This window comes from Mastigoproctus giganteus, chromosome 2, assembly GCF_048544385.1.
Source record: "Mastigoproctus giganteus isolate SK-2022 chromosome 2, ASM4854438v1, whole genome shotgun sequence".
NCBI classification, from domain to species: Eukaryota; Metazoa; Arthropoda; class Arachnida; order Uropygi; family Thelyphonidae; genus Mastigoproctus; species Mastigoproctus giganteus.
Window position 1 is genome coordinate 217,386,933 of NC_143576.1, and position 288,358 is coordinate 217,675,290.

Genomic DNA, 288,358 nt, shown 5'->3' on the forward strand with positions numbered 1-288,358 from the left:
AATGCTCTACTTAATGAGTTTAATGGAAAAACTTGCTGGATAAGTTTTAGTATCTCCTGGTCACTTTTTCCCAGCTTCACACAAAACTTAGTCGCACATCTTTGTCCTAAAATGTATGAAACAACACTTACACCTACCACAGAAAAATATACTTAACTTTCCACTCAACTCTAAATAAACAACTGTGTTTACTGAAATACAGCTTCCTATGGCACTACAGAGTGAACGGTCTCTGAGCTATTTAAACATTTGTGGGATTACTGGTGAAAATATTAAAAGCACTCAGCTTGGTCATCTGTTGACATTTCAATAATTCTAATGACTAAAGAGTGATCGAAAAGTTATTCCCAATTTTGAAAGCATATGTCAGTTAGCAAGTAAAATAGAGTTATCACTGAATGTGCATTGGGTAGAGAAATTTATATGACTTAGTGCACAATGTTAACCCTCAACCATGAACATCTGATTATAGGAACATAAATGATAACATGCCATTAGAGACACCTGGCATTTTTTTTTTTTTTGGGTCAAAACAATAAAAAATGGATACCATATAATGATAAGTGAAATTAACCAGAGTACGCTCTGTACAATGCTTACAGGTTATAAAAAAAAAAAAAAAAAAAGGAAAACGCAATATTCATTTTTAAAAAAAAGTTTATATTTCCTTTACTACTTATACAAAAAGTTTCCATATTTTAAAAACATTCCGCTACCTTTACTATTTATTAGCCAATTCTTTAGTTAAAACACATAAGGCTTATTCTTTGGTTTACAAGAAAAAAAAATCAAAAAAAATCAGGCTAATTATGAAAATTCCTGAAATTTGCAAATATTCAAAGGTATGCTCTTTTTCAGTCATTTTCCATACAGTTTTTTCAAACTTTCTTTTGTATATATAGTCTAACCTTCCTATCTACTATAATGACTAGACAGTTTTGAAGCCACTCTAAAACCTGTTTGTCGAATTTGCCATTGGTTAAGCATATATGTTTTGCAGACCCTACTTTGGCTTCTGTACCAAATGAGACTTGGGAAAAAGTCCAATAATTATCAATGTGCCAATAAATCCAAAGTTGTCAACTATCTTGAAGAGATGGTTTGCAACCTTTAATTCTCTGCATGAAGTAACATCAACCTGACACTAATGTTACAGAAAACTGTTTAATTTGAAAACAGACAGAATAGATACTCAGATACTGCAGGAAAGAGAGTGTGGGTCTATTCCCACACTCTCTTTTCAGTCTACGTCTCAATGACTGTCCATGATTTGAAGGGTACTATCTGCAGAAGTCATTGGGTCTTTTTCATGAGACTTTCATTCAATACAGCTTTTTTCTTATTCTAAGGAATTTAAATAGAGTAATTAACACAATAATCTCTGCATCTAATTTTGTTGTCTGCTTTAACTAAAGTTCATTTAGTCCATATATAACTTGTCCATTATATGTTTGGTTCCTGTTCATGGAAACTCTGTCCCCTACTGCTGATGCCTACAAGTTTATTTACATGTACATTACATGTTGTCATGTTAGCCTAGTTGAGGCAATTTTACCTGAGTCTTGGTGCATACGGGGTCCCACTGAGGGTCTTAATCCACCACTAGATATAGCCATCTGACTATGCAAGGCTGAGAAGATGGTGTTATTGCATTCTTATTAAAGTCACTCTTTTTTATTAAAATTTGATTTTTTTTCTTTTTCAGTGAAAACTGTTGTGTTAAAATAAAAAACTTTTTTTGACACTAAGATTTTGCGAAAAGAGAGCACAAAACTCTGATCTGTAAAATTGATGGATAGCAATACAAGCTGTTGGGTCCAATGAGTACTTAGCAAGAAACTGTTGCTGAAGTGCAGCAGCATCAATTTAACTATTTTTCCTCCCATATTACATCAAGTACATCCTGCAGGAACATCATGTATTGAACATATTAGAAAGTAACAGCTTTTTCTCTTATATTTAAATAACTAATACACAATATAGCTAAATAGAACAAATAAAAGTAGACAGCATTCTCTAGAGGAATATTTATTTGTTGCAAGCAATGGTTTGACCGCATAGTTTGTATACAATAACTACAAAGTTGCATCATAACTCTTTTGTGAAATCCACAATAATCGATCATTTAAAGGCTGAACAGGTCGATAGTTGTCCGCCAATGGTTCACGATTTAAACACTTCAGTCTTCTGAATTCTTGAAGCTTTAGAAGAAATCAAAATGAGCATCATGGTCCATAAACCATGAATATAAAAACAGTGTGAGTATAATAAATAATTTATTTTATATTCTAAGGGTAACAGCTAGTTAAAACAAGGTGTGTGACTTTCAAAATGATTATGTAGTCAATAAACTGTTTTTTTTTCCCCGCACAACACTTTTTTTTTTTTTTTTTTGGTAGTTGTTGGCACATAGGCTTCTGTCGCCATAATGCACCTCCCAAGGTTTTTGCAGTACTTTGATCCAAGCCCGAGGCGGGAATCGAACCCGCGACCTTTGGGTTGCCAGGCAGGCACTTTACCCATCCGGCTAGCCCGGTCGGCCCTCACAACACTATGTGTTCGTATATTTTCTTGATATAATTTGCAAATATGAGGAAATTGTGTTCACATATTATTATAAAGTAACTGATATTTGGAATGCTTCCTGACTAAGTCTTATTCTTGTTTAAAAAGTCAGTCAATAATAATAATAAATAAATAAAAACAATACTTAAGTACAAGATAAGATTTAAATTGAAAGATACTTAAAAACATATAAACTGGAAAAACTAGTTTCAAAATGGATCACAAGTCACTAATGGTCGCAAAAGTTTTTTTTTTTTTTTTTCAGTTAAGTTTTTTGAACTGTCAGTATTCCATTAGACCAAGTATATTTTACAAACCTCAACATTTCACAAACCACATTTTTTGTATCATGTAAATAACTTGTGGTGGTAAGCCACAAATTATTTACATTTAGAATTTCTGAGGTTATAAAGTAGCTGCTGATTACAAAAATGCTAGAAGTTTTCAGAAACATGATGCCTTTGATAACAAATATTAATAAAAGAACGTGTGTGGAATTGAGGGGGGGGGGGTCAGAAATCAGATAGGTCAGTGTATGAATGGTCTTTTTTCATGGTTGTTGAAGAACACAGGTGGGCCCTTTCAAGAATTTTGTAGTTTCATTATTTCATTGTCTTTCATCAATGAAAGACATAATGAAAGTCATGTCTTTCATTAGACATGACTGTCTTTAAAGAAACTAAAAATTAGATACAAAATGTATTGTGTGTAGTAATGTAATTTGATTAGAGCATCAAAAAATAAAATTTTCATGTGCAAACTTGTGATAGGTGAAATTAATTCAAAATCTGATTTGTGTATATTTATCTATTAATGAGGCAGTGCTTGTGTCAAATCCCAGTTGTATCAAAAATTATCACACAGCACCTGGCAGGCACCCAACTTTGTTTTATATTTCTGAAAAAAATTTATTTGTGAATTCTGTTTGAAGAATACAAATGCTTGATCTTTTACTAATGGATTACAATATTTATTAAATGTGATTTTTTATTTATTTTTAATGAAAATTTTAAAATTTTAAAATTTTAAAATGCATGTTTTTAATGTAAAAATGAAAATTTAAAAATGCATATGTAAATATGTTACTTTCAATAAAGAAAGTTAAAGTATAAGTTCTGTATAAAATAAAGTATAAGTTCTGCTGAAAATGAAAAAAAAAAAATAATAAATAAATAAAATATTTAAAAAAAGGAAAAATGTTAGTTATAAAATATAAACACGAACTTAATAGTCAATCTCATTTTTTGTGATCATTAGGATCACAAAAATTCAAACTTATACATGTGCATGTATTAATACGTTTTACTACATAAATAAATAAAATAAACATATAAATAATAATTATAATCAAAACAAGAACCTTTTTATACCGAAATGAAACTACTGATATTATGCCATTCCAGTTTATCATATGCAGCTGTGATGTCATGCATACATGGTAACTGCAATCTGCATGTATAATCCCGATGAGCATTCCATTTTGTGAAATTTTCCATTTCAAGCACTTAATTCTGCAGCATCATGCAATTTTTTTCTTACTGAATAGTATTAGGTACATTACAGCCGCTGGTGGTAAAGGGCATGGGGAAAGTGGGCAACTGCCCAGGACCTTGCACCTCTAGGGACCTCATGGCTGAAAACATTTAAGCCCAGCTCGTATAAATGTCCAGAAATTCATTTAACCTGAAACCTTAGAAACCTTAAGTTTTGCAAATTACAGAGTCTGGAGACTAGGCACCGGCGAGGTGATCTGATAGAGGTGTATAAGGCTTTGAATGGTTTGAGCATGCTCAATGCCAATGGGATTCTTCATCTTTCTCAGAATAATCACCTCAGAGGGCATAAATTCAAATTGAGGAAGGACGGATGTCGGATAGATGTGCGGAAATTTGCCTTTGGCCAGCGGGTGGTTGGTTGGTTGGTGGAACCGACTTCCATCACTTGTTGTTGAAGTTGATAGCCTAAACAAATTTAAAGCTCAACTGGACAGGTATTTCGAACGAACGGAGGGGTGAAATGGGAGAGGGTTTTTTTTTTTTTTGTTTTTTTTTTTTTTTTTGGCTGATGCTGAATAAGCTTGCTTTCTTGCATCATATGCCTCTACTAATGCTAATGCTAATGCTAGATCCAGTACAAAATGAACATTAATTAAAAATGCAATAACACTTTAATGATATTGCTATATGCACTGAAAAAAAAACCTTTAAACAACCTCAATTTCTCATAGCAAACACACACTACCAAACAGTTTACAGGGAAACCAATTCACACCACAGTACTATAAACAGGGTCAGGGAACCACTCAGATAAAAAAGCTCCACATATAAGTACAATGTCGTGTGGTCGCCTTTGTTTGGTTTCATTTTTTTGATTTCGCTTCACTTGCTGCTTTATTTATTCTAAGTAAAAATTCAATATATTTAGTTTCCTTACATTGCAATAATAAAGTTCTAGAAAAATGTGCAGAATTAAACTGCTTAAATGTGCAGAATTAAACTGATTTCTAGGTTTAAGCAGCACCTTGATGCAAGAAGGAAACTTAAATCCAGTGCATGTAAAAGATAAAGGAAAGATGAATTGGAAAAGAAGAAACAAGAATTAAGCAGATAAAGTCTTACATTTTTGAAAAGATGTGATGATGACATGAGTTTAGTGATAATGAAAACGAAGAGTTTCTGGAGATCAATAATGAATCTTTCAAGTGTGTAATTATACGTCATCACACAAGTGAACTGAAAGAACCTTCATATTGGTGAAAGGAGTCATCAATTCAACAGCAACCGAGGAAAATAAAAAGGATAAAAGGAGAACCCGTGCAAACATCAGAGTCTTATGAATGTGAGCAAAGTGAACCCAAAAATATGTTCCATCAGTATTGATTTAGGTAAGTGGATTATATCATTTCATGGTTCAAAGTTATGTGGTATAATATGCAAATGACATCTCAGTGTTGAAGATTACTGAAACGATGAAAAAACAGGCATATTAGTAACTTTCACTACAACAGAATTTTGAAAAATGGTGAGAAACAGAGGTAGCATTGGCTGGTATACTCAAATTCCAAGAATGGCATTTACTGTTTTGCACATCAATTACTTTCAATACAATAAACCTCTATTATATTACATGGATGTTGTGAGTGGGAACACGTAAGTGCAGTGTTAGAAATGCATGAAAATAATGAAATTAATATTAAATCCATGTCAAAACAGGTTGATCTGAATCAATGGCTATAGGCAGATAAAACACTGATTATAAGCACCAGCTACACATTCAGGAAACAAAAAGAAACTGGCAAGATTAAAGTTAGGTAACTATTTAACAATTACTAACATCATGTAATTTAGGTTTTAGAGGCCACAAGAAAACATTATCCTTAGATGTAGCTCAAAATTCAGGAATGAGCAGAAGCCTGGAAAACAAGATGCATGGTATTTCAGAGACTGCTGGGAGCCATTGCGGTACAAGTAAACACATGGGTTGTGTTAGGGTAGCTAAGAATAGAAACAGGTGCAGGTATACTTGTGTGTACACCAATGCTAGGAGTTTAGTAAATAAATTTGATGAATTTGAGGTATTGCTCAAAACATCAAAGGCAGATATTGTTGGGATATCAGAGGCGTGGTGTCACACAGATATAAGGGATGCAGAACTGCAATTTGGGGAGTACAACGTCTACAGAAAGGATAGACAGGATAGGAAAGGGGGAGGGGTTATGCTATTAGTTAAGAAACACATAAAAACCAAGGAAGTAAAGCCAGTCGACATCGCTGGACAGTGCAGTGTTGAGTCAGTTTGGTGTGACATAAGCATTGGGAGATCAAAATTGAGAGTAGGAGTGTGCTATAGGCCTAATGACTCTGATGAGTATAATAAGGAACTGTACAGGGAAATAGAGTGGGCCAGTAAATCAGAGAGTCTTATAATGGGAGATTTTAATTTCCCAGATATTGACTGGAATTTGGGGGCTGGTTACTCACGCACCAGCAGGGCTTTTGTGGATTTATTGGATGATTGTTTTCTACATCAGCATGTTCGGGAGGCAACTAGAGGAAGTAATAATCTTGATTTGATTATCAGCAGTGATTCTTCATGCATTAAGAATCTGCAGATAAATGAACCACTAGTGGCAGTGATCACAGTGTGCTGAAGTGGGATTTACTCAAAGAGGTAACTACCATTAGGGGTAAAGGGAAGGGTTATTGCTTCCGTAAAGGCGACTACGATGGACTGAGACAGTTTTTAAATTCTATACAGTGGGACCAACTGATTAGCATTAGCATTAGTAGAGGCATTTGATGCAAGAAAGCAAGCTTATGCAGCATCAGCCAAAAAAAAAAAAAAAAACCACTCCCACTTCACCCCTCTGTTCGTTCAAAATACCTGTCCAGCTGAGCCTTAAACTTATTTAGGCTATCAACTTCCACGACAAGGGATGGAAGTCTGTTCCACCAACCAACCACTCGCTGGCTAAAGGCAAATTTCAACACATCTATTCAACAACTGTCTTTCCTCAATTTAAGTTTATGCCCCCTCAGGTTTGTAATCTGAGCAAGAATCCCATCAGCATTGAGCCTGCGCAATCCATTTAAGGCCTTATACACCTCAATCAGATCACCTCGCAGGTGCCTACTGTCCAGATGCTGCAATTTGCAGAATTTAAGCCATTCTTCGTAAGAGCACCCCTTTGTTACCCTTCTCTGTATTCGTTCTAGCAACACTACGTCCTTCCTAAAATGTGACTTCCAGACCTGTACACAGTACTCAAGTCCACTCCATTTGTCTGTATAATTGTTCATTGTACTCATCAGAGTCATTAGACCTATAACAAACTCCTACCCTCATTCATTTTTGCTTTCCCAGTGCTTATATCACACCAAACTGATGAATATTGCTTGTTATGTTATGTTATTTTGGTTTTTAGGAGCATTAGCAACTAAGGCCATATTGCTCTGGGGATATGCGGTGGTCATTCAATGACCTTTCCGCATCCTCCGTATTTGGTGGTCACGGGCTCGAACCCTGGTCTAATCAAGAAGCATGTGCTACGCACTGCTGCTCCTGCTCACCTGGCTATGGAGGTGCCATTATGATGATGATGAACATTGCACTGTCCACCTCTGTCAACTGGATATACTTCCTCAGATTTTATGTGTTCCTTAACTAACAGCAAAATCACTCCTCCCTTCCTATCCTGTCTATACTTTCTGTACACATTGCACACCCCAAATTCCAATCCTACATTCCTTATATCTGTGTGACACCACATCTCCGACATCCCAGCAGTATCCGCCTTTGATGTCTTGACCAGCATTTCAAATTTATAAAATTTATTTACTATACTCCTAGCATTGGTGCACATGCAAGTATACATGCACCTGTTCTTACTCTTAGTTACTCTAAAACATGCCATGTATTTACTTGTTTCATGACTCCCATCTGTTCCTGAAATCCCCAGCAATTTGCTTTCTGGGCTGCTGCTCATTCCAATAAAAGCAGACCTCTGCCTGCAGCTACTGTTAATCTTCGTCTGTGAATCCCCAAGCTAGCAGTTTTCTGACCCACCTAACATTGCCTCAATAGCAACAGCAAATATTCTTGCACCCTTTCTATTTAAGTGTATCTCATCTCTGTAGAAGCAATCTCTCCTGTTAACAAGCACAGACTATGCTGAGAAAAATTCTATCCTATGAGCCTTGCAGAATCTCACCAGAGTAGAACTGATTGACAAGGCACTGATCATATACTCCCTCCTATCATGTCTGGGCAAGATTGCAGAGACTTTCAAATTTAACCCTAACTCACGACTTTTTGTCATTGTTGTTGTTGTTGTTATTTGGTTTTTAGGAGCATTAGCAACTAAGGCCATATTGCTCCGGGGATATGCGGTGGTCATTCCCTGACCTTTCTGCATCCTCCATATTTGGTGACTCACGGGCTCGAACCCCGATCTAATCAAGAAGCATGTGCTACGCACTGATGCTCCTGCCCACCTGGCTACGGAGGCGCCAACTTTTTGTCAACACTGACCTGTACTTGTTAAGTAAATCAGCAGATCTCCTAATGTCATTAGTGCAATGTGTAAACATTATCACCTAATGTCATTAGTGCAACGTGTAAACGTTATCATCTTTTGTGCCCTTAAAAGATGATATCTGCTCTACAACGTCATCAACTTTTTCCCCTGGCAGATATACCCTGGTTCTATTCCAACTATCCTTTCTGTTTCCCTGATAATTGAGTCAATGACAGTAAATAGCTCCTGTGGGACTTATGTTAACACTAGAAAGAAAGGAATGAGCAATATCAACCATACATCACCAATGTTCAAGTGCTGTAGACTCTGTTCCTTTTGAATAACCTTGACAAATTTTCAACCTGAAATGTAACATGCTGCAAAAAACTAACAGAAAGCCCTGTGCAGTCCTTTAACAGATTTACTCACCCAAGGTTAACCTTTAACAACTGCCTGATAACAATCCCACATTGCAACTAAAATGTCAGAATGCACCAATTTCCTTGCTGGTCTCTTTATCCGAGTGTCTTAGATGTAATCAATGATGGACTGAAGGGTAACACCATTTAGACTCTGTATATTTCCTGAAATATCTTGACAATATCTACTTATGGAACAGCTTTTTGATTTTCAAAGCAATAATCTACAGTATAGTACTTCATTATTATTCTATAATACCTGCAAACTAAAAGAATACACTCATCTTCACAGATACTGGCAGAAGTGAAAGAAACAGCTTACGAGTTTTATGCTACAGCAAATGCTTCTTTGGATGCTGACATAAATCCTTGTTCAAAATCAACCATTACTGCATGCAGATATAAGTCTGGCTGTAACTGCTTTCCAGCATTCAATGCCCTTTAATGGTTTTCTTGCCTTTTCTCTAATATCAAAATATAAATCCTTGTTCTGACATAAATCCTTGTTCAAAATCAACCATTACTGCATGCAGATATAAGTCTGGCTGTAACTGCTTTCCAGCATTCAATGCCCTTTAATGGTTTTCTTGCCTTTTCTCTAATATCAAAATATACTCAAGCCTTACATGCCATAAACTGTATACAAATGGGTAGACGAGCATGGGGACCATTTTTTAGTGTGCACCATTTCATGCAGTTGTTCAATATAAACAATTTGTTCCTGGTTGAAAATGTCAACAACTGATTCTGGTCAAGCAACAATGGAAGTATTTTGTTTCATATATGATTACGATATAATGTCATATCTTTAAATAACTGTTATTAAACTGATTGCCCAACTCCATTGATTAAGAATAAGAAATGTTTAATAAGTTTAAAAATAAATTACTTCAATATAACCTTAAATACAGAAGATAATACATACTTGTTTACGACTAATTGATATTGGATTGTGAAAGATTGTCCATGAAACATTTTCACTGCAAGGTGGAGCGGTCAGAGAACCTCTATAGCGGTAAAACGGGGAGCGTTTTTTAGGTATTAATTCCTCTAAAAGCAAGCCTGATATATTTACTGATGAATATGTATCTCTGATTTTCTTGAGGTTATCAACTATAGGCTTCAAAGATGGAACTTCTTTTTCACATACCTGTGAATCACAGTACTAAAATTAGAGAACTATATACATGAATTTTGATGCAAATAATAATTTTCATCAGAATTCATGCAACTGGATATAAATGTCAATAATTAGGTTTAATCAATAAAACTAGTATTTCATGCATTCATGTTTCATTAATTGAAACTTATACTAAGTTAAGTAAAATTTATGAAAATTTATACCAATCACTGTAAAATCAGTTCTAAATAAATAAATAATAAATTTTCATTTATAGAAGGGGGCACCAGAGAGGTTAATACCCCTGTAAATGTTTTATTGTCATTGATTACTAATGCGGCAGTTAATAATGGGTCATGCATTTTTTTGGGACAGCATGAGTTCTTCATTCTCACATTGTGCACACCAATGTCAGAGTACATTACTCAAGCACCATAACTGGCCCCTTTTATTTCACAAATCTACTTATTATAGCAAATTATATAAAGATGCACCTACAAGAATAATGGATACATAAAATAAAGCTAAAAAGTAGATAATAGTAGACAGGAGAAAGTTAAAATCTTAGCCTTTTCATGCACTTCACAGGTACAAGAACATCATATCATTAATGACAATAACACTTTTTGAAATTATTATTAACAACAAATAATGCAAAAACAAAACTAGAATCAGCCTAATGGGCTGCACAAACACATTCATAAACATATCTTCAGTTAGTTCTACTTAAATTAAAGTGTAAATTTTTTTTTTCTAAATTAAAATGACTTCAGACTGAGGTGAGAAAGCTACAAGAGTGATAAATAAATATAAATTATCCAAGATAGAAAATAGTAGTTCCTTGTTTGTGGGTTTTTTTTTTGCACATCAGCTACTTGGCTAAAGTGCAATAGTTTTTTTTAAAGAAAATCCAAAAGGTATGCACACATAAGTACTTAGTATCATTCAGGGGTTAAAGGTTGAGAAGATGGAAACACTTGGCTGATACTGCATAAGCTTGCTTCCTTGACTAATTTGCCTCTGCTAATAGTAATACTAAAGAATTTTTCCAATTAAGTGTTTCTTCCTGATCAATATAATTTTGAAAAACATAATCAAAGAATAAAAGCCATCCTATGAAGGCAAATTTTAATTTGAAGTCAAAAAATATATATTTTGAATTATATAATGCATGAACTTTATATTAACCAAATTAAATACTACAGGAATATCGGCCTTCCTGGAAGAAGCTTAAAGATGATTTCAAATTTATGGGGCTCTTTACATTAGCTTTTTACAATACATGCTCTTTACAATACCATATTAACACACATTTTAATGTATAATTTTTTTTGTATGTTTAAGGATAAAAATCCATTAAAATAAAAATAAGATGTGGGTGGTTCATTGATCCCCCTTCCAATTTCTAGTTCCAATTTTTAAATTTTAATTTCCAATTAAAATTAAAAAATAAAATTTGTTTGTAATTTCTCTAAATAAAGTTTATAAAGATGTGTCATTGATGCCTGTACAATTCACAAAAAAATTTTCTTACCTTGAGAAATATGCCTAAAACTGCTAATTCACCCTTATTGTTGATGTGCACTATGTGAAGCTGAAAAGAAAGAAATTAATTGTAATACATAACATTTTAAAAATATTATCTTCGATGAATTAGCAAACTTACAGTATTTAACATGAAAAAGATTTGATAAAACATTACCAGGAATAGTCCCAGTTAGGGACTATTCCTGGTAATAGTCCCAGTTATGCAGCATCAGCAAAAAAAAAATGCCCTCCCATTTCATCCCTCCATTCGTTCAAATGCCTGTCCAGCTCAGCCTTAAATTTAGGCTATTAGCTTCCACAACAAAAGATGGAAGACTGTTCCACCAATCAACTACCCGCTGGCTAAAGGCAAATTTCCGCACATCTATTCTACAACTGTCTTTCCTAAATTTGAATTTGTGGCTCCTCAGGTTCTTAATCTGAGCAATAGGAAGAATCCCATCAGCATTCAGCTTGCTCAAGCCATTCAAGGCCTTATACACCTCAATCAGATCACCTCGCAGGTGCCTACTCTCCAGGCGCTGCAATTTGCAGAACTTAAGCCTTTCTTGGTAAGAGCACCCCTTTGTTCCCCTCAAGAATTAAGGGAACAGGGAGGTGATAATCCCTTGTACAACGGAATTATCACCTCCCTGTCCCTGCTAGCAAAATTCCTATATATCATTGACAAGACTCCATGACCTGCCCTGGCAGCCCTTCTGCACTGCTCAGCGAACTTCATATTTGGCTACACAATTACCCCCAGGTCTTTTTCACTTTCCACTTCCCTGAGTGTAATACAACCCAATTGGCACATTTCTCTTTGGTTATTGTTACCCATATGCAGTACTTTGCATTTGTCAATGTTAAACTCCAGTTGCCACTTCTCAGCCCATTTTCCCAACTTATCTAGATCCAGTTGGAGTAGCATGCTGTCATTACTGTTGTTAACAACCCTGCCAACCTTTGTATCATCTGCAAATTTGGACATTAAACCTGATATACCTTCATCAATATCATTGATAAATATATAAAACAACAATAGGCCCAACGTCGAACCCTCGGGAACTCCACTAATAACATTTGTCCACGAAGAGCAGTGTCCATTGATTACCACTCTGTTGTCTCCCACTCAACCATCCCTTTATCCATTGTAGCAGCTTACCCTTGATGCCATACCTCTCCAATGAAAAAAAGCCGTGAATTAGGGTTGAATTTGAAAGTGTCTGCAATTCTGCCCAGACACGATAGGAGGGAGTATATAATGAGAGCCCTGTCGATCAATTCGGCCCTGGAAAGATTGTGCAGGGCTCAAGGGGTAGAATTTTTTTCAGACTGGTCTGTACTTGTTAACAGGAGAGACTGCTTCTACAGGGATGGGATACACTTAAATAGAAAGGGTGCAAGAATGTTTGCTAATGCTATCGAGGCAGTGTTAGGAGAGTCGGAAAACTGCTAGATTGGGGGGATACAAGGACTAATAGATTAACAGTAGCCACTGGCAGAGGAGAAAGTGATTCTTGCACTGCTTCTATTGGAATGAGCAGCAGCCTGGAAAATAAGATGCAGGATATTTTGGAGACTGCTGGGAATCATTGGGGTACAAGTAAACACATGGGTTGTGTTAGGGTGGCTAAGAGGAAGAGCAGGTGCATGTATACTTGCGTGTGCACCAATGCTAGGAGTCTAGTAAATAAATTTGATGAATTTGAGGTATTGCTCAAAACATCAAAGGCAGATATTGTTGGGATTTCAGAGACGTGGTGTCACACAGATATAAGGAATGCAGAACTGGAATTTGGGGAGTACAATGTCTACAGAAAGGATAGACAGGATAGGAAGGGAGGAGGGGTTATGCTATTAGTTAAGAAACACATAAAATCCAAGGAACTGAAGCCAATCGACATCGCTGGACAGTGCAGTGTCGAGTCAGTTTGGTGTGACATAAGCATTGGGAGATCAAAATTGAGAGTAGGAGTGTGCTATAGGCCTAATGACTCTGATGAGTATAATAAGAAACTGTACAGAGAAATAGAGTGGGCCAGTAAATCAGTCTTATTATGGGGGATTTTAATTTCCCAGATACTGACTGGAATTTGTGGGCTGGTCACTCACACACTAGCAAGGCTTTTGTGGATTTATTGGATGATTGTTTTCTACATCAGCATGTTCGGGAGGCAACTAGAGGGAGTAATACTCTTGATTTGATTATCAGTAGTGATTCTTCATGCATTAAGAATCTGCAGATAAATGAACCACTAGGTGGCAGTGATCACAGTGTTCTGAAGTGGGATTTACTCAAAGAGGTAACTACCATTAGGGGTAAAGGGAAGGGGTATTGCTTTCGTAAAGGCGACTACGATGGACTGAGACAGTATTTAAATTCTATACAGTGGGATCAACTGATGATGTTACCAACAGCAAATTCAAAATGGGAAGCATTCAAAAAACTTAACTTGGAAGCTACTAGGCTTTACATACCAACTAAGAAATATTGTTCAAGGTTTAGGCCTAAATGGATGTCAGATGAACTAATGAGGCATATGGAAGAGAAGAAAAATGCATGGGATACATACAAATTAACACATGACACAGAAGCCTATGATAGATACACGTTGATCTGTAACCAAGTTACAAAGGAGGTTAGGCAGGCGAAGGCAGATTACGAGAAATCCTTGGCAAAGGATGCGAAGAAAAACAGCAAAGAGTTCTTTACTTATGTAAACTCTAGAAGGAAGGGGGTGAATCAGATTGGTCCACTTGATATCGATGGGTCAACTGTTGATGATCCTGCTCAGGTAGCTAACAAACTAAATGAATATTTTGCATCGACATTCACACATGAGGAGTTATTCAGCGAGGGGAATGCCAGAGGTGTATTCAACTCTGGCAGTAAGCTAGAGAATCTTGTAATAACTAAGAGTAAAGTGAAGGAGAAATTGTTGAAGATAAACACAAGAAAGGCACCTGTGGTGGATGGGATCTATCCAGTTATATTAAAGGAGGCAGCAAAGGAAGTAAGCAAACCCTTAGCCATAATTATGAGAGCTTCCTTGGACTCAGGGGAGGTACCTATGGACTGGAGATGTGCAAATGTGACCCCAATTCACAAAGGAGGATCAAAGGCTGACACAAGTAATTATAGACCTGTGAGTTTAACTTCTGTTCCCGGAAATTTAATGGAGACACTGGTTAAAGAAGCACTGCAGGATCATCTAGACAAGACTTAAGTTATAGCTTAGACACAGCATGGTTTTGTTAAGGGGAAGTCTTGCCTGACCAATTTGATTGGATACTATGATGCAGTCGCAAAAGAACTGGATGCAGGGAATAACTTTGATATTATATACTTGGATCTTAGAAAGGCTTTTGATACTGTTGCACATGGAAGACTGCTGCACAAATTGGAGCAGTGTGGCATTGGAGGCAAATTGCTGCTATGGATAAAGGGGTGGTTGAGGGGGAGAAGACAGAGAGTGGTAATCAATGGACACTGCTCATCGTGGAATAATGTTATTAGTGGAGTCCCTCAGGGTTCAGTATTGGGTCCTTTATTGTTTTCTGTATTTATAAATGATATTGATGATGGTATATCAAGCTTAATGTCCAAGTTTGCAGACGATACGAAGGTTGACATGATTGTCAAGGACACTACTGACACTATGCTGCTGCAACAGGATCTGGAAAGGTTGAGCAGATGGGCTGAGAGGTGGCAAATGAAGTTTAACATTGGCAAATGTAACGTACTACATATGGGAAACAGCAACCCCAGAGCAACGTATCAACTCTGTGGTACTACACTGACAGTGGTAGAGAATGAAAGGGACTTGGGGGTGGTTGTGCAGGCAGATATGAAGTTCTCTGAGCAGTGCAGACGGGCTGCAAGAGTAGCTCATGGTGTATTGTCAATGATATATAGGAATTTTTCTAGCAGGGATAAGGAGGTGATTATTCCCTTGTATAAGGCAATGGTCAGGCCACACCTAGAGTACTGTATACAGGCCTGGAGACCTCATTTCAAGAAGGATGTAGAGCTGCTGGAACGACTACAGAGAAGGGCAACAAGATTAGTGAATGGAACAAAGGGGTGCTCTTACGAAGAAAGGCTTAAGTTTTGCAAATTACAGTGTCTGGAGACTAGGCAGCAGCGAGGTGATCTGATAGAGGTGTACAAAGCGTTGAATGGTTTGAGCATGCTCAATGCTGATGGGATTCTTCCTCTTGCTCAGAATAATCACCTGAGAGGGCATAAATTCAAATTGAGGAAAGACAGATGTAGGATAGATGTGCGGAAATTTGCCTTTAGCCAGCGGGTGATTGGTAGGTGGAACAGACTTCCATCCCTTGTCGTGGAAGTTGATAGCCTAAATAAGTTTAAGGCTCGGCTGGACAGGTATTTTGAATGAGCAGAGGGGTGAAGTGGAAGTGGTTATTTTTTATTTATTTATTTTACTTTAATTTTTTTGGCTGATGCTGCATAAGCTTGCTTTCTTGCATCAAATGCCTCTACTAATGCTAATGCTAATTTGTACAGCAGTCTTCCATGTGCAACAGTATCAAAAGCTTTCCTGAAATCCAAGTATATGATACCAAAATTATTTTTGGCATTCAGTTACTTGGTGACCACATCATAGTAAGAAATCAAATTGGTCAGACAAGACCTCCCTTTTGACAAACCCATGTGTCTTAATTATTACTGCAGTCTTCTCTAGATGATCCTGCAATGCTTCTTTAACCAGTGATTCCATTATTTTCCCTGGAACACAAGTTAAACTAACAGGTCTGTAGTTACTTGTGTCACCTTTTGAACCTCCTTTGTGAATTGGTGATACATTTGCACACCTCCAGTCCATGGGGACCTCCCCTGAGTCCAAGGAAACTCTCATAATTATGACTAACGGTTTGCTTACTTCCTTTGCTGCCTCCTTTAATATAACTGGATAGATCCTGTCCACCCCAGGTGCCTTCCTTACGTTTAACTTCAACAATTTCTCCTCCACTTTGCTCTCAGTTATTACAAAATCACTTAGCTCCCTGTTAGTGTTGGATAAACTTCTGGCACTCCCCCTCATTGAATAACTCCTCATATGTGAATGTAGATGCAAAATACTCATTCAGTTTATCACCTATCTGAGCATGATCATCAATAGTCATTGGACCACAACATAGTTGTGGTCCAATCTGATTCATCGTTTTCCTTCTAGAGTTCACATAAGTAAAGAACTCCTTGCTGTTTTTTTTTGCATCCTTTGCCAAGAATTTCTCATAATCTGCCTTCGCCTGCCTAACCTCCTTTGTGATTTGATTACAGACTAGTTTATACCTGCCATAGGCTTCTGTATCGCCTGATACTTTATATGCATCCCATACATTCTTCTTCTCTGCCAATAGCCTCATTAATTCATGTGACATCCATTTAGGCCTAAACGTTGAACAGTATTTTTTAGTTGGAATGAAAAGCCTAGTAGCCTCCAAAATTAAGTCCCTGAAGGCTTCCCATTTAGAATTCGCTGTTGGTAACATCATCAGTTGATCCCACTGTGCAGAATTTAAAAACTGTCTGAGACCGCTGTGGTCACCTTTATGAAAGCAAAAGCCCTCCCTTTAGCCTTGATGGTAGGTACATCTTTAAATAATTCCCACATCAATACATTGTAATCACTGTCGCCCAGCGGTTCCTTTATCTGCAGATTCTTAATGCATGAAAAATCACTGCTGATAATCAGATCAAGAGTATTACTCCCTCTGGTTGCCTCTTGAACATGTTGCAGTAGAAAACAATCATCCAATAAATCCACAAAAGTCTTGCTAGTGTGCGAGTGACCAATCCACAAGTTCCAGTCAATATCTGGAAAGTTAAAATCTCCCATTATAAGACATTCCGATTTACTGGCTCATTATACTCATCAGATTCATTAGGCCTATAACATACACCTACTTTCATTTTTACTTTCCCAGTGCTTATTTCATACCAAACACACTCAACACTACATTTTCCACCAACATCAATTGGATGCACTTCCTTAGATTTTATGTTTCTTAACTAACAGCATAACCCCTCCTCCCTTCCTATCCACATTGTACTCCCCAAATTCCAACTCTGCACTGCCTATATCTATGTGACACCAATTCTCTGAATTCTCAACAATATCAGCCTTTGATGTCTTCATTAGCACTTCAAGCTCATCAAATTTATTAACTATACTCCTAGCATTGGTGTACATGCAACTATACATGCACCTGTTCCTGCTCCTAGCCACCCTAACACAGCCCATGTATTTACTTGTTCCACTATGACTCCCAGCAGTACTGGAAATCTCCATTACCTTGCTTTCCAGTCTGCTGCCCATTCTAATAGAAACAGTGCAAGAACCACTTTTGCCTCTGCATGCGGCCACTGTTAACCTTTTATCTGTGTATCCCCCCCCATGCTAGCAGTTTTCCAACCCACCTAACACTGCCTCAATAGCATTAGCAAATATTCTTGCACCCTTTCTATTTAAGTGTATCCTATCCCTGTAGAAGCAGTCTCTCCTATCAACAAGCACAGACCAGGCTGAAAAAAATTCTACCCCTTGAGCCTTGCACAATCTCTCCAGGGCCGAATTGATTGACAGGGCTCTCATCATATACTTCCTCCTATCGTGTCTGGGCAGAATTGCAGACACTTTCACATTCAACCCTAACTAGCAACTTTTTTTTTCAACATTGACCTGTACCTGATGAGTAAATTTGCAGATCTCTTCCTCTTAATGTAAATAGTTCCAATGTATATAACAATATCACCTTTTGTGCCCTGAAAAGATGATATCCGCTGTACAATGTTATTTTGTTCTATTAATCACTAAATGATTTTAATCCAAACTTATATATTTATTTCCTGGTTTTCCAATGATGCAGTATTATTGCTGTATCATGAATCCTGGGCACGTAGGCCTTTTCCCTGAAAATAATGTATGTTGTTTGAAAATCTTTGGACTTCCCCTGAGTATTACTAGAACTGCTATTTTATTGATGTTTTTGAATTCTTTTAGTTGCAAATAAATACAGGCTGGAAGATTAATATCAAATAACTGCTCCCTTATATTAAAAAAAAAACAAAAAAAAAACAGTGTTTCAATTACTATGAGAAAATCATTTAAATTAAAAGTGGAAAATATTTTTCGCCAACGCAATCAAGATTCAACCAAGGTTTATAATAAACTTGTGCTTCTGAAGGATACAGCAAGAGTAGTTCTATAAATGAAATTGATACTATTGTAATCATTCATGAATTCTAATTTTAGAAAAAGCCTTGAGATCTAAAGTACAAGTGAGAAGAGCATGACCATAACGTAATGTATTACTGCACATGCTCATGCACCTAATAAAATTTCTCTGTTGAAAATACAAAAGGAGAACTCTCTTCAGATTCAGCCACTGCACTTCATTCCTTCAATTTAATTTCAAGTCATTCTTTTTGGAGTGTTGATAAAACAAACAAAGTACCAAGAATACTTAAACACAGTTTCTACCCAGACACGATAGGAAGGATTATATGCTGAAAGCCTTATGGATTAACTCAAGACTTGAGGGCATCTGCAAGGCTCTGGGGGAAATATTTTATCAGTGTGGCCTACATTTGTAGGTAGAAGGAATCTATTTTGTAGAGATGGTATTCATTTGAACAAAGGTAGTGTAAGGATTTTAGCCAATATCATTGAGGATACCCTAAGGGTTCAGAAAAACTACTAGTTAGGGAAGAGAAGGGTAATTTAGATCCACATTTATCTGATGATATGGGTCAAAGTAATGCTTGCACTCACCTTGTTAATTCTTGATTGCTGCCACAACAGCCGATGTTGAGCAATGTCTCAAATACGGAAGAAGATAAAGCTTGGGATACAAACTGAAATAACTTCAAGGGATATGTCAGGGTAGTAAACTATAGAAAATTACTTAATCTCAACTGTGTCTACAGTAATGCCAGGAGTGTTGTCAATAAAATGGCTGAATTTGAACTCGTGGTTAGGACAAATAATGCTGATATAACAGGGCTAACACAAACATGGTGCCACCCAGAAATTGGTGATGATGAGTTCCACTATGGATGAGTTCCACTATGGTATGTATTTAGGAGAGACAGAAGGTGTAGAGGGGTCATGCTTCTTATCAAAAGCAGCCTGAGCATGAAAACAGCTGTCGCTGAGTCTGAAGTTACATCTGCCAGCATAGAATCTGTGTGGTGGGAGTAAGTTGGAAGCAAAGGAACAATGAGAGTGGAAGTAGTCTACAGACCAGAAAATTATGAAGAATATGACAAGAGTCTTTACATGCAGACTGAATAGGCAAGCAAGTGGTTGTCATATGATAGGTGACTTGAATCTGCTCCAGATTGATTGGAATAAGTGGAAGGGAAACGTACCATGGGGAAAAACATTTTTAAATAAACTAGATGATTATTATTTGTACCAGAATGTTAGAGAAGGTACTAGGGGCGAGAATATTCTTCACCTCATCATTACTAATGAATCAGATGATATCACAGGGATTAAAGTACAGGAACCATTGTCAGGAAGTGATCATGTAATCATCAGTTGGAAGATGAAAAAAAATGTTGCAGTAGTTAAAGGTAAAGGCACATGTTTTAACTTCAGAAGAGGGGACTTTGACAGTTTAAGCACTATGTAGCATCTATGAATTGGATGGATTGCTGAGGGATGGTGAATACATTTGAATTATGGAATACTCTTAAAGCAAAAATTACAGAAGCCACAAATGCATTCATACTTTTAAGAAAATATTGTAGGAGGAGGAGAATGCCAAAATGGATTACTGCAGAGCTGGCTGGTCAAATAGAGCAGAAAAAGATAGCATAGAACAGTTACAGAGTGATGAAAAGTCACACTGTAACCGTGATGAATATACTCTGTAATTTTGAGGGAGAGTATAGTTGAGAGCAACCCTTTGCTCCATTCACTAATCTTGTTGCCCTTCTCTGCACTCGCTCCAGCAGCTCTACATCCTTTCTAAAATGAGGCCTCCAGACCTGTATACAGTACTCAAGGTGTGGCCTGACCATTGCCTTATACAAGGGAATAATTACCTCCTTATCCCTGCTAGAAAAATTCCTGTATATCATTGACAAGACACCATGAGCTACTCTTGCAGGCCATCTGCACTGCTCAGAAAACTTCATATCTGCCTGCACAATTACCCCTGGGTCCTTTTCATTCTCTACTGTCAGTGTAGTACCACAGAGTTGATACGTTACTCTGGGGTTACTGCTTCCCATATGTAGTACTTTACATTTGTCAATGTTAAACTTCATTTGCCACATCTCAGCCCATCTGCTCAACTTTTCTAGATCCTGTTGCAACAGCGTACTGTCATTAGTGTCCTCAACAACCCTGCCAACCTTCGTATCATCTGCAAACTTGGACATTAAGCCTGATATACCATCATCAATATCATTAATAAATACAGAAAACAACAATGGACCCAACACTGAACTCCACTAATAATATTAGTCCACGAAGAGCAGTGTCCATTGATTACCACTCTCTGTCTTCTCCCACTCAACCATCCCTTTATCCATAGCAGCAATTTGCCTCCAATGCCACACTGCTCCAATTTGTGCAGCAGTCTTCCACGTACAACAGTATCAAATTATTGAGAGGGAGGAAAATAAGAAGCAAACAATATTTGCATTTTACTATTACTGACATTTTTGCACAGCTAAAATAAAACCAAATATTCTGAAGGCTGTTAAATCAAGTAACTAATTAGTCTATTAATAATTGATTATAAACATGGAGTAATTAGATACAGAAGGCCAAACACTCTTATTTTTAAACTATAGTTATCAAATCGAAGGTAGAGATAAATAGCAATACTTTTTCAAGTATTAGTGAAGAGCATCCCTTTATTATATTCAAGGACAACCCATCCATATAGATCAACTAGGTGGTCTCCTAGGGTGCCAAGAAATCTCAGATACATTTGCCCTTGGGGCTGGGAGAAGGGGTTCCAATTTCCTGGTTTTCTTGGAGCAACAGTTAGTTGCAGTTAGTCTAGGGGGCTGCTCCTAATTATTCTGTATATATTCACAAAGCTTAGAGAGCAATCCAGTGACCTATAGTCAATGATCCATTAAACATTATTAAAATTGCAGACCAAGTTTACATACCTCTACAGGATAGAGTTTTCTATTAAGAACATGCTCTGCTCCATGATCATTGCTACTACCCCAGTGAAAGTGAAGCTGCTTAAACCTGTAGGGTGATGAAGGAAGGTCTCTACTAAAAATATAAGGTCTATATCCAGTTCCAAATATTACCATTGCTAAATCCAAAGAGAAAAGTAAAAAATTTTAAACATCACTTAATTCTATCCTTCCTCACACAGAGCAATTAACAATAATATTATTTACTAAGTCAATATCACTGAAAACTTTAATTTTATTAGTCACTGAATTAAGATTGTATTAATTTTGCTCATAATATTACATAAATATAACTGTCATAATTAATTAATATAGTCATAATTAATAGTCCTAAGTTCTGAGAAGAGAACACTCTAAGGCAGTGGCAACTGGCTATAAAGTGGCATTGAGCCATGGCACTGCTACAGTAACATTAAAAAAAAAAAAGTAAATATATTTTTGTATTTATTACTGATTTATATATACATTTGTTTATTTCCAATTTGTATTTATTTTGTAATTATAACTGATGTTATAAAATGATTAAATGTTATATTTGTAGGCCAATGAAGAAAGAATGCCCTTTAAAACTGGCTCTCATTGTATCCATACAGCAAATAACCAATTCTTTGGAGTGCTTACCTACCTGTAAAAACATAAGCAAAGCCACAGCAAAATCTGGCTCCAGTTTCTAATCTCATGTGGCTTTTGTTAATGTTTGTTAAAAAAAAATGCTTTTGTTAAAAAATTTATATAAAAAAACCATTAGCATTAGCATTAGTTGGGACATATGATGAAAGAAAGCAAGCTTATACAGCATCAGCCAAAAAAAAAAAAAAACAAAACAAAAAAAACCCTTTCCCATTTCATCCATCCAGTCACTCCAAATGTTTGTCTAGTTAAGCCTTAAATTTATTTAAGCTATCAACTTCCACAACAACAGATGGAAGTCTGTTCCAGCAATCAACTACTGACTGGCTAAAGGCAAGCTTCCACACATCTAGTCTACAACTGTCTTTCCTCCATTTGAATCTATGCCCCCTCAGGTTCATAACCTGAGCAAAAGGAAGAATTCCATCAGCATTGAGCCTGCTCAAATCATTCAATGCCTTATACACCTCAATCAGATCACCTCACAGGTGCCTAGTCTCTAGATGCTGCAACTTGCAGAACTTAAGTCTTTCTTGTTCCTCTCACCAATCTTGTTGCCCTTCTTTGTACTCATTCTAGCAACTCTACTTCTTTCCTAAAACGATGCCTCCAGACCTGTACGCAGGGTGGCCAACTGTCCCAATATGGCTCGGATTGTCCCGATTTAGAACTTTAAGCCCTGCTTTCTGATAATACCATCAATTACCCCTAAAAAGAGGAAAAACTGTTAATTTACTGATTTTATGTATTTTTAATTAATTCTTATTGGAATCTAATGGATGTGTTAAAAATTAATTCTAATAACAAGAGAAAAACGAGAATTAAGAAATCTTTTTTCTCTTTGTTGTTTTAAATTACATGTATAACGTATTAATTTATCAATGCCATACATTATTTTAGTAATAATTCTCAAATGAATTTTCCTTTTCTTGAATTGTTAAAGCGAAGTAATTTTGAAAATTAAATAAAAAAAAAAAAAAAAACAGTAATAATCATTTAAGATATCACAAAGTACAGTGCTTCATCAAAAAGAGTTATCAGCTTAATGAAAACTGTTTGGTGGAAAGCGAGAAACCGTCTTTTATTAGAAAATTTAGAAGTCGAACTTATGGTGAAAGAAAACTATAACGTGTCCTGTTCAGAATTTAAAAACTTTTTAAAATCTTCGGAAGGAGAAGAAATTTTAAAACTAGTGAAATCTAAAGAAAAATATATAAAGTAAACGTAGTCTTCCTCGCTATTTTTAAAATAACTGTTATAAATAATATTATAGTTTATATAGGACAAATACATATTAACAACAATCATATAACAAATAAATACTTTGATTGATTAATTGATAAAAAAATGTACTGTATTTTAATTGTAATTTCATATTTTTGTTTTACTTTTTGAAGAAAAAATGCTATACTACACATTTCATTTCAAGTTTTCCCGCTTGCCAATTTTCAAAATATGGCCACCATGCCTGTACGCAGCACTAAAAGTGTGGCCTGACCATTGCCTTATACAAAGGGATAATCACCTCCTTGTCTCTGCTAGCAAAATTCCTATATATCATTGACAAGACTCCATGACCTGCTCTGGCAGCCCATCTGCACTGCTCAGAGAACTGCATATCTGATTGCACAATTACTACCAGGTCTTTTTCACTCTCCACTTCCCTAAGTGTAGTATCACACAGTTTGTACGTTTCTCTTGGGTTACTGCTACCCATATGCAGTACTTTGCATTTGTCAATGTTAAACTTCAGATGCCACTTCTCAGCACATCTGCCTAACGTTTCTAGATCCTGTTAACAACCCTGCCAACTTTTTTTTCATCAGCAAACTCGGACATTAAGCCTAATATACCTTCATCGACATCATTAATAAATACACAAAACAACAATGGACCCAGCACCGAACCCTGGGGGACTCCACTAATAACATTAGTCCACGAAAAGCAGTGTCCATTTACTACCACTCTCTGTCGTCTCCCACTCAACCATTCCTTTATCGATTGTAGCAACTTGCCCTTAATGCCATACCGCTCCAGTTTGTACAACAGTCTTCCATGGTGCAACAGTATCAAAAGCTTCCCTGAAATCCAAGTATATGGCATCAAAATTATTTTTTGCATCCAGTTCCTTTTGTGACCACATTGTAGTATCCAATCAAATTGGTCAAACAAGACCTCCCCTTAACAAACCCATGCTGTGTCTGAACTATTACTGAAGTCTTGAATAGATGATGCTGCAATGCTTCTTTAACCAGTGACTCCATTATTTTCTCCAGAACAGAAGTTAAACTAACAGGTCTATAATTATTTGTGTCACCCTTTGAACCCCCTTTGTAAATTGTGGATACATTTGCATATCTCCAGTCCATGGGGAACTCCCCGGAATCTAAGGATGCTCCCATAATTATGGTTAAGGGTTTGATTACTTCCTTTAACATAACTGGATAGATTCCATCCCCCAGGTGCCTTTTTTATGTTTAACTTCAAGAATTTCTCATCCACTTTGCTCTCCGTTATTACAAAATCATTTATCTCCCTGTTAGAGTTTAGTAAACTTTTGTCCTCCCCTTCCTTACAGAATTCCTCATGTGTGAATGCAGATGCAAAATACTCATTCAGTTTGTCAGCTATCTGAGCAGGATCATCAACAGTCGAACCATCAATATCAAGTGGACCAATCTGATTCATCCCCTTCCTTTTAGAGTTTACATAAATAAAGAACTCTTTTCTGTTTTTCTTTGCATCCTTTGTCAAGGATTTCTCATAATCTGCCTTTGCTTGTAATCCGATTTCTCGTAAACTGCCTTCAATTTAAATTTATTCATCACCATCATACAATGATAAACTTTAAATGAGTGATGAAGCAGACCACTGCCATATTTAAACATTGTAGGAAAGCAATGTTCTAATTAAAAAAAAAAATTTTTGGCACTACCAGTTGAAATCATTAGCTGCCACTAATGCTTCTGAGGTAATGACTTTTAACAATTTTGCCTCCTAGTCCCCTCTGCTATCTTCTGAAATCTCCCCCTTTCTCAGAAAATATTTTACACTTTTAAGGATCATCAAAAATCATTAATAATATATTTATTTTGATAAGCCTACTGCTCAAATTTGTTCCTCAGTTCTATGAGTGGTATAAGCATTAGAAGTGGCAATTAATGCAAGAAAACAAGCTTAATGGAAATTTGTTCCAACAGTCAATTGCTCTCTGGATGAAAGCAAATTTTCACAAATCTATTCTGCAACCAATCTTTTTCAACTTAAATTTATGTTCCATTATGTGTATCATCTAAAAAGAATTAGGATCAGCATTTAATTTACTCAATCCATTTAAAAGCCTTAAACACTTCAATCAGGTTGCCTCACTTGTGCCCGATTTTCAGATGCTACAATTTGCAGAACCGAGGTCTTTCTTGTTAAGGGTATTCTTTTGTGTCCCTGACTAATTGTGTTGCTCTTCTCTACACCTGTTCCAACATACCCACATCCTTCCTAAAACGAGACTTCCAGACATATATGCAGTGCTCAAGATGTGGACAAGGAGATGATATGATCATATCCTTGTCCCGGCTAGCAAAATTTCTGTATATCATTGGTAAAACCTCATGAGTTTTCCTAGCAGCAAGTCTGCACTGCTCAGAGAACTGTATAATTACCCCAGGTCTTTTTCCTTCTTCATTATCTTGAGTGTGGTATTCTGAGGTTACTACTTCCACTTTAACCTAGAAACAAAAGCCCAGTCTTCTCCAAGGAACAAATGTGAAAATCATGATTATTGTATATTTTGATTCATAGGACATTGTTCATTTTTAATTTGTCCTGCATGGGCAGTGAACCACTACAAAATAGTTCTACAGTGAGTGCCCAATGCCAGAGGAAATGGCTGGAAAGTGGTCTTCAGGGAATTGGCACTTACTTCATGACAATACCCCTGCGCACTAAGTGCTTTCCATTTAAGGTTTTCTGAGGTGCACTCCATCACTGTGGTCCCTCAACTGCCATAGCTCCCTGCAACTTTTGTTTTTTGTTTTCGAAGCTTAATGCTCCCTTGAATGGTCACCAGTTTGCAATGATGAAGAAAATTATTCAGAACACAACACAGGAAATATTAACAATGCCAAAAGAAGCCTATCAGAAATGCCTCCAGATGAAGCTTACTGGCTATTTGGATATTCATCCAAATAGCCAGTAAGCCCTCATCATTTTACAAATATTAGTTGAATCTCTGAACTTTTTGATTACACCTATTACCTCATGGACAAAGTTCTCTTTTTTTTTAAGTTCTGGCATAATTGCTAAAAACTGAATTCTCTCTGCTTTCATTAAGAGCATGAGAAGCTCAAATGATGGGACTGGATACATCACACTTCTCACACCTGCTAACTCATAGAAATATTCACACACACATGCTTTACAATACAATGCCCTCTATATTTCTGTTCAGTATACACATGGCATAATGGCTAGTAAATATATATAACAATATATTAACACTAAATATATTATGCAAAAATAATTTTTGAGCCAGGAATATCGTTTTCTTTTTTTTTGCCAGTCATCGATTTGCTAACCATAAACACTTTCAGAAATGTAATCCCTACAATTGGCAAGGTATTGTATTATTATGGTATTTATTAATGAAGTGCTTCCTTTATATAATAGTGTAACTAAAAATAATGAGATATTTAATAATTATTATTATTGTTGTTCTACAAAGGGCAGGGTCCATGCATACACTCAACTACTGCTCCATATCTCCCTATCCTTGACCCTCGACCCTCTTCTTCATCTCTCCATATCCACCAATCTACTCTCAATTTAATAATAAACACAAAAATAACTAAAAGTGGAACAAAAGTATCTTTTCTTATTATTAACAAAAGTTAACAATATTTCAGCTAATTTACATATAAGATATGGCTTTACATGCACATAAAAATCACACACATGCACATAAAAATAACACACATGCACATAAATATATACACTAAATTTTACCTGTATGACCTGTATTTTTAAGTTTTGCTTCACAAAGAGCTAGGTCATAGCCTTCAAAATGTATGCATTCAAGTTTTTTTTCCTTTGCAACAGAGTAGGTTAAGGATATAGGTGACTGCTGTCTGCCATTACATGACTTACAAAAATTTGACCAATATTCAGGACCTATGGGAAATAAAATCATTATTATTTTCATTATCTAGTTCAGGAGTGACCACCCTTTGTTTCACTGCAGAACAGATGAAAATTTTATAATTGCCATGGGCAATTATAAAATTTGGTGCCTTAGTTATATGCCTCTCTGATTGACTTATTTGTGTCTCTCAAGGCTGCATTTTGTAACTGTACCACTATGCTAGGAATTATCTCCTGTACAGTTAAATAAGAATTAGCTTATATCTTATTATTATTATTATAAATTATCTTATGAATAAGTAAAATGTTTTTAGTTTCTCAAAGTTATATATACAGGGTGTCTCAAAAATATTGGTACAAACATTTAGGGGAGGTAGGTAACATCTAAAGGAATGTGAATCGCATAGGAACCCATAACCAGAAACGTCACCGTAAGTCTGTAGACGGCGCAGTAGTCGTTGCACGAAGAGCATGCATCGATATATGAACTGTGAGCTGGCAGACATGCACCTAGTGTATGGATTAGCAGAGGGCAATGGACGAGCCGCTCAATGAATTTATGGAGAACGCTTCCCAGACAGACATGTACCGGACCACTGTTTGTTCGCACATGTGCATCAAAATTTGTGCGATTATGGGTCACTTAGAGGTAACAGGAGTAGTGTGGGCAGACCACGTTCGACACGAACTCCTGCCATGAAAGAAAGTGTGTTGAATGCCGTCCAGAATAATCCTACTACCAGCACACGTGTCGTTGCCTCTGCCTTAGGAGTGTCTGGCATGAAGATTCCTTACACCTCCAAAGGGTTCAGTTACTGCTCCCTCCAAGATCATCCTGCACGTGTCGCTATTGCGCAGTGGTTCCGTCAAGAAATTGTTCAAGACTTGAATTTTCCAGCCTATGTTTTGTTCACGGATGAGGCTTATTTCACTCGGGAAGGCTTATTCAATCAGCACAATGTTCATGTGTCGGCTCAGGACAACCAACACGGTGTGCACCCCCATGCGGCACAACATCACTTCGCAATAAATGTGTGGGCAGGTATGGTTGGTGACTGCTTAGTCAGCCCATACCTGTTACCATCCCACATGAACTCCGCTAAACATCGGATCTTTCTTGAACAAGTTCTACCAGGGTTACTTGACGATGTTCCAGCAAATGTGAGATGCAACATTTGGTTTCAACATGACAGGGCGTCTGCCCATTATGGAAGGTGTGTTCGTGACCATTTGAACAGATGTTTTGGGCGTCGATGGATTGGCCGTGGTGGACCCGTTGCCTGGCCCCCACGCTCACCTGATTTATCGAGCCTTGATTTCTTTCTGTGGGGGGATCCTCATATCTATTGTGTATGAATCGCCTGTGGAGACGGAAATGGATCTCATGGCGAGACTCGTCTGTACTGCTGCTACTGTCAAAGAAACTCCAGGTGTGTTCAACCGTGTCCGCCCGTGTCTGCCAATCCATGCTGCGTCGGTATCACACATGCATTGTGTCTAATGATGGAACCTTTGAGCATCTGTTGTAACATCATTGAAATGCATCCATCTTGTACTCCATTGTTAATATTATGTCAAATAAATGTTTGCCACTAATTACTGTCTTGTGTCATTTCTGCTTCTTGTGCCTCTGCTACTACTTTCCCGTGACGTTTCCGATTATGGGTTCCTATGCGATTCACATTCCTTTAGATGTTACCTAACTTCCCGAAACATTTGTACCAATATTTTTTAGACACCCTGTATATATAAAAGGGAAAGTATAACCTGAATTTTATGTACATAATCAGCAAATGTTGTTGTTATTTGGTTTTTAGGAGCATTAGCAACTAAGGCCATATTGCTCCGGGGATATGCGGTGGTCATTCCTTGACCTTTTCGCATCCGCCGTATTTGGTGGCTCACGGGCTCGAACCCCGGTCTAATCAAGAAGCGTGTGCTATGCACTGCTGCTCCTGCCCACCTGGCTACGGAGGTGCCGCAATCGGCAAAAATGTGCTCAACCATCCATTATATGAATATTGAAATCATCTGGCCCAAACATGCATATATATGTTCAGAGACACAGATACATCAGTCAAACAGTAAACACAGCAGAACCTCAAATTGGGCCTTCTCAGGAACCAGCACATGCCACATTTTTGAAAATTCTGGTGTTTTGTTTTGGTTTTTTTTGAAGATTATATGCATATAATAAGTATTCAGGTAATCAGGGGTAATCTGTTATTTTTATTAGATAATACAGTAACTTTGATCCCTATGATCTCCACAGCATGATGATTGTTAGTGTTAAATCAAAATACTAACCTGTGCTGTCAGATTGGTGCAGTGGGTAACACAGTTTTCTAAGAAATAAAGGTCATAGGTTTGAATGCAACCTCCAGCAATGGTGTTGTGATTGTCCAATTTTTTAATATGACGTATAAATAGTGTGATATGATTACAGCAATCAAATTGCCTTAAAAACTAAATATATACTACTGAACTATTAACCTTCCATCTCATTTCCCCAATTTAAAAAGAACTTATGTGGCATCTCTGAGGTACCCTTTCTGTTTAAATTATAAAAAATAAATATTCAGCTTTTTTACAGAATTGAAAATGGTGATTTAATTATGATTTGCTAAAATCAGTTTAAAAATACTGAATTAAAATAAATGAGAAAAACCAATAACAATAAAGAAAGATTTTTTTATTTTTTTAGAATTTAAGGTCATTCATTCCACAAACTGAAACACATGCTCACGTGGCATCTGGCAGTTTACCATTAGCATTAGTAGACTGATGCAAGAAAGCAAGCTTATACAGCACCAGCCAAAAAAAAAAATCCCTTCCCATTTCATGCATCCATTCACTCCAAAAGTTTGTCTAGTTCTGCCCTGAATTTATTTAAGCTGTCAAATAACTGCTGGCTAAAGGCAAATTTCTACACATCTGTTCTACAACTGTCTTTCCTCAATTTGAATTCATGTCCCTTCAGGTGCATAATCTGAGTGAGAGAAAGAATCCCATTAACATTGAGCTTGCTTAAACCATTCAAGGCCTAATACACTTCAATCATATCACCTTGCAGGTACCTTATCTCCAGATGCTGCAAATTGCAGAACTTACACCTTTCTTGGTAAGAACAACTCTTTTGTTCCACACACCAACCTCATAGCTTTCTCTGTACTTGTTCCAGCAGCTCTACATCCTTCCTATAATGAGACCTCCAGACCTGTATGCAGTACTCAAGGTGTGGCCTGACCATTGCCTTATACAATGGGACAATCACTTCCTTATCCCTGCTAGCAAAATTCCTGCATATCATTGACCCCATGAGCCACTCTTGCAGCCTGTCTGCACTGCTCAGAAAACTTCATATCTGCCTGCACAATTATCCCCAGGTCTTTTTCATTCTCCAGTACCCTGAATGTAGTACTGCACAGTTTGTACATTACTCTGGGGTTACTGCTACCCATATGCAGTACTTTGCATTTGTTGATGTTGCCACCTCTCAGTCTATCTGGGTGTCTCCGTAGCCAGGTAGGCAGGAGCGGCAGTGCGTAGCATACGCTTCTTGATTAGACCTGGGTTCGAGCCCGTGACCACCAAATACAGAGGATGCGGAAAGGTCAGGGAATGACCACCGCATATCCCAGGAGCAATATGGCCTTAGTTGCTAATGCTCCTAAAAACCAAATAACAAACAACAACCTCAGTCCATCTGCTCCACTTTCCAAGATACTGTTGCAGTAATGTACTGTCACCTACAGATCCTTAATGCATGAAGACTTACTGCTGATAGCCAGATCAAGAGTATTTCTTCCTCTGTTGCCTCTCTAACATGCTGAAACAGGTAGAAAACAGCCGTCCAAGAAATCCACAAAAGTCTTACTAGTGTGTGAGTGACCAACCCACAGTCAACATCTGCAAAGCCGTCCAAGAAATCCACAAAAGTCTTACTAGTGTGTGAGTGACCAACCCACAGTCAACTTTTGCAAAGTTAAGTGGGCCAGCATTTGCTGGCCCATTCTATTTCCCTATACAGTATAGCTGTTTGGTATACTCATCACAGTTATTAGGCCTTTTAATAGAATTAAAATGCAATTCACAAAAGTAATCACAATGACCAGCATTTAGTACATATCGTATAGTGAATGGTATTTTATTATGGAGAGTCCACTGTAAAGTGATTTTATCATACAGTGAACCAATCGTAAAACTGGGGTTCACTGTATTCATGCCAAAACACCAATACAATAACAGTATGAGTATAAGTCGTAACTTACAAAATCACTAGCTAAACTTAAAAATAAGCTAACGAATGTGATTAAGGCTATTTAAGCTATTTGTAAAACACAATGTAATATGTTAATTAATCAAAAATACAGTAAAAATTTGCAAAAACTTATCCATTTCCATGAGCATAAAATTCTGCATCCTCGCACTAAGAGGAATTGATTTCATTTGCAAATTTAAAAAATAGCAAACAATGTTTAAAAGTAACACCTGTCAGACACCATATTAGCAACAGAAGTTTAAGTACTATACTGTGAATCAGTACTGAACATCTTGAAAAATTAATGATTTTATACATTGCAAATAAATAATAACAATGATACGCAGTCTATATGTAAATATGTCTAAATAAGTAAAACAGAAAGTGGTGTTTAGTAATTATTAAAGGAACATAATGCATAAATCTGACATCCCCAGTGCATTTTTTTTTTAAGTCTGGCTAACCTATCTCCCCTCTTCCCTTGTATAGTTGACTACACTCAGAGAAATATTCAAAGTGCTTGATTTTAGAAGATTCCAGATTTCTGAATACTGGATTTTTAAAGTTCTACCATATATACTTTTTATATTAACAGTGGCAAAAGCTCTTTACTAGTAATCTTATGAATGAAATACTTAGTTAACACAAATATAATAGAAATATAACATAACACAAGAAATAAAACACAAAAAAATGAAAGAATAAAATGTCATATTAATTAAATTTTTTGACTTGGATGTTTTTCGCAATGTAAAATGTTGCTATCTTGAATAGAGTGCTGTGGAGAAATGCTGAATCTACTAGTGTCATAGTGTCATCTAATTGGCTTGCATCTGTTTAGTTAAAATTGTGTTGTTAAAAATCAATCAATTATACAATTAATCAGTTGTATAAAATTGGAATTGATGGTAGTCCTGGAGCAATGTACATGGGCGTGCACATTGTGAGAGCTGGAGCTTATATGTTTCAACTATCCAGTCAACTATTAACTATTGTAACACAATAGTTAATAGTTGACTGGATAGTTGTAATGGTTACAATGATGTATTAACTCCTCTGGCCAAACAGATTATAATAAATAAATAATTAATTATTTATTTATTTATTTATATAAGGGGCTTAGAGGGGAACGGGTATTCTGTGTGTTATCAGACACTCAGTCTAAAACACTGATGGATCCAATATCTTTCTATTACAGAAGATTTAGGAGAAGTCTGTTTGGTCTGCCTCCCTAAAATCCACTCATGCACACCTTCTCGATGGTAAGCCCTGTTACATCACTTAGGAGGCAACAATCGTGTAGAGTGGTTCCCTTCAAGATGCCTGATCAGTGTGAAGAGGAAAAGACCAAACCCTCCAGCACATGACGGTATGATGAAACAAATGGCCCTCAGTCCCCAGCAGCTTTCCCTCCCCCTCTTACAGCAGCGAGAGGATCAGAGTGGAAGCAGAGGGTGCTAAGAATCTCTGGGTATGACCAGGCTGCCATGCACGGAAACTTTACTTGACCTGTTACAACGTAAGATCGCTCATCGGTGAAGACAGGATATTAGGGCTGGAAAAGGAATTAGAAAATGTGAATTGGAACATAATCAGTTTGGCTGAAACAAGAAGAAGAAATGAATCACATATAAGTTTATCAAGTGAAAATCAGCTATACCCCAATGGAAACAGTGAAAGGAGTGAAGGTGGAGTTGGCTTTCTGGTCCATAAAGATATAAAAAACATTTTGGAATTCAAAGGTACATCACCAAAGGTGTCAAGACTAATACTCAGGATTTCTAAGAGGTACAAGCTAAAGATTATAATGATTTATGCACCAACATTGAGCCGTGATGACGAAGACATTGAAGAAATGTACACCAAAATTGAGAGTCTTCTAGATGAGCAGAAAACCCACTACACTATCATTATGAGGGACTTCAATGCTAAGTTTGGAAACAGACAAAACACACAGAAAGGGGAACTATACGAAATTTTGGAATAGGTGAAAGAAATGAAAGAGGTGAAAGACTTGTGGAATTTGCAGAATCTTAAGGATTGTCAGTAATGAACACTTTTTTCGAGGAAAGGGTGAACTGAAAGTGGACATGGAGGTCTCCAAATGGATTAACAACTAATGAAATCGACTTCATCCACACTAATTAGCATTAGTAGAGGCATTTGATGCAAGAAAGCAAGTTTATGCAGCATCAGCCAAAAAAAAATAAATAATAAATAAATAAATAAAAAATAACCACTTCCACTTCACCCCTCTGTTCATTCGAAATACCTGTCCAGCTGAGCCTAAACTTATTTAGGCTATCAACTTCCACTACAAGGGATGGAAGTCTGTTCCACCAACCAACCACCCGCTGGCTAAAAGCAAATTTCCTCACGTCTATCCTACATCTGTCTTTCCTCAATTTGAATTTATGCCCTCTCAGGTGATTTTTCTGAGCAAGAGGAAGAATCCCATCAGCATTGAGCATGCTCAAACCATTCAAGGCTTTATACACCTCAATCAGATCACCTCGCAGGTGCCTAGTCTCCAGACACTGTAATTTGCAAAACTTAAGCCTTTCTTCATAAGAGCACCCCTTTGTTCCATTCACCAATCTTGTTGCCCTTCTCTGTACTCGTTCCAGCATCCCTACATCCTTCTTGAAATGAGGCCTCCAGACCTGTATACAGTACTCTAGGTGTGGCCCGACCATTGCCTTATACAAGGCAATCACTTGTGGCCCGACCATTGCCTTATACAAGGCAATCACTTCCTTATCCCTGCTAGAAAAATTCCTATAGATCATCGACAACACACCATGAGCTACTCTTGCAGCCCGTCTGCACTGTTAGAAAACTTCATATCTGCCTGCACAACCACCCCAGGTCCCTTTCATTCTCTACCACTGTCAGTGTAGTACCACAGAGTTGATACGTTGCTCTGGGGTTGCTGTTTCCCATATGTAGTACTTTACATTTGTCAATATCAAACTTCATTTGCCACCTCTCAGCCCATCTGCTCAACATTTCCAGATCCTGTTGCAGTAGCATAGTGTCAGTAGTGTCCTTGACAACCCTGCCAACCTTCATATCGTCTGCAAACTTGGACATTAAGCTTGATATACCAACTTCAGTATCATTTATAAATTACAGAAAACAATAATGGTCCCAATACTGAACCCTGAGGAACTCCACCAATAACATTAGTCCATGATGAGCAGTGTCCATTGATTACCACTCTCTGTCTTCACCCCCTCAACCACCCCTTTATCCATAGCAGCAATTTGCCTCCAATGCCACACGGCTCAAATTTGTGCAGCAGTCTTCCATGTGCAACAGTATCAAAAGCCTATTAGCATTAGCATTAGTAGAGGCATATGATGCAAGAAAGCAAGCTTATTCAGCATCAGCCAAAAAAAAAAAAAAAAGCACAACCACTACTCCCATTTCACCCCTCCATTTGTTCGAAATACCTGTCCAGCTGAGCCTTAAATTTGTTTAGGCTATCAACTTCAACAACAAGTGATGGAAGTCTATTCCACAAACCAACTGCCCGCTGGCTAAAGGCAAATTACCGCACATCTATCCGAATCCGTCCTTCCTCAATTTGAATTTATGCCCTCTCAGGTGATTATTCTGAGCAAGAGGAAGAATCCCATCAGCATTGAGCATACTCAAGCGATTCAAAGCCTTATACACCTCTATCAGATCACCTCGCCGATGCCTAGTCTCCAGACTCTGTAATTTGCAAAACTTAAGCCTTTCTTCGTAAGAGCAACCCTTTGTTCCATTCACTAATCTTGTTGCCCTCCTCTGTACTCGTTCCAGCAGCTCTACATCCTTCTTGAAATGAGGTCTCCAGACCTGTATACAGTACTCTAGGTGTGGCCTGACCAATGCCTTATACAAGGGAATAATCACATCCCTATTCCTGCTAGAAAAATTCCTGTATATCATTGACAAGACACCATGAGCTACTCTTGCAGCTCGTCTGCACTGCTCAGAGAACTTCATATCTGCCTGCACAATTACCCCCAGGTCCTTTTCATTCTCTACCACTGTCAGTTTAGTACCACAGAGCTGATACGTTGATCTGGGGTTACTGTTTCCCATATGTAGTACTTTACATTTGTCAATGTTAAACTTCATTTGCCACCTCTCAGCCCATCTGCTCAACCTTTCCAGATCCTGTTGCAGCAGCATAGCATCAGTAGTGTCCTTAACAACCCTGCCAACCTTTGTATCATCTGCAAACTTGGATATTAAGCTTGATATACCATCATCTATATCATTAATAAATACAGAAAACAACAATGGACCCAACACTGAACCCTGAGGAACTCCACTAATAACATTAGTCCACGTTGAGCAGTGTCCATTGATTACCACTCTGTCTTCTGCCACTCAACCATCCCTTTATCTATAGCAGCAATTTGCCTCCAATGCCACACTGCTCCAATTTGTGCAGCAGTCTGCCATGCGCAACAGTATCAAAAGCCTTTCTAAGATCCAAATATATAATATCAAAGTTATTCCCTGCATCCAGTTCTTTTGTGACTACATCGTAGTATCCAATCAAATTGGTCAGACAAGACCTGCCCTTAACAAAACCATGCTGTGTCTGAGCTATAACTGAATTCTTGTCCAGATGATCCTGCAGTGCTTCTTTAACCAGTGCCTCCATTAATTTTCCTGGAACCGAAGTTAAACTAACAGGTCTATAATTACTTGTGTCAGCCTTTGATCCTCCTTTGTGAATTGGGGTTACATTTGCACATGTCCAGTCCATGGGTACCTCCCCTGAGTCCAAAGAAGCTCTCATAATTATGGCTAGGGGTTTGCTTACTTCCTTTGCTGCCTCCTTTAATATAACTGGATAGATCGCATCCACCCCGGGTGCCTTTTTTATGTTTATCCTCAACAATTTCTCCTCCACTTTCCTCTCAGTTATTAGAAAATCATCTAGCTCACTGCCAATGTTTACTTCACCTACGACATTCCCCTTCCTGAATAACTCTTCATGTGTGAATGTAGATGCAAAATACTCGTTTACCTTGTTAGCCACCTGAGCAGGATCCTCAACTGTTGAACCATCAACATCCAGTGGACCAATCTGATTCATCCCTTTCCTTCTTGAGTTTAAATAGGTAAAGAACTCTTTTCTGTTTTTCTTTGCATCCTTTGCCAAGGATTTCTCATAATCTGCCTTTGCCTGCCTAATCTCCTTTGTGACTTGGTTACAGACCAACTTATATCTATCATAGGCTTCCATGTCACCCATTAATTTGTATGTATCCCATGCATTTTTTTTCTCTGCCATCTGTCTCATTAGTTCATCTGGCAACCATTTAGGCCTGAACCTTTAGCAATATTTCTTGGTTGGTATGTAAAGCCTGGTAGCTTCCAAGATTAGTTCCTTGAATGCTTACCATTTTGAATTTGCTGTCGAGGGCCTCGTCAGCCTCGGGCTGACGAGGCTACTAGTGACGGTCGTGTTCAAAGCCGCTAAGTGGATTTTTCTTATTTATTGATTTGAAATTATTGTTTTTCTAAAACTGTTGATTTAAATTTAGTAGTATAACATGATTTTGTGATTTTTTGATTAATTTGGTGTATTTATTCTTTACTCGGCCTTGTAAAAGTATCGGTAAGGGTTTTCACGTGTTCGTAACTACCGTTCGTAACTACCGCTTTCCCGCCATTGTGATACCGTACTAGATATACCGTAGGTTATATACCGTACTAGATAGCGTTAGATGAACTTCGTTAGCAGTTAAATTGTACGTTTAAATAAATACATATAACGACTTAGATTACAAACGTAATATAATTAATAACATAACATAATTAATTAATAAATTAATAGAATCATGACTCAGACCAGAGCAGCAAAGCAAAAGGCTCAAGCTAATGGAAGTGCTGTGGCTCAGAGCAAAACTGAGGGGGGCAGTTGTCCTCTGACTGACAGCCTTATAAAATGCACTGTTTGCTTGATGTTTGCAGAGCAATCGGGTACGGGACATGATACTGCCAAGGGGGATGTCTGTGTGTGTGCGATGCAAGGAGTGTATCGATATCAGGCAACAACTCGGCGTTCTTGTGGGCCTATATGAGGGCTTGAAGGACAGGGTGGATGCCCTCGAAGAAACTAAATTGAGGGCCCATCAAGCTCTCAGCTGCCCACATCAACACCAGAGCTTGCACGTGGGCATCGCGTGACACAGAGACAACCCCTAAGGCAGAATGCGCTGGTCCCGAAGGAACTAGTAGTTGTTGGTGACTCTATTGTCAGGGAAACGGGGAACATGCTTTGTAAAAAAGATAGGTAGAACAGGACCAGGGTATGTCTGCCAGGGGCAAAGGTTGATGACGTTGTAGAGCGAATATCATCTTTTAAGGGCACAAAAGGTGATATAGTTGTACACGTTGGCACTAATAATATTAAGAGTAGGAGACCGGCAGAATTACTTAACAAGTACAGGTCACTGTTGAACAAAAGCCGAGAATTAGGGTTGAATTTGAAAGTGTCTGCAATTCTGCCCAGACACGATAGGAGGGAGTATATGATGAGAGCCTTGTCGATCAATTCGGCCCTGGAAAGATTGTGCAAGGCTCAAGGGGTAGAATTTTTTTCAGCCTGGACTGTACTTGTTAACAGGAGAGATTGCTTCTACAGGGATGGGATACACTTAAATAGAAAGGGTGCAAGAATATTTGCTGATGCTATCGAGGCAGTGTTAGGTGGGGTCAGAAAACCGCTAGCTTGGGGGGAGACAAAGACCAATAGATTGACAGTAGCCACTGGCAGAGGTGAAAGAGATTCTTGCACTGCTTCTATTAGAATGAGCAGAAGCCTGAAAAACAAGATGCATGGTATTTCAGAGACTGCTGGGAGCCATTACGGTAATAGTAAACACATGGGTTGTGTTAGGGTAGCTAAGAATAGAAACAGGTGCAGGTATACTCGCGTGTACACCAATGCTAGGAGTATAGTAAATAAATTTGATGAATTTGAGGTATTGCTCAAAACATCGAAGGCAGATATTGTTGGGATATCAGAGACGTGGTGTCACACAGAAATAAGGGATGCAGAACTGCAATTTGGGGAGTACAACTTCTACAGAAAGGATAGACAGGATAGGAAGGGGGGAGGGGTTATGCTATTAGTTAAGAAACACATAAAAACCAAGGAAGTGAAGCCAGTCGACATCGCTCGACAGTGCAGTGTGGAGTCAGTTTGGTGTGACATAAACATTGGGAGATCAAAATTGAGAGTAGGAGTATGCTATAGGCCTAATGACTCTGATGAGTATAATAAAGAACTGTACAGGGAAATAGAGTGAGCCAGTAAATCAGAGTGTCTTATAATGGGAGATTTTAATTTCCCAGATATTGACTGGAATTTGGGGGCTGGTTACTCACACACTAGCAGGGCTTTTGTGGATTTATTGGATGATTGTTTTCTACATCAGCATGTTCGGGAGGCAACTAGAGGGAGTAATACTCTTGATTTGATTATCAGCAGTGATTCTTCATGCATTAAGAATCTGCAGATAAACGAACCACTAGGTGGCAGTGATCACAGTGTGCTGAAGTGGGATTTACTCAAAGAGGTAACTACCATTAGGGGTAAAGGGAAGGGTTATTGCTTCCGTAAAGGCGACTACGATGGACTGAGACAGCATTTAAATTCTATACAGTGGGACCAACTGATGATGTTACCAACAGCAAATTCAAAATGGGAAGCATTCAAAGAACTTATCTTGGAAGCTACTAGGCTTTACATACCAACTAAGAAATATTGTTCAAGGTTTAGACCAAAATGGATGTCAGATGAACTAATGAGGCATATGGTAGAGAAGAAAAATGCATGGGATACATACAAATTAACACATGACACAGAAGCCTATGATAGATACAAGTTGATATGCAACCAAGTTACAAAGGAGGTTAGGCAGGCGAAGGCAGATTATGAGAAATCCTTGGCAAGGGATGCAAAGAAAAACAGCAAAGAGTTCTTTACTTATGTAAACTCTAGAAGGAAGGGGATGAATCAGATTGGTCCACTTGATATTGATGGGTCAAGTGTTGATGATCCTGCTCAGGTAGCTAACAAAATAAATGAATATTTTGCATCGACATTCACACATGAGGAGTTATTCAGCGAGGGGAATGCCAGAGGTGTATTCAACTCTAGCAGTAAGCTACAGAATCTTGAAATAACTGGGAGTAAAGTGGAGGAGAAACTGTTGAAGATAAACACAAGAAAGGCACCTGGGGTGGATGGGATCTATCCAGTTATATTAAAGGAGGCAGCAAAGGAAGTAAGCAAACCCTTAGCCATAATTATGAGAGCTTCCTTGGACTCAGGGGAGGTACCCATAGACTGGAAATGTGCAAATGTGACCCCAATTCACAAAGGAGGATCAAAGGCTGACACAAGTAATTATAGACCTGTGAGCTTAACTTCTGTTCCAGGAAAATTAATGGAGGCACTGGTTAAAGAAGCACTGCAGGATCATTTAGACAAGACTTCAGTTATAGCTCAGACACAGCATGGTTTTGTTAAGGGGAAGTCTTGCCTGACCAACTTGATTGGATACTATGATGCAGTCACAAAAGAACTGGATGCAGGGAATAACTTTGTTATTATATATTTGGATCTTAGAAAGGCTTTTGATACTGTTGCACATGGAAGACTGCTGCACAAAGTGGAGCAGTGTGGCATTGGAGGCAAATTGCTGCTGTGGATAATGGGATGGTTGAGTGGGAGAAGACAGAGAGTAATAATCAATGGACACAGCTCATCGTGGACTAATGTTATTAGTGGAGTCCCTCAGGGTTCAGGGTTGGGTCCATTATTATTTTCTGTATTTATAAATGATATTGACGATAGTATATCAAACTTAATGTCCAAGTTTGCATATGATACATAGGTAGGGAGGGTTGTTAAGGACACTACTGACGCTATGCTGCTGCAACAGGCTCTGGAAAGGTTGAGCAGATGGGCTGAGAGGTGGCAAATAAAGTTTTATATGGGAAACAGCAATCCCAGAGCAACGTATCAACTCTGTGGTACTACACTGACAGTAGTAGAGAATGAAAAGTACCTGGGGATAATTGTGCAGGCCGATATGAAGTTCTCTGAGCAGTGCAGATGGGCTGCAAGAGTAGCTCAAGGTGTCTTGTCAATGATATACAGGAATTATTCTAGAATTGGGAGGCCTTCCACAGTTGGCACGCTTGCAGTGGGTGGCCAACCAGTCTTATACCATACGTGCAGAAAATATAGAATACACATACAGCATATTAATGTCTCTTTCGAATTTTGTTCTTGATTTTAATACGATAATAAATTTTGACAAAAAAACTATTAATTTAATGACCTTGGTTCGGAGTTAGAGCTAATGGTGGTAAAGAAGAATAGTAATGCTCTACAAACTCGACTACGGTGCTGTAAAAATTTAGAAGCTTTGCCCACATCTCGCTCATATCTGTACCCTGCTAACAACTAAAATAAAGTTATGGACTTCATATGAAAAAAATAATAAGCCCTCTTGTGGAGTTCTGACCTAGTCTCTCATTATCATTAAAATAATATTAAATTCAAAATACGTTTTGAATTAAATTCAATATATTTTTTAGTTTCAGTGGCCAAATTAATAAGTTTCGTATTTATTTGTCCAAGTTTGCTTTGTAAAATAAACATACTTTGGAAAATAAACAAACAAATACAATAGAAAAACGCACAAAGTCTTTAAGAATAGGCCACTGTGATATTATTTTATCTTTTTATTACTCTGCCTACTTATGTTTCGAGCATACACTGCTGCAACAAGATCTAGAAAAGTTGAGCAGATGTGCTGAGAGGTGGTAAATGAAGTTTTACATTGACAAATGTAAAGTACTACATATGGGAAGCGGTAATCCCAGAGTTACGTATCAACTCTATTGTACCACACTGACAGTGGTAGAGAATGAAAAGAACCTGGGGGTAATTGTGCAGGCAGATATGAAGTTTTCTGAGCAGTGCAGACTGTCTGCAAGAGAGGCTCATGGTGTCTTGTCAATGATATACAGGAATTTTTCTAGCAGGGATAAGGAGGTGATTATTCCCTTGTATAAGGCAATGGTCAGGCCACAAGTTGAGTACTGTATACAGGTCTGGAGGCCTCATTTTAAGAAGGATGTAGAGCTTTTGGAATGAGTACAGAGAAGGGCAACAAGATTAGTGAATGGAACAAAGGGTTGCTCTTACAACGAAAGGCTTTGCAAATTACTGCAAAACATAATCTGGAGATTAGGCACCTGCGAGGTGATCTGATTGAGGTGTATAAAGCCTTTAATGGTTTGAGCATGCTCAATGCTGATGGGATTCTTCCTCTTGCTCCAAATAATGACCTGAGAGGGCTTAAATTCAGATTGAGGAAAGACAGATGTAGAATAGGTGTGCAGAAATTTGCCTTTACACAGCGGGTAGTTGGTTGGTGGAACAGACTTCCATCTCTTGTTGTGGAATTTGATAGCTTAAATAAATTTAAGGCTCAACTGGACAGGTATTTTGAACGAATGGAGGGGTGAAATGGAAGTGGTTTTTTTTTTTTTTTTTTGGCTGATGCTGCATAAGCTCGCTTTCTTGTATCATATGCCTCTACTAATGCTAATGCTAACTTAAGAACAAGTTTCAGCTTCTGCAGACTGCTCAGGACCAAGATATTGATGAGGAATATTACAACTTTCTGAAAGTGATAAAGCCCAAGAATCCTATAGGTAAAAAGAAATCCAAAGAAGAAAAAATTAGTCAAGAAACACTTGTCATGATGAACTGAAGGCGACAAATGAAGAGCAAAATAAACATTGACAAGGAGAAAATTGAGTATACTCAGTTATGCAAAGCCATTAGAAAGAGACTCAGAGAGGACCTAAGAAGATTTATCACAAGAAAAGTAGAACAAGCATTAAGGGAAAACAAAGGATTTAAATCAGCAGCCATGAGGAGTAATACAGAAAGACAAATGATACTGAAACTGAAGAATAGCAATGGTGTACTTATAAACAGAAGAGAAGGCATAATTCAAATAGCAGACGACTACTATATTGAATTATACAAGGAGCGAGGGAATGATGCCAGCAGTGGGGAAGATGGATTGCAAAGTAGCAATACATACAAGATACTTGATATTCTTCCTGATGCGGTAGAACATGCATTGAAGAAAATGAAGAATCAGAAAGCCCCTAGGGAAGATGAAGTTACTGTAGAGTTGTTAAAATTGGGAGGAAGAGACATAACACAAAAACTGGCAAGGCTCTTCACAAAGTGCATTAGAAAAGGTGTGATGCCTAAGCAGTGGAATAATGCAATCATAGTTTTGCTGCATAAGAAAGGAGATAAATCAGAGTTTGGAAATTTTAGACCAATAATCTTGTTATCCCACATCTACAAGTTGTTCACAAGAGTCATTACTAACAGATTAGAAAGAATACTTGGTGAGAATCCACCCAAAGAGCAAGCTGGCTTTAGGATAGGATTCTCAACTATGGATCACCTTCACATAATATCACAGCTAATGGAGAAAGCACCATTATGCCTGGCATTTGTGGATTATGAAAAGACATTTGACTCCATACAGCATAAGGCAATGTTTCGGGCACTGGAAGGACAATGTATAGATACTCTGTATATTATGATTTTGAAGAAAATACATGAGAACGCTACCTCCTTTATTAGACTAGACAAAGACAGTAGCAAATTTAAAATTGAGAAAGGAGTTCAACAAGGAGACACAATATCTCCGAAGTTGTTTACTGCTGCCCTTGAGGAAGCTTTCAGAAGATTAGAATGGTCACAGAAGTATTCAAGGATTCAGTAGATTTTGTTGCTAATAAACAAATCCTAATTCAAACACTGCCTAGATGCAATGGTTTCTCGTGGTCTGAAAGTGAAAATTTCTAAGAGCTGAGCATTGATGAAATTCGTGTCATCCTTAATTGAATATAGCACTGTGCATTTACTAGAAGTAGTAATAAAAGCAGAGGCATAACTATGCCAATTCAGCTAATGTGGTGCACTGGGGCCGACAACTGAAAGGGACTCACTGCCCTCCTGCTCGAAACAAAAAAAACTTTAATTAAGTAAAAATGCAAGTTTTTTAGTTATGTTTATGATAAAATTTACTATGTCTAAGAACAATAATTTTTTTCACACAAAGCATGTTTATTGTTAGCTAGCTGCACAGCACAAGTGAAACTGCAGTGAACAAAGGTGAAATGGTATTAGCATAGCTGCTGCTTCCAGGGCAATTGTTAAGGATTTGTTTTTAAAGCTTTTTTATTTTTACCAAAACAAATATTTTCAGGCAGGGCCTATCATTGGGGCCCACTTTTTCTAGTTATGACACTGAATAAAAGAAAAAAAAAAAAATATATATATATATTGTAATTAAATTAGAGGATTAGCATTAGTAGAGGCATACGATGCAAGAAAGCAAGCTTATGCAGCATCAGCCACAAAAATAAAAAAAAAACAAAAACCTTCCCATTTCACCCCTCCATACGTTACAAATTTCTGTCCAGCTCAGCCTTAAATTTATTTAGGCTATCAACTTCTATAACAAAAGATGGAAGTCGGTTCCACCAATCAACTACCCGCTGGCTAAAGGCAAATTTCTGCACATCTATTCTACAACTGTCTTTCCTAAATTTGAATTTGTGGCTCCTCAGGTTCTTAATCTGAGCAATAGGAAGAATCCCATCAGCATTCAGCTTGCTCAAGCCATTCAAGGCCTTATACACCTCAATCAGATCACCTCGCAGGTGCCTACTCTCTAGGCACTGCAATTTGCAGAACTTAAGCCTTTCTTGGTAAGAGCACCGCTTTGTTCCCCTCACCAATCTTTGTACTCGTTCTAGCAACTCTACATCTTTCCTAAAATGAGGCCTCCAGACCTGTACACAGTACTCTAGGTGTGGCCTGACCATTGCCTTGTATAATGGGATAATCACCTCCCTGTCCCTGCTAGTAAAATTCCTATATATCATTGACAAGACTCCATGACCTGCCCTGGCAGCCTCTCTGCACTGCTCAGCAAACTTCATATTCGACTGCACAATTACCCCCAAGTCTTTTTCACTTTCCACTTCCCCAAGTGTAGTACCACACAGTTGGTACATTTCTCTTCAGTTATTGCTACTCATATGCAGTACTTTGTATTTCTCAATGTTAAACTCCACTTGCCACTTCTCAACCCATTTGCCCAACTTATCTAGATCCAGTTGGAGTAGCATATGGTCTTTACTGTTGTTAACAACTCTACAACCCTACCAATCATCTGCAAACTTGGACTTGGACAACCTTCATCAATATCATTGATAAATATACAAAACAACAATGGGCCCAACGCCGAACCCTGGAGAACTCCACTAATAACATTTATTAACGAAGAGCAGTATCCATTGATTACCACTCTCTGTCATTTCCCACTTAACCATCCCTTTATGTCTTGTAGCAAATTACCATTAATGCCATATCTCTCCAACTTGTACAGCAGTCTTCCATGTGCAACAGTATCAAAAGCTTTCCTGAAATCCAAGTATATGATATCAAAATTATTTTTGGCATTCAGTTCCTTTGTGATCACATCATAGTATCCAATCAAATTTGTCAGACAAGACCTCCCTTTAACAAACCCATGTTGTGTCTTAACTATTACTGCAGTAGTCTAGATGATCCTGCAATGCTTCTTTAACCAGTGGTTCCATTATTTTCCCCGGAAGACAAGTTAAACTAAAAGGTCTATAGTTACTTGTGTCACCTTTTGAACCCCCTTTGTGAATTGATGATATCTTTGCACACCTCCAGTCCATGGGGATCTCACTTGAGTCTAAGAAAGCTCTCATAATTATGGCTAAGGGTTTGCTTACTTCCTTTGCTGCCTCCTTTAATATAACTGGATAGATCTCATCCACCCCAGGTGCCTTTTTTATGTTTAACTTCAACAATTTCTCCTCCACTTTTCTCTCAGTTATTACAAAATCAATTAGTTGTTCGATATTACAAAATCAATCAGGATTAGTTTACTTAAAGCAAAAAACAGCCATAAGGCTCCACTAGTTCGCTGACAGCAACAATGGCTGAGAGGGTCCAGAATACTAGGATTTTGCAGCTAAAAGTTAAAAGGTTTTTAAATTTATTTACACAACTATCTTTTATTCTTATACACAGGAATTAATCAAAATTTGGATATGCTCTAAGAATTAGTGAAGTAAGTGCCAAGCTTTGTGCCAAGCTTTGCCAAGCTTAGGTATTTCTGTGCCTCCTAGCCCACCCTTCCAACCATGTAGTATTAACATTAGTATTTGCCATATGGTGTAATACAGACCAGGCTTATTCTACACTGGCCAAAAAAAAAACCTCATATTGGTACAAATTCAGCTGACCTTCAAATTTTCACAAACTGTTAGCCTCAGAATAATACACAAATATTATTGCAAAAATAATGAGAAAGGAGTTCGACAATGAGACACAATATCTCCGAAGTTGTTTACTACTGCCATTGAGGAAGTTTTCAGAAGATTAGAATGGTCGCAAAAAGGAGTCAATATGAATGAAGAGTACCTAAACCATTTACAATTTGCAGATGACATTGTGGTCATAAGCCATGATCCCAAAGAATTAGAGGAAAATCTTAATCAGTTATGCAGAGTTAGTAAAGATTTTGGGCTAAAGATGAATATGGCTAAAACAAAAGTAATGATGAACAAGTATGCCACAGAAAGGACACATAATGATTGAAGGAGCAGTGATTGAAAAGGTGGAGTCATATACTTATCTGGGACAGGTCATTTAGCTGTAATAATTATAAATGGCTGAAGTCAAGAGAAGAATAAATTTTGGATGGATAGCATTCAGTAAATATAGTCACATGCTGAGGAGCAATATCCCAATTTGTCTGAAACGTAAAATAATGAACCAATGTATACTCCCCACCATGACTTATGGAAGTGAAACTTGGGCACTCACCAAAAGAATGGAAGTGAAGCTGAGAACTACACAGTGAAGAATGAAACAAATTATATTGGGAATCAGACTGTTAGATAAGAAGAGAAACACATGAATTAGGCAGCAAACTCAAATAAACATTCTTATCAAAACTAAAGAACTAAAATGGTCTTGGGCAGGACACATAGCTCGAAGACATGATGACAGATGGACTAAAAGAATAACAGAATGGTACCCAAGAGGAGCTAGAAGAAAACCTGGAAGAAAACGACGGAGATGGACAGATGAAATTCATGAGTTTGTGGGTAGTAAATGGATGGCCATTGCAAAAAACAGAAGGAACTGGAAAGTTGCTCATCCTGCAGTGGAATGATGATGGCTGATGATAATTATTGCAAAATGTGTGTCATCAATGGTAATTCATTTTTTTAGCATTTCAAAATTAAAAAAAACTAACAATAAAATAAATATATATATTTATTGGCAATTTATAACCAAGCATTATGAAGTATGATGCAGATGACAACTTTACTTTTGCTCTGATGGCATACACAACGGAGCATAAATCTAAACTGAAAAGGAAAGCTGCAACATGCAAAAAATTTTTTTCAGCCAGAAAGTGATTGTTGGAATACCAACTTCCATAACACTTGGTGTTATGGAAGTTGGTAGTCTAAATAAATTATTTAAAGAATGACTGCATAAATTATTAGAAGAAATGGGTAAATGAAATGGTTAAGTGTTTTTTTTTTTTTTTTGGCTAATACTGCATCAAATTGTTTCCTTGCATCATCTTGTCAATGTTAATAGTAATACTAATACCAAGTTACCTGATGATCCTGAATAAGACCAAGTGTCAAAGCCTACACTGCTTTCGCCTGTAAAAAATGAATTGAAAGTATTTAATCAATATATATAAATCACATGATTACTTAAATCTGAGGTAGTTAACCCAAAATAGGTTAAAAAATGCACAAATTTTAGCTGTTCCATACTCCTAGAATATGAGTATGGAATCTCATATACTAACTTGTATATGAGATATTCCAAGATAACATAAATTTTGAATGTTAAAATTTTAGCCTCTCTTTGCCAATTTTCATCAATGTTTCTATTTCGGCCCTTCAATTATATTAATGCCATGTGTGGTATTACGTTTACCTACATGATAAATCCAAAAATTAAAATAATTTCATGTGCCACTTAAAAAATTGCTTAAAACATTTTTATATGGTTTATTTTCAATTACCTATAACTTCAGAAATAGTTATTATGTTGTATTACAAACTTTACATTTAAACTATTTCAAAACCTTTCAAGTAAAACATTTTCAATTTTTACCTAAAAGAATCTACAGAACTCAAATTTTAAACCAGAAATAACTGGAGACTTCATCACTCTAATCCTTGACAGAAAAGTGTTAGCATTATCTCAATTTCCAGACCAGCCTACAACACTGCAGACCTCTACCTGGACGTTCGGAACCCCATGCCACCCAAAAATAAATTTAATGGACAATTTCAATGCCACTAAACTCTAACAAACGCTACCTTGATATGCATCCAAGTTCTACATATAAAATTTTATCTTCAAATCCAGTTAAGGATTATGTATTCACATATTAACTCAATTGCTATTAATATGTTTAATACTGTTGTTCTTTAAAATATGCACAATTTTTGTTTATTCCTACTGATAGCTACAAGGCCGTTATAGACTTATCTGTACCCTTGAAAATAAATGATTATTTATTATTACCACATGAGCTAGTGTATGATGGACAAAGTATAGCTAATTCACCAGAAATCATCAACTTTTGTTTGGTGGGAAGAGGTAGCAGATAATTTTCTTCATCCCACTAGTAGCCACACATGTCACAGAACTCTAACGGTATCCTTTAAAAAATAGTGAAAATAAATTAAGTGAGCTAAAATCTAGCCTTCTTGGTATCCATAATCCTTTATAATTCAGCTGCTTATGGAACAGACTTCAAAAAGCATGCCAAGGAGATGTGAAAGGTGTGAGCAGTTGCAGTGTCATGTTGGGATCATGTTTGAGTTTATCTGATGATAATATTTCTACAACTGCAATATTCTTTGCATAATATTTCTACAACTGCAATATTCTTGATAATATTTCTACAACTGCAATATACTCTCTGCTACAGTTAACTGCAAACTTAACTGTTGATTGTCTTATTAAAGAGAATAATGACAAAGTCTCTTTGTGAAACTGAAAATCAAACTTCAAATTTTCAGCACCACATAACATCTCATGAACGAAACCATGCTTAATTTTTCCAGGAAAAAAAATATGCAGTTCTTCAATCAGGAATTACATGTCTCATTAATAAATATCAGTACTATATATGGCCTCAGAAACTTGTATAACACTCTCACTTCATAGAGATATATGTATAATATTTTTTGGAGCACCAAATTTTTATGAGCAGAGTAAATATGCCACTCTGGGATGAAAATTTTAGAGACTTCTTCAAGATCTTGATCGCTGCAACATTAATGTCTATGAGTTTCTCTTCTATAAGTACTTTCGACTTTCCACTTTTGTGCAGGAGTGGATTGGCAGCTAAAAGGGGCTCCTCAACTTTTTTTTTTGAGCTGCAACTATCCCTCACCAATATGGGAGTTAAGAGCCTGGCAAATCCTTGCAAACAACAAAACTGTGAATATCAAATCATTAAAATGATATGAGACAAGTTGTAAGATACAAAAAGGCAATTTTTAAACAACAGGAAAAATTAGTAAATTATACCTATAAAACTGTGTTTGACTTACTAGTAATTAAAAAAAGACCATTTCACCAAACAGCCATATTCTTGGTATGATAGGAGATGGGATGATTTTTTTGATGGAAGAACTAGATATAGGGATAGGTAGTCCTGATACAGTGGAGGTAGAAGTCAGTTTCAGTAATTGTATGATTGAAAGATACTTATCTTTCTTTTCAGTTTCATTATAGAGTTCTTTACTCTTTATAAGGTAACACAGCTTTGAGTTTTGAACTTCCACAACATGCAAACTGCCCTGTTGCCACACACTTGCACCAAAAATTTACAGCAGAACAAGAACAATCATAATTTTTTCCATTTTTTTGTGAGAATATTTTTAATAAATTTAAGAATAACATAAGGTGCAGAATTTAAAATTTGTTTTATTTATATGTTCAGTAGGTCTTGCTGCTTAGAGCCTATGGGTGTGGTTGGGATGATCACTATCAGGAAATTTGCCTGTATTTCAGTGCCCAATCTGATCCTGCTCAATCTGATCCTGCTTTTATGTGAATTTCCAAAGAAACAGCTTTTTTTTAATTTTTCATACGGACATTTAATGGAAGAGTATTCATTACTATATTTCTCTGATACATAACTCCAATTACTAATGTAACCTTGTACAGCAGACTGTACACTATTCTTGTACTGAATGATCAGAAGCAGAAACTGAACATGAATTTATGAATAATAAGGATATATTATTAGCTGGTTATAAGACAAGAATTTCAATTTCAATTTAAAGTAAAAATTAAAAATGGCATAATTAACTAATGATGTTGCTTATTTGATAATTAAATTGTTTGGTTAGTTGAAGGGAGCACCTCTCAATTACCACCTGTCACATTTAGCAGCAATCTTCATACAAGGTACAAAAGTGTTTCATTCAAATATCATTAATTACAATTATTATTTTACCTAGGAAAATTAAAAAAAATTACCTCTTGATCCTGAATGGGAAGTGTCAAGTTGCACACTACTTTCATCTGTGAAAAAAAAATTTAATGTATTTAATCAATGGTTAATCAATATACAAAATTTAATATATAAATTTAATCAATATATAAAAACCAATGAAATTTAATTATTTAAAGTAAAAAGAGAAAAAAAATATAAAATAAACTATTTAAAAACAGCACTTGCCATCTAAAATAATCTCATAAAAAATTCATCATAAAAAATTACCTTTAAATTAATAAAAAACCTTGACATTTCAGCCTCTGTTCTGCAGAGAGAGGACATTTCAGCCTCTGTTCTGCAGAGAGAGGACATTTCAGCCTCTGTTCTGCAGAGAGAGATACTTTGGAATACCTGAACATCTTTATATCATAACAACTGTATGATGGTATGGGAGGTATCATTATGAATGGACTCACTTATGTACACATTTTAGAGAGGCATCTTGACTGCTTAAAGGCATAGGGACAAGATCCTAAAAGCATAGACTTTCCTGCAATATCACAGACCTGAATTAAGTTTCATGGGTGACACTTCTCTATTACAAGGGGCTGAACTGGTCAACAAATTCCTTCAATACAAGGATATTCTCCAGAAGGAATGGCCAGGCTTATTTCCTAACATGAATCCAAATGAGCATGCCTAGGATCCTTTACAAGAAGACAAATTGGAGGAAGTCAACCTTCCTAAAACCCTTCTGTAGTCTGTGCGGGTAGCACAGTGGTATCGTTACCGTCCTCCCCACACCGAGTGGAAAAGGCCTGGGTTCGAATCCCGTCAATGACACGAGGAACTTTAATGGGCTTTTTTTCACTCCGTGGCTGAGTTAGTTGGTCTCAGGCGTAGATAGCAAGGTTTTTATCCCCAGTTACTGGGGTTTTTTCATCCAGCAAAACAGGCAAATCAACCATAGAACATACGCAATTTACAGACACAAATACGGGTTAATGTATTTAATTACGGGTAATCCTAAAATAATAATAATAATAAACCCTTTTGTACTAAGCTTTTGTAAATGAGTGGGAGTCATTATTAAAAGGTATTACTGGTGCTGTACGCAGCATAAGAACCCATTATGAAAGGTGTTTTTGTCAGTCAAGAGGCGACCATACTTCCATTAAATTGCAGAATTATGTAGTAATGGTGATATACCTTCCATACCATGTGGGAAAGGCTTGGGTTTAAATTCTGTCTTGATGGGAAGAACTTTTATCGCACTTTCAGAACATGCCAAATTATTTTCAGAAACTGATCAAAGAATACATGAAATTAAAGGTGAAATACAGTAACACCACACATTCTTCGTATCCTTGGAGCTTAATGCACACGCCGCCAGTTAAACCAAACCAGTACTGGCTCCTCATTTTGGGTAGACATGATTTACGGTTTATGAGTCATGAACATAGATGCATATTTCTTTTCAACTCAATACACTATCATCAGATAGACTTGTCCCTTCTCAAAAATTCTAATTACTTCAACAATCCAGTTCCTTTCTCTAAATTATGAAATACACCGATGAGCCAAAACTTTATGACCAGCGAGTCGTTATCGAAGCAACTGCAGGTAAACTACGGCGTGCGCGGGTTGGGACACGGTATAAAAAACATCTGATACTGAGCTCCGTTAATCCGTGTTACTCTTGTTCTTAAGATGGGAAGGGCAGCGGACTTAAGCGAGTTTGACAAAGGCCAAATTGTAATGCCAGACGACTGGGTCAGAGCATATCCGAAACGACACGGCTGGTGGGATGCTTACGGTCAGCCGTGGTTAGTACCTACCGAAAGTGGTCCGAGGAGGGGAAACCCACGGATCGCCGGCGAGGTGTTGGACGACCACGGCTCATCGATGATCGAGGTGAGTGAAGACTCTCCCGGTTGGTACGTGGCAACAGAAGGGCGACTGTGGCGCAACTAGCCCGTAATTGGAATACTGGTGAACGGAAGTAATGTGTCACAACACACAGTACATCGAACCTTGCTGAAATGGGGCTGCGTAGCCGCAGACCGCTCCGAGTGCCCATGCTAACCGCATGGTTCACCAGTGACAGTGCCTAAAAGGCGCCTCCGTAGCCAGGTGGGAAGGAGCAGCAGTGCGTAGCACACGCTTCTTGATTAGACCGGGGTTCGAGCCCGTCACCACCAAATACGGAGGATGCGGAAAGGTTAGGGAATGACCACCGCATATTCCCGGAGCAATATGGCCATAGTTGCTAATGCTCCTAAAAACCAAACAACAACAGTGCCTAAAATGGGCACGCGAGCATCGAAACTGGATTGGAAGGTCGTCTGGTCTGATGAATTACGTTTCCTGTTGCACCATGTGGACGGCCGGGTACGTGTGCATCGTTTACCTGGGAAAGTGATGGCGCCTGGATGCACCGTGGGACGATAACAAGCCGGTGGCGGCGGTGTCATGCTTTGGGTGATATTCTGCTGGGATACCCTGGGTCAACATCCATGTGCCGGACACTCTGACGTCTACCATCTACCTAAAAATCATTGGTGACCAGGTACAACCTTTCATGGAAACGGTCTTCCCCTCTGGCGGTGCCGTCTTTCAGCTGAATAATGAGCCATGCCACACCGCCCGGATTGTTCGAGATTGGTTCGCGAAATATGAGGAAGACTTCCAGGTATTGCTCTGGCCTCCAAATTCCCCAGACATCAATCCCATCGAGCATCAGTGGTTTGTGTCGGAATAGCAACTCCGATCTGCAGAGTCTAAACCACGGACCTTACAGGATTTAAAGGATTTGCTGGTTATGTGTTTTTACCAGATACCACAAGTCACATTTAGAAATATTGTAGGATCCATGCCTCGCCGGGTACGAGCTGTTTTGGCTGCACGTGGAGGACCAACATCATATTAGGTAGCTGGTCATGTTTTGGCTCATTGGTGTAATCCATAAAAACTTTTAAAAATGAGTTGACTTATATTTACCATTCCCTCTCACTTACCACATTCCCCATATCATGATGCCATCTTCATTTGTACATAATCATGTTCCTGACGTACTTTTTAGCATGATCTTCACTGTCTTTTATCCTGTATAATGTGAAGCTTTGACAATAGTTTTCAGCAAGTAAAAAAAGAATCACTATGTTTTCCTAGCTCTGTTTTCCTAGTCTGTGTTATCGTTGTTAACCCTCTCCAGTAACAAGGTGGATATAATTACCATCCTCCTCACACCGTGTGAAAAAGGTATGGGTTCGAATCCATCAATGACGAGAGGAATTTTTATGGCTTTTATTACGATGTGGAAGGCGAGTGTTGCATGATTTTATCTCCCGGAACCCCGTTTATTTTTTATTTTATTTATTAATTTAATTTTATTTTTTTGTGTATAAAACAAGCAAATCGACTGCAGAACACATGAAATTTACAGACAATATACTAAAGTGCTTTTTGTGCTTAACGCGCTTTTGTCCTCATCGTGGTTTGTTGTTAGAAGTGGATGTGTCGCCAGTGAAAGTTTACTTGTGCTGAAATATAAAGTCCTTCATCAGTTGACTATGCAATTAGTTGGTTTATCATGGGTTCTAATCTGGGCCGAGCAAAAGGGCACTGGATGCAACATAACCGAGTCCTAACATGGAAGGCCCCCAAAACCTTTTTGAATGGTTATAATATAGCTATAATAAATGCTACTAAAACTAACTATGCCCCCAAGTCCGCAGGCGCCTCCGTAGCCAGGTGGGAAGGAGCAGCCAGTGCGTAGCACAAGCTTCTTGATTAGACCGGGGTTCGAGCCCGTCACCACCAAATACGGAGGATGCGGAAAGGTCAGGGAATGACCACCGCATATCCCTGAGCAATATGGCCTTAGTTGCTAATGCTCCTAAATAACAAACAAACAAACTTCCCCCAAGTACGCGAACAACATTGTATCATTTCTAGTTCTGCAGTTTCACCAGTAACTGCAAACTGTCTCTGTCGCAATACTCACCTGCTATGCCGGGAAACACCTCTATATCCTGCAACTAGAAAATAGTGCGCATTGGGGCTGATTTCAGGCGCTTCACATACCTCCATGACTTCAGCCACATTTACCTTAGGCTTTGTCTTTTACTGCTTCAATATTGTGATTTTTGTGGGGTCAGTGGCGAAACTACCACACCGCCAGCTTAGTCGGGGGGGGGGAGTTCGAGAACTTCGTGTGAAGCCCAAAATTTGTAGTTTCTTCACTATGCAGCCATAAACGACTTGTACATCCAGACGTAATATGTACAGGGCTCATTTCTAGGAATGTTTGTGCTTGTACTTGTATTAATGAAAGTATGCCACAAGGTTTAGTGGCATATTAATTCTTGTTTACGAAAAAAAGGTAACTGCAGAGACTAGATTTATGAATGTTGCTTGCTGATGTTTTCAAGATTAAATGTTTTATCAGTAGTGTCCTGATCTTACAGAACCTAGCGCAAAATTAAACTGATTTAACACCAGATTTAAAATATGGTTTATAAAATGCTTAATTAATCATTTTATAAACAAACTACTATTTATACTATTTTAGGTGAACATAATGAAAAAATAATGCTATATGGATTGCCATAATGTAAAGTGAATATCATACGGAAGTTATAGACTATTCAATACCCAACCTTATTAATAAGGTTCGTACCTAAAATAGATTAATTACTAGATTAGTTTTTAATTCAACATTTAAGAAAAATAATGCTATTTAATAAGGTTCGTGTTCCTATATTTCTTATTTATTTAACCCATTATAACTGGTTAAAAAAAACCCAGAGGTTTTACGTAAAGCTTGATTTGTGGTAGCAGTTGTCAGTAATGACAGTGATTGATAATACTTGTCAGTCGTAATCAATAGACAGAAACCAATGAGAGATTAACTTCATTCAGTGAGATTATCAAGCGATTAACCTATTGTATGGTTACCGGTTTCACTGTACCGCGTTGTCCAATACGTTGTGTAAAGGCTTAATTAAATATGAATGCACAAAAATACATTCAGTACCTTAAAGCCGAATGTGAGAATGACCTGAATAATTTTCATTATCAAACAATCTAGCAGTCACTTGTGCTACTATGGAAGAATATATGGAGCTTATATGGAAGAATACCCTCTATTGCATTTTTCTTTACGTAAATATCATTTGTTCCTAACGTCACTGTATTTTTTACTCCTGTTTATAAACGACAATGTGAATATAGTAGAGTTGTCGACACGAAAGTTTGTTCTAATCAATTATTCTCTGCTTTTATGTGTTGTTGAACACCCTTGAATTCCCCCTCGCCTCTTTGAAGGCCGAGACAAACAGTGTAACCACTTTATTAGGACCAATGAGATCTCTGCGTTGAAGTGTATATATGAAAATATTGACATACACAAGAGATCTCGATAAAATGTGGTGGTGAAGAAATAGGAAAAGAATCACAAGAGCTAAAAAAAATAAATAAAAATAAAGTATGATCATTAGAGTTGTTTAAGAGGTGCCAGTAGAATATTCCCAGCTGTAATTAACAGAGTTCCAAGAAATGAAGAATACTCCAAGGGCGTCCTGAGTGACAAAAGTTTAAGAACCACTGGTCTAGGGTAGAAGAACGGGGTGTGCTTCATGTGGAACACACTATTAATGTACACCGTGATCGGATGATAAGAAAATTAACTGATATCCTCAATACAGGAACCAACACAACCCATTTGGACTCGCATCATGTGGAGGTCTTTGAAAAGACTGGCGTATGACATTAGATTGTTGTCGTTATGGGGTTTTAGGCACATCGGCAACTAAAGCCGTATTGAGCCATATATATTGTCTGTAAACTGCGTGTGTTCTATGGTCGATTTGCCTGTTTGCTGGAGAGAAAACCTAAGTTTCCGGGAGAAAAAACTACGATACCTTCACTTCAGACCAACTAACTCAGCCATGTGAAAAAGGCCTATAAAAATTTCTTCCATCACTGACGGGATTAGAACTCTAGTCTTTTTCACCTCTTGTGGGGAGGACGGAAATTCAACTGTGCTACCAACCGGGGTAGCAGAGGGCATAGAATCGCCGTTCATCAAAAGCTTTAACGCAGTAAAGAGTGGACTCAGAAGGGATAAAGGAAGGTCATGTGATCTGAATCTCGCTTTACGCTCTGCCAAACTACCTTCTGTAGTGTGACAGAAATTTAATATGTAAGATCCCCATGAAGTACTGGATCTGCCTATTGTGTGCCAACAATACAAGCTGCTGGAGGTTTTGGTTTGGTTTGGTTTGGATTTTATTGGCGCATTAGCAACTAAGGCTATAATGCGCCAAGACCAGCTGCTGGGGGTACTACAATGGCAGAATATACAGGGTGATTCACTACCAGTGCGACAAACTTGCAGGAGGTGTAGGGGGCACAAAGACGAATCGGAATCACATAGCATTGCAGGGTCCGAAATGCCTTCGTCATGCGGTTGAGGACGTTGAACGGGAGGTAGCGTGAACAGCGATCCCGCTGGAAGTCAGCATTTGCGAACCGGTTCCCGAGGCAGTAGGATGGACGAGTATTCAAACGTTGGATTGGCTGACATGCACCTCGCGTATGGAGCTGCGGATTGTAACGGGCGCGCCGCTCTGCGCTTGTACCAGGAACGTTTCCCGCACCGGCGTGCTCCTTATCATACGATTTTCGCACGTGTGCACAGAAGGTTACGTGAGACTGGTTGTTTCACGAGAGGTACCATGAATCGAGAGCGAACGACGAGGCCGCCAGACAATGAGGAGAATGTCCTACGTCTTGCAGAAGGCAATCCGAGTATGAATACTCGAGCAGATAACGTCCGATCATTTCTGTCTCTGTCTCTCTCTCTCTCTCTCTCTCTCTCTCTCTCTCTCTATCGTGACATTAGGATATGTAACGTAAACATAGATAGGAAATAAATGGGAATATAGTTATGAAATTCAAAATAGCTATGGAACGTCAAAATATCTAATAAAAATAGGAATGAAAATAAGTAAAATCATAGTTATTATATTAAAATAATTTAATAAAAGTGTATAACATTATACGATTAGAGCAACGTACAGTATAGCTCAGTGCTAAGCTGATCTTTAAATAAGATACATGAAATATTAGTAAGAATTATACAAATCTCTGTAATGCGATAATTTGCTAATAAGCATTACCTGTCTGGATTAATTATTTTTGTAAACTGAGAGACTAAATAATAGTAAACAAAGATATATTTAGTGTTAAGCGTATGCTCTTCATTCTCTAGCCAAGTGTCTGTAACGAGATCACTATGAAAATAAACCGATTTCATTCAATTGCAAACCATTTTGTTCACTGCTGGTATGCTGTTCTTTCTGCCAGTCAAAAACCTTGCAGAATCTGATGACACTGGTAAGCAGTAATCCAGGAAAAATGTAACCCAGCGTGCTATTAGGATGTGTTCCTAGTTAGACCAACTATTTCTGCCGCTGTGAACGAAAATAACCTATAAAGATTTTTCTTCTCCTTAACATTAGTTCAACTACACAAGTGTATTATGTTCGTGAATTGGGCGTACTAGCAGAGTCTGCGCAGGTAGCACAGTGGTATTGTCACCGTCCTCCCCACACCGGGTTGAAAAGGCATGGGTTCGAATCCCGTCGATGACGCGAGGAACTTTAATGGCCTTTTTTCACTCCGTGGCTGAGTTAGTCGGTCTCAGGCGTAGATAGCAAAGTTTTTCCCCCAGAAACTGCGGTTTTTTGTCCAGCAAAACAGGCAAATCGACCACAGAACACGCGCAATTTACGGACATAACACACAATGCACGACAGATGAATTTCCTTATTCAGGTGGCCTAGAAATAATAGTTTGGTTTTTTTTTTTTTTTTTTTTTTTTTGTAGTAGTAGTAATGGAGGCATGTCATGCAAGCTTATGCAGCATCAAACAAAAAAAAAAAAAAAAAAAACCCGATTTCACATATAATTCCCTCTAAAGATTTGCCTAGTTTCTCCTTGAATTTATTTAAGCTAACAGCTTCAACAACCACAGATCGAAGTTTGTTCCAGCAATTAACCACCCTCTGGCTAAAGGCAAATTTCCGTACATCTGTTCTATAACTGCCTTTCCTCAATTTGAATTTATGCCCCCTCAGGTTCGTAATCTGAGCAAGTGGAAGAATCCGATCAGAATTCAGCGTGCTCAACCCATTAACACCTCAATCAGATCACCTCGCAGGTGCCTAGTCTCCAGCCGCTGCAATTTGCAGAACTTAAGCCTTTCTTGGTAAGAGAACCCCCCCTTCGTTCTCCTCACCAATCTTGTTGCCTTTCTGTGGTCGATTGGCCTGTTTTACTAAAAAAAACCCCGAGTTTTCGGGTGGAAAACCTTGTATTCTATGCTTGAGGCCGACTAACTCAGCCAGGGAGTGAAAATACTTCGTATAAGGCAATGGTCAGGCCACACCTTGAGTACTGCGTACAGGTCTGGAGGCCTCATTTTAGAAAGGATGTAGAGTTGCTAAAACGAGTACAGAGAAGGGCAACAAGGTTGGTGAGAGGAACAAAGGGATTCTCTTACCAGGAAGGCTTAAGTTCTGCAAGAAGCAGCATCTGGAGACTAGTCACCTGCAAGGTGATCTGATTGAGGTGTATAAGGCCTTGAATGGTTTGAGCAGGCTCAATGCTGACGGGATGCTTCCGCTTTCTCAGATTAAGAATCTGAGGAGGCATAGATTCAAATTGAGGAAAGACAGTTGTAGAACAGATGTGCGGAAGTTTGCCTTTAGTCAGCGGGTAGTTGATTTCTGGAACAGACATCCATCTGTTGTTGTGGAAGTTGATAGCTTAAATAAATTTGAGGCCGAACTAGACAAACATTTGGAGTGACTGGATTGGTGAAATGGGAAGGGTTTTTTTTTTTTTTTTTTTTTTGGCTGATGCTGTATAAGCTTCCTTTCTTGCATCATATGCCCTAACTAATGCTAATGTTCCTCGCGTCATCAATGGGATTCTAACCAAGGCCTTTTCTACCCGGTATGGGAGGACGGTGAGGATACTACTGTGCTATCCGCGCAGACCAATATTAGCGAATAGAAAATTACGATTTTCTCAGAATATACGCTTGTGTGACACAATTGTCGACGTAAGCTCTTTTCCAAACACTGCCGTAACTGAATGAACACTGCTTTGCGCGAGTCTGGATGCAGACCAACATCTGAATTTCAATCACAATCGCGTTTTCATTTGATTCACCCACGCAGTACTCCCACTATTTTAATTTGCGCCATTTGAATATTTGCCTTACCAGAATGCATGTACGTAGTACACAGAAACGTTGAAATTAAAGCAGTGAAAACACTAGTCTTGAACGATGACTAAACGTACATCGTACAGGTTCTTATTTTATTACTTAAGTGAATGATATTACTTAAGTGAATGATATTTAAACAGTTAAACAATATAACAATTATTGGTCGTGGTTATATCCATGTATTGTTCCTGATTGTTGCTTAAGAACTCCAGAACTGCTGTGTGTATTTCTCTCCACATACATTGAATGGCCACTTTATTAGGTATGCCAGACCTTTTTCACGAAGTAGAGGTGCTCATTTAATAACAGCATAACGTTCATACTATGCGACTTAAAGCGGTGGGCAAACACATAGGACAAAACAAAAGACTGGATGGCTCTGAACATGGTAGCCAGTTCCGGTACAAGTATTTCGGAAACTGCAACTATGCTGCGACTAACACATAAGACTGTGTCTCGAGTGCATTGCACTGATCGAATAACCATGACATCCAGTCACCGCGATCCTATGGTCGGAAGCAGACCAATGGAGGCTGATTTGTGCAAGATAACAGTTTCTTTGTTGTAAGGTTTTAGGCGCGCATCAGTAACTCAGGCCATATTAAGCAGTATACACATAATATGGCTGCAAATTGATTGTGTTCTCTGGTCGATTTGCTGTTTTCTGGATGAAAATCGCAAGTTTCCAGGGGAAAAAAGCATGTTATACCCCCGCTTGAGACCGAATAACTCAGCGAGTTTGTGAAAAAGACCCATAAAACTTCCTCGCGTCATCAACAGGATTTCAACTCAAGTCTTTTCCTCCCAGTGTTGGAGGATGGTGATTATACCATCCATGTTACTCACGAGGGCGCAGGGTAACAGGAAGGCCACACTCAGTCAAATGACATCCCAGTACAACAGTGGTAACTAAAGAGGCATTTCAGAATGCACAACTCGTTGTAACTCGTCACGGATGTGGTACTGCAATCAACGACCGAACTGGGTTCGATTCCTGTTGGCAAAAAAACAAGAAGGTACAGTTACAGTGGACTCACTGAAGAACACCAATGTTGGTCACTGTAGCAAAAACGTTGCCTTTTCTGTCGAATGCTGATTCCTGCTGTTTGGGAGGTCCTAAATATGGAGAAAACATAATGCGTCCATGGATCCGTCCTGCTAGGTATCAATGGTGACACCCAGCAGGATAGGTCCATCCTGCAAGGTGTCACCATTAATTACACTGCCTTCATGGTGCACGCTGAACCCCATAAGTTATCTAGAAATTGTTTAAAACCAGGCTCATCCTTTCGTAGCTGCAGTCACTTCACCTCCGAATGGGTTCTTCCTAAAGGATTACGCGCATGTCACAAGGCCAGTGTAGAACTGGTTCTAGGAACATGAGGGTAAATTCAGCCTCACTTAGAAACACTGACTTTCCCAGTTATCAGATCTCAGTCCAACTGAGCATCTATGAGATCAGATAGAACTCCTTCTATCTCAAGCTCTTCAGTCACAACCACGCAATTGGCAACAACTGTGAGATGCAATTAGTCAGCATGGACCAACGTCTATGTGGCAAGCTTTTACTGTTCTAACCCTTGTTAACATGGCAACTTGCCAGCCACTGCAACCAGATGCCAACTCTCAGGTGAAGAAACGTAGTGTCTGTCATTTTCGTATAGTGAGTGACGACATTTGTCTGTTTGGTATCCAGACAACAAGACAGCTTGAAATTTTGCAGATGGCGAGACACTGCAATACCAATAGTTCCATTAATGCAGGAATGTTCGAAGAGTCACGAGGCCCTATGGTTGAGTCAGTATGATTGTTAAGAGACAGGAAGTTATCTTGCAGACCACGAATTTGATTTGTATTTTCGCCCCTAAAATGTTTACGTTTTCTTTATACTAATACGAGCTGTTATATCAGCACAATCACCATCCATTTTATGCATACAGTCATTCAGCTTCATCACCAAGGGGATTTTTTTTATCAATGGCTATTCCTATTCTTCTTTTAAAATGCATTTACGCATTATTTTACTGAATGGGAAGGAAATAAAATATTCGATGCTCCCAGGAGAGCACATCTGGTGAATATGGGCTTGGTACACCCAGGGTCCTGAGCTGGATATCATCATTCTTCTCTTTCTTGATGATTCCATTTTCACTCTCTCTCTTTCTCAGGATAGCTCGGGAATTTTTTTTTTTTTTTTTTTTTTGGCTGGTGCAGCATAAGCCCCAGGCTTCCTTGCGCCATATAGCTAATAATAAAAGTAATAATAATAATAATAATAATATAGTTAGGGAAGGTTGTTATGTGATTGTTTTCCATTAAGATTATTACTATAATTAACACCAATCATATACCACATGAAATAAATAATATAGTTTATCAAGCTAATCGCCTAAACCACAATATAATTTAAGGTGACGTTTCAGGCATCTTAGCGATATCAATCATCAGACCATGCTGTTGGGGACAGAAAAATATAGTTACAACTGAATATATTACAATAACAATTACTAATGTTACAATTACATAATTGTAATATTAGTTCCAATAAGTTAATTAATTGTGAATTGTAAAATTGAAAAATATAAAGAGTTACAATTGTAACCCTTTATATTTTTCTGTCCCCCAACAGCATGGTCTGATGATGGGTATCAGTAAGATGCCTGAAACGTCACCTTAAATTGTAGTGGTTTAGCCGATTAGCTTAATAAACTATATTATTTATTTCACGTGCTACATGAGTGGTATTAATTATAGTAATAATCTCAACTCGATGCTCTGTTTTACCAATAAAGGCTTCCGCTACAGAAAGAATGCTCAGAACATTGTCTTTGTTAAATCGAAAGATGTTATATCCTACCTGAGAGCAATTAATGTATTTTCTCTGTTGTTCCCAAAATAATCAGCTACATGACTGGGAGCCGTTTATTTATTTTGTCTTTTCTGTTTTGCTGCTTCTTTTTCTTTCCTCAGTTTCTCCATATTTAATTTGATTAATCAGTAATGGTAGCAAACTACACCAAACATTTTCTTTTTTTACTTTACAAAATTAAAGTTTTAGTCATAAGCCCAATTTCTCAACATCTTAGACTGGAGGAGAGGGGTAGCTTTTCTTGCAACGTGCTACATATGTTGGAAATTATTTGCATGCCAACTAGGAGCGGCTCCAAAAGCTACCAAATCAATATTCACTCCCCTTACTGGGCCTCAAGAACTGCTAATGTTTTTTTTTTTTTCTAAATACATATAAGAATTTATGCCAAGCGCTTGTAATAAAAACATAAATAAAACAATAATTTTATGGTTATAAAATAAATTTAATATATGTAGGTTTGTGAATAAATGTTCATCCTTATAAAAATAATGTAATGAGGATCTCACTAAGCCGTAAATATGTTTGTTTGTTTGTTTTAGTATTTTATGGCGCATTAGCATCTAAGGCTATAATGCGCCAAGTCAAGTAAATATGAACCATAGGTTACCATTACGTTGAAATTCAGGTAATTTCAACGTGATGGTAATTTAATTCGTTTAATCTCATTTTTGATTTTGCAAATGGGTTGTATAATCTTTTACGCTTTTTTTTATGATTGGGGGGCATTCCACAGTTGGCACGCGTGCAGTGGGTGGTCAACCAATCTTATACTATACTTGCAGAAAATATAGAATACACATACAGAATATTAATGTCGCTTTCGAATTTTGTTCTGGCTTTTAATACGATAATAAATTTTGACAAAAAAACTATTAATTTACTGACCTTGGTTCGGAGTTAGAGCTAATGTTGGTAAAGAAGAATAGTAATGCTCTACAAACTCGACTACGGTGCTGTAAAAATTTAGAAGCTTTGCCCACATCTCGCTCCTTATCCGTACCCTGCTAACAACTAAAATAAAATTATGGACTTCATATGAAAAAAAAATAATGAGCCCTCTTGTGGAGTTCTGACCTAGCCTCTCATTATCATTAAAATAATATTAAATTCAAAATACGACAATATATTTTTTAGTTTCAGTGGCCACACTGATAAGTTTCGTATTTATTTGTCCATGTTTACTTTGGAAAATAAACAAACAAATACAATAGAAAACGCACAAAGTCTTTAAGAATAGGCCACTGTGATATAATTTTACCTTTTTATTACTCTGCCTACTTATGTTTCGAACATACACTGCTGCAACAGGATCTAGAAAAGTTTAGCAGATAGGCTGAGAGGTGGTAAATGAAGTTTAACATTGATAAATGTAAAGTACTACACATGGGAAGCAGTAATCCCAGAGTAACATATCAACTCTGTGGTACCACACTGACAATGGTAGAGAATGAAAAGGACCTGGGGGTAATTGTGCAGGCAGATATGAAGTTTTCTGAGCAGTGCAGACGGTCTGCAAGAGTAGCTCATGGTGTCTTGTCAATGATATACAGGAATTTTTCTAGCAGGGATAAGGAGGTGATTATCCCCTTTTATATGGCAATGGTGAGGCCACACCTTGAGTACTGTATACAGGTCTGGAGGCCTCATTTTAAGAAAGATGTAGAGCTGTTGGAACGAGTACAGAGAAGGGCAACAAGATTAGTGAATGGGACAAAGGGTTGCTCTTACAAAGAAAGGCTTAAGTTTTGCAAATTACAGTGTCTGGGGACTAGGCACCTGCGAGGTGATCTGATTGAGGTGGTTTGAGCATGCTCAATGCGGATGGGATTCTCCCTCTTGCTCAGCATAATCACCTGAGAGGGCATAAATTCAAATTGAGGAAAGACGGTTGTAGGATAGATATGCGGAAGTTTGCCTTTAGCCAGTGGGTGGTTGATTGGTGGAACAAATTTCCATCTGTCGTTGTAGAAGTTGATAGCTTAAATAGATTCAAGACAGAACTTGACAAACATTTGGAGCGAGTGGATGGGTGAAATAAGGGTGTTTTTTTTTTTGACTGATGCTATATAAGCTTGCTTTCTTGCATCATGTGCCTTTGCTAATGCAGGCAAATCTAAGGGATTGCAGACCATCAATTGTACCACCATACATGCCTTGCCTTGAGGAAATGAACATTTTCTGATCAATGAGGAAGGCCAGTTCCACGCTTTCTCTGCCTTCGCCCATGATCTCTTCACCAGAAGAAGATCACTGGTGCAATGTCCTGGAACTGATGCACATTGATCAAAACCTTTTTCTGATATACTGAACATCTTCACATAGAAGCAGAAGTAAGCGAAATACTTGTTTCGAATAATACGATTTTGTTTTATTTCTTCAGTTTTTCTTTTGTATGGGTCAGAGTTGGATAAAATGAATCCATCTTCGGGAAAATTTGTAAACATGTCTGAAGTTTATATATTTCAAGAATTTTAAAATTTTAATGATATATCTAAGATGTTCTTAAATAATCATAATAATTCTAATTCTTGTCACCATTTATTGATATTATTAGCATGTTCTGTGTCCTAGTCTCCAATATAGCTATAAATAAACAATAATGGTTCATAAGTGTAGACAATCCTCCCATACACACATACCACTCCTGTATGCTCCAATAAGATATTCAGAAATAAGAGAGGCTGCTCCATAGGTAATTAGTATATCTGCCTCTATAACAGTAAATGTTTAATACTTAAAACCTTTTTTCTATTATACTGAATGGTGAACTATATCCAACTGATACAAATGTTCACAGAAAAAAATAGCGAAAGCAACTGAACGTGCGTGAAATCTGAATTTCTACATTCACTTACTACACGAGTAATAGTGTTGCCTTCCCAGACATTTTTTTTTTAATCGAATAGTGAATTTGATTTTTCACTATGATCCAGAGACAAAACAAGAGTCGAGAGAGTGGAAGCATTCTGATTCACCAAGACCTAAGAAATTTCTAGCTTCTCCTTCGGCTGACAAACAAATGGTTGTTGTGTTTTTTGACCCAAAAGGCATTATTGTTACACATTTTGTGCCTCGTGGAACAACTATGAATAAGGAAGCATACTCTGAGGTTCTCAGAGTTAAACTTCGCCGTGCTCTTCGTGAGAAATGGCAAGATCTTTCCGGTGTGAAGTGGTTTCTCCATCAAGAAGCTAGGCCGATTACAGCAATATTGTGCAGGCAGCCAGTGATCATTGCCATAGTTGCCGCGACATCTCCCTTATTCACTGGACTTAGCCCCGTGTGATTTTTTTCTGTTTCCACATCTGAAGAAAGCTCTAAAAGGCATTTCGTGTCCGACAACGATGCTTGTAGAGCCACAACGGAAGCACTTTGCAGTCTTTCGAAAAATTGTTTGCAAGAAGCATTTAAAGTATGGGTATGACGGCGACGAAAGTGTGTAAATTTGAAGGAAGAGTATTTTGTGAAGAAATCCACAGAAGATTCAGATGACGACAATTAAGATAAGATCTTGCACCAGTCTGCGAATTAAATAATCACCCCTGATATATCTTTTAAATCTGTCAGATTCAGATCGGCGTTTCGATTCCCAAACTTTCACCTCCTCTATTGTACATCCTGGATAGAACCAGCACTTCCGCCTAGAAACAGTATCATCCGTTATGCGATTAACAAAGCAGACTGGAACCTCTTTAATTTAACGGTCCAAGCTTCCCTTCAAATTCCTGGAAACACCAATCTCACCAACCTCAACCACAACCAGCATCAGAGAAAAATAACATCAATCATAATCAATGTCTGTGACAAAACAATCAAGAAGAAACACCCTTTCCCGAGTGCTGTCCCATGGCGGTACAACCAACTGGATCATCTCCGCCATCAGATTCATACAGCACGGAAAGCATTCGACGTGCTCGCTGTACCTGGCCCCCTCATGAAGTTGATGCCCTACGCCAGGGGTGGCCAACGAGTCGATCGCGGATTTAATTTCGGTCGATCACGACGAATTTTAAATATACAGTCATCCCTCGATTTGTGCACCTTGTGCAATGTAATTTTTGAGATGGTAGATCGCGGCACATTTTGAAGGAAAAAAGTAGATCACATCACAAATTAAGTAGGCCGTTCCTGCCCTAAGCAATAACTATCGTAGGCTAAGAAATGACTACACTAGTTTAATTAGAGCCAAGAAGAAACAGTCTTGGGAGCACTTGGTCTCCACGACTGGAAACAGCACCCCCTGGAGAGTTGTGTATCGTATTGTTACGAACATTATCCCCAGGGATGAGGTCATCTCCTCTACAGTCACCCCGCAGGGTACCATAACCCTCACATGGGAAGAGTCTGTAAACAACATCTTGGACACCCTGCTCCCACTAAACACAGATCCTCAATCCAGCCAGCAACAAGAAATCTGTACTGAAAACGCATCCTAAAGCACCATTTCTACAGAACAGCCTTTCATCTTAGATCAATTAAAACTTGCCATTGGCAAAACATAAAACAAAAAAAAGCACAGGGTTAGACTTCATTGAAGCAGAAGTAATTAAGAAGGCCCAGAGACGCAAACAAATCTCCTTCTCAGCCTGTACAACCATTGTCTGGAAGTTGGACTCTTCTCGGATGACTGGAAAGAGGCAAATCTACGCCTCATTTTGATGAACCCAAGTAAACCACCAGAGCACCCACAGTCATACAGACCCATAGCACTCCTTCCCGTTTTAGGCAAAATATTTGAACGTCTTCTCTTATCCAAATTGGAAAAACACTATAAAAATGCGTATTCCAGTCCACAAACCAGTTCGGCTTTTGGGCAGGCTGTTCAGCAGAAGATGCACTTCGACAGCTCATGGATTCTGCCAAAAATTCAGCTTCCAAATACTTCTTAGTAATATCAGTGAATTTCGCCACGGCCTTTGACTTGCTCTGGTGGCCAAGCATACTATGAAGACTCAGAGAAACTAGCGATCCAGCAAATCTTTATAGCTGCATACAGGACTATCTTCACAACAAAAGTGTTACAGTCAGAAATGCCTATCGACAAATCTCCAGAAATGTCTACAGAGGGTGCCTCCAGGGCTCTGTCCTTGGCCCTTTCCTATGGAATGTGGTCGTGGACGAGTTCCTGAACCTAGACCTGCGGGATGTTTTCACCCTTCGCAAACGACTTGATACTGACAGTCACTGGAAACTCCAGAGCTTCCCTGGAAACAACAGCCAACGGAGCTCTTACAAAGCTACAAGAATGGGCCAGCCTCCATTAACTCCATATATCCCCTGAGAAAACTACTTCAATTCTACTCAGAGGAACCCTTCAAATCAGCAGGCCGCCGCAGATTAAAATTGCTGGTAGATCCATCAAACTGGCAACTGAGATGAAATACCTTGGGGGTAATTCTCGACCCCAAGCTCACGTTTTACCCGCATATAGACTCCCTTCATCGCAAAGTCAGGAACTACACCGCAATGGTAGTGAGGATCAACAGGTCTGACTGGGGCCTAAATCGCCGTTCACTGCAAACGCTATACAAAGCTGTATTTATTCCCACTATAACCTACTGTGCAGGTGTCTGGTATCATCGTGCACCCATTGTTCGTAACCAAAGGAAGCTCACCTCCATCCAGCATAATATCCTTCTCATTATCACCCGTGCCTGCTGCACAGTAAGCAACCCGGCGCTCCAAGTCTTGGCAGGAGTTCTCCCTCTTGCGAATTATCTCTGGACCTGCAGATAATTCGCAAAGGCGTGCACTACCGGCTCGCAAAGGGACTCCCTACCACCATCCTGGATTTCACTACAAATCCAGGAAACACCATCAAAGAAGGAAAAAAGTGCCTTGCAGTCTACCTTCTTAACGCCTGGCAAAACAGATGGAATACCACCCCCAAAGGATCCATCACTAAAAAATTCTTACCTGAAATATCCCAGATCTACACTAAAGCTCCAGCATGGTACAGCCCAGGGTTATAAACCTCTTTCCTGATTACAGGCCATGGGTCCATAAATCACAAACTTGCCTCTTTGAACATCGTTGATGACCCTCGCTGTCTTTGTGGTGAAAACGAAGACTGGGATCACCTATTCTATGTTTATCCGCTCTACGAAGACCTGCAAACGTTGCTCATATCAAAAATACATGCCTTGCCTCGAGGAAATGAACATTTTCTGATCAATGAGGAAGTACCAGTACCACGCTTTCTCTGCCTTCGCCCATGATCTCTTCACGAGAAGATCACTGGTGCAACGTCCTGGAACTGATGCACATTGATCAACACCCTTTTCTCATATACTGAACATCTTCATCTAGGTTGTGACCACTTCTAGCTACTGAACTTGACACTCAGGTCGCTTGAATTGTTTCATCAGTGTCTCTCTTGATACGTGACTGTCTTCCCACCCTCTCGAGGGCCTTCTTCTTCCACTTCTGCTTAGGTGGGAGAATTCCCACCCAACCTACGGAGGATGCCTTCCCTTACATCCTCCGTCGCTCTGTCTATACCACCGGAGGCGCCTTTCCCCCAACACTGTGCATACTGTGCACATTCTGGATTATAATAATATATTTCTGCGTTGGTCATTTTCATAGGCTCCTTTACTAGCTGTAGAGGCAGTCCTGTAAAGCAATTTCTACCTCTGTCTTCAAAAAATGAGTTCCCTTACTCAAATATCTAGCCATCTTTGGAAATTACATTGCAAGAACACTATGATTACTTGCTTGCATGAGAAACTTGCTTACTCTTCTGATTGGGCCAATGGTAAAGGTGGGTCCCTCAAGGATCGGTTCGTGGACCACTCTTTTTTCTGATTTTCTTAAATGACACTGATGAAGGGATAAAGAGCGTGATGAAAAAATTTGTGGATGATGTAAAGATCGAGATAGTGGTCAATGATCAGCACCAAGCAGTACTCCTTCACGATTTATAGTGAAGTATAGTCAGAAAGTGGCAGGTATGTTTTAATCAACAAAATAGAGTACACAGTCTTACACTTGGAAACAGCAACCCATAAGATCTCATACACTTGGTGGTGTTGAACTAAAACAGTAGAGAAAGAAAGAAAGGGATTTGGGAGTTACGAAATGGGCGGATATAAAGTTTTGAAAAGACCATTGTTCTATCGAAAATTTGCTTATAGGAGATCATAGTCCCTTGCCCTGTATAAAGCAACTGACACCGCATCTCAAAAAAGGCAATGGAACTTTTTGAAAGTATCCAACGATGGGAACCTCATCTGGTGACATTTTCTCTGGGAAAACAGACAACAAGACTGGATTGTCAGAGATGGGTTAATTACTGAAATGCATTATCTTCATGCAGAGGCAGTTCCATGATTTTTTAAAGGGAGAAAAACTAGAGCAGTGTTTTGGGGGATTCATTAAGCCTATATCATTTAGATCGGAAGGGGGGGCGCATATAGTCCCCCACATTGGAACGTCCCACCTCCATGAGTAGTTGAAGTTGATAACTTCAAAGGTCGGTTGTAGCTACTGTATGAGGAGATAAAACACATGGCTAGTTTATTTATTTAATTTTTTTTATATATTTACATATTTTTTCTGTTTTTATACGTGTCACTATATGTGCGTAATGTGCCTATTGTCTTCACCATCTCCACTCATGCAATAACTCGACTCCCAGGGAATGGATTTTTATTAAATTTTATATTTCACTGTGTTAGAACAAGTTGTTGAGCCTTCCCGAATTTAATTAAAATAGAAATCTGGCAATTATTTTCATACACATCATACGGGTTATGCATGCGGTGTATTGTAGCTGAAGTACCAGAATTATGTTTGTTGCCAGGGGGAAAATGAATGGGTGATTTTGCGAATGTGCAGAAGCAAAATGGTTTCGATTTGCATATCTCGATACTCATTGCTTTTCGATTTTTTTCTAATCACGAATTATTACTATTTGCTAATACACTTGAAATTTTTTTTATAAATCAAGAATTATTACAATTTGCTAACATGACTGAAATTTAACTAACTTTAGCTGGTGCAACAAAATCCAGGGCTTACTTACACTATATGGCTACTACTAATACTTATTTCTCCCAATACATGGTCTATAGTGTGATAATGTTAGTCTAGAATTGAATGCCTTTTACACCCTATAAATCCTTTTACTCAAACTTACACCGATGAGCCAAAACATTATGACCAGCGAGTCACTGATGATGGGAATAATGTGTCACAACACACAGTACATTGAACCCTTCTGAAAATGGGGCTGCGCAGCCACAGTACCCATGGTTCACTGGCAACAGCGCCTACAATGGGCACACGAGCATCGAAACTGGACCTTGAGTGATTGGAAGGTCGCCTGGTCCGACGAATCATGTTTTCTGTTGCACCATGTGGACAGCCGGGTATGTGTGCGTTGCTTATCTGGGGAAGTGGTACCTGGATGCACCGTGGGATGAAAACAAGCTGGTGGTGGCGGTGTCGTGCTTTGGGCAATGTTCTGCTGACATACCCTGGGTCCAGTCATCTGTGTGCCAGGCATTCTGACATCTACCACCTACCTAAACATCATTGCTGACCAGGTACACCCTTTCGTGGAAACGGTCTTCCCCTCTGGCGGTGCCATCTTTCAGCAGGATAATGTGCCATGGCACACCACCCGGATTGTTCGATTGGTTCGCAGACCATGAGAAAGACTTCCAGGTATTGCCCTGGCCTCCAAATTCCACAGACATCAATCAAGAATCTGTGGTTTGTGTTGGAACAGCAACTCCGATCTGCGGCGTCTCAATCACGGACCTTACAGGAGTCAAAGGATCTGCTGGTTACGTGTTGGTACCAGATACCACAAGACACATTTAGAAATCTTGTAGTGTCAATGCCTTGCCAGGTATGAGCTGTTTTGGCTGCACGTGGAGGACTAACATCATATTAGGTAGGTGGTCATAATGTTTTGGCTCATCAGTGTACATTGTAACTACTAATGGAAACCACCTCGGCAGAACTTCTGTTCACTCACTGTTGAATGCCCGTATAATAAGTCGGCTTATCTATTCTATTGTTCTCGAATGAAGTAAAGATTACAGTGCTAAACTTATTAAATACTCTCATTAAATCAGTACCCTCACAGTTGCACAATAATATAATCACTGTTTTCAAACACACCAGATGGAAAAGGCCTAAGTTCAAATCCAGTCAATGACGTCATAATTTTATGGTATTTTTTCACAATGTGGCTGAATAAGCCTCACATGAAGTCTCCTCCCAGCAATTGGGTTATTTGTCCAGCAAACCGACCACAGAATACACATGATTATACAGACAACATACTGATGCTTCATGACCTTATTTACTTTGATATGGACTTAATACACACTCAGGGCTGGCCTAAGTTACAGGTGGTTGTCTAGGGTGTCAAGAGGGTCTGGAAGGACAGTATTATAAGGATGGTTCTCTAAATAATACTCAAACATGAATATTCAGAAAATAATGTCTATATTTACAAGTATAAAGTTATAGAAGTCTTATAGTACACTCCTTTAATTGACTTCGCTATCACCATTAAAGACTTAAAACCAGCCAAAAATTCTTCAATATGAAGCCCTCAATATCGAATGGTTTCGACACAATACTAATCTCAACGCAAAACTTCCCTTTCACCTTTCCTCGGCTTGGAATCTCTCACATCTGAGATTCCTACGTGTTCCAAAGAGCATCACGAGAGTATAGAAAATTCCTTAAAATAGAACACGCGTTACTTCTCACTTAACACCGCCAACTGAAGACGTTATAACTTAACGAAAGTCTGTCGTCACGACTATTGGCATTATCAATTCTTTTATGTTCCAGATTAACTATTTTCTACTTTATGACAACCAGGGACGGAGTAGTGCACTTCTGCTTCCTTGCGCTTATTTTAAAATTCCGTTAAATTAAATCTCATCCCACCTTAATGCATTAACTTAACCATTCCACCTTATATTTAGCCATCAGTCTTTTCATAAAACTATTGCAGATTATATTCAAGGTGAGTACCGCACTTTAAGCATTTCGCTATTCTTATATTTAGTCACTATTTACATTATCTTAACAGTTAAAGTCGTGATTATAAAGTAAACACAAAATATGACTTTTTTTCTTGTGAATGAAGTTTTTGCCACTGGAGTGTGGAAAAAAGTGATTTGGAAGGCGGAAAGCTACAAAAAAATTAGACTTTGCTTTGTTGTCACTTAAAAAAGATGAATTCAAAGCATTCCAATGCCAAAGAGTCATAATTGTTAAACCTGAGTGCAATGAAACCTATTGATGGGAATTTCCTTATTCTGGATCTGTAGGAATTCTGAGGAAAAAAGGGGAACAAAGGTTATTGGTAAGCAACCTTAAACAGTTTTATGAATGAAACAATAAGGAAGTGTTCTTTAGTGAGCTTTTATTGTTTAACAATGCTCATAACCTTCCTCCCTTGGGCACATCAATAAGTGATTAAACATACCCAGTGAACATTCAAATATCCACTTGGAACTTTGCTGTTTTCATATAGCTTAAGGACCAGATCAATGCTAAAAATCAAACTTAAACTTACTAGTAAAAGGAGCAGGGTTGAATTTAATTGATTAACAAGTTACTTAATGTATACAGTGTGTTACATTTCAGGAGTGTTCAATACTTTTATATTAAATTTTGATTTTTTATATAGTAATTTTATATTTTTTTAATATATTTTTATATACAGGGTGTCTCAAAAATATTGGTACAAACGTTTAGGGGAGGTAGGTAACATCTAAAGGAATGTGAATAGCATAGGAACCCATAACCAGAAACGTTGTGGAAAAGTAGTAGCAGAGGCACAAGAAGCAGAAATGACACAAGACAATAATTAGTGGCAAACATTTATTTGACATATTAACAATGGAGTACGAGATGGATGCATTTCATGATGTTACAAAAGATGCTAGAAGGCTCCACCATGAGACACGATGCATGCATAACACAGACGCAGCATGGATTGGCGGACAGGGTCGAACACACCTGGAGTTTCTTTGACAGTAGCAGCAGCGCAGACGAGTCTCGCCCAGAGATCCATTTCCGTCTCCACAGGCGATTCGTACACAATATATTTGAGGGCCCCCACATAAAGAAATGAAGGCTCGATAAATCAAGTGAGTGTGAGGGCCAGGCAACGGGTCAATCCATCAACGACCAAAACGCCAGTTCAAATGGTCACGAACACACCTTCCATAATGGGCAGGTGCCCCGTCATGTTGAAACCAAATGTTGCGTCTCACATTTCTGGAACATCGTCAAGTAACCCTGGTAGAACTTGTTCAAGAAAGATCTGATATTTAGCGGAGTTCATGCGGGATGGTAACAGGTAGGGGCCAACTAAGCAGTCACCAACCATACTTGCCCACACATTTATTGCGAAGTGATGTTGTGCCGCATGGGGGCGCACACCGTGTGGGTTGTCGTGAGCCCACACGAGCATTGTGCTGATTGAATAAGCCTTCCCGAGTGAAATAAGCCTCATCCGTAAACAAAACATAGGCTGGAAAATTCAAGTCTTGAACAATTTCTTGGAGAAACCACTGTGCAAAAGCTACACGTGCAGGATGATCTTGGGGGAGCAGTAACTGAACCCTTTGGAGATGAAAGGGGTGTAAGGAATCATCATGCCAGGTACGCTGTACACTGCACGAGCCACTCCTAAGGCGCAGGCAATGGCACGCGTGCTAGTAGTAGGATTATTCTGGACGGCATTCAACACACTTTCCTCCATGTCAGGAGTTCGCGTCAAACGTGGTCTGCCTGCACTACTCCTGTTACCTCTAAATGACCCATGATCGCACAAATTTTGGTGCATACGCACAAACAAACGGTGGTCCGGTACATGTCTGTCTGGGAAGCGTTCTCCATAAATTCATTGAGCGGCTCGTCCCTTGCCCTCTGTTAATCCATATACTTGGTGCATGTCTGCCAGCTCACAGTTCATATATCGTTGCATGCTCTTCGTGCGGCGACTACTGCGCCATCTACAGACCTACGGTGAAGTTTCCGGCTATGGGTTCCCATGCGATTCACATTCCTTTAGATGTTACCTACCTCCCCTAAACATTTGTACCAATATTTTTGAGACACCCTGTATAATTATTTCTTATCAATTAATTATTACATTATAAAACTTTATAGAATAATGAAACTATATAGTTTTATGTTCTCTAAACTTAGCCATTTAGTTTAATTACAACCAGAGCTTTTTTTCTGCCTGAATAGCATTCCAGTAGTTAAAAATAAATAAAAAATACAAGATCGTATACCTAAAACAAAAAAAAATATTTGTTTATTTTAAAATAAAAGTTATTTATAGCCAGATGCACAGCTTGGTTTTGTGACTCATCTATTGAAGCACTTGCCAATCATAACAATTATTAAAAAAAAAGCTTAATAAAACCACTGTTCATTCAGGGCCAATCATGCAGCCATTGACATAAACAGTAAACAAAAAAAAAACAAAAAGAAATAGCAATAAGAAATATAATAACATGCTTTTACTGTGGAAATCTTTATAAAAGCTTTTTGCATAATAAATAATACTTAAAGTATTTTTATTAATTATTTTTTCAAAGTTACTATTACTCTTGTAATTTGAATTGTCAAATTAGTGCATATGATGTCATTATTTAAAAGCATCACTGGAGAATGAGAACACATATTTAAATAACACATACTAATTAAATAAAGGAGAAGGTGACTTTATTAAACACCTTGCAACAAAGGAACGAGAATGCAGAGCAAGTGGCAAAAGTAACAAGCGACCAAATTATAAAATTTTTTTCTTGAGATACTAAGGGAAAAAAATTATTCAAAACTATGTATTTAAGACTTAATAAAAATCACCAACCAATATTCAAAAATTTCACATATTTGGCATCACGATTTTCTAAAATTTTCCTGGGGGAGAATCCCCAGACCCACCTTTCCTAGAAAATTTGCTCAGTGTTCAGGAAGTTTACATTTTACAAAAAAAAAAAGCTCTGATTACAACTAACTCTGCTACTGTATGTGTATATATATATATATATATATATTTTTTTTTTTTTTTTAATTTTTTTTTAAAGTCTCTTCTCTCTATATGTATGCATCTCTTCACAAGTGACACCATGTTCACAAGTCTTATATAACAATACCTAGAAAGCATGTAAGGACTGCCTAAAACTAATAGTGCTGCATTAAAACTACAATTAATCTATAGATTTATTTTTTTATACATAAATAGTGTAGAAAAAAGAAATAATAATTGTTAGATTTCTATTTGTTGAGCCATCCATTTGTTTAGTCATTGTGCTGTCGGTTATTGTTTAGTTGTTGTTTTTGTGTTTTTTTTTTTTTATTTGTTATTCAGTGTTCAATCCTAATAGAATACAAGTGTTTTAAGTATGGATGTTCGATGAAATTGGCAGTGCAAAAGGAGATTATGGATGGTTTGAGTGCGTCTGTAGAAAGACAGGAGCCAATTCTGAATGGAGTTCGTGAAGTGTACCAGCTTGCATGCCAGAACTGATGAGGCAAGTTGTTTTGTACTGAAGTTGTTTTTGGCAATTTGATTGTTTTTGTGGTTATTGTATGAGTAGTATCAAGTTCTCTATAGTAGCTGGGGTTCGGGGGAAAGAAAAAGAAGCATTTATGTTGAGTTCCATAAGCAATTCTCATAGTTAATGCACACAAAATCGTCTAGTAATGTTCAGGCAAGAACTATCAGTGGTTGTGTATGGTGTTAATTTTTGTTACTTGGTTAAAAAAATTGTATTTCTATTCACCTATTTTTTTTGCTCTGCATTGCCATTTCTTTTTCTTCATTTCGGCTCCATTACAACTGCAACATATCATGATGAAACATATCACTAATAATGTGCGGGCGAGGAGGAAAGCAGTGAGAGGGAGGTGGCTTTACCAGCCAAACACTGCCTTCTTCCTCTCTTTCTTGCCAAAGTACAGAGGTGCACCCATGTCCTGGAGTATAACCAAGATACATTTATATAATTTAATTATATTTATAAAATTGAATTATTAATTTTGAAACCTTCAGAATAAAACAGTGTCCAATATAAAGCAAATATAAAATACAAATGAAAATAATTCACACTATAAGTTTGCATCTTTGTTTTTTTTTTAAATTCATTTAAACTCATATGCAGTATTTAAAAACAAAATAGAAGTTTTTTTTTTTAAAAGATATCAATAAAAAATATTTTGCTTGTGTTTATTTTCACTGGTTTCTGATGGTGATAGTAGTCATTTATGGAAGAACATATTTAATAACTGACAGAAATTGGAGTTTAACTGTACACTATTCATATGCTGCACAAATAAAGAGTACATTAATTACGCTGATTTCCACAATTCTCGATCATTCAAAGGTTGAACAGGACGAAAGTTGTCTGACATATGTTCGCCATCCGAAAATTTCAATTTTCGGAACCTGTGAAGCTATAAAAAACATACAAAAGGAACAGTATTATAAATTTGAAACTGTTAATATCATTCATTCATTATGAAGTTATGTCAAAAATACACAATTACAGAATTATTAAAATATTCTAAAATTATTAGAATATTTCAATAATTCTTTAATTGTGTATTTTAAAATTAAAAGTTGCTTCATAATACAAGATAATTCAAAAACTATCCATATTATGCTTGTTATTCGGGGATGAGTTAACACAGTGCACTGCATAAAATCACAACTGTTTAGACATGATCCATATTTATCTCTAAGCTTTAAGCTGTTCACTCACTTAAGACCATTTGTGGCTGTCAGCTGATAATGAAGACATGTTTTCACATCTTGAGGCATTTCAAAATGTTGGAGAATACTGAAAAACGAGTGTTAAATTTTGCTTTAAAAATCAGAAAAACTGCAGTTGAAAATTTTGATTTTAAAACAGCATGTGAGGACTCTGCAATGGCCACATGCAACCTTTTGACTCACACCACTATTTCAAAGAGCTTAGGGAAGCTAATCAGTCATTGCAATTTCTGTCCGTAGAATGTTGTCCATAACAATTTCCATGGGCAACTTTCTGCGTTGAAGCTACATGACGTAATCTTATTATTATTATTTATTTTAATATACCATTCAATTGTTTGGACCATTCAATTGTTTGTAATGTGAAAGATGTTTTCACATCCAAAGATTAATAAAAGCTGGACAGTCAAATTTAAATTATAAGTTTTATAAATTTAAATTAAATTTAAATCATTACTTTGAATAAAGTTTCAATTTAGTTCCATTATATTTTAGATTAATATTTCTTACCATGATCTACTACCTTTCAATGAGAACTTTTATTTATTTTTATATATATATATATATATATATATATATATATATATATATATATTTTTGTGCCAAACTTTCCTCATGTGTGTCTGGTATTTTATGGAAATCATACAGCAATCCTATTCGCTCTTAAGTAATTTATGCAAATGTGAGAAATTGGAAGTTGCAGATAAACAAAACCAGAAACCACACATAAATGAAACCTAGCAACCCTATTACTAGTAGAATGAGTTGTCCCAGCTGTGAAATTGAAAGGAAGTGTCATGGTATGGAGGTGTTTTTCATGGTGTGGACTATGCTCACCAGTTACAGTGCATGAAACCAAGAATGCTGCAACCTATATTGATGCTCTGGACAATTATTTGTACACTACATTGTTGCACCTTTACACCACTATACAACAATCCATGCCACAAATAAAAGATTGTGTATGATTTTAAGAGCATAATGTCAAAATATTGCAGTGGCCAGCATGGTGTTCCAATCTCAACCCAATGGAGACCTTTAGGATGAATTGGAACACAGAAGTAGGGACAGGTCAAGATGGCCCTTTTTTAGTGGAGCTCGTGAATCCATTAAAGGGAAAAGAAGAAAATCACAACCAGATTTCTATCTGAGATTAGTAAAAGGTCTTCCACAGTGTATGGAAGCAATCATCACAGTCCAAGGTATGCCATATGCTATCCATTTAAAAAAAATAAAATAAAATAAAGATGCATTTTGTTTGTAATTACAAGTGTCCCCAGACTTTTGGTAGGTAATATATAAGAAGAATAACATCATCATCATCATCATCATCATCAGCCATTTTCAATCCACTGCAGGATGAAGGCCTCTCCAGCAACTTTCCAGTTGCTTCTGTTTTGAGCACTGGACATCCATTTACTACCCACAAACTCATGAATTTCATCTATCCATCTCCGCCTTTGTCTTCCAGGTTTTCTTCTAGCTCCTCTTGGATACCATTCTGTTATTTTCTTAGTCCATCTGTCATCATGTCTTCGAGCTATGTGTCCTGCCCAAGACCATTTTAGTTCTTTAGTTTTGATAAGAATGTCCTTTACTTGAGTTTGTTGCCTAATCCATGTGTTTCTCTTCTTATCTAACAGTCTTATTCCCAATATGATTCGTTCCATTCTTCGCTGTGTGGTTCTCAGCTTCTCTTCCATTCTTTTGGTGAGTGCCCAAGTTTCACTTCCATAAGTCATGGTGGGGAGTATACATTGGTCCATTATTTTACGTTTCAGACAAACTGGGATATTGCTCTTCAGTATGTGACTATATTTCCTGTATGCTATCCATCCAAAATTTATTCTTCTCTTGACTTCCAGCCATTTATCATTATTACAGCTAATAACTTGTCCCAGATAAGTATATGACTCCACCTTTTCAATTACTGCTCCTTCAATCATTATTTCCCTTTCTGTGGCATACTTGTTCATCATTACTTTTGTTTTAGCCATATTCATCTTTAGTCCAAAATCCTTACTAGCTGTGCATAACTGATTAAGATTTTCCTCTAATTCTTTGGGATCATGGCTTATGACCACAATGTCATCTGCAAATCGCAAATGGTTTAGGTACTCTCCGTTCACATTGACTCCTTTCTGCGACCAGTCTAATCTTCTGAAAGCTTCCTCAAGGGCAGCAGTAAACAGCTTCGGAGATATTGTGTCTCCTTGTCGAACTCCTTTCTCAATTTTAAATTTCCTACTGTCTTTGTCTAGTCTAATAAAGGAGGTAGCACTCTCGTATATTTTCTTCAAAATCATAATATATGGGGTATCAATGCCTTGTCTTTCCAGTGCCCGAAACATTGCCTTATGCTGTATGGAGTCAAATGCCTTTTCATAATCCACAAATGCCAGGCATAATGGTGTTTTATATTCATTTGCTTTCTCCCTTAGCTGTGATATTACATGAAGGTGATCCATAGTTGAGAATCCTGTCCTAAAGCCAGCTTGCTCTTTCGGTTGATTCTCATCCAGTATTCTTTCTAATCTGTTAGTAATGACCCTTGTGAACAACTTGTAGATGTGGGATAACAAGCTAATTGGTCTATAATTTCCAATTTCTGATTTATCTCCTTTCTTATGCAGCAAAACTATGATTGCATTATTCCACTGCTTAGGCGTCACACCTTTTCTAATGCACTTTGTGAAGAGCCTTGCCAGTTTTTGTGTTATGTCTCTTCCTCCCAATTTTAACAACTCTACAGTAACTTCATCTTCCCCCGAGGCTTTCTGATTCTTCATTTTCTTCAATGCATGTTCTACCTCATCAGGAAGAATATTGGGTATGTCGTATGTGTTGCTACTTTGCAATCCATCTTCCCCACTGCTGGCATCATTCCCCTGCTCCTTGTATAATTCTCTATAGTAGTCTTCTGCTATTTGAATTATGCCTTCTCTGCTGTTTATAAGTACACCATCGCTATTCTTCAGTTTCAGTATCATTTGTCTTTCTGTATTACTGATCATGGCTGCTGATTTAAATCCTTTGTTTTCCCTTAATGCTTGTTCTACTTTTCTTGTGTTAAATCTTCTTATGTCCTCTCTGAGTCTCTTTCTAATGGCTTTGCATAACTCAGTATACTCAATTTTCTCCCTGTCAGTGTTTTTCTTGCTTTTCATTTGTCGTCTTCGGTTCATCATGACAAGTGTTTCTTGACTAATTTTTTCTTCTTTGGATTTCTTTTTCCCTATAGGTTTCTTGGGCTTTATCACTTTCAAAAAGTTGTAATATTCTTCGTCGATATCTTGGTCCTCAGCAGTCTGCAGAAGCTCAAACTTGTTCTTAAGTTCCAGTACATACTGCTTTTTCTCCTCTTCTGTTATCTCAAAGACCTTTGTATTATTTACTCGAGTCAGTTTTTTCCTTTCCTTTCCTACATCTATATCAAGTGTACATCTTACCATTCTGTGATCACTTCCAACATTTACCTTATTCAGGACGGTGACATCATTCACAATATATCTTCTATTAGTGAGGATGAAGTCGATTTCATTAGTAGTTAATCCATTTGGACTCTTCCATGTCCACTTTCTGTTCACCCTTTTCTTGAAAAAAGTGTTCATTACTGACAGTCCTTGAGATTCTGCAAATTCCACAAGTCTTTCACCTCTTTCATTTCTTTCACCAATTCCAAAATTTCCTATAGTTCCCCTTTCTGTGCTGTTTTGTCTTTTTCCAACCTTAGCATTGAAGTCTCCCATAATAATAGTGTAGTGGGTTTTCTGCTCATCTAGAAGACTCTCAATTTCAGTGTACATTTCTTCAACCTCTTCATCAGCATGGCTCGATGTTGGTGCATAAATCATTATAATCTTTAGCTTGTATCTCTTAGAAATCTTGAGTATTAGTCTTGACACTCTTGGTGATGTACTTTTGAATTCCAAAATGTTGTTTTTAAAATCTTTATGGACCAGAAACCCAATTCCACCTTCACTCCTTTCACTGTTTCCATTGGTGTACAGCAGATTTCCACTTGATAAACTTATAATTGATTCGTTTCTTCTTCTTGTTTCAGCCAAACCGATGATATTCCAATTCACATTTTCTAATTCCTTTTCCAGCTCTAATATCCTGTCTTCACCGATGAGTGTTCTTACGTTATAACAGGCCAAGTTCAGTTTCCATGCATGGCAGCCTGGTCGTACCCAGAGATTCTTAGCACCCTCTGCTTCCACTCTGATCCTCTCGCTGCCATAAGAGGGAGAGTGAAAGCTGCTGGGGACTGAGGGCCATTTGTTTCGTCGTGCTTTCATATTGCTGGAGGGGTTGGTCTTTTCCTCTTCATGCTGACCAGGCATCTTGAAGAGAACCACTCTACACGTTCGTTGCCACCTAAGTGACGTAACAGGGCTTACCATCGGGAAGGTGTGCATGAGTGGATTTTAGGGAGGCAGGCCAACCGGACTTCTCCTAAATCTTCTGTAATAGAGAGATATTGGATCCATCAGTGTTTTAGGCTGAGTGTCTGATAACACACAGGATACCTGTTCCCCTCTAAGCCCCTCTAATCCATTTAAAAAAAAGAAAAAAAAAAAAAAAAGATGCATTTTGTTTGTATATGAAATATACAAACTTTTTATATGAAATATGGTAATTCAGCATGATGTGTACATGTGCATTTTATCCCATGGGTGGGTTTCTAATTAGTGTGGCAGCATTCATATATTTTTTTCTGAATATAATTAACTGTAGAAATTCTACTGTGAGAGTTTCATGGATTTTAACTAGTTTTAATGAATAAGGTAAGAAAAAGAAGATGCCATTTCAAATGATACACTTTAATGCAATATCAGAAATATGCTATTTCTTTCTTCCACGAATCTTTGAACTTTTATTTACTGCTTTGTTCATTCCCTTGCTGTTTAGAGATCCTGAAATCAGTTGCTAGAGAGGCAGTGGATTAAAAAGGGCTGATGATGATGATGACTGTTCTGTAAATTTCTTTATCTGTTCCAGAGTTTTCAAATAACTTGGACAGCCTTTGAATTGCATGAATGAGAGAAATCAGAATTAGCTGATAAACAGCTCACACAAATTGGATCTTTATCTCTATTATTGTAGTGTGCATGAGGAGTATGACCTTTCTTCATGGAATATTTGGAGTATGACCTTTCTTATGCAATATTTCATAATGGCCACATACAGCGTCTTCACGCCGGCAATGTCCTGCCATGTGCCTATACTATAGACACCTGTAGCAAAGAGTCACTATATAAAAATGCTTAAATTTGCAACAGGTGACAGGATGAAAGAAAATGCATATGTACCACAATAAAGGTACAGGCATACCTCGGTTAACGTTACCTCTGATAACGAAGCTTCGATATAACGAAGTCCACAATTTCAAGCCCCATTTAACATAAAAAATATTCCAGTTTAATCACCTGAAATCTAAACAAACTGAAGAAATTACCGAAACCTTTGGGGCTTCTCGTGGTTGGTTCGAGAAATTTAAAAAACGGGCCAGGATTCATAGTGTAAAATTAACAGGAGAAGTTTCCAGAAAAACTAAAGGAAATAATTGAACGTGAAAAATTTCCACCAAATTTGGTGTTCAATGTTAACGAAAGCGGTTTGTTCTGGAAACGGCTACCAACAAAAAGCTTTATTTCTGTTGAAGAAAAATCAGCTGCTGGGTTCAAAGCAGCCAAAGACCGTTTAACGTTACTCTTTGGATCAAATGCCTCTGGCGATTATAAATTAAAATTGTTATTAGTTTACCATTCAGAAAATCCGAGGGCGTTAAAAGGTAACATAAAAATGAATTTACCTGTAATATGGAAAGCAAATAGAAAAGCGTGGGTTACCAAGGAGTTATTTACTGATTGGTTTGTTAACCACTTTTGTCCTGAAGTAAAACGGTATTGTCAAAAAAACAACTTTGAAGAAAAAGCTCTTTTGTTGTTAGACAATGCTCCGGGACATCCTACTGATCTTAACACGTTGGACACATGCATTCCTGTCAAAGTTGTGTTTCTTCCAGCAAACACAACTTCCCTGATTCAACCATTGGATCAGGGAGTAATAGCATCATTTAAAGCTTATTATCTGCGTCGAACATTAAGCAGTTTAACTGAACTAGAGGATAAAGAGGAAATGACAGTTAAAACTTTTTGGAAAAACTACACCATTAAAAACGCAATTGAAAACATTGATAGTTCTTGGAAAGAAGTCACTAAGAAATGCTTACATGGAGTTTGGCGCAAAATATGGCCAGAAGTTGTACTAGAAGAAGAAGAAAATAACATCCAAGAAATTAGAAATGAAGTTATCCAGATGGCTCAATCAATAGGTTTCGAAAATGTCGATGAAGAGGATGTTAGAAATTTATTGAATGCAGAAGATGATGGTTTTTCAGTGGAAGATTTAGAAAACCTTGTTAGCAACGAAGACAAAGATAATGAAGACGAAGTTAAAGAAGTTCCTTCTGAAAAAGTGTTAACAACCAAAGATTTAAAAAAGTGCTTAAATGACATTGAAAACGTTTTAAATTTTTTTAGTGAAAATGATCCTGATTTAGGAAGAAGTTTTATTGTTAAGCGATCAGTGTTAAATGCAATAACTCTGTATAGGCAATTGTTAAATGAAAGAGAAAAAAAGCATAAGCAATCAACTTTAGACTCATATTTTAAAATGTGATTTCACTTTGTATGTAAGTTGACTGTTTATTTAATAAAACTTTTCTGTTTTTCGAAAAAAAAGCTTTTCCTTTTCTTTACGTAGGAACGTATCCCTATTCTGGCCATAGTATTTTTACCTCTGAAAACGAAGTTTCGCTTAACGAAGTAATTTCGTGGAACGCATCCTATTCGTTATTCGAGGTATGCCTGTAATTGAAATAAGTGTATTTTTACCATTAAGATTTTAGCCAAATTTCTTTCGAATATTTATCCCATAATGGCAGCTTCTGATCCCTAGTGCTAGATTCAGACTACAAAGGACTAACAGTTCGTTAGTGCACTGTGCAATAAGTAGTTTTGCTGTTGGGCAATACTACAACCCTTCGTGCAACAATCTTGGACATTTTTGCCAAATGATATTCCACAAACTACTACAGTCTCTTCCCAGTCCAAAGGCTCAACAAGTGTCCCTCAGTGGTGCCTGAACACTACTGTCATATTTCTTCTGCAGAGCGTCTCATTTTGAATTTTTTTGAAGCAGAACTCTGGAGTTTCCAGATCATGGATGCTTATTTTGATTCTGGTGTCTCACAGTAGCTCCATGATTTGTTGCTGGTAATAACAGAGCAATGAAACTGGTTATCTTCACTGGTTACCTAATGTGACAAATGTTCAAACCATCTTTATGATCACCCATGAATATTTAGGGAATCAACCTTTTCAATTTTGTGTGGACAATATTATAAACTATATAGGAAAAATTCAAGGTTATTTGCAATGTCTGAACAGATATTTCTTAAATATTGCTGAGGACTTGACACCGACTCCATACCTGTTTTATATAACATTTGAAATATATATTTGATCTATATGGGGTGATTCAGAGCAGCATGTCTCATATAAATTCTACAATTAGTTCTTGACAACAAAAGAAATCAAAAATGTTTTTAGGGATTTTTCCAAACACTGCACAGTTTTTAAGAAAAACAATGTTGAAGTTCCAGTATCAGAGTAATGAAAGCAAAATTACATGATTACACTGGAACACAGTAAAATACACTTATGACACAATCAACATTAATCAGAAAATAAAACTTATTAAAGAAACATGAAATCTATTGATTCACAGGGTAATGCTTCTGGGATTTTGTCAATGTGATCACCATTTATAGCAATACACGAATTTCCACTTGTACTTGGATCATAGTTAAGTGTCCATTATTTCTTCCACCAAGTCCAACTTGCATACAACCTGTTGTGCATCAGCATACATGCAACAGGGCTGCAATAAACCAGTTTCATGGTCTCAAATTATTTTTGAAAAACCTCCCATAAACCTTTGATTCCTTTTCTTGGCATAAACCAACTGTAAAATTTATGAAATACAATTCTAAATCACCCTACACACTAAAATCAGTTCTTGCTATATTTCAGCTGGTTAGGCTTTCTTTGTGCATAATTATCTAATGACAACTGAAATTTAATGTGAGACTTCCAGCTATCTTGAAACTGACATTGATGCAGCATTACAGGTGCTGCAACATAATAGACAGAAAAAAAAATGTATTAGCAACTAAAGGTAAAAAATAACCCAATATGAACTGCATTATGACTACTAGATTTTACAACATTACAATCCAGTAACATAAATCAATTTAACAGAAAAACAATATTAACAGAACAGTTTTTTAGATTCAAGTGGATAAGTTGGAAGAAAGCTCTGAATAGTATGGCACTTTCAGGGATTGATAACAGCTGTTGATGAATTCTGTGCATAATTTATTCTGCTAATTTCCCTCCACTTATCATTTTCTGTGAAGATTTATTTACATGTCCATGCATAATTATGCCACACAGATCTGAAACACAGTTAAAAATTATACACATACATAAAGATTATGCATACCTGTTTTTTGCTAATACAAACTGGATTATGAAGTACTGTCCAAGATACATTCTCTGAACAAGGTGGAGTTGTTAGAGAACCTGAATAAGAGTAGAATGGAGTACGTTTCTTTGGTAGCAGTCCCTTCAAAATCAAACCCGAGATTCTTGTTGAAGTACCTGCTTCCCTGATATGTTTAAGGTTGTCAGTAATGGGATTCAGTGGTTTATGAGATCTAATTTTGCACACCTGTGGAAGGAAGTAATTAAAATTAAAAATAAAATAAACAGGCAAAATAGTTGCTATTATAAAAACTTTCAAGGAGCCAAATGACTCATCACAATATCAGAGGATCTTACTTCCTACATCCTTTGGTACACACAAAAAAAAAGTGTCAAAACTCATTTTGATATCAATTTTTCAGCATGAAATTATTAATTTTCATCAACTCCTTTTACAATTTCCATTACTTTTTTTTATTGTGCACATTAATATTAACATGGTGAATGCCTATAATAAAATTTCTATTCAATATATGCAATGTAAACCATTAATTATTTTATAGTACTATTCTAAATTTTTCCTTGCCTGAATCAATCAATAAGGTTTAGAAAACCCATACTGAGTGACCATCATTGAATACACTACCTAAAAGTTTATATCAATCTACTCTGCAAAACATTGATTGTTTTGGATTGAAAACAATTTGGATTTATAAGATATGTGCAATCGCCAAAAATTATTGGAATAGTGGGTTTCTTACAAGAATGCCACTTTTCAAAAAGTAGGAACCAAATATTGTTCTGTGAAACTAAATAACATGGATAGTTGTTTAAAGCACATGGGAGGGAGGCCTATTCTGTTTCATCCGCCCCCCAAGAGATTCATGAGTCCACGCTAAACCAACTATCCGGGGACCCCGACCCATCATAGTGGTAGACCCAGCAGTATGGTAGTTTCATATGATATGGTATTTAGTATGGTAGTATACAGCTACCATAGTATTTTGTATTTAGTATGGTGCTACAAACTATCCAGTGGCATGAGAAGTTTACATCTTCAATGTAATTAATGGCAGCTAATAATAACAGGCCACCACTAACAACAGGTAATGCATTTTTTGTGGTGGTAGGCAGATTCAAATGTGCAACATTGAACCCTGTGTATATACTATTAAGTTATATAAGTTTCAATTTTAACTTCTTTTCTTTTAAGGAAAGGGAAAGGAATGGAAGGGACAGATATTGCCAACAAATTGATAAGTAATATGAAAAACTGTTTCAAGGAAGACATATTTTAATAATACAGGTGAGAAAATATGAAATATGTTTAAAGAATAAAAAAGTCAAATATTTTAATCAGCTTGGTAAGTAAAATACAAAAATGTTTAAAGAAAACAAAGACAGATATTCTAATCAGATTGGTGACCATTTGGATATTTGATTTAGATATGACTAATTACTAATAAGAATAAAGTACAATATAAAAAAATAAGAACATTCTTGTATAAAAAGTTCAAGAACACTTATACTCTGCAGATAAATGCCAGGAACATTGAGGCAGGGGTGGGGCCAGATCAACTGGCCCAAATTTCCATTCCACAATGGCTGGCTCAGCCATTGTGGAAGGACCTGAACTGGGAGCCTCCCCGTGGGAAAAAGTGGGATGGCCCAGAGAGGGTGTTCCCCGAGAACTCATGCTGGCTCTCAACATCCCTGCTATACACCTACAATACACAATGTAGTGCAGGTGTACTAGGCAGCAGAGAGCAGAGCAGTTTAAATGAAATGTGCTCTCATATGCTAATTTAATGAAATCATTTCTGGCATTTATCCATTGCTTGTGCATCATCTCTAACAGACATGCTTAAATTTCTGCATAATTTGTTAACATGTAGATGAAAATATTTTTTTTTTATTTTTCAATTTGTTTTCCTACATAATTCCTTTTAAAGAAAATATAAAGCTCTAAGTTCTGTTCTAACTGCTGATGTTTACTACTTTCTTTTATGTAAAGCGGCGCATGTTCAGTCTTGTTTAAAAATCAGGAAAGGTGAATGAACCATTAAATGAAACTGGCCTTTATGTTTTTAAAAACAATAAACTACAGAGGTGTTTAGACTATAAAGCGTTTAGGCTGAAGCCTGAAGCTATGGAAAAGTCTAGACTATGTATAAGAGTTTTCCATAGCTTGAGGCTTAGGCGCCTCCGTAGCCAGGTGGGAAGGAGCAGCAGTGCATAGCACACGCTTCTTGATTAGATCGGGGTTCGAGCCCGTCACCACCAAATATGGAGGATGCAGAAAGGTCAGGGAATGACCACCGCATATCCCCAGAGCAATATGGCCTTAGTTGCTAATGCTCCTAAAAACCAAATAACAAACATAACAAACAAGCTTGAGGCTTCAGCCCTAAACACTTTATAGTCTAAACACATCATACACCATCAGGCACATCTCATATTGTGGAGTTATACTTCATAACTGTTTTGCCATCATTGCATCACTCGGGTACCTACCCACCCACCGACGAAGGGCCAAATAGCCCTGAAATGGTGCCGTCTGGGTAGTGGAATCCATCTGAGAATAAGTAACATTAGTCTTCTCCTCAGGTGAAGCGTTACTTATTCGAAGTAATGCAATATCATGGAAACTTGTTGTGAAGGTATTCACAATATGAGATATAACTGAAAATGATGCTGTTTTGCTAACATTCTGTTAATTCAGATTTGGCTATGTATTATTGATGCTTTTGCACTATACTTATACATAGTCTAAACTACAGAGGTTGGCAATATATCCCTTCTTTGTCTTAGTTTAAATACTAGAAATGAGAATGAACCATTAACACAGATTTACATTTAGTTTTAATCAGCTTTCCCCCCATAATTCATTATTCTCTGTTTGACATTTTGAAGCAAAATGGGAGAGAAAAAATCTAGTTCAATGGTAGATTTATGAACCCCAAGTGAAGACCAACTGGCCAAACAGTATTATAATAATAATATAATATGAAATGCAAAAATTGCTTACCTCAAGAAATATGCCCACCACAGCTAAGTCACCATTTTCATTACGGTGTACCAAATGAAGCTGAAAAATAAAAGTATTATATGTAATCACTCAAAATTTAATAAATTCATTTTTTTTACAATACACAGTTCTATTTAATATTAGGATTAGTAACAATAGTGGCAATTCATGAAAGGAAACAAGCTAATGCATCATAAAAAAAAAATAATAATAATTTGTCTAATTCTTCCTTAAATTTATTTAAACTATCCACTCCCACAACACCAGATGAAAGTTTGTCCAACAATCAATCACTCTCTGGCTGAAAGAAAAAAAATTTGCACATCTATTCTGCATCCATCCTTTTTCAATTTAAGTTTATGTCCCCTCACGAGTATTGTCTGAGAAAGGGTAAAGATGCGATCAGCATTAAGCTTTAAACACTTTAATCAGATATCCTTGCAGGTGCCTAATTCACAGACAGTGCAATTTACAGAACTCAAGTCTGTTTTTGGTATGAAAACCCATTTGTGCCTGAATAAGCTTGTTGCTCTTGCTCTTCTCGGCACCTGTTTCACCAGATCCACATCCCTTCCTAAAACAAGACTTTCAGACCTATATGCGGTATCTTTAGGAATAAAAACACATAATCAGAAAAATAAAGACCTTTCAATTTAAATATTCACTTCATTTCAGCAGACAGTTTGAAATGATGTGAATCTTTATTTATAAAATTAATTACAAAGCACTTCAGATTAGCATACTATAGTCGAAATCTATAATCCAGTGACCTGGGGATCTAATCCTTTCAGGATCTTAGACTTTTCTGGATTTCAGGTGGTTATTAGCATTAGCATTAGTAGAGGCATATGATGCAAGAAAGCAAGTTTATGCAGCATCAGCCAAGCAAAAAAAAAAAAACACGCTCCCATTTCACCCCTCCATTCGTTCCAAGTACATGTCCAGCTCAGCCTTAAATTTAGGCTATCAACTTCTACAACAAAGGATGGAAGTCTGTTCCACCAACCAACCACAAGCTGACTAAAGGCAAACTTCCGCACATCTATCCTACATCTGTCTTTCCTCAATTTGAATGTATGCCCTCTCAAATGATTATTCTGAGCAAGAGGAAAAATTCCATCAGCATTGAGCATGCTCAAGCCATTCAAGACTTTATACACCTCAATCAGATCACCTCACAGGTGCCTAGTCTCCAGACAATGTAATTTGCAAAATTTAAGCCTTTCTTTGTAAGAACACCCTTTGTTCCATTCACTAATCTTGTTGCCCTTCTCTGTACTCATTCTAACAGCTCTACATCCTTCTTAAAATGAGGTCTCCAGACCTGTATACAGTACTCAAGGTGTGGCCTGACCATTGCCTTATGTAACGGGATAATCACCTCTTTATCCCTACTAGAAACATTCCTGATAATCATTGACAAGACAGATAAGCTACTCTTGCAGACCATCTGCACTGCTCAGAAAACTTCATATCTGCCTGCCAATTACCCCCAGGTCCTTTTCGTTCTCTACCACTGTCAGTGAAGTACCACAGAGTTGATATATCACTCTGGGGTTGCTGCTTCCCATACTTTACATTTGTCAATGTTAAACTTCATTTGCCACCTCTCTGCCCATCTGCTCAACTTTTCTAGATCCTGTTGCAGCAGCGTACTGTCATTAGTGTCCTTAACAACCCTGCCAACCTTCGTATCGTCTGTAAACTTGGACATTAAACTTGATATACCATCATCAATATCATTTATAAATACAGAAAACAACAATGGACCCAATACTGAACCCTGAGGGACTCCACTAATAACATTAGTCCATGATGAGCAGTGTCCATTGATTACCACTCTGTCTTCTCCCACTCAACCATCCCTTTATCCATAGCAGCAATTTGCCTCCAATGCCACACTGCTCAAATTTGTGCAGCAGTCTTCCATGTGCAACAGTATCAAAAGCATTTCTAAGATGCAAATATATGATATCAAAGTTATTCCCTGCATCCAGTTCCTTTGTGACCACATCATAGTATCTAATCAAACTGGTCAGGCAAGACTTTCCCTTAACAAAACCATGCTGTGTCCGAGCTATAACTGAAGTCTTGTCTAGATGATCCTGCTGTGCTTCTTTAGCATTAGTATTAGTTGAGGCATATGATGCAAGAAAGCAAGCTTATGCAGCATCAGCCAAAAAAAAAAAAAAAAAAATCCACTCCCATTTCACCCCTCCATTTGTTGAGCCATAAATTTATTTAGGCTATCAACTTCCACAACAAGGGATGGAAGTCTGTTCCACCAACCAACTACTCACTGGCTAAAGGCAAATTTCCACACATCTATCCTACATCTGTCTTTCCTCAATTTGAATTTATGCCCTCTCAGGTGATTATTCTGAGCAAGAGGAAGAATTCCATCATTGTCATTGAGCATGCTGAAACCATTCAAGGCTTTATACACCTCAATCAGATCACCTCACCGGTACCTGGTCTCCAGACACTGTAATTTGCAAACCTTAAGCCTTTCTTCGTAAGAGCAACACTTTGTTCCATTCACTAATCTTGTTGCCTTCTCGGTACTCGTTCCAGCAGCTCTATATCCTTCTTGAAATGAGGCCTCCAGACCTGTATACAGTACTCAAGGTGTGGCCTGACCATTGCCTTATACAAGGGTATAATCACCTCCTTATCACTGCTAGAAAAATTCCTGTATATCATTGACAAGCCACCATGAGCTACTCTTGAAGCCTGTCTGCACTGCTCAGAGAACTTCATATCTGCTTGCACAATTACCCCCACGTCCTTTTCATTCTCTACCACTGTCAGTTTAGTACCACAGAGTTGATACGTTGCTCTGGGGTTACTGTTTCCCATATGTAGTACTTTACATTTTCAATGTTAAACTTCATTTTCCACCTCTCAACCCATCTGCTCAACCTTTCCAGATCCTGTTGCAGCAGCATAGCATCAGTAGTGTTCTTAACAACCCTGCCCACTTTGTATCGTCTGCAAACTTGGACATTAAGCTTCATATACCATCATCAATATCATTTATAAATACAGAAAACAATAATGGATACAACACTGAACCCTGAGGAACTCCACTAATAACATTAGTCCACGATGAGCAGTGTCCATTGATTACCATTCTCTGTCTTGTCCCCCTCAACCATCCCTTTATCCATAGCAGCAATTTGCCTCCAATGCCACACTGCTCCAATTTGTGCAGCAGTCTTCCATGTGCAACAGTATCAAAAACCTTTCTAAGATTCAAATATATAATATCAAAGTTATTCCCTGCATCCAGTTCTTTTGTAACTGCATCATAGTATCCAATCAAATTGGTCAGGCAAGACCTGCCCTTAACAAAACCATGCTGTGTCTGAGCTATAACTGAAGTCTTGTCAAGATGACCTTGCAGTGCTTCTTTAACCCGTGCCTCCATTAATTTTCCTGGAACAGAAGTTAAACTCACAGGTTTATAATTACTTGTGTCAGCCTTTGATCCTCCTTTGTGAATAGGGGTCACATTTGCACATCTCTAGTCTATGGGTACCTCCCGAGTCCAAAAAAGCTCTCATAATTATGGCTAGGGGTTTGCTTACTTCCTTTGCTGCTTCCTTTAATATAACTGGATAGATCCCATCCACCCCAGGTGCCTTTCTTGTGTTTATCTTCAACAATTTCTCCTCCCCTTTACTCTCAGTTATTACAAAATTATCTAGCTTACTGCCAGAGTTGAATACACCTCTGGCATTCCCCTCGCTGAATAACTCCTCATGTGTGAATGTCGATGCAAAATATTCATTTAGTTTGTTAGCTACCTGAGCAGGATCATCAACAGTTGAACCATCAATATCTAGTGGGCCAATCTGATTCATCCCTTTCCTTCTAGAGTTTACCATAGGTAAAGAACTTTTTGTTGTTTTTCTTTGTATGCTTTGCCAAGGATTTCTCATAATCTGCCTTTGCCTGCCTAATCTCCTTTGTGACTTGGTTACAGACCAGCTTATATCCATCATAGGCTTCCATGTCACCTATTAATTTATATGTATCCCATGCATTTTTCTTTGCCACATGTCTCTTTAGTTCATCTGACATCCATTTAGGTCTAAGCCTTGAACAATATTTCTTAGTTGGTATGTTAAGCCTAGTAGCTTCCAAGACAAGTTCCCTGAATGCTTCCAATTTTGAATTTGCTGTTGGTAACATCATCAGTTGGTCTCACCATATATAGAATTTAAATACTGTCTCAGACCACCGTAGTCACCTTACGAAAGCAAAAACCCTTCCCTTTACCCCTGATGGCAGTTACCTCGGTGAGTAAATCCCACTTCAGCACACTGTGATCACTGCCACCTAGTGGTACCTTTATCTGCAGATTCTTAATGCATGAAGAATCACTACTGATAATCAGATCAAGAGAATTACTCCCTCTAGTTGCCTCCTGAACATGCTGATGTAGAAATCAATCATCCAATAAATCCACAAAAGCCTTGCTAGTGTGTGAATGACCAACCCACAAATTCCAGTCAATATCTGGGAAATTAAAATCCGCCATTATAAGACACTCTGATTTACTGGCTCACTCTATTTCCCTGTACAGTTCCTTATTATACTCATCAATCATTAGACCTATAACACACTCCTACTCCCAATTTTGATCTCCCAATGCTTATGTCACACCAAACTGACTCGACACTGCACTGTCCAGCAATGTCGACTGGCTTCACTTCCTTGGATTTTATGTGTTTCTTAACTAATAGTATAACCCCTCCTCCCTCCCTATCTTGTCTATCCTTCCTGTACACATTGTACTCCCCAAATTTCAGTTCTGCATTCCTTATATCTGTGTGACACCATGTCTTTGATATCCCAACAATATCTTCCTTTGATGTTCTGAGCAATACCTCAAATTTATTTACCAAACTCCTAGCATTGGTGTAAATGCAAGTATACATGCACTTGTTTCTATTCTTAGCTACCCTAACACAACCCATGTGTTTACTTGTACTGCAACGACTTCCAGCAGTCTCTGAAATACTCTGCATCTTGTTTTCCAGGCTGCTGCTCATTCCAATAGAAGCGGTGCAAGAATCACTTTAACCTCTGCCAGTGGCTACTGTTAATCTATTAGTCCTTGTATCCCCCCCCCCAAGCTAGCATATTCATACAGAATATATTCATAAACAAATTTGCAAAAGCTATTGCATTTCTACTCTGCAAAAATATTACTGTACACAGTATTTTACAAGTATTGCCTCTTGTTAGAGGGGGGGGGAGGATTAACATACAGTACATCACAGAGTATAGAAATATTGCAGCACAGTAAAAATAAAATTAATTATTTTAACTTCCAAAATGTACCATACAGTGTATGGTACATTTTGGAAGTTGAGATAATTTTATTTTTATATTAAAAGTTTTGAACAATCATTTCATCGCAGCACCAATATCTAGCATCCTTTACAACAGCATCTTCTGCATTCCTGGGCAAACACAAATGGATAAAAATTATGTCAAATGTTTCTAACAAGCTAAACGTTCTAAAAACATTCACTAAACATGTTTATTAAATCATTACCTCACCTAATGCTTTATTTTATTGTGAATTTTTAAAAGAAAAAAACTGCTCAAATAAAAAATAAATAAATAAAAAAACAAGTTATAGGAACCAAGTGTTTTGCTGTAGAAACATATCCTTAAGCAGTCCAGTCATTGCACAAGAAAATCTTTAGAATTTATTAAATTTTATAATCTTTCCATTGGCAACCACCCTCAGCTTTATTCAAATTTTTTTTATAGTGAAATCTGAAATCACATTTCAGATAACAGAATTTTCATATTAATGCACAAAAAATAAAGTCAGTTAAACAATAAAAACAAAATTAACACATCAAGGCTTTAGCACTACACTATATATTCACATATATACACTAAATTGTATCTTCAATATGCAGTTTATTAAAATTTTGACATTTTTTTTATAAATAATGTATAACAACAAGCAGAGACAATGAACTATGAAAACAATATGGAAATATTATTTTCTTTGGTTTTGAAAAAACAAAAACAAATCATATCTCTCTATTTATACTCTTACTTGCTGTAGTCCAACATTTAGTCATTTCATTTATTATTGATCCATTTCATTTATTATTGAATCCAAAGGTGAATTTATTGGCTCTAGATGTATACTATTTTCATTCACTACTGTGCATATTCATTACTACTGAAATTTTATGTGATACTTGTTCATTTTTGGATTCCTCAACTCCATGGATCTTTGGGACTCTTTATTTATATTACAAAAATTTTTATTTTCTACAGTCTCCTTAGGATTTTAGGCCTAATTACCCCACCATTGGATCTACAGTCATCTAGTTATATTCATCCTCTTGATTTATTTCCTATTCTTTTATCGCTGGTTTTAAACTAGATTTCCTCATCAAAAACCTCCTATGGATTCTTATTACACCCTTTCACCTTTGGATTCACATCTGAAACTACCTTTGGATTTATGCTACTCTATCAACAATAGATTTATTTATTTTAAAGAAATGATTACTGATATTACTTTAGTTTAGTTTCACTCCATTTTGGACTACAGGCTATAACTCTTAAATCTTAATCTAGCCTCTCCATCTCAGGATTTTATGTTATTCTTTAAATATTTTCTGTTGTTTATGCTTACATATGTAATTACTCATTTCCTGGATATTAAAATAATTTTTATGTGTAAGCTATACCCCCCTAATTGGTATAATTTCGATTTATATACTAGGATTATATAATATCCTTTTTGTTAAGTATATAGTAGCCATATCACTTGGTCTACTTCCTATTCATTTTACTATGGCTATGTTCAATACTTTATATTTATCTATGAACTGTTTTATTTTTATATATCTTGTGACTTGATATCGGTAAAGTCCTTTTATTCTGACCACATTTCTATGTTATGGATATACTCTCTCTTTTCTAACGCCACTCTTATGTATCTCTATGCTCTTATTTGTTCAAAATAAGACTATAGAGGTCACTATTTCCATATCTATTTCCACTTCTTCACAGCTCTCTATTAAGTATGTTATGATGCTATAAATTGCTTTATCACTTAAGTCACTAATATAGTTTTGCTTTAGATACATTCATCTACTCTACTAAATATGTGCACTTTATTTTCTTGCCGTCTTCCTTCCTTCTGCTACGTACTACTTGAAAACTCTAGGTATTGTTCTTTTGGTTTCAGTTTCAGTTCATTTCTAGGCGTGTTTTTACTTACATATTTTTTTTTGCTTGCTTTTTCCCTGCAGTACAAGCATTTGGTATTCATCTCCTTTTTATACTAACTAGATTTCCTCATCAAAGGCCTTACTAAAAGGTTGGGCCTTACAACCCCCAGCTAGCTCAGTATGTTTTAATAACTTTTTCTAAGCTTTTTACTTTCTAATTCTACCTTTCTCCCCATTCATAGAGCTATTAGTGTAATACGAGGATGATACAAACATTCCAACTATCCTCATTCTATCTCTATTTAACTATGCTTTTACCCTTTCCCATTCTCGATTTAATACCTCTAATACCTATTTATTTTAATTCTTCTAATCTCCACAAAATTCCAACACAATTATTTTAATTCTTCTAAAATTCCAACACAAATATTTTTCCAAATTTACTCAAAAATCTACATATATTTCAAAACCTTTTTCCCACTCTGAAAACATTTAACTATATATTTTTTAGCTTTATCCTTATTTTTACCTTAATAATTTTCATTTTATTGACACTGCATTGAGACTACTTTGTCCATACTGTAAAAGAATGTGCTATTTTTTTTTTCTTTTTGCTTTTATTTAACTTTTCTTCTACTGTTATGGACAAGTATAGAAACGCAATTCCTGATACATAGTTAGGTGTAGTCCCCTGAGGAAATACCTAAGCATGTATCAATATTTACTTCTGCTGACATCAGACTAGGCATTTTTGCCTTCCCTGTATTCAACCTATAACTAAATTTGCCCACCCATATCTGATGACAGCTCTACCACCTTTATTTTATTTTATTTTGTTTAATTATTTGGTATTAATAATTTTACTTTACAGCTCCTTCACCTCCAAATTGGCTTTGCAATTCAGCCCATAATTTTCTTAATTCATCAGAACTTTTAGGAAATTAACATTCTTTTGCCTTTTTTCAAATCTACATTACTTCTTTTTTCTACTATCCTTACCTTTCTAGTCCTTGGCACTTTGTGTAATTTTCACCTCCATCTATGAAAACTTTATCAGACTTATCAATCTTTACATGCTTTATACTTTTGCATCCTTTACTGTTGGCTTTGTGTGTTTTGGTGCATTTGTCATACCTTGCTTATTCATTTTTTGTTTTTCCATCAACTTTGACTTTAAATTACATTTAATATATATATATATATATATATATATATATATATATATATAGATGGGTACATATACAGACAAACAGACGTAGAGGAGGAGATTTCTAAATGATCCTAAAAAAATTATAGATTCTACTTATCAGAATAAGTAAAAAACTTCATATAAATTTCATGTGTCTGGAAATGCTTTCTTTCCAATTTATACATCTTTCTGTGTGTTTGAAAAGGATGGACTAAAACACTTTTAAAAGATCACATCAAACTCTGCCAAAACACTGGAAGATGTTCCTCTGAGTACATCTTCCAGTGTTTTCTTTCCTTCTAAGAGATGTTTGTTTGTTTGTTTGTTTGTTATTTGGTTTTTAGGAGCATTAGCAACTAAGGCCATATTGCTCCGGGAATATGCGGTGGCCATTCCCTGACCTTTCCGCATCCTCTGTATTTGGTGGTGAAGGGCTCGAACCCCGGTCTAATCAAGAAGTGTGTGCTATGCACTGCTGCTCCTTCCCATCTGGCTACTGAAGCACCCCTTCTAAGAGAGGAAAGTTTATAATTAATATAACTGGGACTAAAACAAAATGAAATACTTAAAACCCAAATTTCCAGTTTGTTAAAAATCAATGATTTTTAAGCAGTCTTTAAAAAAAAAAAAAAAGATCTACCTACCTCCAGAGGAGAAGCTGATCCATTTTTAGTATGTTCTGAACCCAAATAGTCACTATGGCCCCAGTGAAAATGCAACTGCAACAAATTGTAAGGTGGTGATGCAAGATTTCCACCAGAAATTGAAGGTAATTTTTCTAAAGGCACTTTCACTTTCACTTTTGCTGAAATAAGAACAAATATGAATACAAGAGGGAGTAAATAAGTTTATTGCCAACCTGTAAACATTGATATAGTGAATCAAAGTAAAGGTGCTAGAAGAAGAAAAAATTAAGAAAAAGAAAATTGTTGCAATTTGTGATAAACTTTAAAATAGCAAATGTGACAGTATCAACATGCATTTTTTGATTTTTTTTCATTCTTGCAATCTTTTTGGTAACTTAGCTGAACTATTGTCCATCTTTGATCACATATACAAAGAAACAACAGCAATGTTCACTTACCCATCATATCACACTATACTACTCATTGCTAAACTTCTTATAATACCTATATTGAAATCTAAAACCAAGTCACAATTGTGAAGCAGCAGAATTGTGCAATTTGGCAATAAAACAAATCACGCAAATGTACAGTATATAAATGATAATATGCAAATATACCTCTTTGTCCATGCTGGAAAAATTTCTAAATATCATTGACAGAACCCCCACGAGCTGTTCTAGTAGCTTGTCTGCACCACTCACAGAAATTCACATCAAACTGTACAATTACCCCTTCTATTTTGTTCTCCACCACACTCTAGGTGATGGAGAACAAAATTTGGGGTAGTGCCATTTTAAATATTTGAATTACTAAAAATAGACATTTACCATTCTTAAATATACAGGATTGTTAAAATTAAAGTATCCCTATGTAGAGGGCTCTGGAGCGTGTTCTAAGGCTCGTACTGAAGAGAAATTTGGACAACAGGTACAATAAAGAATGCGCTCGCCATTTATTGAAAAAAAAAAAGTTAAAAAATTTGTCACTGTATAGCGTTATGTCACTTGTATGGTGCACAACTTAGTTACGATTATGCATAATTATGCAAATCGTTATTTGCATAATTATGAAAAGAACTTATGTTATTTGCATAATCATAAGTTATTGCCACAGCATAACTACTCAGTTCTACTGTACTGTATAAAAGCAAAGCAGTCTCTTCAAAATCATACAGCAGATGTTTGCCTGCAGTACAGCAGCAATGCCAACAACATTGCAGGAAAAGGCGCTATTATTGAAGCTGTACTATCAGAACAGCAACAATGCAGCTGCGGCTATTAGAGAATTCTGAAGCACATAAGGTGTGGACCTATGACTTTGTGCTATCTGCAAAATGATTGCGAAATTTGAAGCGACAGGACATCTTGGTGTTCAACCAGGTAGAGGTCGAAAATGAGTGCACTCCTCTCGTGTTGAAGATGTGGCTATGGCTGTCATGGATTTATCAAGTCAACCTCCATGTGGTAGTGCAAGTGTGCCAGCTGTTTCTCATTAAGTGGACATGCCGTATTCCACTGTACGGCTAGTAATGCATCAGGTGTTGCGGTACTATCCTTACAAGATGCACATGCTACAGCAGCTAAAGCATGGTGATGCAGATATTCGTTTCACATATGCACTTCAGTTTCTGGCACGAATGACAGTGGATATCAGTTGGCCATGGAACATCCTTTGGAGTGATGAAGCCCACTTATGCTTAAATGGACAAGTTTGGTTGGTTGGTTTTTTTTTTTTTTAGGAGCATTAGCAACTAAGCCCATATTGCTCCCGGATATGCGGTGGTCATTCCTTGACCTTTCCGCATCCTCCGTATTTGGTGGTGACGGGCTCGAACCCCGGTCTAATCAAGAAGCGTGTGCTGCGCACTGCTGCTCCTTCCCACCTGGCTACAGAGGCGCAAATGGACAAGTGAATACGTACAACTGTCACATTTGGGAAACAGAAAACCCCCGAGTTATCCAAGAGGTTATCCAAGTTATCCATTGCATTCTCCAAAAGTGACAGTGTGGTGTGGATTTATGGCCACATAATAATAATAATAATAAAATTCTTTATTCACAAAATTTTTTTTACAAGTTTTTTTACAAAATTATGATTCCCGTTACAGGCATCCAGAGGAATTTAACAATCTAATTGGAGACATTAATTATTTTTACAGACAAGCTGATAAAACATAGAAAATTGCATAGAAAAACTGCAACCATTGAGTAACAATAAAATACATATAACATTCAGAGAATACATGAATCATAGCAAATATATCGCTTCTCCAACTCAATAATTGCCGGACATCTTTCACTTGGAGTCAGTTTTAGTTTAAATGGCAGTTACAGCAATGGTGACTGTATGTGAATATGGATTTTCTCTTTTTTTCACCTGTATGCTAAATAACTGGACTATAGATCAAAATCAATGTTGGCTGAGCTCAGTGTGCCGATTATGCTGTTGGGAAAGTGCCGTTTGAAGGTCAAGAGCTTCTGCAGGTTTGAACAGAGCATTGGAGGGGTTTCTGAGAGCCATACCCGGGATTTTACAACCATTCCCAGCCCATTCCCATCGCACGAATTCCGAGATAGCATATGAAGTCGTGAACTGCAGAGCACAGATTGAGTGCCAATGCGAGCTTCCACACATGTGCCATGTGCTGGGGTGTAGCTTAGATTTTTACAGAGCTGTGATCTTGACGTCGTATAGGGAAGGTGAGCCCAATTGTTGGCCCACTTGAAGACCCAGAATTCTAGACAGCAAAGTGTCTTCAGACTGGGCAAAGGAGCTGCAGACCAGACTTCAATGCCGTAACCGATGATTGAGCTGAAGTAGTAGAAGAGAAATTTCCTGACTATTTCTGTATTATGCGATCAAATATCGTTTCATGACTCAGAAGGCCCATAGCACTTTTGAGCGCAGTTGCTGAATTTGATCCTTATAGGTCAGATTTTCATTCATTATCACCCCTAATTTAACTGAATAAGTGGCGAAGAGTAGATACCCCTCAATTGCGGGCTCCAGAGAGACTGCTGGATTGAGGTCTGCTTGTGCTCTCAGTGAGAAGATGATGGACTTTGTTTTTCCAGGTTTAGTTTTAGCCCAAAAAAGGCGGCGTATTTACAGGAGGACAGATATTTGTTGAGAGTAATAGACTTCGATAGATTCTTTGCCAGGTCTCGTGAGGTGTTAGCAGGGTTTGGTAGATAGCATATGATATCATCAGCACAGGCCATAAATGTAGGTATAGGTATCTCATTCATTAGTGGTAAAAATATCGCCGAAAATAGCACTGCCAGCAGACATCCACCTGCTTGGTGATGCAGCGATTTCCTAATTTATTGCTGGAACGTGAGAAATTTCTTGGTGAGTAGACTTCTGAGAAGCTTAGCGACATTACCTATGAAACCATAGTAGTTCTCCAGGAGGCACAAGAGAGAATTAATCTGTAATGAGTCAAATGCAGCTTTCAGATCCAGGAAGAGAGCATGAAGAACAGAACCTTATTCCCAGGCCTGAAGGGTTTCCAAGTTTAGACCCTGTAAACATGTTATTGGTGATCTTTGTGAGAGTGCATAGTGTGTGTGCTGGGGTCGCTGGGAGAGGATCTGGTTGGCAACAGCTTTGAAAATGCACTTCTCTAGGCATTTGAGAAGAGGTGAGGAAATAGAAATTGGCCTGTAGTCAGTAGTTGAATTAAGGTTTTGCACTTTTGGAACTGGGATGACTCTGTAATTCAGCCAAGTGACTGGGATGACTCCCTGTTAATCATGACATTCATGATTGGGCCGTATGTTTTTGAACAGATAACACTGACTGGACCCCGCACCTGCTCCATCACTGGACAGCGATATTATGAAATGTTGGCAAATTTCGCAATACCAGAGCTGCTTGTTTGTTTGTTATTTGGTTTTTAGGAGCATTAGCAACTAAGGCCATATTGCTCCAGGGATATGCGGTGGTCATTCCCTGACCTTTCCATATCCTCAGTATTTAGTGGTCATGGGCTCAAACACCAGAGCTGCAACAATGTGGGTACTTTCAGGATACTATATTCGTGCAAGATGGTGTGCCACCCCACATCCACCATTGTGTCCAAAGACAGCTAAGGGAACACTTTACGGACGAACAGGTCATCAGCCGTTGTGTCCAGACATCTTGGCCAACCCAATCACCAGACCTCACCCATGCGACTTCTGGTTGTGGGGTTTTTTTGAAGAACCAGGTGTATTGGGAAGGATGTCAAACTCTGGCAGATCTGAAGGACAGCATTAGTCATGTGCTAGCTATTCCAGTTGACATGTTACGTTCTGCTGTAGAAAATGCTGTTCTTCGAATGGAAACTGTTGTTGACCAAAATGGAGGACACATTGAACAATTGTAGCACTGTTCAAGTGATTTGTATTGCCACAGTGCCATATAGTGACAAATTTTATCACTATTTTTTTTCCCAATAAATGGCGAGCACATTCTTTATTGTACCTGTTGTCCAAATTTCTCTTCAGTAAGAGCCTTAGAACTCACTCCAGAGCCCTCTACATTATTATTATTATTATTATTATTATTATTAGCTATATGGTGCAAGGAAGCCTGAGGCTTATACTGCACCAGCCAAAAAAAAAATTCCCAAATTACCCTGAGAGAGAGAGAGAGAGATTTTGTTGTTATTATTTGGTTTTTTTTTAGGAGCATTAGCAACTAAGGCCATATTGCTCCGGGATATGCAGTGGTCATTCCCTGACCTTTCCGCATCCTCCGTATTTGGTGAGAGAGAGAGAGAGAGAGAGAGAGAGAGAGAGAGAGAGAGAGAGAGAGAGAGAGAGAGAGAGAGAGAGAGAGAGAGAGAGAGAGAGAAGTAGAAGGGAATCACCAAGAAAGAGAAGAATGATCATATCCAGCTCAGAACCCTGGGTGTGCCAAGCCCATACTCACCAGGTGTGAGCCCCTGGGGTTAATTTTAACAACCCTGTACTTAGAGAAGTCAGGGCTAAAAAACTTCAGACTGTGGGAAAAGTTTACTGTCATATAAGTTAGTGCAATGGCATCATTTCTGCATGCAGTAAACCAACTGAAGTTGTACAGTAGCATCATTACATAACATCTTGTATTGTAAATTTCTTCACAACAAATTTTCTATCTCGTTATACCTCAAATAAGTAACACTTCCCCAATAGAGAAGACTATTCGAGGTATAAGGAGAAGGGCAGCCCATTGTGAAGGAATTCACGATGAGTTGCCCTTTGGGGGAGAAGACAGAGTGGTAATCAATGGACACTGCTCATCATGGACTAATGTTATTAGTGGAGTCCCTCAGTGTTGGGTCTATTATTGTTTTCTGTATTTATAATATTTATGATGGTATATCAAGCTTAATGCCCAAGTTTGCAAACGATACAAAAGTTGGCAGGGTTGTTAAGGACACTACTGATGCTATGCTGCTGCAACAGGATCTGGAAAGGTTGGGCAGATGGGCTGAGATGTGGCAAATGAAGTTTAACATATGGGAAACAGCAACCCCAGAGCAACGTATCAACTCTGTGGTACTACACTGACAGTGGTAGAGAATGAAAAGGACCTGGGGGTAATCGTGCAGGCAGATATGAAGTTCTCTGAGCAGTGCAGATGGGCAGCAAGAGTAGCTCATGGTGTCTTATCAATGATATACAGGAATTTTTCTAGCAGGGATAAGGAGGTGATTATTCCCTTGTATAAGGGCAATGGTCAGGCCACACCTTGAGTACTGTGTACAGGTCTGGAGGCCTCATTTCAAGAAAGATGTAGAGCTGCTGGAACGAGTACAGAGAAGGGCAACAAGGTTAGTGAATGGAACAAAGGGTTGCTCTTACGCAGAAAGGCTTAAGTTTTGGAAATTACAGTGTCTGGAGACTAGGCACCGGTGAGGTGATCAGATAGAGGTATATAAAGCTTTGAATGGTTTGACCATGCTCAATGCTGATGGGATCCTGCTTCTTGCTCAGAATAATCACCTGAGAGGGCATAAATTCAAACTGAGGAAAGACAGATGTAGGATAGATGTCCGGAAATTTACTTTTAGTCAGCAGGTAGTTGGTTGGTGGAACAGACTTCCATCCCTTGTTGTGGAAGTTGATAGCCTAAATAAATTTAAATCTCAGCTGGACAGGTATTTTGAACAAACAGAGGGGTGAAGTGGAAGGTTTTTTTTTTTTTTTTTTTTTTCTGGCTGATGCTGCATAAGCTTGCTTTCTTGCATCATGTGCCTCTACTAATGCTAATGCTAATTCACGATATGAGATGTTATATAACGATGCCACTGTACAACTTTGGTTGGTTTACTGCATATAATTTTCCCACAGTCTGAGACTTTTTAGCCCTAAATTCTATAAGTATCAAGCTACACCCTGCTTGGCATCTCTCATATTGTGAAATTAATTCTGGACTGGGTTGCCAGCTGTTATACCACTGGAGTACCTACCCACTCACCGATGAGGGACCAAATAGCCTTGAAACAGCCATCTGGGTGGTGGTGCCCACTGAGAATAAGTAATGATAATCTTTTCTAGTGGGGAAGCATACTTATTTCAGGTATAATGAGAAGGGCAACTTTTGAAGGAATTCACATTATGGGATGTCATATAATGATGCCATTGTACAACTTTGGTTAGTTTACTGTGTATAGAAATGATGCCATTGCACTAACTTATATGACAACTATGCTTAAATATTTATTAAATTTATTATTTTGACACAGATTTTTAAAATGTAGAGTAAATATAAATAGAATTTTATTTAAATTCCATTATTTCTCCAAGTAACCCAAAGAGTTCTCAATTTCATCACTCTTTATTGAAAATGATAAACTAACACAATGATTAATAATGGACCATGCAATTTTTAGGGCAGTGTACAGGTTCATTCTCACAATATGCATAATGGTGTCTAAGTACATTACCCCAGTAATACAATATAGTATATTAAACTTGTATATAAACTTGTACCATAGATACCCAATTATTTTTTTTTCTTCCCTTGCAGTTCAAGTTACAGAAGTCTAACTCTAAAAGTATGTAAATAATTATAATTTGTTCTCCATATACTGTTCCTATAATTTCTCCTATTGTGTTAATTTTGAATTCATAAATAAAATTACAAGTTTATACAACCAAAGAGCATATACACAAATGGTAGAGACTCCCGATTAGCAGAATTATATCATTATACACTTATTATGGCAACAATTTGAAAATTAAGTTGCAAAGGGACTTTCCTTTTCAGTTTGAAAGAAATTATTTATTTCATGATTCTGAAAACTACTCTGATAGGTTGCCATTAATCAGTAATTACATCCAACAGTTATGCTTTGATGCTCATTACAAAGATCATAAAAGTGAGACTTTGAGAAAAGATTTGAATATATTATCTAAACTAAAGGAGAAAAAAATATTATTGAGTATTGAAAATATTAGCAGATACCTTAATTTTGCAATATATGAAGGTTACTTTGCATAAAGAGATTATGATTTACCTGTATGGCCATTATTTTTAATTTCCAGTCTTCCAAGATTTAGATTGTAATTATGAAATTTTATATGTGGTAAGGTCTTTGTTACTGAGGATGTTATATCAATAGGTGACTGTCTTGTACCACCACATGTTGGGCAGAAACCTGGCCAATCAGTAGGACCTATTGAAAGAAAAGAGATTTTCAGCATTACAGAAAAATATAAACTAAATGAATTAAAATGATGTCAATCAGCATTATTTTAATCCTAAAATGAATTCAATTTTTTTTTACCTTTATGCTTAATCAGAAAATTATATTAAAAATATATGCTTATATTAGAAAGAAGAGAGATTTTCAGCATTACAGAAAATATAAACTAAATGAATTAAAAATCTGCAATAATAATTACACGTTTTGAATGTTAACTTTAGCTATTATATGTAGAGAGAAAACATAAAAACACTGTAAATTTTTTTTTAAGATAGATAATCTAAACCAGATAGTACCAATACCTTAAGTACCATTGATTTATCCAGCGTACTATGCGTTGTTTTCCTGCTTACCATCCACAACTAAAATTGCAATTTTGTATATATTTCGTTGTGATTTGTGAAACATAAGGAATAAAATTGATTCCATGTTGAGAAAAGCATTACCATTAGCATTAGTAGAGGCATTTGATGCAAGAAAGCAAGCTTATGCAGCATCAGCCAAAAAATAAATAAATAAATAAATAAAAAATAACCACTTCCACTTCACCCCTCTGTTCGTTCGAAATACCTGTCCAGCTGAGCCTTAAATTTATTTAGGCTATCAACTTCCACGACAAGGGATGGAAGTCTGTTCCACCAACCACCCGCTGGCTAAAGGCAAAGCAATGGTAAGCAATGAGTGGATGTAACAATAACCAATTAAGTATAATTTAAAATGGTATTTAATAGCTTACTGTTAAATTAATATAAATTTTGACATTATTTCAACAAATTAAAAAATAAATTTTTAAAATAACTTTTCATGAATAATGTTTTCTGATTAAATAAGAACATAAGTAAAATTACAACTTATTATTTAGTAGCCTTGGACTTAAAAGGATATTTTATATAGATGATGGTGCTTTTTAAATAAATTTTATTTTCCACCTTGACTAATTAAATCAAATATTTTACATTAAGGAGAAAATCCTTTCTGCAAAAGAATTAAAAAACAGGAACTGATAAAATTTATTATGTTTTGGTGAATATATACTAATTTTTGACAGTGAGTATTTTAACCCAAATAGCAGCCAAAATATGAATCATTTAAGATTTACAGTTCATTCAGGAGATGTATTTCACCATGCCTAAGGTAAAATGCATCTTCATATATTTTTGATTGAATACAAACACTGAAATATGTTTTCATAATCAAAAATACTATGATGGATTAAAAAAAAAACATTAGAATGAGTAAATGATAGAATTTATCATTCATTCTATTATGAACTTTGGATTTTAATGAACGCATCACCACATCACTCTGTACACTTCAATGCATATAATTATATTTCATTTGAATAACAGGAGACAAATCTTTATTACAACATATTGAGTAAAACTGATGAGTAAAAAGAGATGTATAATTCTAAACTCCTATCTCGTCCAGAATCCAGAAGGAGGTGGCCAAAATCTTGGAACTTCTGTTAATCTTCCCCAGCCACCTCTACTTGTTTTCTGACAAGAAAACCAGTAGAAGTGGCTGGGAAGGGAGAGGTCAACAAATTTATTCCAGACCTAGATGCCACCTGTAAATTTCTTAGACATCAGGATATTAGCATTAGTAGAGGCATATGATGCAAGAAAGCAAGCTTATGCAGCATCAGCCAAAAATAAAATAAAATAAAATAAATAAAAAAAAACCGCTCCCATTTCACCCCTCCATTTGTTCCAAATACCTGTCCAGCTCAGCCTTAAATTTATTTAGGTAATCAACTTCCACAACAAAGGATGGAAATCTGTTCCACCAACCAACTACCCGCTGGCTAAAAGCAAACTTCCGCACATCTAGCCTACATCTATCTTTCCTCAATTTGAATTTATGCCCTCTCAGGTGATTTTCTGAGGAAGAGGAAGAATCCCATCAGCATTGAGCATGCTCAAACCATTCAAGGCTTTATACACCTCAATCAGATCACCTCGCAGGTGTCTAGTCTGCAGACACTGTAATTTGCAAGATTTAAGCCTTTCTTCGTAAGAGCAACCCTTTGTTCTATTCACTAATCTTGTTGCCCTTCTCTGTACTCGTTCCAACAGCTCTACATCCTTCTTAAAATGAGGCCTCCAGACCTGTATACAGTACTCAAGGTGTGGCCTGACCATTGCCTTATATAAGGGGATAATCACCTCCTTATCCCTGCCAGAAAAATTCCTGTGTATCATTGACAAGCCACCATGAGCCACTCTTGCAGACCATCTGCCCTGCTCAGAGAACTTCATATCTGCCTGCACAATTATCCCCAGGTCCTTTTCGTTCTCTACCACTGTCAGTGTAGTACCACACAGTTGATACATTACTCTGGGGTTACTGCTTCCCATATATAGTACTTTACATTTGTCAACGTTAAACTTCATTTGCCACCTCTCAGCCCATCTGCTCAACTTTTCTAGAAACTGTTGCAGCAGCGTGCTGTCATTAGTGTCCTTAACAACCCTGTCATCCTTTGTATCGTCTGCAAACTTGGACATTAAGCTTGATGTACCATCATCAATATCATTTATAAATACAGAAAACAACAATGGACCCAACACTGAACCCTGAGGGACTCCACTAATAACATTAGTCCATGATGAGCAGTGTCCATTGATTACCACTCTGTCTTCTCCCACTCAACCATCCCTTTATCCATAGCAGCAATTTGCCTCCAATGCCACACTGCTCCAATTAAAGTGAAAATAATGGCCAGAAAGAGAGAAATCCATTTTATACTCTGTGATCACATATCCATACAATCAGAGTCAACTACAGCTACTTTCTCATGTAATTGTATTGGCTAGCATGCTTATTCAATAAATGATGTTTCTTTTTTATTTCCTAGAGCCATTAAAACAAAGCAAACTTAATCTTGTCTGACATCAGAGCTCATTTTTCACCATATGTGTTATAGCCAAGTTTCCTAAAATTATATCCACAGAAAAGTATCCAATGTAAAAGTGCCTGGGATAAGAAATACCCAGTAGGCTTTACTGTGTATATATACAATAAAGCCTCAGTAATTGAGACAAGTGAGAGTGAAGGATGGGGGGGGGGGGGCACAGAATCCATATTAGTGAAGTTTGAATTATAGAATATAATTACAAGTATAGTAAATATTTTCAAGTTGTAGTTCATAAAAACAAAGAAATTTATTCATATTTCGGCATTACATGTTAATTTAGAGGTTTTAGCACACAAATACGATGAAAAGAAAATAAAGATTTTATAAATAAAGATTAAATATTTACATGCAAAATAAACTTTGAGATCATATCAAATTGAATATGAATAATGCAATTTTTTAAAATAATAAACTTAATTAATGTGTTCAACATTAATTAAATTACATGTAAACAGTCCCTTCCCGATTGTACTGGCTTTGTTGCAGAAATCAGTAATTTTGTTGAATAAAGGTTATACTGTATTGCCATTTCACAGCATCATTCTTTGTTTCTCTTAGAGTGCAAAAATAGTTTTTTGAATTCTTCATCAGGATTAAAAAATTTAATTGGAGTATCAAGGCAGCCTCTGTATTTATGTAATTTTAACTTTCTTTTTCACTTTCTACTTCGCCTACAGATTTCTGCCTTTGAAATGCTGTTATTATTTCTTCTGTCACCGTATGATATCCAGCTTCATTTTTATCTAGCCATGTTCTCTATTATCGTCCATTAATATCCATTTTTGCCATTGTTGTAAGACACATTTTAACACTCTTTATCTTTGATTTCATCTAAATCAGTGAGAACACTGATTTCATTTAGTAGCATTTTCCATGCATTTACTATTGTACTCTGCTTTACTTCATCTTGAAATAAAGTAGAAATTACACATAGCACTATTATGTTATAATTTTTAATACTGGCTACCATATTTCTCCTCATATATATCCTGCTCACTGTCAGCATTTCCAAAAAAACCAGATACTCTTCAACTGTTTTCTTTGGCACCATCATTTACAGCTGAGTATGACTCCATGATCTACAGATCATATCAGGGCTGTGGTACTGAAAAGTAAGAAAAGACAGTTGATACTGCCATTGTTGCTTGATAAAATTTCAATGAAAGAATTTGCGGGTGCATTATCTAACTACCTTAATGTTTTCTTTTGCATTCAATATTTCATTTTGAATGATTTTTCTTTTACTTTGTGAAACCGTTCCTCCCACACACACACACACAAAAAAAAAAAAAAAACCAAGTGTCAGTTAACCAATTCGTGCTTAGGAAAAAAATTCCATTCTGAATAAATAAAATGCATACATAATGCAATCCAACCTATGGAGGGTCTGAATTAATGAGGTTTTATTGCAAATAGTAAACTATTATTCCTTTAAATTAATCTCATTTCATTAATTTTTTAATTATGTACATAACTGTCATAACATAATAAGCTATAAAAATAATATCTGCTATGTGACCAGCATTTCAGGCTTTAACTGATGGAATGCAGCAACTCGATAATGTAATATAATTTACACAAATCAAAAAGTGAAATAATACACAGCTGCATGTTATAAACTTCCATTATTTATGCCTTTATTTGTACATTATCATTATCGTTATTAGCCATATGGTGCAAGGAAGCCTGAGGCTTTTGCTGCACCAGGCAAAAAAAAAAAAAAAAAAAAAAAAAAGATTCCGAGTTACTCTGAGAGAGAGAGAAAGAAGGGAATCACCAAGAAAGAGAAGAATGATGATATCCAACTCAGGACCCTGTGTGTGTGCCAAGCCCATACTCACCAGATGTGATCCCCTGGGGTTAACATATCAGGTTTCACAGATGTAACTAGAATCTCAGTATCATAAATTATGTGAAGGAGGGTTGAAATATTGCTATTTCAATATCGGCAATTTTTTACAATACCATTATATATTTAAATGCACATTAATACATACTATACTTAAAAAAGGATCTTATTTATCATAAAATGTTTCTCACATTTTCTAAACTGTTTTTTAAAACAATGACTCCCTACAACTTCAAAGAAACAGAAAAAATTTATCGACATTGGAACGTTTCTGTGTATTCATTTTGATTAATTTACTGTCATTTAAAATATCTATATACTGTATAAATAAATGGATTTAAATTATAACTGAAGAATAAAAAAGATCATGACAGTAAACTGTTAACTTATTGCATTTTAATTACTACACTAAAAGTGCAGCAATTAAAATCACTAAAAGTTATATACTCACCAGTTGGATCAGAATAAGACCAAATTCCACACTCATCACCTATAAAAGATAAATTATGCATTACAGAAATACAGAAAAGCATATAGACATATGGTTAGAGAATAACATACAGCATTTATAAATATAGTGCTATATGATAGCTGAAAAAATTTTAACATATATTTTTTAAAAAAATTTTAAATACTTTTTTACAACTGACTCCATGTAATAAAATAAATCTATGAAAAACTAGCATGCTTTCCTCTGATCTGAAGAATGGAGTTTCCATAACCATATTAAAAAAAAAAAAAGAAGAAAATAAATCTGTATAACGATAATTAGTGGCATATTCATATATGTGCAAGTTGTACAGCTGCACACAGTCTTGAGCCTGGGGTGTAGAGGCAAAAGAAAATGAGAGGGGCATCATCAGATAAATAAAAAATAAATTGTGTTGCCAAGGGTTCAAGTAGGGCTCACAATACCGGTATTTCGGTATTTTTAATTTATGAAACCGGGATAAATACCGGTATTTCGAAAAAAAAAAAAAAAAAACATTTTTCGCAATAAATTTTGATGACAATTGGGTGCAATAAAGTAAGGAAAAAACAAGTTACTTAAATTCACGTTTTAAATCAAACTTTTATTACAATAATAAATATTCTAGCAAAAATTATTAAACATAGTTATTCTAAAAACAAAAAAATAAGCATCCGCACTACCTGTCCGAATAAAGTGAGCTCGAAACTCAATAGTATTATCGTTTAGACTGGATCTAATTTTGGTACATATTTAATTGTACTACCAGGCCTACTGCCACTGATGGAAATATTTCCGTAATGATGTTTTCGTTATTCCTTAAGTGTTTTATTTCTACACACACTATACTCACTGAGAGAAATATATTTGTAAGATTTTGTCTTACAGTTTCATGGCGTTTTCTGGTTTCCGTTGCATTTGTACTGTGTATAACAATCCCTCATTTGCAAATTCAGCAGTATTAATGATTTACTGTTGTCGATTTTATAACCTTTATGCGAATAAATCATAAACAATTATTTTTTAAATTAGTACCGAAAAACCGATATTTTTGTACCAATACCAGGATTTGAATACCGGAAAAAAAATGACCGGGATCCCGGTATTCGGAATCCCGGTATTTAAGTCCTAGGTTTAAGCCCATACATCTAAATCTACTAAACGATGAATTAATTCAGCAGACTCTCCTTTAACAAACTTCAAAGAAACTGTATTTTCACAAAGTGTAATAGCAAGGACCGCCAAAAAGTAAAACTTTATTTGTACACTTATCTCCCTAATTTTTTTAACAAAAGGTTTAAATGTCATATTTTTTAAATAAAATTTTATCATTTGTTTCACGCAGTCAAATGAAACTGTAATTATTACTATTGACGTAATTAATTTTTTTTCTTACTTTTAACAGTAGCATAAAATTCTTTCAAGATTGTTTTACATTATAAAGAGTTCTGCTCTTACTCAATCAAGCATTGACTCAATTTCTTTCACCTGTCCATAAATTCTTCATGAAAAAACGACACTAAACCGAATATCATCATATCACTAAACGTAAAATTTATGTGGGGAATATTTCCAGAGGGCAATGCCAAATAAAAGCAAAAGAGTGGCATAATACTGCAGTTCAGAGACAATAGTACGGTATATTTATTTTACCATCAACGATGTAAGATTACAGTCTGTCTTGCCGAAGGGTAAAACATACTACAATGGTAACTGAAAAGTAAAATGCTCTACATATAAATAATACAAAGCATGTACTGAAATATGTTAAATCGTCATTTTTTTTCGACATTTTATTATTATTATTATTATTATTATTATTATTATTATTAGCTATATTGTGCAAGGAAGTCTGAGGCTTATGCTGCACCAGCCAAAAAAAAAAAAAAAAAAAAAAAAAAATTCCCCAGTTACCCTGAGAGAGAGAGAAAGAGAGAGAGAGAGAGAGTCAAAATATGACGCTCTCTCTCTCTCTCTCCTTCTCTCCAGCTCAGGACCCCGGGTGTGCCAAGCCCATACTCACCAGATGTGAACCCCTGGGGTAATTACATAAGAAAATTCTCCTCCACCCCTACTTCCTCTGCCTTAAAGCTAAGGAAAAGATACTTGCTTCTTGTGCAAATAGTAATAAAGATTGCTGGTCTCTGGCCAAAGATAATAGCCACAACTTCTGTCCAACCATACTTGCACCTGTAACATACAGACAGTAATAAACTGCATCCTTGTCTAAAGATAAAGCTGATTTATTGGCATCCTACTTAAACCGCATCACAAAAAAAAAAAAAAAAAAAGCAACCTAATTTATCCATTCCCTCTAATAATTCTCAATAAAATCTAACAATACAAAAATAAATAAACACGTAGAGGCACACCATAACTAAAAACATTCAGTTCAGGGCGGTTACGTTTTAATTCCTCAAGTAAACCACAAATAAGGTTCAACACACACCTGACAAGTTCCTTATAATCCACATGACGGAAAATGTTCAGCAACAGCTCAGCTGGAAAATCTTCCATCACAAACTATTAGAAACAAGACTGTACATATAGTTTTAAAGCACAGTTAGTATCATGTACCACGTGGAAATCACTTCCAATTCGAAAAAAGAGAGAGAAGGGAAATATATATACAGTATATATAGCATTAGCATTAGCATTAGTAGAGGCATATGATGCAAGAAAGCAAGCTTATTCAGCATCAGCCAAAAAAAAAAAAAAAAAAAAACAACAACCACTACTCCCATTTCACCCCTCCGTTCGTTCGAAATACCTGTCCAGCTGAGCCTTAAATTTGTTTAGGCTATCAACTTCAACAACAAGCGATGGGAGTCTATTCCACAAACCAACTGCGCGCTGGCTAAAGGCAAATTTCCGCACATCTATCCGACATCCGTCCTTCCTCAATTTGAATTTATGCCCTCTCAGGTGATTATTCTGAGCAAGAGGAAGAATCCCATCGGCATTGAGCATGCTCAAGCCATTCAAAGCCTTATACACCTCTATCAGATCACCTCGCCGATGCCTAGTCTCCAGGCTCTGTAATTTGCAAAACTTAAGCCTTTCTTCGTAAGAGCAACCCTTTGTTCCATTCACTAATCTTGTTGCCCTTCTCTGTACTCGTTCCAGCAGCTCTACATCCTTCTTGAAATGAGGCCTCCAGACCTGTATACAGTACTCAAGGTGTGGCCTGACCAATGCCTTATACAAGGGAATAATCACATCCCTGTCCCTGCTAGAAAAATTCCTGTATATCATTGACAAGACACCATGAGCTACTCTTGCAGCTCGTCTGCACTGCTCAGAGAACTTCATATCTGCCTGCACAATTACCCCCAGGTCCTTTTCATTCTCTGCCACTGTCAGCGTAGTACCACAGAGTTGATACGTTGATCTGGGGTTACTGTTTCCCATATGTAGTACTTTACATTTGTCAATGTTAAACTTCATTTGCCACCTCTCAGCCCATCTGCTCAACCTTTCCAGATCCTGTTGCAGCAGCATAGTATCAGTAGTGTCCTTAACAACCCTGCCAACCTTGGTATCATCTGCAAACTTGGACATTAAGCCTGATACACCATCATCAATATCATTTATAAATACAGAAAACAACAATGGACCCAACACTGAACCCTGAGGAACTCCACTAATAACATTAGTCCACGTTGAGCAGTGTCCATTGATTACCACTCTCTGTCTTCTGCCACTCAACCATCCCTTTATCCATAGCAGCAATTTGCCTCCAATGCCACACTTCTCCAATTTGTGCAGCAGTCTTCCATGCGCAACAGTATCAAAAGCCTTTCTAAGATCCAAATATATAATATCAAAGTTATTCCCTGCATCCAGTTCTTTTGTGACTACATCATAGTATCCAATCAAATTAGTCAGACAAGACCTGCCCTTAACAAAACCATGCTGTGTCTCAGCTATAACTGAATTCTTGTGCAGATGATTCTGCAGTGCTTCTTTAACCAGTGTCTCCATTAATTTTCCTGGAACCGAAGTTAAACTAACAGGTCTATAATTACTTGTGTCAGCCTTTGATCCTCCTTTGTGAATTGGGGTTACATTTGCACATCTGCAGTCCATGGGTACCTCCCCTGAGTCCAAAGAAGCTCTCATAATTATGGCTAGGGGTTTGCTTACTTCCTTTGCTGCCTCCTTTAATATAACTGGATAGATCCCATCCACCCCGGGTGCCTTCTTTATGTTTATCCTCAACAATTTCTCCTCCACTTTCCTCTCAGTTATTAGAAAATCATCTAGCTCACTGCCAATGTTTACTTCACCTACGACATTCCCCTTCCTGAATAACTCCTCATGTGTGAATGTAGATGCAAAATACTCGTTTAGATTGTTAGCCACCTGAGCTGGATTCTCAACTGTTGAACCATCAACATCCAGTGGACCAATCTGATTCATCCCTTTCCTTCTTGAATTTAAATAGGTAAAGAACTCTTTTCTGTTTTTCTTTGCATCCTTTGCCAAGGATTTCTCATAATCTGCCTTTGCCTGCCTAATCTCCTTTGTAACTTGGTTACAGACCAACTTGCCGACCGGGCTAGCCGTGTGGGTAAAGTACCTGCCCGGCAACCCAAAGGTCGCGGGTTCGATTCCCGCCTCGGGCTTGGATCAAAGTACTGCAAAAACCTTGGGAGGTGCAATATGGCCACAGAAGCCGATGCGCCAACAACTACCAAATCAAATCAAATCAACAGACCAACTTATATCTATCATAGGCTTCCATGTCACCCATTAATTTGTATGTATCCCATGCATTTTTCTTCTCTGCCATATGTCTCATTAGTTCATCTGACAACCATTTAGGCCTGAACCTTGAACAATATTTCTTGGTTGGTATGTAAAGCCTGGTAGCTTCCAAGATTAGTTCCTTGAATGCTTCCCATTTTGAATTTGCTGTTGGTAACATCATCAGTTGGTCCCACTGTATAGAATTTAAATACTGTCTCAGACCATTATAGTCGCCTTTACGAAAGCAAAAACCCTTCCCTTTACCTCTGATGGTAGTTACCTCCTTGAGTAAATCTGATGGTAGTTACCTCCTTGAGTAAATCAGCACATTGTGATCATTGCCACCCAGTGGTTCCTTTATCTGCAGATTCCTAATGCATGAAGAATCACTACTGATAATCAGATCAAGACTATTACTCCCTCTATTTGCCTCCCGAACATGCTGGTGTAGAAAACAATCATCCAATAAATCCACAAAAGCCTTGCTAGTGTGTGAATGACCAACCCACAAATTCCAGTCAATATCTGGGAAATTAAAATCCCCCATTATAAGACTCTCTGATTTACTGGCCCATTCTATTTCCCTGTACAGTATCTTATTATACTCATCAGAGTCATTAGGCCTATAGCACACTCCTACTCTCAATTTTGATTTACATATGCTTATGTCACACCAAACTGACTCGACACTGCCCTGTCCATCAATGTCGACTGGCTTCACTTCCTTGTATTTTATGTGTTTTTTAACTAATAGCATAACCCCTCCTCCCGACCTGTCCTGTCTATCCTTTCTATACACATTGTACTCCCCAAATTCCAGTTCTGCATTCCTTATATCTGTGTGACACCACGTCTCTGATATCCCAACAATATCTGCCTTTGATGTTTTGAGCAATACCTCAAATTCATCAAATTTATTTACTAAACTCCTAGCATTAGTGTACACGCAAGTATACATGCACCTGTTTCTATTCTTAGCTACCCTAACACAACCCATGTGTTTACTTGTACCGCAATGACTTCCAGCAGTCTCTGAAATATCCTGCATCTTGTTTTTCAGGCTTCTGCTCATTCCAATAGAAGCAGTGCAAGAATCTCTTTCACCTCTGCCAGTGGCTACTGTTAATCCATTAGTCTTTGTCTCCCCCCAAGCTAGCAGTTTTCCGACCCACCTAACACTGCCTCGATAGCATCAGCAAATATTCTTGCACCCTTTCTATTTAAGTGTATCCCATCCCTGTAGAAGCAATCTCTCCTGTTAACAAGTACATTCCAGGCTGAAAAAAATTCTACCCCTTGAGCCTTGCACAATCTTTCCAGGGCCGAATTGATCGACAAGGCTCTCATCATATACTCCCTCTTATCGTGTCTGGGCAGAATTGCAGACACTTTCAAATTCAACCCTACTTCACAGCTTTTTTTCAACAGTGACCTGTACTTGTTAAGTAATTCCGCTGATCTCCTACTCTTAATATCATTAGTGCCAACGTGTACAACTATATCACCTTTTGTGCCCTTAAAAGATGATATCTGCTCTACAACGTCATCAACCTTTTCCCCTGGCAGACATACCCTGGTCCTGTTCCACCTATCCTTTTTACAAAGCATGTTCCCCGTTTCCCTGACAATAGAGTCACCAACAACTACTAGTTCCTGTGGGACCAGCGCATTCTGCCTTGGGGGCTGCCTCTGTGTTGCAAGATGACCAAGTGCAAGCTCTGCACTTGGTCATATATAACGAATAACACTGGTAAAGTAGAGACCTTAAATTCCCTCTCTGCATTTCCAAATGCATCAACAAGAAAATAACACGCTAGATATTTTTATTTAAAAACATTTTCACGGATAGAAAACACAAATTTGTGTGTAGACAAAACTGCGCCTCCACTGACATCAACACAACAGAAAAGTCACAGAGTAGTGCTAGGTGACAAACGCCCCCGCAGATCATTTTCCCATAAACGCAAGTAAATACAGTATGTATTCCTGTTTCTGACAAAGCATCTATTGATCTGTTAAAAAGCGAAAAAAAAAAAAAAATCACTCTCCATAGAGTTTCAGGCCATACAACCTTTATAGGTTGTATGGCCCAAACGGGGTATATGAAGAACTAGCTTTAATTAAAGAATTCAGAAACACATACCAAAGCAATCAGTACTTTCTCACCTTTACGCTAGTAAATACGTAAAAATAACTAAATGCACAAGGTATAATACGTTAAGAGTAAGAGTAAGAGTTTAATATCTATATAACATCGGTGTAGAGACACCATAGATAAGAAACTCTTTAGAAACTACGATGGTAGTGCGGGAGGCATCATTTGCTCTGTATCTCATATTCTGCTCTTCCTCCACAACGAGTTGCCATGGTATTGTACTACCTCGAATAAGTAACGCTTCACTGATAGAGAAAAGTATTGTTACTTATTCTCAGTGAGTACCACCACCCAGACGGTACCGTTTTTAAATATGGTATGGGATAAAGTTCTCGGTTATCCTCATACTATCCCTATTAGACTTAGAAAAGAGGTAAAGATGTAGGAAGGTGATAGTAGGAGAGGTAGAGGAAGGAAATGCCGTAGAAGGAAGAAATGGACAGTTGCTCCTTCAACTCACACTCAACGCTCATATATTCCTCGAATAGGCAACGCTTCCCCCGTAGAGAAGACTGTTGTTACCTATTCTCGGAAACTTCGTGAATATCAGGCTCCCCCGGCGACCGTTTCAAGGCTATTGTGAATTTAATGTGGAAAAAAACCCATTGGACCAGATCTATTAAATCAAACAAATGAATAAAATTCAAACCATTTGTCCCTATTAGACTTAGAAAAGCAAAAAGGTAGAGGAAAAGTAATAGTAGTAGTGGAAGATGAAAAGAAACATGTCGAAGAATGAAAGGGACAGTAACTCTTCAACTCACACCACTCAAAAACTCAAATTCCTCCAATAGGTAACGCTTCCCCAGTAAAGAAGACTGTTGCTACCCATTCTCGGAAACTCCGTGAATATCAGGCTCCCCAGACATGTTTCAAGGCTATTTGTATATGTGTGGGATAATAGCTCTACTATCCACTTGTCCCTATTAGACTTAGAAAGCAAAAAAAGGTAGAGGAAAAGTAATAGTAGGAGTGGAAGAGGAAAAAGAAACATGTAGAAGAATGAAAGGGACTAACTCCTTCAACTCACACCACTCAAAAACCTCAAACTCCTAGAATAGGTAACGCTTCCCCAGTAGAGAAGACTGTTGTTACCCATTCTCGGAAACTCCGTGAACACCAGGCTCCCCAGACATGTTTCAAGGCTATTTATGTATGTATGTGAATATCTACTCGAATATCCACTTGTCCCTATTAGACTTAGAAAAGCAAAAAGGTAGAGGGAAAGTAATAGTAGGAGTGGAAGAGGAAAAGAAACGGTGTAGAAGAATGAAAGGGACAATAACTCCTTCAACTCACACCACTCAAAAACTCATAAACTCCTCGAATAGGCAACGCTTCCCCAGTGGAGAAGGCTGTTGTTACCTATTCTTGGAAACTCCGGACATCATCAGGCTCCCCCTGGCGGCACCGTTTCAGGGCTATTTGGCCCTTCTTCAGTGAGTGGTGCTCTTCCTCGTTGTGAAGGAAGAGCACAATATGAGGTACAGAACAAATGATGCCTCCCACACTACCAACGTAGTTTCTTAAGAGTTATCTATGGTGTATCTACACCGATATTATATAGATATTAAACTCTTACTCTTAACGTTTTATGCCTTGTGCATTTAGTTATTTTTAAATATTATCATATAAACCTTTTGGCATCTCTCATATTGTGTGTTTATCTGCACAACTGGGTTGTGCAGATAAACACACAATATGAGATACAGAGCAGATCCCGAACTAAATCGAAAAATATTCACAAACAAACTTTTGGCGATTCTGGCACTTAAACGTAAAGAAGCTAACAACTATTGCACAGGTTTCCTTGCTTATTTCAATTTTTTTCATTCCTCAGGTCATTGCCTACAGAAGGATGGAACGAACTGAAATCTTTCATCATAAGGGTACCATTATGTGTTCTTGACTAATCTAGTCGCATCTGTTCAAAGACAGTCATATATCCTTATTAAAATGAATCTTCCAGACCTGTAGACAGCACTCAAGATTCGGCCCATTGTCTTAGCAATGGGACAATCACATTTTTATTCCCTTCAAAAGTTACTGTACGCCATGCACAGAAAGGAAAAAGTGTTTACATCTTCACACCTCAAAGAACTTCATGTCCGAATGTACAATTTTCACTAGTATGTTCTCTATCCAATTGAGGGTGATACCATTATTCTTAGATTACTATTACCCAGTTAAAACTCAACTGCAGCTTCTCAACCAATCTGTCTAAATTATCTATTTCTTGCCAAAGTAATATGCCTTGATTCCTGTCAGTAAACACTATACACTGAGAGATCACTGAATTATGACCACCCCCTACGATAACTGAATGTGACCCGTTGACCAAGCGAGGTACGAGAGGGCAGAGTTAGTCGACGTACGTAACATAGATAATGTGTCAGTGGTTCAGTAGGGAGTAAAATTCCGAGTCGTGGAATTTTACTACTTACTGGTGCTGGTCAGATAAGTCACGTTATTTACTCCACACTGTGTTTGTGTACGGATTTGGCGGAAAACAACATGAGGCTCTTGATACTTCATGCAAAGTATCAGAAGTGCAGGCCGGTGGAGGCGGTTGAATGGTGTGGAACATGTTTCACTGAGAGGAACTTGGACCTCTGATGCATGTGGAACAACATATCAGTGGTCTCCGCTATCGTCAACTGCTTGTTGACTGTGTACATCCCGCTAGGTTACACTTTTTCCCGAATGGCGATGGTGTCTTCCAAGATGACAATACGCTGAACTATCGGACATTGTCGTGCAGGAATGGTTTGAGGAACACAGTTCTGACTTCCAGCATATCGATTGGCCTCCGAAATCTTCCGATATCAATTCCATAGAGCACTTGTGGGACAATATGGAAAGGCATATCAGGCGTCTGGATACACCAATCACCTCCATACCTCATTACTGACCGCATTACACAGCTTGGTTGGCCATACCTCCCGAACGCTTCCGACATTATTATTATTATTATTGTTGTTGTTGTTGTTGTTGTTGCTGCTGCTCTTATATTATTTCTCCCTGATTGGGAGATTCCACTCCGTGACGAGTACTGCTACCAAGTACACAGGGTGGTTGTAATGTCTGGTATTACTGTCGGTCGAGAAAATCTCTGACTATCCTACAGGTGTTCATGATTGCGACTTTCTGGAGTTCCTTGTAGGTGTTCTCTGGGAGACCTATTGCTGCTTGGCTGCTGTGTAGAGTCTTTAGTACCATACCATTTGTTGACACGACGATACTTCTTGCATATGCCACATCTCCTTGATCTCATGTCTCAGGTTCTTGTACTTCCTAATTTTTTCCTCATGGGTTTTCTGGACATTGCTAGTGTTCGGTACCGCTATGTCAATCAGGTAGGTAGCCTTTTCCATCTTGCCCACAAGGGTTATATCCAGTCTGTTGTGCGGGATAGTCTTATCCATTATTACGGCACGGTCCCAGTACAGCTTGTGGGATCGGGTCTCCCCTACTGCCTGGGATTAGTACTTGTGTAGGATACGCCTTTCTTTGGCCAACTGGTATTTCCTCGCTAGCTTCTGATGTATTATCCTAGCTACATGTCGTGTCTATGAATGTACTCATTTTAGATACTTTTAAACAGGACAGGCATTAGGATAAGGTCGAGTAGGCACTGGCCTAGGGGTGCCAACGCTCCCTTAGCATTTGTGCAAATTGGTAAGATTACTCGACGGCAGAGGGCGCTATCATTCAAGTGGACTAGGGGCACCATATACCCTTGAGTCGGCCCTGCTTTTAAATGGCGCCTCCGTAGCCAGGTGGGAAGGAGCAGCAGCAGTGCGTAGTACACGCTTCTTGATTAGACCGGGGTTCGAGCCCGTCACCACCAAATACGGAGGATGCGGAAAGGTCAGGGAATGACCACTGCATATCCCAGAGCAATATGGCCTTAGTTGCTAATGCTCCTAAAAACCAAATAACAACAACAACAGTGCTTTTAAATATATTAATTATACAGTATATTTAAAATCAGCCAGTTGGTAAGACTATGTGTAGTACACATAGTCTTATTTTATACAGTTTCGTCCTGGTCAATTCGGCAGGTGACATTTTAGGTACTGTATACAGTTTCGCCCGGTTAGGTAATCCCCTTAACTACAGCATATACAAGGCGCGGCTAAAAATGAAAGGAGAATCGTTGCTTACCAACACCTTACTATTGCGCATGTAAGGTGTAAGGTGTAAGGTATATTGTTGTCATGCGGCCCCAGGGGTTTCCCCCATCTCCGCGTTGCTTTCTTTGTGGGTGTACCAGTTTCCTGGGAATGCCAGAGGTTTAAAAGTGTGTGGGTATTGTACCTGTGTAATGTCGTGTACCGTTGTTCATCTGGTCATTTAGCCGCTGGACCCCTGCTGGAGCCCAGCGTTGCCCCACCTTCGCCCCGTGGAGGCAGACCAGGAAACACCAGTAGACTAAGATTTACTCTGGCAGGTCCTGCCGCTTAATTTCCTGAGATTTCGGCAGCTAGGACCTAAAAAAAAAAAAAAAAAAAAAAAAAACTTATGTACACATACACATATATGCACATATACACAACAGTGATACATAATATATACGCATCCATGCAATCGTAATTACTTTGGATGTTTGCATACAGCACGTGTGCATGCATTCATATGGCAGGAGTAGGGCATTGCGTAGGATAATTAGGCCGAGACTGGGCGAAGATTATTTTTTTGCTAGATTAAATTTAGTGTGTAGGGCGCTCGCGTTGTGTATAGATAGAGTGGGGGAGGGGAGGAAGAAGGTTGGGGGGAAAAGGCAGAAGTATGGGGGACACAGAAGAGATTCCCCCAGGTGGTCAGTGAGGCATGCCCATGCCTCACCAGAAGGAAAGGTGGAGTAGCAGGGGGCGAGGCGACTGGTCATCTCGTCCTCCTGCCAGGAAGGGATATTAAAGGAGAGCCAGGCTAGTGCTTGGCTCAGGCCGCCAGAACAGCTGCTATTCGTCCTTCATTCAGATTTTTTGTCTATCTTCATGGTTGCTTAGTAGTCCATCTTTGGTGTTATGCACATTTTGGCTTCTAGCCATTATGTGGCTAATGTGCATTCAGGTCCCGTCTTCTTCTGTACAGGGCTTCAGCGAACTTTGAGAAGGCAATATATTCCTGTCTCCCATCCAGGAGGTGTTGTTCTCTATCTCTGGGCAAAAAAGTGATCCGAGTGATGAGTTGGCAGCGGAGGTCATCATAAAGCTGGCATTCATGCATGAGGTGGTGCCAGCTCTCCAGCTCTCCACAGCAGCAAGTAGGGTCATCTGTAATGCCCAGGGCTGTAAGTTTAGCCTTAAAGGCACCATGTCCTGTTGCGCATGTCAACAACATTCATATTGTACTGTAGCTTGTTTTTTCCTTTTGTTTCTCACTGTTAAAAAATTCATCGCCTCCACGATCTACCTCGCCATTCTCAATGGTGAGAAATATGGGCCTCGGCCGCACCTACAAACCTTAAGAGGGTGTTCACCGCTGAATACTGATTATTGAAATAGGCCAGTAACAAGCTTCGACTGCCTCCCGCTACCACAACCACTTGCGGAGATTGGAGAAATCCCAGGTGCCGTCTGACACGAACATCCCACAACCACTATGATGGCCGAGCACTCAAAATCCTGGGGTTGACTTTCCTGATGGTGGAAAAGAGGCTGGTCTTCACAGTCAAACTTATCACATGCAAGATATCTCCGAATATACCCCTAGGGGGCTCACATCTGGTGAGTATGGGCTTGGCACACCCAGGGTCCTGAGCTGGATATCATCATTCTTCCCTTTCTTGGTGATTCCTCTCTCTCTCTCTCTCTCTCTCTCTCTCTCTCTCTCTCTCTCTCTCTCAGGGTAATAGGGAAATTTTTTTTTTGGTCCGTGCAGCAGGCTTCTTTGCACCATATGGCTAATAATAATAATATTTTGAAAGCTTGCTCTTGGAGGATCCCACAGCCAAGCCTAAGATCGTCACCTGCACTTGTAGCTCACCACAAGAGGCTTGCACTCACTGACAGGTTTCTCTCCTAGCAGATGCTTGCCGCCCTGAACTGTGTAGACGCCAACTTTGACAGACTAATAAGTAACAAGAGGGACAGATACAACTTTATCAAAGCCCTTGAACCCTAACCTACTAAAAGAGGATCACAATGCTCCCATCCCCATGTTCAAATCTGTAATCACTGGAGCCCTGCTAAATCATTGCCAAGTTGTATTATGTTTTTCTGTATTTGTATTCAGCTCTGTACTTTTATACTACATTTGTATTTATTTTTACATTTGTATGCTGTATTTTGTAGCCGTTTTGTATTTGTATTTTGTAACCTGTTTTTTTTCTGTTTTTCTCAAACTGCTACGTGTGAACCCCTAGCACTCGTGGCCGTGATGGGATATTGTGCTGTAACTCTGTGCTTCACAATAAAGATTTATTTATTTACTTCAGCAAATGAAACTGTTGCCTCATTACCAGTGTCTCTCGAATTTGGCACATTCTCTCATATGTTCAAAAAATTTCAAGATTTTTTTTTAAAGGTTGCACAATTGCAAAACGTATAGTGGGAAGAAATTCAGGTAATGACTTTTCTGTAGTAGCAACATTATCAACTACCTTAAATATCTGATATTTTCCAACAAAATCTACATTTATTTCAAAATCTCCCATCCCATCTCTGAACGTTGCTAAACTTCATTTCTTTGTTGTTGGCGCATCGGCTTCTGTGGCCATATTGCACCTCCCAAGGTTTTTGCAGTACTTTGATCCAAGCCCGAGGCGAGAATCGAACCCGCGACCTTTGGGTTGCCGGGCAGGTACTTTACCCACTCGGCTAGCCCGGTCGGCGCCCCTCTTTGTGAAGCAATTAGTTATAACACGTGATGCAAATTCTGTTCCAAGCAATAATAATATTATGAAGAACATCCAAATATTCTTCTTTTATTGCAAATTGTTCTCTCCATCTAAGTTGTTAACTGAGTATTTTCAGGGCCGGCTTTAGGGTAAAGTCGATAGCCCTTGACCCTTGAGCTGGCCCTGAGTATTTTATCAGGCGAGTTCTGCTAGTCCTCTTAATATTTAAAACAATTCTTTGTTCCAGTGACTAAACAAAAATCGTGATATTGGAAAGTCAGCGTAACATCTTTAGGTTCTGTAAAATGTACTTTGCATTTGTTTAGAATCACCGAATGTCGTCTTCTCAAATGGTGAAGTGTTACTTATTTGAGGTAGTACAATACCATGGCAACTCGTTGTGAAGGTATTCACAATATGAGATATAACCAAAACGATGGCAATTTAATTAATTAATTTAACTACTTTGGTAGATGGCTACGAGGCGCCTCTGTAGCCAGGTGGGAAGGAGCAGCAGTGCGCAGCACACGCTTCTTGATTAGACCGGGGTTCGAGCCCGTCACCACCAAATACGGAGGATGCGGAAAGGTCAAGGAATGACCACTGCATATCCCGGAGCAATATGGCCTTAGTTGCTAATGCTCCTAAACAAACAGATGGCTACGTTAAAATGATGCTAACATAACCTATATGTTAGTCATTCTACCTCGTAGCATGAGGCCTTTGCCCTTAAATATTTTATAGTTATTATTATTATTTTTTTAAGCTATTTTCCTGTCTACTGTCAATAACCAAAATTGAAAAATTTCGCCTGCAAGTCAAGCACTTTTAATAATCTCCTAATCAGAACTTCTTAAATACATCTGGCTTGAGAATTTCGCAGTGAGAAGTACGCTCAGAGCCGGATTAAGGCACGAGTTAAGAGGGAAGACGCCTGGGTGCCATTCTTACAGGAGCTACAGAAGCTGAAGAGAGCAAGGGAAGGATTTTTTGACAAAACACAGACTTCTAGGTAAAGCGACCCCAAAATAATCTTTCTGCCCGGGACACAGAAGAATACCCAAGAATACTTTAGTCCGGCCCTGAGTACACTCAGTGATCACTGAATTGTGACCATTCGTTGGACTATGCCGCATGGCTCGCAGTATAAAAAAGCCGAGCAGTTTTGTACACTAGAACAATGGTAATGTACATCTGGTCATAGAAGTCAAAGTGATAAAGTAGCAGCTAGGTAAAGATATCACGGTTTCAAAAGAGCATGATTGTGGGAGCTCGTGATTCGGGTGCTTACATGTCGGCAACGACACGACTTGGTATGTGCTTCCATATCCGAAACGGCACTTCTTATTATGTGTTTCCTTATCCAAAACGGCAAGTCTTGTCGTTTGCTCACGGCACTCTGCGATTACGGTGTACAAAGAATGGTGTCAAATGGGTCAAACCACCTTCCGCCGCCAAAACTGTATAAGGTGGATATTCGTGGTGAGCGAAGGGTGCAGCCAGTTGTACGGGCCCAAAGCAGGCCACCTTCTGACAGTTGACATCACAATACAATATGGGGAATGCAATAATAATATCCCAAATGACGATGCGTCGCACACTCAGATGTATGAGGTTCCACAGAAGAATACCCAAGAGAAGCCCTCTCCTCACCGCTGATCATCGTCGGCGGCGAGTGCAGTGTTGTCAACAACACGCTGGAGGACTGAAAATGAGTGTGCTGCACAAATGAGTCTACCTGGTACAAGAAGCCAGGTTTCCGTGGGTAGCATAGCAGTATAGTCACCGTCCTTCCCATACCGGGTGGAAAAGGCCCAGGATCGATTCCGTTAATGACTCGAGGAACGTTTATGGGCTTTATTCATTCCGTGGCTGAGTTAATCAGTCTCAGGTGTATATAGCAAGGTTTCTTCACCAGAAAAACTAAGGTTTTTTTTTGCAGCAAAGCAAGCAATCCGACCCGACAAATCAAGCAATTTACAGCCGCAATACATATGGGTAGTTGAAAGTTAATTTCCAGGTGATCCTAATATAATAGTTTAATTTTATCCCATTAACCGCAAATCACCGCAGAGGTCGTCGAAACTGGTGCCATGAACATGTGACTTGGAGCCCTGACAAATGGGGTCAGAGAACGGTTCTATTCTCTGATGAGTCCCGTTTTAGCCTAAAAAGTGATTTTACACTTTATTTCATTTGGGGAAACGAGGAATGCAGTACCATCCCTCCAACATCAGAGAAAGGGACACTTACGGTGAATGTGGGAAGGAATACCCGATCCCCGAACCCTTATGTGCGACTTTTTAGGAGTGTAGTTAACCCAGATTGTCTTTTAATGCACGACAATGCCACTGCACATAGAGCTCAAGTGGTGGAGGAATATCTTGAACCTGAAGCTATCCAACCACTGCCGTGGCCAGCACGATAAACGGATTTAAATCTGTTCGAACATGTGTAGAATGCTCTTGGGCGTCGCACTGCACCAACCACTCAGTCACTTGGTCAGCTAAGATCTGTGCTGGTGGAGGAATGGAATTTGTTGCCATAGAGCCTTATAGATACCAATATATCGAGCATGGTTCACCACTGTCAGGCCTGTTTAGCCGTTGGAGGGGACTAATACGCTGTACTGATGTCATGCGACCATATTTTCGAGCATCTTGTATCGACTTCTCTAATGTGAACTTTTTTGTAATCCTTATATAACCCCTATCAGTGACCCTTATTTCTGTTTGAAGTTTCTTGCTCTCTGGCGGCTCCGGAGCCAGGTGAGCAGCAGCAGCAGTGCATAGCACACGCTTCTTGATTAGACCGGGGTTCGAACCCGTGACCACCAAATACGGAGGATGCGGAAAGGTCAGGGAATGACCACCGCATATCCCCAGAGCAATATGGCCTTAGTTGCTAATGCTCCTAAAAACCAAATAACAAACAAATAAACAATCTTGCTCTCTCCTCATTCATCGTTGTTCTATGGTTCATCACCATACCAAATTTTGTCCCGCTTCATCGCAAACTGCATGAGTTTCATCATGTTTTCTATGTGTTCTGCTAATTTTGTCGAGCAGTGTAATACTTATACTAAGTCACTGCTGCGCTTAAAACCCTAATAAGAAATTCTCTACGCAATCATAGAGATACCTTCGCATTCTAAGAAATGCATGCAGTGGACACAATTTCATCAGCTGGAATCACCAGACACCAGTCTTACGTCATGCTATTTGAAACTCCCGTAAGACCACTTCGTTCCAATAGTTTAAAGTCTGGGAGTAATGGAAGTAAATTTTTACAAAAATGTCAGGCAATACCACATACGGAGACTACAGTTCTTCTTTTCTTAAAGTAACATTGAATGATAGGATCACATCTAATCTGTATTCAGGACGACATGCAACTGGATGGTTTTGGCCACTTTACTCAACAGAACTGAAACCCTGTGATTTTCCCTGTGGGAATTCCTGAAGGACAATGCCCACAGGAATAATTCACATACCATCCAGTCCAAGACTTGAAAGCTGAAATTACTGCTGTGTGGTAGGCATCGCTGAAGAAACGCTTAGAGTTAAAATAAACTTCAGTCATCTGTGAATTGCCTTGAATGCATCAGGATCACGTATTGAATCTTTTGTCTGAATAACAAATTCCCATTTATTGACAATCAACTCGGCAATATCTGCACTATAAATAAAAAATACGGTAATTTAAATTATGTCTTTTCTTGATGAAGGTAAATCGGAAATTTGGTTCTCCGATATATTAATTTCAAAAGTAAGTGAGATAGAAAAATAATTGTGTGTGTGCCGAGCACGCAGAGCGCAAGTTAAGTGAAACTTCTTTAGCCGAACATTTAACCGAGGATCCCGTATTGCTCATATACTGCATGAATGGGAGCCTCGGAGATATGAGACGTTCCGTTACCATCTAATTTCGGCAAATGCTGTGTCATCGGATGCTATTTAAAACCATTTGACTTATATAGAGCCGGAATCACTTTGTTCTTGACGACGGCTGTTACAGGTTGACATTTAACTTACATCCTCATTTGGAAATGCTGTTTGAAGAAGAGCGCGATCTCGAGCTGCTACAATCTTCACACTGATCTTAAACCAAAGCCGATTACACAAGGAACAGACTGAACTGAAATCATTATCCAGGAATGTACATTTAAACTGTGCGTGGATGCTTCGGCGTTTCTTAAAATCCTGTTGCCTGAATTGATGGAGTAATTCTGGCACTCGGTTTTGGTTTTTTTGCTTTTCGTTTACGACTGGTCTTCGAGGACTCGTCATCGTTTTCATTTGCAGTATCAACTTCCGTGACTCCTTCTTCCAAATTCACTTCTAACATTTCTGGGGAGATGTAAGGCTCTGAAGATGTGGATGGACCTTTTCCGGCTCCTTTGTTCAACTCCATCGCACGCGGTAATTTCTTCCGCTGTCGAAATAGCTTAGATCTCTCCTTTGCACTCAATGCAGGTGGTTTCGGTGGTCGCATTAGCATTGCATTGCATTAGCATTGGTAGAGGCATATGATGCAAGAAAGCAAGCTTAGACAGCATCAGCCAAAAAAAAAAAAAAAAAACACGCCCCCATTTCACCCCTCCGTTCGTTCCAAGTACCTGTCCAGCTCAGCCTTAAATTCATTTAGGCTATCCACTTCCACTACAAAGGATGGAAGTCTGTTCCACCAACCAACCACCCGCTGGCTAAAGGCAAACTTTCGCACATATATCCTACATCTATCTTTCCTCAATTTGAATTTATGCCTTCTCAAATGATTACTCTGAGCAAGAGGAACAATTCCATCAGCATTGAGCATGCTCAAACCATTCAAGGCTTTATACATCTCAATCAGATTACCTCGCAGGTGCCTAGTCTCCAGACACTTTAATTTGAAAAATGTAAGCCTTTCTTCGTAAGAGCAACCCTTTGTTCCATTCACTAAACTTGTTACCCTTCTCTGTATCGTACCAGCAGTTCTACATGCTTCTTGAAATGAGGCCTCCAGACCTATATACAGTACTCAAGGATTGGCCTGAACAATGCCTTAAATAAGGGGATAATCACATACTTATCCCTACTACAAAAATTCCTGTATAACATTGACAAGACTCTATGAGCTACTCTTGCAGACCGTCTCCACTGCTCAGAAAACTTCATATCTGCCTGTACAATTACCCTCAGGTCCTTTTCGTTCTCTACCACCGTCAGTGTAGTACCATAGAGTTGATACGTCACCATGCGGTTGCTGCTTCCTATATGTAGTACTTTACATTTGTCAATGTTAAACTTCATATGCCACGTTTCAGCCCATCGACTCAACTTTTCTAGATCAAGTTGCAGCAGCATACTATCATTAGTGTCCTTAACACCCTGCCAACATTTTTATCGTCTGCAAACTTGGATATTAAGCTTGATATACCATCATCAATATCATTCATAAATACAGAAAACAACAATGGACCCAACACTGAACCCTGAGGGACTCCACTAATAACATTAGTCCACGATGAGCAGTGTCCATTGATTACCACTCTTTCTCTACTCCCACTCGACCATCTCTTTATCCATAGCAGCAATTTGCCTCCAGTGCCACACTGCTCCAATTTGTGCAGCAGTCTTCCATGTGCAACAGTATCAAAAGCCTTTCTAAGATCCAAGTATATAATATCAAAGTTATTCCCTGCATCCAGTTCCTTTGTGACCACATCATAGTATCCAATCAAATTGGTCAGGCAAGACTTTCACTTAACAAAACCATGCTGTGTCCGAACTATAATTGAAGTCTTGTCTAGATGATTCTGGAGTGCTTGTTTATCCAATCCCTCCATTAATTTTCCTGAAACAGAAGTTAAACTAATAGGTCTATAATTACTTGTGTTGCCCTTTGATTCTCCTTTGTGAATTGGGGTCACATTTGCACATCTCTAGTCCATCGGTACCTCCCCTGAGTCCAAAGAAGCTCTCATAATTGTGGCTAAGAGTTTGCTTCCTTCCTTTGCTGCCTCCTTTAATATAACTGGATAGATCCCGTCCACCCCGGATGACTCTTTTATGGTTATCTTCAACAATTTCTCCTCCACTTTCCTCTCAGTTCTTCCAAAATCATCCAGCTCATTGCCAGAGTTCTGGCAGAGAATTGCATGAGTTCTGGCAGAGAATTGCATGAGTTCTGCCAGAGAACTCATCTCTGGTATTCCCCTCCCTGAATAACTCCTCATGGGTGAATTAGGTGCAAAATACTCATTTAGTTTGTTAGCCACCTGAGCAGGATCATCAACAGTTGAAACATCAATATCCAGTGGACCAATCTGATTCCTGTCTTTCCTTCTAGAGTTTACATAGGTAAAGAACTCTTTGTTGTTTTTCTTTGCACCCTTTGCCAAGGATTTCTCATAATTTGCCTTTGCCTGCCTAATCTCCTTTATGACTTTGTTACAGACCAGCTTATATCTATCATAGGCTTCCATGTCACCCATTAATTATATGTATCCCGTGCATTTTTCTTCTCTGCCACATGTCTCATTAGTTCATCTGACATCCATTTAGGCCTAATTCTTGAACAATATTTCTTTGTTGGTATATAAAGCCTAGTAGCTTCCAAGATAAATTTTTGAAGGCATCCCATTTTGAATTTGCTGTTGGTAACATCATCAGTTGGTCTCACCATATATAGAATTTAAATACTGTCTCAGACCACAGTAGTCACTTTTACGAAAGCAAAAACCCTTCCCTTTACCCCTGATGGTAGTTACCTCTTTGAGTAAATCCCACTTCAGCACACTCTGGTCACTGCCACCTAGTGGTTCCTTTATCTGCAGATTCTCCCTCCCTCTAGTTGCCTCCCGAACATGCTGATGTAGAAAACAATCATTCAATAAATCCACAAAAGCCTTTCTAGTGTGTGAGTGACCAACCCACAAAATCCAGTCAATATCTGGGAAATTAAAATCTCCCATTATAAGACTCTCTGATTTACACGTCTAATCTATTTCCGTGTACAGTTCCTTATCATACTCATCAGAGTCATTAGGCCTATAACACACTAGTACTCTCAATTTTGATCTCCCAATGCTTATGTCACACCAAACTGACTCGACACTGCACTGTCCAGCGATATCGACTGGTTTCACTTCCTTGGATTTTATGTGTTTCTTAACTAATAGTATAACCCCTCTTCCCTTCCTATCTTGTCTATCCTTCCTGTACACATTGTACTCCCCAAATTCCAGTTCTGCATTCCTTATATCTGTGTGACACCACGTCTCTGATATCCCAACAATATCTGCCTTTAATGTTCTGAGCAATACCTCAAATTCATCAAATTTATTTACCAAACTCCTAGCATTGGTGTACATACAAGTATACATACATACACCTGTTCGTATTCTTAGCTACCCTAACACAACCCATGTGTTTACTTGTACCACAATAACTCCCACCAGTCACAGAAATACCCTGCATCTTGTTTTCCAGGCTGCTGCTCATTCCAATAGAAGCAGTGCAAGAATCACTTTCACCTCTGCCAGTGGCTACTGTTAATCTATTAGTTCTTGTATCCCCCAAGCTAGCAATTTTCCAACCCACCTAAACCTGCCTCGATAGCATCAGCAAGTATTCTTGCACCCTTTCTATTTAAGTGTATCCCATCCTTGTAGAAGCAGTCTCTCCTGCTAACAAGTACAGACCAGGCTGAAAAAAATTCTACCCCTTGAGCCTTGCACAATCTTTCTAGTGCCGAATTGATCGACAAGGCCCTCATCATATACTCCCTCCTATCGTGTCTGAGCAGAATTGCAGATACTTTCAAATTCGACCCTAATTCCCGGTTTTTTTTCAACAGTGACTTGTACTTGTTAGGTAATTCTGCCAGTCTCTTGCTCTTAATATCATTAGTGCCAACCTTTAACAACAACCAACAACGTCATCAACCTTTGCCCCTGGCATACATACCCTGGTCCTATTCCACCTACCCTTTTTACATAGCATGTTCACCGTTTCCCTGACAATAGAGTCACCAACAACTACTAGTTCCTGTGGGACCAGCGCATTCTGCTTTGGGGGTTGCCGCTTGATGGGCCCCTCAATTTAGATCCTTCGAGGGCATCCACCCTGTCCATCAAGCTCTCATATAGGCCCATAATAACGCTGAGTTGTCGCCTCATTTCCTCACACTCCTTACATCGCGCGCACACAAAGACATCCCCCTTGACAATATCATGTCCCGTAACTGATTGCTCTACAAACATCAAGGAAGGAGTGCATTTTAAAAGGCTGTGATTCAGAGGGCAAATGCCCCCCCCCCTCCCAGTTTTCCCCTGAGCCACATCACTCCATTTAGCTTGAGCCTTTTGCTTTGCTGCTCTGGTCTGAGTCATGATTCCGATTCAATTTGAATATCAGTACAAAATTATAACCACCCAACGCAGTTGTAACATTGTATATATCTATATATATGTTTTAAATGTCAAGTATTATCAAGTATTGTCAAGTAACGCTCACCTAGTACAATAATAAGCTGTCCAGAATGCCTGTAATGCGTTTACTTATGGTAACGGTCGCATTTTCGTTGCCCTTTTTTGTCAATCCACGAATGGAAGTTACTCCCCATCTTAAAACTGCCCAGAATGCACCTAAAGAAGTTTCACATCAAAATAATTATTTTAATTACCAACCGGGGGATCCGTGCCCTGCTCGCTTTGCTCGCCAACCCCCGCGCACGCTTTTCTACGTAATATGCGGTGATATGACGGAATAAGTCAAATCTTTTCTACATAAAAGACATACCTGTCGAAACGCACTGATCGATATCTAATCTAATATATAAAAGAATAAAGAGAGTGTAAGAAAACACTATAAAAAGTAAAATTGTGTGAATGTTAAGTGAATTAAAGTTATTATTAATTGCATATTCTATCTTAGCCTCTTCACCAGACAGACTGATGGCTGTGCAGGCCCTCAGGGGCCTCATGGTTATCCAAGCTGACACCATGCTATAGCTTTTCATAGCTGGCACGATGTGGGATGCTGACACTGGCCATTAACATAACCCCCAGGCTAGTGTGGGACAGAACTGTAAAAAGCAAGCTACACCATAGGAATCTCTTTCCCTATGTTCTTTCATTCCTACAACCTGGGGTGGTTGAGTCTCTTACCCCCAAATCCCCTCCCCGCCTTGTGTGGCTCCTACCCCCTTTTGCCTGGTGGGGCCCACACCACCCAATTTCAACTCCCACCCTCTGGACCAAGATCTGGGCGTCCTGTACCCTTACTGTCTCCCCTTTTAAATCAGGCGAGTGACTCAACACTGTCCCTTCTCTTCTCTACCCCTTTTATCCCACTCGCTTCTTACCTCCCCATTATCTACTTTCCTTATGCAGAGTATTGTATTCTACACAGAGTAAAAACGCGGAGTTGGGAGACAAAAAACACTATGTCACTGTGATCGACATCTAATCAGGAAATGACTTATGTAAGTATTTACCTGTGCATTTGTAGCGCGCGGCATTTTCAAGGTCGAATAAATAAAACTCTAATTATTTACCTGCGTTCACATAGGTCACTTAGGAAAAGGCCTTTTGCTTCGGGTTCCCATAATGCAGGAGGAATAATGTTGCCTCAGAAAGAGCAGGAATAAAACATTTAACTAATCTACAAACTACGGGATTCGTTTAACTAAGTAAACTACAAACTATACAAATATTTGTATAGGCTACAAATTACTAAACTATTTGTGCAAATATACAATATGCATTAATACACAAAACACGTTACAATGGAACATCAAATGTCAGACAGCGAAGCACATGTACGAGGTTGGTGAACGTTGTCAATAATTAATTGCATTTTGTAGTGACGTAATTGCCTCGCTCTCTTCTCCCATTGGCTCAAATAAATATCACTAGGAGGGAAACGTTTTTAATGTATAGAGAGAAATACATGTACAGTAGTTCATTTATCAATATAAAGTCTATGAACAGTCACTTATCTCTACATATTATAGGCTTTTCTAAACCTGTTCAGGAACGTATACATGTATGTATACCAATGCTAGAAGTAAATAAATTTGATGAATTTGAAGTGTTGGTCAGACAAGGTATTGAGGGCGCTGACGCTCTTTAAAAATTACAGCAGTGAATTACAGGCTCCGAAAAAGCGATAAGTGTTTGCCATTTTATTTACCTAATTGTTATTTTATATTGTACTTTATACGTAGTCTTATAGTTATAGTTACGCTGGTTATTTTTATTTTTAATTTAGATAAAGAGTTTTTGCAGATTACCACGTAATATACGTAAAACCATTATTTCGTTCGAATCTTGCAGCAATTGTTTTTGTATAGAGTGGTAGGGAATTCATATTTTTAATTGTATTAACTGGTAGCTCTAACGTATAATTATATAGCGTAATACGCATCACTGTTTCTATTACATAGCGTAGAATTGACATTTAATTAAATAAATTTATTGATCTTATTAATTTAAAATATCATGCCCCAGACTAGAGCAGCAAAGCAACGGGCACAAAGTGGTACGAGTGCTGTGACTCGGGGGAGAACTGAGGGGGGGAGATTCTCCAACGCATCACAGCCTAAAAAAATGTGCAACTTGTGAAATGTTTGCGATCTCTCTGGAACAGAAGATGATATTGCCATGGGGGATGTCTTTGTGTGTGCCCATAACAACTCAGCATTGTTATGGGCCTATATGAGGGCTTGAAGGACAGTGTGGATGCCCTCGAAGGATCTAAATTGAAAGGCCCATCAAGCTCTCAGCTGCTCACATCAACACCAAAGCTTGTACTTGGTCATCGCACAACACAGCGGCAACCCCCAAGGCAGAATGCGCTGGTCCCACAGGAACTTGTAGTTGTTGGTGACTCTATTGTCAGGGAAACGGGGAACATGCTTTGTAAAAAGGATAGGTGGAACAGGACCAGGGTATGTCAGCTAGGGGCAAAGGTTGATGACGTTGTAGAGCGGATATCATCTTTTAAGGGCACAAAAGGTGATGTAGTTGTAAAGATTGGCACTAATGATATTAAGAGTAGGAGACCGGCAGAATTACTTAACAAGTACAGGTCACTGTTGAACAAAAGCTATGAATTGGTGTTGAATTTGAAAGTATCTGCAATTCTGCCCAGACAAGATAGAAGGGAGTATGAGATGAGAGCCTTGTCGATCAATTCGGCCCTGGAAAGATTGTGCAAGGCTCAAGGGATAGAATTTTTTTCAGCCTGGTAGTAGTAGTAGTTGTAGTAGTAATAGCAGTGTCATTTGATGCAAGAAAGCAAGTGTATGAGCTTATACAGCATCAGCCAAAAAAAAAAAAAAAAAAAAAAAAATTACACCATTCCCTCCAAATGCCTGTCCAGTTCCTCCTTAAATGTATTCAACCTATCAACTTCCACAACGACAGATGTAAGTTTGTTCCAGCAATTAACCACCCGCTGGCTAAAGGCAAATTTCCGCACATCTATTCTACATCTGTCTTTTCTTAATTTGAATTTATGCCCCCTTAGGTTCGTAATCTGAACAAGTGGAAGGATCCCATCAGAATTCAGCGTGCTCAACCCATTGAAGGCCTTACACACCTCAATCAGATCACCGCGCAGGTGTCTACTTGTTAACAGGAAAGACTGCTTCTACAGGGATGGGATACACTTAAATAGAAAGGGTGCAAGAATATTGTTGGTGCTATCGAGGCAGTGTTAGGTGGGTCGGAAATCTGCTAGCTTGGGGGGATACAAGGACTAATAGTTTAACAGTAGCTGCAGGCAGAGGTGAAGGGGATTATTGCACAATTTCTATTAGAATAAGTAGCGACCTGGAGGAAGGCGTGTTGGGGGTTTCAGGGACCGATGGCAGTCATCGTGAAATAGGTGGGTATATGGGATGTGTTAGGGTAACCAGGAATAGGAATAGGTGCATGTATGCTTGCATGTACACTAATGCTAGAAGTATAGTAAATAAATTTGATGAATTTGAAGTGTTGGTCAAGACATAAGGGGGCATAAATTCAACTTAAGAAAAGACAGATGTAGAATAGATGTGCGGAAATTTGCCTTTAGCCAGCGGGTGGTTAATAGTAGTAGTAGTGGCATGTGATGCAAGAAAGCAAATGTATGAGCTTATGCAGCATCAGCCAAAAAAAAAAAAAAAAAAATCACACCATTCCATCAAAATGCCTGTCCAGTTACTCCTTAAATTTATTCAACCTATCAACTTCCACAACGACAGATGGAAGTTTGTTCCAGCAATTAACCACCCGCTGGCTAAAGGCAAATTTCCGCACATCTATTCTACATCTGTCCTTTCTTAATTTGAATTTATGCCCCCTTAGGTTCGTAATCTGAACAAGTGGAAGGATCCCATCAGAATTCAGCGTGCTCAACCCATTCAAGGCCTTATATACCTCAATCAGATCACCGCGCAGGTGCCTAGTCTCCAGCCACTGCAATTTGCAGAACTTAAGCCTCTCTTAGTAAGAGGATCCCTTCATTCCCCTCACCAATCTTGTTGCCCTTCTCTGTACACGCTCAAGTAAATCTACATGAGTAATTCCTATGAGAGCATCCTTGGACTCAGGGGAGGTTCCCACGGACTGGAGATGTGCAAATGTGTCCCCAATTCACAAAGGTGAATCGAAGGGTGACACGAGTAATTACAGACCAGTTAGTTTAACTTCTGTTCCGGGTAAAATAATGGAGTCGCTGGTTAAAGATGCATTCCAGGATCATCTAGACAAGACTGCAGCAATAATTCAAACACAGCATGGGTTTGTTAAGGGAAAGTCTTGTCTGACAAATTTGATTGGTTATTATGATGTGGTCACAAAGGAACTGGATGCAAAAAATAATTTTGATATCATATACTTGGATTTCAGGAAAGCTTTTGACACTGTTGCGCATGAAAGACTACTGTACAAATTGGAGCAGAATGGTATTAAGGGTAAGTTGCTACAATGGATAAAAGGATGGTTAAGTGGGAGAAGACAGAGGGTGGTAATCAATGGGTGCTGCTCTTCGTGGACTAATGTTATTAGTGGAGTCCCACAGGGTTCGGTGTTGGGTCCACTGTTGTTTTGTGTATTTATCAATGATATTGATGAAGGTATATCAGGCTTAATGTCGAAGTTTGCAGATGACACAAAGGTTGGCAGGGTTGTTAATGACAGTAATGGCAGTGTGCTACTGCAACAGGATCTAGATAATTTGGGCAGATGGGCTAAGAAGTGGCAACTGAAGTTCAACCTTAACAAATGCAAAGTACTGCATATGGGTAGAAGGAACCCCAGAGAAACGTACCAACTGTGTGGTACTACACTTAAGGTGGTAGAAAATGAAAAAGACCTGGGAGTAATTGTGCAGTCAGATATGAAGTTTTCTAAGCAGTGTAGACAGGCTGCTAGGGCGACTCATGGGGTTTTGTCAATGATATATAGGAATTTTGCTAGCAGGGAAAAGGAGGTGATTGACCCTCTGTATAAGGCAATGGTCAGGCCACGCCTTGAGTACTGCGTACAGGTCTGTAGGCCTCATTTTAGGAAGGATGTAGATTTGCTTGAGCGTGTACAGAGAAGAGCAACACGATTGGTGAGGGGAATGAAGGGATCCTCTTACCAAGAGAGGCTTAAGTTCTGCAAATTGCAGTGGCTGGAGACTAGGTACCTGCGCGGTGATCTGATTGAGGTCTATAAGGCCTTGAATGGGTTGAGCACGCTGAATTCTGATGGGATCCTTCCACTTGTTCAGATTACCAACCTACGGGGACATAAGTTCAAATTAAGAAAGGACAGATGTAGAATAGATGTGCGGAAATTTGCCTTTAGCCAGCGGGTGGTTAGTTTCTGGAACAAACTTCTATCTGTCGTTGTGGAAGTTGATAAGTTAAATAAATTTAAGGAGGAACTGGACAGGCATTTGGAGGGAATGGTGTGATTTTTTTTTTTTTTTTTTTTTTTTGGCTGATGCTGCATAAGCTCCTACACTTGCTTTCTTGCATCATGTGCCACTACTACTACTACTACTACTACTACATCCTTCCTAAAATGAGGCCTCCAGACCTGCACGCAGTACTCAAGGCGTGGCCTGACCATTGCCTTATACAGAGCGATAATCACCTCCTTTTCCCTGCTAGCAAAATTCCTATATATCATTGACAAAACCCCATGACCTGCCCTGGCAGCCTGTCTGCATTGCTCAGAGAACTTTATATCTGACTGCACAATTACTCCCAGGTCTTTTTCATTTTCTACCACCTTAAGTGTAGTACCGCACAGTTGGTACGTTTCTCTGGGGTTACTTCTACCCGTATGCAGTACTTTGCATTTGTCAAGGTTAAACTTCAGTTGCCACTTCTTAGCCCATTTGCCCAAATTATCTAGATCCTGTTGCAGTAGCATACTGCCATTACTGTCATTAACAACCCTGCCAACCTTTGTTTCATCTGCAAACTTCGACATTAAGCCTGATATACCTTCATCAATATCATTGATAAATATACAAAACAACAGTGGACCTAACACCGAACCCTGTTGGACTCCACTAATAACATTAGTCCACGAAGAGCAGCACCCATTGATTACCACCCTCTGTCTTCTCCCACTTAACCATCCTTTTATCCATTGTAGCAACTTACCCTTAATACCATTCTGCTCCAATTTGTACAATAGTCTTCCATGCGCAACAGTGTCAAAAGCTTTCCTGAAATCCAAATATATGATATCAAAATTATATTTTGCATCCAGTTCCTTTGTAACCACATCATAATATTCTATCAAATTTGTCAGACAAGACTTTCCCTTAACAAACCCATGTTGTGTCTGAATTATTGCTGCAGTCATGTCTAGATGATCCTGCAATGCATCTTTAACCAGCGACTCCATTATTTTACCCGGAACAGAAGTTAATCTAACTGGCCTGTAATTACTCGTGTCACTCTTCGATCCCCCTTTGTGAATTGGGGATACCTTTATACATCTCCAGTCCGTGGGAACCTCCCCTGAGTCCAAGGATGCTCTCATAATTATGGCTAAGGGTTTGCTTAGTTGCTTTGCCGCCTCCTTTAATATAACTGGATAGATCCCATCCACCCCAGGTGCTTTTCTTACGTTTAACTTCAACAATTTCTCTTCCTCTTTGCTCTCAGTTATTACAAGATCATTAAGCACCCTGCTACAATTTGATAACCTTCTGCCATTTTCAAACCTTAATAATTCCTCAGGTGTGAATGTAGATGCAAAATACTCATTCAGTTTGTTTGCTATCTGAGCAGGATCATCAACAGTCGAACCATCGATGTCAAGTAAATCCCACATCAGTACACTGTGATCAGTGCCACCTAGTGGTTCTTTTATCTGCATATTCCTAATACATGAATGATCACTGCTGATAACCAGATCAAGAGTATTACTTTCTCTGGTTGAAAATGCTGCTGCAGAAAACAATCATCCAATAAATCCACAAAAGTCTGACTAGTGTGTGAGTGACCAACCCACAAGTTCCAGTCAATATCTGGGAAGTTAAAATCCCCCATTATAAGACATTCCGATTTACTAGCCCACTCTATTTCTCTGTACAATTGTTCATTGTACTCATTCGAGTCATTAGGCCTATAACACACTCCTTAATTGCTGGAACAAACTTCCATCTGTCGTTGTGGAAGTTGATAGGTTGAATAAATTTAAGGAGGAACTGGACAAGCATTTGGAGGGAATGGTGTGATTTTTTTTTTTTTTTTTTTTTGCTGATGCTGCATAAACTCATACATTTGCTCTCTTGCATCACATGCCACTACTACTACTACTACATCAAAGGCAGATATTGTTGGTACAGCAGAGACGTGGTGTCACCCAGATATAAGGAATGCAGAACTGGAATTTGGGGAGTACAATGTGTACAGAAAGGATAGATAGGATAGAAAGGGAGGAGGTGTTATGCTCTTAATTAAGAAAAACATAAAATCAAAAGAAGTGCATCCAGTTGATATAGATGAACAGTGCATTGTTCAGTCAGTTTGGTGTGACATAAGCACTGCGAAAGCAAAAATAAGAGTAGGAGTGTGTTATAGGCCCAATGACTCGAATGAGTACAATGAACAGTACAGAGAAATAGGGTACAGAGAAATAGAGTGGAAATAGAGAGAAACAGTACAGAGAAATAGAGTGGGCTAGTAAATCAGAATGTCTTATAATGGGGGATTTTAATTTCCCAGATACTGACTGGAACTTGTGGGTTGGTCACTCACACACTAGCAAGGCTTTTGTGGATTTATTGGATGATTGTTTTCTGCAGCAGCATGTTCGAGAGGCAACCTGAGAGAGTAATACTCTTGATCTGGTTATCAACAGTGATCATTCGTGTATTAAGAATTTGCAGATAAAGGAACCACTAGGTGGCAGTGTACTAATGTGGGATTTACTTAAAGATATAATTACCATCAGGGGTAAAGGAAAGGGTTTTTGCTTCCGTAAAGGTGAGTAAAGACAGATAGTTTTTAAATTCTGTACAGTGGGATCAACTGATGATATTACCAACAGAAAATTCTAAGCTTTCAGGGAATTAATCGTGGAAGCTACTAAAAGTTTCATACTATTAAGAAATGTTGTTCAAGGTTTAGGCCTAAATAGTTGTCAGATGAACTAATGAGACTTGTGGCAGAGAAGAAAAATGCATGGAATGCATATAAATTATCAGGCGACGCAGAAGCCTATGGCAGATATAAGCTAATCTGTAATCAAGCCACAAAGGAGGGTAGGCAGGCGAAGGCAGATTACGAGAAATCGTTGGCAAAGGATGCTAAGAAAAACAGCAAGGATTTCTTTACTTATATAAACTCTATAAGGAAGGGGATGAATCTGATTGGTCCACTTGATATCGATGGTTCGACTGTTGATGATCCTGCTCAGGTAGCAAACAAACTGAATGAGTATTTTGCATCTACATTCACACATGAGGAATTATTAAGGTTTGAAAATGGCAGAAGGTTATCAAATTGTAGCAGGGTACTTAATGATTTTGTAATAACTGAGAGCAAAGTGGAAGAGAAATTGTTGAAGTTAAACATAAGAAAAGCACCTGGGGTGGATGGGATCTATCCAGTTATATTAAAGGAGGCGTCAAAGCAACTAAGCAAACCCTTAGCCATAATTATGAGAGCATCCTTTGACTCAGGGGAGATTCCCACGGACTGTAGATGTGCAAATGTATCCCCAATTCACAAAGGGGATTCGAAGGGTGACACGAGTATTTAGACCAGTTAGTTTAACTTCTGTTCCGGGTAAAATAATGGAGTCACTGATTAAAGATGCATTGCAGGATCATCTAGGCAAGACTGCAGCAATAATTCAGACATAGCATGGGTTTGTTAAGGGAAAGTCTTGTCTGATAAATTTGATTGGTTATTATGATGTGGTTACAAAGGAACTGGATGCAAAAAATAATTTTGATATCATATACTTGGATTTCAGGAAAGCTTTCGGCACTGTTGCGCATGAAAGACTATTGTACAAATTGGAGCAGAATGGTATTAAGGGTAAGTTGCTACAATGGATAAAAGGATGGTTAAGTGGGGGAAGACAGAGGGTGGTAATCAATGGGTGCTGTTCTTCGTGGACTAATGTTATTAATGGAGTCCCACAGGGTTTGGTGTTGGGTCCACTGTTGTTTTGTCTATTTATCAATGATATTGATGAAGGTATATCAGGCTTAGTGTCGAAGTCTGCAGATGATACAAAGGTTGGCAGGGTTGTTCATGACAGTAATGGTAGTGTGCTACTGCAACAGGATCTAGATAATTTGGGAAGATGGGCTAAGAAGTGGCAACTGAAGTTTAACCTTGACAAATGCAAAGTACTGCATATGGGTAGAAGTAACCCGAGTGAAAAGTACCAACTGTGTTGTACTACACTTAAGGTGGTAGAAAATGAAAAAGACCTGGGAGTAATTGTGCAGTCAGATATGAAGTTTTCTGAGCAATGCAGACAGGCTGCCAGGGAAGGTCATGGGGTTTTGTCAATGATATATAGGAATTTTGCTAGCAGGGAAAAGGAGGTGATTGTCCCTCTGTATAAGGCAATGGTCAGCTCACGCCTTGAGTTCTGCGTACAGGTCTGGAGGCCTCATTTTAGGAAGGATGTCGATTTGCTTGAGCGTATACAGAGAAGAGCAACAAGATTGGTGAGGGGAATGAAGGAATCTTCTTACCAAGAGAGGCTAAAGTTCTGCAAATTGCTGTGGCTCGAGACTAGGCACCTGCTCGGTGATCTGATTGAGGTGTATAAGGCCTTGAAGGGGTGAGCACGCTGAATTCTGATGGGATCCTTCCACTTGTTCAGATTACGAACCTAAGGGGGCATAAATTCAAATTAAGAAAGGACAGATGTAGAATAGATGTGTGGAAATTGGCCTTTAGCCAGCGGGTGGTTAATTGCTGGAACAAACTGCCATCTGTCGTTGTGGAAGTTGATAGGTTGAATAAACCTATTGTTTAATTTTTGAATTTAAGGTGGAACTGGACAGGCATTTGGAGGGAATGGTGTGATTTTTTTTTTTGGTTGATGCTGCCTAAGCTCATGCACTTGCTTTCTTACATCACATGCCACTACTACTACTACTACGTGTGGAGGATTGGTTAACTGCACATTGACCGCTCCCCTTTTGGTGCCATTTACGCTCAGTGCTGACAGACAAAATATTTTGTGACCTTTTTCCCCATTGTAATGTTTGTTTTTCTTCCTATATTGGTTGATGTAATTATGTCAACTTGGGTAACGTACTACGTGTAGATGACGGTCAGCCTCTTATCGAATTTTCGTTATATCGTAGTTAAAACATCTTGAGTAAGTTAAAAGTAGCTTCATAAATTTGGCACATAATAAATTTTTATTTTTTACATAAAAAACATGGTACTCGGAGAAAATTAGTAGAAACCCAAAGTTGCAGTGGAAGTTACAGTTACAACAATATAATGCAGCACACATCTCAAATAATCGACCTTATTCCTGACGGGCTTTAATATAATCCTTTCTTTCAAGATGTTTAGTTAGTAAGGTGGGCTTATTCGTCTGGTCGTTATTATAATCCCACAAGAATAAGTTCAATGGTGTGGGAGGGTCGGTAAGCGAGTTGGTCCCAGAACTGGACTTGTATCCGCTTTGAGACTGGATCTCCACCAGTGGAGATCCAGTCTCAAACATCCTTTAGGAAATGAGGGGTGCGCCATTTTGTTGAAAAATAATATTGTTGCCAGGATTATCCTAGAACTGCATGGGACTGTGATTGTTCTTTCTGTGAAGAACGGTCCATACCCTTCTGTGCTCTTTCGGTAGCACAGCGGTTATGATCATCACCTGCCGACATCAAGTGGAAAAAGCCTAAGTTCGAATCCCATCAATAACGTGAGGAATTTTTATGGGCTTTTTTTTCCCAAAACATTGCTAAGGTAATCGGTTTAATGGGAGGGTTCCGTGCTTTTTTTCTCTTGGGAATTGGGGGTTTCCTCCAGCAAACTGACCGAAGAATACATACAGTTACAGACACGGTATACTGACTCTTCGTGGCCTTAGTTTCTTTGAAGCTTCACATACACACACTTCTTTCGGCAACTTGCAACACAAAACACGTTAACTTTGGGATTGTCTTGGTTATGTTCTAAATCCATGTTAAGTTTTTACTTCCCTACAGAGGCACCGTAGGTGGTATAGTTCGGATCTTGGACTACTTGAACAATCAATTTTAATATGGTTAGGGAAGGACGTTACGTGGTTTCTATCCATTTAAATTATAAAATATCTAAATTACCACTCTTATACCATGTGGAGTTTTAATATATTTTATTTAGGTGTTACCTAAACTAATATACAATGAGTAACGTTTCAGTTATCTTGCCGATTCCCATCATCAGACCTTGTGCTGACCGATACCTCCTGCCGGACGCTCAGAACTAAAATCAGTTTTAGCCAGTGAGTTATAAATGACTGTAATAAGTTAACTGCATGGGTGGTAGAGGCTGACAGTTTGTGGAAATTCAAAGGTCAGCTGGATAAACTTGCGGGAGGAGGGAAACGCATAGGTTGTCTATTTATTTTTCTCTTATTAATTAATAATTTTTTTAAATCTTCTTCTTATTATTATTATATACTTTTTTGGCTGATGGAGCATAAGCCATAGGCTCCTTTCACCATATGGCTAGTGCTAATACTAATAACAAATCAGCATGAAACCTCCGACTTTAACTTCGCTGTGCTGCCACTTTATTAGGTACACCTACCTAGTAGCGTGTTGAGCCTCCTTTAGCCTTTAAAACAGCCTGAATTCGTCTAGGCATGGATTGAACAAGATGCTGAAAACGTTATGCACGAATGGAGTACCGTGCAGACATAAGTGTGTCAGGCAGTTCCTTGAGATTCGAAGGAGGTATAGGCCTGCAGCGAACAGCCCTTTCCAGCTCATACCAAAGATGTTCAATAGGATTGAGATCCGCGGAGTGAGCGGGCCACTGCAACAAAGAAAGGTCATTGTCATGTTCCTGGAACCATTCCATAGTGATTCGGGCTTTGTGCACCGGCGCGTTATCCTGCTGGAAGTAACCATTTGACTGAGGATAAACTGTCAACATGAACGGATGCACTTGGTCTGCAACGATGTTTTGTTATGATGTAGCATTCAGTCGTGAATCTATGGGTATCAATGGACCCAACGTGTGCCAAGAAAACATTCTCCATACCACCTTGCACAGTAGTCTTCAGGCATGACGGGTCTATGGATTCATGTTGTTTTCGCCAAATTCTGAGCCTTCCATCAACATGATGCACCAGGAACTTCGACTCGTCAGACCAAGCAACTGTTTTCCAACCCTCGATAGTCCAGTGCTGGTGTTGCTGTGTGCGACGGTGTACATCGCGTAACAAAGGTACGCGATGTGGCTGTCTGCTGTTGTGGCCCATTTGCAACAAAGTGTGACTAGTGGTCCGTTGCGATATTGTGTTCTGCGCACCAAGGTTGTATTCCGACGTGATGTGCGACATTGTGGCCCGTCTGTTTGCTTGCACAATTCCAGCCATCCTCCTCTGACCTCTCTCATCAACAAGTGATTTTCTTCCACAGGAGTCCTGTTGAGAGGATGTTTTCTGTTTGTTGCACCATTCTCGATACACCCTTGAGATTGTGGTGCTTGAAAAGTTCAGGAGAACTGCCGTTTCAGAGATGCTTTGTCCACCACATCTTGCACCTACTACCATGCTACGTTCGAAGTCCGTTAGATCACTCCCCTTCCCCATTTTTGCTAAGGTTTGTACGCTTAACTGATACTAGAAAGGTTGTTCGGCTGCATTTATATCCACAAATGGTTTGTGGGACAAACCATTTTTGTGCACAGCAGGGGTGTACCTAATAAAGTGGCAGCACAGTGTACATGTAATTTTACTTGATACCCATAGTCACCGCTTATGGAAATCAAGTCATTTTGACAGTCTGCTGACGCGAAAGTACTGTTCTTACTGGGCCCTCGATAGTTATAAATACATTTTTTTTTTAAAGTAGGAATCGTAGTGTTCTTTATAGACACAAGAATCTAAAACAAACAAACAAAAAAATAAATAAATGCCATCATACTGCTTCATTAACTGATGAGAGAAAAGGGAATGTTGCAAATCTCAAGTTTTATTGCCTTCTCCCCCCCCACAATAATTTCTTTTAATTTTCAAATAAACATGCTGGAAAAACATTAAAATCTAGTAAACATGCTAAAGTAAAGTAAAATAATAAAATTAAATGGAAATGAAGTAGAAAGTATAGTTACTTTAGTAAAAAGTAGATAATTTTACTTTAACCAAACTGAGCAGAAAAATCATGCAGAAAGCTGGGATTTCAGATTAGCATCTAAAAGTCACTATATATTAGGTGGAATGATAGAAGAGTTAAGTACTTTGCAATGTTTTTAAAATAGTCGATTAGCTAACAACTAGTGTAAGGAAAAACTTATATCAGCTATGTATATACAGGCGGCTTGGTAATAAGATTCTTTGATTATCGAATGCTTTTGAATGTGAACACGTGATCACGTGATAGCGGAACACCTCGTGCACCCATTTCGTCTCGTCGTTCGATGAATAAGGTAAACATTTTTTCATTGCCAACTGGTCAAGAGTGAAGACCAAAGTATCATCACATGATGGAATTCTTTTTATCATCATGATACTTGATGTCAACCTTGCTGGTAGAAAGAAAAACATCAGTTCTACACCCAATCACAAGCCGTGGGAATACAGCACAGGAGTGAAAAGATAACTTCAGGGATAAAAGGAATTTTCTTCCATAAGTAAATAGGCTCGCAGAAAAAACAAAAACAAAAAAAAAGCTCAAAGTAAAATGACTAGCACTAGTGTCCAGTAGTAAAATAGCCACGCCAAAAAAGGTGAATAGGAAAAAAATTCTCTTCTTGTTGAATAGTTTTTTTCATATATATACACTGTCCAGTGAAAACATATTGTCTATCCCTGCGTTTTAGCAATCGGTTGTTCCTTCCTGGTGGCACTCGTGCCGCAGTGAGAACCGGTAGATGTGATACTGCAGGTTCGTGGCATGCGGTGTGTACAGAATGCTTGATCCACATGGGCAAGGGTCGTGATCTGACGAACTTCGAAAATGGAATGATTATCGAGCATCGGTTGAAGGGTGGCAGTATTACAGAAACTGCAAATCTTGTGGGTAGGAGCATCAGCAACTTAGGCCATATTGCGCTGTATATATTATGTCAGTAAATTGCGTGTGTTCTGTGGTCGATATTCTGTTTATCGGATTAAAAACCCAAGTTTCTGGGAGAAAAAACCATGCTACCCTCGCTCGAGGCCGACCAACTCAGCCACTTTGTGAAAAATACCCATTAAAATTTCTCGCGCCATTGACAGGATTCGAGCTCAGGTCTTTTCCATCCGATGTGAGTAGGATGGCAATTACACCAAATGTGCTACCATCGTGGGCAATTCATGGAAGAACTAAACAAACTATGAGGAAATGGATAAGTGAAATCGGAAGTTTTTTTTGGCTGATGTTATAATGTTTTTACTGGAGTGTTTATCCCAATGATGGACAGGCTGTTTCATGTAGGCGAACTAGGGGGTCGCTTAAGTCGCAAGGTTCCATATAAGCAGTGGAGAAAAAATTAAAACAATTTTGTGTGTTTGGGGGGGAGAGGTGCGCGTGCGTTTGTGTGTGTTATAATTATTAATGTACATACACACGTGCATGAATCAGACCACAACCGAAAACCAGTGATGAATCTGAAAATATTGGCAAAATCTATATGTACACTATGGGACTGTTAGAAAAATTAACCTCCCACCATCCACGAGTCGGGAACATGCATAAAACCAGCTAAGTTCATGCTAGAAGAAGCAGATGAACGATATACTTTATGGATGCTTCAAGCTTAGCGACTTCCAATGGAAGTCATCGTAGGAAGCCAATCTGTTCTTGCCATTGAACAAATTGCAACATCTTAGGAGTAGCAGTGTGTTATAGGCATGATGATTGTGATGAGTATACCAAACAGCTATAGAGAGAAATAGAGTTGGCCAGTAAATCAGAATGTCTTATAATAGGGAATTTTAACTTTCCAAATGTTCACTGGAATTGGTAGGTTGGTCACTCACACAAACTCACACTCACAAAATGAGGGGGTACATGATTTTGATAAATGAAAGGAAAGTGGGAGAGGAACTGTTGAAGCTGAATATAAAAAAAGGCACCCGGGGTAGATGGGAACTATTCAATCATGTTAAGAGAGACAACAAAGGAGGTAAGCAAGCCAAGCCATCAGCCATAATTACGAGGGCATCCTTGGATTAAGGGTGGGTTCTTATGGACTGGAGATGTGTGAATCCAATTCATAAAGGTGTATCAAAAGGTGTCATAAGTAATCAGAGGCCTGTTAGCTTAACATCTGTTATAGGGAAAATAATGGAGTCACTAGTCAAAGAAATAATGCAGGACCATCTTGACAGGAATACAATTATACTGCAGCCACAGCATGGATTTATTAAGGGGCAATCTTGTCTAAGCAATCTAATAGATCATTATTATGCAGTGACCAAGGAACTGGATGCAAAAAATAATTTTGATATCATATACTTGGATTTCAGGAAGGCTTTTGATATTGTTGCACATAAAAGACTGCTGTAGAAACGGAAGCAACGTAACATTAAGAGCAAGTTACTGCTATGGATAAAGAGGTGGTTAAATGGATGAGGACACAGAGTGGTTATTAACGGGCACTGCTCTTCATAGATTAATGTTATCAGTGGAGTTCCTCAGGGTTCAGTGCTGACCCCTTGTGGTTTTCAATATTTATTAATGATATTGATGAAAGTATATCGGGCTTAATGTCATACTTTGCAAATGATACAAAGATTGGTAGGGTGGTTAACGACAGTAATAATGATATGCTACTGCAGTCGTATTTAGAAAAATTATGTGGATCGGCTGAAAAATGGTAGTTGAAGTTTAACATTGACAAATGCAAGGTACCACTTATGGGTAGTAGTAATCCCAGAGTAACTTCTCAACTGTATGTTACTACAGTCAGGGTAATGGAAAAAGCAAAAGGCCTAGGGATAATTGCGCAGTCAGATATGAAATTCATTCAGCGGTGTAGACATGCTGCAAGACGAGCTCATGAGATTTTTCAATGATATATACTGAAACTTTTCTAGCTGGGATAAGGAGATGATTTTCTCTTTGTACAAGGTTATGGTTAGACTGCACCTAGATTATTATATACAGGTCTGCAGGCTTCGCTTTAGGAAGGATGTAGGTCTGCTGGAACGGGTTCAGAGAACTGAACCAGATTGGTGAGCGACACAAAAGGGTGCTTATACCTAGAAAGGCTTAAATTGCAGCTTCTAGATACCTGCAAGTGATCTGATTGTGGTGTGTAAGGCCCTGATTGGATTGAGTAAGCGGAATATTCATGGTATTCTTCTACTTGCTGGGACTACTACATACATGAGGGGCATAAATTTAAGTTGATGAAGGTTGCAGGATAAATATGCAGAAGTTTGCCTTCAGCCAGCAGATTGGTGATTGTTGGAACAGGCTTCCATCTGTCCTTGTGGACGTGATTGGTTTCAATGAGTTCAAGATAAATTCTTGGAGGGTATGGATGTGAGAAGGTCTAGTGGGAGTTTTGTTTTGGCTGATACTATTCACATAAGCTTTCTTTCTTGCATAATTTGGCACTATTACTACTACTACGTTATATCAAAGGTGGTGAACAAACACCAAATGGAAAAGTCGTGCTAAAAAAGGTTCGATAGACTACTAAAACTGACAGAGGCTGGAGAGCGCTCAGAAGAATAATTCGTATGTTATTTTAGTCCTCATTGTAACTGACAATATATACTCTTATAAGCACCCAAGCAGGAGTTCCGGATGGATACAGGAAGTAATATTGATCTCGTCCAGCAAAAAAATCAAATCGACAAGAAAAGATCTGCAATTTACTTATCAAATACTCTTTTTTGTATTTGAGGCATAAATTGCATTAGCTGCCAATAAGTTTAAAATGTTTGTTATTTATCAATTATTCAGTAAATACCTCCGTCTAACTGATAAGATGTAGCAGTTATTATTGTACAATTTACTAAAGCAGGAAATTAAAATTAAACTTACCATCTGCATTCACTAAAATCAATAAAGGAGCAAAAATGATTATGCCGACAATCATTTTCGTTACTATTGCTTTCACTAGGATTGAATGAACGTTGATAATATACGTTTATATACATGGAGAATACGATTAAGTACGAATTCTGAGTATTCGTCTTTCATTGGGTGGTTCAATTAGACTTTCAAGTTCAAGTTCAAGTGATAGATCAAATTTCACAAATATTCTTCTGCCTCTGATTTGATTTATCAGATTTGTATCGGAAAAAAATAATCGCACCAGTATAAAAATCGGGCTTAAAAAATAAGAAAAATTAATTAAAAAAACTCTTTCATAAGATAAGAAAAACAGATAAGATAAGATAAGAAATACAGTTGGTGATACTGGCAAATGAGTTTGACTTTGATTAATTCCTTACGCCTGTGTATATTGAGCATTTATGAAGGCAAAATAAAAGTTGTTTAATTATCTTTTAGCACATTCATGCTTAAAAAGGACCTGGGGGTAATTGTGCAGGCTTTCTGAGCAGTGCAGACAGTCTGAGCTTTCTGAGCAGTGAGATATGAAGCTTTCTAAGCAGTACAGACAGTCTGCAAGAGTAGCTCATGGTGTCTTGTCAATGATATACAGGAATTTTTCTAGCAGCGATAAGGAGGTGACCATTGTCTTGTATAAGGCAATGGTCAGGCCACATCTTGAGTTCTACGTACAGATCTGGAAGCCTCATTTTAGGAAGGGTGTAGAGTTGCTAAAACGGGTTCAGAAAAGGACAACAAGATTAGTGAATGGAACGAAGGGTTGCTCTTACGAAGAACGGCTTAAATTTTGTAGATTACAGTGTCTGGAGACTAGGCACCTGCGAGGTGATCTGATTGAGGTGTATAAAGCTTTGAATGGTTTGAACATGCTCAATGCTGATGGGATTCTTCCTCTTGCTCAGAATAATCACCTGAGAGGGCATAAATTGAAATTGAGGAAAGACAGATGTAGGATAGATGTGCGGAAGTTTGCCTTTAGCCAGCCGGTAATTGGTTGGTGGAACAGACTTCCGTCTTTTGTTGTGGAAGTTGATAGCCTAAATAAATTTAAGGCTCAGCTGGACAGTTATTTGGAACGAACGGAGGTTGTGAGTGAAATGGGAGCGTTTTTTATTTATTTGGCTGATGCTGCATAAGCTTGCTTTCTTGCATCGTATGCTTCTACTAATGCTAATGCTAAAATGGTTTTAAAAATATACTATACACTGTCCAGCTGCCCTCATGTAGCACGGTGCCTATAATCACCATCCTCCCACACGAGGCTGGAGTTCAAAACCTGTCAATGACGCTAGGGATTTTTATGGTTTTTTTTTTTTTTTTCAGAAAGTGACTAAGCTAGGGTCTAAGGCAGATGAGAAACTATCAATGCTGAAATCCTCTCCAAATCCCAACCGCCATACGTGACCTTTAATAACTACACAAAACCAGCCATCGGTTCTCATGGCCCTTGGCAGGCCCTTCGCAGTAGCAAACAGCAGTACAATAGTTCCGCAACTGAGTCAAACCGAAGAATGCATGCAATTACATATAACACACTGGCGCCTCATAGCCTTAGTTGCTTTGTCGCTTCACACATGCCCTCGTGGGTGGCATAGTTGGTAGAATTGCCGTCGTCCCCACACCGGGTGGAAAAGATCCGAGTTCATACCTCGTTGACTTTTCTCCCGGAAAGTCGGGTTTTTCGTCTAGCAAAAAATCGACCACAGAATACATTTACGGGCAGTACACACAGAGCAATATGGGCTTAGTCGCTGGATGCTACTAAAACCCTATTAAAACAACAGCTTCACATATACCCATCAAACTTTCCATCCTGCAGTATAGCCATAGCGCTAATGCGCCAATAAACAACCATACCACTTTACATTCACCTGTACTTTTGTATTTTTCTTACATTGTTACTTCGTAGCGCCTGTGATGCAATCATCCAAACAAATTAAAATACAGTATATTATGATGAGTTGATTTCTGCCTTTATGTTAATGTACAATTATTTTGTTAACCTTTTTATTATACTGTATATGCATCTGTAATATTGCAAAATTACAGGAAGGTAAGCTTAGAGGGCCTGAATGAGTTATCGGAAAAATTAACAAATGAAGTGATTGATACACACGCAAAGAAAAAGCGAAGAAGAATAATATATTACAATACAGTACTTGCATGTTTGATTATAATATGTATAATTTTTATTTTGGAAATTTTAATCGGTTATTTTCATATTATTAAACTGTGATTATTGTCAGTAATGTGGTTTTTGTGAACTGACTATCAGTATTTAGATGTTAAATAATAAATATTTCCTTTTGTTTCCTATTTTGTTTTCTGGTATTCTCGTATTATAACATTCATAAATATGCATAAATATAAATATACAGATTTGTTTCTATAATATGCATATGTTGTAAATATTAAATAATAATAAAAACATATACTACATATGTTTTTTAACAATTAAATCGAAGATTGAGATTTTAAATAGACTTTCAAAGGGAGAAAGCGGGTTTTCGTTAGCAAGATTTTACGAGATGGGAGAGTCAATCATAATAGAAATTAAAAACAACAAGGAAGAAATTTTAAAGTTCGCATCGAAACTTTATTCAGATGATAATGCAAAAAAAAAAAAAAAACTATGACAACAGCTAATGACCATCCCTGGAAGATACTGTTTGTTGCTGTTGGGTTCCAGGAGCATCAACAACTAAGGCCATATTGCTCTGTGTATACTGTTTGTAAATTGCGTGATTTGTGGTCGATTTTCTGTTAAAATAACTTTCTTCCTGGTGATTTTTATTCAGCCAATGGGGGGCTGAATAAATGGGCTGAAAGATGAGAGATGCGGATTACGTGGTAATGCGTAACAAATACTAAAATACGTAACAGAAGCTTGTTTTACTGTGGTAAAACAAGCTTCTGTTTTAGCGTGGTCATGCTAGATAAACCTTGTGCATACGCTTTGTTTATCTAGCATGACCACGCGGTACCATTCTTGATCTCCATATGTAACCTATTTATGTATTCATAGCAGAGGAAGAGACACACAGTGTCGGAAGCTTCTGTTGTATTTCATTTTATTTTATCAAAAGAAGCGAGCAAGGGGTGAAGACCCCTAGTTACATATTTATATTTAATTTATTTATTACTGATTTGAATTTATCTTGTTTTTATAATGAGTAAGATAAATAATTTACAGTATACAAAAAAAAAATTGTGGCAGAAAATAGGCAGATTTATATTTCTGTATCATTTAAATATTGTGAAAAAACACCAGTTGAAATCACCAGTGGCCGCTATTCAAATCAGTCAAAGATATTAAAAACCACTTAACTGGCAAACAAAACAATGAATTTATTGAGGTTCAAGAGCATATTTAAAAATTAAATGTATAGCACAAATTGAATAATTAAAGTTAAATCCAAGATACCCTAATGCTCAACAATCCTGTTCAATCTTTGACGATAGAAAATCGTCAAACAATTCTGCCCAAGTTTTTAAAATAGAAAGACAAAGAATGAGAAGGGTACGAGAATATTTGCTGAAGCAATCAAGGTAGTGATGCTATCGAGGTAGTCAAGTAGAACTTGGGATAATACACAGACATTAACTACAGCAGCAGGTAGAGGTGAAAGTGATTCCTACACTGCTTTTATTGGAACATGCAGCAATGTGGAAAGCAAGGTGAGGGGATAATGGGCTGTATTAGGAAAACTAAGAGTAAAACAGGTGTATGTATACTTACATGTACACTAATGCTGGGAGCATTGTAAATAAATTTGAAGTAGTGATTAAATCATCAAATGCAGACATTGTAGGAACAGCAGACACATGGTGTCACTTAGAGGTAAGCGATGCTGAATTTGAAGATGGGGAGTTCAATGTACACAGGAAGACCATGTAGACGTGTGTGTTTGTAAAGGACGGCTTCTAGAAAGTCAGTTCAACTCCGCCACGTAACTCTGTGAAGAACAGTATCACTGAAAAGGGACAGATATATGAAAAGTGAGGATTTGTGTGAGAAGTTGTATGTCTTTTCCGTAGTTCTGGTTATTTAACTACCCAAAAGCATCAGTCACCTGGAGAGATGATCCTGGGAACTCGTCCACGTTACGTTAAGGTGGGCCAGGTACCGTTGGTAGGATCAGAAGAATTTTGTTTTTTCACAACGTGGCTAAGTTAGTCGGCCTCAAGCGAGGGTACAATGGTTTTTCTCCACGGAACTCGAGTTTTTCGTCCAGCAAACAGAATTGTTGTTGTAGGGGTTTAGGAGCATCAGCGACTAAGGCTATATTGCTCTGTGTATACTGTCTGTAAAATGCATGTGTTCAGAGGTCGATTTTCTGTTTTCTTGGACGAAAAACCCGAGTTTCCGGGAGAAAAAAAATCACGCTATCATCTCCCGAAACCGACTAACTCAGCGACTTTGTGAAAAAGGTCCATAAAAATTCCTCCCATCATCGACGGGACTCGAACTCAGGTCTTTTCCACCCAGTAGGCAAAGGTTGGTGATTCTCCCAACTATGGTACCCAAGATAGCCAGCAAACAGAAAATCGATCTCAGAACACACGCAATTTGCAGATAATAGACACAGACCAAAATGGCCTTAGCCACCGATGCTCCTAAAAAAAAAAAAAAAAAAAACTCTGCTACTACTATTACAATTCTTCACCCACAGGAAGTAGTATAAAAATAGTGGATAAAGAAATTCACTGTGGGACAGCTCCAGAGAGGGGAAAAATAATCTACAGTGGTGTATGGAGGGAAAAATAAATGAATACTAATAATTATACACAATTAAACAAAGATAACGCACACAAAAAATACTAATTTTGTTAACAAAAGCAACTTTAATCTTGCAGGGTTTTGACTCCTGCAAAAATAACTCAACAATATACAATTTATCAGCAAAAGAGGTGTGCATAGAACAAAAAGTTTTAGTAACCGTTACCAAAATACAACATAATGTACATAATAAACCAGGTTTAGTTGTATGACGCTTACAACTATTTATTAGCCACACAATTTAGTAGCTAAACACAATTAATTGATAGCTAAATAGAAATAGATACTGATTAAATACTATTTGATAGCAAACACAAACAAAAACAAACAAACCTAACTATTACATTAGGGTCACCCGGTAAGTTATTACATATACCCATATATGTATTGCGTCTGTAAATTGCGTGTGTTTTCTGGTCGATTTGCCTGTTTTGTTGGACAAAAAACCACAGTTTCTGGGAAAAAAAAAAAAAAAAAAAAATCCTTGCTATCTATGCCTGAGCCCGACTAATTCAGTCACGGAGTGCAAAAAAAAAGCCCATAAAAGTTCCTCGCGTCATTCGAACCCTGGCCTTTTCCACCCGGTGTGGAGAGGAAGTTGACGATAGCACTGTGCTAACATGCAGACTGCAGCAAACACAACAGCAAATTGGTACCTGTACACAATAAACTATGTAATAACTAAATTGAAGGCAGCAGAGACTTTCTATGCCTAAAAGTTTAGATTAAAAATCTTGAAGAGCAGAAAAGGTTTGTTTAGAAGTCAAGAGGACATGTTCATTGTCTGGAGTAAAATCAGCAACAAGCTTTGCAAGTTTATCACGGGCAAACATAATATACACAATTGAATAAAACATGGCTCCAACTTTCAGAAGCACCGCAAAAGCAGAGGTCAGCGTGATGGACTCCCAAAGCCCGTTTAGGGACTCATGTCCCATTAATAGAAAGGAAGATTCCAAGCCCAGAGGAAACCATGGTCTTCTTCTTTTATCTAGCATTTAATTTATCAGGGATAAATTTCTTGGAGAGTAATCCTGTAGTTGTAGTTGCTATGTCTGCCAGTGATTAACAAGCTCATTCAATGCTTCATTTCCTCTTTTAGATTAGTCTGAATATCAATTTCTATGTTTAAAATTTTTGTTAGAATTTCTTTTTTTAATTCTATATGTAAGTCCGCAATTGATAACAAATAGGTCCAAGGAAAGTGTGCCAGATATGACCTTGCAAGGCCATATTGAAAACCGTACGGCAAGCTATTGTAATGCTTAAAAGCATTGCCCTCTGTAATTAATTTAGCTTTTTTAGAAATTGACGATGCATGCTCTATGGAACCATGCACTAGCAGAATAGGTTACCATAGGAAGGAAGATGGCAAAGTAATGCAAATGGAGAGTTCTTGAGCGGCTCCGAATCAACGTTAACCCTGTAAATTTTTTAGCTTTTTCACAAGCATGGAGCAGGTGAGACTGTTATCGACAATCGCACCTAAATATCTAGTCTCAACAACAAAAGGCAACCGTTAATTTTAACTTGTGGGCGACACCTTAAATCTACAGGGGGGGGGGTGATCATTCAGTTCGCAGACTGGTGCAAGATTTTGTTTACCGCGCAAACTTTCCATAACTGACGCTAGAGGCGCTCTCCTTGATCGCTACTGAACAAACTCTATGTGCACATTCCAGCACTTGTCGAGCTAGTGTTGCATGAAGCAAGTTTTTTAGCTGCATGTTACTAACAAATCTTTTTGAAGCAAGTATCATGTCGGACATACAGATTGAAGATGATTAGTTATTGTGTCAGACAGAGCTTAAATGCATTGGAAACAGTTAAAAAGATGAATAAAGTTATGGTAATGAGTGTTTTTGGAAGGATGCCCATATTCTGGTGTGACCAAACTTTCCAGTGTGTGTGAAGTCGTTTCTCCATCAAGACAATGCCAGGCCCCATACAGCTAATATTGTGTCATAGATGCTGAGGTTCTGTCACATCCCCCTTATTCACTGAACTTAGCTCCTTGTGATTTTTTCCTGTTTCTCCGTCTGAAGAAAGCTCTGAAAGGCAAGCGTTTGACATGATGCTTTACAGAGCAACAACAGAAGTACTTTAGTCTTTCAAAAAATGGCTTGCAAGAAGCATTTAATGCACGGGTATGATAGTGGCGAAGTGTGTAAAGTTCAAGGGAGAGTATTATTATTATTATTATTATTATTATTATTATTAGCTACATGGTGCAAGGAAGCCTGAAGCTTATGCTGGACCAGCCAAAAAAAAAAAAAAAAATTCCCTGAGTTACCCTGAGAGAGAACTGAATCCAATAAGAAATCATTACTGATTTATACTGTAGTGATACAAGTGAAAAAATATGATAATATTGCCATTATTATTTATTTAATGCCAAACTTTCCATGGGGGCTCACATCTGGTGAGTATGGGCTTGGCATACCCAGGGTCCTGAGCTGGATATCATCATTCTTCTCTTTCTTGGTGATTCCCTTCTACTTTTGACTCTCTCTCTCTCTCTCTCTCTCTCTCTCAGGGTTACTCGGGAACTTTCTATTTTTTTCTTGGTGCAGCATAAGCCTCAGGCTTCCTTGCATCATATGGATATTAACAATAATAATAATAATATACACGCATCTGTTCCTATTCTTAGCTACTCGAACCCAACCCATGTGTTTACTTATACTGCAATGACTCCCAGCAGACCCTGAAATACCCTACATCTGGTTTTCTAGGCTGCTTCTCATTCCAATAGAAGCAGTGAGTGCAAAAATCCCTTTCACCTCTGCCAGTGGCTACTGTTAATCTATTAATCCTTGTATCCCCCCAAGCTAGCAGTTTTTCGACCCACCTAACACTGCCTCGATAGCATCAGCAAATATTCTTGCACTCTTTCTATTTAAGTGTATCCCATCCCCGTAGAAGCAGTCTCTCCTGTTAACAAGCACAGATCAGGCTGAGAAAAATTCTACCCCTCGAACCTTGCACAATCTCTTGAAGGCCGAATTGATCAACAAGGCTCTCGTCATATACTCCCTCCTATCGTGTCTGGGCAGAATTGCAGACACTTTCAAATTCGGCGCCTCCGTAGCCAGGTGGGAAGGAGCAGCAGCAGCAGCAGTGTGTAGCACACGCTTCTTGATTAGACCGGGGTTCGAGCCCGTCACCACCAAATACGAAGGATGCGGAAAGGTCAGGGAATGACCACCGCATATCCCGGAGCAATATGGCCTTAGTTGCTAATGCTCCTAAAAACCAAATAACAATCAAACAATCAATCAAACTTTCAAATTCAACCCTAATTCACAGCTTTTTTTTCAACAGTGACCTGTACTTGTTAAGTAATTCCATAGGTCTCCTACTCTTAATATCATTAGTGCCAACGTATACAACAATATCACCTTTGTGCCCTTAAAAGATGATATCTGCTGTACAACGTAATCAACCTTTGCCCCTGGCAGACATACCCTGGTCCTGTTCCACCTATCCTTTTTACACAATATGTACCCCGTTTCCCTAACAATAGTCACCAACAACTACTAGTTCCTGTGGGACCAGTGCATTCTACCTTGGGGATTGGCTTTATGTTGTGTGATGATCCAGTGCAAACTCTGGAGTTGATGTGGGCAGCTGAGAGCTTGATGGGCCCCTCAATTTAGATCCTTCGAGGGCATCCACCCTGTTCTTCAAGCTCTCATATAGGCCCATAACAACGCTGAGTTGTTGCTTGATTTCCTCACACTCCTTACATCGCGCGCACACACACACACAAAGACATCCCCATGGCAATATCATGTCCTTTAGCATTAGCATTAGCATTAGTAGAGGCATTTGATGCAAGAAAGTAAGCTTATGCAGCATCAGCCAAAAAAAAAAAAAAAACCCACTTCCACTTCACCCCTCTGTTCGTTTCAAATACCTGTCCAGCTGAGCCTTAAACTTATTTAGGCTATCAACCTCCACCACAAGGGATGGAAGTCTGTTCCACCAACCAACCACCCGCTGGCTAAAGGCAAATTTCCTCACGTCTATCCTACATCTGTCTTTCCTCAATTTGAATTTATGCCCTCTCAGGTGATTTTTCTGAGCTAGAGGAAGAACCCCATCAGCATTGAGCATGCTTAAACCATTCAAGGCTTTATACACCTCTATCAGATCACCTCGCTGGTGCCTAGTCTCCAGACACTGTAATTTGCAAAATTTAAGCCTTTCTTCGTAAGAGCACCCCTTTGTTCCATTCACTAATCTTGTTGCCCTTCTCTGTACTCGTTCCAGCAGCTCTACATCCTTCTTGAAATGAGGCCTCCAGACCTGTATACAGTACTCTAGGTGTGGCCTGACCATTGCCTTATACAAGGGAATAATCACCTCCTTATCCCTGCTGGAAAAATTCCTGCATATCATTGACAATACTCCATGAGCTACTCTTGCAGCCCGTCTGCACTGCTCAGAAAACTTCATATCTGCCTGCACAACCACCCCCAAGTCCCTTTCATTCTCTAGCACTGTCAGTGTAGTACCACAGAGTTGATACATTGCTGTGGGGTTGCTGTTTCCCATGTGTAGTACTTTACATTTGTCAATGTTAAACTTCATTTGCCACCTCTCAGCCCATCTGCTCAACCTTTCCAGATCCTGTTGCAGCAGCATAGTGTCAGTAGTGTCCTTGACAACCCTGCCAACCTTTGTATCATCTGCAAACTTGGACATTAAGCTTGATATACCATCATCAATATCATTTATAAATACAGAAAACAATAATGGACCCAACACTGAGCCCTGAGGGACTCCACTAATAACATTAGTCCACGATGAGCAGTGTCCATTGATTACCACTCTCTGTCTTCTCCCCCTCAACCACCCCTTTATCCATAGCAGCAATTTGCCTCCAATGTCACACTGCTCCAATTTGTGTAGCAGTCTTCCATGTGCAACAGTATCAAAAGCCTTTCTAAGATCCAAGTATATAATATCAAAGTTATTCCCTGCATCCAGTTCTTTTGTGACTGCATCATAATATCCAATCAAGTTGGTCAGGCAAGACTTCCCCTTAACAAAACCCTGCTGTGTCTGAGCTATAACTGAAGTCTTGTCTAAATGATCCTGCAGTGCTTCTTTAACCAGTGCCTCCATTAATTTTCCTGGAACAGAAGTTAAGCTCACAGGTCTATAATTACTTGTGTCAGCCTTTGATCCTCCTTTGTATACTGGGGTCACATTTGCACATTTCCAGTCTATGGGTACCTCCCCTGAGTCCAAGGATGCTCTCATAATTATGGCTAAGGGTTTGCTTACTTCCTTTGCTGCCTCCTTTAATATAACTGGATAGATCCCATCCACCCCGGGTGCCTTTCTTGTGTTTATCTTCAACAGTTTCTCCTCCACTTTACTCCCAGTTATTTCAAGATTCTGTAGCTTACTGCTAGAGTTGAATACACCTCTGGCATTCCCCTTGCTGAATAATATTCACTCCTCATGTGTGAATGCGATGCCAAATATTCATTTAGTTTGTTAGCTACCTGAGCAGGATCATCAACAGTTGACCCATCAATATCAAGTGGACCAATCTGATTCATCCCCTTCCTTCTAGAGTTAACATAAGTAAAGAACTCTTTGCTGTTTTTCTTTGCATCCCTTGCCAAGGATTTCTCGTAATCTGCCTTTGCCTGCCTAACCTCCTTTGTAACTTGGTTGCATATCAACTTGTATCTATCATAGGCTTCTGTGTCATGTGTTAATTTGTAAGTATCCCATGCATTTTTCTTCTCTGCCATATGCCTCATTAGTTCATCTGACATCCAGTTTGGCCTGAACCTTGAACAATATTTCTTAGTTGGTATGTAAAGCCTAGTAGCTTCCAAGATAAGTTCTTTGAATGCTTCCCATTTTTGAATTTGCTGTTGGTAACATCATCAGTTGACCCCACTGTATAGAATTTAAATACTGTCTCAGTCCATCGTAGTCGCCTTTACGGAAGCAATAACCCTTCCCTTTACCCCTAATGGTAGTTACCTCTTTGAGTAAATCCCACTTCAGCACACTGTGATCACTGCCACCTAGTGGTTCGTTTATCTGCAGATTCTTAATGCATGAAGAATCACTGCTGATAATCAAATCAAGAGTATTACTCCCTCTAGTTGCCTCCCGAACATGCTGATGTAGAAAACAATCATCCAATAAATCTACAAAAGCCCTGCTACTGTGTGAGTAACCAGCCCCCAAATTCCAGTCAATATCTGGGAAATTAAAATCCCCCATTATAAGACTCTCTGATTTACTGGCCCACTCTATTTCCCTGTACAGTTCCTTATTATACTCATCAGAGTCATTAGGCCTATAGCACACTCCTACTCTCAATTTTGATCTCCCAATGCTTATGTCACACCAAACTGACTCAACACTGCACTGTCCAGCGATGTTGACTGGCCTCACTTCCTTGGTTTTTATGTGTTTCTTAACTAATAGCATAACCCCTCCCCCCTTCCTATCCTGTCTATCCTTTCTGTAGACGTTGTACTCCCCAAATTGCAGTTCTGCATCCCTTATATTTGTGTAACAGCACGTCTCTGATATCCCAACAATATCTGCCTTTGATGTTTTGAGCAATACTTCAAATTCATCAAATTTATTTACCAAACTGCTAGCATTGGTGTACACGCAAGTATACAGAGAAGACAGAGAGTGGTAATCAATGGACACTGCTCATCGTGGACTAATGTTATTAGAGGAGTCCCTCAGGGTTCAGTATTGGGGCCTTTATTGTTTTCTGTATTTATAAATGATATTGATGATGGTATATCAGGCTTAATGTCCAAGTTTGCAGACGATACGAAGGTTGGCAGGGTTGTCAAGGACACTACTGACACTATGCTGCTGCAACAGGATTTGGAAAGGTTGAGCAGATGGGCTTCAAGGTGGCAAATGAAGTTTAACATTGACAAATGTAAAGTACTACATATGGGAAACAGCAACCCCAGAGCAACGTATCAACTCTGTGGTACTACACTGACAGTGGTAGAGAATGAAAGGGACCTGGGGGTGGTGGTGCAGGCAGATATGAAGTTCTCTGAGCAGTGCAGACGAGCTGCAAGAGTAGCTCATGGTGTATTGTCAATGATATATAGGAATTTTTCTAGCAGGGATAAGGAGGTGATTATTCCCTTGTATAAGGCAATGGTCAGGCCACACCTAGAGTACTGTATACAGGCCTGGAGGCCTCATTTCAGGAAGGATGTAGAGCTGCTGGAACGAGTACAGAGAAGGGCAACTAGATTGGTGAATGGGACAAAGGGGTTCTCTTACGAAGAAAGGCTTAAGTTTTGCAAATTACAGTGTCTGGAAACTAGGCACCAGCGGGGTGATCTGATAGAGGTGTACAAAGCCTTGAATGGTTTGAGCATGCTCAATGCTGATGGGATTCTTCCTCTAGCTCAGAAAAATCACCTGAGAGGGCATAAATTCAAATTGAGGAAAGACAGATGTAGGATAGATGTGCGGAAATTTGCCTTTAGCCAGCGGGTGGTTGGTGGGTGGAACAGACTTCCATCCCTTGTCGTGGAAGTTGATAGCCTAAATAAGTTTAAGGCTCAGCTGGACAGGTATTTCGAACGAACAGAGGGGTGAAGTGGAAGTGGTTATTTTTATTTATTTATGTTACTTTTTTTTTTTTTTTTTTTTTGGCTGATGCTGCATAAGCTTGCTTTCTTGCATCAAATGCCTCTACTAATGCTAATGCTAATACCTGCACCTGTTTCTATTCTTAGCTACCCAACACAACCCATGTGTTTACTTGTACCGCAATGGCTCCCAGCAGTCTCTAAAATACCATGCATCTTGTTTTCCAGGCTTCTGCTCATTCTAATAGAAGCAGTGCAAGAATCTCTTTCACCTCTGCCAGTGGCTACTGTCAATCTATTGGTCTTTGTCTCCCCCCCCAGCTAGCAGTTTTCCGACCCACCTAACACTGCCTCGATAGCATCAGCAAATATTCTTGCACCCTTTCTATTTAAGTGTATCCCATCCCTGTAGAAGCAATCTCTCCTGTTAACAAGTACAGTCCAGGCTGAAAAAAATTCTACCCCTTGAGCCTTGCACAATCTTTCCAGGGCCGAATTGATCGACAAGGCTCTCATCATATACTCCCTCCTATCGTGTCTGGGCAGAATTGCAGACACTTTCAAATTCAACCCTAATTCTCGGCTTTTGTTCAACAGTGACCTGTACTTGTTAAGTAATTCTGCCGGTCTCCTACTCTTAATATTATTAGTGCCAACGTGTACAACTATATCACCTTTTGTGCCCTTAAAAGATGATATTCGCTCTACAACGTCATCAACCTTTGCCCCTGGCAGACATACCCTGGTCCTGTTCCACCTATCTTTTTTACAAAGCATGTTCCCCGTTTCCCTGACAATAGTGTCACCAACAACTACTAGTTCCTTCGGGACCAGCGCATTCTGCCTTGGGGGTTGTCTCTCTGTCACGCGATGCCCAAGTGCAATCTCTGGCGTTGATGTGGGCAGCTGAGAGCTTGATGGGCCCCTCAATTTAGTTTCTTCGAGGGCATCCACCCTGTCCTTCAAGCTCTCATATAGGCCCACAAGAACGCCGAGTTGTTGCTTGATATCGATACACTCCTTGCATCGCGCACACACAAAGACATCCCCCTTGGCAGTACCCGATTGCTCTGCAAACATCAAGCAAACAGTGCATTTTATAAGGCTGTGAGTCAGAGGACAACTGCCCCCCTCAGTTCTGCTCTGAGCCACAGCACTTCCATTAGCTTGAGCCTTTTGCTTTGCCGCTCTGGTCTGAGTCATGATTCTATTAATTTATTAATTAATTATAATTAATTATGTTATGTTATTAATTATGTTAAATATAATTAATTATATTACGTTTGTAATCTAAGTCGTTATATGTATTTATTTAAACGTACAATTTAACTGCTAACGAAGTTCAACTAACGCTATCTAGTACGGTATATAACTATCGTATCACAAAGGCGGGAAAATTACGAATGGTACCGGAGTTGAAACAGTGGAAACCTTTACCGATACCTTTATGCAATTACAAGGCCGAGTAAAGAATAAATACACCAAATTAATCAAAAATCACAAAATAATGTTATACTACTAAATTTAAATCAAAAGTTTTAGAAAAACAATAATTTCAAACAATAAATAAGAAAAATCCACTTAGCGGCTTTGAACACGACCGTCTCTAGTAGCCTCGTCAGCAGAATCGCGGGGTAAAAAATACGCTGTGCCTGCCAGGGCTCGAACCTGGGGACCTTCCGCGTGTTAGGCGGATGTGATAACCACTACACCACAGGCACAATTAGTTCAATTTCGATCTTGTCCTGTTCCTGATTGCTCTAGAAACATCAAACAAGCAGTGCATTTTAAAAGGCTGTGATTCAGAGGTCAACTGCCCCCTGAGTTCTCCCCTGAGCCACAGCACTCCATTAGCTTGAGCCTTTTGCTTTGCTGCTCTGGTCTGAGTCATGATTTCGATTCAATATCAATAAAATTTCAATTTCAGTACAAAATTAAAAGCCTAAACTTATATCCCAATGCAGTTATAACACTGTATATATACATATATATTTTTTTCAATATCAAGTAGTATCTCCGAGTTTTATTATATAACTTCCATGTCAAGTTATGAATTAATTAATAATGTTACGTTTGTAAAATGAGTCGTTATATGTATTTAGTTAAACAAAGTACAATTTAATTGACAATGAAGTTTAACAAGATTAAGAAATTTTACTGATCAATTGATAATATTATATACTATAGTTTATTAAGCAAACGCTATCTAGTATGGGATATAACGTTGTATTGTATAACAATGGCGGCAAGTTACGAATGGTAAATCTACGGACACTAAATATTAATTCCCCTGTATAAGGCGATTCTACTGTGTAAGACCATATTTTGAATACTGAGTATAGTGACCTCATCAGATAAAAAAAAGACACCAAGCTTCTTGGACCCTTTCAGATGGAATTTTTTCTTCCTTTTGCAGGTAGAATTTCTGTTATAAAGAATTCCAGATCTAGCAGCCACAAATTAAAATATATGCGGTAAGAAGTTTAGGCTAGATTGTAGAAAGTTCTTTTTTCCAAAGAGTTGTTGATTACTAGAAAAATTTTCCTCCAGAGGTAGTTGAGGCTGAGAGTTTGAAGAATTCAAAGTTCAACTGGACAGTTACCTATGTGAGGTAGGAAGTGCATAATTTGTATTATTTATCTACTTTTTTTTTGTTGGTGCAGCAAAATCCTTTGGTTTTCCTGCACTATATGGCTCACACTAATACTAATAACTGCTCCTCTTTTTCACACTAACTCTGGGCTCTTATCATGATAACACGAGGGTGGCCAGTCTCTATGAGAAGTGGTCCTCTTTTGGTGAAAATAAATGTAAACATAAATTTCTTGGTACTGGAAATAGAACGAATATTTCTGGTTGAGTGAAACAGATTATATGCTTCCACTGCTGGCTCATGCCTTTAGTCTATGGAAAGTAGTGATGGGTTAAATTTCTTGCATCAATGAAAAACTGTTGCCCATTTCAAGAAGCCTTCCCCACACACAACTACCATATAGGAATGAACATCTACCCACTTTTTCCCTTCAGCACATGAACTGAATTACAGCTCCTTCTATGGGAAATTTGGAAAAATTCATGTTCCTACTCCTGAATGGTGTACTGTAACCATGCTGTTCTCACATGATTTTACTGTTGTTTATACCTACACATTTAACCTAAAGTATAGTCAGTCTGTTATGCATGTGCATTCCTTTAAACCTTGTTACAGATCAGAACATTTCAAAGGTCTATTTCATTTTATATACTTTTATATTAATATTAAATAGTGGTGTGTTCAATGGGAGATGAAAGGGTTTAGCAACTCTCATATGCTTCCTTACTTGGAAGCAAGTGTATTAATAGGTAAAAGGTAAACTGCAGCCATTATCAACCCACTGCAGGATGGAAGCCTCGTCAACAATTCATGCTGAGGGAAATGGACCATAATCTGGTCCAGTGCGGGTTGGCAGATCGACCGTATTTAGCAGTCAGGGACTTGAACCCCGGTCTACTCAAAGAGCATGTGCTACTGCACTCCTGCTCCTGACAACATGGCTATGGAGGCCTCCTGTGTATTAATATAAGTGTATTAAAAATACCCACTGCATATTCATATTTCCACTCAGGACCCTGCTGTTGTCATATGGTTTAGGATGGGACCTCTGATAACACTGATCTCATAAACTTGCTATTAAAAGGAGAAGGCTGAGTTCATTTTGTTAAAAAATACATATTTATAAAAAAATTGAATTATTAATAATGTAAAACTGCAGAATAAAATATCATCCAATGTAAAGCAGAAATAAAAATACATTCATACTATATAAGCTGGTATCTGTATGCTTTTTAAATTCAGTATTAAAAATGCTTTATTTAAGACAGCTAAATAGAAGAATTTTTTTAAAAATGCCAGAAAAAATAATTTGCTTGTCTTTATTTTTACTAGTATATTTCTGATATCACTGGTGGTCATTAATGAAACATGTTTAATAAATGACACAAACTGGAATTTAGTTGTACATTATTCAAGCACCGTATAAATAAAGACAATATTATGTACACTTTGATTTCAGTATTTCTCGATTATTCAATGGTTGAACAGGACGAAAGTTATCTACCATTTTTTCACCACTCGAAAATTTCAGTTGTCGGAATTCTTTGAGCTATAAAAAATATACAGAAAAAATATTGTTATGAATTTGGGATTACAATCATTAATATCATAATTAAAAATTAATGAATGTTAAAAATAAACAATCAGAAAAAATTCAAATTTATTTCATTATAACAATCATACTATTAAATATGATCACATTATCAATTTTGGTTGCATACCAAATTTGGATTTGCCATTAAAAAAAAAATTTCAACTGATTCAAACTCAAATTATAACTGATGACATAAAAATAATGATAATTATCAATTGATAATCAGCTTTGAGTAATCGTGCATTTTCAAAGCACTTCATTTCCAGGCAATTTATCTGAATGGCTAATGTAGGCAAATTGTGAAAATGCACTAGCCTATTTAATTCTTACTGTTCTAATACTGCAAGCAAATAATGGTTTTCTGCTTGAAAGTTGAAAAACAGAGTAATTTGGAGGGAAATTCATTCTCTGCAACCAGTTGACACAAAAGTTAAATGTTTCAGAAAATTGCCAACACAGCAGTAGTAGAATCAAACATATAAGTCTTCACTTTCACTATGCAGGTGTGGATACCCTCACCATCTATGAGGTAAACTTTGTAACTGAATCAGAGTTAAATTGAGAATCTTTGCCTAAAGACAATCTGTTCTTTCATCTTTCCTGTTTTCTTTACAGACTACACAGTGTGACCTGATATCTAACTTTCAGAGAAACAAACATTTGGACAGGATAAAAACAAGCATTATTTTGTATTTGTAATGTGGAGTCATCATCTTAAAAAGAGCAGTGAAATTGTGCAAGGATTTTGTCCTTTCTTACAAAGGATAAAAGTATTACAGTAAACTCTAGTCTCTAGTTGCTGCAACATAAGCTGTGCCCTTTTAAGGGCAGAAAAGGTGATATAGTTGTACACGTTGGCACGAATGATATCAAGAGTAGGAGACCGGCAGAATTACTTAACAAGTACAGGTCACCGTTAAAAAAAAGCTGTGAATTAGGGTTGAATTTGAAAGTGTCTGCAATTCTGCCCAGACACGATAGGAGGGAGTATATGATGAGAGCCTTCTCGATCAATTCGGCCCTGGAAAGATTGTGCAAGGCTCAAGGGGTAGAATTTTTTTCAGCCTGAATTGTACTTGTTAACAGGAGAGACTGCTTCTACAGAGATTGGATACACTTAAATAGATAGGGTGCTAGAATATTTGCTGATGCTATCGAGGTAGTGTTAGGTGGGTCGGAAAACTGCTAGCTTGGGGGGGAGAAAAAGACTAATAGATTAACAGTAGCCACTGGCAGAGGTGAAAGAGATTCTCGCACTGCTTCTATTGGAATGAGCAGAAGCCTGAAAAACAAGATGCAGGATATTTCAGAGACTGCTGGGAGTCATTGCGGTACAAGTAAACACATGGGTTGTGTTAGGGTAGCTAAGAATAGCATTAGCATTAGTAGAGGCATTTGATGCAAGAAAGCAAGCTTATGCAGCATCAGCCAAAAAAACCCACTTCCACTTCACCCCTCTGTTTGTTCAAAATACCTGTCCAGCTGAGCCTTAAACTTATTTAGGCTATCAACCTCCACTACAAGGGATGGAAGTCTGTTCCACCAACCATAGAAACAGGTGCATGTATACTTGCGTGTACACCAATGCTAGGAGTTTAGTAAATAAATTTGATGAATTTGAATTATTGCTCAAAACATCAAAGGCAGATATTGTTGGGATTTCAGAGACGTGGTGTCACACAGATATAAGGAATGCAGAACTGGAATTTGTGGAGTACAGTGTCTACAGAAAGGATAGACAGGATAGGAAAGGAGCAGGGGTTATGCTATTAGTTAAGAAACATAAAATCCAAGGAAGTGAAGCCAGTCGATATCGCTGGACAGTGCAGTGTCGAGTCAGTTTGGTGTGACATAAGCATTGGGAGATCAAAATTGAGAGTAGGAGTGTGCTATAGGCCTAATGACTCTGATGAGTATAATAAGAAACTGTACAGGGAAATAAAGTGGGCCAGTAAATCAGAGAGTCTTATAATGGGGGATTTTAATTTCCCAGATATTGACTGGAATTTGGGGGCTGGTCACTCACGCACTAGCAAGGCTTTTGTGGATTTATTGGATGATTGTTTTCTAAATCAGCATGTTCTGGAGGCAACTAGAGGGAGTAATACTCTTGTTTTGATTATCAGTAGTAATTCTTTATGCATTAAGAATCTGCAGATAAATGAACAACTAGGTGGCAGTGATCACAGTGTGCTGAAGTTGGATTTACTCAAAGAGGTAACTACCATTACGGTTAAGGGAAGGGTTATTGCTTTCATAAAGGCGACTACGATGGACTGAGACAGTATTTAAATTCTATACAGTGGGACCAAATGATGATGTTACTAACAGCAAATTCAAAATGGTAAGCATTCAAAGAACTTATCTTGGAAGCTACTAGGCTTTACATACCAACTAAGAAATATTGTTCAAGGTTTAGGCCTAAATGTATGTCGGATGAACTAATGAGACATAAGCCTATGATAGATATAAGTTGATCTGTAACCACGTTACAAAGGAGGTTAGGCAGACGAAGGCAGATTATGAGAAATCTTTGGCAAGGGATGCAAAGAAAAACAGCAAAGAGTTCTTTACTTATGTAAACTCTAGAAGGAAGGGGATGAATCAGATTGGTCCACTTGATATCGATGGTTCAACTGTTGATGATCATGCTCAGGTAGCTAACAAACTAAATGAATATTTTGCATCGACATTCACACGTGAGGAGTTATTCAGCGAGGGGAATGCCAGAGGTGTATTCAACTCTGGCAGTAAGCTAGAGAATCTTGTAATAACTGAGAGTAAAGTGGAGGAGAAATTGTTGAAGATAAACACAATAAAGGCACCTGGGGTGGATGGGATCTATCCAGTTATATTAAAGGAGGCAGCAAAGGAAGTAAGCAAACCCTTATCCATAATTATGAGAGCTTCCTTGGACTCAGGGGAGGTACCCACAGACTGGAGATGTGCAAATGTGATTACAATTCACAAAGGAGGATCAAAGGCTGACCCAAGTAATTATAGACCTGGGAGTTTAACGTCTGTTCCAGGAAAATTAATATAGGCACTGGTTAAAGAACCACTGCAGGATCATCTAGACAAGACTTCAGTTATAGCTCGGACAGAGCATGGTTTTGTTAAGGGGAAGTCTTGCCTGACCAATTTGATTGGATACTATGATGCAGTCACAAAAGAACTGGATGCAGGGAATAACTTTGATATTATATACTTGGATCTTAGAAAGACCTTTGATACTGTTGCACATGGAAGACTGCTGCACAAATTGGAGCAGTGTGGCATTGGAGGCAAATTGCTGCCATGGATAAAGGGGTGGTTGAGGGGGAGATGACAGAGGGTGGTAATGAATGGACACTGCGCATCGTGGACTAATGTTATTAGTGGAGTCCCTCAGGGTTCAGTGTTGGGTCCATTATTGTTTTCTGTATTTATAAATGATATTGATGATGGTATATTAAGCTTAATGTCCAAGTTTGCAGATGATACGAAGGTTGGCAGGGTTGTCAAGGACCTACTGACACTATACTGCTGCAACAGGATCTGGAAAGGTTGAGCAGATGAGGAGTTGAGAGGTGGCAATGAAGTTTAACACTGGCAAATGTAAAGTACTACATATGGGAAACAGCAACCCCAGAGCAACATATCAACTCTGTGGTACTACACTGACAGTGGTAGAGAATGAAAAGGACCTGGGGGTAATTGTGCAGGTAGATATGAAGTTATCTGACAGTGCAGACGGGCTGCAAGAGTAGCTCATGGTGTATTGTCAATGATATATAGGAATTTTTCTAGCAGGGATATGGAGGTGATTATTCCCTTGTATAAGGCAATGGTCAGGCCACACCTAGTGCACTGTATACAGGTCTGGAGGTCTCATTTCAAGAAGGATGTAGAGCAGCTGGAATGATTACAGAGAAGGGCAACAAGATTAGTGAATGGAACAAAGGGGTGCTCTTATGAAGAAAGGCTTAAGTTGTGCAAATTACAGTGTCTGGAGACTAGGCACCAGCGAGGTGATCTGATAGAGGTGTATAAAGCCTTGAATGGTTTGAGCATGCTCAATGCTGATGGGATTCTTCCTATTGCTCAGAATAAACACCTGAGAGGGCATAAATTCAAATTGAGGAAAGACAGATGTAGGATAGATGTGCAGAAATTTGCCTTTAGACAGCGGGTGGTTGGTTGGTGGAACAGACTTCCATCTCTTGTCGTGGAAGTTGATAGCCTAAATAAGTTTAAGGCTCAGCTGGACAGGTATTTCGAACGAACAAGAGGGGTGAAGTGGAAGTGTTTTTTTTTTTTTTTTGGCTGATGCTGCATAAGCTTGATTTCTGGCATCAAATGCCTCTACTAATGCTAATAAAGCAATGAAGCTTCTTCATTAGCAATTAAAGAGTAGAAATATTCAAATCTTACTGGTTTTATAACATTAAAAATTACAGCAAAAGCCCAGTTATTCAACATCTGTGGAGATTTGGGGATGCCAGCTGAATGAATTTTCCAAGTGTTACACTGTAAGAGTTACTCTTATAGTGTAAGCATAAGTGTTGTAACACTTATGCTTACACTACTCCCAGTAGTGAGCTATAGTGGGCTCTCATGGGCTTGCAAGGGCCCATTGTTCTTTTCCATGAAAATTTGTGAGCCCATTGTTGGGACGATCATTTATTTTACAAATGAAATCCTGGATGCAATTATTGAGTATCCAGCGCAGGAACTACGGTGGGGCGAGCGGAACCCCATTCCCAGTATTTTAATGGGCATTCGATCAGTTATGTATTTTAAAATTGCTTCATTTTTGATTTAATTTTTTAATTTCCTCTTGGTAATTACATTTAAAATACAGAAGTTTCCATTGAACAAAGAAAATTTCCATGTAACGAACCGTTAGAAGAGGCAACTTTGTATGCATTGTTCTCCCCTCTGGCCTTTAGGCAATTTAGGTAATTAGAAAGTGTGAATTAAGATTGAAAGGTACCGTTTCACAATGTTAGTGGTGTCCGTAAAACCTATGCAGTCCCATACCAAGAAGTCGCACAAGCCAATATGCTTTCCATAGCCAATCAGAGGATTAAGAAGATTCCCGACATGAATAATAGTCTATGGTCAAGCTGTGTTGTGGTCCCCTTTACTCTGAGAAACAGGTGTATGTTTTATGGAGAAGTAAATTTCTCCTGTCTATGTTTACATGGTCACAGTAGCTGAATATCCAACATTTTGCACAATATTCGAAGAACTAGTGATAGTAGCAACATAGGGGGGATTAAGGCAACTAAGATATTATATAAACTTTACGAAAATGAAATGTTGGCAGATTTTGAAATTCCGTCGAAGCTTTTACTGTGTAGAAAATGTTCTAAAATATAATGGCGTAGGGGCAATAATTAAAAAAAAAAAAAAAACACTGTATGCATTATATCGCCCACAGAGTAGTACTCTGGGATATCAACAATCTCCAAAAAAACCACCGCGAATTAAAGATGATTGCTAAAGAACTTGATGTGGAAACTATAAAGATCGGTCGTGTGTTCGGGCTATGATGAGCAGCTCGTAGCTTGCTGACGGTAATTGCAGGTTAAGGGAATTATCCTGTACTGTGCAAACATTTTGAATCAAAAGTTAAATATTCTGGATTATTAAATCGGCTTTTAAATCTGGAATTTCTTAACCATTTAGCACTAATGATCAACATCCTGCTCTCTTACCTTTCAGAAGCTTTATAGATTCACTATGGTAAAAGCAGATAAATTAATTATTCGAACTATCAATGTTATTGCTAATTTGAAAAATTTTGAAGGAAATTATGAAGCTAAAATTGAGAGCATGTTGAAGTGAAAAGAATTTGAAGGAATCAAAATCAAAAGTAAGAACAGTAAAACTGCCTCGTGACAAGTTATTAAATGCATTGTTTTATTCTTAAAGGATATGTTATTAATGCAACAGAGTGATTTTAAATTAAATAAAGAAAATAATGATGCCATTGAAATAAATTTTAAACATATGCTACCGGAAATCGTGGAATATGAAAGAACTTTCGTCTCGGTGGCAAGATGGTGAAAACTGAAGAAGAAATTTGTTTTCTGATAAAATATAAAATAAAAATTAATGATTTTAGAGATTTTGTCGAAGATAATGTCTTTAAAATCGAGTGAAATTCGCTTTTCAGCTAAGAAAGCCAGAAATATCTTTGAAACCATTGCGATTAGCAGTGCTGAAGCTGAGTGAGCTTTCAACATAATGAATAATATTGTGCGAATAAATGAATGAATAATATTGTGCGAATAAATGAATGAATAATATTGTGCGAATAAATGAATGAATAATATTGTGTGAATAAATGAATGAATAATATTGTGACAATTAAATATATTGCAGATAATGATGACCATACATCTAAATGGAAAACCATTGCTTCAATTTGATCCAGATCGTTATGTCAAATCATTCCTCCGTAATAATAGCTCAGCTACAGAGCAAAGAAGATCAAAAACAAATATTAATATTAAGAAGTAAATTGCATATGGCAATTTTTAAAATAAATTTTTCATGAATATTTGTGTAATAATTTTTTTCATGTAATCTGTGATTTTTGTGTACCTTTTCTAGAACAGTTGTTGTTTTATGTAATATTTGTTTTATATTCTAGAATGTTTTGTGATAATTCGTTATTTGTGATATGGGAAATATTTTCATGTTATTTTTTATTCACAATATTAAAATTTTATCATGAAAAAAATGTATCCATTATATTTCCCTAGTTGTAAAAAAAAGTATAAAAAAGTCGCGCATCTGCCAAGTACGTAGATGATTTTATGTGAAATATGGTTTGGGTTTTTTTTAGATATTTTGATTTGTATATATTGATTATGAAATAAAGGAGATTTTGTATTTTAAATATTTTACTGATGATTCACAAATTTCCATAATTTCTGGAAGACAATACAGAATGGATTTATGATAACTAAAGTAAGAGACGTATACTTCCTACTGCAATGTATCTAAATGTAGGGGCACCTAACAATGGAATGTTAGCTGAACAGCTGCGTATGCGAAATTGCGAGATGAAATAAGAAATTGCTGACAAATCTTTGTATTGTTGCAGTCATATGACAAATACTTCCAATCATACTCACTGCAGTACTAATTGAAGGAAGTATGATTGTGATGTCACACTATTCAAAAATTGCAAATTAGAACTCTAGATATCGTACAGGTCACGAAAAATGCGTCACGTGCTCTAATCATACTACTAGTGAGTGCTCCGCATGGACTAGTGGTCTGAGCGTGGGAAGCGCCTCTGGCAGATGCCTCAGATGACACCACTTCCGTGACTGATCAGATTTACTCGTTAGCTACCCCCCCCCCCCAAATATGTTTCACATCAGAAAGTCAGCAAAAGTGTGAGCCCATTGTTAAAATATTCACAGCTCACTACTGACTACACCTACACCGTAACAGTAATTCTCATCTAACCAGCTTTTATAGGTGCCTACGCTGTACAATGAAATGTAATAATGTAAAATTAGCATTAGTAGAGGCATATGATGCAAGAAAGCAAGCTAATGCAGCGTCAGCCAAAAAAAAAAAAAAAACCCTACTCCCATTTCACCCTTCTGTTCGTTCAAAATACCTGTCCAGATGAGCCTTAAATTTATTTAGACTATCAACTTCCACAACAAGGGATGGAAGTCTGTTCCACCAACCAACCAACTACCTGCTGGCTAAAGGCAAATTTCCGCACATCTATCCTACATCTGACTTTCTTCAATTTGAATTTATGTCCTCTCAGGTGATTATTCTGAACAAGAGGAAGAATCCCATCAGCATTGAGCATACTCAAACCATTCAAGGCTTTATACACCTCTATCAGATCTCATTGCCAGTGCCTAGTCTCCAGACACTGTAATTTGCAAAACTTAAGCCTTTCTTCGTAAGAGCAACACTTTGTTCCATTCACTAATTTTGTTGCCCTTCTCTGTACATGTTCCAGCAGCTCTACATCCTTCTTGAAATGAGGCCTCCAGACCTGTATACAGTACTCAAGGTGTGGCCTGACCATTGCCTTATACAAGGGAATAATCACCTTCTTATCCTTGCTAGAAAAATTTCTATATATCATTAACAAGACACCATGAGCTAATCTTGCAGCCAAATGTAAAGTACTACATATGGGAAACAGTAACCCCTCTGGGGTTACTGTCTCCCATATGTAGTACTTTACATTTGTCAATGTTAAACTTCATTTGCCACCTCTCAGTCCATCTACTCAACCTTTCCAGATCTTGTTGCAGCAGCATACTGTCAGTAGTGTCCTTAACAACCCTGCCAACCTTTGTATTGTCTGCAAACTTGGACATTAAGCTTGATATACCATCATCAATAACATTTATAAATACAGAAATTTGCTCCAATTTGTGCAGCAGTCTTCCATGTGCAACAGTATCAAAAGCCTTTCTAAGATCCAAATATATAATATCAAAGTTATTCCCTGCATCCAGTTCTTTTGTGACTGCATCATAGTATCCAATCAAATTGGTCAGGCAAGACTTTCCCTTAACAAAACCATGCTGTGTCCAAGCTATAACTGAAGTGTTGTCTAGATGATCCTGCAGTGCTCCTTTAACCAGTGCTTCCATTAATTTTCTTGGAACAGAAGTCAAACTCACAGGTCTATAATTACTTGTGTCAGAATTTGATCCTCCTTTGTGATTTGGGGTCACATTTGCACATCTCCAATCTATGGATATATCCCCTGAGTCCAAAGAAGCTCTCATAATTATGGCTAAGGGTTTGCTTACTTCCTTTGCTGCCTCCTTTAATATAACTTGACAGATCCCATCCACCCCGAGTGCCTTTTTTATGTTTATCCTAAACAATTTCTCCTCCACTTTCCTCACAGTTATTACAAAATCATCCAGCTCACTGCCAGAGTTTACTTCACCTCTGGCATTCCCCTTCCTGAATAACTCCTCATGTGTGAATGTAGATGCAAAATACTCGTTTAGTTTGTTAGCCACCTGAGCAGGATCATCAACAGTTGAACCATCAATATCCAGTGGAGCAATCTGATTCATTCCTTTCCTTCTAGAGTTTACATAGGTAAAGAACTCTTTTCTGTTTTTCTTTGCATCCTTTGCCAAGGATTTCTTATAGTCTGCCTTTGCTTGCATAATCTCCTTTGTGACTTGGTTACAGATCAGCTTATATCTATCATAGGCTTCCATGTCACCCATTAATTTATATGTATCCCATGCATTTTTCTTCTCTGCCACTTGTCTCATTAGTTCATCTGACATCCCTTTAGGCCTAGACCTTGAACAATATTTCTTAGTTGGTATGTAAATTCTAGTTGCTTCCAAGATAAATTCTAGTTGCTTCCAAGATAAATTCTAGTTGCTTCCAAGATAAATTCTTTGAATGCTTCCCATTTTGAATTTGGTGTTGGCAATATCATCAGTTGGTCCCAATGTATAGAATTTAAATACTGTCTCAGGCCATCGTAGTCGCCTTTACGAAGAGCAAAAACCCTTCCCTTTACCTCTGATGGTAATTACCTCTTTGAGTAAATCCCACTGCAGCACACTGTGATCACTACCACCTAGTGGTTCCTTTATCTGCAGATTCTTAATGCATGAAGAATCACTACTGATAATCAGATCAAGAGTACTACTCCCTCTAGTTCCCTCCCGAACATGCTGATGTAGAAAACAATCATTCAATAAATCCACAAAAGCCTTGCTAGTGTGTGAGTGATCAACCCACAAATTCCAGTCAATATCTGGGAAATTAAAATCCCCCATTATAAGACTCTCTGATTTACTGGCCCACTCTATTTCCCTATACAGTTTCTTATTACTCTCATCAGAGTCATTAGGCTTATAACATACTCCTACTGTCAATTTTGATCTCCCAATGCTTACGTCACACCAAACTGACTTGACACTGCACTGTCCAGTGATGTTGACTGGCTTCACTTCCTTGGATTTTATGTGTTTCTTAACTAATAGCAATACCCCTCCTCCCTTCTTATCCTGTCTATCCTTTCTGTACACAATGTACTCCCCAAATTCCAGTTCTGCATTCCTTATATCTGTGTGACACCCTGTCTCTGATATCCCAACAATATCTGCCTTTGATGTTTTGACCAACACCTCAAATTCATCAAATTTATTTACCAAATTCCTAGCATTGGTGTATATGCAAGTATACATGCATCTGTTCCTATTCTTAGCTACCCTAACACAACCCATGTGTTTACTTGTACTGCAATGACTCCCAGCAGACTCTGAAATACCCTGCATCTTGTTTTCTAGGCTGCTGCTCATTCCAATAGAAGCAGTGCAAGAATCACTTTCACCTCTGCCAGCAGCTACTGTTAGTCTATTAGTCCGTGTATCCCCCAATCCAGCAGTTTTCTGACCCACCTAACACTGCCTCGATAGCATCAGCAAATATTCTTGCACCCTTTCTATTTAAGTGTATCCCATCCCTGTAGAAGCAGTCTCTCCTGTTAACAAGAAAAGAACAAGAAGTTAAACTTCTTATTCACACCAATACATACAATATACTTTATTTCCTTTGGTCTTAATTTTAAAATACAGCATAACTTCAAAAATCCAGAATTTTTAAAGTTCTGCTGTGGTACTTTTTAAAAAATTCTCTGAGGGTAGTCAACTGTATGAGGGCTGATAGAAAATACACTAGCCAGACTTCAAAAAAAAAAAAAAAAAAAGTACCACAAATGCCAGATTTATGCATTATATTCCACTAATAATTTCCAATCACTAATTACCATTATTATTTTTTTTGTTTTACATATTTCCTAGTCTATATTTCATTGGTTGTTGTTATTGTTATTTGTTGTTTTTAGGAGCATTAGCAACTAAGGACATATTGCTCCAGGGGTATGAGGTGGTTATTTCCTGACCTTTCTGCATCTTCTGTATTTGGTGGTCACAGGCTCAAACCCCTGTCTAATCAAGAAGTGTGTGCTGCGCACTGCTGCTCCTGCCCACCTGGCTACGGAGGCGCCATTTCATTGGTACAATGTATTCTAACATAAAATCATTCATTCTGCAAGATATTCAATATACATAGTTCACAGTAAAGCATTTTATGTAGAGTAGCCTGTATTTAGTTTTTAAGGTGATATGATTGCTGATCACATTATTTATACTTCACATTAAAAAATATTGGACAATCACAACAGCCATTTTTATTGTTATTGGGTTTTAGAAGCATCGACAACTAAAGACATGTTCCATGTATATTCTCTGTAAATTGTGTGTGTTCTGAGGTCGATTTTCTGTTTGCTGAATGCAAAGCCCGAGTTTCTGGGAGAAAAAACCACAATACCCTCACCTGAGATCGACTAATTCAGCCACGTTGTGAAAAAGACCATAAAATTCCTCCCATCATTGACGGGATGCACACTCAGGTCTTTTCTACCCAGTGTGGGGAGAATGGCGATCCCACCAACTGTGCTACCCATGAGGGCCACAACATCCATACCAGAGTCAGAATTACAACCCACGACCATTATTTCTTACGTAAGTATGTTACCCAGTGGCACACTGGTGACTATTGTTCTGTAGAAATTATAGGAATCAGGGCTACTGCATTTTCTAATAAACATGTGAAATACCCCTGAATTTGAAAGTTATATGCATAACCTTAAAAAAAAAAACAGAATTTTCAAATATCCAAATCCAGAAGGTGATGGGTCCCAAGGATGCCAGATTTATGAAATTCTACTGAACGTCTTATTATTGAAAATATACCACATCAATTTAGGTCTTATATCATAAGACCTAAATTAATTGTCTTATAAGCTGTTGAAAATCCAAAATCATACTCCTTCAAAAGTACATTACAATTTTGACTTTTTCTGTTTTAAGATAAACATAACACTTCTACATTTTTTATCACTTTCTGATATATATATATATATGTTTTTGGATATTATGAAAGATGGATGAGTTATAGATATTACGTTACTGTATAAATACAGTTGCCTGGCATCTAACTGGTAGTGACTTGGTGAATAGACCCCAAAAGTATGTAGTACATATAAGTTCATTAGTGCCTCTGATAATCACTTTTGATTAAAAGTCTCTTTCTCTCTCTCTCTCAAATTTATTTTAGCTGGTGCAGCATAAGCCTCAGGCTTCCTTGCACTATATGACTAGTAATAGTAATGAAATACAGTATTTTAACTCACTAAAAATTTTTCTTCAAAATAATTTTAATATAAATTGTTACCTTGTTAAACGTTATTGTTTTTATTTAATGCATTTTTGTAATGTTTAATTATTTAATTTACAGCCTCTTTGCTATACTAAATAGGCAAGTGGTAAAATTGTCCTTTTTTTTTAATGTGTCTTTTAAAATATGCCAGCTGCATGAACTTTCTGGATGGGTGAATTCTGGAATAACTGGACTTTTACTGTAAATTATCAATGGAATATTTCTTCAGATACAAATGGATGACTTGAAAGAATCTCTGGGTAGTATGGCACTTACAGAGATCAACAATTGCTGCTGCCGTTTATTAATTTTGTAAATAATTTACAACACTATGGATGCTTTCTCTCCCACCCAGCACTTTCTGTAGAAAGGTACTGTTTTTCTCTTAGAAATAATGGATATCCATGCCTAGTTATGCCACACAACTCAGAAACTCTTGTGAAATTATATACATACATAAAGATTATGCATACCTGTTTTTTGCTGATACAAACTGGATTCTCAAGCAGCGTCCAAGATACATTCTCTGAACAAGGAGGAGTTGTTAGAGAACCCGAATAAGAGAAGAATGAGACAAGTTTCTTGGGTAGTAATGCTTTAAAATTCAAACCCGAGATTGTTACTGAAGTACCTGCATCGATTATGTTTTCAAGGTTGTCAGTAACAGGTTTCAGTGCTTTAAAAGATTTTGTTTTGCACACCTGTGAAATGAAGTAATGAAATTAAAAAGCAAATAAACAAGAAATATTGTTATTATTATCATAAAAACTCTCAAGGCATCTAATGATCTAATACAATATTAGAAGTCCCAGATTTTTTGTTTATTAATTTTGTAAATTAATCAACAAGAAATCTGGTTACACTGAAAGAGTAATCATCCATTCATTTTCAGGCAAGGTGCAATTAATTCTTTACTGACTACTTATATAACTCCATGCTTAACATAATTTTTAACACGGTGAATACCTATAAAAAAAAATTTATGGAACCATACTCAATATAAATCTTTAATTCTTACAGTACTGTTTTAAACATCATATTGAGTCAGTCAGTCAATTGATAAATTCCAGAAAACCTGAAGTAAAACTGATACACCTTCTAAAAGTTTATATCAGTCCACTAATGCACACTGTAGTTAGTTACCTTTGACTGCAAAAAGCTGGCATTATCCATCTAATAGGATATGTTACAATACCAAAAATTACTAGAATAAAGAATTTCTCACAAAGTTTTCGGAAAATGATGAACCAATTATTGTGTATTTCAAAAACCAAAAATAATCTGTTTTGGTTTGGTGCATTTCTGGTTTGGTGCAAATATTTGATATATAATGTGTTTAAAAAATAGCTGGTGATTTCGTAGAACCACAGATATAGTTTATGAAGCTAGTGTGGGGCCAGATGCAGAACCCCAGAAAAAGGTTGGCATCCCAGTATATCCATGTTTTGTTCATGTTTTGTTCATCTGCATGGGATCAGGTGAACTGTACCTCATTCACCTACCTAGAACCAGTATTGGGCTCTAGCTAACAAATAAATGTATAATTCTAGGCTCCATTACAAGCCGATATCATAACTATGAAATAAAGAGCTTTCCTATAAGTTTATTTTTATCAGTACAGCTGTCTAGTGGCCAGAGGATTTTAAATCTTCATTGAAAGTGTTTCACGGTAGCTAATATACTATCCTACATTAACAATAGATCATGCATTTTTTGTGTCAGTATACAGATTCAAATGTGCAGCATGCATGAGTGCCACTTGAGGACCACAGCTGACAATCCCTTTGCAAGTAGGATTTTGGTTAATGTATACCACCTAGAGTGATTTTTTCTTCCAAAAACACTGGAAACTATATAGATAATTTAACCCCAGGGGCTCACATCTGGTGAGTATGGGCTTGGCACACCCAGGGTCCTGAGCTGGATATCATCATTCTTCTCTTTCTTGGTGATTCCTTCTACTTCTCTCTCTCTCTTCAGGGTAACTTGGAAAATTTTTTTTTAGCTGGTGCAGCATAAGCCTCAGGCTTCCTTGCACCATATGGCTAGTAATAATAATAATAATAATAATAATAAATGCTTTTTAAATATTAAATTTTTTCCTGGCTTGACTCTATGGTAGACTAGTAGAGCAGGGTTATTATAAAAAATAAAATCTCAAAAAGAAAAAAAAAAAAAAATTAAGATATTAAAAATATTAAAAAATTGTCATTACTTATATTTTTTTCAGTAATATCCTCTATGTTTATATATGTATTATTTCATTCAGTTGCCAATTGTATTATTTCATTAAGTCTCCCACTGGTACAATAGGAGACTTAAAAATCCAAATGAAGACCCATTTACCAACTACTCAAATAACACAATGTAAAAAAGCAAAAATTGCTTACCTTACAAAATATGGCCACTGCAGCTATATCACCATTTGCATTAGTGTGCACCATATGGATCTAAAAAATAAAATATTAGATTTAATCATTCAAAAAATTTAATAAATTCATTCCTAGAACAATAAACAATTCTTTTTAGCACATAAACACATCAATATAAAATCCTTATTTAGAAAATTAATTTCAAAGTAATTCTGACCATTGCTTTGAAATTACTACTACTCCCATATGTACATTTTGTTTTCACTATATATGATTATTATTATTATTAGCTATGTGGTGCAAGGAAGCCTTAGGCTTATGCTGCACCAGCCAAAAAATTCCAAGTTACCCTGAGAGAGAGAGAGAAGTAGAAGGGAATCACTAAGAAAGAGAAGAATGATGATATCCAGCTCAGGACCCTGGGTGTGCCAAAGCCCATACTCACCAGATGTGAGCCCTTGGGGTTAGATGTCTGCAATCAGCATGGTGCAAAAGAACAGAGTGGCATGCCTTTTCTCAGTCACCAATTATCTAATAATGACTGTTCCAGTTGTCATCTTTATAATGTTGCCCCCATTCCTCCCAATCTTCCCTTCTTTTCTCTTACAACAACTTTCTATTGGTAACCAAACAATGATGAAAGTAATATTCCATCTAGCAATACAGTGCAGCACCTTCAACACTTATCTGGAAATTTTATTTTGTGTATATTTATTTTGCATGTTTAGATAATAATAATTAAGCTAAGCCAACTCTGGATACACAATATAACATCACCATTCTGATTTTCAGATCACTACAGTAGCAAAAGCCAGTTAATAGCACTATTGAAATTTCTTTCTCCAAGAAATCTCAGATTTCTATACTATGAAGTGTTAAAAAAAAAAAAAAAAAAAACTGATACCGAGAAGATCCTTAAGACTAAATTCAGAAAAATCCAAATATATGGTGTTTAGGATGAAAAATAAACCATTAAATATTGATTTCGAAATAACATACAAAGGAAAACAACTCAAAAGGGTGAATGATACCAAGTTTCTAGGAATCTGGCTAGATGATAAGCTGAGTTGGAATAAACAAATGATCACCTTATGAAAGAAGACTTCATCACTAGCAGGAATACTCACCCGAGCCTCTGCCTGGGTATCTCCTTCCCTTCATAGACTAGTATTCCTTTCCTTAATACAGCCTCACCTCATATATGGAATCATCTCATGGGGTACATCCAGTCAAGATAACCTTGCAAGAATCAATTCAATTGTCAATCGATGTATTTGTTCAATTTTAGAAGTTCCCTGGAATGCATTGGTGACTTCGAGATATAAGGAAGCAAGACGTCGTTGTTATTTGTTATTTGGTTTTTAGGAGCATTAGTAACTAAGGCCATATTGCTCGGGGGATATGCGGTGGTCATTCCCTGACCTTTCCGCATCCTCCATATTTGGTGGGCACGGGCTCGAACCCCGGTCTAATCAAGAAGCGTGTGCTACGCACTGCTGCCCACCTGGCTACGGAGGCGCCAAGGAAGCAATACTCTTAAGCATCTACCAACTGATACAAAAAGCTGAGGCGGTCTTTGTCTACAATGCTTTGAAAACACCAAACTTTCCTCCACTCTTCAGCTCCTTTTTTATAACAATAGAAGAAGAAGAAATAACATATAATTTAAGAAATGAAGCGAACCTGAAGGTACTGCTTTTTAGAAAAGCCATAGGCCAGAAAAATATAAAATACAGAGGCACAAAAACCTGGAATAATCTTCCTGAAAATATTAAAAATATGCCATTTAACTAAACCGGTTCAAGAAGCTCCTAACTGAACACATCACCAGGGATGTCTGATCTAAATCACCTTCCACTCAACTCCTGAACTTTGCATTCCACAATGCATACCAGTTTGGAAATTATGTAAACAAATTGAAGGAATAGCTGTCAAAAAGCTTGTAACACTGTAGGCAATTATTTCATAATTTTTTTTCTTTCATACTTCTTATTGTAAAAGTACTCACAATGTAATTATAAGTACTGTTGTTAACCACATGACATATGTGGTTGGTTTTTGAAGTCTCTGTAATGGAATGTAGAAATATGTCTGATTCATGGTGTATCTGGTGTTATTGTTATCTTTTTCAAAGGGAACACCCCCTCCCCCTAAAAAGCCTCTGGCTTATGTGTTCTCTCCCTTCTTGCTGTTATCTCCCAACAATTGTAACACAAAATAGGGATAAATTAATCATCAAATTATCAAAATTCATTTTTGACTGATGCTTTATAAGCTTGCTTCCTTATATTATTTGCCTACTAAAACTTCCCCAAAAAATAACAGTTATGCAAAACTGAGTAAATCATAGTCTGTTTCATTCTACTACAGAAAAGCATCAGACACGAATATCCCAAATATAAAAAAAAAAAAAAAATCTGCATCCAATAGGAAGCAATGTGATATGACTTAAATTGTATTTTCCTGTTTAAATATCAGCAGTTAAGTTTTTTAAATTTTTTTGTAAGTGCTTACTAGCCAGTTCAAAATTTTCACTCACTAGATAGAAAAATAGAACAGCAGAGCAGCAAAAATAAATATGGGCCTTCCTGTCCTCCACTGTAACATGTTTAAACATGTTACAGTGGAAAACAGGAATTTTTTACCCAGAACTGCAACTCATTTGCTTTGGCATCCTACCAAGCTGACCTATAAAAACATATTCCATGTTTTTTTTTAATTTGCTTTTAATCTCAGTATTAATTTGAATATCCTAGTGATTGTGAATATTATAACAAAAATGATCAAAGTGAAGCACAGACTTGTCTGCTTCAGTCTATGTGCTTCACTTTTGATCAGACTTCTACAGTGCTTGTTTTTTTGAGAGCTGAAAACCTATATTTTTGAATATTTCTAAGTAACTGTTTAAATGTTCTTTTAAATACATGCCTAACACTTTGTACTTCAACTATCTTTATCTACTAAATTTACAGCAAGTTATTATACAGGACATTTGTTTTTCAGATTACAGTGGACATTTAACCTTTTTAGAAGAGACAGCTTATCATATATAAACACACATGAAGTTTCAGTATTGTAAACGTTTTATTTCTTAATATAACAGTGTCAGGCTTCACAAGGTTGTGAAAAAAATGGTAATCTTGTACATACAGTGCTGCATTTTAACATAATCTGCTTCCTGATGCAGATTATTTCTGATAAAAATATGCAAAATGTTAACAATTCCAGCTAACACTTTTATAACCACATGGCATTTTTTCTGAAACCTGCAAAGGATGATGTTTGTGAGATACTACAGCTGCCTTCAATCATACTGTAATTGAACAGCCTGATCAAACCAAACAAAAAAAAAGGCTAAAGAGAAAAAATAAAAAACAAATAACAATAGTATGAAAGTGAAAGGTGATATTCATAACAGGAACTATAACTGCATAGAACTTCACGTGAGGTGATACAAATGCAACCAGAATATGGGCCTTCAAACACATGCACATCTAAAGGCAAATGTTGATCCTCAACTTCAACCAGAAAATGAGAAAACGCTAACAAAATAAAAAACAGAGGAACATAGTAACTTCTTCATCAGAGTGGCTTTGGCCATTGTAGATTCTAAACAGTCATATTTATGACAGTGCCTGCTTGTGAGAAAGCAAATTGGCCATGGATGCCCAGATACTAAATAATGAAGATACCTACTAAAACTTGAAACAACTTAGAGAGAAAGAGAACAAAACTCACAACAGAAAGCAAACTGCATAGATACTCACAAGTTGGTCTATCTGCAGTCAGGATAATGCAAGGAATCAACATTTGAAAGTCTAAAGACATATGTCAACCCAAACTGGAAGCAGAATGAGAAAAGTTGTAAAACACAGACTCAAAATTTGGAATTGGAATGACTAAATAAGCAAAAACAGGAGAATTATATTGGAGAACATGAGGTATTGAGAGGGAAGGGGACTGAAGAAACAAGATAAAAATCCCTAAAATACTAAAAAAGCAAAAGGACCGTGTGCTGTCCTATCCAAGACAATATTTTTAAAAAATGAAGACATACATAGCATTAAAGATAAACAAATCCAACTAACACTTTTAAATTCCCCAATATGGTGCAGCCCATGCCTTTATCTATTATGGAGGTAATGCTGCTGATGTGCTGTGAGCAGACTAAAGCCCAACTGAAAAGAGCAATTTTCAATTGAGCTGTACACTGAAAGAACAGAAGTCAGGTGATACCTGGTTCCTGGGCAACACAACAGTCACCCCTCTCGCTAGTGGACAAACTTACCGCTTGACATGTATATAGACACACCACATTCAAGTAGACGGTAATTCGATGTTAGTGTGAATAAATGTTGTGAGTTATTATTATTAGCCGTATTAGTGCAAGGAAGCCTGAGGCTTTTGGTGCACCAGTCAAAAAAAAAAAATTTCTGAGTTGCGAGAGAGAGAGAAAAAGTCAGAAGTAGAAGGAAATCACCAAGAAAGAGAAGAATGATGATATCCAGCTCAGGACCCTGGGTGTGTCAAATCCATACTCACCAGATGTGAGCCCCTGAGGTTTTTTTTTTTTTTTTTTTTTTATGAAAACCACAAACACGAGAGGTATTAGAACCTATAGTACTTAGTACTGTACTTAGGTTGGAGGTTGAGAAAATGAAAGAAGATATTTGTTGATATTAGACTTGAACTTCTGTAAATTATAATTTTCAGGAAATACTTATGAAGGAAGGTTGTTCCAGAAAAACGGCAGTTGAATGAATAAACAAAGAAGATGAAAAGTTGGGTTCTGTGAGTTTGAAGTTGGACAGTAAATGGATGTTGGCTGGTGGCGGCACGTGTTCGGACTGTTTTGAAAGAGAGAGCAGGGATTATAGAAGCCAATTCAGAAGAGCAGTGCCCATGGAAGTATCTGTAGAAAAGGCATGCAGCAGAAACAGTAAGTTTATGAGATAGCAAGTGGAGAGTGTTAGATAGGAGTCATTAATTAACCTAACTGCCCTCTTCTGAATGGAATCTAGAAGCCTGAGAGAGGTTTTGGGGGCACTGCCCCAGATGTGGGAACAATATTCCATGGTAGGGTGGATTTGCGATTTGTAGAGAGTGAACAGCTGTTTGGAAGAAAAGTAATGCCGAGAGAGAAAGAGAAAACCAAGTTTTTTAGATGCAGAGGAAGCAATATTTGTAATGTGCTTGTGCCAAGAGAGATTAGAAGTCAGAGTAATCCCCAAAAGACATATCATTTTGCCTAGAAATTGGAGTATCAGCAAAGATAAGCATAGGAACAGAAGAATCCTTTTTGCGAGATATAAGACAAGACTGGGTTTTAGAAGGATTGAAATCAACTAAGTTTTCTTTGCCCCACTGGAGAATTACCTGGAAAATGGCTTTTAAGGAATTGGTAGCAAATATTAGAGAAGTTGAAGCTGATTGAGCAGGGCAAGGTTTCTTAAAATGTGAAGTGGAATGCAATGTGCTATCACTGGCAAAACTATGGATAGGATTTCTAGTCAATGGAAAAAGGTTATTAAGAAATCTTTGGCAAAGGATACAAAGAAAAACAGCAAAGAGTTCTTTACTTTATTAGTAAGGCTTTTGTGAATTTATTGGATGATTGTTTTCTACAGCAGCATGTATGGGAGGCAACTAGAGGGAGTAATATTCTTGATCTGATTATCAGTAGTGATTCTTCATGCATTAAGAATCTGCAGATAAAGGAACCACTAGGTGGCAGTGATCACAGTGTGCTGAAGTGGGATTTACTCAAAGAGGTAACTACCATCAGGTTTTCACTTTTGTAAAGGCGACTAGGAGGTCTGAGACAGTATTTAAATTCTATATGGTGGGACCAACTGATGATGTTACCAACAGTAAATTCAAAATGAGAAGCATTCAAAGAATTAATCTTGGAAGCTACTAGGCTTTTCATACCAACTAAGAAATATTGTTCAAGATTTAGGCCTAAATGGATGTCAGATGAACTAATTATACATGTGGCAGAGAAGAAAAATGCATGGGATATATATAAATTAACAGAATTAACAGGTGACACAAAAGCCTATGATAGATATAAGCTGGTCTGTAACCATGTCACAAAGGAGGTTAGGCAGGCAAAGGCAGATTATGAGAAATCTTTGGCAAAGGATGCAAAGAAAAACAGCAAAGAGTTCTTTACTTATGTAACTCTAGAAGGAAGGGGATGAATCAGATTGGTCCACTTGATAATGATGGTTCAAGTGTTGATGATCCTGCTCATGTAGCTAACAAAATAAATGAGTATTTTGCATCTACATTCACACATGAGGAGTTATTCAGGCAGGGGAATACCAGAGGTGTATTAAACTCTGGCAGTAATCTAGATAATCTTGTAATAACTCAGAGTAAAGTGGAGGAGAAACTGTTAAAGATAAACATAAGAAAGGCACCTTGGGTGGTTAGAATCTATCCAGTTATATTAAAGGACGCAGCAAAACAAGTAAGCAAACCCTTAGCTATAATTATGAGAGCTTCCTTGGACTCAGGGGAGGTACCCATGGACTGGAGATGTGCAAATGTGACCCCAATCCACAAAGGAGGATCAAAGGGATACACAGGTAATGTTTGTTATTTGGTTTTTAGGAGCATTAGCAACTAAGGCCATATTGCTCCGGAATATGTGGTGGTCATTCCCTGACCTTTCCGCATCCTCCGTATTTGGTGGTGATGGGCTCGAACCCCGGTCTAATCAAAAAGCATGTGCTATGCACTGCTGGTCCTTCCCACCTGGCTACGGAGGTGCCTACACAGGTAATTACAGATCTGTTAGTTTAACTTCTGTTCCAAGGAAATTAATGGAGGCACTGGTTAAAAAAGCATTGCAGGATCATATAGACAAAACTTCAGTTATAGCTCAGACACAGCATGGGTTTGTTAAGGGGAAGTCTTGTCTGACCAATTTGATTGGTACTATGATGTAGTTACAAAGAAATTGGAGGCAAAGAATAATTTTGATATCATATATTTGGATCTTTTGATACTGTTGCACATGGAAGACTGCTGCACCAATTGGAGCAGTGTGGCATTGGAGGAAAATTGCTGCTATGGATAAAGGGATGGTGGAGTGGGAGAAGAGAGTGGTAATCAATGGACACTGCTCTTCGTGGACTAATGTTATTAGTGGAGCCCCCCAGGATCCATTGTTGTATTCTGTAGTCATTAATGATATTGATGATGGTAAATCAGGCTTAATGTCAAAGTTTTCAGACGATAAGAAGGTCGGCAGGGTCGTTAATGACACTAATGACAGTACGCTACTGCAACAGGATCTAGAAAAGTTGAGCAGATGGGCTGAGAGGCGGATACTGATGTCTAATATTGACAAATGGAAAGTACTGCATATGGAAGCAGTAACCCCAGAGTAACGTATCAACTGTGTGGTACTACACTGACAGTGGTAGAGAGTGAAAAGGACCTGGGGGTAATTGTGCAGGCAGATATGAAGATTTCTGAGCAATGCAGACGGTCTGCAAGAGTCGCTCATGGTGTCTTGTCAATGATATACTGGAATTTTTCTAGCAAGATAAGGAGGTGATTATCCCCTTGTATAAGGCAATGATCAGGCCACACCTTGAGTACTGCATGCAAGTTTGGAGGCCTCATTTTAAGAATGATGTAGAGCTGTTTGAAGGAGTACAAAGAAGATCAACAAGATTAGTGAATGGAACAAAGAGTTGCTCTTACAAAGAAAGGCTTAAGTTTTGCAAATTACAGTGTCTGGAGACTAGGCCCCTGCGAGGTGATCTCATTGAGGTGTATAAAGCTTTGAATGGTTTAAGCATGTTCAATGCTGATGGGACTCTTCCTCTTGCTCAAAATAATCGCCTGGGAGGGCATAAATTCAAATTGAGGAAGGACAGTTCTAGGATGCATGTGCGGAAGTTTGCCTTTAGCCAGTGGATATTTAAATGCTAGAACAAACTTCCATCTGTCGTTGTAAAAGTTGATAGCTTAAATAGATTCAAGGTAGAACTAGACTAACATTTGGAGCGAGTAAATGGGTGTAATAAGGAGGTGTTTTATCCCTTTGTACAAGGCCATGGCTAGGCCACATCTCGAGTACCATACACAGGTATAGAGGTCTCATTTTAGGAACGATGTAGGTCTGCTGTAATGGGTGCAGAGAAGAGCAGTGAACAAAAGCATGCACTTATTAAGAAAGACTTCAGTTCTGCAAATTGCAGTGTCTGGAGACTAGGCATCTGCAAGGTGACCTGACTGAGGTGGTTAAGGCTTTGAATGGATTGAGTACAGTCAATGTTAATAGCATTCTTCATCGTGCTGAGACTACACATATGAGGGGACATAAATTCAATTTGTGAAAGAATTATAGTTGCAGGACATGTGTGGAAGTTTGCCTTCAGCCAGCAGGTGGTTGATTGTTGGAACAAACTTCCATCTGTTGTTGTGGAAGTGAGTGATTTGAATAAAGTCAAGGAAAAACTAGAGGGATGATGGGCGAGGTGAGTAGAATTTTTTTTTTTTTTTGGCTGATACTGTTTAAGCTTGTTTCCTTGTGTTATTTGCCACTATTAATATTAAAACAAAGTTAAATTCCATTTGTCCAAGATCAATGTTTTTAAGCAGTTTTTTTACACAAGATTTACTTACCTCCATGGGAAAAGTTGATCCTTCCACAGTATGTTCAGAACCTCTGAAATTGTTATGGCCCCAGTGGAAATGCATTTGCCTCAAATAATATGTTGAATTAAGATTTCCACCAGAAAGAGAAGGTCTGTCTTGAAGGTCTGCTGGTAAATTCACCTGTGCTGAAATAAGAATAAATAAATAAATTTTTTGTTTATTCTTAATACTGCTAAGGCTAGAAGGTAAATATATACATATGGAATTAAAAGAATCACGATTTTCTGGCCGAAACCAACTTGAAACAGACATATGGATATAATGAATCAAAGTAAAGGTGAAAATGTAAAAAAAAATTTAAGTTTCTGATAAACTCTGAACTAGAAAGAGATAGTCTCAACATGCATTTCTGGGCTTTTTCATTTTTGCAATCTCTTCATCATCTTAACAGAATTATTATTATTAATAGCCATATGGTACAAGGAAGCCTGAGGCTTATGCTGCACCAGGAAAAAAAAAGTTCCCGAGTTGCCCTGAGAGAGAGAGAGAGAGTCAAAAGTAGAAGGGAATCACCAAGAAAGAGAAGAATGATGATATCCAGCTTGGGACCCTGGGTGTGCCAAGTCCATACTCACCAGATGTGAGCCCCTGGGGTTTGTGTATACATGGCAGATCTTTCCATTATTCTTACTCTTCCAAAAAAAATTGACACTGCTATTTGTGAGGAATTCTGAATTGAAAAAGACAAATTACTTGAACAAGCATTTGAGTTTTGATGATTCCAATGCAAAACTGTGTATAAGTTAGGCATTATCACCTATATGGAACAAAGGCAGAGTTGTATCTCTAGTACCCTAGCAGGTGGTGTGCAAGTTACTTATTCTTTAAAGACTGTTTACTAACAACCACCTTCAAAATTATCAAAGGTTATTATGAAAGTGTGTGATTGTGAAAGTGGGTTATTATGAAAGTACTCACTTTATCTTATGTCAAACAGAACCTGTTTGACATAAAGTGAACGAAATGGTTTATTTTTAATTGAAATAAAATGCTGGGAGTCATGAAACAAGTAAATACATGGGCTGTATTAGAGTAACTAAGAGTAAGAACGGGTGCATGTATACTTGCATGTACACCAATGCTAGGAGTATAGTAAATAAATTTAATGAATTTCAAGTGCTGGCTAAGACATCCAAGGTGGATACAGTTCGGATATCAGAGACATGGTGTCACTCAGATATAAGGGATGTAGAACTAGAATTTGGGGAGTACAATGTGTACAGAAAGGAGAGACAGGATAGGAAGGGAGGAGGGATTATGCTGTTAGTTAAGAAAATGCATAAAATGTAAGGAAGCACATCCAGTTGACATAGATGGACAGTGCAATGTTGAGTTAGTTTGGTGTTACATAAGCACTGGGAAAGCAAAAATGAGGGTAGGAGTTTGTTATAGGTCTAATGACACTGATGAGTACAATGAACAGTTATACAGAGAAATAGAGTGGGCCTGTAAATCAGAGTGTCTTATAATTAAGGATTTTAACTTCCCAGATACAGAATGGAACTTGTGGCGTGATCACTCACACACTAGCGTGGCTTTTGTGGATTTATTGGATGACTGTTTTCTACAGCAGCATGTTAGAGAGGCAACAAGAGGGAGTAACACTCATGATCTAATTATCAGCAGTGATCAATATCACTGCTGATAATCACATCAGATAATCAGACCATATTAATACATTAAGAATTTACAGATAAAGGAACCACTAGAAGGCGGTGATCACAGTGTACTGATATGGGATTTACTTAAAGATGTAACTACCATTAGGGGTAAACGGATGGGTTTTGTAAAAGCGACTACAGTGGTCTCAGGATTTTTGTGGTTCTATACAGTGGGACCAACTGATGATGTTACCAACAGCAAATTCTAAATGGAAAACATTTATAATTTGCTGTTATAAGTAATTTTGGAAGCCAATTTTGGAGGCTTTTTGTTCCAACAAGAAATACTGCTCTAGGTTTAGGCCCAAATGGACGTCAGATGAACTAATGAGACTCGTGGCAGAAAGGAAAAATGCATGGGATGCACATAAATTGTCAGGCGACACAGAAGGCTAAGGCAGATACAAGCTAGTCTGTAATCAAGTCACAAAAGAGGTTAGGCAAGCAAAGCCAGATTATGAAATATCTTTGGCAAAGGCGCAAAGAAAAACAGCAAAGACTTCTTTACTTATATAAACTCCAAAAGGAAGGGGATGAATCAGATTGGTCCACTTGATATCAATATGGTTTGACTGTAGATCATTCTCAGATAGCTGCAAAACTAAATGAGTATTTTGCATCTACATCCACACATGAGGGGTTATTCAAGGAGGAGAGAGCCAAATGTTTATCTAATTAACATGGAGTTAAATGATTTTGTAATAACTGAGAGCAAATTGGAGGAGAAATTGTTGAAGTTAAATATAAGAAAGGCACTTGGGGTGGATAGGATCTATCCAGTTATATTAAAGGAGGCAGCAAAGGACGTAAGCAAACCCTTAGCCATAATTATGAGAGCATCCTTGGACTCAGGGGAGGTCCCTATGGACTGGAGATGTGCAAATGTATCTCAAATTCACAAAGGGGGATTAATGGGTGACAGAAGTAATTACAGATCTGTTAGTTTGACTTCTGCTCCAGAGAAAATAATGGAGTCATTGGTTAAAGAAGCATTGCAGGATCATTTAGATAAGACTGCAGCAATAATTCAGACACAGCATGGGTTTGTCAATGGGAAGTCTTGTCTGACCAATTTGATTGGATACTATGATGTGGTCTCAAAGAAACTGGATGAAGGGAATAACTTTGATATCATATATTTGGATCTTAGAAAGGCTTTTGATACTGTTGCACATGGAAGACTACTGTACAAATTGGAGCAGTATGACATTAAGCCACGTTGCTACAAAGGATAAAACAATGGTTGAGTGGAGAAGACAGAGTGGTGGTCCCATGGGTACTGCTCTACATGGACTAATGTTATTAGTGGTGTCCCTCATGGTATGGTGTTGGTCCCACTGTTGTTTTGTATATTTATCAGTGATACTGATGATGGTATATCAAGCTTAATGTCAAAGTTTGCAGATGATACAAAGGTTGGCAGGGTTGTTAATAACAGTAATGAGAGTATGCTGCTGCAATAGGATCTGGAAAAGTTGGGTAAATGGGCTGAGAAATGTAAAGTACTGCATATGGATAGCAGTAACCCCAGAGAAATGTACCATCTGTGTGGTGTTACACTTAGGATAGTGGAGAATGAAAGAGACCTTTAGGTAATCGTGCAGTCAAATATGAAGTTTTCTGAGCAGTGCTGACAGCCTGCCAGAGTAGGTCATGGGATCTTCAATAATATACAGGAATTTTGTGAGCAGGGATAAGGAGGTGATTATCCACTTGTATAAGGCCACACCTTGAGTACTGCATACAGGTCTCGAAGCCTCATTTTTGGAAGGATGTAGAGTTGCTATAGTACAGAGAAGGCCAACAAGACTGGTGAAGGGAACAAAGGGGTGCTCTTATGAAGAAAGGCTTAAGATCTCTAAACTGCAGCTTCCAGAGGCACCTGCGAGGCGATCTGATTGAGGTGTACAAGGCCTCGAATGGATTGAGCAGGCTTAATGCTGATGGGATTCTTCCTCTTACTTAGATTACAAACCTGATTGGGCATAGATTCAAACTGAGGGAAGACAGTTGTAGAATAGATGTGCAGAAGTTCGCCTTTAGCCATCGGTTAGTTGATTGCTGGAACACACTTCCATCTGTTGTAGAAGCTGATAGCTTAAATAAATTCAAGCCAGAACTAGACAAACATTTGGAATGAATGGATCAGTGAAATGGGAAGGGTTATTTTTATTTTTATTGGCTGATGTTGTATAAGCTTGCTTTCTTGCATCATGTGCCTCTACTAATGCTAATTAATATCATTAATAAATGTTAAAAAACAATGGGCCCAGCCAGTGGTGTATCCAGGTATCACCATAAGGGAGGTCACAGAGACCAGGTTCAGGTATCACCATAAGGGAGGGCATGGCGACCAGGCTTTTGAGGTTTTTTTTAGAATGCCTACTGCATTCTTTTCTTTAATTTTAAAATTTTGGTTATGGGGAACTATATTCCCCCTCTGCCCACTCCTGAATATGCCCCTGGGCCCAGCACTGAACCTTGGAGAACTCCACTAATAACATCAATTCATGAAGAACAGCATTCATTGATAACAACTCTGTTTTCTGCCACTCAACCATTCCTTTATCCATAGCAGTAACTTGCCCTTAATGCCACACTGTTTCAGTTTGTACAGCAGTCTTTTATGTGCAACATTATCAAAAATGTTCCTGAAATTCAAGTATGTGATATCAAAATTATGTTTTGACATCATATACAGTGATTATCTGATTGCCATTATTACCGAAATTTATTATTAATTCAATGAAGGAAAACTTTATATCTAGGAGGAGAGCTAACACACAATTCTAAATTCCTTGAATCTGCTAGCAGATACCTTACTGGACAAAATATTATGCTATAAGCTTTTGTGTAAAGTTGATCTCATAAATAAAATTATAATACCACAAAATAGCATGAACAGGTTGAGATTTAGAAAAAAAAAACTGTATCATTATAGATTCTTGTAAATATAGCTCTCTGTTGTCAGAGGGTAATACACATGCACATTGTGAGGCAGAGCCTGTGCACTATCAGAAGAATGCATGGCTCATTGTTAATTGTACTGTTACACAGAACCTGCAATAACATAGTTACAATGAAGTTGTAAATCCCTCTGACCACAATGGCCATATAAAGGAAAATTTATTTACAAATTAAATGGTTAAATAACAATTGTGTATTCAGAGAATTTATTCTTTCATAAAAATTTAGTGTTTCAAAATACAAAGGGTCTGATTCCTATTCTTCCCCCGTGATATATAAACAAATACTTATAAATTAATAAATTAAGTTATAAATGATAAATCAGTTTTATCCCATGAAATTAGCTATTTTGGCTACAGACTATAGATCCAACTGGACGACTGAACTTCCCAAGACCAGTCTGGCAAACTGAGCAGCAGCAGCAGCAAGAAAGCTATTATCGAACTATTTTTTCTTCAAGAGAAATCATTTAGGAAACATGCATTACTATTTTAAATTTAAGTTGCAAAGAGTTTCCATTTGTATGAAAGGATTTTATTTGTGATTCTTAAATTACAATGGAAGAGCTACTTTGAACTTTTAATATCCTACTGAATTTAACTATAAATTATATCCAACAGTTATGCTTTGATGCTGATTGGAGAAGTCACAAAAGAGAGATAGGGAAATAAAGACTGAATTTAATATCTAAAACTAAAAAAATACAAATATTAAGTAGTTCAAATATTAATAATATCTACAGGTTCATTTTACAACAGTGAAGGTTACTTTACATAATGAGAAGAGGATTTTACCTGAATGATCTGTATTTGTTAGTTCCATTTCTCCAAGGTTTTGATTATAATTTTGGAAATTAATAGGTGGTAGGGTCCTTATTTCTGGGGATGCTAAATCAATAGGTGACTGCCTTTCACCACCACATGTTGGACACAGATGTCGCCAATCTTCAGGACCTAGTGAAAAAAAAAAACAGAATTTCGAAATAATGAAAAATTATATGCTAAATGAATTAAAACAATAAGTTAGTGACAATTTCACCCTTAAAATGAAATCAGAAATCTAGAAACCTTAAGTTTTTTATAACAAAATCTATGGTAATTGGGGAGCCACTTCTCACAAAGGTAGTAGAAGCTGCATGAAGAATGGCTCCATTTTTTTTTTCTTTTGTATGAAAACCCCAGACAAAGTATTAGAACCTATGCAGTACCCTGCATTGGGTCTTGAAGGCTGAGAAGACAGAAGACACTTCTTGACATTAGACTTGAATTACTGTAAATTGTTATTTTTGGGAAATGAATGCAAAGGAAGGTTGTACCAGCACACAGAAGTAGAAAAGATAAATGAAGAAGAGAAAAAGTTGGTTCTGTGAGTAGAAGTATCCATGGCAGTGTCTATAGAAAAGGCATGCAGCAGAAACTGAATGTCTATGAGACAAAGTGAAGAGATTTTTTATGCGATGGACCATTATTAACCTGACTGCCCAGTATCTATATAAAAGGCATGCAACAGAAACTGAATGTCTATGAGACAAAGTGAAGAGATTTTTTATGCGATGGACCATTATTAACCTGACTGCCCTCTTTTGAATAGAGTCTAGAAGAGAGCGGTTGTGCAGATACCACCCCAGATGTGAAAACAATATTTCGAGATAGGGAATATTTTGGATTTGTACAGAGTGAGTAATTGTTTAGAAGAAAAGTAATGCTAAGTGTGAAAGAGAAACACCGGTTTTTCTGATGCAGAGGAAGCAATATTTGTGATGTGCTTATGCACAAGAGAGATTGGAATGCTGGGTAATCCCTAATAGAGATATGTGGTCTAGAAATCAGACTATCATCAAAGATGAGCATAGGAACAGTAAACTCTTTGCAAAAAATAACAGAGAACTGAGTTTCAGAAAGATTGAAGTTAACTAAGTCTTCTTTGCATTTAAGGAATTGGTTGAGGTTATTTCAGAAGTTGAAGGTTTCTCAAGCTGGAGGTGGAATGTATTAGTATTGGCAAATGATGCAAGGAAGCAAGCTAATACAATATCAGCCAAAAAAAAGGGGGGGGGAAACCAAACCTTCCTATACTGTCTGTCCATCTCTAATACGTTTTCTAATTCTTCCTTAAATTTATTCAAACTTCTGCAACACTCAACCATCCTCTGGCTGAAAGGAAAATTTCCACATATATATCTATCCTGCAACCATCCTTCCTCAATTTAAACTTGTAGCCCTTCTTGTGCTGTCTTTGTCAGAGTAAGGATGCCATCAGAAGAAAACCCCCAAACACAAAAGGTATTAGAACCAACACTACACAAACTATAATTTTTTCACATGGAAAAATGCCATATTTAATTATATTATATTTAATCTTTTTTTTTTACCAAGTATTAGATTCCATTATTAATATTTTCCAGTTCAAGTATTATTACCATGCTATCTGGCTTCTGAAAATGGGCTAACCACAAGTTCCACTTGTCCCTTCCGGGGTTCGAGCCCATCACCACCAAATACGGAGGATGCGGAAAGGTCAGGGAATGCCCACTGCATATTCCCGGAGCAATATGGCCTTAGTTGCTAATGCTCCTAAAAACCAAATAACAACAACAACAACTTCGTCCCTTCAATATGGATAACAGGATTTTCCAAATCTCTGATCATTCACAGGGTTGTGCATACACGCATGCACACACTGCAAGAAAGCAAGCTTACACGTCATCAGCCACAAAAAAAACTTCCCATTTCATCTATCCATTTGCTCCAAAAGTTTGTCCAGTTGAATTTATTCAAGCTATCAAACTTCCACAACAACAGATGGAAGTTTTTTCCAGCGATCAACCACTCCCTGGCTAAAGGCAAATTTCTGTACATCTATTCTGCAACTATCTTTTGTCAATTTGAATTTATGTCCCTTCACCTGAATAATCTGAGCAAGAGGAAGAATCTCATCAGCATTAAGCTTGCTCAGACCATTCAAAGTTTTATGCACCTTAATCAGGTCATCACCTCACAGGTGTCTAGTCTACAGATGCTGCAATTTGCAGAACTTAAGCCTATTTTGGTAAGAGCACTCCTTTGTTCCCCTCACCAATCTCATTGTCCTTCTCTGTATCGTTCCAGCAGCTCTACATCCTTCCTAAAATGAAGCTTCGAGACCTTGTATGCAGTATTCAAGTTATGGCCTAACCATTGCCTTATAGAAAGGAATAATCACCTCCTTATCCCTGCTAGAAAAGTTCCTGTGTATCATTGTGCAGACAGGTTCTGGAAGCCTGTACTTCTCTGAAAACTTCAATCTGACTGCGCAATTAATGCACACACATTGCAAATAAAATTTTTATTATGATTATTATTAGCTGTATGGTGCAAGGAAGCCTGAGGCTTATAGAGAGATAGAGAGAGAGAGAGAGAGATAAATAATTAATTGATTGTTCAAATCATTCAATCATGAAATTAAAAAAAAAAAAAAACAATGGTAGTCGAGTAGCTTGATTTTTTCATGGACTGTAAGGGCAAGGGCAGGATACTACTCAGATGTGGGAAAAATATTTCATGGTGTGGATTAGGTCTCACTACTTCAACAGTGAATACTATTTTAAAGGACAATGTGCATATAAAAGAACATGTTAAAAAGGATCAACACATTTAAGATCAACAGTGATTACAAAATAGCATTCAGGTAGGCATTGGCCAAGTGGCAGTATGACATTGTAGGATTTCAACATCAGTTGGCCAAATTTTTATCCTCAATTTCAAAATGGAATGATTTGCATAGTTTTAACATTACAGTCTAATAAACTCTTCTGGCTTAATGCTGCTGTACATTGGAATGTTCTCAGTATTTCTGTTTATTAATTTTATTGTAAATTAATAATAATAGATATATGTAAAAATAATATTAATATTTTGTTATTATTAAAATAATAATTATTTTTACATGTATGTAAATACATGTAAATATATGTAAAGATAAATGTATTTCAGTTATAACTGAAGAATAAAAAAGATTGTGATGGTAGACCTTTAATACATTAAAACAAGATATACTGACCTGTTGGTGATGAATAAGACCAATTTCCGCACTCATCATCTATAAAAGATAAATTACATGTTTGAGAAATATAGAGACATATGCAAATATACAGTTAGAGAGCAACATATAGCATTTATAAATACAATACTAGATGACAGATGAAAATTTTACTTCCTTACAATTTAGTTTGTCTAATATTAAGTCCAGGAAATAAAATCAGCAAATTGTCCTCTGATCTAAGAATGGAGTTTTCATAAATATGTTTAAAAACAACAAGCCAAATCAACAATTCTCAATTTTATTGAGAATGTAACTCATTTTGACAATTCAATAAACTTTATGGTCCAAAGCAATTCAAATTTGGGAAAAAGGGTCCTCCACCAGGAAAGCGTTTTGAAAGTGATGATATCAAATGCACCAAATGAAAGCTATTTTTATATAGCACTAAAGGAGAGGGAAAAAATGCATATCACTCTTCTTAATGGTTTTGATAACAGAAAAAGCCAAAAAACGAATACAGATCAGTAAGAATGCACAATAGCTCATGAACTCTTAGAAATTTGCATTTAAAATTTAGTTTTATAATTTTATTGTTGGAATAAAATTGTTTTCTATTTGAATTATATTTTTTTTAGATCCCTGATTTGTTTTTGTAAGACTTAGGTGCCTCACAGTGCCTAATAGAAAAGACACTCCTGCTTAAAGGTGAAGGTTCAGAAGATAAAATTAAGTGAAAGGATCAACGTAGGGTGAAAATGTCTTACTTCATTTGTTAAATGCAGTTAAAGAAATTACCAAGCATATCAGTATCTAACATTCATAAAATGTTTCAATAAGTGAATGAATTCATCACTGACACATGACTTAGTTTTTGTACTGCAAATGCATAAAAAGAGATGTTTTACATTTGTACATTCTTTGATTGAGTCAGATTGAAGCATGATATGATTAATAGAACTAGTTTAACTTCAGTTCCAGGAAAATTAATGGAGGCACTGGTTAAAGAAGCACTGCAGGATCATCTGGACAAGAATTCAGTTATAGCTCAGACACAGCATGGTTTTGTTAAGGGCAGGTCTTGTCTGACCAATTTGATTGGATACTATGATGTAGTCACAAAAGAACTGGATGCAGGGAATAACTTTAATATTATATATTTGGATCTTAGAAAGGCTTTTGATACTGTTGCGCATGGAAGACTGCTGCACAAATTGGAGAAGTGTGGCATTGGAGGCAAATTGCTGCTATGGATAAAGGGATGGTTGAGTGGCAGAAGACAGAGAGTGGTAATCAATGGACACTGCTCAACGTGGACTAATGTTATTAGTGGAGTTCCTCAGGGTTCAGTGTTGGGTCCATTGTTGTTTTCTGTATTTATAAATGATATTGATGATGGCGTATCAGGCTTAATGTCCAAGTTTGCAGACGATACCAAGGTTGGCAGGGTTGTTAAGGACACTACTGATACTATGCTGCTGCAACAGGATCTGGAAAGGTTGAGCAGATGGGCTGAGAGGTGGCAAATGAAGTTTAACATTGACAAATGTAAAGTACTACATATGGGAAACAGTAACCCCAGATCAACGTATCAACTCTGTGGTACTACGCTGACAGTGGTAGAGAATGAAAAGGACCTGGGGGTAATTGTGCAGGCAGATATGAAGTTCTCTGAGCAGTGCAGACGAGCTGCAAGAGTAGCTCATGGTGTCTTGTCAATGATATACAGGAATTTTTCTAGCAGGAATAAGGATGTGATTATTCCCTTGTATAAGGCATTGGTCAGGCCACACCTTGAGTACTGTATACAGGTCTGGAGGCCTCATTTCAAGAAGGATGTAGAGCTGCTCGAACGAGTACAGAGAAGGGCAACAAGATTAGTGAATGGAACAAAGGGTTGCTCTTACGAAGAAAGGCTTAAGTTTTGCAAATTACAGAGCCTGGAGACTAGGCATCGGCGAGGTGATCTGATAGAGGTGTATAAGGCTTTGAATGGCTTGAGCATGCTCAATGCTGATGGGATTCTTCCTCTTGCTCAGAATAATCACCTGAGAGGGCATAAATTCAAATTGAGGAAGGACGGATGTCGGATAGATGTGCGGAAATTTGCCTTTAGCCAGCGGGCAGTTGGTTTGTGGAATAGACTCCCATCGCTTGTTGTTGAAGTTGATAGCCTAAATAAAATTAAGGCTCAGCTGGACAGGTATTTCGAACGAACGGAGGGGTGAAATGGGAGTAGTGGTTGTTGTTTTTTTTTTTTTTTTTTTTTTTGGCTGATGCTGAATAAGCTTGCTTTCTTGCATCATATGCCTCTACTAATGCTAATGCTAATCTACTCAAAGTGGTAAACTCTCACTTCCTCACTCTTGCTTATTGTTCAGTTTTGAAAATACACAAGTTAGCAATAGCTTTTACATTTAATGAGTATGCAGATATGTAACTTGTGCTTGGTGAGTGTGAAGTAACAGTCAAATGGCACGTAAGAAATGCAAAAAAATTCACAATCATATTGCTTCTAATTTAAACCTTTGCTGCTGTGGACCACTGGTACCGAGGGTTCTAGAGGTGCTCCACATAAAATAAATAAATTCTGTTTATATTATTATTATTATTATTAGCCATACAGTACAAGGAAGCCTGAGGCTTTTGCTGCACCAGCCAAAAAAAAAAAAATCCCCAAGTTACCCTGAGATTTTTTTTTTTTGGTAGTTGTTGGCGCATAGGCTTCTGTGGCCATAATGCACCTCCCAAGGTTTTTGCAGTACTTTGATCCAAGCCCGAGGCGGGAATCGAACCCACGACCTTTGGGTTGCCAGGCAGGCACTTTACCCACCCAGCTAGCCCAGTCGGCTGTTACCCTGAGAGAGAGAGAGGAGGAGAGAGAAAGAGAGAGAGAGAGGTAGAAAGGAATCACCAAGAAAGAGAAGAATGATGATATCCAGCTCAGGACCCTGGGTTTGCCAAGCCCATACTCACCCTTCAGGATGACTATGCGGTCAGAGGAGTTCACAAGATCGAGAGAATACAAGCACCATATTTGGTAGTTACGGGCTTGAATAACACGTATGTGCTTTTGAATGGAAGAAATTCTGGGGAATGCAGAAGAGCAGCCTGAAATAAGCACAAGATGTTTGTTAGCAAGATTGGGGATGTCAGAAAATGTTGTAAACAGGATGCTATGAAAAGCTCAGAATTAACTGATCTTGATTCAGTATCCCAACTAAAGTTCTATACTTGACTTCTACAGACCCGTAACAACAATCCCATGTTTTGGAGAAATATTTTATTCACAGGTAAGTGCACAATTCATTCACAGTAGCATTTTTAATTATCACAACAGCCATTGGTGGGCTATTTGTAATTTTCATGTGATACAGCTTCAGCATATGCAGAAGCAGTTTTCTGTGAATGTCTGAGCTGGTCCTTGGTGACAATTGGTCCATTTTGTTTGCCAGATTGCCTTTCGGGTACAACCTTTCCTTTCAGGTTTGCCTTTTAGGTCCAACCTTTCTTGGAGAATGCACTGACAGCACTATTGGAAGGCATCATTCATACTGGCAAAAAGGAGGACAATATAGTTCCAACAAGATGGCAATTCACCACAACTCACTGTTGTATTTAGACAATGGTTACATGGTCCTTACCCACACTGAGGGACAGCACATGGGAATGACTGATTAAACAGCCTACTGATTAACAGATATCACACTGTTAGACTTTTTATTATTTTTGGGGTGCAATGAAGCAGTCAGTGTACACTAACACATTCATGGTCCAGAGGTATTGTGGAATTATTTGGAAGCTGCAGATAAATCTGCCATGCAAAATATGCTACAACACGTTTGTTATTAGTTTTATGGCAAATTGAACCTCATGTGGGAGAAAATGGTGGCCACTTCAAACATTTGTTGTTAACTCATTAATTTTTAAAGACAATTTTTTGATAACTGGTTAATAATTTATTCATAAAATAAAATTTATTGATATTCTTGATAATTTCTTTAATTTTATTTAACTCACAAAGTAAGCCTCTTTCACCGTACACTGATCAGGGCATTTTTCACTCCATTTTATCTCCTGAATCTTCTCCCTTAAGTTGTCCATTTATTTTAGGTACATCCTATATTCAAGCATAATTCGAGCTTCAATTACCAACAATCACACATTATCATCATCATATTGCCCACCTCTACAGAATCAGAGCCATAACTGTGTTTACCAAGCTCTTGCCCACATAATTGAAGTCATTCCTAAAAAAGTATGCCCTTTTGCTGATTTGAAGCAAATAATATCAGAGAAATATCAAGTATCAGAGAAACAGATGCAAAACAACATGTTTACTGGAAATAATGCAATTTATTGAAATAAACTCCTGACACAATCAATGTGAATTCAGAAAATAAAATTTATTTAAAACATGAAATGCCCATTGATTTACAGTTGCTTTCTGCATTTAATCTATAGGATGATGATGGTCTCTGCAAAAAAACTCATTCTGTGTGATAATGCAATCAATATTCAAAACAGAATGCTACATGAGAAGCATTTCCAAGGGATTATAAAAATTAGAAAAAAAAAAGTGCTATTCACGATATTACTTTAATTCACCTCATTAAAAAAAACAAAACTGTATGAATTAATAAGGAAATGGCTAAATTTATGTTACTTTTATGTTAACCCAATTTGCAGTACCACATAAAGGCATGGATTAGCTGGGCCCTTGCCCTGGATGCCATTCTTTAAGAGGCACCAAATTTTACAAATCATGAAAAAAAAAATATATATATATATATATATATACATATACATATATATACAGTGGCATAGGAACGCCTTGGCATTGGGGCAGGTGCCAAGGGTGCTGGTATCAGAGGGGTGCCACTGACAGATCATCAGTTCCATGTCAAACTATTTCGACACCCGAGCCTAGCTGACGAAATGGTGCCTCTAGATGCCGCATCAGGATGAGAGCAGGGGGTGGGGTGAAAATTAATTTTTGCCAAATGGCTTGTGTTTTCAGAAGGCGATTCAAGCCTGCATGCATCCTTAAATCTGAGTACATACTGCATATCAGCATACATCTATTTGCCGTCCAGAACGCAACTTTTAAGGGACCAATCAGGCGACCGCTTCATCGGTACATGCTCGAATGCACAGCACTTCGCAATTCAAAAACTGTGTACGTTCTGAGATACTGAATAAGTTTGAAGTTATAAATAATGTGTATATACTGTTTTTGTGCTATATAAATAGATGATTGTGAATATTGTGATTTTTAATTTAGGTACAGAAGACTGTAGTAGATATATGCTGGTCTGTAATCAAGTGAAAAGGGAGGTTAGGCAGGCAAAGGCAAATTACGAGAAATCTTTGGCAAAAGATGCAAAGAGTACTGTCATTCAAATACGAGACACTCCCGACTAAACTACTGCCCACCCCCTTCATACACACTAAATGCGAGAAGCAGAGTGTAGAGTGTGTTTAGTGTCAAACGGCACCAGGGGTTCCCCCATCTCCGTGTGCTATACATTGTGGGTGTGAAACAGAACACTGTCAATGCCAGAGGTTTAAGAGTGTATGGATTTTGTATTTGTGTAGTGTCGTGTACTGTTGTTCATCTGGTCATTTAGCCACTGGGCCCCTAATGGGACCCAACGTTGCCCCACTCCACCCCGTGGAGGCAGACCAGGTACACCACTATTTTAGTTATTTACTCTGGCAGGTCCTGCCACCTAATTTCCTGAGATTTCAGTGGCAAGGACCTAAAAAAAAAAATGCTATAGATAGGGGTCAGCCGAAACAAAGGGTGTACTAGTTGGTCGATTTGATGCTGTTAAGTTTTTGGGTGTAGAACTCAAGCAATTTCGAGTTGATTCGGACGCTAGTTGTAAGTTAGAGAAGGAGAGGGAGACTGAAGACTGGGGGAAAAGATAGAGTATGGGGTCCATAGGGAAAATGACCCCAAGTCAGTGGAGCAGGCCCATGCCCCACCAGAGTGAAAAAGAGGGGTGGCGAAGGGGGTAGGACACCAGGGATGAATTCCCCCTCCCGCCGGGGAGTGGAGGCAAAGGCCCACGCAAGGGAGCGTGGCTAGGGAGGCCTAATGGCAGCGTAGCTGAGCTGTGCTGGTGGGTTCTGTCACTCCTGGGACGAAGGAAGGAAAGAGTGTTTTTTTTTTTTTTTCTTCTCCTGGGAGGACTGTCATATCCAGGAAGTTTCTTACTTTGATCTTCAATGGGTGGTGTTTGGGGTTTGGGTGCCGAACCCGTCTAGCAGTGAAGACAGACTGCGCAAACTCTGTAAAGGCGGCGTAGCACTGCTCGTCCATCATAATCAGGTGCTCACAATGCCGGGGATTTTCTTGCATTTTAGTGGCAAACCTTAGCCTGAACTCGTCATATACATGGCAATTATACATTACGTGATCCCACGTTTCTTCAGCCCCGCAGTGACATAGTGGATCATCTTCAATGCCTAGGGATGTTAGCTTCGCTTTAAAGGGTCCGTGGCCTGTCAATAGAAATGTAGTATGGAGGCTTGGTGAGTACCAGGGAGGAGGCTTTGGAATGCGAGAAGCAGCATCCTTTAAACCAACAGGTATTTCACGTTTTGTTTTATTTTTTAATTAAATAAATTTTATTGGTAAACTTCAGAACAGGGTGCGCACTCCAGCGTAGCGTAACATAACATAACCTAACATAACCTAACCTTTATTCACTAGCCTGCTTAAACCCATCCGAATTAGTGGCATAAACTAACATAATCTTTTTTCACTAGCCAAAAATGAAAGCCTGTTAAAAACACACACACTTCTTATACCCTGTTCTAAAGTTTTACCTTTAGGAGGTCAGAGTTTGAATGCCGTTAACGACGCAAGTAATTTTTATCAGCTTTTTTCATAATGTGACAGAGTTAGTCGGTCTCAAGTAATTAATCATGTTATGTTCTTTTTTTTTTTTGTTGTTGTTGTTGTTTTTTGAACTCGGATTTTTCGTCTGGCAAACAGCAAACCGACTGACTAAAAGATGAAAACATACAGACATAACATACTGTGCCTCATAGCCTTTGCGCGCATAAAAGCAGTTCATAAAATTCTCTACCTTACGCATTTGCTATTGCTTTGAAGAATTTCGACATCGTCGTTAGTCCTTTCTCTCTTTCTTTTCGAAACTTATTGACAATTGTACAAAAAATAAAAAGCAAGCTGACCATACAACGCACGCAATTCACAGAAATTTCCTTAGTTTCTAATGCAAAAAAAAAAACCGTTCTCCTGCTGAGAACAAATTTATTCATTTGGTAATAAAATTATTTGGATCTACCCTATCGAAATACCAATAACAATAATTTAATAACAAAATCATAAAATATATACATTAACATATTTTTTGTGGTTAATTTATTATTTAAAAATTAATACTATGTTTTAATGAGATTCTAGAAGTTGTATTTCTCAGATCTCTGAAACGGATTGAAAATGTCAAGGCTGAGAACTGGTTTAAATCATCCTTCTGGTTATCTTATCTTTCATAGTTTTGCGGTGTGTTCACAAACCCATCTGCTTATCGCTATCCATTTTTCCACTATAAGTAGACTGGCAAATCTTTTCTTATGGGATTCTGAAAAAACAGAGCAAGAACTGCCTTAATCAAGGAGAATGCTTATGTGACACATTTAGATAAAAATAATCGATTTTCTTATCAAGTTGTGTTTGATTCTGTCCTTTCACTATTTTGTCGTAGCAACAGATTGCAATTATCTCAAGTTTTTTATATAACGACCTTCTAAAATGATAAATGAATTTGTGCGACCCCCAGCCTCCTTAAAAGTAAAACTAATGTTTTTGTTAGGGTTAGAGTTGGACAAGAAATAACTAGCATTGGCATAGGCATATGATTCAAGAAAGCAAGCTTATACAGCATCATCCAAAAAAAAAAAAAAAAAACCAACACTTCCAATTTTACCCATTCATTCGCTCCAAAGTTTGTCCAGTTCTCCCTTGAATTTATTCAAGATATCAACTTCCATAACGACAGATGGAAGTTTGTTCCACCCGCTGGCTAAAGGCAAATTTTCGCACATCTATTCTACAACTGTCTTTCCGCAATTTCAGTTTATGCTCCCCTCAGGTTTGTAATCAGAGCAAAGGGGAAGAATCTCATCAGCATTGAACCTGCTCAAACCATTCAAGGCATTATACACCACAATCAGATCACCTCGCAGGTGCCCAGTCTCCAGATGCTGCAATTTGCAGAACTTGAGCCTTTCTTTGTAAGAGCAACCCTATGTTCCCCTCACCAATCTTGCTGCCCTTCTCTGTACTCCTTCTAGCAACTCTACATCCTTCCTAAAATGAGACCTACAGACCTGTATGCAGTACTCAACGCGTGTGGCCTGACCATTGCCTTATACAAAAAAATAAACACTGCCTTATCCCTGCTAGCAAAATTCCTATATATCATTGGCAAAACCCCATGACCTGCTCTGACAGCCTCTCTGCACTGCTCAGAAAACTTCAACTCTGACTACACAGTTTTCTCCGGGTCTTTTTCATTCTCTACTACACTGAGTGTAATACCACACAGTTGGTACATGTCTCTGGGGTTACTGCTACCCATATGCAGTACTTGCATTTGCCAATGTTAAACTTCAGTTGCCACTTCTCAGCCGATCTGCCCAACTTTTCTAGATCCTGTTGCAGTAGTGTGGCTGTCATTACCAACACTGTCAGCTTTCGTATCATCTGCAAACTTGGATTTTAAGCCTCATATACCTTCATCAATATCATTGATAAATATAGAAAACAATGCCCCAACACCGAACTCTGGAGGACACCACTAATAACATTAATCCACGAAGAGCAGTGTCTGTCCATTGATTACTACTCTGTGTTCCACCACCACTCAACTACCCTTTTATCCATTGTAGCAACTAGCCCTTAATGCCATACTGCTTCATTTGCACAGTAGTCTTCCTACAACTGTATCAAAAGCTGTCCTGTAATCCAAGTATATAATATCAACATTATTTTTTGCATCCAGTTCCTTTGTGACCACATCATAATATCCAATCAAATTGGTCAGACAAGACTTCCCCTTAACAAACCCATGCTGTGTCTAAATTATTATTACAGACTTGTATAGATGATCCTGCAATGCTTCTTTAACCACTGACTCCATTATTTTCCCTGGAACAGAAGTTAAACTAACAAGTCTAGAAGTTGTATTTCCCCTTTTGTGAATTAGGGATACATTTGCACATCTTCAGTCCGTGAGGACCTCCTCTGAGTCCGAGGATGCTCTCATAATTATGGCTAAGGATTTGCTTACTTCCTTTGCTGCCTCCTTCAATATACCTGGATAGATCCTATCCACCCTTGGTGCCGTTCTTATCTTTAACTTCAACAATTTCTTCTCTGTTTTGCTCTGTTATTTCAAAATCATTTAGCTCCCTGTTAGATTTTAATATGCTTCTGTCCTCCACTTCCCTACAGAATTCCTCGTATGTGAATATAGATGCAAAATACTCATTCAGTTTTTCAGCTATCTGAGCAGGATCATCTCCCTCTAACCATCGATATCAAGTGGACCAATCTGATTCATTCCTTTCCTTCTAGAGTTTAATAATAAATTCCGTTTATTAGCTTTCGGTTACGAATTCCTACAATGCAGAGAGGCAACATCTCCAGACAAACCAGTGGTTGCAGATTTGTCCAAGAGGCATGCTGGACAAAGTGCCGGACCAGCGTGGCCGTGTAGAGATGTACCATCTATACTTTACAGAACACATGCTAACAATACTGAGCTTGCCCCGGGACAACTAATGCAACAGCTATAGGGGCTTACAGTAAAGCATAAAGACATATATAAGTAATCAAGTGTTTGCTGTTTTTCTTTGCATCCTTTGCCAAATATTTCTCGTAATCTGCCTTCGCTTTCCTAACCTCCTTTGTGACTTAATTACAGACTAGCTTATATCTGCCATAGGTTTCTGTGTCGCGTGATAATTTATATGCATTTATATGAACCTTGAACAGATAGAGTTGGAGAAGAAATAACTATACAACTTACTTTTAATAATTAAATGTTAATGTATATATCATAGAAAACAATGTTTCTTAAAACTTTACAAAAGAAAACCGTTTCACTAGAAATAAAAAATTAATAAAATACAATAAAACCGAGGGCAAAATTTAAAAGAAAAAATTTGCCACCCTGGAAGTTGCAAACCACATTTTGAAAACCTTGACGGTATTAAAAAAGTTTAACAAAGAACAGTTAAAGTCACAAATAATAGCCTGAGAAACTTGATAGCTGGGAATAGCGTTTACGTATTAAACATTTGGCAAAATACACAACAGTAATCCGGAGTGTAGCTATAAAATATGAAACATGAACAAAGTAGCGTTAAAATGATTAGATTTTTATGAAATTCGTCACTGGTATGTGGGATACTATATTTATCCACCATAACACTCGTTGGCTTCAATCATAGACGTGGCTGAAGCCAAAGAGTTGATTCTGCCTTTCTAATTTGAAAACAAAAACGTATATTCTCCCCCCCCCCAAATTCGCTTGCTTCTTCAACTTCACAATATTTTGACAAAAGCAAATGATTGTTAAAATTGACAACAACAACAAAAAATGCTCCCCTTGATACATATTAATACAAGTATTTGTTATTACTGTTTTATATTTTTATTCTCGACTATGACCACGCGTTTTGCACATTTCTAAGCAGTTGGAGGGCTCCACAAAGTTTGGGTTTTATTAATTTCAATAATAGAACACATTTTAGTAGTACAAGCATGGAAATAGGGAAAACTTCATTAATATGAAATCTTGAATTCTGCTCCAAACACACATTCTGAAGAAAGAGTTTCGGGTTCGCGAGCGACACCTAACCTTATTGAGTGTGCCGTGGAGCCTGTAAGCGCAAATTCCATGGGACAGTTGAACAGCCTTTTTAGAGTTGCACCTTGGCACTGGCGCTACTGAAGAAAAAGTTTCGCCTTAGGTGCCATTCAGACCAGCGTCAGTCCTATAGTCAGTGGAAAACTATCACTTACCAACCTAATATTGTATTCAAATTTTAGAATTCGCATTGCGAAAATCCAAACAAAAATCATAAATTGTATAGCATAGCAAATAATGAAGACCAAATACAGTAAAACCTCATCACAGGCTTTTGATGCACTGGCAGAAAAAAAAAAAAAAGAAAAAAAAAACTGGCAGAAAAAGAAAATACAAATAAATTATTTGCTTTCCTCCTTACATAGGTATCCAGTTAACCACTGAATTAAATTATTCAAACTGTCAGCTCAACTACCTGTGAAGGCAACCTGTTCCAGCAATCAATGACTCGCTGGCTAAAGGAAAACTTCCTACAATCTAGTTTAAACACCTCTTAACGTTTACTTCAGTATTCTTCGTGCCTTTTGGGAAGCATTGTTACGAATTTTATAGAAAAGTAACACTTGGGTCTCGTCCGCTTCTTCCTGAACTTCGAACCATTCGATGCACTTTGACAGCGTAACTTCAGCTTTACTGTAACTAATTATATTTATCGTTATTGTCCAGCTGGCGTCATTTGTCTCCTCTTCCTTAGTCTTGTCCATGTCCACATCCACATTCACCACATTCGTCACATTTCGCACAATTTCATCATCGTCTAAAATTTCGCAGCAGACGTCCATTCGGCCTAAACTCAGCCAATCGTTCATTTCTACTATCGTGGTGTCCTCAAAACCGGGAACAATCGAACACAGCTAGAAGAATTCGGCTTGCTTTGGAATGCATTCCATATCGGTTTCGGCGACAGCTGATTTTGTTAGAGGCCACAGTTTATCGCAGCATCTTTGTAAGGTTTGAATTGTAAAATCATTCCAAGAGTCAAGGAAGTTCAAAAGGCGTCTTTTATGGTATAACTCTTCCAAAACTCTTTTACACTGAATTCATTTTCTGTCCAAATAAGTTTCTGTATAAACGTTTTGCGATATTGAGGTTTCATACTTTCGATAACTCCTTGGTCCATCGGTTGAATGAGAGACGTAGCGTTCGCAGGCCGAAAGTGACGCGCTATTTTGTTGTCATTACTCTTTAAATCATATATGGGATGAGTGAGTGCATTGTCCATCAGTAGCATTGCTTTTTGTAGCCAACCTCGTTATACTAGATGTGAGCTTACGCTTGGTACAAATATTTTATGGAACCAATCTTGAACTGCGTCTTGGCTGATCCACGCGTTTTTTGTTTTTGTGCGACGTATTTAACTGGCAACGCATTTACATGGACATTTTTGAAAGACCTAGGCTTTACAGCCTTCTCAATAACAAGTAACGGGAATTAGTAGCTACCACTGGCATTACAGTTATGCGATCTTTTTGTATTTTATATCCCGGAGTTTTATTTTCTTCTCTTTGAGGCTAAAGTGTTTCTAGGAAGTGCCGCCCTTAAGACCAGTTTCGTCGCAGTCATACACTTGATCTCTAACCAGATATTGTTCGGCTATTTTCTTCTGTAATTCGTCGCGGAAGGCAGAAGTCGTGGCACTACTGCACTTAGTTTTTCGCTCTGGATCGATAATGTCGAATACCGTGATGGAACTTAGGTAACTTTGTCCAGCCATCCAATACTCGCCTTGAATGAAGGCTCGCCACCAAGCTTTTTATTCATCTCGATAGCTTTCTCGATTACCATATATTCAGATAGTGGAATTCCTGGCTGCGTTTTTGAACAAACCACTGAAACATTCAGCATCTTCAGCAAGCTTCATGGTTTTACGTTCTTTCACATTACTACTATTAATGGTTTCCATTTTCGATACGCGAGTATCAATTTTGTCGGCGTCACGCCTTATGTCGTTCACTGTTGTCCCTCCTATGCCAGAAACAGATGCTATGCTTGTACAGCACTCAAGAACTTGTAAGCGCAGATTGACTGACGAGGGGATGGTGGAGGCGCCACGAGTATCAGGAATGGCATCACAGCCCTGTCACGGTTAACAGAAACTGATGGTTAATCGGGTGACAGTTAAATGAAAAGTTGTACTGTACGTTTTTCATGCACCACAAGCGACATCTACCGTCATCATCAACAATGTTGCCAATTACCAGTTATCTGTCGATTGACACCATTCTAGGCTCGATACATAAACATTTATGACTAAACTGCAATTGACTTTTGTTTCGGTGACGTGTTCTGTTTTCCTAGGAACATATCATCGATGGGTTGAAGACTAGTATCAAACAAAAGTGCGTAGCCTTGTTCTAGGGTAGCAGTTCCTAACCGGAGAACAGTAAACAAACTTAATGCAAAAGAATAAATAATCTCCTTGAACTTTCACCTAACGTTGAAGCATGAGTTAATCAAAATCATATTTTTTAATGAGAAATCAGTAAAACTACGCCTTCCATTAATTTAATTATGCCAATATGAATTCTCACTAATCACTTTATCAAATAATAAAGAGGATATACGAACTCACACCAATAAGGCTATTTTTAGGATCTCCAGTGCGTCATTTCTAAATTTGGAGTTGAAAGAACGCGAAATAAGGGACATGGCTCCACAGAATTCATTATAGTTATAACCTAAATAGCTATGCATATTGTAAATATATGGGGTTAGCAGACTTCAAGTTTTGACTTCTTCCATCCTCCGTCCGGTTGGCATTTGGTATTTTAAAATTCCGTGATATATCTAGCTTTTCTTTCAGGAAAGTGCATTAATGGATCCCTTCTATCATACATTTAATCAAGCATATACTTTTCTAGCTGTGCCCGCACTTGGCATTTTCTATCTCTCTTCGCCTCTCTGCTCTTCTAAAGTGCACAAGTCAAACTGGCCAATAGCTCACGTAAGCGCTGTATTAGCCAGACACGCAGCTGTAATTTGAAAAGAGAAGTTCGCGCTAAGTTACAAAGTTAACTGAATTAGCTATAGCATTAAAAAAGAGAAATGCCATCATATTTTCATGGATTCTTAAAGGTATAAATGATGGACTAGTTTCTTAATATTTCTGAAGTGTATTTTTTTTTTAATGCAAAATGTGTCGTTTTTAAGAATTACAGATTGTAAAGTGCTTTTTTTTAAAGAGTTTCTATATTATCTAGATCAGCGGTTCCCAATTTATTTTAATCGCAGAACCCTTTTCACCTTGATAAAAAATTTTGGAACCCTGACAGTTTTTTACTGATAATAAATAAAACAACAAATCAAAAATAATTTATTGAAAATACAAAAAACAGATTAATAATGGAAAAGCAAATATTAAGGATTAAACGTCTTCTTTTCTTTCAAAATTTGGTTTAATTGTGGACAGCTGAATTCTAATATCAGGAGTGGCATCCAACTTACTTCTGTATTTTGTTTTTGTCGCAGTGTAGAGCGAAAATCCGCTTTCACACAAACATGTGGTATTAAACGGCAACAAACAACGAATTGCCTTTTTGAATAAATTTGGATATTCTTTTAAGTCACACCAAAACTCGTTTAATGAAACTTCATTAAATTTAACTTTTATTTTGGCTGTTTGATGTAAGGTCGATGAGGTAGAAAATGAAAAAGACCTGGGAGTAATTGTGCAGTCAGATATGAAGTTTTCTGAGCAATGCAGACAGGCTGGCAGGGCAGGTCGTGGGGTTTTGTCAATGATATATAGGAATATTGCTAACAGAGAAAAAGAGGTGATTGTCCCTCTGTATAAAGCAATGGTCGGGCCACGCCTTGAGTACTGCGTACAGGTCTGGAGGCCTCATTTTAGGAAGGATGTAGATTTGCTTGAGCGTGTACAGAGAAGGGCAACAATATTGTTGAGGGGAATGAGGGGATCCTCTTACCAAGAGAGGCTTAAGTTCTGTAAATTGCAATGGCTGGAGACTAGGCACCTGCGCGGTGATCTGATTGAGGTGTATGGGTAATGGGTTGAGCACGCTGAATTCTGATGGGATCCTTCCACTTGTTCAGATTACGAACCTAAGGGGGCATAAATTCAAATTAAGAAAAGACAGATGTAGAATAGATGTGCGGAAATTTGCCTTTAGCCAGCGGGTGGTTAATTGCTGGAACAAACTTCCATCTGTCGTTGTGGAAGTTGATAGTTAAATAAATTTAAGGAGGAACTGGACAGGCATTTGGAGAGAATGGTGTGATTTTTTTTTTTTTTTGGCTGATGCTGCATAAGCTCATACACTTGTTTTCTTGCATCACATGCCACTACTAGTACTACTACTACTACCACTACTACAAACAATACTTTCCTTTTCCTCGATTCATCTGTTTTCACAAGTAATGCTAGTGCCTTGATCTGTAATTTCGTCAGTATCCGCTTTACCAGTCTCCTTGTCACTAGAAACATGTGAACTGCTTGCTAGACTTTTTTTTAAAACTCCTTCTCTCAAACAACGATTCATGATATTTTAATTTGGGGTATACACAATCGTAATATTATAAATTAATACGATGCCCACTTTACTTTTATATGAAAAGTACATAAGACATCACAAAATGAGTGCAGTGCAAAACACCACCGATCTATGACTGATACGCCCACTTGTACGCTGTACCATTGCTCCCCACCTCACTACAGATGATTTCGTCAGGGGATATGACTCAGCTAGTGGTGAGAGGTAAAAATCGAATGCAAGTATTCTATTCATTCATCCACCATTAGACTAACTGGATTTTATTTTCCACAAATGCGAGCCGCGCAGAGTCTGTGCGCAGGTCCTCTCTCTCTATGGAATATTAATAATTTTTGAAACTTTATTTAAATAAATTTTTCATACATATTTTAAACTATTAATTAGAGCTCAAAAACTAATTTTACTGCGGAACCTTAGGGTTCCGCGGAACACAAATTGGGAACCCGTGATCTAGATTATTCTCTGAAAATGAATTTCAGAAAATAAATCGATTTTGCACTGTATCTAGATTAGTGTTCTTGTACCTTAAATCCTTATTCGCTATATTTAGTGAAGTGTTTCTATTTATAAAATGATTAAAAAAATAATAATAACTAACAAACAAATTTTAAAAATAATAATTTTAATATTTTTTCAAACTTATAAATTTATATCAATTTATAAAATTGATATAAATTGAATATATAGATCAGTAAATTAAATTTTTCTTTACATTCTTTCTACGACTTCATTAATCAGTTTTTGTCTCTTCCCTTTACTACAAAAAATAAAAGAATTGGTTCATAATTAATCAATATATACTAAACGCTAATTTACAACTAAACAGGAGATATATGTTCTTCCCTCAGTACTTGTCCGGCATTTAAACCTTCGATGTCTTCCATTTTATCCTCAGGAATCTTGCGACCCTATAAATATGCACTTGGGGACAAAAATTAAAGTGTAGTCGAATCTGCAATTACCTTTTATACTGTGCACATAACTATCCTATCACAGTCATGGAACACCCTCTGATTGCGGCGTCTCCGTAGCCAGGTGGGAAGGAGCAGCAGTGCGTAGCACACGCTTCTTGATCAAACCGGGGTTCGAGCCCGTCACCACCAAATGCGGAGGATGCGGAAAGGTCAGGGAATGACCACCCCATGACCCGGAGCAATATGGCCTTAGTTGCTAATGCTCCTTAAAAAAAACCAAAAACCAAACCCTCTGATTGCAGGAAAATGTGACTAAGAAACGTGCAAATATTAATTGATCTATAAATGGTATCAGCAGTTCGGAATTCGGTTCAAATGTGTACGCTGAACAATGAATATAAGAAAGAGCTTCAAAGAATAAATAGATTTTGAAGTGTCATGTGGAAAAATGATTAGTGCCTGCTATTACATTGCTCAGGAATTAGTCTCAATTTTTTATTGGCAGTGTGCTGAAGAAATGGAGGCCCATAGACGATACTGAACTCAACAAACGGCCAGGAAGGTGTAAAATACTGACTAGCAGAAGCCGACACGCTTTGAAACGGCAGGTTACCTGATCAGATTCTAGAGAATCTGAGTATTTAATTTAATAAAATCAGCCACTTTGAGTAAGAAATTATATTGACTTTTGATACGTGGGTAAAGGTGTGTATAGACGAAATCATTTATAAGTTGGCGCTGTTTTGTTAAGACTAAGGTCAAATTGGAGGTGTTGTGTGCTATCATCGGCAAAACTACATACAGGATTCTCAGTCCGTGAAAGAAATATAATAAATGAGAGAGAATGAATTGAACCTTGGGGAACACCATCTTTATTTGAGAAGTCAGACAGCCATTTACCATCACATGCAGTGAACGGTCAGAAAGCAAACTGTGTACCCAAAAAGACAGAAGGAAAACCATTAGGTGGGAGCTTTCTTAAAAGCCTTTATCCCAAACAAGACCAAAAGCATTGAAAATAGTAAGAACAACTGCTTGAGTCTCACTAAACGTTTTCAGCCTGGTCCAAAGATAGGTAATATAAGCAATTATATCACAACTGATGGAATCCATATTGGCAATCACTCATCAAATGGAAAGTTTCGAGATAGTGTTAAGTGTTGGTGGTTCGTGGTTTCTGTGTTACTTTGGAAAGAGTTGAGGTAAGTGCAATGGAAGCTAATTGGATATAAAAGGATTTATCACATTTTTTTAGCAAATCTATCACCTGTATAAACGTATACGCGTTTAAACAGATGATTTAAAAATTTATGTTAAGGAGTTATACTAATGGATACTGAGAAAGGGGCGGCGCCTCCGTAGCCAGGTGGGCAGGAGCAGCAGTGCGTAGCGCAAGCTTCTTGATTAGACGGGGGTTCGAGCCCGTGACCACCAAATACGGAGGATGCGGAAAGGTCAGGGAATGACCACCGCATATCCCTGGAGCAATATGGCCTTAGTTGCTAATGCTCCTAAAAACCAAATAACAACAACAACAGAGAAAGGGGGGGATGACTCTCGGTATATCCGTCCTGGAATCTGATTGTATACATGCTGAGTTTGATAATACCGAATAAGTACAAGCTTGTCTAAGGGACAAGAAAAAACTGTATAATTCAATACACAAAAAAGGTAGTCATACCTGCCTTTAGTTGAATTTACTCAGAGAATGATTTTTAATAAATTACTGATAATAAAATTTATCGTTTTTATTATCGACAATATTTAATAGCAAGATTATTTTATTATAGTCGTGGTGATTAAACGCCGTTATATCATATTAATTGATTGCTTTACAAAAGCAATCATTCTTTGTTTCCTCTCTTATAATCAATAAAAGAGCAAGTTACTGCCTTTAACCCAATTTTGTCCTTTCCCTCACCATTTGGTGGTAACTTGAGGGTAATTTTGGTTGACCCTAACCTTTTCTATTTTTTTTCGGTTTCACTCTAACTTGACTGGAAGCTTTCCATGACAGTATAGTGGTTTTATCTTGCAACTCTTTTGGAGAGGTTTGGTTCCAGTCCTATTTAAGACTAGAGGAATTTATGAAGTCCTCTTCAGTCGAGTCCGTAGTCAGCTGATCTCAAGCGGGGGACAGAATTTTCCCTCCGTGAGTTATTCCGAGTTTTTCAGCCCACACCACATGCAAATCGGCCCATGAGCACATACTTCTACAAGCAGAATACACTGACAGGGACATAGGATTACTCCCGGGGTTTGTTAAAAAAATATATTATTATTATTGTTAACTTGACTGGGGAGGGGTTCAGTTCACTTTAGAGTAACTCGCGATGCTTTCCAAGGCAATGCTTTGCCCCAAAATTCGAGAAATCAGCATTGGATACGAGAAACATGCTACAAAGTTGACAATACCTGCCATGGTGAATTCTAGCGACTGGATTACAACATTCGTAATAATCTCAAAATTGAGATCTAAACATTACACGCGTTTTTACGGTTTATAATTTTAAAATGACCGATCGTTTGTGTTTCTGTCACAGAGATAGCTGATCCTCCCGTTAGCCATTTAATCTAAAATACAAGCTAAGAAATTTGCTTTTCGGAGGGAAAAAAAAAAAAAAAAAAAAAAGGCTCTGTTCGTTTAAAGTTAGTTTTTCTGCCGAATTATACCTTATATTACAAGAATTTTACCTCTCAAAGTCACGAAGTTGATGTATACCTTGGGCAATGGTATCGGCTACCACTTTTCTTATAATACTTGTTATTAGAAGGTAAGACATATATACACTAATAAAGGGAAAGTATTTTGCATATCGTTAACGTAAAACCGTACATACAGCTAACAAATCAACCGTTACTCTCTGCAATGATTCATTGAGAAAAGATACAATTATACATTGTGTAATTTATTAAAGCATGGAAAATTAAAACTTACCGGCCGCATTCACCAAAATCAGTAAAGGAGCAAATATGAATACACCGATCATTTTCATTACTACTACTAGGATAGAATGAACGTGGCAAAATATATGCGTTTATATAGATAGAGAGTGCTATGTAAGTACAAATTCCGAGCAATCGTCCTTCATTGGCTGATTCTTTTTGACATTCAAGGGCACGTGATTAATCGTATTTCGCAAATATTCTCCAACTTCTGACTACTTATTTCATCACAATTATGTTGGCAATAAAAATAATTACACCGATATAAAATTAGGAAGAAAAAAATTTGCTTTGCAATTTCAAGAAAAAAAAAGTGGTTCTGACGTTTACCAAATGAGTTCAGCCCAATCACGAATATCCGCCATTGATAATTTAAGTATTATTTCAATGGTTTTGGTTTTTAGTCAGTCGAGATGAAGGCTAAATGAAAGGCTGAAAGTTAGTTTTCAGGCAATTTTCTGCTTATATCTTAATTTAACAGTGCCTTTAATGTACACATACAAATACATTAAAATGCATTTAATGGGCTGATTTCTTGTTTTACTTTAATGCTAAATTATTTTCTTAGATTTAAACGATATTAATTTTCATACGACATATTGCTTACCATGATTCTTCGTACTGGATGAGAGGATTTTGTTAACGCTATATACGTATGGTGTTGCCAAAAAGCGTGAAACACTACATGTTATACAGCTGTTGCTCTTACGACATAGTGTTTCACCTGAATAAATACAGTAATTATCCTCCATTGAACGATCACTGTTTAGAAATTTGAGAATCAAAGTTTTACAAACGTTTCAGTTGTTCAGCTTTTTTGCTAAAGCTACAGTTATGGATAAATTGATCCAAAATGGATAATTTTGGATAAATTCATTAAGGATTTTTATATGACTGATGAAGCAATTTTTTTCCATTTTTTGAAAGTTTATTCTACGCAAGATCCTCATTTCTGTAAATAAGATATTTTATGAAGTTCAATTTGAATAAGTGTACAATATAACTTTTGTAGTTCTAAAAATTCTTTAAAAGTAATGCATAAAAAAGTGCATGGGGGGGGGATTTATCACAAAAATGTATTATTTATCACAAAAAAAGGGATTTCTATATTATTTATCGCAAAATAAGAATCTATGCTCGTCGTCGATGACACTCAGATTTCTGGACACAGTCACATATTTCTATTATGTAAATCTCTCTCTCTCTCTCTCGCTCTCTCAGCATAAGCATATCACAAATATTGTTCCCCAGCATGAAAAAAATACGGGTTTTCTTTTTCGCTCTCGGTGTTTGCTTTTTTTTCTATAGAGTGAGTTGTTGCCCAGATATAGAGTCTATACAAATCTCAAATGCCACCTGCCATGGAATATTGTTCCCACGAATTAATAACCCTTCTACAAAATTGCAAGTGTAATACAAACAATATATCTTCTGTCTTCTCAGCATTCAACCCATTCACAGTCCTAAGTACGGGTAAAGTGCAAAGTGTAAAGTGTGTTTAGCGTCAAACGGCATCAGGGGTTCCCCCCATCTCTACGTAGTTCACATTGTGGGTGTACCAGTTGACTGGAAATGCCAGAGATTTAAAACTGTGTATACAAATATATTTAATGTCATGTACCGTTGTTCTTCTGGTCCTTTAGCCCCCAGACCCCTGCTGAGGCCCGACGTTGCTCCGCTTTCGCCTCGTAGAGGCAGACCAGGTACTCAGTAGCATATGATTCACTCTGGCAGGTCCTGCCACCTAATTTCCTGAAATTTCAATAGCTAGGACCTCAAAAAAAAAAAAAAAAAAAAAGATGTGATCGCGTTGAGGGGAAGCGCTGGGAGAAGGTCAAAAAATAGTGAGCGAAATTGATTTTGAATTGAGGAATTTAGATTGTGTGGGGCGTTCACTAGCGTGCAGGTAGAGTGAGGAGGGAGACTGAAGACTGGGACGAGATAGATAGAAGTATGGAGCCGATAGGGAAGACAACTCCAGTTTACAGTGGGACACGCCCATGCTCCACTAGAAGGAAAAGAAGGGGTGGCGAAAATGGGAGGGGACGGCATGGCTGTCATAGTAGCCCAGGCAAGGGAGCCGGCCCTGATTGCCAACAGGGCATAGATGTGGGGTGGCTTCAGTCCGGACGCCAGGGCTGCCCCATTCGGGATTCCCAGCAGTGCAGTGAAGGTATCTCTGTCCAAGTCTGTCTGATATTTGTACAGGTCCTGCTTGGTCTTTTGTTAGGTAGTTACTCGTGGGATCCAGCTCCGTCCTCTGGTCGATGTTCAATAGGATAGGGTTCAGTCACCGTCCGAGTGGACTCCCGAAGGTCCGATTGTAGTCAATATAGGTCGTGCGATGTGATTTGTTAACAGTTCTCAAATGGGATCGATTCCATTTGAGAGATTCGATTCCATTTGTCAGTATTTGGGAGAGTGGAGTTTATTCACAGCTGGTGCGCAGTCCAGTTTTCTCTTCGTTCGTCAAGTTAGAGAGAGAGAGAGAGAGAGAGAGAGAGAGAGAGAGAGAGAGAGAGAGAGAGAGAGAGAGAGAGAGAGATAATCTTTATTGCCCTTCACGGCCATAAAGTTGTTGTATTTATCCTAGTTGTTCTAGGTTTGTCGGGAAAGGTAGAGTCTAGCGTATTGCAAAGAGGCACTGAGCATAGTTGGTGAGGGCATTGTAGGTGGTCGCCTCCTCCTCCAGGAGGTAGTGCTCCTGATTTTTGGGGTTGCACTGGACTCGTGTGATGAGGTAGTAGTAGTAGTAGTAGTGGTGGTGGCATGTGATGCAAGAAAGCAAGTGAATGAGCTTACACAGCATCAGCCAAAAAAAAAAAAAAAATCACATCATTCCCTCCAAATGCCTGTCCAGTTCCTCCTTATATTTATTTAACCTATCAACTTCCACAACGACAGATGAAAATTTGTTCCAGCAATTAACCACCCGCTGGCAAATTTCCGCACATCTATTCTGCATCTGTCTTTGCTTAATTTGAATTTATGCCACCTTAGGTTCGTAATCTGAACAAATGGAAGAATCCCATCAGAATTCAGCGTGCTCAACCCATTAAAGGCTTTATACACCTCAATCAGATCACCGCGCAGGTGCCTAGTCTCCAGCCATTGCAATTTGCAGAACTTTAGCCTCTCTTGGTAAGAGGATCCCTTCAGTCCCCTCACCAATCTTGTTGCCCTTCTCTGTACACGCTCAAGCAAATCTAAATCATTCCTAAAATGAGGCCTCCAGACCTGTACGCAGTACTCAATGCGTGGCCTGACCATTGCCTTATACAGAGGGACAATTACCTTCTTTTCCCTGCAAGCAAAATTCCTATATATCATTGACAAAACCCCATGACCTTCCCTGGCAGCCTGTCTGCATTGTTCAGAAAACTTCATATCTGACTGCACAATTACTCCCAGGTCTTTTTCATTTTCTACCACCTTACGTGTAGTACCACACAGTTGGTACGTTTCTCTGGGGTTACTTCTACCCATATGCAGTACTTTGCATTTGTCAAGGTTAAACTTCAGTTGCCACTTCTTATCCCATCTGCCCAAATTATCTAGATCCTGTTGCAGTAGCACACTGCCATTACTGTCATTAACAACCCTGCCAACATTTGTATTATCTGCAAACTTCGACACTAAGCCTGATATACCTTCATCAATATCATTGATAAATATACAAAACAACAGAGGATCCAACACCGAACCCTGTGGGACTCCACTAATGACATTAGTCCATGAAGAGCAGCACCAATTAATTACCACTTTCTGTCTTCTCCCACTCACCATCCTTTTATCCATTGTAGCAACTTACCCTTAATACCATTCTGCTCCAATTTGTACAATAGTCTCCCATGCGCAACAGTGTCAAAAGCTTTCCTGAAATCCAAATATATGATATCAAAAGTATTTTTTGCATCCAGTTCCTTTGTAACCACATCATAATATCCTATCAAATTTGTCAGACAAGACTTTCCCTTAACAAACCCATGTTGTGTCTGAATTATTGCTGCAGTCTTGTCTAGATGATCCTGCAATGCATCTTTAACCAGTGACTCCATTATTTTACCCGGAACAGAAGTTAAACTAACTGGTCAATTACTCGTGTCACCCTTCGATCCCCCTTTGTGAATTCGGGATACATTTGCACATCTCCAGTCCGTGTGAACCTCCCCTGAGTCCAAGGATGCTCTCATAATTATGGCTTAATGTTTTCTTAGTTGCTTTGACGCCTCCTTTAATATAACTGGATAGATCCCATCCACCCCAGGTGCCTTTCTTATGTTTAACTTGAACAATTTCTCCTCTACTTTGCTCTCAGTTATTACAAAATCATTAAGCACCCTGCTACAATTTTATAACCTTCTGCCATTTTCAAACCTTAATAACTCCTCATGTGTGAATGTAGATGCAAAATACTCATTCAGTTTGTTTGCTATCTGAGCAGGATCATCAACAGTGGAACCATCGATATCAAGTGGACCAATCAGCTTCATCCCCTTCCTTTTAGAGTTTATATAAGTAAAGAAATCTTTGCTGTTTTTCTTAGCATATTTTGCCAAAAATTTCTCGTATTCTGCCTTCGCCTGCCTAACCTCCATTGTGACCTAATTACAGACTAGCTTATATCTGCCATAGGCTTCTTGTCGCTTGATAATTTATATGCATCCCACGCATTTTTCTTCTCTGTCATGAGTCTCAACAGGTGTCCACGCAGATCTTCATACAGTTCACACTCGTGTAGCAGGTTGTCCCAGGTCTCGAGGGAGTCACACAGGCAAGCTGGGTTATCTGTTAGTTCGAGGAGGTTTAGCATGTGGCGGAAAGCTCCATGTCCTGTGAGAAGGAGGTCACGTGAAGACCGGGGCAGAGCTATGTCGGATATCTTGGGTACACCTGTTGCAAGTTCGGAAAGAACCTTCGCATGACGTCTCCTTTGTCAGAGTTCGCCCAACGTTGTTGCCATATTGACGTTAAGTAGGTTTGCAGCCTGTGCTTCTCAACTTTACGGTTATTTGCCGGGTCCGTGGTGTGGTCCTGTAAGGTTGTGGCTTTGTCATGTCTGAGTTGCTGAAGCATGCCGGTGCAAGTTACCTCAAAATCAAGAGGGAGAGCGCCCGTGATCACTTGTAGTGCATGAGTAGAGACTATCTTGCCAGCTCGGGTGAGAGTCAATAGGATGGGTCTATGAATAATATCCAGTCGCCTGCGGTTTACCACTGTTGAGGCTTTGTGGAACCAGACACCGGAGGCGTATGTGATAGCCGGGTTAATGGCTGCTTTATAAAGGATCGCAAGGGTGCACCTTTTTAAACCCCAGTCGCGACATGTGACTCTGGCAAACATAGCAGCATATTTTGACGTGAATACGTCTTTAAATTCGGTCCGGTATAGGGGGTCTCTACGAAAACTTTACCGACCAAAAAAATAGCAAGATTTGTCGCGCTTTTATCTAGTAAACTATAATTGATAATCTAATGATTTAAATTTTGTTGGATGGAGGGTTTATGTCCGTATCTAAAATGGTGGGTAGTGGGGGTGTGCAGCGGTGAAGGGGGAGGGGTAGCGCTTGTGCGTGAACACTGAAAGTGGCGTTTGGGCAGTGTAACTTTGGATTGCGAAGAGATATGACGTTGAAATTCGTGTCGATTTGTAGAGAATAAACAATATTATTTAGCAATAATAACCGATAAAACAAAATTTGTAAAGTTATAAGCCGATAAGTGTGCTGAGTTGAAGAAAATTTTCATAATGTCGAAAAAATTGCAAAGGAAATATGAACAGAAATATAAGAAACGTATATCATTGGAAAGAAAATTTCAAAAGTTCAACTTGAAGGATATTTCTACATCGCCCACTACTCTGGGCAACACTTGTATAGCTTTAACCTTTGTAAGAAACATCGATGTAAATACTATGCCATATGTATCTTACTTCTCCTATCATTGGCTTTTGATAAATAAAATTATACTTCACTTATAACCCCAAGACTTTATTTATTTACATCTTACCCTTCCCCTAATAACAGAAAGACGGATTCACGCCTTAAACGATTGCGGTTGTGTCCCCGTACACAACCCACCCAAATTTTTTCATCTTAGCCTGTATATATTTTAGGTGTGGGGTGAAAGACAGATTACGGTCCAGGATAACTCCCAGGTACTTTAGTTCTGTGGCTAGTTTTATTGTTCTATTGTTGATTCTTATTTGCGGCGGTCCAGTTAAGTACCGGGTACTGATACCTTTCGTGTTTGGGAGTTTCATGAAAAAAAAAAACAAAAAAACTGTCGGATTTTTTCTTGTCTACTATTTACACATCATTTAGCCAATTCAAAGAGAAAGAACGACACTTCTTTAGAGAGTAAGATAGAAACGTCAATCTGTCAACAACTACAGATGCATAAACACCAGTAACACATTATATATAATTGATATGGTCAACTTCAGCATCATACTTGTATTTAAAAACTTAATAGATTGGTTTTTACAATAAAGTTGTAAAACTGTTAATCTGATAAAAACTATTGGAGAGCAGATATTCACTACAATTTAAGAACTGGAATGTCCCATAACGACGCACTTGAACCCCAAAAATCTCAGGTTCTTATATTTCTGTGTATGCCAAGCTATCACAGATTATTGATATAAGTATTAACTGAGTTTTCCAGCTTGAAATGTTGATTCTAACATGAAAATATAATTAGTGATTTTGCGATGTCCGGAACAATTACGTACCTTACGGTCTCCAGGATGGGGGAGGGAGAGGAAAGACTCACCCAAAGCATTAAAACACTGAACAATACTAGTCATGTGTTCCTTTAAAAGACGCAAAAAAAACGTTCTACAATCCACCCAAATTTCGCAGCCAGCATGCAACTGTCATTGCTATTTACGCCCTTTTGAAGAAATCAGGAAAGTATCTCTCATTAGAATTTCCGGTATAGATAGGTTGGGTTATCCTACAATGACACGTGTAAAAATTGCATGTGAAAAGGGAATCTAAAGTAATGAATGTCATTTCCCTTCTTTTGACGTTACACTGCATGTTGCAACAGTATTTTAAATGAGAATATAAACATGTACCGTATAATGAACATGTCGTGGCTATCGTTTCTAGTTTCAGCCTTTTTTCTAATTTATACATTTTTAGAAGAAATCATGAATGAATAATAAAGGCAGACAATGTAAAAAAGCTGAACATTAAATTTAATTTTTGTTTTGAGCAAAAAGGAAAGAATTTTTACCGTAAGGCGTCGTGTTCTCCAGATGTTTGTGTCGTCTGCTGCGATTTTCGTTTTGTGTATCATTTTACTGCTTACTGCTTTTTTTTTTTTTTTTTTTCAGAAACAGTCCAATCTGTAAATTTAAATGTACTAAAAAAGAATATATAACTAATTAAAAATGAATAATAAATATACCTTTGTTAAAAGAGTTTCAAAATTCACGAATTCTTTAATTAGTTTTTAACGTAATATATCTTCATAAAGTAGCTCTTTAATTAACCAAAGAAAGGTAGGCTTTCTAAATATTTATAGGAGTATATAAAATTAAAGTACATTAGACTAATACGACTAATAAGACCTAATTGGACCCTACGACTAATAAGAATAATATATTAATTAATTATAATAATAGTAAATTATAATATTTGATAAAATATAAAAAAAAATGCGTCGATGTCCCCTAAATGTACTATAAACAAGTGCTTTGTGACTTTTAGCTGGAAGAAACTGTTGCAACCAACCACACATGTGGCATGAAATTAAACTGTTAGTTCAGGCATCCTTTAAAAAATAAGCACCCATGTTTCTTTTGAAAAAAAAAAAAAAAAAAAGTTGTGTATGTTTAATCTGTTTAATGATACAGATGCTCAAGAAGCATTCCACACATAAACTATTTTAACTTTATTGTTGATATAAAGGTTATATTTGTGAAAGGCCGCTTTGAGTAACCAAAACAGCATCACGAATCATCTAGTTTATTATACAAATTTCTCAAGTCAGATTTACTATAGTGATAAACCCTGTAAGAATTTTTATACAAAATGGCTTCACGCTCGAAGAAAACCTGGAAGTTCTGAAACCTATTGAACTATAGGTTTAACACTTCCAGGAAATATAAGATCTTATAGTTGCCAACAACAAATAAGCGATATACAGACTTTCCTAATGCCGAAAATTCTCTAAAACATGGCAGTTTTCAATTAGGAATTCTTTAAAAATTCCACACATTGTACAAAATTCATCAACTTTACAATCCCAAAATATTAAGAAGGCAACCAACACTGGTATAATTGGCCGCATTTACACCGATGAGCCAAAACCTTATGACCAGCGAGTCGTTATGCAAATCGAAGCAACTGCAGGTGAACTACGGCGCGTGCGCGGGTCGGGATACGGTATAAAAGAAGATTTCCGGGTTGCCCTGGCCTCCAAATTCCCCAGACATCAATCCAATTAAGCATCTGTGGTTTGTGTTGGAACAGCAACTCTGATCTGCGGGGTCTCAACCACGGACCTTACAGGAATTAAAGGATTTGCTGGTTACGTGTTGGTACCAGATACCACAAGACACATTTAGAAATCCTGTAGCGTCCATGCCTCGCCGGGTACGAGCTGTTTTGACTGCACGTGGAGGACCAACATCATATTAGGTAGGTGGTCATAATGTTTTGGCTCATCGGTATATATCTAAGAAGCCACATAAAAATGGATGCCATTTCTCTTTTTTTAGTAGTATCGCTTATTCAGCAAACTTCCTGATTAACGCAAACTGCTCTTGAAATTGCAGCTATATGGAATGTCATACAGCACTCGTGTGAGCCAGTGACCAATTCGATGTGACTTTAAAACGGCTGAGCTGAGATTCATGCCCAGTGTGTATACAGTTGGAATATGTATTCTTCGTTAAAGAATAATGTTGTTTCTCATTTCTCAAAATTTGCAAACGGCGTAAAGATTGGTAGGGTCGTCTGCATCTCCTTCAGGATGAATTGAACACACTTCAAAGATTGTCAGAGAAGGGACAGCTAAGTTTAACTACAGCTAAATGCAAGGTCTTCACTTAGGGAATAGCAACCCCAAAATAGATTATACACTTAGTGGGTTCAATTAGAAACATGGAGGAAGAAAGGGATCTGGGAGTTACAATACGGGCGGATATGAAGTTTTCTGAAAATGTAAACAGGCAACTAGGAAAGCCCATGGTGACCATTCCTTTGGAGATAGGGAGGTCATAATCCTATTGTATAAGGCAATTGTAAGACCACATTTGGAATACTGTGTTCAAGTATGGAGACCTCATCTGAAAAAAGGACATTGAGCTTCTTGAACTGGTCCAAAGACGGGCAACTTGAATGGTGAGATCGACAAAAGGACGACCGTACGAAGAAAGACTCCGATTATGTGGGCTACAGGGCTTGGCAACCAGGCGTCTCAGAGTTGATCAAATTGAGGTTTATAAGGCTCTGAGAGAGATTAGTAAGATGAATGAAGGTGGAATTTTCACTATTATTAAGAGTTCCAGAACTAGGGGCCATAAATTCAAATTACAGGGATTGAGGTTTAGATTAGACTGAAGGAAGTTTTCTATTGCTGGAACAAGTCGCCCTTGCAGGTAATTAAGACTGACAACTTAATTGTTACCTATATGAGGAAGGAAGCATATAATTTGTATTTTCTTATGTACTTGGTGTTTTTTTTTTTCCAGTGCAGCAAAAGCATGTGGCTTCCTTGCATTATATGGCGAATTCTATTACTATATAAAATTTAATGAGTACATATTATTGTTTGAAAAAGGAAAACAATGAAGTTGTTTTTCTTTGGTTGCCTTCCTGTCATTGGTACTCAGAAAATTTCAAAGCACTTGTCAACGAGAGCTGTGTCTCCTTATTTTCCCATGTAATCAAGATAAACTCATTGAAGTTGACCCGTTAGCACCTTTTCATGTTTATTGATAAGCTTGAAGTTTCTATTCAAGAGAAAGAACAACACTTCAAAAAAAAAAAAAAAATTATTGCGAAAATTGAGTTCATTCAGCTACACTTTTGTTGTAAGTTGATGATTCTAGTTTCTGTTACAATTAGCTGGACCTTGACGTCAACCTCCAGTAGCTACTGACACGCATTTTGCACCTGTCTATCAATAAACAAAAAAATTCCAACGTGTGCTGCAGACCAGAAACTCAAACAATTCAATACAAAATCCTTTAGGCACTTAACATTTCGAAATTCAAGTTTCGCCATATACGCTGAGGAAAACAAGCTTTCAGGTTTCCCTGCTTTGAATGAAACGTCTATTGTAGTAGAAGCTTTTCTGTTTTCAGATACTATTTTAAGTTACTTAAATTACCGGCAACATTTTCAAATAAATAAGAAGTGGTCCTTATGTCCTAATAAGCGTTTTGCGAAACTGTTAGAGACTCCCTTTATATTATCAATATTAATAAGATAACAAACATTGCAATGCGATATACCTGCAAAATTTTCATAGTTTGAATTTTTTGCGTATAATTTACATATTTTCGTAACCTGGAAATACACTGGGCCTTTAGAATATACAGATTATGAAAAAGAAGATACTGCACGTGGAAGGAATTATTCATTTTACTTTATTTATTCCTTATTAATAAAAGGAGTATAAAAGAAGCAAACCGACCACAGATTACAGATAAGTTACAGACACTGTATATCGAAATAATTCTAAACAACCAACTAACCGATCTACCCAATACGGTGGAGCAAGGTATAAAGGATGATGCTTCCCTGTTTATACTATATTATATTTTTTATACCATTTATGTTACCGTTACTATTTACACTCACTGTTCAAAAAATTAGAAACCTTTATTCAATATCTAATAGGGCTACCTTTTTGCCCGAATTACAGCCCATACACGTTACGACATGAATTCCACCAGATGTTTGAGGAGAGTTTGGCTGCATATTTGACCATTCTTCCATCAGGATATTTGTCAGCTGTTGTATTGTGGTCCGCAAAGAACCGTGAAACCAAACTGCCCTTTCCAACATATCCAAACAATCTCTGGATTCATGTCTGGAGAATTATGCAGCCAGGGTAGATGTTGGAAATCTTGAAAATGTTCCTAGAACCATTTAGATACAATTTTTGCAGAATGGATTGTTGCGTCGTTGCCTCGAAAGAATCCATCGCAATCCGGGTAAAAATGAAACGCTGCAGGACTGTTGGACAAATACGACTGAAAGATATTCATTGGAGGTAACGTGACCTTCTAACGATGTGAGCGGACCTAGTCCGTATTAAGAAAACATACCGTGATACCACTTCCAGCCACTTGAGTGATGGATGTATGGCTTCATGAGGTTCACCCTACAATTGGTGCAAAATAGTGTAAATCGAAGCTCGTGCGGCCATGTGATGTTTTTCCACTGTTCCACAGTCCAGTCTTGATTGGCGGCACCACTTCAGTCGAATCTTTTGATTTTTATCAAAAGATTCGACTGGAGTTTTTATCGACTCCCACTACATAGCTTGGTTGGAAGCGGGTCTTTCTCTGCCTAAATTAAATATTTCAGTTATTTGCTGCAAGCTGGACCTTCTATTGTGATGCACAATTTCACTTAAAATTCCTGTCTGTTGTTACAAAGCATACGAGCGACTCTGCTCTTTGCACTTTTGGTTCTGGATAGAGAGGATAGCTCGCTGAGGGAAAAAAAAGGGGGGGGGGAAGAAAAGTATTGGAGGTCAAGTCTATCTAGGGGTTGCTCTCCTCTCATTCCTTCACCGGAGGTATATGTGATCGCTCATCTGATAATAGGCACTGTGATGACGTCTGGTGGTTCTTTATATGAGATAAACGCTATATCTATACAAAAGGCCAAGTTCTGAGACCATCTTCTTCAGACGTGTTTGTGATGAAAAGAATGTTATATCTCTAGAAATGGTTGTGCGAAATTGTGAGAATAATTCAGTTACGACAGACTGGTGAGTAAAACAAAACATTTAATATTCGAGACATAATAAATGTATTACAAAATGGATAATTATTCGTAAAATTGTTAACTGTAATAGGTAGAGATAAAGTAACTGAAGTGGTCCCTACAATCATGGTAATTGGAGTAGTGCTTACAATCATGATAACTAAAGCCGCGCTAATTTTGGTACTTTGACTTAGCGATCAATTCCTAAATTGCTTGTAGTCTAAATAAGAGTTATAACATGAGATTAAAACAAGTAAATACTCGTATGTGGTAAATTGCGTGTATTCTGTGGTCTATTTTTCTTTGCTGGATGAAAAACCAGAGTTTTCGGGAGAAAAAACCATGCTACCATCTCTTGAGATCCACTAACTCAGCCATATAGTGAAAGAGATAAAAATTCTTCACGTCATTGACAGGATTTGAACTCGGGTCTTTCCTCCTGGTGTGGGGAGGACAATAATTATACCACCTGTGCTACCCACGCGGGCTAGCAAAAAGCATTAAGGCAATTATTTATTATTTGTTTATTTAATTAGGTAAAGAAAAGTTACATCCATCCCTAGAGAGCAATCAAATGCTAGGAGGGTAAGCACAACTATAAAAAATTAATACAATATCGATATTGGGTAAAATAAAATACAATATCGATATTGGGTAAAATGTTGTTGATAAGTTCTTGCGGTAACATCGTCCATTCCTCTGTCAGCGCCATCTTCAGCTGGTAAACATTTTCTAATGGGTGCGGACGTGCCGCTAGGCGTCTCCCCAGAGCGTCCCAAATGTGTTCGATGGGATTTAGATCAATGGAACGGGCAGGCCAATCCATACGAACAATGTTCTCACTTTCCAAAAGCATGTCAACAGCTGCAGTGCGATGGGCTGTGACGTTATTATCCATAAATACGAACACGGGGCCAATGGCACCTCGGAACAGACGCACATGGGGAAGGATTACCTCAGTACAGTAGCGTGCACCGGTTACAGTGCCGCCTTCCAGTATCTGGAGTTGTGTACGTGCATCCAAGATAACGCCTCCTCAGACGAGAACACCTCGACCGACATGTCGATCCCTTTCGGTGATGTTTGCTTGGTGATACCGCGTGCCAATCTCTCGCCAGATTATCTGACGTCCAGAATCGCTGCTGAGACTGAATCCACTCTCATCAGTAAAGAGTATCTTACTCCATTTCGCTGCTGTCCAATCCTTGTGTTCGATGCACCACTGTAAACGGTGTCTCCGATGGGCAGGTGTTAAAGGGATACAGCGTACTGGCCGTCGGGCAAGCAGTCCACCTTTGTGGAATCTCCTGGCCACACTAAACCGCGATATCCTGCGTCCTGTGCTCCTTTGCAGCTGGTTTGCAATGGATCCCGCTGTCTGGTGTCGGCCCCTCTTGGCCTGTAGGAGTATATAGTGGTCATCATTGGGCGTTGTTTTCGTGGACGACCACCACTGGTCCTTCGAACATCTGTACCTGTCGTTCTGAAGGCCGACCACGCGCGTGAGACGATGCTATTGGCGATATCGAACTCTGCAGCGACACTCCTCGCACTTCGTCCTTCCTCTAGCTTCCCAATTTTTCAACCCCGGTAAAGTCATCCAGATATTTCTACTGGCCATTTCGTTGTCTGTAACACTGTATGAAACCAATCGAACGTCTCTAACAATCGTGCTCACCATTCGGTAATTTGCACTTAACTGCTGAACTGCTGCTTTTATCTGTTTACGTGAGCCCTCTCACCACGATTCAATTTTTTGCATATGCACCAGCTTTCTACTGCAAATCGCCACAGGCTGTTGTGTTTGGTTTTGTGGTTGTAACCTTTAGAAATAGTGTTGGTCCTTAAGTATTGCACACCAGTGTACATTCAGCATCTGTCCAAAAAAAGAGTGCGGGGATGCCGGAAAGATGCTGCTGGCTGTCCGGAACAGAAGAAGGGATGCACATCATCCACTAACATAGAAGCCACGTGAAGCGATGGTGAAATAAAAGATCTAAAATTGCAAGATGTGTAGGCTTCGTTCCAGGCAAATCGTCTCAGGGTTGATATTTGGGTCGTTGAGGAGTCCAATCGTGTTTACTGGGAACATATGGCTCAGCGAGCTGATTTCATTGAGGGCAGGTCTGATCATAGATATTTACTGGTTAGTTATTCTGCTGTTCTTCGTGGTCAGGATGATGAAGCTATCGATATTAAGAGCATCCAGTCTATCCGAAATGAACTTGGAGAGGGTAACAATGTTACGAGTGGTGATGATTTGCTTCCAAGGTGTCATTCCATGTAGCGAATGTAGTATACCCCAGGGGATGTCCCGAAGTCCTATTGCGGAGTCGAAGAAGCCAATACTCAATCCCCCAAGAACTGCCGCAGGTAGGTTAGAGGGGCAGAGGATCAGAATTCCGATGCATAGAATGCCACCGGTACCACACAAGTTCGGACAAACCTAGCTATCAGCTTGCTATTGCCGTAACCCACAAGTTTCTGTCGAGCCAACCAAAGGGCTGCGAAGAATTTGTTTCTTGCTTCGTTTTGATTCATACAATTTGTTTTCAAAATTGTTGGAAAATTGGATTGCTTAACTTATTGAAACGGATGTTTGCGCTTAGCGAGGCGAGAGATCCTTTGAAAAGTTGGTTTTCTCTTGCCCGAGATTACGTGCCAACCCGCACTGAACCAGCTTGACAGATTATGGTCCTTTTTCCTCAAAATGAATCGTTGAGGAGACTTGCATCCTGCAGTGGATTTATAATGGTTGCAGTTCACCTTTTACGCATACGATACCTCCGCTAACTGCATGGAAGAACTGAATTACAATTAGGAACGTTTTTAATTAGAGCTCCACAATTGCTTTCATCTGCAGACACTGACACGTAGAGAATACTAAAAGTGGACAATATAATATGCTGCGCTGATGTGGATGGCGATAGCCATGGTCATAGACTTTAATCAAATTTGTTTTGCTATTTCTGAATCGCTAAACAAATTTTGCAACAGGTTGGCGATACAGTTAAAAAGGATCGAAAACTAAAATGGTGTATGGTGTACTGCGTCGTATTCATGATGTCTATAAATTGTGTGTTCTGTGGGCGTTTTGTCTGTTTGCCGGATGAAAAAACCATGTTACCAGTGTCAGAGAAAAAGGCCCAAAAAAAGAACATGTCTTTAAAAGCGACCGTTTGGGCCTGCCTGAAAGAAAGAGGAAGTGCACCTTTGTAGGTGCACTTCCTCTTTCTTTCCTTGCCAACAGTGCTGTATTGGTCAAAACATGAACCTTCCGCTTTCTCAGCGAAAAGTCTACGAATGACGTTGATTTTGTGCCAAAATTCCATTCCAGATCATGCTCGGTTCCAATTTGATGTAACCAACCAGTCTAATTTCAAAATACTCATTCCGTACACGCATTAGGTATTTAGTTTATTCTACATATAACTCCAGAAACAAAGAAAGAATGCTGAAGCAGAGATCGTGATATTAAATACTCATCGAGTTGAAGTATTGTATAGATAAAGGTGAGCTGAATCAGGACATGCGCATTCATCAACATTGTATTCTGTATCTGTACATCTCAAGGATTGAAATTCAGGTCACATAATCTTGATTGATTTGCAGACTGCCTTCTATACTCTATATTATTCTGAATAAGTTCATGATGTAGGCAAAACCGACCTGAAATATAAGCAACGTTTCGGAGATATTTTTTCTGAAATATAGGGTTCATATCTATTGATTAATTACCTTTTGGAGCGTGCCTGGAATCTTCATCCAATACCAATTTGAAAAACCACAAAGTGTTAACCATTAAAATGGACTGCAAAAAATTATACGAAGGTACAACAGTTGTAATGAGTCATTTTCTGTATAAAAAGCTGGGGACGCAGTCCCTATTATTTTTTCAAAAATATTGGGCCAGTCCTGTCTATTTAAGGTTTTATTTAGCCATTGAGAAGTCTGAGGCTAAATAAAATTTGAAGGTTTCCCAATAATAAACTACTCCCACCTGTTTTTATAGTTTAGGAAATTTCTATTGCTGATATGAAGGTTTTAGGTCTGTACTTCGACTACCCGTGCGAAATCAGGCGAAAACTTCCTTGAAATCTAAAAAAAACTTCATGGTTGACCAAATTCGTTACAAACAAAAAAGTAGGGGGAGGAGGAGAGACAAAGTCCCCAAGAAGAGAGAGAAAAATTACACAGGAGAGACAGAAAATTTGCGAAATTATTGAAAATACTCGTAATTTCAAGGATAGTCAGTCCAAAACAGACCTGCCAGAATCCGGACAAACAACACAATATAAAAAAGACTATTTTTTTTTTGTTCGCTTTTTTTGCGCTGTTCCACTGAAGAAAAACATGTACTGTTAAGTCTGAAACGTCTGCATTAGCTGCAGCATAATTCAGAATATTAGCAAACAGTAACGTTTATCATTGGTCCTGTATGTGTATTTTAGATGTAAAAGAATCTAAATCTATATATAAAACAATAGCATTGTATATTAATGGCGTATTTATGTGATCATTCTCCAAATCCCTCCCTAATCCGAATAACCAAGGTTTTTTCTCCACCCCAGAAGCGTTACTTCTTTAACATTTTCAAATAACCTAGTTTATTTGTGGCAGCAATATTATATTTAAACTGAGGTTACTTGTGTAGATTATTGCCTTCAAAACTCTTAAAACGAACGCAACTTTCATATACAGTATTTAGGACATGAATCCAATAATCAAGGTAATAAAAACTGTGGGACACGCCAGATGTGCACACATTTAGCACGTAAAATACTTTTAGTTAATACGATAATGTCATTTACTTTAATAAAATCCATTTAAACGAAATCAAAGTGGTACTTCTCGTTGGCAGAGGGTGTGTTGTTTTGCAATCTGGAACTAGCCTTGGTGGCTGAGACGTTTTCTTGAAAGAGTTTGACCTAATATTGATTTCTCATTCGTTACTTCCCCTCTTCCTACTTTATTTATTTTTTATCCTTCAAGATCCTCTGGTTTTAGGTCAATTCTACCAGAACTATTACTCTTTATTGCTCTTACTGCTATTTTGGTTGTAGTTTTTAGCTTTATTAAATTACAAATTCCTTTATGGCCATTTTAACGACAGTTTGGTCTGATGAAATTCACTACCATATTCCTACGCTTAAGGGCAAACACAGTTTACTCTTATTGAAATAAAAGCTGTAATCGTGGGCTGGCTTTTCTACATTACTTAACTTTAAGCTATGCTGTTCTCATGAGTTGTTGTTGGTTACTGATATGTTGTGTTCCTCGAATAGATTAATTCGGTTACCATGAAAGTTTCTCTAATCTAGGAGAACCATGAACTCACACCTTGTCGGCACAGTGCAGAAAGACAGCAATCATATCGATGTCCTCCCAGCGACAGGCAGAAAATTTCACTGTTCTTTGTATTGCTTTATGTATTAAACATAAAATATAATTATTATTATTTACTTGTTTAGGTATAATGAAATAATTGGCAATAGTATTCAAGTTAAACTCCCCATACATGCTTTTTAAGTTTTCAGCTTCCACAATGACAGATGGAAGTTTGTTCCAGATATCAACCACCCGCTGGCTAAAGGCAAATTTCTGCACATCTATTCTACAACTGTCTTTCCTCAATTTGAACTTATGTTCCTTCAGGCGATTAATCTGGGCAGGAGGAAGAATCCCATCAGCATTGAGCCTGCTCTACCCATTCAAGGCTTTATACACCTTAATCAAATCACCTCGCAGGTGCCTAGTCTCAAGACTGCAATTTGCAGAACTTAAGCCTTTCTTGGTAACAGCAACCCTTTGTTCCACTCACTAATCTCGTTGCCACTAATCATGATGCAGTTGCAACGTACAGGGGATCCTCGTTATCCAAGGATAATTGGTTCCACAAAATTCCACTTAAAACGAATCCACTTAAAACGTGGACACATTTTCGTAATGTTTATTATTTAAATAAAACTAAATGCAACTAGGTATAATATTTTAAGAGTTTAAGATTCTATATAGAAAGAAATCTTTATTGTACAGTAAAGATACAATAATGTACCCGCCACAGCCAGGAGGCCAGGGGCATGACAATGATATAGGGTAATATAAAAATATGTACAGTATAACGAAAAGATAACATAACATGAAATTAACTTAAAAACGTAGCATTAACCATTCAATAGATATACATGGTTGTGAGGCAGACAGTACACCAAAGTATGTACACGTTCATATGTACAAAGCACATATTTCAGAATATTCACAGAAGTCAGAATATTTCGCAGGCGTGCATTAAGTTGTTCGGTATACGGTTTCTCATTTTCTTGTGAAACAGTTCGTCGATGTGCCTGCGACGTGCCGTTCTGCACCTCATAGCAGATAGCATGTGGAGATATCGGTATGAGTCGACATCAGGGGCCAAACAAAAGGGGAACAAGTTCGGCCAACGAACGCCTGTAATTGCGATCCGAAGCGAATTTCTGGAGATCTACTCCGATCATTAGCAGGGCTTGTATTGTAGGAGGCCAGGTAGGAATCTGTCACTGATCTTCAGCCTGTTCCGTTGTGGCTGAAGAAGAGAGGTGGCTCTTAGGGAAAGAAGTGGAACATGCCACTGACATATATCCCAGAAGTCAGATAAGTTGATTTTGCCAACCAGCATTTTGACTGTGGTCACAGTTCTCCTCATGCCGATTATTTGGGGTAGCCGCGGAATTTGAAGTTGGTCCTCTGTTGGGGGGGGAGTCGATGTTTGAGGGTTGCCCACTTCAGTATCCAGTATTCGCTGGCGAGGATGGGCTTCATGAGAGAAGGTACCGGGGAGGCCCATATTTCAGAGGCATACAGAAAGGTAGGATACACAACGGTTTTCAGATATCTGATTGTAGATTTTGCGTCTGTGTTATGAAGAAGATGTTGACGGGCAATCCAGCGCATTCGGCTGATCTTGCGTAGAACACATTCGACGTGACAGTTGAACCTAAGGTTTGGGCCGAAGGTTACACGGAGATCTTTGTGTTTAGTTACACTTGGAATAATTGCACCCTCCAGTGAGGGTTGTATGAATGTGGGACACTTCTTCAGAGAGAAAATCATAATAACGGATTTTTGGGGGTTCAGTTTAAAACCGAAATGGGTCAGATGTCTAAAGAAAGCTGTGATCTTATTACAGATTTCCGATGTGATCACTCCTCTGTCGGCTGATGGTGGTATTTCCGTTAGGAACTTTATATCGTCGGCGTAGGTAATAACATCATCTCTGTTACATACAAACGGAATAAGGAGAGCGGTAAAAAGTAGCCCCGATAAAACGCTACCTTGCAGCACACCTGCATTGATGGATCGGGTATAGGAGAGGTTGCGATGAGTGAGGTACACTATTCCATTCCAGAGGAGCGAGGGCAGAAAAGCGAAAACGTCACCTTTGATCCGAAAAAAATTGGTTAGGAGATTCAGAAGGGCTGTGATGTTGAGGCTATCAAAAGCAGCTTCGATATCGGCATAAACAACCGCCATTTCTGATCTGGCCTCAAACGCATTTAGAATTGCCGTTTGGAGTGCCAGTAGGTTGGAGACAGTTGACCTATTAGGGAGAACATAGTGGAGTTGCTTTGCTGGTTGTGGAAGAAGATGGCGTGTTATATGCGGAAGAAGGACTTTTTCCAGTAGCTTTAGGAGCGTGGATGCAGCGGATATCGGTCTATAGTGCTTCGGCTGGCTTGGTAGTTGAACTTTAGATAGTGGGGCGAGAGCGTATTTGCTCCAGGATGCAGGAAACACTCTATGAGAGAGGATGGAGTTGAACAAGTAGAGCAGAGAATCAAGGATATATGGACTGAGACACTTTACGATGAAATGCGAGACTTTATCGACGCCAGCGGTGCATGACGGACGCAGCGAGTTTGATGGCTTGAAGGAGCTGCTTTCGATCGATTTGAATGGAAAACAGCTCATCATCTGGAACAGAAATGGGGTCTGGTTGGTAATCATATGATTGTGTGGTGTTGTCTTGGAATCTGGCTACATAGTTGATCCATTCAACTGGATTGAAGTTGGAATCTGGTTCACAGTTACAGGTATAATCCACTTTGCTTTTGGATAAGGTCTTGTCAGTATATTTTTTAATGGCTTGAGACTTCAGTCTGTTAAACAATGCTCTAGCTTTGGAGTACTGAATTCGGTCATATGCTGTACCAGACTGTTTCCATTGTTTATGGAGGGACTGTTTGCACTTGAAACTGTAATTTAGCTCCGAAGACCATCAAGCATTGGTTCTAGCAGAGATACCGACCTGTTTAGCTGCTGAGACCAGGGTAACAGTGTGCAACCATCTAGTTAATATGTCTAGAGCCAGTTCCGGATCTCTTGATTCAAGAAGGTGGAAGGTGGAAGAGATGATGATCTTCCTTTTGACGTTGTGGGTGACATTAAAGTTGGGCGTTGGGAGATGCAATAGGACTACGATGGGTTCATGATCGGATTCAAAGTGAGTTTCAGGTTTAATGTCGACGCTACAGGAACCAGACGATAATATGAGGTCCAGGAGATGAAGACCTCTAGTTGGGCCTTCATTTATGATCCTCAGACCACTAGGTGCAATCTTAGCCATAAGTGACTCATGAAGATTTTGGAGACTTGGTGGTAAAAATTTTGGAGACTTGGTATATCTATATAATATCGGTGTAGATACACCATAGACAACTCTTAAAGAAAAACAATAAGCGTAGTGTGAATGGCATCATTTTATCTGTATCTCATATTGTGCTCATCCTTCACAACGAGTTTCCCATGTATTGCATTACCTCGAATAAGTAACGTTCATTAATAGAGAAGACTATTGTTTCTTATTCTCGGTGGGCGTCACCACAGTTTCAAAGCTTTTCATCGGTGGGTGGGCAGGTACCCTAGTATTGCAAGTGAAGCGTTACTTATTCGAGGTAGTGCAATACATGCGCAACTTGTTGTGAAGGATGAATAGATATGATGTATCTACACCGATGTTATATAGTAATGTTTATTGTGTCGTAGCATTTAGTTATGTTTTTAACTTCGCGCTTAACATTTGTTGCACGATGATGAAGAAGATCGTTCTCACAAAATATATTCAAGTGCTTGGTCAATTTTCTCAAGAGAAAAAGCTTTAATTCTTCAAATTTTCAAATCCTCGTAACTGCGGGGACTCAGATACCGGGAATCTTAACACGAGTCAGAGTCGACGCTGAAGTTGGCGTTTCGTTGGCGTGTTGTTTCGGACAGGATTCTATGAACTAGCAATACCTGCTGTGAAACATAAATCAACGTGTATGGACGAGAGATGCTACATGAATCATTTATAGTCTATTCACGTCAAGGAAAGAGCAGCTGTAAACAAACAACAGAGCATGATTATCACGTGTTCACTTACTTATCATGGAAAGGTTTTTGAGAGAATGCTTGAGAAAAGGATCTTTAAATGCTTTGGAGCTCAGCTGCGAATGCGGGTATGAAATATGTGGGCTGTATTATAGTTAAAAGGTAAAAATATGCAGTTGACAGTTCGAAAATGTAGTTATAGAATCTATATAATACATAGACAAAGGTTAATAGTTTGGCCTAGTTAGCATAGCGGCATAGTGTTTGGTGCAGATGTGGGAAACCACCTGTGGTTTCCCTCATCTGCGCCATCAGTACTCGTGATGAATACAGAACCTCTGTAAAAGCCAGAAAAGTGTTGTGTATTGCATGTCTAGTTTAATGTTGGGCTCTGTTGTTATGCGCTGTCTTCTTGGCTGCAGCGCCCCTAGTGGGACTCCACTTTGCCCACCACCACCACTAGGAGGTGAGCCAGGCTGTCTACAAAAAAAAAAGTGAGTGAGTGAGGGAGATAGCTGAAGGATGAGAATAAAAAGGGGAAGGATGAGGAAAAAGGCTTTGTCCAGATGAGGTAGGTAGGGAGGAAGCGAAGCGAAGGATTTTATGTATGAATGTATTCACGACTCGGATGGCACCAAGACTTTCGTCTATCTCCACCTGAATAACCTGTATTTTGATAAATTCTGAAGGGTAGGCCTGAAATATGTATGTATATGCATGTTAGTATAATGTGCGTTGTGATGTTGTCAATACCAGGCCTCTTTTGCCACCAGGTAGAGGAAACCATATGGTACCCCCTGCCTCGTGCCCGTCCCTAGGCTCGAGGAGCCAAACCTGGATCTACTTTTCTACCTGTGCTGCACAAAAAATCCCTCACCCATGGAGGTAGGGCAATATCAGCGGATGCCTGCAAATCCTGCTCCCAGAATGCCCAATCTGGGAGCCAGCAAGAAAAAAAAATCATTTGTTTCCGCCACAAGCACACTTGGTGGCTTCAAATAACCAGCGAGTACGCGAATGAACAGAACAAATAACAAAACATAACATAACAGAACTTTAAAAATAATGCACAATGAGCAACTACAATCTAATAACCAATTTAACGTTAAACAACAATCATTCTATTGATACTACTTCTTCGCCTATGACAGACATCTGCACAAAATGACTGCAATGCGTCATATCTTATCTGATTGACTAAAAAAGAACTTTCATTACCCCTACTCAAATTATCAATCTTAACTCAGCCCTGAAGTCATCATACAGATTACACTCATATAGAAAATGACTCCACGACTCCAAATAACCATATGAGCATAATGGAGAATTCACTAATCCAAAATTAAACAGCTTGTAGTTCATTGATCCATGTCCAGTCAATATAAATAATATTTCCATTACTGGGGAGAACCAGGTATTAGATTTGTTTAAAAATACAAATACAACATTTGAGATTAAAAACCTTGTCACTTCACCGGTAACACTTTGATCCCATCTCTGTTGCCAAACACTAATTAATTTACCCAGTATATCAAGCTTAACCTTTTTTAGCATCTGACACAACATCCAATGTAATGTCCGTAAAAGACAGCAATCCCTTTCTTAATATAGTAACGAAATGCCCTATAGACAATAAATAAGTCTAAAGGCAAGTGTCCAGCTATGATTTGCAAGGCATTTGTTAAAATAGTCCTGCATACTTGCAAAATAGAAAGGAGCATAGAGCGTTGTACTGAGTGTAATTTTTACTTAAATTTAACATCAACCATTCTGGAATACCACACAGAGGCTCCATAGGACACTATAGGCAAAAAACCCAGCTTTATAATATAAATTCGATACTTTCTCTTCAACCTCCAATTAGATCTTGTTAAACGTATGATAGCTGAGCCAAATCGTTTTACCTTATCATGCAGAAAAGTAAGATGATAACCGGTTATCAATTCTTAGACCTACATATTTCACCACCTGCACCAATGGAAACTGTATACCATTTATAAGTGCTGTAGGAGGCCTTCTATATTTCAATCTACCTTTTAGCAACATCATAACAGTTTTGTTAGTTGATATTCTGAATTTATGCGACTTGGTCAAAGTTAATACCTGCTTCATTTTTACCTCTAACATACGTCTTGACTTTTTTTGTAAAACATAACACCAGGTCGTCAGCAAAAGCTATCTTATGCAGATGATCAATGGGTAGTTCCAACCAGAGATTTAATACTAAGTTCCAGAATAACGAGCCAAGTACAGACCCCTGGGGACATACTCTCAACGACTGTCTTTCGAACTTTAAACGCATAGATTTAACCACAATTTTCCTACCATGTAAATAACTTTGTATTATTCTATAATGGTAAGCTGGACAATATATTTTCCTTAATGACAGCAGTAAAGTGCTTCCATGCTACACCGTATCAAAAGCACTTTCGAAATCAATAAAAAGCGCTAGAACGTATTTATCAGGTGCCATTTTACTAAAATTGACTAAATCATTAATGGCATCTTCAGCCGAACGTAATCTCTTAAATCCGCATTGATACGGCAATGATACACCAGCCAACTCCATAACTTAGTTCAACCTCAATAAAATAAACCTTTCGAAAATTTTTCCAAGATTGGCCAATAGGTATTAGGTATTAGGTATGTTCGGGGTCTGACGGCACCTGGGATTTCTCCCATCTCCGCGTATGTTCTCTGTATCGGACAAGCCAGAGATTTAAAAGTGTGTGGGATATGTACTGTGTAGTTTGTTGTGCCCATTGTTCGTCCGGCCTGTTAGCCGCCGGGCCCCTAGTGAGACCCGACGTTACCAATACCTGCCACAGGGAGGCCGGCCGGGTGTTACCAATATTTGTACTCTGGCTGGTCTTGCCACTTACTTTCCTGGGATTTTAGTGGCTAGGACCAAAAAAAAAAAAAAAAAAAAAAAAAAAATCGAGGTTGATATTAGTGATACAAGTTAGTATTAATATTGCGCGACGTGGGGCTGTGCGGTGAAAGTGAGTTTTAAAAACCAAATAGGTTTGGGCAAGAATTTTGATGTTCTCTTTTGATTTTGACATGTAGGGCTAAACGCTGTGCAAGACAAAAGTTTGGGGGGAGGATGAAGACTGGGGGGAAGAAATTGGAAATAAGGGGCCGACAGAGTAGATGGCCCCTGCAGGTAGTGAGGCATGCCCGTGCCCCACCAGAGTGAAAAAATTGGGGAGGCAAGGAGAGGCAAGCCTCTCCTCCCCAGGAGTTTGGAAAGAAAGATCCGCTCAAGAGAGTGCGGATTTGGGTCGCCAATAGGCTGTTCCGGCGGGAGAGTGCCACGTATGTCGTCTCCATCAGTTTGCAGGCCCTAAAAAATTGGCCGTTGAGTCTCATCTAGGTGGGACACTAATAGGGGATTAAATCTGGATGTCATCCTTCCAGACTGCATGTGGTCTGGGGCTTATTTTCTGGTCATTATCTTGGGGTCATAATCAAGTCTACTGGCTGTCATTATGGGGTTTTATCCCTTCCGTGATGTTTGCTAGTCCTTACACTACCTTTTGTCATTATGTAGTGGGTCTATGCTGCAAGGTCTTGGGGCAGTGTCCCTTTGTTCTGATGTCACGACTATTTAAAGGTGTTTTTTCGCTTCTATTGGCGGTAATCATGACTCTTGTAGTTCGACAATCTATTGTCACTTGTCTTTTCCTAGTGCATTTTGTAGTCAGTCCAAGGTCTGTATAGTCGGTTCCTCTGTGTCGTCTCGCAGCTATTTGCAGTTTTGTTTTGTCTCATTCCGTTAAGGTCTTCGGTATATGGCGGCTAGTGTTTGGCGCCTGCTAAATAATCCCTGGGCAAAATCAGTTAAGGCTAAATATTCTTCTTGTGTATCTAGTAGATGTGACTCGAGATCCCTCGGTAAATAGTGAACTCTAGTTATTAGTCTGCATCTAAGGTCTTCGTATTGGACACACTCAAACATAATGTGCACCCAGCTTTCTTGTTCCCCGCAAGTACAACGCGGATCCTCCACTATTCCCAATGCTGTAAGCTTTGCATTGAAAGCCCCATGACCCGTAAGGAGGTAGGTCGTGTAAAGTCCGGGTTGCAGCCAGGTTGGAAGAATGGGGTATACTCTGTCTACGTCCGGGATGAACTTTTTGGTGATGTTCCCTTTTGTTGTGTTTGTCCAGCGGTATTGCCAGGTTTCTTTTAGGTATTTCTGCAGCCTGTTCTTTTCAGCCTTGTGGGTTGCATTGTTATCCACTGTGTAGTCTTGGTGGGTGCAAGGCATTCCTTTGGTTATATAATAGGCTATTCCAGTACGTATGATGTCCAGGTCAAGGGGAAGGGCTCCGGCCAAGACCTGTAGGGCAACAGTGCTAGTGGTGCTACAGGCTCTGGTAATGGTTAACAGGATAGTTCTATGGATTGAGTCGATTATGCGTCTATTTACGGCGGTTGATGCCTTGTGATACCAAACCGCAGAGGCGTATGTTATAGCTGGTAGGAATGTCGTTTTATAATATAAGGAGAGCACGCGACGTTTAAGTCCCCAGTCCCGACGAACCACACGTGCTAACAGTGCAGAGTACTTCCTTATCTTTGTTCTTAAATGTGTGAGATGCTGCTTGAAGGAAAGATTACAATCTAATATCACCCCCAGGTACTTAAGCTGGCTTTGGAGTTTCACTGTGGTGTTGTTCACCTTTATTTGAGGTGGCCTGTGCAGGTCAAGGGAGCCTTTCAGTAAGATTGAGGATGTCTTAGTTGGTGAGATTTTTAGGCAGTGTAAGATGGTCCAGTCCTGTAGTATCCTGATGGCATGGTTTGCTTTTACCTCCAACTGGGTTCTACTGTCGGCAGCAATTTTCAAGATTAAGTCGTCGGCAAAAGCTTGGGTTTGGACGTCACCAAGGTCCATGGCCAGGAACTCATCCAAGACAATGTTCCAGAACAGCGGCCCCAGGACAGAACCCTGGGGGCAACCCCTGCAGACACGGCGGTTTACCCTACCATAGGGTGCCACGACACTAATACTCCTGTCGGTAAGGTAAGACTTGATAGTGAGATACAAATTGCAGGGAAGGTTGGCCCGCCTTAGCCTTGCCAGGACACTTGGCCACCAAATGGTGTCGAAAGCCCCGGCAAAATCTATGGAGATGATTAGGTAGTATTTACTGTTGCAACTGGCCACACCGTGCAGCAGATGTCTAAGTGCCTCTACTGTCGAAGACTCAGGCTTAAAGCCGAACTGGGTAGACATGTGCAGTTCAGCACTCTTGTAATGTGTGTCAATTCGGGCATATAGCATTCTCTCAAATAGTTTGCTGATCACTGGTAGCAAAGCTATCGGTCTGTAAGTGGTTGGCTGTTGTGGAGGCTTCGTGGGTGTTTTTGGGATCAGCTTCAGTCCCGCAGTCTTCCAGTTTCTTGGGAAGATGCCTTGATGCAAACAGTTGTTAAACAGATTTAGAAGGAGTTCGGGGGTCAGATCCGTTACTTTTTTGACAATTTCCGGTTCGAGATAATCGAGGCCAGGGCACTTATTATTTCTTACGTGATTTGCCGCGGATTTGATGTCATCTAGCGTGAACGGTGGTTCACGGGAGTCAGTGGTGTATATGTCATTTTCTTGACATATTCTATGCTGTTCAGGTGAAGTAGGCATGGCAGTCTCCGGGAAAATAGTGCCCAGAATATTTGTGATTGACTGTTGCCATGTGGTGGTTTGGCTCCCCTGTGGTGTCAATGTGGTAGAAATAACTTCCCCCCTGGGGAGTTTGTTTGTGATTATCCTATAGACTACCCCCCATGGCTCATTATTTCCTGTTATGCCTGCCAAGTTTTCCCAGGCTCTTTGTTTGCTCTTGTTTATCGCATCCGTATATCTGTTTCTTGCTTCTCTATAGTGCTCCTTTAGTATCTGGACCTCAGCAGCAGGCCATGTGCGTCTTGCCCGTTGAAAGAGTTTTCTTCTTCTCATGGTCTCCCTTCTGAGTTGCTGGATCTCGTGAGTCCACCACGGGACTGCTCCCGGTTTGGGATTTCTCCTCTTCATTGATGCTTCACTCGCCGCAAGTATTATTTCCGTTACCCTCTTTTGATTCTCGTCTGGATCCCCATTCTGGTTTGTTGTTTCCAGGTGTAGGGCTGCAGCGGGCATTAAAACCTCTCTGAACCTTTCCCAGTTCGCCCAGCGGATGGCGAAGCGATTTAGTGTTTGTTTAGGTATCAGTAGCCTGTTTAATGATCTTCTGATTTGGCAGGTAATCACCCTGTGGTCGGAAGTCGTCCACGAGTCTCTGACGATCCAATCATCAACGTAACCTGCAAGGTTTCTCGTGGACAATGTGACATCAATAGTCGCCTCCCACAGGGTATTACAAAATGTAGGCATCTGGTGTGGTCTGTTCAGGATAGTGAACCGGGAGTTCGAGAGAAAGTCCTCTAAAATCTGTCCATTTCTGGTACCTCTCCTGTCTGGGGTCAGACTGTGCCAGGCTGGTGAGCGGCAGTTTACATCTGCCCCAATTATGATCCTTTGATCAGGGAGCATGTCGGTCAAGGCCTGCAAGTACCTGGTGATGGGTGCGATGTCCTCGCCCGGCCTGCTGTAAAGGGCCACAGCATAGATTTGGCCCAATGGCGTTAAGATGTGGGCACACGCCGCCCAGGGTGCACAAAGCTGTGTTACTTTAGTCACAGTATAATTGGGATTGCGCACCACAACTGCAGCCCAAGGGGTGTCACTCTCGTCATGGACTATTTTGTATGCAGCCGGATATCCGCACACTCGTTTTGAGTGGGTATATGGTTCCTGTAATAGTAAGACGTCAGCTGCTTCCTCGTCCGCTATGACCCTAAGTTGCTGCGCCACTGCTCTAGCTCTCTGCGCGTTATGCTGTATTATTGCAATTTTGGATCTATTGTACTCTTTAGGGCGTCTCTCCATAGTCGGTTCGTGACTGGTATAACCCTTTTACTTTAAGATAAACTGGACAGTTCGGGTCTCTGATAGAATGCGAATGGTCCATTTTCCCTGCCTTGCAGTTTGTACAGATTGGATCTTGCTCCTTGTTTGGACATGTTTTATATTCATGTCCCCTGCCAGAGCAGTGACCGCAGGTTGATTCTGTTTGTGTACATGTATGAGTTGTGTGGCCGTATTTACAACACCGGAAGCATTTCGGGACTGCCACATGCTCCCGGAATCGGTGGGATCCCCATTCAATGTAGATTCTCTCTTGATTCTTTAATTGCTGCCAGACAGTCGGGGCCAGCTCTAGAACCCAGTTTCTGTTTGGTCCTGCCCTAGATCTGGTGGAGTACCTAGGCTGCACCAGGGTTCGCTGTTCCTGTAGTTGCTGGGGGGTCGGTCTCAGATTTCTGTTTATTATCTCTGTGGCTAACTGTTCCGGGGTTAGGTCTTTGTCAATGTCAAAGACAATGATAGCAGGTCCTCTCTTTTTTGGCAATTCTGCAGTCAAACCCAAGGTGGCAATTTTTGGGTTATCCATTATCGTCTGTATGTCTTCGTTTCCCTCCGTTTCAATAACGAGTCCTACATTCCTCGTTTTCCGAATGGACTTTATCTTAGTAGCTTTGAGGTCATCCCTTAGTTCCTTCATCACAGTTGTCTTTATTTCTTCACTAGTTCTCTTTTCCTGGGGGCCATCTGTGGTCACAGGTCTAAGCACAACCAAGTTGGGTGTCATCAAGAGAGGTTGCTTCCTTTTTGGGGGCCCGGGCTGAGTTTGTTTTCCCTGATTTTGATTACTCCTCAGCGTTTCAGCAAAAGTGGGAGCACGCTGTTGCATTTTATTTGTCCCACATTCTTTATAGGCCTGCAGCCTCGCGGTGACCTTTTCATTTTCAACATATGTCTTGAAAAGGATAGTCTCCATCTTGTTAAAGATTGTGACGATTTGCGACCTCACAAGGGTGGTTATTCTATTATTCGGTTCTTTAAATATTGATTCCAGTGCTGTTTTGAGTGCCAGTGACTTTTCATAGACAGTGCCCACCGGTAGGGAGGGATCTATGGGGGGAGATTCCTGCTGCTTTTCATTGTTTGTTTCTTCGTTCGCATTGACATTTTCCTGAGTGTCCTTATTCTCAGTTTGGGAGCGTGTTCCCCGCTCTATTTTCGCTGTTAACAGCTTTTTGTTTTTACGCTTGCTTTGTGTTTGGGGGGTCCCAGGACAGGCGTCTTCTGTGTCCTCTTGTTGTTCTAGGGGGGTTATCTCGTCGTCCTGCCCTTTTGGCTGGGTTTCTTTCAGTTTGTGATTTTTGCTATCCATATCAGCAAAGGTTCCGGATATTCGGACGTGCGGATTATCGGGGTTGACAATCTTTATATCAGTTTGTGGCTGTAATATGCTGGTGAACAATACCCGCTACACGCATACAGGTCAAAGAGATTATTTTGTAGGTTTTTAGGGCTTCCAAAATTTGGTCCGCTCTAATCAAAACGATTATTCTAAACATATACTGCCAGCATATTGCTGTACTGGTTTACATAGGAAAATTTCTTAAAAACGTTCATTCTCTAAATATAGTTAACGAAAAGTCACAAAAGGTCACCTGTACATCCAGTCCAATTTCCTCTTTCTTCCAACACCATCTGTATGTTTCAGTCTTCTGTTGGTACTTGTTTCAGAAGCTGGAGAAGAGAGCTACCCACTGATACCAAAACTTTATGTACTGTACGTATCGTATTCCCAGCAATATCCACTAGGCCTAACTGCCAACAATGCGTGTTTGACTACAGCAAAGCGTTAGCAGAATGCTAAGCCTAAAGGGATTTGGTCTATGACGAGAGAGTACAGACCAGATAACCCTCGTAATAACAAAATTTTTTTACCCACTTAATCCACTTGCGAAGTTCTTTTAGCTGGCACACTTTTCCAGTGGAAGAAAATACTTTAAACACATTAATATAACTCAACATTCAGGAGCTCCAGAACACGTGGCTACACTGAATGACGGCCATCGGACAGAGATTGAGATAGACCGATATCCCGTTGGGTCATTTAATTCCTTGCCAGGTTTGTGCAATAGCTTTAAACCCAAACTTCCAAAACCCAGCGCCGAATTGGATACCCTTGGTCTAGAAATACCTCGCACTGAAACCCTGTGAAATACTGTCAGAGCAAGCAATACAGGGCGAAGAGCTTATCTGAAGCCCACAGCTTACTTCAAGTATAAAGCAAGAGAATAGGGGCGTATTCGGGGGGACAGGGAACATATTCTCCCCCTTACCGTGTGTATAAGTGTTCCTAGGTCTATCTAAAAAACACTCAAAAACCTGGTCGTCACGTCACCTCCTTGCGATGATACTTGGATACGTTTCAGCAATCGCCGCTCTTCCCATACCGGGTGGAAAAGACCTGAGTTCGAGTCCCTTCGATGACGTGAGGTATTTTACGGGCCTTTTTCATAATGTGGCTGAGTTAGTCTGTCCCAGGCAAGTGCAGCATGGGATTTTAATCCCCGAAACTCGGGTTTTACTCCCAGCAAAACAGAAAATCGACTATAGAACTCACGCAATTTACAAACACTATATACGAAGCAATATGGCCTTAGTCGCTGATACTCCTAAAAACCTCACAACAACAACCCGATGGAAACTCCTCGGATAAAGAAGATGTAACGAGATGTAGCATTATGTTAAGAAGTAATAAATGAGCTTTAGCAATATAATATAAAAATATGTAATAAACGAGTAATGAAATCTTAATCTTTAACGCAGCATAAAATCACTGTTGGACCACTACTTTTGTAAGATACTGTATGTATTTGCTTCTTGTATTATAAAAATAATAATAATAAAAAAAACAAAGGAATTGGATATCATCTTCTTGAACGTGAAGTTGTCATTTGATAGAACCTGTCCCTACATTGATCCCAAATTGAAGAATTATTTCAGGATAACAGGATTCCCCTTACAAGAGAGACACTTCATTGTCACTTATCAACGATTTCAATTCTGCTATGCTATCTTCCGAGAAGTCCTGCAAGGTGTGTTTTCACATTGCCCCTTTTGTGGCAACGTTGGGAAACCCTTTTAGCCAATTGCCATAACCTGTTATCGTAGGGAAACGACGTTAAGATTTAATCACCTCTGGCAAACTTCTCGAGTGCTTACTTCCTTCCAAAAAAGCAATGAAGGAAATCTCAGATATCAACAATTACCTTCAGTCAACAGGATCTAATTATTACCACCCATGGGATTGTTTCTAACAAGGTGCAATTCCAGAATAGGAGCTAAAGGGACTATATTTCCTTCCTCTTATGATTAAAATAATGTAGGGTTTTTTTATTTTTTTATTTTACTGCTACATGATTCACGGAACGCTACTTGAACCACCTTTAGAAAATCCTGGGACCGCCCCTGTTTCTAACAGATATGCACCAAACATTTGATCGCATTCAGCATAAAGTCAAAACGAAAAAAAAGAATCAGTCATTTGTTGATAAAGTAGTCTTTTTAGGTGACATGTTCTCAATAATAATACGATCGGATTATCAATAATATGAACATCAATCTTCACAGAATATTCCAAGGTGGAGACTACAAGAAAAGAAGACTACAAGACTACAAGTAAAGATCAAAATTAGCATCATGCAAAATAAATCAGTTTGATCATTACGAAATGAAATTTTGTCTCATATCCTTTATACTACTATCGAAATTTTTATTCTTCATATCCTCTACGTGTAAGTTGTTGTTGTTGTAGGATTTTAAGAGCATCAACGACTACGGCCATATTGCTCAGTATATATTTTCTGTAAATTGCGTGCGTACTGAGGTCGATTTTCTGTTTACTGCACGAAAAACCGCAGTTTCCGGAAGGGAAATCCATGCTACCGTTGCCTAAGACCGACTAACTTAGCCACCTTGTGAAAAAGGCCCATAAAAATTCCTGCCATCCATGGGACTCGAACTCAGGTCTTTTCCACCCGGTGTGGGGAGCACGGCGATCCTACCTATTGTTCTACCCACGAAGGCCTATCTCAATGTTGAAGCTAAACGTTCGTGAGGCCAAATGGCCTTCCTCATTACCGTGTCCCTTTTTCTTTGTTAATTGAATTACCAACAATAGATAATAAATAAATATTTTCATCCCTACGCATGAAGTTGTGCCAATCTGTTGGTTCGCTTAATGGACACAACAAATTCTCATGCCAAAACTGAGCCCTGTCTGCAATCAATACTCGCTCCTTTTTGATTTTTCCTTTCTAAAAGTTTCCTTTTTCTAGACAACAAAGCATAAAGGAGATCTACATTTTTTATTTGTACGGACATTTTATGAACAGCAGCGAACATATTCTACAGATGTGAGATAACCGAGTCCTCTTCTGTAATCGATGCTGCTAGCTCCACTTTGATTTTTCTTTTCCTTTTTAAAAATTTCTTTTCCTAGACTACGAAACATAAAGGCCATCTATATTTCTTATTTGCACAGACATTTTATGAAGGGCAGCTGAATATATTCTACAGATGTGGGTACCTATATACTGTTGTTATTGTAACAGGATTTTATGAAGATAGCGATTAAAGCCATATGCTCCGTGTATAATGTCTGTAAATTTTATGTGTTCTGAAGACGATTTTCTGTTTGCTGCCCGAAAAACCATGTTACCCTAGCCTGTGATCGACTAACTCAGCCACGTTGTGAAGAAGGCCCATAAAAGTTCTTCCCGTCATCGACGGGACTCAAACTCGGGCCTTTTTCATCCGGTGTGAGGAGGACGCCGATCCTACCAACTGTGCTACCCACGAGGGCGGGTACCTATGTGTATCGAAGTGTAAGTTAATTCTAATTCTGAGAACACAGAATTGGAATGAAAGCGCAGAAAGGTGTTAACTGGAAGCATGAGCAGCATTATTTTACTTAAATAATGCTTAAATTACTTAAAAAAATAACCTTCTACCCTCGCGTGTTGCACACAGTTGTTATAATCACCATCCTCCCCAATCTCATCAATGACGCGAGGAATTTTTCACAACGTAGCTGAGTTCGTGGATCTCAGGTGACGGTAGCATGGTTTTTTCTCCCGGAAACTCGAGTTTTTCGTCCAACAAAACAAAAAATCGAACCTCAGAACATACGCAATTTACAGACAATATACACGGAACAATATGTCTTTAGTTACTGATGTTCTTAAAACCCTACTGCTACAACAACCAGCCTATATTATTATTATTATTAGCCATATGATGCAAGGAAGCCTGAGGCTTATGCTGCACCAGCCAAAAAAAAAAAAAAAAATTCGCGAGTTACCATGAGAGAGAGAGAGGGGAGAATGATGATACCCAACTCAGGACCCTGGGTGTGCCAAGCCCATACTCACCAGATGTGAGCCCCTATAAACTGCATTCTTCTGCCATATGGATATCTCATAAGCTCTTTTTAATTTTTGTTTGAGATTTTGAGAAATACTTCGTATTATACAGACAGGACAGTTATAAAATACTTTCCCACTTTTAAAAATTAATAAGTTAAAAACTATACGTAACATCGAATCCAGTTTTTTTATTGAGGGACTTTTTAAAATAATAAAATAGATCAGTTCGAAATTTGACCACAGGTGTACGCTCCCGGTGATTAATTTATAAAAATAACACGGAAGTATATATTTTCACCAATGTTTACTGATGAGATCTGCACATGTCCATCATTTTCTAATACGCAATCAAAACGAGGTATTATATTCTTCACAAGGTGCCTTCGAAATTCCCGATGGAATGTTCACTACCTCCCGACTAATTGCTTCCTTCAAATTTCAAAGAGTTGAAGAGAAATCTGTGTAAACATGGTCTTTCCAATATATCCACAACGAAAAGTCTGTCAGAGTTAATTCGGTCGATCTTGCAGGCCAGCAATAAAATTGAATATCTTTATTGCAGGCAGTGATTGGTTACATGATTGCCTGATACAATAAAACCCACAACAGCGACAATGCTAGGGGAAATGACAACTGATAATTCGCTCTTTCAGAAAGTTTTCTTCCAGAAGTTGCTTGACGTTATCGCCAGTATGAGATGTTGCATCATCCTTCATAAAAAATATTCTTTCGTTCATTAAATTACTGGAAAAATTTTGATCCAGAATAAGTTAATAAATATCGCGTTAATTGCATATGTCTCAAATGCAATCGATTCTTAATGGTTTCAAATAAAAAGGGACGAATAATAGCCATCTACCCAATATATATATTTTTTTATGTAAACCCCAAACACGAGAGGTATTAGAACCTATAGTATTTAGTACCGTGTTTGGGTTGGAGGTTGACAAGACAAAAGAAGATATTTGTTAACATTGCACTTGAACTTCTGTAGACTGTAATTTTCAGGAAATACGTATGAATGAAGGTTGTTCCAGAAAACGGCAGTTGAATGAATAAACGAGGAAGATGAAAAGTTCGTTCTGTGAGTTTGAAGTTGGACAGTAAATGGATGTTGGCGGCACGTGTTCGAACTATTTTGAAAGAGAGAACAAGAATTATAGAAGCCAATTCAGAAGAACAGTGCCCATGGAAGTATCTGTAGAAGAGGCATGCAGCAGAAACAGTGCGTCTATGAGAAAGCGAGTGGAGAGACTCTGTTAGAGATGAATCATTAATTAACCTAACTGCCCTCTTCTGAATGGAATCAAGAAGCCTGAGAGAGGTTTTGGGGGCACCACCCCAGATGTGGGAACAATATTCCATGGCAGGGCGGATTTGCGATTTATACAGAGTGAGCAGCTGTTTGGAAGAAAAGTAACGCCGAGAGCGAAAGAGAAAACCAAGTTTTTTAGATGCAGAGGAAGCAATATTTGTAATGTGCTTTTGCCAAGAGAGATTAGAAGTCAGGGTAATCTCCAAAAGAGATATATTATTTTGCCTAGAAATCGGAGTGTCACCAAAGATAAGCATAGGAGCAGAAGAATAATTTTTGCGAGATATAAGACAAGACTGAGTTTTAGAAAGGTCGAAATCAACTAAGTTGTCTTTGCCCCACTGGAGAATTACCTGGAGATCGGCATTTAAGGAATTGGTAGCAGATTTTCGAGAAGTTGAAGCTGATTGAGCAGGACAAGGTTTCTCAAAATGGAAAGTGGAATGCAATGTGCTCTCCTCGGCAAAACTATGGATAGAATTTTCAGTCAATGGAAGAGGTCATTAATATACAAGAGGAAAAGAGTAGGGGAAAGAACTGAACTTGGGGGGGACACCATCATTAGTGGAGAAGTTAGAAGACAGAGAGCCATCTACCATCACCCTCAGAGAGCGATCAGAAAGAAAACTGGATAACCAATTAACCAAAACAGTTGGCAAACCATAAGATGGAAGCTTGTTTAAAAGACCTTTATATCAAACACGATCAAAAGCCTTTGAGATGTCAAGAGCAACTGCTTGTGTTTCACCGAACCTTTCCATTGAATTGGTCCATAAATGTGTAACATAAGCCAGAATATCACCAGTGGATCGACACTGACGGAATCCATACTGGCGATCGTTGATCAGCGGAAGGTTTCTAGCTAGTTTAAGAGTTGGCGGTTAATTGATTTCTCCATTACTTTAGAAAGAATACAAGTAATTGCAATGGGACGATAATTGGATGGGAGGGATTTTTCACCCTTTTTAGGAACTGGCTGGATATGAGCAAATTTCCAAGCAGAAGGAAAAACACCTTTGGAATAAGAAATTGAAAAAAGGCGGCAAAGAACAGGAGTAAGTTCAGGAGCACAGGTTTTGAACACAAGTGGAGAAATGCCATCGGGACCTGGAGCTTTCTTAGCATCAAGATTCGTCAAAATCCTTCTGACATCCTTTTGACGGAATACCACAGGAGGCATTGAATGGAACGTGTTGGGAATGGTGGGAGGTGTTTTACCAAGATCATTAATACATGAGTTGGAAGAAAAATGGGATGCTAGCAGGTCAGCTTTATCCTTGGCTGAAGTGACAACAGAACCATCTTGTTTGTACAGAGGTGGGAGCAGAGAAAGGCAAAAGTAGTGGCCAATAGCTTTGGCAAGAGACCAGTATGCTCGGATACCATTAGGGCAAGAAGCAAGTTTTCTACTCTTAGCCTGTTCAAACTCTAGTTTGGACTGATTAATAACTGCTTTACAATTGTTGCGAGCTTTGGCGTAGGCAGAAAATGAAACTGAAGCAATAGAAACAAGCAAGTCAATTACGATATGCAATGTTCTTGTCTTGAACAGCCTTAGCACATTTATTGGAAAACCCAGGTTTAGATAAAGGACGAGATTTTAAAGTGGAGTGTGGGATAAAGGATTCCATTCCTGCAAGAATAATTTCACTGACACATTCTGAGAAAACATTGACATCAGAAGTTTTGAAACAGTAATCCGACCAAGGAAAAGAAGAAAAAAAATATCGCATGTCATCTCAATTTGCATTCTTGTAATGCCAAACAATACGAGGTTAGGAACAGCCATGAGATAAAGGCTCCATTGGAGAAGAGACAATCACCAAGTTGTGATCTGAGGTGCCTAAAGGACCTCTCACTTCGACCGTGTACTTAGAAGGGTTGTTTGTGAGAAAAAGATCAAGCGTTTTGGCTATGGTTAGGATTGTTCGGTATTCTTGTAGGTAAATGAACAATCTGTGTAAGGTCATTAGTAATTGCAAAAGTCTCAGTATCTCGACCAGCTGGGTCGGTTTGACTAGAAAACGGAAGCCAGCTGGAGTTGTGAACATTATAATCACCAAGGAAAATTACCTCAGTGTTAGGAAAGTTGGACTGGAGAAAGTCAAGTTGCAAAGAGAGGAAGTCAAAGAGCTCCAAGTGATTAGTGGAGTTGGGAGAACGGTAGAGACAACAGATGAATTTGACACAATAAGGTAGAGAGATTTTAAGCCAGAGAAGATTGAAAAGAGGAGATTCCAAATTACCAAGTCTCTGACAGGGAATATCGAAACGGACCTATGCAGAAATACCACCTTTGCGGGAAAAGAAATCGTACAGCGAATAATTTGGGCAACTCAGATGAGCAGTAGTTGAATCAGCCGATAACTGAGATTCTGTCAGAAAAAGTACATGGGGTTTGGCAGACTGCAAGTGGAAATGGATATCGTTGAGATTAGAATTGAGACCACGTATATTTGTGAAATAATTAGGAAGTGTTTGGGAGGTTTAGATCTTTTCGCAGATAAGATAGCTTACTCTATAGTTTGACAATTCATGGTGTATTCAATAGTAAGAAAAAGTGAGTGGGACATGCTGTATGAAGTAATGAAATTTTTGGATATGGCGTACATGTGGTAAGAATATACCCAGATCCTTGACATAACGTGGCCTCGACAATGCCCCCGCATACACACTACTCAGACGGACTCCCTCCAGTCACTATCTGGCAGAGTAGAGGTAGCAAGATTATTCACTAGCTGATCCGGAAGCCTCCTAGAGGTCCGGTGTACTATCTAGCGGCCGGCCTGCGAACACCGTTTTAGAGCTGTACCCTCGAATGTAAGGAATATTGGATCTCGCATGATGTCCATCATAACCTCAAAAGTCATCAGTCATACTGCATGATGGAAGAGATGGGGAAGGGTTAACTGGAACTTAGCTCTGGAGACTAAACATGGGTTCCACAACTTCAAGCCTCCAATAAGCAAATTGGTGGTATTGCACCGGTTGATGAGAGTCATCTACCACCTAGTACTGCCTGGTAACACAGAGGGGCGACATTCCTCCATGTGGTGTGGGCGCCACACCTCCACCCCTGCTTATGTTGGTTCACACCTGGGTGGTCACCCACCGTGTGCTTGTGCATGGAGGTTATACGCAGGATTACTAACAGTCCCACTATCGTGAAGGTGCAAGCAGAGGATTTGGCTGTCACAGACCGTCCGGACTTCGCTGAAATTGGGTCCACTTGACTTGAGTGTCACCCGAATATCAGTTCCATCAGCGTTTTAGACTACCAGGTAACCTAACAGGTGGAGTGAGTCCTCAACGGGTGCATGAAGTTTTCCTCTCCAGAAAATTTGACAATTTGTGCCTATCACAGATCGGTCAAGGTGAAAGAGTATAATCTTGGGTTTCCAACTGATTCCGCTGTTTGATTTTAGAGGGAGAAGCTTTAAGTTTATGCCATGGTCCAGGGAATGCCAGTCACAAGTCACAAGGGATGTATGGCGAACACTAGATAATCTCGACGAATTTTTTCAAGCGTGTTGTTGTTAAACAACACGCTTGAAAAAATTCGAAAAAACCTCATCCATTATTTGAATCATTGCCTGTTATGATGATGGACGATCACTTTTAGGCTTAGGAAATACACTGTGCTGCCACTTTATTAGGTAAACCCCTGCTGTGAACACAAATGGTTTGTCCTACAACGTTGCAAGTCACATGATCACAGTTGTGGATATAAATGCAGCAGAACAACCTTTCTAGTATCAGTTAAGCGTACAAAACCGCAGCAAGAATGGGGAAAAGGAGTGATCGAACGGACTTCGAACGTGGCATGGTAGTAGGTGTAAGACGTGCTGGACAAAGCGTCTCTGAAACGGCAGTTCTCTTGAACTTTTCACGCACCACAGTTTCAAGGGTGTATCGAGAATAGTGCAACAAACAGAAAACATCCTCTCAACGGCACTCCTGTGGAAGAAAATCGCTTGTTGACCCTACATGACCTAAGGATCCTAACGTGGCTACTCATGAGATAGAAGACTAACTCATGCAGTGCCAAAAGACAAAAAACTGATACTATTAAGAGAAGAGCTCCAATGCATCTTGTATTGCACTCTACTCAAGAGCAGTCTCTAGGTAGTCTCCCACCTTTTAAAATACATAAACACCAAGAAAACCTGATAGGATCGCCAAAAACAACCCCCGGCGTCTTAGATCTGGTGACCTGCTTGTTGGGGTTTCAGACGAACGGCAATCACAACGGCTCCAAAAACTAACATCCTTTGGAGGATTATCCATCGCTGTTTCCCCTCGTGCTACTCTACACACCTCGAGGGGTGTGATAGCTGAGTGGGACCTTATAAATCACTCAGAAGAAGAGCTGAAAAATGAATCACAGTACCAAAGAATTGTGCATGTAAAGCGCATATATGCCAAACGAAACAATGCTCTAGTTCCGACTCGGAACATAACATTCGATACCCCCAAACCTCCAACATTTATCAAAGCAGGGTATCTCAATTGTCAAATAAAACTGTACGTTCCTAACCCAACAGGCTGTTTTAAATGCCAAAAATTTGGGCATTCCCAAAACGTGTGCAGAGGTTTAGCCACTTGTGCTATTTGCGGTTCAAGCGAGTACATTCACTTAGAATGTAAATCAGAACAGCACAAGTACTCAAATTGTAATGGCCCACATATTATCTATTCCAGAGATTGTCCTATTCAACCGGCCAAAACTGAACAAAACATCACATACCAAGAAGCCAAAAAGTCAGTACAGGCTCAATTCAACACGCGACCCACTTTCACTGAAGTAGTTCAAAAGCCAACTGCAGTAAGCAGTACCGTGCAAAGGGTATCAACGACTGGTACTCAAACAGATGTTACATTTCCCCCAAACACATCAATGTCAGACTGGACTCGGTCAATTTTGGCAGCTGTGCCTTTATCTAGCAAACCATCTAAGACAAGCAGGGCTAGTAACACACCAATCACTATTCCGCATACTAATAATAACCCACAATACTCAAAAAGTGATGATTCTACTAAAACTGATTCAATAGAAATGGAAGGAAACATTGACCAAGAAGAACCAGTTCTCGACCTCTTCCTAGAGGAAGAGGTGGAGACAGGAAGACTGTACTTTCCGAAAAGAAAATCTGTTCACCATAAACCAACAGCTCCTCGGACAGAAACTGAGGATCCCACTATATCCAAATAATGCCCAGTTTCCTTCAATGGAATTGTAGAGGATATCGCAGTAACCTTAATGACATTCGGGATCTCCTTCTTCAGTATAACCCAGTTGCCTTTCGCCTTCAAGAAATTAATTTAACCGCTTCTGTTACTACTCACTTAAACATCACGTTACCTACAGAAAAGATCGCGTTTCCTCATGTAACCAATTCGGCTCATGGAGGGGTTGCAGTTGTAATCAGCTCCAATATTCCTTCCCGACCATTAATGCTACAACCAAATCTTGAAGCAGTAGCCGCTCGAATATCCTTTCGTTTGCTCTTACCGTTGTCTCTCTATATCTTACCCCTAACCAAGACATCTTGTACAGTGGTCTTCAAACCCTTGTATCTCAGCTTCCTACCTCCTTTTGCATCATGGAGGATTTTAACGCACATAATCCTTTATGGGGCGATAAGATACATGATAAACGGGGGAAAATATTAGAAAAGTTTCTTGATAAATACTGGACTACCCATTTATTCCCACCTGCCTTCTGGGTCAAGCTGAGCAATTGACCTCTCCATATGCTCACCAGTCCTTTTACCACTGTTTGAATATTCTGTTCATGATAGTTTACAGGGTAGTGACCACTACCCAATAGTCTATCACATAGAAGCAAATTTATCACCCTGCCATAATCAGACAGCCAAACGGAACTTTGCAAAAGCTGCTTGGGAAAAATATAGGCAGCTAACAATCCTAAAAAAAAAGTAGTTGTTTCAAATGTGTCAATAAATGATGCTGTTGAGTACATAACAAACCAAATACTGCAGGCCACAGAAGCAGCAATACCAAGAGTTTCCATAAGTCAGCGAATAAAACCGAAACCCAGGTGGAACAACGAATGCAACCAAGCCAAACGAGAGAAAAATAAAGCCTGGAATAACTTTTGCAAGAAACCTACCACTGCTAACCTAGTCCAGTTTAAAAAATCCAGAGCCAATACTAGGCGCATTCAGCGGTCAAGCAAAAGAGAATCATGGAAACGTTTCCTGTCAATACTGAATGTAAATGGCAATGATGTTTCACTGCCTCAGGACATAGCTAACACTCTCGGAGAGTCTTTTTCTCAAATTTCTGCCGTATCCTCATACTCACCAGAATTCCAGAAATTAAAGTCCCTTGGTGAAAAACAGAAGTTAAATTTTGGCACTAACCACCATCAATCATACAACTGTCCCTTTACCATTATTGAAATAAGGCTTGCTCTTAACAGTGTAAGACCTACTGCTGCTGGACCTGATGGAGTTCACTATTCCATGTTAAAAGAGCTGAGCGAAGAGTCGCTTCATGTCTGACTCCAGCTATATAACCGGGTTTTCACAGAAAATGCTTTCCCCGATACTTGGAGAAACTCGTATGTCATAGCATTATTAAAACCTGACAAAGACTCAATGAATCCACGTCATTACCGGCCTATTGCCCTTACCAGCTGTATGGACAAAATAATGGAAAAAATGGTAAACTCTCGTCTTGCCTGGGTACTGAGCAAATACAACCTTATCAATTCATCGCAGTGTGGATTTCATAAAGGTAGATCAACTTTAGACCTCATGATACAAATGGAAAACCAGATTCGCAATGTCTTCTTAAGGAAGGAACATTTGACTATATTTTATTTAGACGTTGAGAAAGCTTTTGACACAGCTTGGCGATACGGAATTCTCCATGATCTATATACATTAGGCTTCGGGGGTAATATGCCAAGGTTTATAAAGAACTTTTTGAAGCAGCGATCTTTTCAGGTCCGCATTCAATCCACCCTCTCACGAAAATTCACCCAAAAAGAAGGTGTTCCACGGGGCTCAGTTTTAAGTGCCACTCTATTCATTTTAAAATCAACTCAATTACTAAGGTCATTCCAGCCACTGTATTTACTACTTTATATGCAGATGATTTTAGTATATCTTGTCACTCCCAGAACATGAGAATGATTGAGAGACAACTGCAAGGAACTCTTAATTAGATTACAACGTGGGCTGCAGATAACGGTTTTCGCATATCACCTGAAAAAACTGTTGCAGTTCATTTCTGTAGGAGACGTAATCTCCACCCTGACCCAATTCTAAAGCTGGGGAACCACGATATACCTGTTGTGCCTACCATTCGATTCCTTGGGTTAACTTTAGATAAAAAATTGACCTTTCCTGACCGTATTAAACAACTTAGAACCACCTGTTTCAAGAAATTAAACATTTTGAGGGTATTATCAGCTACATCATAGGGTGCAGATCGTCATACACTCCTTCATTTTATATCATGCTATTGTAAGATCAAGGTTAGACTATAGATCACCAGTTTACAACTCTGCTAGAGCTAGCATTTTGAGGTCTTTGGACCCTATTCACCACAGTGCCCTACGCATTGCTCTTGGAGCATACCACACATCTCCTCTGCAGAGCCTGTACACTGAAGCTCAAGATCCCCCACTCTTTCTACGAAGACAAATTTTACTGCTAAATTATGCTGTCAAAATAAAAAGCCAACCCCTGCATCCATCGTGGAAACATTTATTTACACCAGATTGGAAGAACTTGTATACCGTTTATCCATCAATAAATCGACCTGCTGGCATACGTCTTTGCTCACTGTTTGATAATTGTCAGCTTGACCCTTCTAAAATAGCCACCACTAGTTTCGCTACTCCTCCACGGGCTTTTTGTCCTGCTACCTGTAATCTGTCTCTCCAAGAATTGGGGGAAAACTACTCTTTCTCTACAGAATGTAAATCAGCTTCATAAATCTCTATTTGAGAAATATGAATCTTATACCAGGATATACACAGACGGCTCCAAAACTGACCATCATGTCGGTGCTGCTGTTGTTCTTTCATTGTCCGTCCACAATCTCTAATCAGTTACCATTAGAATGCAGTATCTTTACTGCTGAACTACATGCCATACAAATGGTCCTAGAAACTATAAAATTGCATCAGTTTACCCATAGCGTTATTTTTACCAGTGCCCTTCTCGCTTTACAACAACCAAGAAAGCATCATTTGGTAATATTCAAAACTTGCTGGCTCATCTAGCTAAGAACACGAAAGTAGTAAAATTTTGTTGGGTCGCTAGCCATGTTGGCATACCTGGCAATGAGAGTGCTGACCATGCAGTCAAATCTACTGCGCAACCAACTGATGACTCTTTCAAAATTCCTTTCACCGACTATAAAAGTCTTATAACAAGGCGACGTATGAATTACTGGAAACCATCTGGCAAAACCAAGAAGGCAACAAACTCCTTCGGATTAAACCAGAACTCCAGTCTTGGCCATCTAGTTTCCGCTCGAACGGAAAGGAAGAAGTCACACTTGCAAGATTACGAATAGGATATACACACCTTACTCACTTTTATCTTCTTTCTTCCTCAGACCCGCCTTCTTGTCCAAACTGCCATGCTCAAATCACAGTCCAGCACATCATAGTTGACTGCCCTCTCTATAATGGAGTACGGCAAACCACCTTCTCAAACCATGCAGCCCAAATCACACCTACTTTGCAACAAATATTAAACAACAGGTCTGGCAAACTTTTAACTGTTCAAGACATCATTTTTAACTCTTTAATAATCCATTTAACACAAGATCAAAAATCACTGATCCCCTTAATAGAAGATCAAAAATTACTAATCTTTGACTTTTCCCTCTAAGAAGATTAAAGAAAAGCTTTCATGAACAAAGCTTCCATTAAAACTTCTGGGTTTTAAAAACTCTCATTATCAGGATGTAGACCTTTCAAATAACCATGTTAATAGATAAATTCTTCCTTTCTGATCTATGTATACGTTTATCTCACATTTAATTCTTATCCTTTACGTGATTAATAAAATTTAATGCAGATCTATTTTTTTTAAAAAAGTTAACTTCAGCTGATGATCTTAAATTACTTTATCGTATTATAGGAACTTATAACCCTTCATTTCTAATCCTTGCAATCGCTGAAGAAGTGGAAGAACATACCAAGAAACGTCTGATTCCCATCTATATCCAATTTCCCATTGGAAATAAGCAGATATTCTAAAGCAGGTTGAAGTGCTTTCTTCTTTGACAAACGTTATTAGTTTTAGAACATGCGAGTTATTATTTCCATGCTACCTAACAGGATGTTTGAGGCAGAAAGGAAAGGAAAACGGTCAAAAGGAAAAGGAAGTAGGGGACCCTAATCTAACTTCCAAAGAAAAAGAAATCAAATAAGGAGATCCACGAGTTTTAAGACGGAACATCTTCTGTAAATTAAACAGAGAAAGAGAGAGAGAGAGAGAGAGAGAGAGAGAGAGAGAGAGAACGTGAAGCAAATAATCGCATAAATTGGATATTGTTCAATGAAGATGTACTTATATCTGCTTTTTTGGATTTTAAAGTCTCCAATCAATATTTCGAGGAAGTTAGCCAATATTATCCAAATTGGTATCAGATAAATTTCTAGAGAAATGCCGGAGGAGCAATCTTATTAATACTATTATTTATTATCATTAAAATTAATATCAATTATATTGATGCGCTTTCATAATATTGTTATAATTTCTATTATAAAAGCATTACAGTTATTTCTGTTATAATTATTAAATAATAAATGGTGGTGTTATTATGGCAAAATAATAGAAATAAGAATTCTAATAGGACTTTTCGCTTTTCTTACACTGTGTAAAAGAGGTTTGTGTGTAACTCAGAAGTTGAGAAATACTTTCCGAAAGACAGGAGTAATTTTCATCACGGACAGAATTAGTTGGCTTTGGGCCAAGGTTCTATAGTGTCTTCTTCAAGGAACTAATTCTTCATCACGAAAAACAGAAAAATCAACAACAGAATACAAGCCAATTTACAGATGGAATATATTGGTACCTAATGGCCTTAGCTGCTTTGCAGAAAATTCTAAACAGCCGAATCGTAACTGAGATGGCTGCACTGTAATGTCAGACAGATGAGGATTATTTCGCTTTTATCATATCATATCAATCTACTTGTGGTATGATATATAATGATCTATCCAAACCCAACAATAATATGCTTATTAGGTATAACCATTTCTTGGATTAGACCAGAACAGTTGGTTCTTTAATCAACACTTGTAGTTCTTGTGATTTAATTTAAAAAATACATTAAAAATATGGGCAACCCAATAGATAAGTGAAGCAATATTAAGTGACATCTATTACTTATAAATGATATGGTTTTAATACAAGGATAGTCAAGTCCCTCTAATATTCATCCACCGGCTGAAGGTCAACCATATATTTTTCTGTAATGTACAGTGTACTCAAACCTAGTGACTTACTGCCCTCTGTTACTGCAATGCTACTCGGACTCCCTGATCTCTCCCCCCTCCCTCCCTCTCTTGGAAATGTCAAAGTACAAAAGTACGTTGACATTTCTATTTGATTTATAGAGTGAAAAGCATCCACGTAGGATATTGCAGATACACTGTACACACGACCAGTCTAAAGTCTTTCCCGTTTTACCATATCTTCTTTTCCCATTAAACAATTTGCTGGTTGGGTTAGGACAGATGATCACCTTATCACACCACAAGTGCAAATAGATGAACGTAGGAAAAGTCAAATTATACAACCCAATATTATAACCTCTCCAGTTGTAATATTTTATTGTTAATGAAAATGTGCTATTCAGGTTCGAAGAATATTTGAAAACAATTTTATTTAGAAAAATTTGTAAAATCTTCGAAAGGTATTGAAGACACAAACACTATTTCAAAATTTACTGAAAAATAATGGTTTCATTTTTATGCTTATAAAAAATTTACGTGGATTCAGTGTTCTTTAATCTGTAATTAAATCCCGAGTATGTCTTTCTCTCAAGAAATTAGAAATCTATAATATTAAAAATACGCAAAATATATCTGTTTAAAACAGAAAAAATACAGAAGAAACAGTACCACCGAACACTCCTAAAAAGAAGAACTTTTGAGAATTGAAGTGGATAGCGAAATAATTGCTCGAAAAACAGGACGAATGGGGACTATACTGATCTCAGATTTAGAAATCTAAAAATACTTGGACATTTATTTCAGTTATAAACGTCTTCCTTTGCTAACTTTGGATATTTAAGATAAAGATCTGAATGATTTTCTGATAAAAACATCACTTGTTTAAATACATCTCGAAAGCTTGCTCTTTTCTGAATTGCAATTTATTAAGGGGTCAAATAGAATACTTTACCTAAGTTTGGTTCTACCAGTCTCAAAAATTGCAGCACTTGAAAAAAATCGAGGGAAAAAACCCTGCTGTTATAACAAATGCTAGAAATCAATGGCAGAATTCGCTATTTTAAACATCAATATTCGGCTTATCTCAAAGAGATATAATCTCCTCCACTTAGAAACACGTCGAGACATAACTAATTAAAGTTTTTTTTTAATAATACTTTACGTAATCCCATAATTTCCGAGGCCACCTTAATGGCAGTTCATTTCCACACGCCTTTCGAAGACACCCAAAAACAAAGTACCAATTCTAAAAAAGGGCACGGGAGATTTAGTTTCCTTTGTCACGAACATTTAAATGATTAACGGTTTTAAGCTGGACCATTAATTAATTTAAAATTAATTAATTAACTTTAAATTAATAAAATTTAATTTAAAGGGATATACCATATTGATTATGTCCCTTTAGAGTACACAAGCTAAAGGATTTAAGCGTAAATTTTTGTTCTAATGGCTCCTTTATATCTCATATTAACTCTATACGTTACAATCAAGTATTGGGACGATTCATCTATCCTTCTATTTAATTAGGGATTATAAAAGACAAATGATAAGCCAACGATTTTATCCAGTTAATCTCTCTCTCCCTTTTTTTTTTTTTTTTTATCATTTCTGCATAGTTTCATTTTATTACTCTCTTAATAAAAATGTTTGTTATATAAAATTCTTTATTATTTTGGATTTTAATACTTTATATTTCTTCACTTTAATTTCATTCAATATTATTCTTTATGATTTAGATTTTATTGACGGTATTCTGTATTAATTCTTTATGTATTGCCTTTTTCTGTCTCATACATCAAAAGACAGAAAAATGTAATCGAATGAAAAGATAATAGTTGAATTATAATATAAAATTAATAATACACACAACTTGAAGCTGATATTCAATGATTAAATAACATTACTGAAAGTTTCACCAGATGGCGGTACGATACAGACACAAGCATACGATATTAAATATAATTATTTAACAAAGCTGAAAATTATTCAGAATTTTCCTTCCATTCATCGAAATTTAGAGATATTTTTGAGTAATAAAATAGCTGACACAACGTATTTCGTTAAAAGATAATATTAAACAAATCATGTAGTAAAATAGATATTTGTTGTTTATAATTTGTGTTTCGTTTTTATTGCCTTTCTTGGCAGGTTTTAATAATAATACTATTACTATTATTTCTTTTTATTTCTGTTGGGGAAGGGAGGCTTCCGCCCCATGATGGGTACTGGTACAAAGTGCACAGGGCGGTTCTTATCTAATGTTGGTCGAGGAACTCTGACTATCTTATAGGTGTTCAGGACTGCGATTTTCTGGAGTTCCTTGTAGCTATTCTCAAGTAGACCTATTGCTGCTATGCTCTTGTGTAGGGTATATGGCACCATGCCAGTGATTGAGATTGTCGTTACTTGTTCCTTCCATATGCCACATCTCTTTGACCTCTTGTCTTAGGTCTGTACACTTCCTGAACTTTTTCTGGTAGCTTTTCTGGAGGTTGATGTGTTGGGTACCGCAATGTCAATCAAGTAGGCAACCTTTTACTTCGTGTCAACGAGGGTTATGTTCGGTCTGTTGTGCGGGGGTTGTCTTGTCCTTTATTATGGCGCGGTCCCAGTACAGTTTGTGGGTTTGGAGTCTCTAGTACAGCCTGGGGTTCGTACTTGTAATACAGTACACTTTCTTTGATCAATGGTATTTCCTCGCGAGTGAGCTGTTAGGTGGTCTACACTGTGTGCTGGTGTCTATTGCGTGCTCCTGAGTTTTTGCCTTTTCTGAATTATTAAATCTGCAAACATCATCGTTTCTCGTTACAAGGTAACATGTTTTACCTACTTATGCTCGTTACTTCGATGGATTGATCTGCACAGATAAGTATTTTGTATGTTTTTCTTAAAATATGAACATGATGGCCGACACGAGTGTCTTTGTTCAGTGTTTAAAACGATTGCTGCCATTGATCGCTAATTAGATGAACACAGCTTTCCAGAAGTACTAGACAGCGCGCTGTTGTGTTGTAACTCATTGCGCTCTGCTACGCGAGAACGTTGTTCTCCTGATCTTTATTGTCCCAGGGGACTAACTCTAAATAGTTACAGTTGGCTGTAAACACCTGCTCCACTACCAGAACTTACATTTAACTGCTGTTTTTTTTTTTAACTGTTGTTTTTATAGGATAACATGATTAGTAATATTTCTAATTGAAAATTATGAGTTCTAACATGGAGTATAAGAATAATACTATAATAAAACCGACAACTGGTTCAGAGGATGGAGATACTAATTCTCCAAAGCCGTTTATGGAAACTTTATCACGGTTAATTCAAGAAAAGCTTAACGGAAAAGGTTCCATTTCTGCTCAAGAAGTTGGAACTTCTGAAAGTTCTGGAGAAAATGCAAGACAGATAATCTGAATAAATCCTAGGATCCTTCTATCATGTATTAAAAGATATCTAATATGAGAAAAGATATAATAATTTCCACATTGGCAAGACCAACTGAGTTACTATAAAGGCTGGAGATATAATTTTGGAAAAATGGTAAAATCTTGAGACTTCAGCTCTCCTAATTGATAATAAAGAAATCAAAATCCGGAAAATTTACTAGATAAAGTTGCACAAATTATTTCAGTGGGATATATTAATAAAATGGATCATATCCAGGAATCAGTTAATCAAACTGCTGAAACAAATACAGCAGCGTATGAGAGGTAACAGTTTCAGGTTACTTCTTCTGTAAGATCATATGCGAATGTTGCTCAGGAGTGTATTCAGGGGTGGGTAGAGGGAGTATATTCCCCCCATCAACCAAAAATTTGAAATTAAAGAAACAAAATGCATGAGGCGTTCTTAAAAAAAAAAAATAACTGAAGAGTCTGGTCGCCATGCTCCCCCTTACGAAGTTACCTGGACCTGGTTGCCATGCCCCCCTTACGATGATACCTGGATACGCCACTGATGTTGCCCATAGATCACCTTCGGTGAAGGAAAAATCAAATGTTATAATATTAGGAACTCCCGAAAACAATAATCTGAAAATAAATGTCAATGTAAAAAAATTATTATCTAATACTTTAAATACAGAGTTTAAGAATGTAAAAATAAAATCCTTGAGATCAGCTCGTAATAAAGGATAATGCTAGAAACTGCTTCCAAGTCTGACCTAGCAAGCATATCTGCTTCAGATTCTTTGTCCTCTGAGGGCATATCTACAGGGGTTCTCAAGAAAGGTGTTCTTGCAGCCGTGATATACGAAATGCCTAAGGATTATTTAAGTAAAGAAGACATCGTTGAGGATTTACCTACTCCCATGCATCTGGCTGCAAATATGGATCACCACAGACAGAATCCTACAGGAGGTTGTATTTCTAGGGAATTGAATTCTTAGGAAAAATAGGGAATACATGCTGGATGAAAAATAAGTTGAAAAAGACCTGGGGTATATCTGCAACTGAATTGTTTTGCAACGTTACTGTGGAACAATTTCATATTTTAAGGGTGCAAAAGCTGATAGCCTTGAAGGTACTGATAGTAATAATGTTAAACAGAAACAATGTACGATCTTGCTTCTTAATTATAAGATGATGTTGAGAAAAAGCCACTCGTTACAATTTAGTGACTTTAGTTGTGATTATAGATTGGAACATACATAATAGTCTTCCAAGGGATTGGTTGGTTTTGAATAAAACCAATGCACATTGCAAGATGCCAGGGATTGCTCAAATCCACTCTGATTGAACTGTCTCTCAAAATTTGAAAACAGCAATCTTATAACATCTCGTGGTCGAGGTACTGGGTCTCAAAAGTACCGTTTCCGCTCCCTCACCATGAACGTAAGTTTTTTATGCAGGAAAAAAGGCAAACTGACCAAAGAATATACGCAATTTCCAGACACAATACACTTACACCTCACAGCTTTAACCGCTTTAGTGCAAAATCAAAACTATGGTTGGTCAAAACCGTCGCTGTTGATGTCACACGAACTTCCATTACAAGTAGCTTAGTTTTTTTTAGTGTGTGCGTATTCTGTAGTTCCGATGCATTGCCTTCAGGCCAAAATTTCACTAGAAAATTCCCAAGAATACTGAGAACAGAACAACATTCAGAAAGTCTGTTTCAAAAAAAAAAAAAAAAAAAAAATCAAACTATTATCTTAGGGTCACCTGGTAATTTCTTAAATATAGTCACGTGTACTATGTCTGTTTCCCTGTTTTGCTAGACGAAAAAAACCCCGGTTTATGGGAAGGAGGAAATTTTACTATCTATGACTGAGACCGATGAACTCGGCCACTGAGAAAAAAATTCCCATTAAAATTCCACGCGTCATTGACGGGATCGAACCCGAGCCTTTCCCACCCAGCCTGAGGTGAGAAGGGCTCGGGTTCCTGAGGTGGGAAAGGCTCGGCCACGCATACAGTCTCATTTTACTATGAAGATGTACAAGTAGTTATGTCTCCAAGTTCAACACACAAAGAAACTAACGTAACAAATTGAAGTTCGCAGGTTCTGTTGCTTCTTGAGGTGGTACTTGTTGATTCCCTGTTCATATTTAATTCATTTGTTGTGAAAGTGGTGCTCTTCCTTTGGTGAGTGTGGCCGTACCTCTCCTTGTTTGAGCGGAGAGCTGTAAGATTGTACTGCTGACGGTGAATGCTGCTTTGCTTCTTATGATTTCATTTTATTTTGATTATTTGGGCATCTTGATTCGCACCTTGCTAAAGATAACCTTAATTGTACCATTAATTTCGTAGTATATTGCCCTCGTGGTTAGCACAGTTGGTAGAATCGCCGTCTTCCCCACACTAAGTGGAAAAGACCTGAGTTCCAGTGCGGGTGATGGCATAAGGAATTTTCATGGGCCTTTTTCCCAACGTGGCTGAGTTAGTCGGTCTCAGGTGAGGGTAGTATGGTTTTTTCTCTTCCGAAAACTTTGGTTTTTCATCCAGCAAACAGAAACCGACCATAGTACACACGTGCAGTTTTCAGACAATATAAACCGAGAAATGTAGCCTTAGTCGCTGATGTTCCTAAAGCCCTACTATATATAACAACAAAATCATGGTATACTAGTTTGTTTTGTTTTTTCACTAAAGGGGAAATCAATTTAATTTTGAATATAGGAATGTAGTTCTGAGGTGAAGTGTTGGAATTCTGAGGTGAAGGTGGGTCGGAAAACTGCTAGTTGGGGGGGATACAAGGACTAATAGATTAACAGTAGCCAGTGGCAGAGGTGGAAGTGATTCTTGCACTGCTTCTATTCAAATGAGCAGAAGTCTGAAAAACAAGATGCAGGATATTTCAGAGACTGCTGGTAGTCATTGCGGTACAAGTAAACACATGGGTTGTGTTAGAGTAGCTAAGAATAGAAACAGGTGCATGTATACCTGCGTGTACACCAATGCTAGGAGTTTGGTAAATAAATTTGATGAATTTGAGGTATTGCTCAAAACATCAAAGGCAGATATTGTTGGGATATCAGAGACGTGGTGTCACACAGATATAAGTAATGCGGAACTGGAATTTGGGGAATACAATGTGTATAGAAAGGATAGACACGACAGGAGGGGAGGAGGGGTTATGCTATTAATTAAGAAACACATAAAGTCCAATGAAGTGAAGCCAGTCGACATCGATGGACAGGGCAGTGTCGAGTCAGTTTGGTGTGACATAAGCATAGGGAAATCAAAATTGAGAGTAGGAGTGTGCTATAGGCCTAATGACTCTGATGAGTATAATAAGATATTGTACAGGGAAATAGAGTGGGCCAGTAAATCAGAGAGTCTTATAATGGGGGACTTTAATTTCCCAGATATTGACTGGAATTTGTGGGTTGGTCACTCGCACACTAGCAAGGCTTTTGTGGATTTATTGGATGATTGTTTTCTACATCAGCATGTTCGTGAGGCAACAAGAGGGAGTAATTCTCTTGATCTGATTATCAGTAGTGATTCTTCATGTATTAAGAACCTGCAGATAAATGAACCACTAGGTGGCAGTGATCACAGTGTGTTGAAGTGGGATTTACTCAAGGAGGTAACTACCATCAGAGGTAAAGGGAAGGGTTTTTGTTTTCGTAAAGGCGACTATGATGGTCTGAGACAGTATTTAAATTCTATACAGTGGGACCAACTGATGATGTTACCAACAGCAAACTCAAAATGGGAAGCATTCAAGGAACTAATCTTGGAGGCTACCAGGCTTTACATACCAACTAAGAAATATTGTTCAAGGTTTAGGCCTAAATGGTTGTCAGATGAACTAATGAGACATGTGGCAGAGAAGAAAAATGCATGGGATACATACAAATTAATGGGTGACATGGAAGCCTATGATAGATATAAGTTGGTCTGTAACCAAGTCACAAAGGAGATTAGGCAGGCAAAGGTAGACTATGAAAAATCCTTGGCAAAGGATGCAAAGAAAAACAGAAAAGAGTTCTTTACATACTTGAACTCGAAAAGGAAAGGGATGAATCAGATTGGTCCACTGGATATTGATGGTTCAACAGTTGAGGATCCTGCTCAGGTGGCTAACAATCTAAACGAGTATTTTGCATCTACATTCACGCATGAGGAGTTATTCAGGAAGGAGAATGATGTAGGTAAAGTAAACATTGGCAGTGAGCTGGATGATTTTGTAATAACTGAGAGGAAAGTGGAGGAGAGATTGTTGAGGATAAACATAAAAAAGGCACCTGGGGTGGATGGGATCTATCCAGTTATATTAAAGGAGGCAGCAAAGGAAGTAAGCAAACCCCTAGCCATAATTATGAGAGCTTCTTTGGACTCAGGGGAGGTACCCATAGACTGGAGATGTGCAAATATAACCCCAATTCACAAAGGAGGATCAAAGGCTGACACAAGTAATTATAGACCTGTTAGTTTAACTTCTGTTCCAGGTAAATTAATGGAGGCACTGGTTAAAGAAGCACTGCAGGATCATCTAGACAAGAATTCAGTTATAGCTCAGACGCAGCATGGTTTTGTTAAGGGCAGGTCTTGCCTGACCAATTTGATTGGATACTATGATTTAGTCACAAAAGAACTGGATGCAGGGAATAACTTTGATATTATATATTTGGATCTTAGAAAGGCTTTTGATACTGTTGCACATGGAAGACTGCTGCACAAATTGGAGCAGTGTGGCATTGGAGGCAAATTGCTGCTATGGATAAGGGGATGGTTGAGTGGCAGAAGACAGAGAGTGGTAATCAATGGACACTGCTCAACGTGGACTAATGTTATTAGTGGAGTTCCTCAAGGTTCAGTGTTGGGTCCGTTGTTGTTTTCGGTGTTTATGAATGATATTGATGATGGGATATCAAGTTTAATGTCCAAGTTTGCAGATGATACAAAGGTTGGCAGGGTCGTTAAGGACAATACTGACGCTATGCTGCTGCAACAGGATCTGGAAAGGTTGAACAGATGGGCTGAGAGGTGGCAAATGAGGTTTAACAATGACAAATGTAAAGTGCTGCATATGGGAAACAGTAACCCCAGAGCAACGTATCAACTCTGCGGTACTACACTGACAGTGGTGGAGAATGAAAAGGACCTGGGGGTAATTGTGCAGGCAGATATGAAGTTCTCTGAGCAGTGCAGACGAGCTGCAAGAGTAGCTCATGGTGTCTTGTCAATGATATACAGGAATTTTTCTAGCAGGGATAAGGAGGTGATTATTCCCTTGTATAAGGCAATGGTAAGGCCACATCTTGAGTACTGTATACAGGTCTGGAGGCCTCATTTCAAGAAGGATGTAGAGCTGCTGGAACGGGTACAGAGAAGGGCAACAAGATTAGTAAATGGAACAAAGGGTTGCTCTTACGAAGAAAGGCTTACGTTTTGCAAATTACAGAGTTTGGAGACTAGGCACCAGCGAGGTGATCTGATAGAGGTGTATAAGGCTTTGAATGGTTTGATCATGCTCAATGCCAATGGGATTCTTCATCTTTCTCAGAATAATCACCTCAGAGGGCATAAATTCAATTTGAGGAAGGACGGATGTCGGATAGATGTGCGGAAATTTGCCTTTGGCCAGCGGGTGGTTGGTTGGTGGAACCGACTTCCATCACTTGTTGTTGAAGTTGATAGCCTAAACAAATTTAAAGCTCAACTGGACAGGTATTTCGAACGAACAGAGGGGTGAAGTAGAAGTGGGTTTTTTTTTTTTTTTTTTGGCTGATGCTGAATAAGCTTGCTTTCTTGCATCATATGCCTCTGCTAATGCTAATGCTAATGCTAATTCCGACTGTACGGTTTCTCAGACGTTTAGATGATCATACGACGCGAAACTGAGGATACGCATCCTGCATATGTATCAAGACAGTATAGCTGACATTTTGTCACAGTGTTGTTTTCGAGATCGTGTATGGCAAATAAAACCTTCTCTGGGTCCACTTTTAATATTCAGGATCCATCTTCCTTCCCCCATAATTTTTCAGAGTACTACGAGGTGCATCGGTCAAAATTGTTACCATAGAACAATGTATGAAAACAAGTTAGATGATCTTGAAAACTAATGTATGATCTTGAGACAGCGAAATACTTCCTCGGTATACCAATAATGCAATTTGGATAGAACTGATGTCCAATTTGGACATCAATTATATTTCTATTTTTCACTACTTTTTTACTATTACTACTATTTACTATTATTTGTTACTTTTTTTTAAAATTTCTTCTCTTGAATATTACAGTTGTTATAATCACCATCTACTACACTGGGTGGAGAATACCCCTGGGTTCGAATCCCATCAAATGACGCGAGAAATTTTTATGGATCATTTTCACGTGTCTCAGTTGAGAGTAGCATGGTTTTTCCCCGAACTTGGGTGTTGCGTCCAGCAAACAGCAAATAGATCACAGAACACACGCGATTTACAAACATATTATATATGGCGCAATATGCCCAACGTTGCTGATTGATGTACTGGTATCCATATTGGTGTCCAATATGGACACCAATATGGACACCAGTAAGGACACCAATATGGACACCAATCTTTCCATAGCATAGCGAGTGCAACTTGTTCTTTTTAATAATATTTTTCTCGATAGGTAAGTCCTGGAAAATGTACTTAAAGCGACTAATTTCCTCTGTTGAAAATCTAACTCGATCAGAATACTCAGTTACAAAGATGAGGTACCTGCAGCCACGATTTGTGTTTAAAAATGAGTATGTGTTTCCCTTCCTCTCTTCGTTCTTTTGTGAAAGAACTAAAAGCAATTTCTTTTTACCTTTGGAATTTATTCCTAGGTTGAACAAAAACCGCCCAGATTTTTTATCCCAAACTTTTCTGTAAAGAGAAAAAGGTCAGAGAGGGAAATGAAATTTCAGATGAAAATAACTCAATCGAGTCAACAAGAGAAAGAGAGAGAGAGAGAGAGAGAGAGAGAGAGAGAGAGAGAGAGAGAGAGAGAGAATGGCTAAACAACCAAGTAATACGAGTAATTAATTTTTGTCTAAAAACAACGTACGAAAAATAAATGCATACATTTCAATATTCTATAATACAGTTGTTTGAAATGTCAGTCCCAAGGGTATTTGCCATTATTATTATAATTATTTTACTTTCCCAGGCACTCTGAATCGAATGGCGACATCTGATACGTGCTTGACCTTTAAAGGCGGATATGAAAGTGAAAATGAAAAACTCGCTGCAATATTCAATGTTTATTTTGAAATTTTGTGCGAAAATTTATCACTTCAGAGAAGCAATTTACCATTCTGATAATCCTGCACAAACTAAATAAATAAAAACAAGGTGCCTGTGTACGTGTTGCATTGTCTCCAATCATGCTTTAAAATGACAATGAACGTACGCATTAAAGTAATTGATACATTAAGATATATACACCGAGTTGGCTTTTCCATTACAACACCCCATTTGGTAGGAATGGACTGATCTCTGACGCTGGAGAAGGTTCACCGGGAACGGCTGATATAAGATTATAGTTTGCACACGTGGCGATTATATTTGGAGTGTTTGTGAGGAAGAGTTGGTCGGCGTTGATACCCGTGGTACGCGTTCTGTGTCCCTTTCTCATAACACAGCAGCAGCGACGGGGCTTAGTGGCCCGACTAGCCACCCAATACAACGTAGGAGGAACAGCAAGACCAATATCCATAGAGACTGTACGCCGGACATTCGACCCGCATCACGGGTACCCAAGTTCACCGTGAGAGATAAGAAATTGTGTTTTGCATGGGCACATCAGCACCAACACTGGACCACGAACATGTGGAAATCTGTTCCATATGTTCGTGGTCCAGTGTTGGTGCTGATGTAGTCCTGGTCTGATGAATCCCATTTTAAACTCCGTCATGCTGATGGGCGTATCGACATTCGGAGCAAGCAACATGAGGCCATGGGGTGGTGTTATTGTTTGGGGACCGTTTTCGTGCCATGCCCTGGGTCCTGTGATCACCGTTAATCAACAGCTGGATGGCAAATACCTACACCTACATTTTTACTGTCGGACCAAGTATACCCCTTCACGATGGCGTTGTCTTTAAACTACTCTTACATCTGTCAACAAGACAACGTGCCATGCCACAAGGCCTAGCAGGTTGCTAACTGGTTTCAGGAACATGGCAATGAATTCTCCATCTTCCCATAGTCGCCTAACGAAAAGATCTCAGTTCATTTGAGTATATTTGGGACATTCAATTGAATCCATTCACCTGATATTGTGCGGGCATTGCTGGACACTGTGTAACGCACGGATAGTACCACCACATGACACCCTGCAAGACCTTGTAGGGTCCATGCCAATACATGTACAGCTGTACACGTCTTGGCAAGGACAGTTATGATCAAAAGGTGGTCCATGAGGTATTAAGTAGGTGTTGCTAATGCAAAGCCAACTCAGTGTGTATATTTTTCTCAAATTAGTAGAATTAAATACGAAAAAGAGGGGTTGCATGGTTTATCTCCTGGAAACTTTGTTATTCGTCCAGCAATTAGCAAAACAGATCGAACACGCGATTATAGATTCGTTTTTCTGACGCCTTGTAGCCTTAATCGTTTTAGGGCTGAACACACACGTAACCTAATCACAGTGATTAGTGCACGTCTCCCTAAAAATGTATACATGAAGAATATAAAGTAAATTAAATGTGGATTGATGGAAAATATGGCGCAAATTAAGGTTTAATTGTATGACACGTAATTAAATCTTAATTGTACGCCTACAATCTTCCTTATTTATTTTTTGTATCAGCTCTCAGCAAATAGAAATAACTGGCATCATTATAGAATTCGTTCAAAGACAAATTGGACTCTTAACGATGTCCTTTATTTCGTAATGCTATTCGCTTTACATGTCTTTCTTTTTCACTAATGAGCTCGCAACAAATCGAAGGCCAAACCTTATCGATCATCAAGCGATCTTATCAATTCCTCTTCAACTGGTGTTCACGGAAATGGTTGGCAGCTCATGCCTTTAGCTGAAATCATTTTTTTGCCATCGTTCATGTTCTAAAAACGATCTGATTTCATACAAAATTCATTTCAACACTCCTTTACTAGACAAACTAAAACTTATTGCACTAAAAAGAAAACGTGCAAACAGGAATTGAATTTCAAATTCAGCTGTCGTATAATGTGTGTACTTCAGGATACCATAAAATTCTTGAAGGGCAAAAGAGATCTAGGTTTCTTTTTAAAAAATATACTGTCCTCCCAAAAGTCTTGGAATATTCTTCTGATTGCAGGAAATTGTGTGGCTACGAAATATGCAAGTATTTTGGCCTATAGAGGTTAGCGGCTAGCTCGGACATCGTTTCAAACATGAAAAGAATTCGTTTTTTATTCTTACAAGACAATGAAACTGGAGGTACAAGACCCTGAGGAAAAAGAGCAGAAAAATGAATTATCGTGGAACACATACTGAAATGGATACAAAAATTTCGGGACATTGATTATTCGGGGAACTAATAAAATGGATCTCAGGAAGTTTATATTTGGCTAACGTTTACCAAATTGTTGGTACCTTCTGGAGCGAAGAAGAGTATAAAGAGAGAACATACAGTTTAATGGATAAACTTTCCCCCTTTTATGAATAATAGTTCTATCCTGGACACGGTCGGAACCCCACTCCAAAAAAAAAAAAAAAAAAAAAAACACGAGGAGGAGTGAAAATTGCGAAAGTCGCTTCATTGGACCTACCCCTAAGATAAAGAATGCCAACTGAGACAGTGATTGGTGCCATCTGATGTTACCATAACTACCACCCCACACTGAATGCCAAAGCTAAAAGAGGTTATTGAACATACTGCATCAAGTGTGGCGCAGGATAAAGTCACTCGCGTTCAAGCCTTAGACAGAAGGATCGGTACGAAAAGTGAGAAATAGTCTCCCGTGAACAACAGTGGAACGAGTGGCGATGTCTCCCGTATCGTACCATAACTGAAGGACAAGTCCGTCCAGCCTAACCAACTGAAAGTGCTTCCTGGGCAACTGCGCTAGCGACCATCTAAGAGGCAAGAAGAAGCCAACGCATGAAGTGGAGCATCCAAATGAATACATTCATCATGTCAGCATACTACGAAGCAACGAAACTAGAGACTTGGTTTTGTTTTTTTGGAGCATTGGCAACTAAGGCCATATTGCTCTGTGTATAGGTCTGTAAATTGCGTCTGTTCTGAGGTCGTTTTTCTGTTTGCTGGACGAAAAACTCGAGTTTCCAGGAGAAAAAAACTATGCTACCCTCGCCTAAGACCAACTAACTCAGCCACGTTGTGTAAAAGCCCATAAAAGTACCTCATTGATGGGAATCGAACTTAGGTCTTCTCCACTCGGTGTGAGGAGGACGATGATTATGTTAAATGTGCTGTCCAAGATAGCTATATATCTGTTTGTTGTTTTTGTGAATATTTTCCAAGGCAAGTATGGTTAAAAAAAAAAAAAAAAAAAAAAACTATTATTTTTATGCCACGAGAATAATTAAAATTCGTCTGCCGTGCTGTGTGTCTTATGTCTGTTAATTGCGTGTGTTCAATGGTCCATTTGTCTGTTTTGCTGGACGAAAAACCTCAGTTTCTAGGGATAAAACCTTGCTGTCTATGCCTGAGACCGACTAACTCAGCCACGGAGTGGAAAAAGCCCATTAAAGTTCCTCGCGTCATCGATGGGTTTCGAACCCGGGCCTTTTCCACCCGGTGTGGGGAGGATGGCAACTATGGTAATGAGGCACTAGCATATCGTGTTTGTAAATTCCGTGTATTCTATAGTCAAGTTGTCGTTTGAGAGATGAAACCAGTCACCCCTTTGACTACAGAATGAAAATGCTTTTTTTCCACACAATGTGAAAGAACAGAGATAAAAGCCAGTGTACTAGCAATCGCAGGGAACTATAGGCAGTTGCCTATGCGTAAATCCGGGCCACAAGAAAATTCTCCAATTTATAATAAAAGCTTACCATTGTACAAACATAAAGGATACTGTATGTAGCTATTGAAGTTAGCACAGTGATTACGACTGTCTCAACAGCATTATGTCAAATATGGGAACAGAAATGATGCCTCCAAGAGAAAATTTTCTCAAAGACCTCCCGTTCCTTCCTACTCATCTAATCGTAGAGGGTACAGCCGATACAACTCCGTCTAGGCAGCCAGTGCAGAACACCCTACCAATAACAACTGCAGTAGATTGTCAGGTGTATCAGTCTCCTCTCGAATAAAACCCATGATCACAAGACCCATCCAACAACCTAACGCCATCTTTGTTTCCCGAGTCGACCCTCAGACTACGCCAGACCAAACTGTGTCTAAATGCCTACGATTCATGAATATAACCGTAAGAGCCACCCTACTGAAGAGGGCAGCTACATGTGCGTCCTTCAAAATTGAGTGTGATAAAAAAGATATTGATGTTGCCACCACCACCTCCTTGTGACCAGTGGGAGCTCTACCTCGCTATGTATTTCCCAGCAAGCCAACCACAAACTCACAAGTATGACGCCAAAGGTAGGAAACTAGACCATCGCAGAATATACGCGCCCCTTCAGTTACACAGGATAATAAACCTCTACCAGATCGCCAGTCAGATGTCAATCAAATTCCTACAATAGTCACTACCCGACACATAATACAAAGCAAGACTATACATCACAGAAGACCTACTAGGATACAAATAAAACCATTATCCATGGGGAAGATTTTTTATCAGAATGTTAGGAGCATACGGAACAAGTTGGACACACTAGAACAAATGCCCTTGTCACGGTCTGCTGATGTTATCCGTCTCACGAAGACCTGGCTCCAGCCACACATCAAGAGTCTCTAGTCGCTGTCGACACTGCTGGATACAAGGCCTACATCAAATCCAGATTTATAACAAGGGGTGGAGGAGTAGCCCTGTTTGTGCGTGACATAACATAGCAATTCAAATCATATCGGTCACTTACTCATATTCAAAGCTTTATGAAGCATTACTTGTCACTTTAAAAGTCCACACAGTAATCTTAGATGTAGCAGTCGTTTACATTGTACCTGTCCCTAGTCTAGAAATGATAAATAATGTAGTAGATTGACTTCTCAACAAATTACATGTGTCAGCCACCCATATAGTATGTGGAGATTTCAACCTTCCACCGCAGCTTAAGAGTCAGCTTGTCATTTCGCCAGCCTTTCTGGACCCAAGTAAATGTTTATTTACTGCCAGCTGTATCCCGTGGGAATGTCTACTCAAATGTGATGCCTTATTTGCAACAACTCTCTTAACCAGTTGGATTAACTCTATTGCAGAATTTGCGGCTTCCAAAGTAGTAAGGATATCATCAAGATCGAAAACCTGGTGGAATTCTAGCCTAGTTGCATTGTTTAAACTAAAGCAAACTCTACGCAGAAAATGGAAACTGTCTAATGATACCCAAAATAGAATTAACTACTCGAGGGCCAGAGCAACATTTAATAGAGAAAAATCTAGAACAATCAACCGCTACATGAAAGACTCACTTGACAGAGGAAGCTACCTCGTTACACACATAAAAGTGACACAAATCAGGGACTTTATAAAGAAGCGTGGATGGACCACATCAGCAGATTCTCCAGCATATATCATGAGTCACAAGTCAGGGAGTTTGAGTGGGATCAATTAGTTGACAATGAGTTGGAGTCTGTTCTTATCACTAAAGAAGCATTAATACAAAGTATTAACTCCCTCAGTGCAACTAAGACAGCTGGAGTTCATCGAGACCCCACTTCATGGTAAAGTGTCTCAGCCCTTACCTAATTGAACCACTCCAAGCAATTTATAGCTCTATCCTTGCTCATTGAGTTTTCCCTGAGAACTGGATTAAGTACATAATTCCTATAATTCCAATGCCGAAAATTACAAAGCCTAACCTCGTGGAGCACTATAGGCCTGTATCTACTGCATCTACCCTGTTTCTCGGAAGTTTCGGGAGGCTGTAAACCCCTGGATTTTTGGCCGTGAAGGGCAATAAAGATTATCTCTCTCTCTCTCAAAAGTACTGGAGAAAGCTCTACTGCCAAAGTTGTCAAATCAGATGCTGGCCGGGCAGCCTCAACAAATTCATTATTGAATAACAACAAGATCAACAATTACTAACCTCCTCACAGTTCAAGCCTCGATGCTAAATGCTTTCCAAGTCGGAAAGAAAATTGCAATAATATTTGCTGATATAAAAGCGGCCTTCGATAGTCTGGATATAAATGCCTTACTTCATCTGCTCAAACACGCCTTCCAAATAAAAGGAAATTTGCTGAAGTTCCTACAGGCCCTCCTTACTTGTCGGTTCCACAAGGTGGAGTCTTATCTGGATTCCTCTTTACCGGCATGGTGATCCCGTCCTGCAAGGGTAGGGATGATTTATGCACTTACGCAGACGATATTAAGATCCTAACGTCCATCCAACCATCCATTACCATTAGTGCATTGTGTAACCAGATTAATCATAAGCTTCTGAACTTATTCGTGTACGTACTTAGATAAATTTGGCTTGGCTCTAAATCCGCAGAAGACTGTAATCATGGTGTACTCGCTCAAAAAACCACTTACGCTCGTAGATCCAAAACTAAATGGCAAACCTATCCCAGTTGTTGAGACGCACAGAGATCTGGGAGTAACATTTGATACTAAACTTACGTTCAAGTCGCATATTGACCTGATTGTAAAGAAAATGAACTACTTTGGGCAACAAAACAGCACCTCTTGCACGTGAAACAGACTACAACAACCGCGCGATATTTAAGAACCACATTGTATTCGGCCATATTGTATGGCACTGAATTGTGGGCGTCAGCCACCCATACCCACATTAGGAAAATATATGAGAGTGAATTCTGGCTTCTGAAGTGGGACAACCATAAGCACCATCTCCCTCAACAGTTAAGGACCACGCAGCTTTCTGAACAGCTTAAACTACAGCGTTTACCAGACATCACTGCCTGTAAACGATTAATAACCACAATCAAACTGATGACTGGCATGATATCGTCACCATGCTTCTGGCAGCTTTGTGAGTGGCACATCCCGCCATCTGCCTTAAGAGGCACCAAATCCTTGAGAATGAAGAACAACAGAGTGAAGATGGCAGACAGGTTTACACCCGTCAGTGCGTTGGAATCAATTCAGTGCTTAACACATATTGGAATTGATCTACAAAAGCTCATAGAAGATTCGGTTTATAGGAAAAAAACAGCAGGGTGGTTGCTGAGGCTATTGTTGCCTAGTAGTTGTGAGCATTTCTGTCAAGAACTGTGTGCACGCAATTGAACAAGTGTATATCTCGCACAAGTTATTTCAGTGGATGTGATGTTAAGATGAACTTTTGTACTACAATTGCCAGGACTCTAGACAGAAATGTAGTGATGAGTAATGCAGTTCATATTTCAGCTTTTCTTGTATATTTTAGACATTCTTTTATTTTTCATTTTATGGTAATCAACTGGCATTTTCTGCGTGAAGGGAATTTGTCACTTTCCAATGTACACCTATATTTTATATTTGGTAGGACAAATAAAGATTTATATATATATATATCATTGTATGAGTTGGCCATGGGTTCGAATCAAGTCTACACAGGAAGATCTTTTATCCCGTGTTGAAATAATTGTTTATGCCCATCATTATTTTCAGATATCGATGGGTCAACTGTTGATGATCCTGCTCAGGTAGCTAACAAACTAAATGAATATTTTGCATCGACATTCACACATGAGGAGTTATTTAGCGAGGGGAAAGCCAGGGGTGTTTTCAACTCTAGCAGTAAGCTAGAGGATCTTGTAATAACTGAGAGTAAAGTGGAGGAGAAACTGTTGAAGATAAACACAAGAAAGGCACCCGGGGTGGATGGGATCTATCCAGTTATATTAAAGGAGGCAGCAGAGGAAGTAAGCAAACCCTTAGCCATAATTATGAGAGCTTCCTTGGACTCAGGGGAGGTACCCACAGACTGGAGATGTGCAAATGTGACCCCAATTCACAAACGAGGATCAAAGGCTGACACAAACAATTATAGACCTGTGAGTTTAACTTCTGTTCCAGGAAAATTAATGGAGGCACTGGTTAAAGAAGCACTGCAGGATCATCTAGACAAGACTTCAGTTGTAGCTCGGACACAGCATGGTTTTGTTAAGGGGAAGTCTTGCCTGACCAATTTGATTGGATACTATGATGCAGTCACAAAGGAACTGGATGCAGGGAATAACTTTGATAATCATATATTTGGATCTTAGAAAGGCTTTTGATACTGTTGCACATGGAAGACTGCTGCACAAATTGGAGTAGTGTGACATTGGAGGCAAATTGCTGCTGTGGATAAAGGGGTGGCTGAGGGGGAGAAGACAGAGAGTGGTAATCAATGGACACTGCTCATTGTGCACTAATGTTATTAGTGGAGTCCCTCAGGGCTCAGTGTTGGGTCCATTATTATTTTCTGTATTCATAAATGATATTGATGATGGTATATCAAGCTTAATGTCGAAGTTTTCAGACGATACAAAGGTAGGCAGGGTTGTCAAGGACACTACTGACACTATGCTGCTGCAACAGGATCTGGAAAGGTTGAGCAGATGGGCTGAGAGGTGGCAAATGAAGTTTAACATTGACAAATGTAAAGCACTACACATGGGAAACAGCAACCCCAGAGCAACGTATCAACTCTGCGGTACTACACTGACAGTGGTAGAGAATGAAAGGGACCTGGGGGTGGTTGTGCAGGCAGATATGAAGTTCTCTGAGCAGTGCAGACGGGCTGGAAGAGTAGCTCATGGTGTATTGTTAATGATATATAGGAATTTTTCTAGCAGGGATAAGGAGGTGATTATTCCCTTGTATAAGGCAATGGTCAGGCCACACCTAGAGTACTGTATACAGGTCTGGAGGCTTCATTTCAAGAAGGATGTAGAGCTGCTGGAACGAGTACAGAGAAGGGCAACAAGATTAGTGAATGGAACAAAGGGTTGCTCTTACGAAGAAAGGCTTAAGTTTTGCAAATTACAGTGTCTGGAGACTAGGCACCAGCGAGGTGATCTGATAGAGGTGTATAAAGCCTTGAATGGTTTGAGCATGCTCAATGCTGATGGGATTCTTCCTCTCGCTCAGAAAAATCACCTGAGAGGGCATAAATTCAAATTGAGGAAAGACAGATGTAGGATAGACGTGCGGAAATTTGCCTTTAGCCAGCGAGTGGTTGGTTGGTGGAAGAGACTTCCATCCCTTGTCGTGGAAGTTGATAGCCTAAATAAGTTTAAGGCTCAGCTGGACAGGTATTTTGAACAAACGGAGGGGTGAAGTGGAAGTGGTTTTTTTTTTTTTTTTTGGCTGATGCTGCATAGGCTTGCTTTCTTGCATCAAATACCTTTACTAATGCTAATCTTCTCGAAAACATGGGTTTTTCATCCAGCAAGCTGGAATCGATCGAAGAAAACACTATTACGGTCATAAAACACTGACACCTGATAGCCTTAATTACCCTAGCGCTTAGCAAACACCGGATTGTTGTATGAAACCAGTTACTACGTGTACTGAAGATCTTCGATTATTAAATATTGCGTCACACGGGTGACAAGGAGAAAAAATTAAGAAAATTGTAAATATTTTGACATCTGTATTGTTTAGAATTTTCTGAATTTTTCTTCTTCTTCTTGTGATGAAAGGAAGGAGAAAAAAGCCTTGAGCGAGCGTGGTCGTCACTTAGCTGGTAAAAAAGTGTTTTTATGTAAATTTAATATTGAATATTGAATGCAATCTGGATCCTTATGAATCATCACCATTTTAATCTCTTCCTGGAAAAAGAATCAAATGAGGGAACCCCATAACTTTAGAAAGTCTGTCCCATCTAATCACACCCATTGTGCAGATGTCAGATACACTGGAACGTGTCACGTGGGTGGTCCTGCTATTTGACGTCACTTCACGTTATTTGATTCGTTAGATGAGATTCCGTTTACTGATAACCCTGTCAGATGCAATTGCCATGGTGACAACATCAAGTGATTGATCAATAAAGACCGTTACAGAATCATACGCTTCATTACTTTTTTCTATCCATTTATACAATTTGTAATTCATTTCAGGATTCTTTTTCATAATATTATTAAATGGTAATGTACTGCGCCTTCGACATTCTCGATTAAATTGATAAATATCCACGAAAGGTATTGTTAAGTTTATAATGAAACCATCAGGAATAATCTCCATTAATCTCTCTGTTACCACGGCAACAGTTCAAAGAGTTCCACCATTGAATGGGAATCGCTTTTTATTTCAAACGACTGAATAAAATGTTTCTTAATAGAACATTAAATGCCTTTTAATGAGTTTGGTTTGTGTTTTTATTTTTTATTATACTATTAAAAAATGAAACACGTCTCTTTGATGCCTTTAATGATTACGTATTAATTTCTCAGCGAATACTTTCGAAGTTAAAATAGATTAATCAAAAGAAGGCGGCAAAACGGCGTTTGTTCGTTAGCTCGAGACATTTGTTAAGTAAATATTCTGTCGAACTAAGAAAGAATCCAATTTAACGTTTGACATTACGAAAAATTGAATTATTTTTTTTTATTTTGTCGTTATTTCCTAAGGAAAGAGTGACGCCTGGCTGCGACCATAGAGACTAAAAAGCAGAAGAAAATAACAGAATTAAACATTTACTTTTGATTTCGTATCAAAAATTATTTTATCGTCTGCGTATATTCCAGACATTTTTAGCATAAGTGACGTCACAGTCTTAATTCTTTGATTTATTATTTATTTTTCGAGCATGGAGGTATGTAAACAAGCGTGTGGGATCTCAAAATCCGTAAAACAAATTTTTCGTACTGTCGTCTGATTCGCACCGATGTAATTGATATGTGGGATGTTTCTTATTTTCTTTCTTTTCTTTTTTTTCATTAAAATAAACAAACTTAATATAATACTTATCATTTCATCTAAATATAGGTTTTGACGTTATTCTGAATTGAATTAAAATCTGCTGGTTGTTGTTGTTGTTCGGTTGTTGTTGTTTCTTCAGCTGTGGAGACTCCTAAAACTCAACAACACCGTTGTTGATCAGTTGTCATTATTAGAGTCGATGACGGGAGAAATTTTTATGGGTCTTTTTCACAACGTGGAGGAGTTAATCGGTCTCAGGCGAGGATAACACGGTTTTTTTCTCCCGGAAACTTGGAGTTTTGGTCCAGCAAACAGAAAATCGACTCCAGAACACACCAACTTTAGGGACAATATACACGGAACAACATAGCCTTAGTTGCCGATGCTCCTTAAAACCCAACAACAACAACTAATAATGAAAAACAAAATCAAAATAAATATTTATTAAGACAAAATTTCACAAATTAATGACTTTAACTGATATTGTGTTAGGGTTACAATTAGTGTCGGGATCGCTCGATGGATTTTATGGGCCCGTGGCCGAGGTAGTCGGTCTCAGAGGAGGGTAGCATGGTTTTTTCTTCCAGAGAGTCGGTTTTTTGTGCATCAAACAGAAAATTAATCTTAGAACACACGCAATTTACAGACAATATACACGGAGCATTATGGCCTTAGTTGCTGATGCTACTAAATCGTTCAACAGCAGCAGGAACAACAACAACAACCGCATAGTGGATTGTGTGAGTAATATTTTTTCCTTTCTTTTCAGTTCTGTGTTAAATAGTGCTGGTGGCGATCAAGAAAGAATAAAACAAATTTTACTACGCAAAAGGTAGGATGATTATTAAATATATACAATACATTTAAATCTCAGTTTATTAATCTTTAAGATGTTTTTTAACGTGTCTCAACGTGTCCTCAGTGATTTCTGAAAATCAGAATCAAAATCAAACAAGGATGACATACACATAAGGAAAATAATGAACCAACATTGTGTCCTACTGAGTTACCAACAGAAAGATTAGAACTTTTGCAAAAAATGGCGATTGTGACTTTGTTGCATCTACTGTGTTTTAAAAACACAGTAGATGCAACTTAGATCTACTGTATTTTAAAAACTTAACCGGTTTAATGATGGAAAAAAACAGCACAGAACTCCACCCTGTCTCAGGATGTCCATCAACATCAATAACTGATGTGAATACACCTAAAGCATCTGCTGTCGCCATTGAATTGCAATCAGAAAACTTTCGAAGGCCTTGGATACTAGTTACAGGAGAGCACAAAGCATTTTAAAACACCTTTAGGTACACGTATTTGTTCATGTTTGGTCTCTCTGCTCCTTCCTCATGAACACAGGCAGGTTGGAGTTAACATTTGTGTTCGCCTCAGAACCACTGCCAATATTAGAAAAACGATTTTTTAAACAGAATAATAATCGAAGATGAGTCCCGGCTCTTCAATAAAAACAAAAAAAAGTTCGCAGTGGAAGCTCAGCATATCTCCACCTTCAAAGCAGGCATAGAATGTGAAATTCTTGTAAGAGTATGACCATCATCTTTTTCGATACAAAAGGAATTATTAACAATCATACTGTGCAAAAACTTTGTGTTTCGTCTGGACAATATGACAATGAAGTTTTACAGAAACAGAATGAGAAAGTGGACCAGAAAAGATTTAATTTGAAAGCCTTCGGATGATTACTGCATCACGACAAGTGCACACAGTGACGAATTATTTGTACATGTTTACACTTGTCTTTATGCTACACTGGTGAGGAAAACTTAAGAACCAACACTATTTCTAAAGGTTACAACCACCAAATCTTTACATAAGGTACTCTTTACTGATGAGAGTAGATTCGGTCTCAGCAGCGATTCTGAACGTCAGCTAATCTGGCAAGAGGTTGGCACACGGTGTCACTCCGCAAACATCACTGAAAGGGATGGATATGTCGGTCGAGGTGTTCTCGTCTGGGGAGGCGTTATCTTGGATGGACGTACACAACTCCAGATACTGGAAGGCGGTACTGTTACCGGTGTACGTTACTGTACTGAGGTAATCCTTCCCCATGTGCGTCTGTTCCGAGGTGCCATTGGCCCCGAGTTCGTGTTTATGGATGATAACGCCGTAGCCTAGTGGTCAGGCGCGCGGGTGCATAAGTACACGTGCCTTGATTGACTGGGGTTCAAGCCCGTGACTCCTGAATACGGTGCTGTTTCTTGTATTCTGTCTATCTTGTGAACTCCTCTGACCGTTTGGTCATCCCGGAGTATAAACAGAAAATTTATTATTATTATTTATAACGCCACACCCCATCACACTGCAGCTGTTGATATGCTCTTGGAAAGTGAGAACATTGTTCGTATGGATTGGCCTGCCCGTTCCCTTTCATCTAAATCCCATCGAACACATATGGGACGCTCTGGGGAGACGCCTAACGGCACGTCCGCACCCATCAGAAAATGTTTACCAGCTGAAGATGGCGCTGACAGAGGAATGGACGATGTTACCGCAAGAACTTATCAACAACATTGTTCTAAGTATGGACAGGCGGTGCGAAGCCTGCATCGACATTAGGGGTGGCCATACCTCCTACTGAGGACCACCTCTTCCCTTTGTTTCATCTTTGGCAGTGATGCATCTGTATCACGGCAGCCAGTGCTATGTTGCCATTTTTGAATAAAGTCCCTCTGTAACGTTTTGTTTCTGTTGTTGTGCCGATGTTGTTTCCTTCATCATTTCTGTACCTCACGAGGTTCCTTTGGTATGTTTTGCCCATATCCAGGCCACTCCTATGAGAAGCTACAGGTGAAAACCTGACTGGTCCTTAAATTTTGCACACCAGTGTAATAAAACAATATTTACAATTATAATTGAGTTCATATTATATTTTCCCGTTGTAGAGTACTTGCATTTTTTGTACTATAATTTTGGAAATACAGACCCTAATTCATTGAAAATGGAAGTCACTCCTTCAGGCTTGCACATAGCACCCAAGTGTGGTAGATGCACAATGTCCACGCAGACCAACAGAAGCAGCAGCATAATTTAACTTGATGGTGAAGCTATTTAGTAATCGAGTACACCAAGTAGAAGCCGCACAATAGATGCAGTCTCATTGCATACTTTATGGTCCCAGTTTTCGTGCCCTATAACTAAAGCTACCAGCTTCCCGGCACTGCTGAAAAACGCCCGCAGATACGAATATTTTATAGCATTCTGGATGGAAGTTTACTTAATACTTTTCATACAACAGTAATATACTTTAGAGTGATTCCCAATGGCCAGAAAGCATCTGCCTACTCATTTCAAAACTAATAAATATTAAGGTAA

The 288,358-nt window shown here is 38.4% G+C and overlaps 2 protein-coding genes and 1 non-coding gene across 3 annotated transcripts; all 3 read right to left on the minus strand.

The window, feature by feature from the left end:
• Positions 1-2,075: 2,075 nt before the first annotated feature.
• On the minus strand, positions 2,076-67,660 carry LOC150090095 (putative carbonic anhydrase 3). The gene is made up of 9 exons (XM_090390172.1): positions 67,518-67,660; positions 55,956-56,010; positions 45,938-46,022; positions 27,483-27,647; positions 27,220-27,324; positions 21,816-21,970; positions 11,655-11,714; positions 9,926-10,150; positions 2,076-2,201 (listed from the first exon to the last, which is right to left on the minus strand). Exons 1-9 carry the CDS (start codon positions 67,658-67,660, stop codon positions 2,076-2,078), a joined length of 1,119 nt encoding a protein of 372 aa, XP_090246298.1.
• Positions 67,661-77,044: 9,384 nt separating this feature from the next.
• LOC150090096 (uncharacterized) lies at positions 77,045-218,390 on the minus strand. Its single transcript, XM_090390173.1, has 13 exons — positions 218,273-218,390; positions 199,018-199,056; positions 195,774-195,932; positions 190,319-190,476; positions 181,691-181,750; positions 179,774-180,001; positions 166,910-167,012; positions 111,006-111,044; positions 105,597-105,755; positions 98,126-98,286; positions 89,073-89,132; positions 86,064-86,291; positions 77,045-77,170 (listed from the first exon to the last, which is right to left on the minus strand). Exons 1-13 carry the CDS (start codon positions 218,328-218,330, stop codon positions 77,066-77,068), a joined length of 1,557 nt encoding a protein of 518 aa, XP_090246299.1. The 5' UTR covers positions 218,331-218,390; the 3' UTR covers positions 77,045-77,065.
• On the minus strand, positions 164,518-164,591 carry TRNAV-AAC (transfer RNA valine (anticodon AAC)). The gene has a single exon. It is a non-coding gene; the product is annotated as a tRNA-Val (tRNA).
• Positions 218,391-288,358: the final 69,968 nt, after the last annotated feature.

What these genes read in the sequence shown, in the direction of transcription:
- LOC150090096 (XM_090390173.1), bottom strand. Translation starts at nt 218,330, where the DNA reads ATGAAAATGATCGGTGTATTCATATTTGCTCCTTTACTGATTTTGGTG. An exon ending in AACAAATACAGATCATTCAG is followed by an intron (nt 190,477 to 195,773) that starts GTAAAATCCTCT and finishes TTCTTATTTCAG; the next exon opens with CACAGGTGAATTTACCAGCA. An exon ending in GTCTTATTCTGATCCAACTG is followed by an intron (nt 105,756 to 111,005) that starts GTGAGTATATAA and finishes TTCTTTCAATAG; the next exon opens with GTCCTACTGATTGGCCAGGT.
- LOC150090095 (XM_090390172.1), bottom strand. Translation starts at nt 67,660, where the DNA reads ATGCTTGGCCACCAGAGCAAGTCAAAGGCCGTGGCGAAATTCACTGAT. An exon ending in TAAAAATACAGGTCATACAG is followed by an intron (nt 27,325 to 27,482) that starts GTAAAATTTAGT and finishes TTCCACTTTTAG; the next exon opens with TTATTTTTGTGTTTATTATT. An exon ending in ATATGGAGCAGTAGTTGAGT is followed by an intron (nt 21,971 to 27,219) that starts GTATGCATGGAC and finishes CTTTGGATTTAG; the next exon opens with CAATGGTAATATTTGGAACT.